Source organism: Notolepis coatsorum (genome assembly GCF_963971535.1).
Source record: "Notolepis coatsorum genome assembly, chromosome: 13".
Lineage (NCBI taxonomy): Eukaryota > Metazoa > Chordata > Actinopteri > Aulopiformes > Paralepididae > Notolepis > Notolepis coatsorum.
Genome location: NC_140177.1, coordinates 93,921,882 through 94,210,239, shown reverse-complemented (window position 1 = coordinate 94,210,239; position 288,358 = coordinate 93,921,882). Strand labels below are relative to the sequence as shown.

The window sequence follows — 288,358 nt, the reverse complement described above, 5'->3', positions numbered from 1 at the left end:
CTTTATTTCTCTGTGCGGTGGATCTTTTTATGCGAGGTGGTTTGTTATTCCAAATAAATTTGTATGTGGAGGAGTGTAATCTTTTCCAGTAGCCCTCTGGAGGGGGTAACGGTAGCATTGAGCTGATGAAGTTGATTCTTGGTAATACATCCATCTTAACTATTGATACCCTTGCCTGTACTGAGTTTTTAAGTTTTGCCCACCTGTCCAGGTCGTCTTTGATTTTGTTCTGTATTTTTGTGTAATTGTGCTTCACCGTTTGTCTTATGGTGGGAAATATTTCCACACCCAAGCATCTAAAATGTTTTACCATGGGTATCGCACCTGGGAGGGTTGTGTCTTTTTTTGCATGGATGTTAAGTGGAAGGAAAGCCGACTTCGGCCAATTTATTTTAAATCCCGATAAATCACCAAAGTTCTCTATCAACTTGAGTAGATGAGGCAATGTGGTGTTGGGGCTTTGCATGAACAATATTACATCGTCCGCATATAAACTAATTTTATGTTGTGTGCCCTTGATTACGATTGGTTCTATGTATTGGGATTGTCTTATATATTGTGCTAAAGGCTCTAATGATAAATCGAATAGTCCGGGACTAAGAGGGCAACCCTGTCTGGCTGAGCGTGATACCGGAAAGATTTCGGAGATGAATGTGCCTGTTATAATCATGGCCGATGGGTCCTTGTATAATACTTTAATCATATCAATGAATCCTTTTCCTAACCCCATCCTTTCTAATACTGCCCATACGACCATTCCAGCCTGTCAAATGCTTTCATAGCATCCAGGGATAGCATCGCCTTAGGTGTGGTGTCCTCTTTGTCTGCATCTAGTACGTGCAGTATTCGGCTTATGTTATCATTGATCAGGCGACCTCTTATGAAGCCAGTTTGGTCCGGATGAACTAAAGACGTCATATGCTTTTGCAATCTGATGGCTAATACCTTAGAGTACAGTTTGACATCGATTCCGAGGAGGCTTAAAGGTCTGTAACTACCGCACTCGGTGGGGTCTTTGTCTTTTTTGAGAAGGACTGAAATGAGTGCGATATTGTGGTGTTTATGGAAGCTCCCCTCCTTGACTGAGTATAAGATCATATTTAGTAATAAGGGTCCAAATATGTCCCAACAAGAAAGGTACATTTCTGATGGGATACCGTCTCTTCCAGGAGCCTTACCATTTTTCATTTCGGATATGTCCTTCTTGAGTTCCTCTAATGTGATCGGTGCTTCTAACTGTTTAGCGTCGTCCTCCGAAAGTTTAGGGAGAATAATTTGATTAAGATATGTGTCCAATTTGTTTTGATCAAAGGTCGTTTCTGAATTATATAAGTCGGAGTAGAATTCTTTGAATGTATTGTTTATTATTTTGGGGTCTGTTACAAGTACTTGTTGTTTTCTAATGGCAGTTATATCTGCAAATTTTGCATTAATTCTTAATCGCATGGCTAATAGGTGACTAGGTTTAGAACCTTGGAAATACTGCTGTTGTCTTGTGCTGCGTATTTGCATTTCCGATTTTTGTCTGTATATTGCATTGATCTCTGTTTTTAGAACGTTAACTTGATTTTCTAGTCTAGTTGAGTTGTTGTATTTTAAAGAATTAAATAACGTTGAGTAAAGCGTTTCCAGTTCAGACAGTTTTGTGCATTGATTTTTGCGCAATATGGAGGAAAATCTAACGTCTTCTATACTAACTGATCTGATGAATCATCTAATGCTGCCCACGGAATTATAAACGATCCCCCGCCCATCCGGTCATCATCAGATGATGCATAGAAACTTCTAGAACCACGTCCAGTTGACATTTTTTATCTCGCATAGATTCCTACCAAACTGTATTTGATCATCAATATAATGCATTTAGGGCTATAAATCACGTTCTGAAGAAAGCTGCAGAAAACGATAAAAACATACTTATACTTTAGACCATATTTTAGTATGAATATGTGAATGAAAAAGTTTAACGTTGCTACACCCTGAACAATACATATAGGACATTGAATGGGCCATAATAATGGAAATTTAGCAATAGAATTTAAAAAGTTATAGCCCTGCAAAGAAGGGGAACTTCTCCATAGACAAATAGAGCTGGCGAGGGATGGTAAATTATGAATTTAACCCATGGCGATTAAAGTGTTAAAGGTGGACTGTTGTTTTTTAGCAGGAAGTGTAGTGGCGCGTTCAACCTTTCTGATTGGTTGAAAATGGCCTTCATGTTTGAACTACATCGCCACCTACTGCTTTGGCATTGTACTACATGTATATACATCACTCGGTGCTCAGGAGGCAAAACGATGTCTAACTTGCCTGCCATTACGTAGCGTTCTAAAAAACGAAACTGAAACGAATCGTTCTGGCCCTAATGTAACCGCAGCCTAAATGTTTTGAACTCCTGGGCCCAGGTGTTAAGTGTTCTATTGGAATCTACAGGGGGCGACAGTGGCTCAGGAGGTAGAGCGGTCGGCTGGTAATTGAATTGTTCCCGCTTTGCACTTTGGATAAAGTACTATATAAATGCAGTCCATTTACCATTCATCATAATAATATTTTTCTCTCCGTCTATTTATAGCTCTTTGACAGTTGGAAAACTGCCATGACTGTGCACTATTACTCCCTAATAAAGGAACACTTGAGACTTGACACACAATGAAGCAATGTTAAAACACAATCTCTCTCTCTCTCTCTCTCTCTCTCTCTCTCTCTCTCTCTCTCTCTCTCTCTCTCTCTCTCTCTCTCTCTCTCTCTCTCTCTCCCCCTCTACAGCCATAGTGATGTTGTTCGCCCAGTTGCGCAGTAAGAAGGCCAGCAAGGAGCCACTGATCCTGTCCGAGGAGGACGTCAGGGAGAACGTGGTGACCTACGACGACGAAGGGGGCGGGGAGGAGGACACAGAGGCCTTTGACATCGCCGCCCTTCGGAACCCCTCCGCCTTGGAGAACAGAAGGTTCCGGAATCATGGACGCAGGAGGAACCGCTACCTAGAGCAGCAGGAGGAGGTGGACGACGAGGAGACGGTGAAGGGAGGCTACGGGGAGGCTTACAGTCCGGCATCAGAGCCCACCTGGTTGGTCATTGGTTGCGCGCCCAGGGAAATCAGCCAATCGGCACCCTGTCTGGTGGTGGACAGCCATGAGGTCATCCACCGGGTGATTAGGCGGAAGGTGGCCCAGGCAGACTTGGACACGCGAGGGCCCCCGTACGACTCTCTGCAGACGTATGCGTATGAGGGCCGGGGGTCCTTAGCGGGTTCCGTCAGCTCCCTGGGGCTGGCCGGGGCGATGCCTGAAGTAAACTATGCTGACTTAGAGGACTGGGAACCAGAGGGACAGACTCTGGAAAGGCTCTCCGGGGAGAACCCGGATACCCCGGCCAAATGACCCCTGACCCCTAGGTTCAGGACGACAGTTTACACATTACACAACGATAAGAAAGCAATGACTGGAAGACACAGGAGTACACAATGGAGTGGCTGTCACTGTCTTCGGGAGAGTTAAAAAAGTGGGCTGATTTACCGGTCCCCATTGAATTGGACTGTTTACCGGGAGGGTTACAAAATGGCCACCACAACAACGGTCACAGATGGCAGCTGTGACGTCAACAGTGAAAACAAAGGATAAGAAACACACTGGCAACAGCTGTTTCAGTGAATGCCTCATACTGTCAGAGGCCATGTATTTTCAGGTTGAGTCCGTTTTTGCAGGGAACGAGTGACTCAGTGGTCTGGGGACCAGCACTCCAGAATGCCAGTTCAATTCCCTTGTGTCGTTCTTATCTTTCTACACGGTTCTTATTCTATTTGGTGTTTTCAATCAAAAAAATAAACGAACAACAATAAAGAAAATGTTCAGTTGGTCACAGCCAAAAGACTTGTGGTCCCAGTGGCGGTCTGCTTGAGCCACTATTGGGAGAGGGGTTTAATGACACTGGTGTCGTCTGGTGGTCTTTTGCTGGTTTTGGTCAGGGACTGGGAGCCAAAGGAATAACACACTGGGAGAAACTGTTCCGACAAATCAGAGATTGGTGGGCGGGCCACATGGCCCCTTGAGCCCTATTGGCTCAGAATACCAACAATACATTGGCTCAAAGTATGGATTAGAGTGGAATGGAGATGACAGAATCTAATAGCCAGTGTGGAAATTACAAAGACGTTGAGCAAACAGGATATGCTCACAGTGTCCAGCGAGAAATGTGTAAAAGCTTTTGGGAAAACAGACATCTTTCCAGTGTTCTGAACACAAGTAAAGGTGTTGAGGTTAGAGGACCATGGGGGATGTTTGTCCATGTTGCTGATCGCTGTATAGCCATGTCGTTTACATTATCCTCTGTAAGGCTGAAGCCACCTGGTTAGCAGTGACTTCAGGACTCAATGACTGAGTTTCCCAGGTGTTCAATGAGGCTAGAAGGAAAGCTAATGCGGTTATTGGAGCCCCTATAGGGAAGGTTTTTATGGCCATGGATTAAACCTCCTCCTCTATAGACCGGAAAGCTCCATCCGATGCCGTTGTGTCTTAGTCTGGGACTGAACTGAAAATCCATGTCTGTGAAAACCATTGTGTCTCTACAAATATTGGCTCAGGCCAGTGGCGGAGCGACCGGCGGGCAGACGTATCGAACAGGCAGACAGGCGGTGACATGAGGGGACACTCTGCAACGCGCCAGTTTGTCTGACGGGACAAGAAAAAAAGGGAGATCTCAAGCTCCCGCCAACCATAAAAGGGCCTAAGAACAAAAAACATGACATCTCTTTCTCTCCTCTCCTCTTCCCCCGCCATCTCCCTCAACGTTATCTCTCTCTCTCTCGCTCTCTCTCTCTCTCTCTCTCTCTCTCTCTCTCTCTCTCTCTCTCGCTCTCTCTCTCTCTCGCTCTGTCGTTCTATCTCCTCGTAATCCTATTGACAAAGAGTTCTGTGAGTCTGTGAGTTCTTATGGGAGTTTTGAGTTTACTATATGCATCCTTCACTGGGCTCTGAAGTGGAGTGGGAAATATTACACTTCTTTGCGGAGAGAGAAAATGAATAAATAAACGAATGAAAGAGAATCAGGAATCTGGATGAAATGGAGACTATTTTCCCCTGTATATTTTTATTGAAGAATAAAAAGACCATTGATTTCAGAAGTGGATCCTTCATGGGTTTTGTCTCTTTTCTACGTATGTGCAGTACATGAAAAAGCCACCATTAAAAAGTATGAGGTATCATTTTGCTTTCATTATTGTTATACGGCCCATTTTGTGTACTCATTATCCAAAAATACTGCCATGATAAATATGTGTACTCCTAATACTGTCTGACCCCACTGTCTGGTCTGAGAAAAAGAACACTTCAAGGTATTTTTTACTGATTATACTGCCTTTTGTTGTTTTGTCTTATCTTTCCAATTCAGCAACCGTCATAAACAAGGAAATACATTCTTGACAACACCAAGGACAGTTTTTAATTGGGGCTACAATGCCATGCTATGCGTGGTAATTGGCTTCAAATGTCAGAATGCAGCATCCGTACCGCTATCCAGGGATTTGTAAATCTGCTGTGAGAAAAGGTTTGGCTCTCTGTAGCACCATACAGAGATACAATAATGAAACTGAATAAAAGGCCATTAAAAAAACATTCTTTCAAGTCGTCCAATGATGAATATGGTCTGCACAGTAAGGCTCTTACTTTGAATTACCTTGTGGTCTTCACAAAAGGAGATTAATCGTTGTTTCGTGTCTCGTGACTCATAAAATGTGAAAAAAGATCACTATAGTTGCCTTTTATTTATCCTATTATAGCAATAAAAAAAAATTCCTGAAAGTCAATTCCTGGTACAGTATAAAACGTTTTAAATTCTTTGTCACTACAGTTTGATAAGGAAGACAGGAAGTGTAGTTCCCCACCCCCGCTGCCGAAACACATAGAGATAAATATGTGACAATATAAACCCTCTCCCTGCCTCTGTTGTTTATTTATTTAAGAAGTAATTAGAGAGGGTTTGTGTTATACTTACCGCCTTTGAAAACAAGGGTGACCCCTACAAAGATACTCATACTGCAGACTGTAATAGCAGGGCAGAGGAACAATGAATAATTCATGACAGTGTAATTGGGTTCTTGACTGAAGACAAGGTTTAGAATGCTACGCACGGTAAACTGCAAATAGCAGCTCTGTGACCAAACACACACATTTGATTTCTTGGACACTGTTCCTTTGCCAGCCATACAGACATAAACCCACTAATGACTTTCACAACCGTTTCACTTCCCTTCTTTTTTTTGCCATTTACTCTTACCTTTAACACTTTAAGTGCCAGCAGGGGGCGCACGATTTAGTGCTTGAATGCCCACCATCCACTTCAATGTTAGCGTTAATAACGCCTAATCTATGTTTTTAATTATGGCTATGTGTCTAATCTGCCCGTCGCTTATCAATGACTTGTTTTCCAGTCAACATTGTCGAAGCGGATTGTTTTTTTATCTGTTAATTTCCATTTTATAGCATTTTGAAAAGCCCTCGTTTTCAAGGAAAATATAAATATTCCATGATAATCGCCCTTTACTGGAATATTCTAGAATACACAAAAACGTTGTAATTTTTCGACCTATTTATGAATCGTTTTCAAATAAACGCTAGATTATCGATAGTATATGTGTACCAGAGCCATTGAAGATAGAGTTGCGACACGCTTTGATCTTGCTGTCACCCGGTCACGTGGTTCACGTAGCTCCCTTAGTTCCAATTTGTTTTTGCACTGAGCGCTGTCGACTTGATTTCAGCGGAACAGAAGGGCAGAACTACTACTGTTACAGCCATTTTTGGTACTTATTAACACAATGTGCATTGATCACTATTGCGTTATATCATTTACATGTCTGCTACTTTAATATTTACATTATATTACTTTATATCACTTGGCAATGACGGCAAATTCGAACGTTACTATAGCTACTGATGATGACTATTCTTTTACATTAGCCATATCACGGCAGTTGTTAAACACTCAAGCATAATTGTATTAATCAGCCCACATTACAGTTATATGTTGACAACACTTTATATTCAATATATATAATAGCATTTCAGGGGAGTAGCAGAGAGACAGCATTAGTCAGTTTTTCTGTGGACTGTCCCATAACCTAGGATAAGTTACAAAAAATATTAATGCATAGGCTAACATTACATACTGTAACATTTACAGTATGTATGCATTCATATTTTTCTTGTGCTTCTATAGTCATAAATACACACATCTTAATGCTATCTATAAGACATTCATACATGCACAAAGTGAATATGGAAATGCAGTGAATATCATACCTCAAGCTGTTTACTCTGCATTTCTTAGCATTTACATTTCATACTGTAACCATTGATGCATTATAAAAGCTCTTATAATACATCCATGACTAACTTAAACACTGTTCATACTGTATATCTTAGTGTGACGGATCATACTGGTCTGCGTTGTGTTTTGATGTTAAATGTAATGTCCCGAGGGGGAGTCGAACAGGGGGCTCCCGCGTCTGCGGGCGACGACACAGGCCGCTGCACTAAGAAGTGAATTCACTCCTAACTACCGTACCTATGCGTCTGTTAACCCTGTTATGGGGAAGTGAGTTTAATTTACCAGCCCGCACTGCCACAGTCACTCGTCAACACACCTGTTTCCGTGACTGTGGACATATCCACGGGCTTCCCCGTTACACTCACCTCCCTAAACTCACGCCCCTCAGGACATCCGGGTCACTGGGCACCACTGTGACGGATCATACTGGTCTGCATTGTGTTTTGATGTTAAATGTAATATCCCGAGGGGGAGTCAAACAGGGGGCTCCCGCGTCTGCGGGCGACGACACAGGCCGCTGCACTAAAAAGTGAATTCACTCCTAACTACCGTACCTATGCGTCTGTTAACCCTGCTATGGGGAAGTGAGTTTAATTTACCAGCCCGCACTGCCACAGTCACTCGTCAACACACCTGTTTCCGTGACTGTGGACATACCCACGGGCTTCCCCGTTACATTAGCACATTCATATACCTACCTTTACCGTTTATTCTATTTATATATCATACATAATATGCAAGTAAAATTACACTGCACTGCACCGCTTCTTTTGCACTTCTGGTTCAATGCTAAACTGGATTAAATGTATTTAGTTGTTTCAGTACTTGTAGTCTGTGCAAATGACAATACAGTTGAATCTAATCTAATCTAAATATCAATCATGCCAGAAACTACTCAATTAAGCCAAGAAAAAAGTTTGGTCAACAGTAGAAAAAATACAAGGCAGGTGTGGTGATATTCACTTTGAATTTCATAATTGATATGTGTGTATAATCAGCAAAAAGCCAGGTGTACCTTTTCAACAGCAGAGTGTGTTTTCAGTGCTAAAGTAAGGAGTGATACTGGTGTTACAGAAACAGTCAATAAACCCCCACTACTCAGTACTCAGAACAAAGAGACAAAGGTCACACCTATTGTGACCAGATTACAGCAGAGGACAGCTGGTCTAACCAGAGACCAGATACGGGCTCAGACTGGTTGAAGAGCAGAATCTATTAATCAACTGTTTAGTATCAAAAGGTCTCATATGATGTCTGGTATCAGTCTAGAAAGCACTGACTGTACTTGGGGGATATTGGACATCTATAACCATATTGTTACGTTCTGGACACCGACCTCGGTCGGTGACCACCCACATTCCTGGCATATGTCACTGGGCTTGTCACCTGTCATTTCCCTGTCAATTAGTGCTGTCACTTAGGGGTGGTTCCTGATTGGCTGTCACGGGGGTGTGTGTGGAATGTTGGTATTTGGTGTCTATGTAACATACCTCTCTTCTGCTTGTCCATTGTCAGGTCTTCACTAATTGCGTTCGGGGATAACGCGGACGGTTCTACTCTGGACCTCCAATAAGCTCCCATTTACCTTATTTTCCACTTGTGCTATTAGCACTTGTTCTCTCTTAGAATTTACTCTGTGTTCTTACTATTAAAGTCGAACCTGTTCAAGAGTAAACACTCTCTGTCTCTGTGATTGCCTTCACCCATTGGAATTCACCTACCTGCATTCTGACAGAAGACCTGACCATCAGAATTCCATGGAGGCCATCATGGAGATGCTCCGGACGCAGGGAGCAGCCCAGACACGGATGGAGGAACATCAGCAGCTGGTCAGCGCCGAGTTAATCCGACTCAATGGGGTCGTCGGATCATCCCAAGCGGTGGCGCAGTCGGCGTTGGCCACAGCCCGACAAGCCCAAGAAGGAGTGGCTGGTGTTCAGTCGGCGGCGGGAGAAGCAGCGCTCCACGCAGAGGAGAGTCGGGGGGTGTTCGGGGTCCAGGAGCGGTCCCGCGAACCACATCTGCAGGCGCCCGCTCGCTATGACGGATCACCGGATGGTTGTCGGGAATTCATCACCCAGTGTCTACTCGTTTTCCGGCTGCAACCACGATCATTTCCATCGGAGGTAGCGTATATTATCACACTGCTCACCGGTCAAGCTCTCTCCTGGGCTACGGCGGAATTAGAGGCAGGGGCGATAATCTGCGACAGTCTGGACGCCTTTACCCGGGAATTGAGAAGAGTATTCGATACTTCCCGGGTACTCTCGATCTTCGAGGCTGGTGGTCGTCTTCTCGACTGCCGGCAGGGCCTCCGCACGGTCGCAGCTTATGCTATTAATTTTCGGATCTTGGCTCGGGAGACAGCTTGGGCGGAGAACGTCTGTGTGGTTCTGTTCGTCAGGGGACTCTCAGCGCGGATGCGAGATGCGCTCTCCGCGCGTGAGATCCCCGAGCAGCTGGAAGTGCTGATCAACACCACCATCAAGATGGACAATCGGCACCGGGAGAGGGAGAAGGAGCATGTCAACAACACCCAGCCACAGGTATGTTTTCCTTCTTCTCCTGGTGTTGATAATTCCATGCATTACACGAGTGGGCCACTGGGTGATGAATCCATGCAGCTTGGAGCGCTGTCGCTCTCGGACGACGAGAGGCAGCGCTTCATCAAAGAGCGACGCTGCTTCCGGTGCGGCCGCACCGGTCACCGCTTCGGCAGCTGTCGGGTCCAGGCTGTATCGGCTCGGCGCCAATCGGGGATGGAAGGTGCGCCGTCGGGCTTCGAAAAGGCGCCAGCAGGTGGGCTCATTCCTGCCAAAACCACGGATTCTCGTACATTTTTTGAGGTGGCGATCAACTGTGGGGGTGACATTAGGGGAACTAAGGCTCTCATTGACTCAGGGGCGGCGGGCAATTTTATTCACGTGGGATTGGTGAAGGAGTGGGGAACCCCAGTGGAGGATTTAGGGGTTCCCTTACCAGTTTATGCCCTGGACGGTCGGCCTCTGGGCAGTGGGAGCGTCACCCAGCGCACAGTTCCCTTACACATCCGGGTGGAGGGTGGGGAGTGGGAATGGGTTACATTTTTTGTCATCTTTTCCCCCTATTCTGTCATGGTGTTGGGTCATCCCTGGTTGTCGTCATGTGTTCGTGTCATTAATTGGAGCACGGGCGAACTCTCAACGGCGGCCGACGTCGATCGTCAGCGGGAGTTTGCCCAAACCCTTGTCTCCCCCCCCCTCTTCTCTTTTGTCTCCTCCCTCTTTCTCCAGGATGGTGGGGAGCGTGGCAGATTCTGATCTACCCTCTAATCCCGATTTAATAGGGGTGCCTGAGATCTATTGGGACCTGGCGGACGTTTTTAGCAAGACGCGTGCTAAAGCACTTCCGCCTCATAGATCATACGACTGTCCCATTAATCTTCTACCCGGTACCTCCCCGCCTCGCGGGCGAATGTTCTCTCTCTCACGCCCCGAAACCTTGGCCATGAACACCTACATAGAGGAGGCATTGCTTGCGGGGCACATAAGCCCTTCCACTTCCCCTGCCGGCGCTGGCTTCTTCTTTGTTGATAAAAAGGATGGGGATCAGCGCCCATGCATTGATTATAGGGGATTGAATGACGTTTCCATCAAGAACCGATATCCTTTACCCCTCATGGACACGGCCTTTGAGTGCTTACAGGGGGCACAGGTCTTTTCTAAACTTGACTTACGTAATGCATACAACCTGGTCAGGATTAGAGAGGGAGACGAGTGGAAGACTGCATTTAACACACCCAATGGGCACTATGAGTATTTGGTCATGCCCTTTGGTTTGGCTAATGCTCCGGCAGTCTTCCAAGCCCTGGTTAACGACGTGCTGCGAGACTTGATTGGGGTGTCGGTGTTTGTCTACTTAGATGATATCCTGATTTTTTCTCGCGATATGGTGCAACACCAAATGCACGTTCGGGAGGTGCTAGACCGTCTCCTCAAGCATCAACTATTCGTTAAGGCTGAGAAGTGTGTGTTTCACACGGACACCGTGTCCTTCCTGGGCTTTGTGTTGACGAAGGGCGATCTGCGCATGGATCCAGCCAAGGTGAGTGCAGTTTTGGACTGGCCACGGCCTTCGTCGCTCAAGGGGTTACAACGGTTTTTGGGCTTTGCAAATTTGTACAGGCGCTTTATTCGCAATTTTAGCGCCTTAGCCAATCCCTTAACAGCTCTCACTAAGGCCTCTCTCCCTGGCTTTGAATGGTCGCCTAGGGCTGAGTCGGCCTTCTGCGATCTTAAACGTCGTTTTACATCCGCTCCTGTATTGATCCGCCATGACGCGGAGGTTCCGTTCATTGTGGAGGTGGATGCCTCTGACGTCGCGGTGGGGGGGGGTGCTCTCTCAGAGATGCTTAAAGGATGGGAAAGTGCACCCGTGTGCTTTTTTTTCTCGCCGTCTGTCACCAGCCGAGCGTAATTACGACGTGGGTAATCGGGAGTTATTGGCGATCAAATTGGCACTGGAGGAGTGGAGACATTGGTTAGAGGGGGCGGCACATCCTTTCATTATTTGGACTGATCATAAGAACTTGGCTTACATCCAAGGGGCTAAACGCCTTAACGCTCGCCAGGCCAGGTGGACGTTGTTCTTCACACGATTTTGATATACCATCTCCTATAGACCCGGCTCCAAGAATATCAAACCTGACGCGTTGTCGCGCCAGTTTGATCTTCCTGGTCGGGAGGAGCAGCCCCATCCCATTATTCCACCGGCCTTGATTTTGGCACCCGTGTCTTGGGGCATAGAGACGGTGGTAAGGTCGGCGCTAACGCGGGAGCCCGATCCTGGTGGGGGTCCTCTGGGACGGTCGTATGTTCCCAAGGTGGCGCGCTCACGCTTGCTACAGTGGGCACATGCGTCATCCCTCACCAGCCACCCAGGGGCAACCAGGACCCTGGAATTTATCCGTAGGAGGTTCTGGTGGCCGACAGTGGAGGGGGATACGCGTTCCTTTGTGGCGGCCTGTCCGGTGTGCGCACGTAGTAAGACCTCTCGACGGGCACCGGCGGGTCTCCTCCGACCACTTCCTATTCCTAAACGACCCTGGTCACACATATCTCTGGACTTTATTTCTGGTCTTCCCCTTTCGGACGGATTCACCACCATCTTGGTGGTGGTGGATCGGTTCTCTAAGGCGGCTCACTTTGTCCCTCTCCCCAAGCTTCCTTCGGCCCGGGAGACTGCTGATTTAATTATACAGCATGTCTTTCGGGTCCACGGGCTGCCAGTAGATATCGTGTCGGACCGGGGTCCTCAGTTCGCCTCCAGGTTCTGGAAGGCGTTTGCCGCCGGCCTCTGCGCCTCTGTCAGTCTGTCGTCTGGGTTCCATCCACAGTCGAACGGGCAGACGGAGAGGGTCAACCAGGATTTGGAGGGGGTCTTGAGATGTTACGTTGCCGGTAGTCCGGCAACGTGGAGTAGGAGGTTGGCTTGGGCTGAGTACGCGCATAATACCCTTCTCTCCTCTTCTACCGGTATGTCTCCCTTTCAGTGCCAGTATGGTTTTCAACCTCCTCTGTTTCCCGAGCAGGAGCAGGAGGCGGAGGTGCCCTCGGCCCAGGCTCATGTGGCTCGCTGTCGCAGGACGTGGAAACAGGTTCGGAAGGCGCTACAGAAGGTTTCGGTTAGTACCCAACGGCAGGCTAACCGTAAGCGTCGTCCGGCTCCAGTTTACCGTCCAGGGCAGCGGGTTTGGCTTTCCACCCGGGATCTCCCTCTCCGGGTGGAATCCAAGAAGCTGGCTCCTCGCTTTATAGGACCATTTAAAGTGATTCATCGGGTTAATCCAGTGGCTTACAAGCTACGACTTCCGAGCTCTATGAGGGTTCATCCGACGTTTCATGTGTCCCTGTTGAAGCCATTCCTCTCATCGCCCTTGGCCCCGCCACTGCCTGTGGTTCCTCCGCCCCGGTTTATTGGCGGTCAACCCATTTACACGGTGCGGAGGATACTGGGTTGTAGGCGGAGGGGTAGGGGGTTTCAGTTCTTGGTGGATTGGGAGGGGTACGGGATAGAAGAGCTTCTTGGGTGCCTCAAAGGGATATTTTAGATCCCAGCCTGATCGTTGATTTCCGGCGGCTGAATCCCGAGGCTCCTAGGTGAACGTCTGGTGCCGTTCGTCGGGGGAGGGTACTGTTACGTTCTGGACACCGACCTCGGTCGGTGACCACCCACATTCCTGGCATATGTCACTGGGCTTGTCACCTGTCATTTCCCTGTCAATTAGTGCTGTCACTTAGGGGTGGTTCCTGATTGGCTGTCACGGGGGTGTGTGTGGAATGTTGGTATTTGGTGTCTATGTAACATACCTCTCTTCTGCTTGTCCATTGTCAGGTCTTCACTAATTGCGTTCGGGGATAACGCGGACGGTTCTACTCTGGACCTCCAATAAGCTCCCATTTACCTTATTTTCCACTTGTGCTATTAGCACTTGTTCTCTCTTAGAATTTACTCTGTGTTCTTACTATTAAAGTCGAACCTGTTCAAGAGTAAACACTCTCTGTCTCTGTGATTGCCTTCACCCATTGGAATTCACCTACCTGCATTCTGACACATATAGAAGGAATGTTGATGCATTCACAGGCAGGCCCTCTCTGTCCCATCACGTCGCCACAGTCCAGAGGAGGGGGCCACAGACAGGCCCCCTCCCTCTCTGTCCCATCACGTCGCCACAGTCCAGAGGAGGGGGCCACAGACAGGCCCCCTCCCTCTCTGTCCCATCACGTCGCCACAGTCCAGAGGAGGGGGCCACAGACAGGCCCCCTCCCTCTCTGTCCCATCACGTCGCCACAGCCCAGAGGTGGGGGCAGCCAGCCCCCACAGAAGACCGCCCACAGAAGACCACCTGATTGGACCAAAATGTATTACTAGAATGTTATGATTGGTGGGAAGTTATAGTTTATAAGAGCAAACATAGTGTTAGTTCAGGAGCCCAGACCCCCTCCCCAGGTCTGTGGCTCCACCGCTACCCACCCAGAGAATGCTGTTGGCTGATGTTCATGTAAGTAGGCTGGATGGAGGGGAGCTCCAGTAGCTCACCACGTACCTCGAGCGCTATTTCGGCGCCGGGGACAACAGTGCTCGTCACGGATCTGGGGTTTAGCGAGTTCGAATCCCGGACTGCAGCCGTGCCTTTCCCAGAGTGTCTTCCCCCCCATCTGTACCCCTTCAGCCTGTTTCTGTCGGTCATTCTTGACCAGAGTAAATGCGATAAACGCAAAAAAGAGCCAGGGGAATGGCCAAAGTTTAAAAAAAAAAGTAGGCTGGATGGACCCATTATGTTGGTTAGAATAGAATATAAAGATACTTATCTTAGAAACCAGGCTTACTTATATGAAAAGCGGCTTACAGTAAATTCTCTAATTACATTTATGTTAAAAATGACTGTTGTTTGTACCTACATGTTGGGGTTTTGAGATGCAAACCTTGTTGATCCTGTGTACAAAACAGACATGATTAATGTATTCTGATAATCCTTGTATGTGAAAAGCAACCTTTTTATTCACTCCTGGCCGCCGAGACAAATAAATCCATGAGTTGAATTCGAACTCTCTTGTCTGGACTGCACATTTATTCCTTGCTGGCTATATTGGGAGTCAGATGAGGAGAACAAAAATTCTATCACTTATGATCCTTTCTCCTCCTTCCAGTTAAGCGACCTCCTTGTACTGTACAATAACCTTAGATTATTGTTAGGATTCTACGACACAAGCAATTGCATTCCACAATTTTTTTATTATTATAGGCCTATAATATGTCCAGGTAGAGGTCCAGACTTCCACTCCTGTTGTTGGTAGTGCTAGATTCGGGCCTTCCTGTCACGACTGCTGCTCACAAACCTCAAACTGGACACACGCACGCACGTCATTATAGTGGTAATTTATCCTAGAAAACAAAACAGGGAGATAGAGAGTTATGGAGTTGCTCATGCACTCTACAACAACACACATCTTGTATCTCTTCTCATCTCTAACATTTCCATTCCACAGCATGCAAGCATCCTGCTTCTAGAGGTGTATGATTGTGTATGTGACAATAAAACTCTATTTGATTTCAATATTTTAGAGGGTTTAGAGTTCACCCACCTGTTTCTGCTGTGGGAAACTTGGTATTTTAGTATACATATTTTGCTTGCTTAATCATAACATCTAACTTTTATAGATCGACATCTTACCATGGTTGGCTGTGCAGCATTTGGATGCACCAATCGGTCCGAGAAAGGGTTTCGGATGTATGGCTTATTGGCTTCCCAAAAGACACAGACAGGAGAAGAAAAAGGTTGACTAGTTCATATAGTTTAACTAGTATACAGCTCAGACAACAACTTAAAGGTCAGGCCAGCTTGACTTAGATATGACATGTCCAAGTAAATCACATCTTGTTCTTTTTCTCGTTGTCTTCATATCAATCTTGTGACGGATACGACAAAACCCATAATCTCATCTTTGTTTACCTTTCTTGTCATTATCTGTTATTAATTTGTCATCTTAATTTGTCAAATTTTAAACTGTGCATAATCTTTCTATGGCCATAGAAAACAGATAATAAACTATATTCTATTTTTGATACAATTTGACTCATCTGAATTTCTACAGTTTCACTGTTTGGCTCATTTAAAATATTCCACAACAGGTTCAATGTGTTTTACTGTAATATGTACATGACTACAATGAATTAGTGATTGACAATTATGGGGTAAAGTCTGGAATGATTCTGAACGCACATTTTGAGGGAGAGCAATTCACAGCAAACCATTAAGACATTTACAGGGGCCAGTTTCGAATTGCAGTCTCTCGTAGGTGCTCTTTGAGAGTGGGTAGTGATTCACATTCCTTTACAGCTGTGGTTAGGGCGTTCCACATTGATGTGGCATAATTGCAAAACGTGTTTATTCCCTTGTTTGAGCCGAATCTGGGTTTAACATGATTTGTGGAGCTCCCTCTGGTGTTGTGGTCGTGGTATTCACTGACCTTTGGGAAGTATTTTGACATGTACATGGGTACCTTAGTCGTGTAGTGTATCTTGTAGACCAGGCCCATTGCAAGTTGCTGTACTCTGTCGTCTACTCTAAGCCATCCTAGGTTGCCAAAGTGGGCATCTTACCAGACAACAGCATGGCTCCTGGAATGAATGAATGAAACCTTTATTTAACAGATTGCAGAATGGGTACAATACAGTACGGTTCAATACACACAATTGTTAAGGGGATGCAGACCAGAGAAAGACGTTTGTCTTGTTTACATCAGGGTCCCCCATTTTCAATTCATATTGACATTTATGACATACACAACATACATGACATTTATGGCATAGGGACATACAGGTATTTAGTACTGATACATTTGTGACATAAACGGTATTCAAATATACAGTACTGTTACCCATAGATCCTGACAGAGTATATACATATGATGGGGAGGGGACTGTACATTAGGAGGGGGTGGGTGGGTGGGAGAGAAATATACATACGGTGGGGAGGAGACTGTACATTTCTACTAATAATATACAACCTACATATCTACTAATAATATATAACCTACATATCTACTAATAATATACAAACTACATTACTACTAATAATAATCAACCTCACAACTCCAAATGACTGGGACACGTCTCTCATTAGAGTCAAGACCACGAGAGGAGAGCCAGACAGGTCTGTATCCACTGTGTTATTGTCTATATATTATATAATATATTATATTATGTAACCTTACTCTACCTTATATGAAGACCAGTCTATCTAGTGTCATGTGTTATTGTCTATATATTATAACCTTACTGTACCTTATATGAAGACCAGTCTATCTAGTGTCATGTGTTATTGTCTATATATTATAACCTTACTGTACCTTATATGAAGACCAGTCTATCTCGTGTTGCTCACTTTAACAATAAATCTAATAAACAAAGATAAACTAACAACACCAATAACTGCAAATAATTTGGTAAATATAACGTTAGGCCAACGTCAGTCAGTGGTAACGTTATCTAACGATAGGTTATGAATATAACCATAGTTCTATGAGTACTAGTGACGCTCAGCGTCATCTGCACATATCTCACTCCAGTGACGTGCACTGAATAAAAACTTCACAAATGCACCTTACTTACCAGCATCCGTCTGGCCACACCCCCATCTGCTACCTACATAAGCAGGGGTGGGGCCACACACTCATCTCCTTCTCAAATTTCACCACAAGGCAAGATCAAAGGCTGCAGTGGCGTATAGACGCTGAGCGTCACTAGTACTCATAGACAGGGCCGCCTGGGAGAAATGTGAGGCCCTGTGCGAGATTTAAACGTGAGCCCCCCCCCCCCCCCCCCCCCCCCCAAAAGGTAAAAAAAAAATTCATACAGTCAACATATTCTTAAATAATAGCGCTGCCCGAGGCTGGGCATGATACAGTCAACATATAGCAAGAGAGAGAGCGAGAGAGAGCTCCCGTTCTACAGTCAATATACAGTGTACAGAGAGAGAGACACATTGGAAAGAAATTGAAATGCTATTTGGCCCTAAACAGAGAGTACACAGTGGCAGAATACCTGAGCACTGTGACTGAAGATCCTTGACTAGGTACAGACTCAGCGAGCACAGCCTAGCCATCGAGAAAGGCCGCCATAGGCAGACTGTGTGTGTTAGAAAGAGAGAGAGAGAGAGAGAGCATGTGTGTTTGTCGTGTGTGTGTGTGTTAGAGAGAGAGCATGTATGAGAGAGATAAGCAAAGATGACCCCCTAAAGGATATTCAACTTTTAATGAAAGAACAAAACAGAAGGAAAAGATAACTTCACAAAGGCAACATGAATATACATAGATCCAAAAGGACAAAGATCAACACTTAAATCCAAAGAGAAGAGGGTCTATACCAGAGAAAACAAAGCAGCAAGGAGCCATTTGGCCGACATCAGCTAAAGGCTAGCCAGGTAGGCTACTGACACCAGGCCACACACAGCTTTGGCCAACGGCCCAACGCTACCCAAGCTACACAAACGACCAAGACAATGAATTCACACACAGCACATGTCGTATCTCCAAATGTTGTGAAGTAACATATGTTTTGCCTGGAAAAAAACATTGTTATTAACAAAACATTCGGGAGGGGAAGGAAGGAAGAGTGGGGTAATGTCATGACATTTTCATTAATCTTACCTGCACCAAGGAACGCAGGGCGAAAGGCCGCAACACAGGTCTCCACGTTGACGAAAGGCCTCTCGCTGGCGGGACAAAAAGCTATGCTATGGCCGGAGCCTTGTCATGGTGCAGGCCCGACTACATCTTCTGTCAAAGATGATGTCGTAGTCAGAGGCACTGTGCGACCGCACTGCTCGCACACCCCCTGAGGCGGCCCTGCTCATAGAACTACGGTTATATTCATAACCTATCGTTCTATATCGTACTTGTAGTATTAGGTCATATTTGTATAGGAACCTTTGTGCGGTAGGAACCTTGATGTGTGACGGGGGGGGAGTTAAATAAAGGATGCACGGACTCGAAAGCTATCGCCTGTGTCATATCGTCTCTTCATTATAACAAACCTAAGATCTCATGATTATAACTCAACATGGTGTCAGAAGCGGGGTTGAACATTAGATATAGCGTTAACTAAGTAGTATAGACTTTAGAGTAGACTGCTACAGTAATGTTAGTACAGTTTGAGTTTGAGTTTGAGTTTAGAGATGGCAGCGCGAGCCCAACAGCGCAAAAGCGAAACTATGAGTCAGTTTCAAGTTCCCCCGCCAGAGAAATTCACTTTCAAGGCAGAAGACTGGACAAAATGGATAAAAAGATTCGATCGATTTCGGATTGCGTCGGGATTAGAAACCCAAGCAGAAGAAAACCAGGTGAATGCTTTAATCTACACTATGGGAGAAGAAGCTGAGGATATTCTGACTTCCCTGCATCTGAGCGACGAAGAACAGGCTCAGTATGAGACGGTCAAAGACAGTTTGGATACTCACTTCATAGCACGCAGAAATGTCATTTTCGAGAGGGCCAAGTTTAACCAGCGGCAGCAGGAGCCGGGGGAGTCAACAGATAATTTTATTACTGCACTGCATTGCCTGGCCGAACATTGTGGATATGGGACACTGCATGATGAAATGGTGAGAGACAGACTTGTGGTTGGGCTGAGGGATTCAAGACTTTCAGAACAGTTGCAAATGGACCCTGACCTAACACTTGTAAAAGCTGTGACCAAGGCTAGACAGAGTGAGCAGGTAAAGAAACAACAAGAAGCTCTCAAGAGAAACTTTAAAGAGGACTTTACAAATACACAGCTTGATAGTATGCAGGCCCAGCAGCGGGGCAGAGCTAAATATACACAAGCCAGGCCACAGTCATTCCAGTCGGGTAAGAGAATAGCACAGAAAATGAATTTTAAACAGACACAGTGTATATGGTGTGGCGACATGGAAGGCCACAGCCGACAGAAATGCCCGGCTAGGGAATCACTGTGTAACCACTGTAAAAAGCAGGGTCACTATGCCAGAGTGTGCAGAGCTAGAAGGAGCACTGAGGGGCACATAGCCACGTTGACAGATGACAGGGATGACTATGAGGGGGATGACTACGATGGGGATGAAGAGGCTTCATTCCTTGGCTCACTGACTGTCGATTCAGATGAAGGTCCATGGATGACGGAAGTAAAAATGGACCACTGCAACATTGTGTGGAAGATAGACACAGGTGCGGATGTAACAGCAGTGCCAGAGACCATGTGTAGTCAGGATCAGCTCAGTAAAATGGGGAGATCAACAAAGCCTTTAAAGGGGCCAGGAGGAAGGCCACTGAATGTAAAGGGGAAATTCACAGCCACACTCAAGAAAGGTGAGAGGATCACAAAACAGGATGTTTACGTTGTGGAGGAACTGGCCGTACCATTGCTAGGCCGGTCAGCTGCCATAGCACTGCACTTGGTGGCAAGGCTGGATGCCATCAGCCTAGCTTTAGTCTCAAAAGAAGATGTGAAACAGGAATTCCCAAAGCTCTTCAATGGTCTGGGGAAAATGCAGGGAGAATACAATATTGTATTAAGGCCAGGGGCTAAGCCCTTTTCTGTCTCCACTCCTAGGCGGATATCCCTCCCCCTCCTACCAAAAGTAAAGGAAGAACTAAAAAACATGGAGCAACAGGGAGTAATTTCAAAGGTGGAACAGCCGACGGACTGGTGTGCACCAATGGTGGTGGTTCCCAAGCAGGCTACGGGAAAGGTGAGAATATGCACAGACCTCACTGAACTGAACAAATCTGTCAAGAGGGAGAGGCATCCACTTCCCTCAGTCGAACACACACTGGGACAGCTCGCCGGAGCCAGAGTGTTCTCTAAGCTGGATGCAAACTCAGGCTTCTGGCAGATTCCACTGTCAAAGGAGTCATCGCTATTAACCACCTTCATGACACCATTTGGACGGTATCGGTATAACCGCATGTGCTTTGGAATATCGTCTGCACCAGAGCACTTTCAGAAGCGCATGACACAGATTCTAGAGGGTCTGGAAGGCGTTGTGTGTCAGATGGATGATGTGCTCATCTGGGGAGCCACACAACAACAGCATGATGAGAGGTTACGCACAGCACTGACACGACTCCAGGAGGCAGGGGTCACGCTCAATGCTGGAAAATGTGAGTTCTCCAAGAGCAAAATCAAGTACCTGGGACAGGTCATCGAGGGGTCAGGGGTGAGCGCAGACCCAGACAAAGAGCGCGCAGTGAGAACTATAAAAAGTCTGATCAAAAAGTCAAGTGATCCCTACCTTGCTCTAATGGCCTACCGCGACGCCCCACTCGCAAACGGATTCAGTCCCACGGAGCTTCTCATGGGAAGAAAAATCAGAACTCTTGTTCCTGTCATCCCGTCCCAACTAAAACCAAGATGTGCCGACACAGAGAAACTAAGAAGGACGGAACAAGTTTACAGACAAAAACAGCGACTGAACTACGATCGAAGACACAGAACACATCAGTTGCCCCTCATCCAACCGGGTGAACATGTGTGGATCAGAGACACTAAGGAGCGAGGCACAGTGGTGTCTATGGCAGGCACACCCAGGTCTTACCTTGTGGAGACACCCGGAGGAGGTACCCTACGGAGAAACAGGTCTCACCTCTCCCCAACCCTGGTGGCTCCAGATTCTGAAACCGACTTACCTGAGACGACACCATGGGTGAACCGTGAAACAGATGTAGTGGAGACACATGTCGCTAAAGTGACTCAAAACCAACAGCAGCGGCAGCCACATAGCTTAATGACTGAGAGACGATACCCACCTAGAGTGAGGGGCCCTCCAGGGCACCTAAAGGACTTTGTGTGCACACGTAGTTAAGTCCCTAATGATAATAATAATTTAAAAAAAAACAGAGTGAGATATGGGGCAGAATAATCCTCACACTCTGCAGAAGGGCTGGGCAGTCTACCCCACCCTTCTCTAAGAAAGAAGTTAAGTTACCATTCTAATGTGTTTTATAATTGCAAATAACTTTATACAGAAGAAGGGGAAAATATTATTAGTTAGTTATATTTAGCTACTATGGTTGATTGTTGAGACTGTCATGTTATAAGTTCAGGGAAAGTTATTTATCCTAAGTTCAGGGAAAGTTATTTATCCTAGGAAGGGAGATGTAGTATTAGGTCATATTTGTATAGGAACCTTTGTGCGGTAGGAACCTTGATGTGTGACGGGGGGGGAGTTAAATAAAGGATGCACGGACTCGAAAGCTATCGCCTGTGTCATATCGTCTCTTCATTATAACAAACCTAAGATCTCATGATTATAACTCAACAGTACTAGCTTCCGCTCAGCGTCATCTGCACAACGGGAGCTGAGCGGGAGCTGAAGCTCGACAAATGTACCCCACTGAGGCCCCCCACAACCATCAGAACCGGGGAGGGCCGAGCCCCCCGACCCTCCCTAATGGAGGGATACCCTCCCTATTGGAGGACGGGAGGGAGACGGATCCGACCGAAGAGGAACTCGAGCAACTCAACGCACAGGGTGAGTAGACCGTGGCTTGACCCCACGACTACGCACACGCACAACCCGCATGCCACCAGGGAACCAACGGAAGGAACAAACCTCGTTACCGCCCCCAAAATCACGGGGTCAAGCGTAAACTCAACCCCGTGGCAAGGCCGTAGCAGCGGAGTGCGAAGGAAGACCCAGACCCAGAAGGGACTGGATCCCGCCGGAAAAAGGGGGCCCGGAGAGGCCAATGATGCCACAGCATCAAGACCTCACCAGGCGGTCACTAGTGACACCGCCCCCCACATCGCCAGCGTATTCGGACAGGGCCCATCCAAGAGCAGGCCCTTCCCCCCACTAGCACGCCGCCTGGCACACTGACCCTGGCATACTCAGGCAGTCAGCATGGCTGTAACTCGAAGCACTCAAGAGGCTACACTACAGCGGGAGCAGGCAGCGCACCGGGGAGACGACCTCCAGAAGAGGCCGATCCCTCAATCCAGGCAGCAGGCACTTGACCCGAGCCTGGAGCACTGCGGACGAGACAGGCGCCAAAGGGGTCAACTAAAAATAGCACCCCGTCGGAAGGGGCGTATGCTGGCATTGTTGAGCACCATGTCAAAGCCTCCACCAAAAAACCCTGATACTCTAGAGGGGCCGAGGCAGAGAAGGCTGACACGATTGGCAGACGTCATGAACGTGCAGGGGCACACTCAACCGGGTAACCCGGGAGTTGGCTCCGCTCCAACACACCAGGGAATCAACCACCCTCTTCATGCGGTGGTTGTTCCTATAACCCCTCAGGAAAAAACTCCAAAACACACCTTCGGGTATACACTGGCTATACCACAGTACAAGTGTTTCAGTTTTCAAAAAGGGGTTATCCCAGGCCTACGGGTCAACGAAAACGACTTCAGACCGGGCCCGGCGGACCGGGACGTACACAGGGATGCCAGAGGAGTACTACAAAAACCACCTCAACAGCCCCCTCTCAGCCATGCGTAAGCGGGAGAAGAGAGGGGCGAAAGAATGGAGAACCAAGCCCCTTCATGACAGCACAAGGTACAACATGTACCAAACAACAGTGTCTCCATAACGCCCAACCCTGTGACACCCGGGCCGACCTGGCATTTTTCCCCCTGAAAAAAGCACAAGTCCCTCAGGGTACCAGAACAGAAGATCTGCGTCCCCGGCGGACAACGGGTTAACTGACCTGGACCAGCGTGACCAGACCCAGTCCCGTGCCCTAATCACATCGACATCCCCACTCCAGGAGAGGGGGTAGGTACGCGTGTCGATCTAAAACATTATAGAGGGCGCCACCCAGACGGTCCTATTTGTACCTCGCTCAGTGGCCCACCCCAAGGGCGTGAGACCCCTCTACCTATGCTTTGATCTATTCCGTTACCATCCCCCAGATATGAACGAGAATTCGTCGAGACAAACCTAGTAAACTGGCGCTCGGAAGAGACAACTCCATCCCAGTTGCCCTATAAAAACGCTGTTTTAATAACGAGCAACCAAGGCGCACCAGCCTCATGCGTGATTCCTATCAGAAACACCCAGAGCCAGCACTATGTACGCGTCGAGACCAAAAACACATCAATGGATAGTCTAACAAGAAACCAGATACCGTTCCTCCAAGCCGCCTGGGGAACAACAAGAAGCCGCTTTTTTAATTTTAAATTTTTCAGACAAAAAAAATAATAATACGGACATGGGTCCCATGCGACGCGGCTGAGGGAAACACCACCCCGTCAACCACACTTCATAAGAGGGGACGGTGAGCGATGTACCCCTATGATGGGGGTAAACCCATGACTCAACAGACCTGTAAGGCGAGGAGTCAGGGAAACCCTAAACAATACCCCGTCCACCTACTCCAAAAAGGAGAGGACGGGGAACCCCCAGAGAGACTTCCCACGCGAGCTGTATAGATTGAAAAGAAATATTGCAACATTGAGCTATGTAACACTTGGGTTAGGACTCTCCGAGGAGGAGGCTCTGAACCAATACACACTCAATAATCGAATTGAATCGAATACACATACAATAGAGCAGAACTCCTTTTTGAAGTTCTACTCACCTTGACAATCTGAGGAGGAGGCTCTGAAACTCTGAGGAGGCTCCCTCACTGGGAAGGAGGGTCCGAACTCACAGAAGGCACTTTTCCCTGAGGAGGAGCTTTGTGAGGAGGAGGCTCTGACAACTCCCTGAAACAGATCCATAACATGGAACCTGAACAACTCACGGAAGTCTTACCAATAGAAACGCGCTCAGTGACGTACTCTATGGTGGGGGAATTTCTGCGGTGCACACGCCCAATCTTTCAGGGCGTGGGACCAGGAAACTCCCCCCCCCCCTACCCTGTAACGTGCCGAACAGCAACGTGACAGGAACCCTGAAGGACAGGGGGTTTTAACCCCTGATCAATCGGAAAAGGGGAGGAAAGGTTTACCAGTGACAAAGTAGAGCCATGACCCAGTCATAGCATGCTACATGAAGCATTTAACAGCTTCACATAGCTCATGTGCTAACCTGCTATCTGATTTTTACTAAGGAAAAAACACAGAACAGAGAGGGCCCCTTTAAGAGCCCCGGTACCAGACTTACACATGTGCTTCTGTGGGCCAAAACCTAACCCAGTTGTAGATCTCAACGACACACACAACCCTTCATCACAACAAAAAATGGCAAAGTACACTCTTACTACAGAGGAACGCCGTTTTTCATAACGAGAGAGACATAAGTCCTTGATTACGTTTTGGCCACAGGCCTTGCTAAGCACACATGATAGTGACCAAACAACCTTTTCCCTAGGAAAAGAATCGTTTCTCAAGCAGACGCACAACCCCAGCAGCTTAAGCTGAGGGTTACTGTACATCGTATCCCCACAAACACAGTGACACAATATATTGTAAACAAACATGTCTGAGAGGAGGGGGGGGGGAGCCCCAGGGAAAAACCGGGGGGGTCACCCCTCCTACCTTACCCTTGATACGACCAGGTTGAACAGGTACCCCTGTTAATATGTGAACATGCTGTTCATTGTCATCACAGGCTGAGAAAAGGATTCATTCCTCAATCACATGTCACTAAGCATAGCTTCACAGGTTAATTAACCCACTTAGTTGTGAGTTCACCCACGTTACAAACGTTACAAGAACACACATGTTCTCATCACAACTAACCAGTTCATTTTTACACATGTAAAAACAACGCCGATTTTCTATGTAGAGAGAAGCTATACCAGTGACAAGACAATTCACACACAACACGCGTCGTATCCTCAATGTATTGCAGCAACACACGTTTTGGAAAACATCGTTATTACAAAACATTTAAAAGGGAAGGAAAGAAGAAGTGTTTAAAGTCCGGTCAGGACTCCTACCTCCACCCTGAGCGCAGGCAGAGAGGACTGCAACACTGGTTAACGGGACACCGAAGTCGAACCCGGCATCTCCTGCGTTGGTGACGAGGGTAATGTCCGCTACGCCACCCAGCCGCCGTTCTCCATGTTGACGAAGTCCTCGCTGGCATGGCACCCGGTGTAGGGTCGACTAACATCCTCTGTCAAAGATGACGTCGTAGTCAGAGTGTTTAAGGCATGTTATACTCACAGCAACGTTCAACAGTGTAGCATTAAGCTAACAGCCGCCCGACTGATAGCAACAAGCTAACGTTTCCTAGCCTAGTGAACACAATGAGCTAGCGCCGCAGCTAACAGCTGACTGGCTAACAGTAGGCCACAAACTAGCACACAAGCTAAGCAGCTATCACCTGAACTGTACACAACGACATAACAAGCCACACTTCAGACAGGCCGCCGCCTGAAACCCTCCTCATCCTAAGAGAGAAGAGAAAAAGAAATGTCAAACACAGTTTTCAACAGTGATTTACCAGACAGCGGAGTCGGCTCAATTTCCATACGGGCTGCAGCCGACTTGAGCATGGAACTACCGATAAAGAAGATCCATACCCACATTTCCTCATGTTTTAGGGTGTACTCTCACATTCATGTGAAAGATGGGGCCTGCACGGGACAGAGAAGCATCCGCTTGTCCAGAGAATCCCGGGTTCAAACCAGGTCTCGGTCGCGGCCCACTAGTTTGACCATCATGGGCGTCAGACCAGGATCCTCCGTCCGCCGCCTAAGAAGCCGAGCAGAGGACCCCAATCTGGGGCCGGCCTTCGTAAAATTGTCAGCTAACCCCCATAGCATTAACAGACAACTGGCGCTCGCAAGCAAAGCATTACTCACCCTGCTCGGAAGCAACCAGTTTCTCACAACAGCCGGTGCCTCCCACAGTCCAGCTGTATAACCGGAGGTTCAATACCTATCCAGCCGCAGCAAGAAGGACTGCAGGTGGGGAGTATATCAGCGACACAAGCCCCTAATACGAAAAAGCCGGTGGAGGTCAGAATGATCATCATCTTCCAGACACTCCAGTGACGAAGACATTATCGCCGTATTTTCTCGAAATAGTGAGAGAGAAAATAAAGATATAACATCAACGTATCTCCTTGTTCCTTTCTTCAGCTAAATACTTTCTTTCCCACGTCAAGTGATTGGTATACAGGCACTCTCTTGGGGTGAAATTTGAGAAGGAGATGAGTGTGTGGCCCCACCCCTGCTTATGTAGGTAGCAGATGGTGGTGTGGCCAGACGGATGCTGGTATGTAAGGTGCATTTGTGAAGTTTTTATTCAGTGCACATCACTGGAGTGAGATATGTGCAGATGACGCTGAGCGGAAGCTAGTACGATATAGAATGTTAGGTTATGACTATAACCAAGTTCTGTTAACACTAGTGGACGCTCTGCGTCTGTAGCATATATCTCGCTTCAGCATATATACACTGAATAATTTCACAAATGTACCTTTAAATGCCAGCATTCATCTGGCCACACCCCCATCCGCTTACCTATATAAGCAGGGGTGGTGCCACACACTCATCTCCTTCCCAACAAATTTCATCACAATGAAAAATCAAGGGCCGCAGCGGCGTCTAGACGCAGAGCGTCCACTAGTGTTAACAGCACTTGGTTATAGTCATAACCTAACGTTCTGTATCACACTAGCTCCCGCTCTGCGTCTGTTGCATAATAGGAGCTGAGCGGGAGCTAGAAGCTCAACAAATACACCCCGCTGAGGCCCCCCACAGCCATCAGATCAGGGAGGGCCGAGCCCCCCCGACCCACCCTAATGGAGGGCACCCCCCCTATTGGTGGCCTCACGGGAGGGCGACGGACCCGACCGTGCGAAGAGGCACTCAAGCAACTCAACGCACAGGGTGAGCAGACCGTGGCTTGACCCCACGACTACACACACGCACAACCCGCATGCCACCCGGGAACGAACGGAGGAAACAACCTCGTTACTGCCCCCAGAATCACGGGGTCAAGGGCAAACCCAACCCCGTGGCAAGGCCGTAGCAGCGGAGCGCGAAGGAAGACCCAGACCCACCAAAGGGACTGGACCCCCTGGAACGGGTGCCCAGAGAAGTCCATGATGCCAGCATCAAGACCCCACCAGGTGGGCACGTAGTGCCCCGCCCCCCACATCGCCAGCGTATTCGGACAAAGGCCCCTCAGCCGAGCGGGCCCTGTCCCCCCAATAGTACACCGCCTGGCACACTGACCCTGCAACAGGCAGTCAGCATGGCCGTAAGCACACAAAAAAGGTTAACCAACGGAAGCAGGCAGCGCACCGGGGAAAAACCAGGCAACAGGCTATCAACCCTAGCCTGGAGACTGCGGACGAGACAGGCGCCAGAGGGGACAGCTGAACACAGCTGCTCCGGCGGAAGGAGCGGAAGCTGGCGGTGTTGCATGACCAAGCCTCCATTTAAAAACCCCCACCCAGAGGGGTTGAGGCAGAGAAGGCTGACACGATTGGCAGACGTCATGAACGTGCAGGGGCACCCTCAAACGGTGAACCCGGGAGTTGACACTGCTCCAACACACCAGGGAATCAACCACCTTGGTGTTACCCAATGCGGTGGTTGTTCCTATAACCCCTCAAGAAAAAACTCCAAAACACACCTGCGGGTATACACCGGCTATACCGCAGTACAAGTGTTTCAGTTTTCAAAAAAGGGTTAACCCAGGCCTACGGGTCGACGAAACATTACTTCGGACCGGGCCTGGCGATACGGGAAGCACAGGGTCACCAGAGGAGGTCAAAGACCACCCCAACAGGCCCCTCTTCGCCATGCGTGAGAGAGGAGCGAAAAAGAATGGAGAACCAGCCCCTAAGCACACCGTACTTGGCATTCCCAGGCGGTCTCCCAACCAAGTACTAACCAGGACCAACCTGTGTAGCGGCCGAGATCCGACGAGATCGAGCGTGTACAGGTCGGCATGGCCGTAAGCCATTACGACAGTGCCGAGTAAAAAACGTACCCAACCAGGGTCTCCATAGCGCTTAACCCTGTGACACCCGGACCGACCTGGCATTTTTCCCCCTGAAAAAAGCCCAAGTCCCTCAGGGTACCAGAACAGCAGATCTGCATCCCCGGCGGACAACGGGTTCAACTGATCCGGACCAGCGTGACCAGAACCAGTCCCGTGCCCTAACCACGCCGACATGCCTACTCCAGGAGAAAGGGCAGATATGCGTGTCGATCTTAACATGAAAAGAAGGCGCCACCCAGACGTTCGGGCGAACCGCGCCTGGTGGCCCACCCCAAGGGCGTGAGACCCCTCTACATATGTTCAGATCCATTCCGTCATCATCCCCCAGACATGAACGAGAATCCGTCGATAACCAACCCAGGTCGTGGGATGTGGTCGTCGGAAGAGGAAAAACCCCCATCTCAGTCGCTTTATAAAAACGCCGTTTTAACCTCAAGCAACCAAGGCGTGCCAGTCAGTCGCCTGTTTACAGCGAGCTAGCACTATACGTGCGTCGGGACACACCCCCATCAATGAACAGGCTATTTAGACCTGTCATTGAATCCCCAAGGCGCCCAGGGGAACGACAAGAGGGGTGTGACACTTCCTAACTCCAACACTTTTTGAATAGAAAAGAAGGAAGCACCAACAGTATGTATCCCAGTCTACACAGCCGGGGGTAAAAAAATTTCACATTTTTACATCCCACCACTCTCCCATAGGAAGGAGACGGGGATCCCCAGAGAGACTTCCCACGCGAGCTGTACAGATTGAAAAGAATATATTGCACCTTGAGCCATGTAAAAAATTGGTTTTAGGGCTCTCCGGGGAAGAGGCACTGAACCCATACACACTCAATAATCGAATTGAATCGAATACATACACAATAGAATAGGACACCTTCTAGAGGGTCCACTCACTTTGACAATCTGAGGAGGAAGGCTCTGTACTCTGATGGAGGCTCCCTCACATGGAAGGAGGAGTCCGAACTCACAGAAGGCCCGAAAAGGCGCTTGGTGAGGAGGAGCCCTGACCACCCCCCCGAAACAGATCCATCACATGGACCTGAACAGCACACGGAAGTCCTACCAACAGAGACGCGCACGGTGACGTACTCTATGGCGGGGGAATTTCTGCGGTGCACACGCCCAATATTCCAGGCCGTGGGACCAGGAAACTCCCTCCCCCCCCCCCCACCGCGTAACGTGCCGAACCGCAACGTGACAGGAACTTTGAAGGACAGGGGGTGTACCCCTGACCGACAGAAACAAGGGGGAGAGGAAAGGTTACCAGTTCACCCCTTTACGACCCCACACCCATGATACGATGTAATGACAAAAAGAGAATATGACACAGTCATAGTCAGCTCTATGAAGCGTTTGACAGCTTCACACAGCGCATGGAAAAAACACAGAATAGAGAGGGCTCTCTAAGAGCCCCGGTCCAACATACACATGTGCTTCTGTGGCCAGTCCAACCCAGTTGTAGGTCACATGACACACACAACCCATCATCACCTACAAAAAATGACAAAAACACTCTACAGAGGAACGCCGTTTTTCATAATGAGAGAATACATAATTCTCGATTAGTATCGGCCACAGGCCTTGCTAAGCACACACGACAGCGACCAAACAATCTTTTCTTTTAGGAAAATAAAGTTTCTCCAGCTGTTTTAGCACAACCTCAGCAATCAAGCTAAGGGTTACATCGCATCCCTACCACACAAAAGACACAATGTAGTGCAACAACATGTCTGATAGGAAGATGAAAAAGTCCCAGGGAACCGGGGGGAAAACACAATCCTCCTGCTTTACCCTTAATACGGCCAGTTAAAACAGGAAAACCTGTTACTATGTGAACACACTGTTCATTGTCATCACAGGCTGAGAAAAGAAAATTCTTTACTCATTTGTCACTAAGCATAGCTTCATAGGTTAGTTACCCCTTAGTTGTGAGTACACGGTACATAACAACACACATGATGTTTCTCACACAACAACCAGATCATTTTCACATCTGTAACAACAACCCGATTTGCCCGGAGAAGCTATTTACCAGTGACAAGACAGTTCACACAAAACTCGCGTCGTATCCCAAATGTATTGCAGCAACACACGTTTTTGGAAAACAGCGTTATTTACAAAACATATAGAAGGTAAAGCCAGAAAGACGCGTATAAGGTCTGGCCAAACCTTGTCCTACCCGGAGCGTAGATCAGCGAAGTGCAGTCTTAAGACACCGTAGAAAACACAGCCATCCTGTGTTGTTCGATCTGGGCAGCGTCGCCGCTCTACCCGTCGCAACGGTCCCCTTTGTTGACGCAATCCTTTCCGTCCTGGCTCAGGGCAGGATCGACGAACATCCCCTGTAAAAGATGACGTCGTAGTCAAGAGTGTAAAACATGTTATAATCAAAGAACGTTCAACAGAGTAGCATTAAGCTAACGGCCGCTCCAACCGTCGGTCGCTACTGCCCCTGCTCGCGAGGTGCCGAGCGAACGGCGCACGCGACCAGAGGGGAGCTCACGGCGGCGCGCGAGGAGCCGGAGCTACCCCGCGCTGGGCCTTGGCCGATAGCAGCAAGCTAACGTTTCCTAGTGATCACAGCAAGCTAGCGCCGCAGCTAACAGCTGACTGGCTAACAGTAGGCCCAACATATGTAGGCCACACAGTGATCCCAGCAGGCTAACGCCGCAGCTAACAGCTGACTGGCTAACCATAAGCTAAGCAGCTATCACCTGAACTTGTACACAATGATATAACACTCACCCAGACAGGCTGCCGTTCTGAAACCCTCCTCACTTTTTAAGAGAAAAGAGAAACAAGATGTCAACACAGCTTTACAACGGTGATTTTACCAACACCCGACGGAATCAGCACAATACCAAACTGGCCTGTGTAGCTGACTTAAACATAGATCTTCCGCTATCGAACATCTTATGCACATATCTCCTCGTGAAGGAATACTCTCATTTGGATATGAAAGAAGGGGCTACACGGTGACAGGGAGATACCCACTCGTCCAGAAAACACAGGGATCACCAGTGTTAATGGTCGCGGCCCACTAGTTAAAACTACAATGGTCTTCAGACCAAGGTCTTCTGTCGCCTGGGTGGCTGAACAAAGGACCCTAGCCTGGGGCCGGTTTTCATAAACATTGTCAATTAGCCCCCATAGCACTAACAGACAAGTGAAGCCTGCCAGCGACAGTACTCACCCAACCTGAAACCCACCGCTCCTCACAACAGCGGCGCGTCTTACAGTTCAGCTGTGGCCTGAAAGGTTTCACCCCAACCAACACAGCAAGGAACTGCAGTTGAGAAGCATGCAGCGGCGTGCTCCCAATACGAAAACCGGTGGAGGGTTTTAGAATGATCACCATCTTCCAGACACTCCAGTGACGAAGACAACATCGCCGTATTTTCTCGAAAATAGTGAGAGAGAAAATAAAGATATGATGTCAACGTATCTCCTTGTTCTTCCTCTCCTCGTAAACATTGCTTTTCCAGCCAATATTTTTCTCCACGTCAAGTGGGCATATGAGCAACACGTTGCTTGTGATGAAATTTGAGAAGGAGATGAGTGTGTGGCACCACCCCTGCTTATATAGGTAAGCGGATGGGGGTGTGGCCAGATGAATGCTGGCATTTAAAGGTACATTTGTGAAATTATTCAGTGTATATATGCTGAAGCGAGATATATGCTACAGACGCAGAGCGGGAGCTAGTGTAACAAGATAGCTAGATAACAATGAAACCCTATGGGAGTGTCCGAACTCTATCTTCAACGGCTCTGATGTGTACGTATGCACGCTATATAGGCGATCTGAAAAATCTATTCTCTGATTTCCTCAAAGCGATCGCACACACACAGACAGATCACACATAGGGCAAATGCTGAGATCTCAGCGAATACAACTCTGATTATCCCAAGCCTTGTAAAATAGATTCTCAGATCAAATGTTCTCTAAAAAGATCATTCAATTCCTGATCGCCATTCCAAAAATCTATCGCTTTTATTGATCCAACGCTACATACTGTACACATGTATTCCACGCTGTTCTGAGGCTCCACAATGAATCCGATCGGCTCGGGTTACATGCCTGAGAAGTCAAATGTGGATTCCGGATTTTTCTTTTCTCCTCCATTTTCATTGAGTCCATTCCAAAAGGGTGCATTACCATCTGGGAGACGATAGGGGGCGGTTTTTTCACATCTGAGCTCCTACAGGGGCTGCATACCAACGGGAGACTCGGTTGATGAAATATGAATTCAGATCGCTAATAAAAAAATTACACGCTAATTGTCGTGGTGGGCATTCAGGCATTGGGCTGATAAAACGTCTTATCACGTGGGGGCACTGAAAGTGTTAAAGTTGCCAGCAGCCACTTGTTCAGTTCAGTTCAGAGTTCAGAGTTTTTATTTGCCACATGGAATAATACAATCATAGTTTCTTCATTAAAAAATCATAAATAGCCATTCCATGGACAAAAGGAGCAGGAAGAAGAATAAATATTATAATTACCTGCCCCTTATTCCTAAACTAACATGTATTTTCTTAATGGTCGGCGTATAACCTTATTTACACAAATAATCATTTATACCATTATAAAAGAAACACAATCCACAGTTAAACAAGAACAATTTAAATAATAATAATAATGATAAAGAATAAAGAAGAAAAGAAAGAGAAGAGAAAAAAAAAAATCTCACTATTCAGATCACATTTTGATTTTCATACTGACTAAATTTTTTTTTTTTATAATTTTTAAACACTGTTACATCCCTGTTACATTGATAAACACTGTTACATCCCTTAAGCTCGCTATGGAGAGAATTCCATAACTTTACACCAATAACTGAAGGACACATCTGTTTAAGTGTGGTACGTGCAAACTGATGTTTAAAATTGTATTTTCTCCTACTAAACTCACTTTCTAAATGAAAAAGATTTTGTAGTTTTTCTGGCAGTGTATTATTTCTTGCCCTAAACATAATTAACATTGTTTGAAACTTAACCATGTCTTCAAGTTTAATTATTCTAGATTTAATAAATAATATATTTGTGTGTTCTCGATAACTCACTTTATGTGTGATTCGTACAGCCCTCTTCTGTAGTATATATAATGGTTTTATATTTGTCCCATAAGTATTCCCCCATACTTCAACACAATAACTGATATAAGGTGAGATGAGTGAGCAGTAGAGTGTTCTCATTGCCTCATACTCTAACACATCCTTTACTTTATTCATAACAAAAATACTCTTGGACATCTTTTTTTTAACGTGTGCTATGTGCGATTTCCATGTTAATTTATCATCCATAATCACACCAAGAAAACGAAATTCATTAACTCTCTCTATATCAGCTCCATCTATGGTCAGTACTATATTTTCATCTAGTTTTCGATTGCCAAAAATCATAAATTTAGTTTTTTTCAGATTCAGTGATAGCTTATTTACATCAAACCATTTCTTTAGCTTTGTCATTTCATACACAATATATTCAGCTAGTTCCTTTAAATTATTTCCAGAACAAAAAAATGTGTATCATCAGCAAACAAGACAAACTGTAATAGTTTTGAAACATCACAAATATCATTAATATATAAAAGAAAGAGTTTGGGCCCCAAAACCGAACCTTGCGGTACCCATAGCTGTCAACACGCACGGTTTTACCGGGATTCTCCTGTATTTCGACCCTCTGCACGGCGTCTGTACGGCGCACGGATCCGTACGTATTTTGTACTAATTATTATTATTATTTTTTTTACAAAATGGGTGCAATTCTCCTCCGTGACGACAGGTGGCAGCAGTGTAGATTAGACCGTTATCACAGGAAGTCAGACCGGGAGACGGTTGCCAGCCGAAGAAGAATAAGAACAGAACAGCGAGCGGATTTGCTCAGAGCTCAGGGGAGAGACTGATGCGGCACCGAGGGTGTCAAATCAACTTAGCCAGTGTCTCTTGATTGCCCACTCTGTGGCTTTTGTCTCTGGAACAAAGGGTTTGCAAATCTTCTGTGGATAAAACAATACAAAGTTACTGTGTATGTGATGCAGGAAGGAATGTGTAAATGTCTTGGTGAACAGCCGTTTGCTCTGCGCCTCGGCGTCCCCCTCCTTCACTCTGACGCCCAATTTCCTGAATGCGATTTATAAATAACTGTTCCAAAATGATATTCCCACTGCTAAATTAATGACCATAGGTATTTTTTTATAGCTTTAACGAGTTGTAGTATTAATATGTAGCCTACAGTGATGAAGGTATAAAGACACTATGGTAATACATTGATTGATTGCTTTTATAGTTTCACAAACACATCAAGACAAATCACAAACACAAAGAAATAAAAAGAACAATAGTATGTTGCCAGACACTGTCACATCAATGAACAAACATACACCATGTCATATGCTTTACACTAAGGACGCAAGGGGCTGATTCTCTGACATATATACACACATTACATATATACACATACACATATATATATAATATATACACCAGCGCCGCCAATAGATAAAAAAAATTAACTAATCAATCTCACAATTTTCTGTAATCAATCTAGATTAATCTAGATTAAAAACAGCATTTTTCTACATAAAACCGAAGCTTGTAACAGATATTTACTTGAGTAAAATCATGGAATTAATGTAAAATCAACACAAAGAAAGTATATTTAGATTCAAAGACTATTTTAATAGCTTTCTTTGAATACAGTTTCTCTCCTGTGAAATACAAATGTTCAACAAAACCATAATTTACATAGCATTTACACTCTAAGTAGGAAAAGTTTACCCTACAACGAAATGGCTGGGTACATACAGGTTTTGACCAGCAGATGGCAGCGACGAGGCAGCTCCATTGGGAGGGGGCGGGGCCGGGTTGGAGGGGGCGGGCTGAGGGGGCGGGGCCAGGAGAAGGGGCGGGGCTAAAACATGCACGTTTTCTCAAAACGAAATGTTGACAGCTATGGCGGTACCCCACATTCAATCTTCATGAGCTCAGATTTGACATCTGCCAACTGCACATATTGTTGCCTATTGTGGAGATAACTACTCAACCATTCAAGAACCATTCCTCTCACACCATATGAACGTAATTTAGAAATTAGAATATTATGATCTAAGGTATCAAATGCCTTTTTTAAATCAATAAACACCCCTATTGTTAATTTCCTTTTATCTGTTGCTGTTGTTATTTCTTCAATAATATTCATTAAGGCAGTCGCTGTTGATCTGTTTTGCCTAAAGCCATACTGGCTTTCGCTCAGCAGTTTATTCTTTTCCACAAAACCATCTAACTTATGCGAAAACAGTTTTTCAAGCACTTTCGAGAACTGTGAGAGCAATGACACTGGTCTATAGTTAGTGAAGCTGTGCTTATCTCCTACTTTGTAAAGTGGGATCACTTTTGCTACCTTCATCCTGTCTGGAAAAATACCTGTCTGAAAAGAAAGATTACAAATATAACAGAGAGGTTTGATTATACAATCAATTGTCTTCTTCACTATAATCATATCTATCCCATCACTGTCAATGGATGTCTTATTCTTTGACTTTAATACAATGGACATGATTTCTGCTTCACTGACATTTCCTAAAAACATAGACTGCAGTACTTTACTATCTCCTCTCCATCCTTCCTGTAATGGTTCATCGTGTTTTTGAATGGCATCTGCCAAATTTGGCCCCACATTCACAAAAAAATTGTTGAATTCATTAACCACCTCATTCATGTCTGTCTGTCTGTCTGTCTGTCTGTCTGTCTGATGAAACGTTGCACAGGCACAGAAACAGAAACACACACAGGCACAGAAACAGTCAAGGACCCGAATTCTCAAATATTCTTCAGATAATTCAAGTATTTTATTTGAATACATTTCCACCATTGTCCATTGAAATAGATGTTCAGTATACATCTTTAACAAAAGGAGGCGACAGGTTCGCTGCTCAGGGCCTCCAGTTAACCCTTGAGAGCCCAAGGGGCTTTTTGAACCTGTCGGCGGTGAACAAAAGGATTTATAATTTTAGAAAAATGACAATTTCGAGTGCTTTGAGATGTAATCTATATGTCTCCTTACTTGCTAAACGTAATACGACTTGTAAATATGTTTAATTCTTGCTAAATTGTATAGTTATAAATTATCCCCATATTCATGGTCTACAACGCGTCACGTACATGCACGCGCGCACACACAAACAGCGGCGTGTGCGCTGATCAGGGGCGGCGGGGGGGAGGGGCTAGCAGGGTCTTCAGCCCCCTCTGAAAAAAGCTTAGCCCCCTCTAAGCACCCCCTCCCAGACAGTTATGTTTTTTTATTTTATTTATATATAAAATAAATGTATAAATAAATGTATGGAATAAAAAATATAATATATGAAGACATCGGACTGACTGATGTAACTAAACTAAATTATTAAATCATATTGACCTGCCATGATGACCTGCCGTTCACCTTTGTGGCACCTGTTGTGTGATTTGATTGGTTGGGTTCGTTGCACGTGATTACATCATTCATTTGCATGCGCACACTTTAAGTTTAACGTTAACTCTAGCTAGCGCCAGAAGTTTCTAGCTGCAGCACTGTCTCTACTTAGTAGCACTAGCAGCAGTTATTACAACTTACAACAAGCTTAAGTTAGGTGACATTTATATAATGGACCGCTTTATTATTATTGGAAAAAAGCGAGGGAGTGTGGCCGTGGATGATGTTGTAGATGGACTTGGTGGTCGTGGAGATCCACCAACTAATTCCAGCAACGTGGTGGTCGAGAACGTGGAGGACATTGTGTTCGTGTTGCCAGACACGGAAGATAATGAGGAGGACCTGGACGATGAACAACAAGGCCCCGGGCCCGGGGTAACGTCGGGGACGAGGCCTGCAGTCGCAGAGGGTTCATCTTCGGCCGAAGATGACTCGGATAACGACAATGAGAGTGGAGGGGCCGCCGCCCGGGGGGGAGAACAGGTGGCGGCGTTGGCTCACAGTCGCATACCTGCCGTCATTCGCGGCAAAAGGCCTGGTGGGCCTGTGGATTTAAGCCAAGATCCAGCTGAGGGACCGAGATGTCCTAAACTAATGTCTTACCCGACTCGAAAATTTGGAGTTCAATCGAGGGGGTTTAACAACTCTTGGTTCGAACAATATCCATGGCTGGAATATTCGCTCTCTTCTGATGCTGCATTTTGTTATGCATGTAGAAATTTTTTCCACCATGGGCCAGGTCATATTGAAAAGAGTTTCACCCATACCGGGTGTCGCAACTGGAGAAAAGGAGCAGAGAAATTGGCGCAACACAACACTAGTGTTTCCCATAGACTAGCCATGGAAGCATGGTGTGAATTTAAGCTGCGATCGAAATGTGGGTCGAGGATTTTAACACAACTTGACGCTGGACATTCCAAGATTGTACAAGAAAACAGGCAATACATGCACGCAGTAGTTGAGTCACTACGGTTTACAGCTTGTCAAATGATTGGTCTGCGAGGGCACAGAGAAAACGAGCAATCGGCCAACAGAGGGAATTTCCTTGAAATGCTTGATTTGATTGGAAGGTTTGACAGTACTGTGTCAAAGAAGTTAGCTAGTGGGCCTGGTAATGCTAAATATGTGCACCATGACATTCAAAACGAATTGATTGACATTATGGCTCGCATGATAAGGAGTCAAGTAAGCGACGAGGTTAAGCTGGGAAAGCACTTTGCTTTATTGGTTGACGAAACCAAAGACGTAAGCAAGAAAGAGCAGATCTCCGTTGTTGTTCGTTACCTAAACAATGACAACATTCACGAAGAATTCTTGGATTTTACTCCGGCAGATGGCTTGGATGCACAGTCTTTACTCCAGTCAGTTAAACAGACTTTGGCTATGTGTAACATAGACAAAAACGCATGCATTGCCCAGTGCTACGATGGTGCATCAGTTATGTCTGGGTGCAACAACGGTGTCCAGGAAAGATTTCGCCAAGAAGTTCCACAGGCGCTGTATATCCATTGCCATGCACACAGACTAAATTTGGTTTTAGTTGATTGTGTGCATAATGTGAAACCAGTCGCGGAATGTTTTGCAACAGTACAGATGCTGTACAACTTTTTTTCCGGGTCTGTTATTCACAAACTGTTTATCGAGAAGCAGCAGGAACTTGAGCCCACTAAACGGGTAGTGGAGCTGAAAAGATTATCAGACACGCGATGGTCCTGCCAACATTCTACACTGTGGGCAATAAAAAGAGTTCTCCCTGCCATTTCAGCAACTCTTGCAGATGTGAGCGACCAGTCAAATGCTCACAGGGCGACCGAAGCAAAGTCACTGATTGGATTGATTGATGGGCAGTTTGTTCTGCACGTCACTATGCTGGAAAGCATATTCAGCCTCACAAAAACCCTATCCGATCATCTACAGGCCACAGATTTGGAACTTGCATCTGCCACTGATCTGGTCTATTCAGTTGTCGATACCCTCAACGAGAAACGCAACGTTGAAACATGGAACGCAATCTGGAAGTCTGCCAGTGACCAGTGTGCTTCGGTGGGCATTGAAATGCAGCGATCACAGCCGAGGAGAAAAGCACAGCCTCGCCACCTGCAGGGGTTCGTGGTGAACAGCCAAACAGGGTCAAGACAGCGATTGGAAACGTCAGACGACTATCGGAACCACTGTTTTTTCCCAGTAATCGACCGACTGGTTAGTGAATTGAACAGACGTTTTTCAGCTGAAAGCTGTCACATTCTGAGAGGAGCAACAGCTCTCAACCCCATGCACAAAACCTTCATGGACAAAGATAGCCTTTTGCCAATGGCTAAACACTATGGGGTAATGGAGGAAAACATCTCTGCAGAACTTCACCAGGCAAAGCGACTTATTGAAAGAAAAAAACAAAGTGGAACTGTCGTCAACACCACCCATGACGTGCTGGTGCTATTAAGGCCATACAATGATGCGTTCGTTGATCTGTACAAACTTGTGTGCATCTCAATGACATTGCCTGTCACATCAGCTGCGTGTGAGAGGAGCTTTTCTTGCTTACGCCGGATAAAGACCTATCTGAGGAATAGAAGCGGAGACGCTCGAACCAGCAACTTGGGTCTGCTTGCAATCAGTTCCAGAAGGACCAAAGAACTGGACGTCAATGCAGTGATCGATCGCTTCGCTGCAAATCACAACAACAGGCGGATCGTTCTCCTGTGACTGGTGGTGAGTACCATGCAGTCTTTGTTGACACACACACACACACACGCACACACACACACACACACACACACACACACACACACACACACACACACTGGAATGTACGGGCCGCCGTGCCCATTTTAATGTCGGGCCGCTGTGCCCCAACACACACACACACACACACACACACACACACACACACACACACACACACACACACACACACACACACACACACACACACACAGACACAGACACACTGGAATGTAGGGTCTTCTTCTTTCTAGTTTAATGTATAGGGTCGCCGTGCCCAGTTGACTACTGCTCTCATGGTGGCTGTTATCGTGATGAATGAATGGTGCATGTCAGAAATGTAGTCATATTATTATAGGCTATGTTTTCGTTGTCCTTGTGATTTGTCATTATCTGATATATATATATTTCGTTGCTATACCCTTTGTAGAAACGAAATCTTAAATATTACACCTTTCCTTTGGTTACTTTTCTTTCAAGCGTTGTTTTAAATTCTAATCATACTGACTGAGAGACCTTTTACGCACAAGCATCAGATTACCACTCCCGATATAGTCATATTATTATAGGCTATGTTTTCGTTGTCCTTGTGATTTGTCATTATCTGATATATATATATTTCGTTGCTATGCCCTTTGTAGAAACGAAATCTTAAATATTACACCTTTTCTTTGGTTACTTTTCTTTCAAGCGTTGTTTTAAATTCTAATCATACTGACTGAGAGACCTTTTACGCACAAGCGTCAGATTACCACTCCCGATATAATGTCGAGCTTTATTGGGTTATTGGGTGCTTGCATTGGTGTATAACGCTAAACATTTAGTAACATGCATTTTCAATGATGTAGCCTATATTAGCCGTTATTTTGTTTGTTGCATTAAAATTCATTAGCACCTGCTATAAACAATTCAGCCCCCCCAAAGCTCCTGCAAGGCCAATTCTCTGGCGCCGCTACTGGCGCTGATAGGTGTTAAATCACTAAGTGATCTAATATGCATATCATTCTTCAGAGCGAGAGGGGGGAGGGATTGTTTGTTTCTCACATTGTCGCTGTCTGTCGTTGAACTCACTGCTCTCAGCTGAAAAGCTCTCTCACTTGCGAGGATATCTCGCCATGGGGCTGCATATTTCTCCAACAAATCATACCGTCTATATTTGATTTGATTTGATTTGATATTTTTTATTTTCGTGTCTTACATACAGATGTATGCCCAGCCCATATGGGCTTACAAGACACATAACAATAAGTATATAATAATATACTTTACCAATTACTTAACAAATGACATATAGACCGTCTATAAGATCTATTTTCTGGTATTCCAAGTTTAGTCAGGATAATATAATCTGCATTATCATTCTCGATAATACACTTTTCATTGACCGTGTTTCCAGCTTCTCACGGACCCGACTGAACATTATGAATTAAAAGTTTATTCTGGCGCGAGCATATGAGCAAATTTAGTAACTTTCTGAACTTGTAAGTCGCTTTGGATAAAAGCGTCAGCTAAATGACTAAATGTAAATGTACATGTACACATCCCTTATTAAAACTAATAACAGCATGAAAAAACAATTGAGCTTATTCAATTGTTGTAGAATGGCTATAGCCAATTTTACGCACTGCTTAGCCTATATTTATGACAACGTGATTGGTTCAGATGCATCTCTCTCTCTCTCTCTCTCTCTCTCTCTCTCTCTCTCTCTCTCTCTCTCTCTCTCAATTCAATTCAAATGGGCTTTATTGACATGGGAAACATACGTTTACATTGCCAAAGCCAAACAAAACAATCAAACAGAGAAATCAAAAGAAATCAGTACATTACAGAAGGAATTTCTTGTACAGTCTTTAATGGGCAGGTTGAAGTATATGTCTCTGATGTCTTGGTATAGTGGGCAGGTTGAAGTATATGTCTCTGATGTCTTGATATAGTGGGCAGGTTGAAGTATATGTCTCTGATGTCTTGGTATAGTGGGCAGGTTGAAGTATATGTCTCTGATGTCTTGGTATAGTGGGCAGGTTGAAGTATATGTCTCTGATGTCTTGGTATAGTGGGCAGGTTGAAGTAGTATGTCTCTGATGTCTTGGTATAGTGGGCAGGTTGAAGTATATGTCTCTGATGTCTTGGTATAGTGGGCAGGTTGAAGTATATGTCTCTGATGTCTTGGTATAGTGGGCAGGTTGAAGTATATGTCTCTGATGTCTTGGTATAGTGGGCAGGTTGAAGTATATGTCTCTGATGTCTTGGTATAGTGGGCAGGTTGAAGTATATGTCTCTGATGTCTTGGTATAGTGGGCAGGTTGAAGTATATGTCTCTGATGTCTTGGTATAGTGGGGAGGTTGAAGTATATGTCTCTGATGTCTTGGTATAGTGGGCAGGTTAAAGTATATGTCTCTGATGTCTTGGTATAGTGGGCAGGTTGAAGTATAATTATGTCTCTGATGTCTTGGTATAGTGGGCAGGTTGAAGTATATGTCTCTGATGTCTTGGTATAGTGGGCAGGTTGAAGTATATGTCTCTGATGTCTTGGTATATATTACTATACTATTATATCTAATGTGTTCAGGTAAACCTCGATCTTAGAACCCTCTGAGGTCTAAGGTAACTAACTCCACCTCCTCAAATTATTCTATTTAATAATAATAATAATTATAATAATAATTATAAATGTCTCTCTCTCTCTGTCTATATCTCTGTATCTTTCTTTCGTTCTTTCTTTCGTTCCTTCGTTCTTTCTTTCGTTCTTTCTTTCTTTCTTTCTTTCTTTCTTTCTTTCTTTCTTTCTTTCTTTCTTTCTTTCTTTCTTTCTTTCTTTCTTTCTTTCTTTCTTTCTCTTTCTTTCTTTCTATCTTTCTTTCTTTCTTTCTTTCTTTCTTTCTTTCTTTCTTTCTTTCTTTCTTTCTTTCTTTCTTTCTTTCTTTCTTTCTTTCTTTCTTTCTTTCTTTCTTTCTTTCTTTCTTTCATGCTGGACCTACAAAAGGCCTTAGACACTGTCAATCACTCCATTCTGATGGACAAGCTAAAAGCAATTGGTTTTGATAGCTTATCAGTGAGCTGGATGCAATCCTACATGGAGGGGAGAGAACAGATGGTAGAGGTAAACGGTACTCTATCCCCCCCCCCCCCCCCCCTCACAGTGAGCTGTGGTGTTCCACAAGGAAGCATACTAGGACCGCTACTCTTCCTAATTTATGCAAATTACATGTCGTCAGCCTGTGACTGCAACTTGTTCCTGTTTGGGGACGACTCAGCCCTGCTGGTCTCTGACAAGAACAAGTTGCAGGTTGAAAAAACCCTCAGCTCGGAACTAGGCAAAATCTGCATATGGCTCGCTGATAACAAACTATCATTACACATGGGCAAAACAGAGTCCATTCTCTTCGGTTCAAATAACAAACTCAGCAAGACCGACGGCTTCTCAGTTACAGTGGGTGACAATATTGTCACAAGGAAAGACGAAATTACCTACCTGGGTTCCATCCTAGAGGCAAATCTTTCCTGTGACAAAATGGCATCCAATGTAATAAAAAAAGTCAACCAACGAACTAGATTCTTGTACCGGATCTCCTCTCTGGTAAACAAGAATACCATGAAGACTCTGGCAGGAGCACTCATTCAAGGGTACTACGACTATGCGTGCACCTCATGGTACCAAAGCACCTCAAAGGCGCTTAAAACAAAATTACAAACATCACAAAACAAACTGGTCAGACTACTACTTGACCTGAACCCCAGAACCCACCTCACCCCTGCCCACTTTGACAACCTAGGATGGCTTAGAGTAGACGACAGAGTACAGCAACTTGCAATGGGCCTGGTCTACAAGATACACTATACGACCGGGGTACCCATGTACATGTCAAAATACTTCCCAAAGGTCAGTGAATACCACAACCACTACACCAGAGGAAGCTCAACAAATCATGTTAAACCCAGATTCGGCTCAAACAAGGGACTAAACACGTTTCGCAATTATGCCACAACAATGTGGAACGCCCTACCCAAAGCTGTAAAGGAATGTGAATCCCTACCCACATTCAAAACCGCTCTTAAAGAGCACCTACGGGAGGCTGCAATTCGAAACTGGCCACCGTAAATGCCCAAAACCCCCACCACCTCCTAATAGACAGTCTCCTCCCCACCGCATGTATATATTCCCTCCCCGCCGTATGTATATTTCTCTCCCACCCACCCACCCCCTCCTAATGTACAGTCCCCTCCCTATGCCATAAATGTCATGTATGTTGTGTAGGCCTATGTCATAAATGTCTATATGAATTGAAAATGGGGGACCCTGATGGAAACAAGACAAACGTCTTTCTCAGGTCTGCATCCCCTTAACAATTGTATGTATTGAGCCGTACTGTATTGTACCCATTCTGCAATCTGTTAAATAACGTTTTCATTCATTCTTTCTTTCTTTCTTTCTTTCTTTCTTTCTTTCTTTCTTTCTTTCTTTCTTTCTTTCTTTCTTTCTTTCTTTCTTTCTTTCTTTCTTTCTTTCTTTCTTTCTTTCTTTCTTTCTCTCTCTCTCTCTCTCTCTCTCTCTATATATATATCTATATATTATATATTATATTACTATACGCCTGATCTCAAACCTACCGAAGTCGGCCCATATCACCCCACTTCTTAGGGACCTGCACTGGCTCCCCATTGCTGCACGTATACGATTCAAGGCCCTCGACCTAGCATACCGTGCGGCAAAGGGAACCGCTCCTGCCTACCTCTGGTCAATGGTCTCTAACTACACACCCTCAAGACCCCTACGCTCTGCATCTTCTGGCCGCCTCAGACCTACTCCTATCCAAGCTCCCGGAGGGTCATCAAAGAGAAGCCGCCTATTCTCAGTCCTTGCCCCACAATGGTGGAATGAACTACCCATCCCAGTTAGGACAGCCGAATCCCTCGAAAGTAGCATTGAATCAAAAGGGATGCAGGGACAGCTGAGGATATTTATACTAGGTCGGATAGTCCAGCAAAGTTATGTCCTATTCATCAATCTCACAATATTCGCTAACATTAGACAGATGGAATACAGCCTTCCATCTAAAAACATAAATGAAAACTTACAACAGTCATGGTAGCCATAATAACGTCAATCGGTTCAGATCCTTTGACACGAATATGTAAACACTGACCTCGACGTTAGAAAATGGTGACGTGGAATCACTGCGCCCAGACAGCAGTGGTTCGGCAAAAAAAATGTCAGAGTATATCTGCTTAGAAAACGGAAATGTCTAATACAATTATTTTTAATTTCTCCACGTGGTAAATACACAGGTCACAACATGTTTACAGGAACGTTTTGGAGTTGTATTTTGATTGTATTTGGAGTGTATTTCGTGACTGTAGGGAACTAGGGTAAAGGTCTGCCCCACTTCCAGTGATGAAACTAAGCTAGGCTAACGGTCCAGGCGTTCCCTAAGCCTAATGCATGCAGAGAGACGAAAAAGGTATGTATCTTCTTGTCTAACTCCAGGGAACTCCATGTTGGAGTTTTCCTTTAAGGCGAGACACTGCAGGTGAATAGTCAAATATACTTTTTTTGTTGATTTTGAGATTTTGTTATATTTTGCTTCCTAAACATGTCTTCTATGAAACTAGTGACAATAAAACGTCAATAATACACATTTAGTTGTTTATTTTACATCATTTTGCCTTATTGCATCCATAAATGTGCACATATTTAATGGGGAAGTGCCTCATTTGCATATATAAACATAAATTTCAGAAAACTTGCAATATATTTTTTCTTAGTTTATATGTACATAACAAATTGGGAAAGTTTCATAGTGATATCTATTCAAATATTTTTTGCCTATTAGGGGGTACTACACTGTACTACACTGTTTGTAGCCTGTGTGTAGTTCTGTTCAGTTCAATAACATCATTATTATTATTATTCAGTTATCAGGCATGTGTTTAGGTTGTCTATTACTAATGGTTTGATTAGGTATTGTGTTTGTAAATATCTGTTTAAAAAAAAAAGTATGGCATTTTACAATACAGAACTTTGAAGGCGTTTTCCCGAAAATGAGTTTTAAGAGTTTTTCCTCATACTCTGAGCCAGAAATCTCCACTTCAGTAGCACTCACATACACCAAACCTTCCAGTTCTATTCATATCTATGTTCTGAAGGTATTTACAGAAGGGTTTGTTGATATCGCATTCATACCCTGATTTATATCACATTTTATTCCTAAAAACATGGCGAAATATGGAATTTTACCATAAAAATGGACTGAATGGAGTATTTTCTGATTTATGGAGTGATAAAAAGAGATATCCAAAATCCCCTCTGTAATAACCTTTGGCTCTAATATGTCAACAAAATGAAACTATAATTTTGAAAATGGCTTTATCCAATGTTCAGATTTCTGTCCTGGAATTATATGCAAATTAGTGCATATTTAAGTAGATCATGCCTCATTTGCATATTTAAACATACAATTTCAGAAAACTTGTAATACAAAAAAGTCTTGTCTTAATATAAGTAATCAACTGGGGAAGTTTCATTGTGATATCTATTAGTTAATTTTTTTACCCTATTCACCTGCAGTGTCTCCCCTTAAGGCAGATTTGACTGTTTGATCTGAGGGATCTGGAGCTGGCTGATTGGGCCAGGAGGCGTGAATATTAAAGGCAACCAACTTGTGTTCAGCTTTTCGTTCAGCGTTTCTCTGATTGGCCACACGGCCACGTGACCGCCCTAGCACACGCCCTTTTCCGCTGAGAGACGCGGCAGAAGCGATGGTCGAACCAACGCGCTGGTCGAACCAGTTCAGACAGAGGTGTTTATTTATATTAATAAACATATCTACTAGAAACACTGGTGTTCTGTTGTGTGACTGTACTAAACTCTTCCACCACATGACCGACATTTGACATACAGTACACCTCCTATCTATGTTGGGATTATGTTTGGTCATGACAAAACAATAAAAATCGCTACTGTTAGTGTTAAATTATGGCGATGTGTCTAATATGGCTGTCGCGAAGTCATTGATAAGCGACAGCCATATTAGACACATAGCCATAATTTAAGATATAGTTTATGCATTCGCAAAATATGAGAGCGCTGTCATTGAAGGGCTTCCTACAACGGTGCTGCTGCTGCTGCTGCTGGAGCTGAATTGTACAGTTTATGCATTCGCAAAATATGAGAGCGCTGTCATGGAAGGGCTTCCTACAACGGTGCTGCTGCTGGAGCTGAAGTGATGTACAGTTTATGCATTCGCAAAATATGAGAGCGCTGTCATTGAAGGGCTTCCTACAACGGTGCTGCTGCTGGAGCTGAAGTGATGTACAGTTTATGCATTCGCAAAATATGAGAGCGCTGTCATTGAAGGGCTTCCTACGACGGTGCTGCTGCTGCTGCTGCTGGAGCTGAAGTGATGTACAGTGACGAGTGAATCTGGTAGTTGGTTGTTAAAAACGCGAAACATAATAACGTTACGCTTTCTAGTTCAGCGCATTTCATAACTGTATGGGCTTTGTTTATACTTCAGAGGTGATGTACAGTGACGAGTGAATCTGGTAGTTGGTTGTTAAAAACGCGAAACATAATAACGTTACGCTTTCTAGTTCAGCGCATTTCATAACTGTATGGGCTTTGTTTATACACGAGTGAATCTGGTAGTTGGTTGTTAAAAACGCGAAACATAATAACGTTACGCTTTCTAGTTCAGCACATTTCATAGCGCTCCACTGCTACCGCAGCTGAACACAAGTTGGTTGGAACAGCAGCTGAACACAAGTTGGTTGGTACACAAGTTGGTTGCCCGCGCTGCCGCTCGCTTGCTCCTTGGATTTCATTTGGGACGTGGGACGACTGCCGCTTGCCTGCGCGTGGGGGCGGGGGGTCGCGGCCAATCAGAGAAAAGCCGAACACAAGTTGGTTGCCTTTAATATTCACGCGGCCAGGAGTTCCTTTATGTAAGCTGGGGCAAGACCGTTTGGGGCTTTGTAAGTGAACATGAGGATCTAGAAGTTAATTATTTGTTTTTATGCTAGCAAACTTCTGTCAATAATGTTGCCTAGACATGGTGTAAATATGATCTGACAATGTGTTTGACAACAAGGCTGGCTTGCTAGCCATAGCCTACATCTCATTGTCCCCAAATCAATAACTTTTTCACAAACAAATACAATTAGTCATGTGCTTTATTTAGCAAGACCCGATATTGTTTACCCAAGTGAGATGCTGCTAATGCTTTGGTGAAACACTTGTGATTATGTCAAACTAAATAAACACTGCCTCTGAGCTTTGCTAGCTCAGTCTTGATGGAAGACTAAGATATTTGGTCAACAGAATGCATCACATCAGCTGTCTGCTAACATGGTGGATACTGTAGATTGTAAAGTTTTAACAGTGTCATTATTGTCAAGGAGGAAGGATTTCAGTAATATTTTATTACTAGGTACAAAATACTGAAGCTGCTCCAGCTCCATAGACAGTGAATTGGGAAGGAGTTGGGATGACACAGACAGCACCCAGAGGAATGATATGTGGGTATGTTTTCAGTCTCTGCTTTATGATAGCATCACAGATCTGATACTTCTGTTTTTTTTACCCTCTCTTTCTCAAAATATGCTTGATCCAGCTGTGTTAGGCATGCCTAGTCTTGTTTTACTTGCTTTAGAAGTGAAACACTGATTCTCGTGACACCAGTCACAGCTGTAGAAGTAGTATAATGTGGCACATTATCGGGTGCTCCGTTACGGTTTATAAAGGCTGACGTCCCAGTGTACTGCTGTCAGACAGCGACTCCACAGCTGCAAGGACGTGCGCCGGCAGAGGAGCATCTTGCTCCCTTCATGGCAGGAATGAAGTGCAGGCTATTACATTTTGTAGCCTGGACAGCAGCACCTGCTAGGGAGCGGGTGTAGGCATCTCTCTGTGTGCCCTTCTAGTTAAGTATAAAATGACTAATGTTGGTTAAGGTGTGTGTGTGTGTGTGTGTGTGTGTGTGTGTGTGTGTGTGTGTGTGTGTGTGTGTGTGTGTGTGTGTGTGTGTGTGTGTGTGTGTGTGTGTGTGTGTGTGTGTGTGTGTGTGTGTGTGTGTGTGCATGGTGCATGGTGCAGGTGGACATGTGTATGTGTGTGTGTGTGTGTGCAGATGTGCGAACATTTGGTAATTTGTTAATCATAATATGTGGAAGGTTTCCGCTGTCGAGAGGTAATTGAAAACAAACAAGGAAAGCTAAATGATAAATTACAGTATATATATATGTGTTTCCAGGCACTCCTTAGTGGAAGATAAGCAAGGGTCAAACAACAACAACAACAACAACAACAACAACAACAAGAGCATCATTCCAGACTTCCTGTCTAATGCTCAGCCCTGCTTCCATTACTATCTTGAATTGGCATTTGATAAAGTGGCATTTAATTAGAACACATCATCATCATCATCATCATCATCATCATCATCATCATCATCATTGTCATGGTAACAATCCAATTAAAGCTGAGGTACATCCTGCCTCCCTGCCGGTCACTGGCTATATTGGCTATTTTCATGAGATTTGAAAACGTAATTTCATCAGCCCAGGTAGTGTATTTTCATCTACTGTTGATTCAAACCAAAAGGATTGGTGGATTTAATTGAAAATAAAACAGTCATGTTTAAGTTGTGTTGTACTTTGTCAGATTAGCACTGAGACAATAGATATTGCCTCTTCCTGGCTGACTGGGCTTCTTAGCTTTTGAGGTACATTTGATATCATCTGACGATATGGTGAGAGAGGATACACAAACTGTTTCCTTTTAGAAGTGTGAAAGGATAGAGGTCTCGAATGGATTAATTAATCAAAGGCTTTAATTGAAAACAAGATGATTCATATAATACAGACATGTAGGGGCGGCTGGGTGGTGCAGCGGACATTGCGCTCGTCACCAACGCAAGAGACACCGGGTTCGAATCCGGCTGTCGGCGTTGCCTCCGGCTTGGGCCGGCCGTCATACTAACTCAATTGGCAGAGTTAGCGGGTGGGAAGTCAAAGGGTGGTAGTCTGGTCATTGTGAACAGCGACTCCTACAGGTCGGTTGGGGCGCCTGCACAGCAAAGTCAGGAAAAATGGCAGGGGCAGTGTGAGCCTCCTACACGTTACTCCTCGCCAAATGAGAGTCCGCGCTGGCAGGTGGAAAGATGTGACAGGCTGCCTCCACATGTATCGGAGGGGACATGTGATGCAAGGCTTCTATCCTCCCTACAACGGGACAGTGGGGGGCATATGGGAGCAACTATCAGGACAGGGGAGGGAGAATTGGCACGAGATGGGAGAAAAATCACAGAAAAAGGAGGAGAAAAAGTAAATAAAAAAAAAGATAATACAGACATGTTTAGATGCACAGAAAGGTGCAGTCCAATTGGACGGCTTGCTCTGACTCCCAATGCATAATACATCAACAAGGCCTTCTGCCTATATACAATGAAAACATCAAAACAGTCAATCGGTGCGTTGTCTTAATTGTCTAATATAATCCAGGCCTCCTGCCTATAAGACAATTAATACTCACGAGTCACACCATGCCTGGTTCTGGGAAAAGAAGCTCTATCACTACATTTGAGTCTTGACCTTTATACTAACAATGACATCCAAAACTCCTCCTTTTCTCCTGTTGGTCACTGATAGGCTAATGTTGTCCTGTCCAATAGAAACCCTTGCTTGAGTGAATGATGTCACTCCTAATTAGAACTTACAGAGCCGTATCTGTAGATCTGGCGGTTGTGCTAAACGCTTACCTCAGCCACACCTGTTTTTTTCAGCTTCCCTTTAGCCTAACTGACATTTGACCTCTAGTAATAGTTTTCTCACAATACTTCTTGAAAAGGGCTTCTTTGAGCATATTAAATTCTTATTGTAAGCAGTCATTAAATGTTTCTACTTTAACCATGTCCATATCAGAAAAACCACACATATGCATAATTTGATATCTATAATATTGACAGAAGAGAGTGTGTCCTCTTTTAACATAATCTTACTACCTGGGCTTTAAAGTAGGTATTTGACTGTATACTAAGGTATTATTACTAATGTATTATTTCTAATGTAGATGTGTATAAACCCGACTTAATGAGAGATTTCAGAGGCTGTGTTAAAGTAATTCTAACCTGCCCTAATATGGACAGTTCTCCTCTAGTTCCTTGTTTTTTTCCAACTGACAACTGCCCTGCCATCTGGGCCCTGTTTCTTGTACGTGGTTCAACTAAGTCGATCAAGATGTCATTATCCAGCTTCAGTTAACCCGATGTTTGAAGCCGGGATTTTCCTGTTCCACGAAGGTGGATTCAGTCTCGTTAACTCAAGCCAGACTTGCAACTCAGGCTAAATGCGCGCGGCCGCTTTAGGTGAAAAGCCAGCACGTATCGATGGCAGAGATCCTGATTCTCTAACGGCATTGATTGATTAATTGATTTAAGACTTTATTGACAGATTGCAATACGGCTCAATCGCCTCGCCGACAAGTTAAATGCGTTATCTATAGGCTAATTTTAAGTCCCTCATTACCTCAATCAATCAGATTATATTTCTTTAAACTTGCCTGCTGGATTGAATAATCAAATGAGATCTTGCTAGCGAAAATAATTAGTTAACTGTTATACAGAATTACGATACGGCTCTCCTACCCATTGATTGATGTATAGTCAATCTTTAACTTATCTCCAATGTGGTCTAACGGGTTGTTCTTTTGACTTTCACACAGACGACCGGGGTTCGAGACCCTAGTCGTCTCCTTCTTTTTGCAATATAGGAATAATTCAATTTGGTGCACGTTGAGAGCTATATAAAGAATGACATCCTCAATGCATGTAGATTTATAATATTTTAACTTAAAACCAGGCTACTTTGGCGTATAATCAATAATATTATATTCAAAAAAATCATATTGGAAACACCGGGTTTTGAACCCCGGTCGCTGGGTTGGCAGGCTTGAGCACTACCGCTGCACCACTGTGCCAGATGGATAAATTCATTGTTTATACATTAATGAACGAGAGACCCGTGTTTAGAATATCCTTTGTTTTGAATGAAGTTTATCTCTTTATCCTCATTCATTAATGTGACGTCAACGGCTCATTCAATTTCTCAAATCCGTCAAACAGCGCATCTCATCAGACATCTTAATCCCAGTTACAATTAAAATAACCACATAATGTGTACATCGCACGAGCGAGCGCCACCGTCGCCACGGTATATATAACGTGCATTATTTAGGACAAAGTGAATTTAGTATCAGCATTTTGGGTCTATTTTACATTTCAAAAGCCCCCTCTGGAAGAATGGAGCACAAAAACGTAATTCAGAATGGTATAAAGCAGATCCTAGACTGTGGGAATAATTTCAGGAAACGCGCTGTCACTTTCTTTGCGGGGGCGTGGCTGTGCTTCATCGGGCTAACTTGAACTTAAACCCTGCTTTCGACCAGGCTCAAACTTTTGGATCTGTTGTCATGGTGATTTGGAAAATCCACGTACAGGGAACCGGAAAGTCCGGCTAACTCAGTTATCCAGTTAAAGTTATCCGGCTAACTCAGTTATCCAGGTACAAGAAACAGGGCCCTGGTCTCATACAGTACAGCACAATATGATTTGAGACAGATGGCCCTATTGCAAACAATAGGTACATACTTTAACTTGAATGAAATATGTTTTTGATACTAAGTTTGGTATGCTATAAATGATCTGTTACTTACATTATGTAGACACCTGAATATGTCTAACAATAATTCAATGTGTCTAACCTAATTCCTTGTACTCTACTGTGTTCAGGATAACGTTGTGTAAACTCACCTCATAATATTGACATTTAATAGTGGAGCATGCACTGGACTGCCGCCAGGGGGAGCTGGTGCAACGTTGGGCAGGGGGGACAACAGGTGAAGAAGGACTGACTGAAGGTGGGGCTCCTGTATCGGAACTACCTCTTCATCGTTTTTCTACAGAAGCAAGCGGTCGCGTAGAGCCGGAGCTCTAGACATTAAGTATGCAGAATATAAACCCAGTCACGAGGCGGGTTAGTAATGTAGTATGCGATAGTTTAGCTTCCAGTTAGTGCTTAGGGTACGTGTGAACCAAGAAGAAGACATTCTACTGCCGGAGAGTGCTGTGGATATTGCACACGCTGCGTTTTAGCTAAAGTATAGGCGGAAGGCTAGGGGGTCGAGTAGACCCACAGCTTAGCTTCAGTATAGGCCTAGGAGCACAGTTAGCTTGCGCGTCGCTCCACCATCTTCCAGCCCCGCAGAGGACACAGCAACAGACATCGCCGGACTACACCCACCTCCAGCCGTCACCTGCCTAACGTCAACCCAGCCCGCAGACCCGGCGCCATGGGCAGGCATTAGGGGGCCGGGCCCGCCCACTGAGTCAGCTGTGCCCACCCTGGTAAAAAAATATATATATTTTTTTTTATTTAATTTTTTTTGGTCAATCAAAGTCGACTATCCAAATCCTTAGTCGGAGACAGCCCTAGTGGGCACTGGGCACTGATGTCAACAACAACACTACTGAAGCTAGTACGGCACTCTGTGAGAATTCGTTTTCTACCCTCAAGAACGTCTTTACAGAACATCGCCTTAGTATGCTTCATCGACGCAAGGCCAATTTAATTCAGTTGGCATTTGAGAAGGACTTAACAAAAAAGTTCAGGAACACACTGTAGCACCCACTCCACACACTTTATAGCACACACCCACTTTAAACAAACACACTGTAGCACCCACTTCCCACACTTTATATTTATGGATGAAGGATTGCACTACAACTCGTACACCTTACTGTAAATTGTACCTAAAATTGTACCTCATCCCATTTCTGCTTTGCACTAGATAGTACTGTACATTAGTACACTGCATAGTATTGTGTATTGTATATTATATGGTAACTCAGAACATTGTACATATGTCTATACCGAACACTGTGACCTAATTTTCTTCTTCTAAATTCATGCTATATTATGTTATTATGTTATTTGATACTATCTTGTCTAGCACAGTCTCTGGAGCGTAACAGTAAGAAGCATTTTGTATGAAAGTATTCTGTACTTCTGTATGACAACTATTAAAGAACTTGAACTTGAACTTGAACTTGAACTTGGAATGAGTGGAGGGGCAGTGTTTTAAAAAGATTTCACTCTGTCCCCAAACACCGCTTGCCGCTCTACTAATGATGGTGAGTAGCCTGTGGAGGAATTTTGTTTGCTTTTTTATGCACCTTATTTTTGTCAGTTCAGTTCAGTTTGTCAGTGAATTCAGAAGTGTTGAATAAATGGAGACTTTTCAAAGATATAGAATAGAATAGAATAGAATAGAATAGTAATGTATTATCCTGAGGGAAATTTGACACTGCAAATCACTCAACATTAAACATTTAGACAGAACAAGTAACGAATAAGAATAACAAAACAAATGGCCTAAGAATAGAATAAAATGAAATAGAATAAAAGATACAGTAAATAAATACAGTACAAATATACTGAAGTATATGTTACAGGTACCAGGATATGGCACCTGATAGCAGATATATGTTTAACCTATGAAACAGGTTGTAGTTAATCATTTGACAAAGGAAGGTGCAGACACGATGTTATTGACTCTGGTTCCTCCCGGTTGTCTATTTCAACAACGTTTATTCATTCAACAGAATAATCAATCAATCATCATCATCATTGTATCATCATTGTATCATCATTGTATCATCATTGTATCATCATCCAGTTCAATTAGTTACATTACTTTAATACATTCAATTATAATCCCATACTTGTTATTAATTCAAAAGCATATTCATCATTGCAACACACATTCTACCCTTTTAGGATACCCTGGTTCACTTCAATAGCATTTTCCTTTTAAATGTAGTTATCCAGTATTATATACTGTACATTGTGATTACTTATGTCTTTATACATATTTGGCCTCTTAAATATAAGCACGTGAGAAGAGAAACATTATCCTGTTAACCTCTGTCTAGACATGTCTAGGCATGTTGGAAGGGACCATCGTATGTCTTTTAACCAACACTGTCATTCTCATTGTCTGTCTTAAATCACCAATAAGTGTTACCTTTATCATCAGTCACTTATCATCAGTCATATCCACTATTCTCTAGTATACCGAAATACCTCCACACCTCAGTGTTATCCATAGTTGTGTTCCGGTCTCAAGTTCTATTGAAACTCAAATGTGCACTGCAAGTACATTTATATTTATATATGTATCGGGCCGTTCTCAACCCTACTAGGAATTTGCTAAACCGTGACCATGGTATAACTCAAGGGAATAGATTTATATTTACATTTAACGGAGGGCGCAATAGAGAGAGAGAGAGAGAGAGAGAGAGAGAGAGAGAGAGAGAGAGAGAGAGAGAGAGAGAGAGAGAGAGAGAGAGAGAGCATGTGGTACAGCTCCAGTGTTTAGCTACCTTCTAGGTAGGGTAAGCTAAAGTAATTTCCCTCTAACCATCTTGTACACAATATACACATTTACTACACAGCAATTCAACCCAACACAGTATGTATTTCAAAACATAAACCTTTATAATCCCCTTGGAGATACTTAACTTCGACACGTTAGTGCTTAAATGGACAATTGTGTTCCAACACTATTTAAATGTACCAACGAAACGTGGCGCCATCAATAGACGGTCTGCTTCTCAACCACGTTACTTGTCGTCTTAAACTTCTTAAACTTGACTCAAACATCGACAATAGTTACTTAATTTGAACCCTCGACATTGCATGTATCCTTGTTAACCTTTATGTGTGTTTTGTAGTATATTACCCACCTATGAAACAGGTTGTAGTTAATCATTTGACAAAGGAAGGTGCAGACACGATGTTATTGACTCTGGTTCCTCCCGGTTGTGAGGCTGAGATCGCCTTGTGCGTTCCTAAGCACACAGTACGGTTCCCTGGAAGGCGAAGCCACTAAACACCAGTCCTATACCGCCACCTATTGACCAGATTATGTTAATGTCTCCCATTACATATAAATGACTGTTCTAACTTGTTTCTGATGGAGGTAATCTTGTACCAATATGTTCACACTGTTTTGACACATAATCTAAAGATATTAACATGATACCACTTCTAGTGGGCATCACATCTACAGTAGGTGTAATATTGCACAGTGCTGTTTAAAAAGTAAGAGTCCAGGAAGATGGTAACTGTCACTCTGTGCTCAGTGATGCAGTGAGGCACAGTGATGCATTGTATAGTCTGATGGCTGTCGGAATGAAGGACTTCCTGTGCCGTTCAGTGCTGCATTTAGGTAGTGTGAGCCTATAACATGCTCCTCCTGTCAGCCAAGTCTGTGTATAGTGGGTGGGAGGGGTTTTCCCTGATGGCCTGGAGCTTAGCAAGGTTCCTCCTCTCCGCCACCCTCGCTAGAGTCCAGCTCCACCCCAACCACGCTACTGGCCTTCCTGACCATCTTATCCAGCCTGTTTGTGTCCCCTGCTCTCAGTCCGCTGCCCCAGCAGGTCTGTTATATATATCAGTTCAGTCTGTTTTTGTATAAGTGAATGTTCTTAAGATAGAGAGAAATTTAATTTTTCAATTGCCTCTCTGCTGTTTAGTTCAGCACCGTGGGCAGTGCCAAGCAAGCCACAGCGCAGTTGTCCTAGCTGAAACGTATAAAAGGGAACCTGTGTTGAAAAACCATTGTGCCCCCCCGAGAACATTTTATGCCCCCCCACTAATTTGTTTCTGTAGCCTGGTCTGCCAGCCCGCCTCTTCCTGTCACAGGTGACAAACACGGGACTGTTCGACGGCCATCTCACCACACGGACGTTCGGTGTGAGAGCAGGCCGGCAATTGGTTGGTACACTCAAGCCAGGTACAGTTAGCGCTCCGAGCGCTGGAACTTTATCGGCGAACATTCTCTTTGTCGAGAGCATGCCCTTTAAGGGCGAAGAGAATAGGTACCAGTGACTAGGGGCGCCCCGACGTTTGTTGTTTTGGGGAATGCCGGCTTAGATAGGACTTTTGTTTTGAGTGTGGGCCCACTGTCTTTTGGTTAAATGTGTTGTGTAAGTGGGAAGAACTTTATTCATTGTACCTTGTGTAAGTGGGAAGAGCTTTATTCATTGTGTGCATGTCCGTTAATGTGTTGTCTTGTTTAACCCCTTCCGTTCCGTGTAATGCTCATTATTGTTTAACCCTTTCCCACCCCCTGTTTATGCGTCATTGGGACAGGTCTCTGCTTGTCAACAAGGAAAGGTACTTTGGGGAGAAAGTATATCATCTATCACTACTTCCACCGGGTGTGGGAGGGTGTGGGAAGTATTAGGGGAAGTGTGGGTGTGTGGGGAATTACTGCGAGTCGCCCTGGAGGGCAAGAAGGACCAGCGCATCACCCCTAGGTTAGTAAACCCTAGGCCCCATCCACTCCCTCTGCTAGATCCCAACTCTAATACTCCTACACTACAGTCAGGGACTCAGCCGGACCCAGATCTGCTGCGTTCCCACTACCTGGTGACAGTGTACATCTACTCTCATAAAGTAGGGATAATCCACCCTTCTACAATTACATTTAAGTTTAATCTAATGTTTACAAACAAGACCAGATGCCTTGCATCTTACATTTTGTATTCTAGTGCTCAAGTATGGTTCCATAAGACAACCCAATAACTTCTTTACATTTCATATCTAATGTATTCATTCAATGTTTTATTCAATCCAGTTCTATATTACAATTATAATTACTTGACATTTTATAAAGTAAAGTATTTGCAGATCTTTAATTACACCTACGGTTCCATATATGACCATATTCTGAACTTGACCTTCATGGGTTTGTGATGGATTATTTAGTGGGTATTTCAAAGTACCTCATATCATATTTGGTACCATTTGGAAGCTAACAACTAGGGCTTTCCAATGATATAAAATATGTGTATGATTATCATCATTATTATTATTCATATGAACTTGAACTTGAACTTGTTGAAATTGAACTTGGAAGATAAAAATGAAATTTTCAAGCACTTTCCTTACTTGGTATAAGGAAAACGAGAGTGTATGGAATGTAGACGATCTTGTTGGCAATATAGAACAGCTGACAGATTAGAAATCGCATGTATTGTTCAAAAGTTATGAATTAATTAGTGAGATGAAATATTATTAAAAAAAAAATAAAAATCTTTACATATCGCTGCTGTCGGGACAAAGCCTCATAACTCAAATTTTTTTATATTTTTTTTTTAATATAAATCAACTCTGTAGATCATCCTCCATGTGTGTGTGGGTTTTACAAAGTTTAAACAATGGGAAAGCATTAAACCGATCATCTGTCTAAACCTCATAACTCTATTCACCCTCAAATCTGTGTTCGTTTTTTTCATCTGCTGAAAAGTTGGGTTTTTGGAGTTATGAGGTTTTGTCCCGACAGCAGCGATATTACATATTAATTCATAAAATAATGTAATGTGTGCGTTGAAATGTTTCTTCAAACTTACCCCGTTTTCTTCCTAGAGCCTTGTCTTCCTCCATATCCTCTGCCGTATATGGAGGCATGATGTAGGCAGAGTCAGCCTGGAGTCAGCCTGGATCTCAGCCTGGATCGCGCTAGCTTGTTCTACTGTATCTACTACTCCCTCGGCGTCTTGAACCGCACATCTCGCACATCCATCTGCCTATTTTGTCCGATCTGGGCCGATACAATGAAATATATTATTTATCGAATAAGGCCCAGTAATGAATAAGCTAACATTATGTTTAATAAACATTTGAAAATATTCCATTCGCTAAATAAAAACAGTAATTATGCATCTGCAAAGATCGCTAGGTCAAGGCTAATCCCGGCCATTTTCATCCACTTCCGGACTTTTAGAAATATGTTTTTATAGTGAAAAGCATTACTAAAACATCCAGACAAACCTCACGAGAGCATTACAGACTATCATACAAATGTACAAATGCTATAAGGTGGCTAGAAATACACTATAAACCATACTTTGGTCATCGTTTCTTGCGCTAGCTTTTGTTAGCCGGCCTTAGCCAACATTAGCGTGGCTGGGGTAGCAGAGCTCATGTTGAATTCCAAGTCAAGCGCTCCTCGCGCTGGGTAAAAAATCACCACAGCCCGGCAATTTCCAAACTGGCTTTTTATAAGTGAAAATATTACCAAAACCATTGGAAAAACATCAGGGAAGCACTATAGACTGTCATACAAATGTAAAAATGCTATAATTTTACCAACAATTACGTAGAAATTGTACTTAAAGGCCAACTTGCAGGTTAAACCCTACTCTTCAGTTATGGGTAGTTTACATCATTGGTATCTAATTTCATTATATTTTTTTTCCATTTGACGCCGTAAATGCCACTCAGAAAGGGTTAAAAAGGTCCATGCACGAATAACATGCACGGAGCAAATCTAAAAGCATATCAGACGCTAGCAGGGCTGTGACGTCACTTCAGGCAACTTATGCCTTATGCCCGTCCTGGTCATAGTACTACTGGCTATATGGCTCTGGCTAACATTACCCCGCTAATGTTAGTGAAGTAAAAAGGGTCCTTGGTTCTTGTATTAAGAACCAGCTATGATACTCTGCGTTGTGTCTGTCCGTTTACTAATTCCCTTTTACTTTAAAAAGGCCAAGCATGGCCTTGTAACCAGGGGTGTAGCTCCAGATTCTGGGCCCCATGAAAGAATGTATTTGTAGGCCCCCAGTGTATGCGAGCGCGCGTAATTTTTTGGCCATTTTTTTATTGATGAAAACGCATAATATGGTTTTTACCTATACATTCGGATCAGCAGTTCAGCACCTGCACTGTTGGTGGGTGAGCCTAGTGAAGGATGTCGCATTGCGTTCATCTTCAATGAATGGACCAATGCAATAGTCTACCAAAGCCCCCCCTCTCTCTCTATATATCTCACACACACACACACACACACACACACACACACACACACACACACACACACACACACACACACACACACACACACACACACACACACACACACACACACACTTCAGAAACAAACATAGTATCAATGAGAGCATCAATAATACACCTGAGTGATGTCTAGTAAAAAAAAAAATTAAAATTTTTTGGGGCCCCCCCTCAGTGCTGGGCCCTTGGAATCATCCTAAGCTACCCCCCCCCCAGCTACGCCCCTGCTTGTAACGACGGCGGAGCAGGAGAATGAAATGAAGACGATGAGAGTTTGCTAATGTACAAAATCCGCTTTTTATTTCACAAGCAAAAGTGAAATAACAAAGGCTTGATTCAAAACGTGCAATGAAACAAAGATACCATGAGACTATGCCCTCAGCTCTTTGTTTCAGACTAATCAAAAGGAAGTTACTAAAGGAATGGTCAATGTAGGCCTCTGTTGCCTGGTGTCAACAAAGGAATCTGGTTTCTCCTCTGAAAAGCGTCTTCTTCTCTGTTCCTGCTGCCGTCTTCCTGTGGGTCTCTGCATTTGGCTCTGGAAAGCGTGTGTGTGTTGTTGTTGCGTTCGTTCTGCTCTCTCTAACTAGACTGCTAGTCTTTAAAGCCTTTACTCCTCCCCTTGGGATCTTACGTCAGAGGGGAGGACCTCTTTAGAAGAGAGAGATTCTGATTGGCTGAAACCCTAGAGCTGCCATTTTGAGTAGGCCTGTCGTCCGATATTACCTTATAGGGAAATATCTTTGCTAGATGTCATTTTTACAGGGCAGGCTGTTTCTTGTTTTAGAGAATTCTCTAGTTTAGCGTTTAAATGTATCCGCATTAGATTTATCAATTTATCAATCAAAGATTAATGCTTATTTTGATTAAACATCTCATTTAGTCTTTCCACCGAATTTCTTAGTGTCCTAAACATAGATTAAACCTATTGTGGGTTTATAAGACAAACTGTTTTACTTTCTGTAATCTAGGTTAATATCTTTGAAGTTAATTTGATGCTTAAACCTGTTTTAGACCATATGAATATCAGTTCAATATTGTAAACAGACTGATTTCTATAGCTTGACTATACTTTGTAAAGATGAATACACTATTTTATAACTGTTTTTACTGATTGATTTAGACTTTACACCAATGGAACCTATTTATTATTTTCTACTTCTATTAAGTTAGGTTTATTTAATCAAGTACATTATCACAAAATTAGTGTATTCTTATATTAAACCAATGTTTTAGTTTGAACGCTGATACTCTCTCCCTGCAAACCAGGAGAGGCGTTTTCTGCCGGCAGTTTGTCTCAGCTGGTGTTATCTGAAACTTCCTTTTGAAGCTCTGTGTCCTATCTTTATGACCCCCAAATTGGGTTTCCGCTCTCAGCGTTTCTATAGAAAGCTGCAAGCCTGTAAATGGTAACAACCGGGCGTCTGCTAACAGCTGGATTCAGCGTCCTGTTTTGGTAAACACAGTCTTTTGTTTTAATTTCAAAGCTGGCTGACCAACTTTGACCAGTATCCTGTCTTATTTACATATAATGATCTCCTGGGGGGTTGCTTACTCAGGTGCAGTTTGCCCAGACCAAATAGTGCATAATCTAATCAGTCACTTTACTTGTGGTCTATTATAAAAAGCTTTTAGGGATTTACTAATATGAGACTTCTAAAACCCATGTATTTTGACTACCTGTTGGGGAGAACATTCAGACTATTCTAAAATGTGTGTGCACTGGTCCTATACCCAATCCAACCTCTTTCCGGAGCCGTTAACCTATGGAACTCAAGATTCAACCAACATACCCATATTTCCATAATAGTTGGACAGTTTGGACAGATAAATCTACCACATTAGCATTATGGCTACTATCGTGAACCATTTTAGATCGGGGCATGTAGAGGAGTTTGGGGAACGAGTAAAATGTGCAGGTCCTCTTCTCAGACCTGTGGGGCAAAGCACTGCACGCATCATGCCGGCTAGCAAGCTACACGTTGCAGCATGTTGATAGCACAATAGTAGCCCACTCGGTGCATCACAGTCACGAAACGGGCTACCACGATAGCTATTAGCTAACTAACGTTAACGTTACAAGCTCAAACACCTTGTAACTACTACTATTGTCGTGTCCATAAATTCCCTGGCAGAATACTTGTGAGGACAAAGGTATACAAAGAGGAGAGAACCATTTTAAATCGGGCATTGTTAGGAGTTTCGAGAATGCTGGCTACCAAGCTAAGCTAAACTAACTTAGCTACTAACGTTATATACACAATATGTACAACGACACAATGATTTACATTATTACAAATATGGTAACGTAGTTGTGGCTTTTACAAATAGTGGTTAGCTTTAGAGATGAATGGCTACGATCACGGAGCAATAGTGTTAGGTGAAACAGAGACTAGTTCCTCGGCATACGATGAATTGGAAATGGGGGACCCTGGTGTAAACAAGACGAAAGTCTTTCTCTGGTCTGCATCCCCTTAACAATTGTATGTATTGAGCTGTACTGCACTGTACCCATTCTGCAATCTGTTAATAAAGTTTTCATTCATTCATTCATTCATTCATTCATTCATTCATTAGTAGTAACAAGAAGGCTCTCTGCTTCCTGCCTCTACCTGCCTGTGACTCTCAGAGCCCCTCGCTGCCCTGCACCTGATGTGACGTCATCATTAAGATGACACACGCACGCTATGAACCATGGATTAAAATATGCATGTGCGTGAGGTTGTGGTTTGGTCAACAAAATGTTTGATAAAAACGCTAAAACTTGGTCAATTTCGATAATAATTTTTTCCCTCTTCATGAAAGTCAGCGTTGGCTAGTCACATTGTTTATTGAACAAAAATACAACCTGCAAGGTGGTGTGGTATAATTCCAGTCTCAAACTGTGATGGAATATGGAATATTGTTGAGTCTTGATTCCCAAAAGGTCAACGGCCCCAGGGAGAGGTTGAACTCGGTAAGGACCAGTGCACAAACATCTTAGATAGTCTCTATTTTCTCCCTAAAAGAGGTTATTAAGATACATGTGTTCTAAGAAATAACTATAGAAGACAAAGCTAAGGATAAGTACAAATTGGACTTCTAAAGTCAGCACAGATAATAATAATAGTTGTAACTGAGGGGTACAATTCCCTGACTGTATTAAATAAGTATGGTATCATTAAACCACTACTGTCTTATGTACATTACTACTGGCCATACAGTACACAGGTATATGAGATGAACACCTCCACAATGACACGGTTCCACACAAATCTTGGTTAGAATAATATTTATTAGCAGCAATGATAGTATATTACAATACTTTACTTAGAGTCGTGCTTGTAAGGCGAAGAATGTGCGTGAATAAGTCAAGAGCGTAAGTCCATTAGAATAGTACGCAGGAGATAATGAATACCACCTGTATCAATAGGAATTATATCTATGGTACACTAGTAGGGCAGCGGGAGATACTAGTAGGGTCCCTCCGGTTGTAGGGCAGCAAGGGGAGAGGATTTGTCGGTACGAAAGTCTGGGTCAACGAAGAATAGGGAGACTCCAAGTACAGGAGACAGTGCAATAATCTCTTGATCCGCAGACGAATAACAGCTATTCTCCGGCATGCAGCTCCGCATGGAAGAAAGCTAGCCAGCCTCAGGCGTCCTAGAGGCGGGCTCGACGTTGCTCCTCACAGGGTAAATCCCACACAATTGTGGGTGTAGACGATTCTCCGCTCCATCAGCTACAGGACCAAAGCAAATATAATCCAGCCGAAAAGGGCTATGCAGTCGTCGGGTAGGTTATCCAGTGTACATATCCACACGGTCCTCGTCTAGGGCTCCTCGGATGACGGCGCCAGGTTAGGCCGCCCAGCTTGGATAAGCACACTAGCTGGTACGAGGAAACGTTGGTAATGCTGGTCACTGTAGAACGGTAGCCGCACGATACACTATACATAAATAGACTATTACTGAATTAATAGAATAGGTCGAACTCGACGGTACAGCGTTAAACTCTGATACTTCAGCTATCAATTCGCACGCGGTCTCAATGCTCTATTTTGGGGCCAAACAGGCCCTACTTCACAGCACGTTGTATCGTGGTGTGAGGCTTCACTTGGGTAACTCGAACTACTTCTGTATTCACCTGCGCCATATTTATACGTTAGGTGAACAAACTAGTACCAGCCTTATTCCTGTCTCGTATTCTTGCGCAGAGCCGTTCATGTCCAGGCATGTCTTTGGCGGTGACTTTGAACTAGACCTTGGGGGTATGGCAGTGGCGCCTAGTGGATCGCTATCCAATAGAAGAACGAAATATTATGGTCTGTACTAGGTAAAGGGATATTCCGTGTATATGTACAAAGAATACACAAGGGATATCAGACGATATACAAATATTATACAATATATATCAAGTAATAAATATATATATTCGGTTTAATCTGATCCTTCGTAACAGTCCCACCTAATTAGATAAGCAGAGACAGATTAACCGCACTGTCCGCTACTCAATGTCTGTTGTGAGGGTAGGGCAGTTCACAAAGTCGGGGGGTCATGGTCGTCATCGAGAGAGTCAGGGAGCCTTGGCAACTCTATCAGCCTCGCCACGGGCCGGGTGTATGTCCGCCCTTGGGCGAGCACTTCTGCCGCTCTGACCTTTCCGTCGGCACCAGTGATCACTTTGCTTACGCGGCCGGCCGGCCACATAGCTCGGGGTAGTGACTGGTCGATAATCATGACGACTGTTCCTTCTGTCAAATTGTCTCTTTCTTTCACCCATTTCTGGCGGGTCTGTAGAGACGGTAGATAGTGGAGGAGGAAACTGTTCCAAAACTTGTCAGCCAATACTTGACTGTACCTCCACATTCTTCGGCCGTTCGCTTCTTCAGGCCTGTACACTGTCTGTGGTAGCGCGGGGTCCAGCCGCCCCATCAAGAGAGTGTTGGGGGTGACTGGGTCGACATCTGCTACATCACTTGAGACGTAACCGAGGGGCTTTGAGTTCAATACTCCCTCGATCTCCGCGAGGACTGTCGTGAGGACTTCTTCCGCCACGGTCTGGGCCCCAAGCACGTCGTACAGGGCTGTCTTTATTGAACGTACTTCTCGTTCCCAAGTTCCACCGAAGTGAGGTGCATTCGGGGGATTAAACTGGAAATCAATCTGAGAGGGAGCGAGGTGGGTCTTAAGTTCTGGGCCCATAGCTTGGAAGCTCTCTCTCAGCTCTCTTTCTCCGCCTTTGAAGTTTGTCCCGTGATCAGACAATAATATAGACAGTTTTCCTTTCCGCAATGTGAATCTCCGGAAGGCCATAAGGAATGAGTCCGTACTCATGGTTGGAAGGAGTTCTATGTGTATCGCTCGGGTGGTCATGCATTTGAATACAATACCCCACCGCTTCTCCGTCCCTCTTCCTTTCTTTACATACAGCGGGCCGAAACAGTCCATACCGGTGGAGTGAAAAGGCTTGTCGCCGAGTCGGAGGCAACAGGGGGGTAGGTCAGCCATCCGGGGTATACTGGGCTGTGCTCGCCATTTACGACAGTCTAGACAAGTCCGCTGGAAGCGTCGTACTGCTTCTCTTCCTTGCAGTATCCAATAACGACGTCTGATCTCTGCGAAGACTCTCTCTGCCCCGGCGTGGTGCACGTCCTCGTCGTATTTCTTTATGATGAGCTCTGTGACCTTGTGTCGGCTGTTTAAGACTATCGGGTACTTGACGTCATCCGGTAAGTCTGGGGCTCTCCTCAGACGACCACCCACTCTGATGAGATTATGGGCGTTGCTCTCAGGGTCTAAGTGGAGCAGTCTGCTGTCTGACGGGACTGGCTTTGATCCCTGCAGACAGTCTAGCTCGTCGGGGAACGAGTCTCTCTGGGCTCGCTGTAGCAGAAGGAGTTCTGCTTCTTCGTAGTTAGCTGCAGTAATGTCAGTAGTGGGCTGAACCTCTGGGTGGTGCCACAGGAATGTCTTTAGCTGCGCACTCTCAAGGGTGAGGCAGTCGTCTATGTTGGGATCTGTGGGGACGAGTGTGTGTGTCAACCCACAGAACATAGATTTCTTCTTCTCTGCCTCCTCTTCACTCGCCTCCCGTGGGGTGGGTGTAGACCACTCTTCTTCCGGGAGCTTGAGGAACTCGGGACCGTCACTATAGAGATTGTGACGGTGAGGTCATCCAGGGTCATTCCCCGTGTGATGACGTCAGCTGGGTTCTGTTTTGTGTCCACATACCTCCAGCATGCTGCTTCTGTTAAATCTTGGATCTCTGTGATTCTGACTCCCACGAAGACCTTGTATCTACACGAATCGGACTGGATCCATGTGAGTACGGTCATGGAGTCTGACCACAGGATTGTTCTTTGCACCAGGATGGTGAGTTCACGTTGGATTAACGTGGCGAGTTGCGCTCCTGCTAGGGCTGCGCAGAGCTCTAGACGCGGGATAGATTGTTGCTTGCGGGGGGCTATTCTTGAGCGAGCCAGGATGAAGGCAGTATGTATTTCTCCTCCCTCCTCTCGGGCCCGCAAGTAGGCCACCAAACCGTAGGCTACTTCGGAGGCGTCGCTGAAGACGTGCAGGTCCATCTGGCACGTCTCCGGCCTCACTGTGGGTGGGAAGTAGCTGCGGCGTATGTTGACACCTGGGAGCGAGCTGAGTTCTGTCTCCCACTCTCTCCATGTGGAGGCAAGGTGTTCGGGTATGGGGTCGTCCCAGCCCTGGTCCTTGTCCCATAGCGCTCGCACAATCATCTTTGCCCTGGTGGTGTAAGGTAGAATACATCCCAACGGGTCATATTGTCTGGCGAGTGTTCTGTATACGCTCCGTCTTGTGGTCGGTAGTGAAGTCGACCTTCCCTGCTCCTTGGTCAGGGGTGTGTGTTTATAATGGAGCTAGTCTGTTTTGAAGCGCCAGACTAGTCCTAATGTCATTTCTTGGGCTTCTCCTGGGATGGTCGCCATCCAGGTCTCGCTGCTTGCTGCCTTGTCCTCTGGGGAGAGGCTGCGCAATACTTGAGGGTCGCTGCTGGCCCACTGCCGGAGATCAAAGCCGCCTTTGATCAGGGAGGCGCGGAGCTTGAGTAGGAGGGCCTCGGCTTCTTCTGGCGTCGAGACGCTTTGCAGACAGTTGTCCACGTAGAAACTATTTCCTACACTTTGTCGGACCTCTTCATCAGCTGCTGGGTCTTCTGCGACGTGTTTTTGCAGTGCGAACGTAGCACAGCATGGGCTGCATGTAGTTCCGAAAGGGAGGACTTCCCATTGATAGATGGATGGTTGCTCATCCCCGATCCTCTCTCTCCATAAGAACCGCAGCAGGGGCTTGTCCTCTTCCACTAGTTGCACCTGCAGGAACATCCCTTTGATGTCGCCGCTGATGGCCACCTTGTCTTGGCGGAAACGTAGCAACACGCCTAGTAGAGAGGGGCCGAGTGTTGGGCCGGGCAAGAGCTATTTATTCAGATTTTGTGATCCGATCTGGTAGCTGCAGTTAAACACAATACGATCCTTGCCGTTGTGGTGGACTTTGTGGTGCGGCACGTACCATGATTCGGTCGTCTGATCGGCCTCTTTAATGTCAATTTTCTTTATGTGTCCCGCTGTGATTAGCTTGTCAATCTCAGCGCGGTACACAGTAGCTTGAGCGGGGTCTCTGGCTAGGTGCCGCTCTGTGTTCGATAGATACCGCTCCGTTGCTTCTTTTGGGGCGTGGAAGGTAGGCATACCCTCTCGCCTCAGGAGTGGAGTTGCGTATCTCATCACTCCGTTGACTTTGACTCTCTTTGTCCCCTGCTCGAGGAGGGCTATGGCATAAATGTCTTCCTTGGAACGAATGTGTTTCTTTTCGTTCTTAAAGGGCATTGTCTCTAGTGTCCATAGCCTCTCGACGTGCTGTAGGAGGGTGGTGTCTTCTTCTGTCACTCTGGAGTGGAGGCAGCGAGTGGCTGCTGTTCGGTTGGGAGACCTAGAGAGGGGGCCTTGTAGTGTCCATCCTAGGCGGATCTCGACTGCTGCTGGACAGCCTCTGGGCCCAGTGTGGACCCGGTCCATCGGGACGATGAGGTGTGCATGGTCGGATCCTATCAGCAGGGTCGGGGTGGCACCGTCTATGAGCGGTATAGGTAGTTGACGCAGGTGCACGTATTTATCCATCAGCTTGGCGATGGGGTAGGTGTACTGCGACAGGCCTATGTCTTGGCTGGTGAAAGCGTTAGTGATCCTATACCGTCTCTCTGGCTGCCCGCTTGCTGCGATAGTGAAGGAGACGTTCTCGCCCTTGATCGTCTTCAGGTCTCTTCTTATAGTCCGAATCGTCATCGTTTCTTTGCTCCCCCGCAGCCCCAGCTGGGCCGCAGCGGACGCGAGGAGAAGGGTCTTCTCTGACCCGTCGTCAAGGACGGCGTAGGTGTCCATGACATTGTTCTCGTAACTCAGTGTTACGCGGACCACTTCCAAGAGCACCCGGGCGCCCCCGCTGCTGGCGGGGTCAATGTACATAACACTTGCCTTTGTGCTGCTTGAGGGTGCAGGCTTTCTTCTGTTACTGTCATGTAAAACGTCCAAGTGGGCTCCGTCACACCGACTACACCTCTTCTTTAAGCGGCACTCTGCTGCCATGTGACTGCGCGCACATCGGTAACAGCGTCGGTTGGACTTTATCCATTGACTCACCTCGTCGGCGGTCATCTTCTTGAACGTGTCACAGTGTGACAGCCAGTGTTCCTTTTCGCAGTACGGGCATACAATCTTCCACTTCTCTTTCATCGAGGGGGTACTGTGGTTCTTGTTGCACGGTACTGATTCGGCTTGGTGCATTACGGTCACCAGCCTGCGGCCATCGTTTGCTCTCCTAGGTCCCTCTCTGGAGCTTGGTGCGCTCCGCACGAACGTATCCAATCGTAGGCTGTTGACTTCTCTCGCCAGGAAGTCGGCTAGGTCTAGGAGGGATGGCTCGGGACCGTTAGGATCACGGTGGTCTCTTTGCCGTCTGAAGCGCTCTTGTCGGGCGGGCGGAAGCTTCTCTAATATCCTCTCAACATTAGAGTTTGCGTACAGTTCGTGCATACCCTTTTCCTTTTGTGCCCCCAGCATCCCTACCAGGGATTGTACCTTGATAAACAGGTCATCTAGTGAGCGATTGTCTGTGGCTGGGGGTAGACGGTCAATATTCCTTATCTCTTGTATTACGTAGTCCCATATGCGTCCATAACGTTGGTCGAGGGCTGCTAGAGCCGCGGTGTATGGGGTAGTAGAGGTAGAATATGCCAGCGCTATATTGTGCGCTCTGGGCACCTTCAGGTGCTTGAGTAGGATAGCATACTTGTACGGTTCATCTGTTACATCGGACATCATTGTCTCTAAGCACATTCGTAGCTCTGTGTACTGTGCTCTGTTCTCGTGTGTGAAGTCCGGGAACGTCGGTGTGCCAAGGTACGATGCCATGGATGGCTGGCACATCGGTGAGCGTTGGAGGAGAGGCCTTCTAGGCGAGTCTCCTCTTACATGTCGTGGTGGGCTGGTACCTGTCGGGTACCAAGGCCCGCGTACCCAGGTGCTGTTCCTCGGGGCTGGTCGTGCGTCAAGCTCACCCGTGAATTGAGTCGGGGGTCTGTAGCGCAGAGCCGCGGGGGTAAAGTCTGGGCTGTACTGGACCTCCTGGTCCTGTGGAGTACGATGATGCTGTTGGGCTTGACTCTCCTCCTCTCCCTCTTCTTCTTCCTCTGCCAGGTCATCTAGATCCTGTAGTCGTCTATTTAGCCTCTCCGCGGCATAGGCCGGTTCTTCCCTGTTGCTGGGTCTCGCTTGGACCGGTCGGGGAAGGGGTTCGGAGAGGGGTATAGGCTCTCTCTGTTGGCCGGGCTCAGGGTCGCTTGATCGGGTAGGGGAGGGTGCCCTAGATCCTTGTCTTGACGAGGCCCTGGAGCCCCGTGCGGAGGGAGGGGGGGTTACCCTGGCAATCAGTTGCTCCATTATCTGCGCTTGTAATCGGTCGCGCTCGGCTTCGCGTTTGATGTGAGCGAGTTCGCGCTCTGCTTCGCGTTGGTCTTGGGCTGCGTCGCGCTGTGCATTGGCGGCTCCGCGCTGTGCATCGGCGGCGGCGCGCTGGGCTTCGGCGCGGTCTCTTTCCATATTCTCTTCCGTCTGGAGGCGTCTAGTCTCTAGGCGTATGCGGTCTTCGTCACTCCGTTGCTGCGCCTGGAAGCGCTCTCGCTGGGTCGCAGAGTGTTCGCGTTCACTAAGGGCTTGCGCTTGGAGTTGCGCGTGGAAGCGTTCTCGTTCCATGGAAGAATGTTCGCGCTCGCTAAGCGTCTGTGCTTGGAGTCGATCGCGTTCAGTGGAGGCTGCCAGGGTGGCGATAAAGGCCTGCGCCAGCATCTTGTCCGCCTCGCTGAGGGAAGACGCTGATGGAGGTGATTGGCTTCTGGCAGTGCTCGTTGGAGATCCGTTCTCCTGTCGCGCTCCGAGGAGGTCTATCTCCTGGGTGCGTGTCTCTTCTGGTGGTGGGTCGGGCTCCGTCCCTGGAGGGCTTTCTTTATCCTGGAGCTCTCCGGGGACTGCCTCGTCGACGTTGGCGGGGGGTAAAGTCATGTCCGGTCCCTCCTGGTCCCCCCCGTGAGCTTGGTCAGTTACGTTTGAACCCACTAGGGTCTCTACTGGCGGGGTCGCCTGGTCGGTAGGGTTTGACATACTTTTACTATCCGCTTTTTCCGCGTTTAACGTCTGTAGAAAGCTAGGTAGTAGACTGGCAGCGTAGTCCTCTAGGTAATGAGGTGGCTGCCGTCTGCGCTGCGGACAATCTAGTTTAGGAGAACCGTTTGTGGGGCGGCTAGGTGGTGTAGTGGACAAGGCACTCGCCACCAGTGTGGAGACGCTAGGATTTGCGTGTTCGAATCCAGCTCTCCACATTGTTTTTCAGTTTGGCTGGTCGTCCGCAGTAATACACATTGGCCGTATTACGGGGAGGGAAAACTGAAGGGTGTGGATCGAACGTTGTGAACAAGCGACTCCTACAAGTCGGTTGGTGCGCCTGCGCAGTAGAATCAGGAAGTGTCGGGGGCAGCGTGAGCCTCCCACGCGTTACTCCTCGACACTGAGAGGTCGAGCTGCGCAGGTGAAAAGATGCGACTGCTGTTACCTCAAGTACCGGAGGGGACTTGTGCTATGTATGACTTAGTCCACATTGCAGCCGGCTTGTGGGAGGCAAGAAACAGCGTTCGTGACAGGGGAGGGTTGAATTGGATGATACGAAATTGGGATGGGAGAAAATAAGGAAAAATGGGAGAAAAAGTGGATCAAAAAAAAAAGGAGAACCGTTTGTGGAGTGTTCATCATTGGCCATGTCAATATTAATATTATATTAATATTACGCTAGTTACCCTCCGGCTCGAAGGACCAATTGTAACTGAGGGGTACAATTCCCTGACTGTATTAAATAAGTATGGTATCATTAAACCACTACTGTCTTATGTACATTACTACTGGCCATACAGTACACAGGTATATGAGATGAACACCTCCACAATGACACGGTTCCACACAAATCTTGGTTAGAATAATATTTATTAGCAGCAATGATAGTATATTACAATACTTTACTTAGAGTCGCGCTTGTAAGGCGAAGAATGTGCGTGAATAAGTCAAGAGCGTAAGTCCATTAGAATAGTACGCAGGAGATAATGAATACCACCTGTATCAATAGGAATTATATCTATGGTACACTAGTAGGGCAGCGGGAGATACTAGTAGGGTCCCTCCGGTTGTAGGCCAGCAAGGGGAGAGGATTTGTCGGTACGAAAGTCTGGGTCAACGAAGAATAGGGAGACTCCAAGTACAGGAGACAGTGCAATAATCTCTTGATCCGCAGATGAATAACAGCTATTCTCCGGCATGCAGCTCCGCATGGAAGAAAGCTAGCCAGCCTCAGGCGTCCTAGAGGCGGGCTCGACGTTGCTCCTCACAGGGTAAATCCCACACAATTGTGGGTGTAGACGATTCTCCGCTCCATCAGCTACAGGACCAAAGCAAATATAATCCAGCCGAAAAGGGCTATGCAGTCGTCGGGTAGGTTATCCAGTGTACATATCCACACGGTCCTCGTCTAGGGCTCCTCGGATGACGGCGCCAGGTTAGGCCGCCCAGCCTGGATAAGCACACTAGCTGGTACGAGGAAACGTTGGTAATGCTGGTCACTGTAGAACGGTAGCCGCACGATACACTATACATAAATAGACTATTACCAAATTAATAGAATAGGTCGAACTCGACGGTACAGCGTTAAACTCTGATACTTCAGCTATCAATTCGCACGCGGTCTCAATGCTCTATTTTGGGGCCAAACAGGCCCTACTTCACAGCACGTTGTATCGTGGTGTGAGGCTTCACTTGGGTAACTCGAACTACTTCTGTATTCACCTGCGCCATATTTATACGTTAGGTGAACAAACTAGTACCAGCCTTATTCCTGTCTCGTATTCTTGCGCAGAGCTGTTCATGTCCAGGCATGTCTTTGGCGGTGACTTTGAACTAGACCTTGGGGGTATGGCAGTGGCGCCTAGTGGATCGCTATCCAATAGAAGAACGAAATATTATGGTCTGTACTAGGTAAAGGGATATTCCGTGTATATGTACAAAGAATACACAAGGGATATCAGACGATATACAAATATTATACAATATATATCAAGTAATAAATATATATATTCGGTTTAATCTGATCCTTCGTAACAATAGTGTTGAACAAATCTACCATTAGACTGAAAGGCTGGTCATGGAATGGGAAGCCAATACTGTGGGGCTTTTTCCTCTGGAAACCACATGTGGGGAAGAATGAAACCCCATAGATTTAAATACAGTCTTAAAGGGGAACTATCTTATAAATGGCCTTTTTCAGTGTTTAGCATTGTTTCCTAGCTATATGGATTTATATTAATATGATCTATGTCTCTAATTCTCATATTGGCGCATTCTTCCAATTCTCCTCTCACAATATTCACCCTCACTGAACTGAGTCATCTGAAAATGTGCTGATTTGTGATGTCAGAGAGACTCAGCTGCATGTTGAGACTCACACACTCAGCACAGTTACCATTGTGGTTGGAGCCCAGGCTCAAAACGGCTTAAGATCTTGAGGTAGAAAAATGCTGTTTTTGAGGACTTCATTAGAAATACAAAACAATGAATAAAATAAAATAAAAAATTACAGAGGTGTTCCATAGACTCACATGGATTGTGTAAAAGTGCCCAAATAGTGAAAGAAATAGTAAAATAGTTCCCCTTTAAGATGACTAAACTTCCCCCTTCTCTGTAAACATTCAAACAATAGACTTTTGGAGCCCCCAGCCAACTGTTTCGTAGAGAAAGGTTTTAGCTTGGGAGGATGAGGCAATCATCCATTTTGCTATTCAACTGTAGATAACACATCCGTGAGAGAGCATTTGGCTACATAACTTCAAAGAAGTGTCGGGTGTTCCTGCAAGACAGAGAGGAATCGCCTGTAACCACATGGCTCCTCCTGTTTGCTGGGCAGATAAAAATAGCTTGGTTTAAAACGTAGTGCTAAAGTAAAATAGACATTTATAATAACAAGTAAAATATAGACCTTTTAATTTCAGTCAGTTTAAAACAAAATAGAGCCCATTTTTACCCCATCAGTTTTAAGACTATATAGGATGTGGTGGACCATTTGAAAGTTGAGTTAGACAGTAAAATATGGGTAAATACACTTAGAAAAGTAATCTAACTTCAAGGATAATGTTAAATACAACAGGTTGTCTTAAAACCAAGTAGACTAAAATAAGTAACCATTTGAAGATTCTATAAAACAGAATTATAGATTCCTTTGTGCTTGTTAAAGACCATAAATAGGGCTAAACATAGTTTCTAAGCCCCAAATTAAAAACAGGAAAAAGATACACTCATGATTAAAGTATAGTCATAATTAATTCTTAATCTATTAGTCAGTAAAATGAAATGCTGTATGCTTTAAACACGTTAAAACAGAACAGTACGTTTGTGCTTAAAAATATCCAGGAATACCTCTGATTAAAATTAAACTCCATATTTGGTGACTCAAAATGGTTGCGATATTCTTTAGCCAATCAGGACATAGAAGAACCTCCCTCTGACGTATTAATCCAGCGTATTCTAGAGGAGGAGTTTAATCTTTAAAACAGCCTGCAAAATAGACAGACAGGACACACACACGCCGCTTGAAACCATTCCATGCACAAACGAGACGGACGGAGCATTGCCTGAAGAGAACGGAACAAGAATACGAATCCCTTTGTCTCTAGGGGCAACAAGAGAATCAACAACCAGACGCCATTGACAAAGACCATTCTTTTTAACTGTTTCTGATTAGTCTGAGACGAGTGTTCGGTGGCATAGTACCGTAACAAACTTGAATCATTGCACATTCCAGTTGATTGAAACAGATCCTTTTTGTAACTTTGTGGATTTTAATAAACCACTACTTTTGAAATAACTACACTCTCCTTTTCTTATTTGCTGTTCCTCCTCCGTCCAACAAACGTGGTGTTTATTTAGTGTTTATTTAGTTTAGGGCTCTACAGAACACAACACAGGGTAGGTTAGATATATGGTTAAGTAAACCCTATCTCCTATTACGATATTGGCCTTTAAGTTGTCGTTTGAAACTGCGTGAAAGAAGTTATTTGCTGGGCGAATTTTTGTTTACAAAGCACCCGCTCTGGATAAAATTGGCAAAAAGTTATTCTCTCACTCCAACAGCTCTTATATACCCCATGTAGCGTCATGCGGAGTGATACTTCTGTCGAATCACCTCACAGAACCCATTGAAAATAAGAGAAGAAATGGTCTCGATCCGCGGAAAACTCACTGCGCTGTGTTGAAGCGTCTAACATGGGATTTCCGGAACCACCGTGGTCCCGTCGGAAAAAAAGATATCTGCTCTTCTGACCAGCTGCTCATTCTGACTAATTATAGGGTGTCGTCAGCTGTTCTGACTTGTCTAAGAATGCTGCATACAGCCACTTTACTGCTAACTCACAGCAGTAGCAACACATGTTCTATCTAACCAGGCCTTCTATTATAATTCATACATAGAGATTAAATACATAATCCCATTTTCTACTACACTTTGAAACACACTCAAGAGATTTCATTCTGTTTCATATTTACTTAGTTTACTCCTCTCTTTAGTTTTTGCTTTGGGGACTTTAAAGTGTTGAGAAAAACGAATTACATTTGATTACTCATCTATCCTTATAACCTAATAGTTATGACTGCAGTGGCATTGTTCAATATGCTCTCTCTCTCTCTCTCTCTCTCTCTCTCTCTCTCTCTCTCTCTCTCTCTCTCTCTCTCTCTCTCTCTCTCAGTATCTTGCTTTCTCCACCATCTCACTCACCTCCCTCGTCTTTCACAAATCCCCCTCTCATCCAGGGAACTTCCAATACGCCTCCATTAATGTGTATCGGATGTGTCGTCTACACAGAGAATGTCAAGTCGTATATATAGACAGAAATCTAACAGCGTTTGATCCTTGTTGTAAGAAGTGAGCAGGGGAAATCATTGATGAATCGAGAAACGTAGAGAGCTGTCAATGGTGTACAAAGTAATTCCCTTTGTTTGGATTTGACGTTTGTACTCTGAGCCTTGTGTTAGATTGTGTTAGAGAGTCGAGAAACCTTGCAAAAAGGTCTTGACCCTTTCAGGTGCACCTTTCTTTTCATGTTTGTATGTTTTGGAGTCTTCTGTAAACCAAGCACACACTGAGCATGTGCAACAGGGTTTTCCTAGAACAATGATATACAGTACAGCTATTTAGTCAAAAGACAGAGGTGGACGCAGAAGCAATTGAATGTTTATTTTTACGAGGGTTGAATTTTGTGCTGTGATTTCAAAATACCTTTAAATGAATTATATCTTAACATTTGGAATCATGGCACAAAATAGGCTACAACTCTCATAAGTTGGACTAATGTAGGCTTACACCAATGATGACACAGAGGGGAGAGAGTGAGGCGTTGGAGGTTAGTAGGGAGAGCAGCCATGGTGGGCACCCCCTGGTTGTCCCTGTCAACGCAGGCATAAAAGTTATTGAGCTCATCAGGGAGGGAGGGGAGAGTTGTTGGTGGGTTTATAGGCTGTGATAGCCTGGATGCCCTGCCACATGTGTACTCGGGGGTCAGAGTTGTTGAAGTGCTCTTCAACCCATAGCTTGTGGCTGTGCTTGACCTGCTTGTTTCCCGTATTCAGGTTATCCCTGGATGCACAGTAGGCCTGTGTATCACCAGATCTAAAAGCGGTATTATGTGCCATTAGCTGTTTATTTTTTATTCAGAGTTGACATTCAATACATCCAATGTGGGTTTATCACATTTTAAAATAATAAAGAAATATATATAATAATAATAATAATAATAATAATAATAATAATAATAATAATAATAATAATAATAATAATAATAATAATAATAATAATAATAATAATAATAATAATAATAATAATACTAATAATAATAATAATAATAATAATAATAATAATAATAATAATAATAATAATAATAATAATAATAGGACTTTTGAAATTCTGCTGCAATTTTCTTTTTAAATTTCTTTATTAACTCATTTTCCAGGGTACTCACAAGGAACTGTGCTGTCTGACAGTGAATTCCAGTGTAAGATATGTTCAAAGTCATCTTTAAAGATGGATTTTCTTAATAAAATGTGATTTTATTCAGTTAATGTCCTTTAGGGCATAATATGAATGATAATGTTAAGCAAAAATATAGCTCATGGGAGATAACTAAAGGCCGGCTCTGATAGGAGAGGGCGATAACAGGGGTACTATCATGCCAGGGAAAGAGAGGATCTTTGCACTTCAGTATTCAGCTTGGAGGAGAGAGTATCCACTGCACTTAGGGTGACCAGGTCCCAATAAACCAAATGTGGGACAAAGGGTATGTTTGTGAGGGACAATGTGGGACACCCCCCGCCCCCCCCCCCCCCCCCCAACGTGCAGCCCCCCCCTTTTTTTGGTGGAATGCCCTGACCCCTCCTTCAAGGCTCATCCGTTATTGTCCTCATTAAAGGGGAACTATTTTACTATTTCTTTCACTTTTACACAATTCCTGTGAGTTTATGGAACACCTCTGTAATTTTTTTTTTTTTTTTGAATGCATTGTTTTGTATTTCTAATCAAGTCCTCAAAAACAGCATTTTTCTACCTCAAGATCTTAAGCCGTTTTGAGCCTGGGCCCGTTTGAGTCTCGCCCGCAGCAGATTATCATGCAGCTGAGTCTCTCTGACATCACAAATCAGCACATTTTCAGATGACTCAGTTCAGTGAGGGTGAATATTGTGAGAGGAGAATTAAAAGAATGCGCCAATATGAGAATTAGAGACATAGATCATATTAATATAAGTCCACATAGCTAGGAAACAATGCTAAACACTGAAAAAGGCCATTTATAAGATAGTTCCCCTTTAAAATGACCACAAGCCTAATATGTTTTGCCCTTATTCATATTTTTTATTTTCCTTTTGTCTCTAATGGGTGGTACTCAAAATAAATAAAATTACCACCCAGACTTACAATCACTTATCACTTGGATAACAAAAATAACTCACAAAAGATGGCGGAGTAACGACGCGCATGAGAGTAGCTCCGTGAGAATTTAAGTTTTACTACAGCCCATTTGACTTGGCTCGAACTGAAAGTAATACTTCATGTTCTCTGACTAAACAGACGACATTATCAGACATTTGGTATGCCTAAAAAACCAGCAACAAGATATATGCGAAAGACAGAACGTGAAGAGTTAGAGGAAACGGGCTCGAGTACAGGCGACAAGATGGCGGACGCCACGGAACTAACCGAGCTGACGCCAGCGATAATGAAGGAGCTGATTACCTCTACAATTCGTGCCGAGGTAGCTTCCCTCCGTACAGAATTCCTGGCCGAGCTCCGTACCTCCCTCTCGGTCCTCCAGGCCTCGATATCCACACAGACGCAGAAAATACAGCACGTGGAGACTTCATTGGCGGATATAGACGAGAGGTTGTCCACAGTAGAGACACTGTGTGCATCCACAGTAGAGACATTGGGTGCATCCTTAAGCGAAAACACTAACCTACGACTCAAAATTGATGACCTCGAAAACCGTTCACGCAGGCAGAACGTAAAAATAATTGGAATCCCTGAAGGAATCGAGGGGCAGAACTCCATTACATTCATGTCCGCCTTTTTCGTGGAGCTGTTCGGTGAAGAGGCCTTCGACAAGCCGGTAGTCCTAGACCGCGCACATCGCCTAATGGCACCCAAAACGCACCAGAAGGCCCCTCCTAGAGGCATGATGGTACGGTTCCATTATTCCCAGACGAAGGAGCTGGTCATGCGGCTCTCGCGTGAGCGGGGACGGCTAACATTCAGGGGCTCCACGGTACACATTTTCCCGGATCTTTCTGCGGACCTATCCAGACGCCGAGGGGCATACAAAGACATCAAGAACCTGCTCCGCGAGGCCAACATCAGATACGGCTTGTGTTGTGAAGGGCCAGATTAAACTGAGAATCTACCTTTATTGTTTGATATACTTTGTATATTATTTATATATATACACGGAATATCCCTTTACCTGCGTTCAAACCAGAGTAATATTCGCTCTCCCTATTGGACAGCGCCCCTAGGCGCCAGCGCGCAGGCCCCCAACGGCAGGTTCAAAGACAAGTTCAGGCATGTCAGGACATGCCCGGAGACAGCGTATTGATACCAGACAAAGACTGCGGTTTGGGACTAGATATTCACTTAAGTATATATACGGCGCAGGTGCGCAGAGTTGTTGTTCATCCCGAGTCAACGTGCAGTGAAGTGAGCAACCGTGCGTCTAACAGAGCGTTGAGAACCACGTGCGAATAGAATAGTAAAGTGTCAGAGTTTAATGCAGTAACGTCGAGTTCGACCTAATCTAATGTGAAGTAAATAGTCGTTCATTTATTGTATATCGTGCGGCCACAGTTCGTTCGTGTGTAGCATTACCCAGCGGTTCGTCGTGTCTTTAGCTAGTGTACTTAGCTAGGGTGTGTGGCCTAAATACATCGCCCACGCCCGAGGAGTCCTAGGCGGAGAACCGTTGGACATGTACACAGGAGAATCGGCGTCGGCGATTGCAGAACCATTACTGGTTGGATTATATTGATTTGGAACGTGTTACCCGGAGAAGAGCATCGTTGATTTCCACTATCGTTTGGGATTCAACCTCGTGAGGATTACAACTCGGGCTGGCCTCGTGGACGGAGGCTGGCTAGCTGTCATCAATGCTATCGAGCATTTGGATTACAATTATTGCTTTGCTGCTGATCAAGGGAGTTACAAGGACCGACTCCTGTACCTGGAGTCTCTTTATTCCTCATTGAATCAGACTGAGTACCCGAACATTCCTCTACCATCCAGGCCTTACACCCCCGGAGGGAACCCATTGTCTCCAGGCGGTACCAGTGTTGCCCTATATAGTTGCTACTATACGACAGGTGGTGTCAACTTAGACCCATCGTAGGATTCCTGCTATTCTTAGTGACTCATGCTATTGACTGACTTTACGCATATTCTTCGCCATTCAAGCGCGACCCTAATTCTCATTCTGTAACCTAATGTTGCATAATAATAATAAAATACCCTCAAATACTATTTCTTTGTCAATGCCGTGTTCTTGTGGGTGTTCACCATCTATATTTGATGTACTGTCTGGCCAGTAATTAAAGTACATAACTAGCAGTGGTTTAATCTATCACAATCTTTAATACAGTCAGGGTTTTGTAACCCCTCAGTTACAATTGGTCCTTCGAGCCGGAGGGTATCAGTGTAATATTTAATATAATATTAATATTGACATGGCCAGCGGTGAACACTCTCTAAGCGGCTCCCCTAAGCTAGAACGCCCGCAGCGCAAACGTCAGCTACCTCCATATCTGGAGGACTTCGCTTTCGTTCTACCCCTTAGCTTATCTAAACAGACGTTAAATACGGATAAATCGGATAGTTTAAGCATGTCCAATCCTATCGACTTGGCGACCCTGCCAGTAGAGACCCCAGTGGGTTCAAACGAAACTGACTTAGCTCACGGGGGGGACCAAGTGGGACATGACGTGACTATACCTCCAGGCAGCGTCACCGGGATAGACCCCGGAGCGCTCCAGGATAAAGAAAGCGCTCCAGGGATAGAACCCGACACACAACCAAGAGAAGAGTACCGCGCCCAGGAGATAGACCTCGCAGCGCGCCAGGAGAACAGATCTCCAACAAGCCCTGTCAGCACCCGATCACCTCCGTCAGTGTCATCCCCCAGCGAGGCGGACCAGAGACTGGCGCAAGCCTTGATCGCCACGCTGACAGCCTCAACCGAAAGAGACCGACTCCAGGGTGAGGGCGACCGGCTTCAAGCAAAGACGCTTAGTGAGCGCGAACACTCTGCCACGGAAAGAGAGCGCCTCCACGCGCAACTCCAAGCGCAAGCCCTTAGTGAGCGCGAACACTCTGCAGCGGAACGAGAGCGCCTCCGGGCGCAACAATTAAGTGAGCGCGAACAGTCTGCCGTGGAACGAGAGCGCCTCCAGGCTCAACAAATGAGCGAGCACGAACAACGAGAGTGCCTCCAGGCGCAACAATTAAGCGAGCGCGAACACTCTGCAGCGGAACGAGAGCGCCTTCACGCGCAACTCCAAGCGCAAGCCCTTAGTGAGCGTGAACACTCTGCAACTGAACGAGAGCGCCTCCAGGCGCAACAAAGGAGTGAGGACGACCGCATCAGACTGGAGGAGAGGCGCCTTCAGACGGAAGAGAACATCGAACGAGACCGCGCCAATGCACAGCGCGACGCCGCCAATGCGCAGCGCGAAGCAGAGCGCGACCGGCTGCAGGCGCAGATGATAGAACAATTGATCGCCAGGGCGACACCCCCTCTCTCCGCACGGAGCTCCCGGAGATCATCACGACAAGGGTCTAGGGCACCTTCCCCTACCCGGCAAAGCTACCCGGGACCCGGCCAACAGGAGGAACCTGTCTACGTCTCCGAGCCCCCTCCCCGACCGGTCCATACGAGACCCAGCCAACGGGAAGAACCGGCCTACGTCGCCGAGAGACTAACTAGAAGACTCCAGGACCTAGAAGAGGAAGAGGAGGAATATCAAGCCCACCAGCACGAACATACTTTGGACCAGGAGGCCCAGTACAGCCCCGACTTCAGCCCCGAGTCACTGCACTACAAACCCCCGACCCAACTCACGGGTGAGTTTGACGTACAGTCAGCACCGAGGAACAGCACCTGGGGACCCGGCCTCTGGTACCCACCAAGTACTAACCCACGACCACACGTACGGGGAGACTCGCCCAGGAGGCCTCTTCCCCTACGCTCACCAATGTACCAGCCATCCATGGCATCGTACCTTGGCACACCGACGTTCCCAGACTTTACGCGCGAGGACAGAGCACAGTACACGGAATTACGCATGTGTTTGGAGACTATGATGTCCGATGTCCACGACGAGTCGTACAAATATGCCATCCTCCTCAAGCATCTCAAGGTGCCCAGAGCGCATAACATAGCGCTGGCATATTCCAACTCAAGCACCCCATACTCCGCGGCTCTGGTGGCCCTCGACCAGCGTTATGGACGCATATGGGATTACGTGATCCAAGAAATACGGGATATCGACCGCCTCCCCCCAGCCAAAGACAATAGAGCACTGGATGACCTTTCTATCAAGGTACAATCCCTCGTGGGGATGCTGGGGTCCCAAAAGGAGAAGGGGAGATATGAACTGTATGCAAATTCTAATGTGGAGCGAATACTGGAGAAGCTCCCTCCAGCCCGCCAAGAGCGTTTTCGGCGGCAGAGAGACCACCGTGACCCCAACGGCCCAGAGCCATCCCTCCTAGACCTGGCTGCTTTCCTCGCAAGGGAAGTTAGCAGTCTACGACTGGACACATTCGTGTGGAGTGGATCTAGCCCAAGAGATGGACCTTGGAGGTCCAACGATAACCGCCGGTCAGTGACAGTTATGCACCAGGCCGCGTCAGTGCCGCAGCACAAGAACCACAGCACCCCCCAGACCAAGGGGAAGTGGAAGATTGTATGCCAGTACTGTGAAAATGAACATTGGCTGTCTCAATGTGACACCTTCAAGAAGCTGACCGCTGACGAGGTGAGTCAGTGGATCAAAGCCAACCGCCGCTGCTTCCGCTGCGCGCGCAGCCATATGGCAGCTGAGTGCCGCCTAAAGAAAAGATGCAGCAAGTGCGACGGCGCCCACTTGGAGGTCCTACACGACAGCAACAAGAAGAAACCCGTACCCCCAAGCAGCTCGAGAGTGAACGTCATGTACATAGACCCTGCGAAGAGCGGGAGCTCCCGAGTGCTCTTGAAGGTGGTCCGAGTGCTCTTAAGCTACGAGGACAAAGTCATGGACACTTACGCCGTCCTAGACGATGGGTCAGAAAAGACTCTCCTCCTCGCATCCACCGCAGCCCGGCTGGGTCTGCGGGGAAGCGAAGAAACAATGACAATCCGTACCATTAGAAGAGACCTGAAGACCATAAAGGGTGAAAATGTCTCCTTCACGATAGCAGCGGTCGGGCAGCCCGAGAAGCAGTATAGCATCACTAACGCCTTCACCAGCCACGACATAGGCCTGTCACAGTACACCTACCCCATCCCAAAGCTGATGGAGAAATACGTGCACCTACGTCAACTACCTATACCGCTCATCGACGACGCCACCCCGACCCTGCTCATAGGATCCGACCACGCACACCTCATCGTCCCAACGGACCGGGTCCACATCGGGCCCAGAGGCTGTCCAGCAGCGGTCGAGACCCGCCTGGGTTGGACGCTACAAGGCCCCCTCTCCGGGTCTTCCAACCGACCGACAGCCACTCGCTGTCTCTACACGAGGATAAACGAAGAAGACACCACCCTCTTGCAGCACGTCGAGAGGCTATGGACATTAGACGCGATGCCCTTTAAGAATGAAAAGAAACTCGTTCGCTCAAAGGAAGACACTTATGCCATAGCCCTCCTTGAGCAGAAGACAAAGAGAGTCGAGGTCGACGGAGTGATGAGATACGCAACTCCACTCTTGAGGCGAGAGGGTATGCCCACCCTCCACGCCTCAAGAGAAGCGACAGAGCGATATCTACTGAACACCGAGCGGCGTCTAGCCAAAGACCCCACTCAAGCCACTGTGTACCGCGCTGAGATCGACAAGCTGATCACAGCGGGACACATAAAGAAAATTGACATTCAAGAGGCCGACCAGACGACTGAATCCTGGTACGTGCCCCACCACAAGGTCCACCACAACGGCAAGGATCGCATTGTATTCAACTGCAGCTACCAGATCGGACTACAGAATCTGAATAAAGAACTCTTGCCCGGCCCGACACTCGGCCCCTCTCTCCTCGGCGTACTACTACGTTTCCGCCAAGACAAGGTGGCCATCAGCGGCGACATCAAAGGGATGTTCCTGCAGGTGCGACTAGTGGATGAGGACAAGCCCCTGCTGCGGTTCCTATGGAGAGAGAGGATCAAAGATGAGCAACCATCCATCTACCAATGGGAGGTCCTCCCCTTCGGCACCACATGCAGCCCATGCTGTGCTACGTTCGCACTTCAAAAACATGTGACAGAAGACCCTGAAGCTGACGAGGAGGTCAGACAAAGTGTAGAGAGGAGTTTCTACGTGGACAACTGTCTGCAAAGCGTCTCGACGCCAGAAGAAGCCGAAGCCCTCCTGCTCAAGCTCCGCGCCTCACTGATCAAAGGCGGCTTTGATCTCCGGCAGTGGGCCAGCAGTGACCCTCAAGTACTTCGCAGCCTCTCCCCAGAAACAAAGGCAGCAAGCAGCGAGACCTGGATGGCGACCACCCCAGGTGAAGCACAGGAAATGACATTGGGCCTAGTCTGGCGCTTCAAAACAGACTCGCTCCATTACAAATGCACACCCCTGACCCCGGAGCAGGGAAGGTCGACCCCTCTACCGACCACCAGACGGAGCGTATACAGAACACTCGCAAGTCAATACGACCCGCTGGGGTGTATCCTACCTTACACCACTCGGGCGAAAATTATTGTACGAGAGCTGTGGGACAAGGAACAGGGCTGGGACGACCCCATACCCGACCACCTAGCTTCCACCTGGAGAGAGTGGGAGAGAGAACTCAGCTCGCTCCAAAATGTGAACATACGCCGGAGCTACTTCCCACCCACAGTGCGGCTGGAGACGTGCCAGATGGACCTGCACGTCTTCAGTGACGCCTCGGAAGTGGCCTACGGCTCGGTGGCCTACTTGCGGGCCCGAGAGGAGGGAGGAGAAATACACACAGCCTTCATCCTGGCTCGCTCAAGGATAGCCCCCCGCAAGCAACAATCGATCCCGCGTCTAGAGCTCTGCGCAGCTCTGGTAGGCGCGCAACTCGCCACGTTAATCCAACGTGAACTCACCATCCCGGTGCAAAGAATAATCTTGTGGTCAGACTCCATGACCGTACTCACATGGATCCAGTCCGATTCTTGTAGATATAAGGTCTTCGTGGGAGTCAGAATCACAGAGATTCAAGACCTGGTAGGATCAGCGTGCTGGAGGTACGTGGACACGAATCAGAACCCAGCCGATGTCATCACACGGGGGATGTCCCTAGATGACCTCACACGTCACAATATCTACAGTGACGGTCCTGAGTTCCTCAAGCTCCCGGAGGAAGAGTGGCCTACCCCCACCCCACGGGAGGCTAGTCAAGAGGAGGCAGAGATCAAGAAATCTATGTTCTGTGGGTTGACGCACATCCCAGTTCCCACTGACCCTAACATAGACGACTGCCTCACCTTTGAGAGTGCGCAGCTAAAAACATTCCTGTGGCACCACCCTGAGGTTCCCCCCACTACCGACATTGACGCATCGAACTACGCAGAGGCAGAACTCCTACTGCTACAGCGAGCCCAAAGAGACTCGTTCCCCGATGAGCTAGACTGCCTGCAGGGAACAAAGCCAATCCCGTCAGACAGCAGACTGCTCCACTTGGCCCCTGAGCGCGACACCCATGGCCTCATCAGGGTGGGTGGTCGTCTGAGACGGGCCCCGGACTTAACGGATGACGTCAAGTTTCCTATAGTCCTCAACAGCCAACACAAGGTCACTGAGCTCATCATAAAGAAATACGACAAGGATGTGCGCCACGCTGGGGCAGAGAGAGTCTTCGCTGAGATCCGACGTCGCTATTGGATACTGAATGGAAGAGAAGCAGTACGTCGCTTCCAGCGGACTCGTCTAGACTGTCGCAAGTGGCGAGCACAACGCCCTCGAGTACGTCTCAAGTGATGTAGCAGATGTCGACCCAGTCACCCCCAACACTCTCTTGATGGGGCGGCTGGACCCTGCGCTTCCACAGACGGTGTACAGACCTGAAGAAGCGAACGGCCGAAGAATGTGGAGGTACAGTCAAATATTGGCTGACAAGTTTTGGAACAGTTTCCTCCTCCACTACCTACCGTCTCTCCAAACTCGTCAGAAATGGGTAAATGACAGAGACAACTTACAAGTGGACACAGTCGTTATGATCATAGACCAGTCACTACCCCGAGCTATGTGGCCGGCCGGCCGCGTAAGCAAAGTGATCACTGGTGCCGACGGAAAGGTCAGAGCGGCAGAAGTTATTGTCCAGGGGCGGACCTACACCCGACCCGTGGCGAGGCTGATAGAGTTGCCGAGGCTCCCTGACTCCCGTGATGACGATCATGACCCACTGACTTTGTAGATTGCCCTACCCCCCACAACAGACATTGAGCAGTTGACTAGACTATTAATCTGTCTCCTTTAACTAATTAGGTGCGGACTAATTAGGAGGCGGCTGTTGTGAAGGGCCAGATTAAACTGAGAATCTACCTTTATTGTTTGATTTTTTTTGTATATTATTTATATATATACACGGAATATCCCTTTACCTGCGTTCAAACCAGAGTAATATTCGCTCTCCCTATTGGACAGCGCCCCTAGGCGCCAGCGCGCAGGCCCCCAACGGCAGGTTCAAAGACAAGTTCAGGCATGTCAGGACATGCCCGGAGACAGCGTATTGATACCAGACAAAGACTGCGGTTTGGGACTAGATATTCACTTAAGTATATAGTTCAAGTTTCTCAAGTTTCAAGTTTCTTTAATAGTTGTCATACAGAAGTACAGAATACTTTCATACAAAATGCTTCTTACTGTTACGCTCCAGAGACTGTGCTAGACAAGATAGTATCAAATAACATAGTATAGCATGTAATTTAGAAGAAGAAAATGAGGTCACAGTGTTCGGTATAGACATATGTACAATGTTCTGAGTTACCATATAATATACAATACTATGCAGTGTACTAATGTACAGTACTATCTAGTGCAAAGCAGAAATGGGATGAGGTACAATTTAGGTACAATTTACAGTAAGGTGTACGAGTTGTAGTGCAATCCTTCATCAATAAATATAAAGTGTGGGGAGTGGGTGCTACAGTGTGTTTGTTTAAAGTGGGTGTGTGCTATAAAGTGTGTGGAGTGGGTGCTACAGTGTGTTTGTTTAAAGTGAGTGTGTGCATGTGGATGTGTGTGCTATGTGCGTTTGGTGGTTGTTGTTGTGTAGTGTTCATTCATTGTTCGTTTAGCAGCCTGATGGCCTGGGGATAGAAGCTTCTTCTGAGTCTTTCTGTGCTCGCCTCGAGACTCCGGTATCGCTTGCCTGACCGCAGCAGTTCAAAGAGGCAGTTGTTCGGGTGACTGGAGTCTTTAATGATTCTCTTAGCCTTGCCCTTGCAACGCTTGTTGTAAATGTTCTGGAGGGTGGGGAGCCCATACCATATACGGCGCAGGTGCGCAGAGTTGTTGTTCATCCCGAGTCAACGTGCAGTGAAGTGAACAACCGTGCGTCTAACAGAGCGTTGAGAACCACGTGCGAATAGAATAGTAAAGTGTCAGAGTTTAATGCAGTAACGTCGAGTTCGACCTAATCTAATGTGAAGTAAATAGTCGTTCATTTATTGTATATCGTGCGGCCACAGTTCGTTCGTGTGTAGCATTACCCAGCGGTTCGTCGTGTCTTTAGCTAGTGTACTTAGCCAGGGTGTGTGGCCTAAATACATCGCCCACACCCGAGGAGTCCTAGGCGGAGAACCGTTGGACATGTACACAGGAGAATCGAAGTCGGCGATTGCAGAACCATTACTGGTTGGATTATATTGATTTGGAACGTGTTACCCGGAGAAGAGCATCGTTGATTTCCACTATCGTTTGGGATTCAACCTCGTGAGGATTACAACTCGGGCTGGCCTCGTGGACGGAGGCTGGCTAGCTGTCATCAATGCTATCGAGCATTTGGATTACAATTATTGCTTTGCTGCTGATCAAGGGAGTTACAAGGACCGACTCCTGTACCTGGAGTCTCTTTATTCCTCATTGAATCAGACTGAGTACCCGAACATTCCTCTACCCTCCAGGCCTTACACCCCCGGAGGGAACCCATTGTCTCCAGGCGGTACCAGTGTTGCCCTATATAGTTGCTACTATACGACAGGTGGTGTCAACTTAGACCCATCGTAGGATTCCTGCTATTCTTAGTGACTCATGCTATTGACTGACTTTACGCATATTCTTCGCCATACAAGCGCGACCCTAATTCTCATTCTGTAACCTAATGTTGCATAATAATAATAAAATACCCTCAAATACTATTTCTTTGTCAATGCCGTGTTCTTGTGGGTGTTCACCATCTATATTTGATGTACTGTCTGGCCAGTAATTAAAGTACATAACTAGCAGTGGTTTAATCTATCACAATCTTTAATACAGTCAGGGTTTTGTAACCCCTCAGTTACAGCTTGCTTTACCCGGCTAAGCTGCGCCTGACATTCGGTGGGGAAGGCTACACATTTGACTCTCCAGAGCTGGCAGCCGATTTCTACAAGAGAAAAATCCTGCCTACACTAAAAGACTAATAACGCTTGGATATGATACACATCAGTTTTTTCCCTCATACCCCCGGCTGAAGTGGATCTGAAGGAACATTCTGGCTGACCGGTAACGTTCTTCACGGTCCTAGCAACTAGCTAGACCGTTATTATTATTATTAGTACTATTATTATTATGATTTATTTTACTTGTATTTGTCTACTATCAGGTGAGCCACTACTTTTCGTATTTTTTTTTTTCGTATTGGGATTACCTAGGAGGTAATGGAACACTATGCAAAAAACAATCTGTTATTATTCCTATTATATACCATACTGTTGATGATAAATCCTGCTTACACTAAAGGACTAACAACATTTGGATATGATACACATCAGTGGACTCAGGGTTTTTTCCCCTTACACCCCCGGCTGAAGTGGATTTGAACATTTTGGCTGACGGATAACGATCCTCACGGTCCTAGCAACTAGCTAGACCGTTATTATTATTATTATTATTATTATTATTACTACTATTATCATTATGATTTCTTATTTGCATTCATCTACTACCAGGGGAGCCACCACTTTTTGTAATTTTTTGCATTGAGATTATCTGGGAGGTAATGGAAGACTATATAATCTGTTATTGCTCCTATTTATAATTATATAATGTTGACGAAATTGATGTGGGTAACAACACGGTATGATTGTCGCTATGCAATTGCTGTGTACAGCGGCCAACTTGCTCGTTATAACCGGCCGGCTAGTCTTAATTTACTAAAGCTCATTTGTTACTACTATTTTTATTACGTAGAATACAAGCTGAATGTGAACCTGCCGGTGAATGTCGCCTATTTTTTTTGTATTATTTTTGTATTTCTTTTTCTTCCGGGTCACTGCCGGGTTTGTTCGATTACGTCACTTACTATAGACTGTTGGCTAACTCAGTTCACTGTGAATTCATTGTTACTATTATTATTACTTGCTAAAGCCAACTTGTTATTTCTTTCGTTAAATACAAGCTGACTGTCATCCCGCTGGCGATTAACTATTTTTTTTAAATTATTTTTGTATTTCTTTTTCTTCCGGGTCACTGCCGGGTTGGTTCGATTACGTCACTTACTATAGACGGTTGGCTAACTCAGTTCACGTTGAATTCATTATTACTATTACTATTATTATTATTACTTGCTAAAGCCAACTTGTTACTATTATTATTCTTTCGTTAAATACAAGCTGACTGTCATCCCGCTGGCGATTAACATGTATATTCATCTTCATCCGGGTCACTGGTGGCTGACTTGATGACGTCACTTACCACAGCTAGCCGCCTGGCTATTGCTAAACTTTCAGTCTCAGTCTACGTTGGGTACAAGCTGACTGTTTACTCGCCCATATCCCACTCCTGGTGATATCGTATTATTTAGTATCACTACATTATATGCGCCGAATTGGCTGCAGGCTTGCGATTTATCTTTGTCATACTTATTCAAGTTAACCATAGCAACATACGTGGTGGGTGTGTGTGTGAGTGTGTGTGAGTGTGTGTGGGTATGTGTGTGTCAGGGCGGTGATCAATTGGCCCCCGCCCCCGTGTGTGTGTGTGTCTGTGTATGTATGTGTGTTCGTGTGTGTGTTAGTTATATGGAAAAGACAGTGTATGGTGACTATCCAAACATACTGCAGTCACCGAGAGGCTAACACGGGGAAATAATGGTACCTGCCAGACGCGCCGCTCGCCACATAACCACGGATCCAGGATACTGTGTTTGGTTAGTTTATTGTAGTTAAAACAGTTCATATAGTATCATAAAATAGAATGAGTCACGGTTTGATTCATCATAGTGTAGCGTACGTGCGGTCAGCAAAGTGTGACTTCCCCGTTCACCCCCTCATTGTTACTGTTTCCGAAACCCGCAGGTGAACAGCTGACTTTACTACTACGACACCACGTGACCCATTTGTGAATGACGTGATCAATGACGTGACCCTAACAACCCGAATTGTGTATACCTGTCACCAACATACCGGCCCCTAATTATTACATAATCTCATTTCACAGTAATAATTACCAATACTTCAATTAATATAAAACACCACAATACAAATTTCGTTCCAATTTTTTGTCTTTTTTTTTTCGATTTTTTTTGTGCGCAAGGAGTTCATAGTTCATACATAAGGTCTTGATATAAGGTCTTGATACTCTTCTTAAATCAACCAAAGTCAAGTCAATTCAAACGTCAGAGTCACGAAAAAGTCAAAATAATCCAAAATCATGAGAAAGAAACAAAGCCTTCATGACTGTCGACTCCTGAAGAAGGCAAATCTTTGTCACAGGTCTATAGGGAAAGCTGCGGGTCCGCGTCTTAATCCAGACCTTTCGCACAGGTCCGATCTTGTCTGGCATCGTCTCTGTAATCCTCCCAATGATTCAGGAATTCCGTGGTGCGGAATCGTCCATTATTGAGCACTATGTCATCGGGGATGAAGTTCCGCTTGATCCTTGTTCTGTCGTTCCTGTAATTGTGGCAGGTATGTGAGATGTCTACTGTTGAGAATTGATTCCACTTCGTGGAGTACTGTCTGGAGTCCCTCCTCATCCTCTTCTCTCTATACCATCCTCCTCTCCTCTCCTCCTCCATCCTCCTCTCTCTGTCCTCTCTTCCTCCTCCTCTTGCCATCCTCTCCTCTCTTTCTCCTCCTCTCCTCCTTTCTCCATGTGCTGCTCTCTCAGCTTCTGCAAGTCGATTCTGAAACTGTTCAATGGATCCATATCTCTGAGACACCACGTCACTGAGGCTGCGTTGTTCTCTCTCCGCCTGCTCTTTCATCCTCTTCAAACTCTTCCTCAACCAACCAACACCTCCATCATTCTCTACTGAGGCTTTATGCGCTGCAGTACCAGTCTTATGCACTGGGGGAAGACCACTCCCTCCATCTTTCCAGTATGGGTTCAACTCCAGCTTATGCAGACCAGCCTGTTGGATGGCCTCTGCTTTGGCTTTCTCCTCCTCTTGTCTCTTCTTCTCCTTTTTGATATTTTTTGACCTTTTCTTCTTCTTGGTCTTGAAGATGGTCTCCTGCTGTATCTGATGAAGACGTTGGTCGAGCTCTGGGAGGAGCCATGTGTTCTCTCCTCTCTGAATCTTTAACTCCTGCTTGGCCTCGTCGATCACCTCCTGATGAATTTTACGTTTATACTCCATCTTATTGGTGCTGCTCGAGCTTTCAGAACTAGCTCCGAACGCTGCCATGACACTGTCGTCTCCTCCAACTGGTCCATTTACAGTCCATCCAAGCATCGTATTGACTGCATATGGCCCTCCATTCACACTTCGGATGACTTCCAGTGGTTCTAAGGCTCTGGGAACGTTCAGACCAATCAACATCTCCACGTCTGCATCTATCTGTGGCAGATAGACATGCTTCAGATGAGGCCATTTTTCCAGATCTTGCTGTTGTGGGATGTTACCTCGATTGACAGGCATTTGATGTTGTGCAAAGATTTTTGGTATTTTACAGTATCGGTCACCGTCCAATCCAGCGACTTCCAAGTCAGATGTAGTGCAACTGTCAACCACCTTTTCTTGACCCATGGTATGTAGAAGGATCCTTGTTTTACTCCCAGATAGTCCCAGTTTATCCATCAGACCCATTGTGCAGAAGGACGCTGAGCTCCCTGGGTCTAGAAAGGCATAGGTTTCCACTGACCTTTGACCTGTGCTTGATCTAACCTTAACTGGTACGATGGCAAGCTTGCAATCTTGGTCACCGGCCCCAGTAAGGCCACCGGTATGGATCTCGACTAGAGTTCTGTCCACTGCTCTGTCTGAGTTGCTCCTGCCTTTCTCTGCATCTCCATTCTCCTTGGAGTGGATGTGAAGCAAACTGGGGTGTCGTGAGCCACATGTCCTGCAAAACAGACGTTCCCTGCACTCTCTGCTGATGTGCCCAGTGCACAAGCATCCAAAGCAAACTCCATTCTCCTTCAGGAACTCCATCTTCTCGCTGTGAGCTCTCCTCTCCAGTAGAGTACATGACTCCAGTGTGTGTCCACCCTCTTTGCAGAAAAGGCAAGTCTCCTCACATCCATCCTTAACTCTGTTTTCCCAATGAGCATCTCTTTCAATTGAGTGGCGGCTCGCCACTAGGGGCGCAAGGGCGCCGACCCACCTGCTGGCCAGCTGCTGTTAAATCAGAGAAGAAGACAATAAAACGTTTTCGTTTTTGTGTTTTATAGCCCTATAAATAATATAAACATGTTTAAAATGAATAATATTTACTCATTTTAAGTATGTTTGTATTTCCAATGCACAATATAACGTTATTATCTAAATAAAAAAAACATCGTTTTCATGAGCAGGAAGTGACGTTTTTTTTTATTTTTTCGTATTTCTCGCCCGGGCTAGAAGCGATAGCGCTCTGAGTGCGCGTCACAGTTTGATCGCTGTCTCCGTCACAGCCAATCAGTGCATACGGCGTTGTGCGTTGAAATATGACTATTATGTTGGAATCCGAGCGCGATTTGAAGCGGTCTAGCCAGTAGCGTCAAGAATATCTGTAGCCGCATTTCGCGGAGACGCTCTCTGATTGGCCGACGCCAGTATTTTTTTCCGTGGCTGAATTTCACAGAGACGATCTCTGATTGGCCGAATCCAATTTCTAATGTTCCAATTCTAGCTTCTAGCTTCCTAGGTTGGTCTAGGTTGTTTGTGCCGTGACTGCAAGTTCTTTAGACTGTTAAGCTTAGGCACTCTTTCAAAGTTGGTTAAGGTTAGAGTTTGTCTTAGAGCATGGCGATAGAACGCCAGGTAGTTTGCAGTCTGTTCGAGCGGAAATGGACAAAGGAATGTACTTGTTGAGTGTTGTGCTAACGAGCTAAGCTAACACTTGGCTAACAAGCTATATGGCGGATTATACACGTTTATCAAGCTCTCCTGCCCTGGACGTTTCAACTAAACAGTGAGTCTCTCTCTCTCTCTCTCTCTCTCTCTCTCTCTCTCTCTCTCTCTCTCTCTCTCTCTCTCTCTCTCTCTCTCTGTGCTTAACGTTAACGTTTGTAAATAGTTTTTTTTAGGAGCAGTACTGTTAGGCTACTGCTGTGCTGGCCATTCATGAAGCGAGACATTGCTGATTGTTTATTTATTTTATAACACAAGACTATGACTACCAACTGCCTAGCCAGCCGTGTATCAATCTTGGATGCAATAATAACGTTACTTACCACACTGACTATGTCGATGGCTCATTGATTTAACTACTGCAGCTCTCTCGGATTGAAAATACGTGGATTATGGCTTGTTCAATATCGTCTATGTTTGAATGAATGAATGAATGAGAACTTTATTAACAGATTGCAGAATGGGTACAATACAGTACGGCTCAATACACACAATTGTTAAGGGGATGCAGACCAGAGAAAGACGTTTGTCTTGTTTACATCAGGGTCCCAGATTTTCGATTCATATCGATAGTTTAATAGCTAGCCTTGGCTCGTTTAACAATATGCAAAATATGTGTACAGCCCTGTACTCATACTGAAGTTATTCTTGGTATATAATAGGTCTGATTGTGTAACGAATCGATTCCACGTTGCGCTGTGTGTGAGAGAGAGAAGGAGAGAGGGAGAGATCTGCCTGTGTTTGGAGACGGGCGAGTTTTGTTTCTAACTTTTCTATTTATATTGTGTTTCAAGTTGTGATTTAGAGTCTAGACTATACTTTATTTGACTGGTTGTGTGTTGTTGTAGTAACAGCTGAGCGACTCGTTCATAAGAGCCGATTCATTGCCGTGAGCGTGAGTCGAATCGCTCACGTCTTGCCATGAGTCTTGCGTGGTACAGTACTGTACTGTACATGTTTGCAAAATATTTGGTATAGCGCCCCTAGTGGCGAAGTACCCACCGGCCGCCACTGCGTTGTGGCAAAACTACTCCCTCTAGCCTGAAGACGAGGCACAGGTCTAGCTCTGCCACTTTCCTTGAAAGCCCCCGTCATTGGAGCGTCTTGTATGTCTCCAAATACAGGGTCTGTAGCGATTCTCGCTTCCCGCTCAATAAAAGTCACAATATCTGTGAACGTAGCACGTTTGCGATGTCCTTCCTGGATGTTACATGCTTCTGTTCGCCATTTGTCCCTCAGCTTGTAGGGCAACTTCTTGATGACAGCAAGCATGTTTGCAGATGTGTTTAGGTCACATAGATTATGTACGTCTTTCATGGCATTGCAGCATCCGCGCAAGAATAGGCTGTATGTTTGTAAGGCTTTCCCATCCTCCGACTTAATAGCTGGCCATGCAAAGATTTTGTCCATGTAAGCGGATGCTATGACATGCTCGTTCCCAAAGTGTTCCTGGAGTAAAGCCTTCGCCGTAGCATATCCAGTGCCATCAGTCATATGTTGACAACCTTTGACTAGTTGTTTAGGCTGCCCCCTGGTGTATTGATCCAAATAGTGCAGGCAATCAACAGCATTGTCAGTCCTCCTTTCTATAGTCTGTTCAAAGGACTGTATAAAGCCATGGTACTGCAGAGGGTCACCTTCAAATGGTTGGATGTCTCTTTTAGGCAGTGAAGCAATGCATTGCTGATGCACCAACATGGAAGTGAGGTCGTTTTGTTTTTGCATAATAGACATTATGTTGTTCTGCTCACTGCTGTTGTTCCTGGAAACAGGTTGTATGTCTCTATGCACAGACAATGGAGGCCATGTAGTCTTTGGGACCGTGCTCTGTCTCGGTGTGAGCGCTGGGTACTCTGTAGCGTTTGAGATCACAGTCTGGGTCTGTGTGAGTGCTTAGGGCTTCTGGAGGTATTTGGCTCAGTCAGATTGCCTTTGCTTTGGTCGTGTGCCTCCAACACATGCAGGTTGTCCTCTTCCATCCTTGTGTGATACAAATGTCCCTGCATTAATGTTGAGGCCCTTTTTAAAGTAGGATTCCATTCCATCCGATTTACGAGAAGCAGCACTCCACACACCTGACCCAGAGGTTCTCAGAATATTTAGCCTTGCTGCCGATGCAGCTATGTCCACTTTCAACTGAAGTTGTTCCTTTTGTTTCTTTATGTGAGCTTCCTCGTCCTGTAGAGCATGCCTTGCTATGTCTGCTTGTTTCTTTATTTGAGCTTCCTGGTCCTCAAGAGCATGCTTTTGTTCAAGCAACTCTTGCCGAGCCATTAAGGCGGCCATGTCGGCCTCGGCTCTGAGGCGTGTGGATGCATTAGAGGAAACCTTTGATCTAGAAGATCTTGAACCATAATTCTTGCTACTATGGTTGGATATGCTGTCCCCTGGTTGAACATCCTCTTGAGCATAACGAGTACTGTGCAACTGAGGCCCTGTCACTTCCACATTTCCCACACCCCCATGCTCTCCATTTTCCTCCTCTGCAACCTCATGCTGCTGTATTTCAGTAGGCCTGTTATGAGCCTCTAACTGAGGTGTGTTTCCTTTGGTTACTGAAAACCAGGCATTAACATCGCTAATGAACCCATCTTTATGTTTATTGACCTTTGAGAACCAGTCATTTTGCCGTTCCTGTTCATCGAGTGGAATAAGAGGCACCAAACAGCCATGAAGTTCATCAGCACTGTCAGACACCTGCATCAAAATGTCAAGTTGTGCTTCAACCAGTGCAACATTTTGCTCATTTTCCATGAGCTCTCTGACAGAGGTTATCAGATGTTTTATTTCCTCCACTTTCCCTTTGCATTTCTTCTGGAGTGATTCGACTTTGTTTGCAAGAGCTTTTGCAGTGAGAGTTATTTTTCTCTTTTCTTTGTCCTGTTTCCCAACATTTGAATCACTCATTTTGAAAGCACAAGAAGGTTATCACAAGCCATGAGAATCCAATTCCAACGTTCAACGCATTTGCAAAACCCGCCACATATATCAGCCACGGCAAGAGAGCAGTGCAGCGCACGTCAATTGTTTGTTGTCACACTCACACACACATGATAGAAGTTTTGCCCGGCGGGCTGCGCACACACATCCACAGCGTGTTTCAGCATAATAACAGTTAGTTAGGTAGAACCAGCTCAAAACTGTTCCAAACGAACCAACATGGGTCCACACTGCGCAACGGGTCGGGTTACGTTACCGCAAATCCGTTGACGTATGCTGGATTGGTCCGGTCCTTTGTGCGTGCGTGCGATCATCCCATTGTTTACATGCGCGCGTTGCTCCTTTGCTCCGTCCAATAATGTCTGACTTATCGGGACCTTTCGTGGATCCAATCCTTCGTTCAGTGTCGCTTTTGCTGACAAATGTATGGTGACTATCCAAACATACTGCAGTCACCGAGAGGCTAACACGGGGAAATAATGGTACCTGCCAGACGCGCCGCTCGCCACATAACCACGGATCCAGGATACTGTGTTTGGTTAGTTTATTGTAGTTAAAACAGTTCATATAGTATCATAAAATAGAATGAGTCACGGTTTGATTCATCATAGTGTAGCGTACGTGCGGTCAGCAAAGTGTGACTTCCCCGTTCACCCCCTCATTGTTACTGTTTCCGAAACCCGCAGGTGAACAGCTGACTTTACTACTACGACACCACGTGACCCATTTGTGAATGACGTGATCAATGACGTGACCCTAACAATAATAATAATAATAATAATAATAATAATAATAATAATAATAATAATAATAATAATAAATCAAATTTATATAGCGCCTTTCATAGAACCCAAGGTCGCTTTACAATCAGGACAAAAAATAGGGCAAGGAAAGTAGGGGGGGAGGGGGAAGAGGGGATGAGGGAAAGTAGGGGATAATGGACCTAATTTAATCTAAAACTAACTGATGGGGAAAGCCTTGGTGAAGAGGTGTGTTTTTAGAGCGGATTTGAAGGTGTCCAGGGTTGGGGCGTTGCGGATTTCGGGGGGGAGAGAGTTCCAGAGGGTAGGGGACGCCACGCTGAAGGCTCTGTCCCCAAAAGTCCGTAACCTGGTGCGAGGGATGGAGAGGAGACCTAGATCAGAGGATCGTAGGTTCCGGGATGGAGTGTACTGGTGGAGGAGATCAGACAGGTACCGGGGGGCGAGGGCATGGAGGGATTTGTAGGTGAGGAGCAGGAGTTTGAAGGTGATGCGGAACCTGACTGGAAGCCAGTGGAGATGGATGAGGGTGGGGGTGATGTGCTGCCAGGGCTTGGTGTGAGTGAGAACCCTGGCAGCTGAGTTCTGGACATACTGGAGCCTGTCCAGGGCTTTGCTGGGTACCCCGAACAGGACTCCATTACAATAGTCCAACCGGGAGGTGACAAATGAGTGGATCAGGGTCTCCGCCACAGAGTCTGAGAGTGACATACCTGTGTATACCTGTCACCAACAGACAGGTTTGGTGCCACTATGCACCCTTATAAAACAACATACCCCATGGCCCAAACATTTGGTGTAGAACTCTAACCAAAGAGAGATATCTTACATTCTACTGGTCTAAATAGGCAGTACCTGTCTCTTGAGGGGGTGGACTACAATGAGATTCCAAACAGGGGTTTAGGTGTATACACTGTTAGAAACCTGCCTTGTCCAACCAAGCTAGTTACATATATATGGCCACGTGTCGAGCAATTATTTATTTATTCATTATTTTTTCTTTCTTCCATTTTTCTTTTCTTTTTTGGTTCTTGCCATGTGTAATTAAGAATTACAGTTCTCACGGGGTGCTCGTTTAGAGCACAGGGTGCACAAGGTTAGCTGTAATGCTAGGCACAGTCAGTGTTACTATGGCTGTGAGTAGTCACGCCCCACGTGAGAGGGCGTTTTATGTTTGTTTGTTTTTCATTTCTAATATTAACAGTGAATATCTTTGTCTATTTTTGTTTATTGTTTTTTGTTTCTATTCTTATGACTTTTTTTCATCTTTAATTATAAGCACCCTGGACCACCACTCTGCCATCTCAAATGTCATGAATATTTTTTCACTTTCTTATGCCAGTGTTTAATCCTAATAGGGGGTCAGGGGGCAATACTAACATAATTAGTTGGAATGTGAAGGGTGTAAATAACCCCTTGAAACGTACTAGGATCCTTACTCACTTACAGCAGCTTGGGGTTGGCATCGCTTTTCTGCAAGAAACTCACCTTCGGCGAGTAGATCACCGTCGAATACACAGAGCTTGGGTAGGTCAAGTGTTCCACTCTGGTTTTCAGAGCAAAGCCAGAGGAACAGCCATTCTGATCAACAAAAACACACCATTTACTCCATCCGATGTGATCTCTGACCCTAATGGCAGATTCATTATAGTTTCAGGAACTCTCTATTCCACAAAGGTAGTCCTAGTCAACGATTATGCTCCCAATTTTGGTGACACGCATTTCATCAATAAACTTATCTCTTCATTCCCCGACCTGAACTCTAACCAACTGATTATGGGAGGTGACTTTAATTATGCTCTTAACCCAGCCTTAGATCGATCATCATCTAATCCAGCTCCACAATCTCAGACTGCTAGAGCCATAGTGTCCTTCCTGAAGCAATACGGTATTTCAGACGTCTGGCGCTTCCTTCATCCCACCGCCAAACAGTACTCTTTCTTTTCACCAGGGCCCCGTTCCTCGTACCTGGATAACTGAGTTAGCCGGATAACTTTTGGGTAATTCTGACTTAAGCCGGACTTTCCGATTCCCCGTACGTGGATTTTCCAAATCACCATGACAACAGATCCAAAAGTTTGAGCCTGGTCGAAAGCAGAGTTTAAGTTCAAGTTAGCCTGAACCATCGCCACGCCCCCGCAAAAAAGTGACAGCCCGTTTCCTGAAATTATTCCCACAGTCTACGATCTGCATTATACCATTCTGAATTACGTTTTTGTGCTCCATTCTTCCAGAGGGGGCTTTTGAAATGTAAAATAGACCCAAAATGCTGATACTAAATTCACTTTGTCCTAAATAATGCACGTTATATATACCGTGGCGCTCGCTCGGTGCGATGTACACATTATGACGTGGTTATTTTAATTGTAACTGGGATTAAGATGTCTGATGAGATGCGCTGTTTGACGGATTTGAGAAATTGAATGAGCCGTTGACGTCACATTAATGAATGAGGATAAAGAAATAAAACTTCATTCAAAATAAAGAATATTCTAAACACGGGTCTCTCGTTCATTAATGTATAAACAATGAATTTATCCCATCTGGTCCAGTGGCGCAGCGGTAGTGCTCAAGCCTGCCAACCCAGCGACCGGTGTTCAAAACCCTGTGTTTCCAATATAATTTTTTTGAATATAATATTAATGATTATACGCCAAAGTAGCCTGGTTTTAAGTTAAAATATTATAAATCTACATGCATTGATGTTGTCATTCTTTATATAGCTCTCAACGTGCACCAAATTGAATTATTCCTATATTGCAAAAAGAAGGAAAAGACTAGGGTCTCGAACCCCGGTCGTCTGCGTGAAAGTCAAAAGAACAACCCGTTAGACCACATTGGAGATAAGTTAAAGATCGACTATACATCAATCAATGGGTAAGAGAGCCGTATCGTAATTCTATATAACAGTTTAACTAATTATTTTCGCTAGCAAGATCTCATTTGATTATTCAATCCAGCAGGCAAGTTTAAAGAAATATAATCTGATTGATTGAGGTAATGAGGGACTTAGAATTAGCCTATAGATAACGCATTTAACTTGTCGGCGAGGCGATTGAGCCGTATTGCAATCTGTCAATAAAGTCTTAAATCAATTAATCAATCAATGCCGTTAGAGAATCAGGATCTCTGCCATCGATACGTGCTGGCTTTTCACCTAAAAAAATGAATTAGCTGAGTTAGCTTAGCCTGAGTCTCAAGTCTGAATCGAGTTAACGAGACTGAATCCACCTTCGAGGAACAGGAAAATCCCGGCTTCGAACATCGGGTTAACTGAATCTGGATAATGACATCTTGATCGACTTAGTTGAACCAGGTACGAGAAACAGGGCCCAGTTCATCATACATATTCTCGAATTGATTATTTGTTTATTGACAACACATTTCTATCTCAAGTGCGTTCCTGCTCTTACGATAGCATTGTTATTTCAGACCATGCAGCAATAATCTTAGAGCTAGCCTTCCCGGACAAATGTCCATCATTCAGGCCGTGGAGACTTAATCCACTATTGCTATCTGAGGACTCATTTTCATCGTTCCTGTCCACTAAGATCAAATTTTTTATTGAGGTAAATTCTACCCCTGGCATGTCTATGTCCATCATTTGGGAAGCTCTTAAAGCTTTTCTCCGTGGAGAAATTATTTCTAATTGTGCTCGACGTAATAAACTGCGCAACAGCAGACGCACTGAACTTTCAGACCAAATTATTAAATTGGATTATTCATACGCAGTCTCTCCGACACCTTCACTTTATAATGAAAGAGTGACCCTACAGACGGAATTTAACCTCCTTTCCACCAGTCATGCTGAGCAGCTTCTACTCAAATCACGCCAGTCCTTTTTTGAATTTGGTGATAAACCTAGTAAAGTGCTGGCACTACAGCTAAAACACCGCACCGCTCAGAACTTGATCACGCAAATTAACTCTGCCACTGGAGAGATCTACACGGACCCATTGGAAATAAATGGTCAATTCAAAACATTTTATTCTTCACTATATACCTCTGATTCCCCTAAAGACCCCTCTCTCATGAATAGTTTCTTCGCAAATTTGGATATACCAGTCATAGACAATGATTCAATGACTCTTTTGGAAGAGCCCATTAGCGCTGATGAAATTCAACAGGCTTTAACTATGATGCAGAGTGGGAAAAGCCCAGGCCCAGACGGGTTCCCAGTGGAATTCTTAAAAAAATATTCCACCCAGTTATGTCCCATTATGGCTTCAATGTTTGAGGAATCATTTCAATCCTGCTCGCTTCCTCCGACTCTCTATCAAGCCTCAATATCCCTGCTTTAAAAAAAAGATAAGGACCCGAAAGACTGTGGCTCATATCGTCCTATTTCTCTCCTTAACAATGAAGCAAAGATCTTGGCAAAGGTACTCGCTCGACGACTGGAATCCGTTATACCAAGTATTATCCATCCAGACCAGTCTGGCTTTGTGAAGGATATAATGGCTTTTTTCAACCTGCAGCGCCTTATGAATATAATTTACTCATCCACCGAGTCTCCCGTTGCAGAGGTCGTTGTTGCGCTAGACGCAGAGAAGGCCTTTGACCGGGTTGAATGGGACTATTTATTCTATACTCTGCAGAAATTCGGTTTCGGCGAGAAATTTGTGTCCTGGGTCAAACTTTTATACTCCTCTCCAGTGGCATCAGTTCGAACAAATGATGTGACTTCGGAATATTTCCCCCTACAACGCGGTACAAGACAGGGTTGCCCTCTCTCTCTCCGCTACTATTTGCACTAGCGATCGAGCCACTAGCTATTTCCTTTCGCAAGGACCGCCATGTCCAAGGCATCATTAGAAATGGACAGGAACAAAGAATCTCGCTATATGCGGACGATGTCCTGTTGTATATCGCGGATCCAGCGGCCACACTTCCACGTGTCCTTCACATACTACACAAGTTTGGTGTTTTTTCTGGCTATAAATTAAACTTAAACAAGAGTGAACTCTTCCCCATAAACTCCTTAGCTAGAAATATCCCCCCCTCTAGGTTCCCCTTCAAGCTTTCCCCAAGCAGCTTCCGTTACTTTGGCATAACGATAACACATAAACATTCTAATCTCATAGCGTCCAACTTCACCCCTCTACTGGAGCGCACCAAGCAGGATTTTATCAGATGGTCATCACTTCCTTTATCACTTGTTGGCAGAGTGAACACTGTGAAAATGAACACATTACCGAAATTTCTGTACTTATTTCAAAATATTCCAACCTTTATTCCAAAGTCATTTTTCGCTCCCAGTCACAACCGCCCAGTATACCAACAACCTCTTAGTACAACACTCCCTCCGGATCTGGTCCCAGTTTAGAAAACACTTTGGTCTCCACGCCATGTCACAGTTGTCACCTGTCCACAAAAACGTCCCTTTCCCTCCCTCTATGGTGGATGAAACCTTCAGCAACTGGTTTAAGAAGGGCATTCTGAACATTTATGATTTGTACCAAGACAGTTATTTTATGTCTTTCACACAACTGTCCCTAAAGTTTAACTTACCAAAAACAAATTTTTTCAGATATCTACAGATACGTGATTTTGTTAAGAGCAAATTTGACCAGTTCCCCCATACACCCCCAAAAACTTTGATTGATCGCATCTTGGAGGTGAAGGTTGTAATCAAAGGCTCAATATCTAAACTATATAACATCATATCCCTATCCCTACCCTCCTCAGTATTGGCTATAAGACAAAACTGGGAGTCCGATCTAAATCATCAATTTACAGACAAAGAATGGGAAAACGCTCTTGCCCGAATACACTCTTCTTCAATATGTGCCCGCCATTCACTGATACAGTTCAAGCTCCTCCACTGTCTATATTGGTCAAAGACTAGACTGGCGAAGATAAATCCTGGCATGGATCCCACATGCGACCGGTGTCACCAAGCCCCTGGCTCACTTATTCATATGTTCTGGCATTGTCCAGTACTGGCCCATTTCTGGACTTCCATTTTTAAATCTTATTCAGACATATTTTTTATGAATATTGACCCATGCCCTCTTATTGCACTATTTGGCTTGACACCGGAAAACGCTGCAATATCTATTGGGCAATCCAATACCATGGCCTTTGCCTCACTCATTGCCAGACGCCTCATCCTATTCAATTGGAAGGCAGCCACTCCCCCTTCACACTTACACTGGATGAGGGATGTCATGTCTCTTATACATATAGAGAAAATCAGATTTACTACACAAGGCCACACGGATATCTTCCACAAAACATGGCAGCCCTTCCTATCTCATTTCAAAACCCATATGACTCCATCCAAACTTGGGACCCCATGACCCCCCTCCACCCCCTATCTATCTTCATGACACTGCTAGCCCACGCATGGCTGGGGAGATGGCATTGTGGTGGTCTGCTAAGGGTGTTAAATTTACTTTCCATTTTATTTGTTTTACCATCTGGAAATTACGCTACTAAAATGGAGAGTAACACTTATATTATATATTATTATTACGGTATGTATATATAAAAATATCTTTGTTTTATCTTTGTTTTATTTTAATTTTACTTCATTTTTCTTTTGCGTAGCTTTGTCTGCCACATCTGTACTTTTGTTTAAATATTTAAATGTCTATTTTTTATTTTTATTTTATCTCTTTTTTTTTTTTTTTTTTATGTATGTTTGTCGTCGCCCTCACTGGGTGGGATGGGTGGGATTAGGGAATAGGAATGGGGAAGGAAATGGAAGTTGTATAATTTTGATAACTGAAATGTATAAATATGTACTAATTCTTCCAATAAAAAAAGATAAATCTAAAAAAAATAAAACAAAAGCAACTCACAAGTCCAGGGATTCACACTGGCACTGCAGTGATGGTTGGAAAGCTCAACAGAGCAGGGCCCCGTTCCCCGTACCTGGCTAACTGAGTTAGCCGGATAATTTCCAGTATAGCCTGACTTAAGCCAGACCTTTCCATTCCCCGACGCTCGATTGTCTAAATCACCATGGTAACAGATCAGAAAGTTTGAGCCTGGTCGAGAGCAGGGTTAAGTTCAGTTAGCTGGATGAACCATGGCCACGCCCCCGCAAAGAAATGCCAGCTCGCTTCCTGAAATGATTCTCACAGTCTAGATCTGCATTATACCATTCTGAATTATGTTCTTGTGCTTCATTCTTCTAGAGGGGGCTTTTGAAATGTGAAATAGACCCAAAATGCTGATACTAAATTCACGTTGTCCTAAATAATGCACGTTATATATACCGTGGCGCTCGCTAGGTGCGATGTACACATTATGTGGTTATTTTAACAACGCGCAGCATTGCAAATGTGAATCCCGCGGGGATATTTTTAATGATTGAAACCTATCGCTCGTTTGGCTCTGATTCCTTTCATATTCTCCGCTGTGGATGTTTAACGGAGCGCTTGGATTGTGTTTCATTCAAGCATAAAATTGAAGTGTCTATGCGTGGATTGTGGTTTTTGTGGATTATGAATTACAAGGAATCTGAGGATTGTTGAATTGTATCATCACTCACACGTTATTGTGATATTGTAACTGGGATTAATGCATTTGATTTGAGAATAAAGAGATAAAACTTCATTCAAAAGAAAAATATTCTAAACACGGGTCTCTTGTCCATTGATGGATACACAAAGATTATATCCTGTCTGGCACAGTGGTCCAACGGCCAGTGTTCACTCCTGGCAAGTGGGTGACCTGAGTTCGAGACCCCGCGCTTCCAATATAATTTTTTTGGAATATAATATTAATGATTATACGCAAAAGTAGCCTAGTTTTAAGTTAAAATATTATAAATCTACATGCATTGAGGATGTCATTCTTTATATAGCTCTCAACGTGCACCAAATTGAAGTATTTACATTTCAAAAAGAAAACTAGAAGAAGTGGGATTCGAACGCGGGTCGTCCGTGTGAAAGGCAAAATGCTCGACCATCAGACCACGGTGGTAGACAAATGAAAGATCAACCATACATCCATCAATGGATAAGAGAGCCGTATCCTTATTCTGAAACTGTTGAACTAATTATTTTCGCTAGCAAGATCTCATTTGATTATCCATTCCATGAACCTACTGCCAGCAGGGCACGTTTAAAGAAATATAATCTGATTGATTGGGGTAATGAGGGACTTAAAATCTGCCTATAGATTATGCATTTAACTTGTCGGCGAGGCTATTGAGCTGTACTGCAATCTGTTAATAAAGTTTTAAATCAATCAATAATAATAATAATAATAATAATAATAATAATAATAATAATAATAATAATAATAATAATAATAATAATATCAATCAATAATCAATCAATGCCGTTAGAAAATCAGGATTTCTGCTCTCGACACTTGCTGTCTTCTCAGCTGAGGCGCGCGCGCGCACTGATCCTGAGTATCAAGTCTGGTTTGAGTTAACGAGACTGAATCCACCTTCGAGGAACAGGAAAATCCCGGCTTCAAACATCGGGTTAATTGAATCTGGATAATGGGACTCTTGATCGACTTAGTTGAACCAGGTACGGGGAATAGGGCCCTGGAACAGTAACAAAATAAATAAACAGACAGAGAGCCCACCCAGCCGGCGGCCGCTGCATATAGCTTCTTCACATTGGCTGGGGGGGAACGTTAGCACGGATGACAACCAATCATGCGGGACATGGTTTCACTTTGCATGACGCGTGAAAAGAGACAGAAATGCTGTACAATCACGGGCAATGTCTGACGTCTGGCCACCCTAACTGCGATGCTCAATGATTGTTGTCACTGTTACAGTCATGTCAATAAACCTGTGTTAACAAGGAATACCGGGGCCTGTGCCGTTATTGTAACTCAAGGGGAGATATAATTTGAGTGACCTTTCTTCAACATCAAACAATACAACACAGAGTCCTATCCTGAAGGAATACAAGATAAGTAACGTTAATTAAAAGTAAACTAAATCTAACATAGCCAAGAAGAGAAAAGCTGAAAAAACATGACACGAAATCTGGTTTATGTGTAACTTCAGACTTGCCATACTAGAATTATATAGAAGCTACTGCGCGAGAGAGTGACTGAGGCACCAGGGTGAGCTGGGTATTGTAGTTCTCAACCCTGCATTTTATGGTAGCCCATATGTATCAGATCATCTTATAAAGGGGAGATGCACACCCCTAATATCTATGGTTACATCTTTGCTTAACCATCTGTGACAGGTCAAAATGGCTGCTGTGAAAAGGGCCTAAGTGACCATTTCATCACAAGAAAGAACCCTCCAAAGTACAGGACGCAAAGCAAAGGCTGTCTCCTCTTCTGTGTTCAACAAGACTTTATCCTAAAAATAATTAACTGCATAATGGGTGGTGATTATGCAGAGCCTGTGGAACAGGCACTCATGACTAGATGAGCAGACATGAAGGTAATTACTTCTACAGGTGGAGATATGGTTAGAAGAGAGAGGTAGCAAGGCTACAGGGCGAATTCAGGTTGGAGACCATTACAGTGGCCCTGATGAAATGACAAACGGTGCCAGTGTTCCATGTTATTGAGCGGATGCTCATTTCACTTTAGGCTGACTACGAGTTACAGAGGAAAACACAGTAACGGAGGTAAGGTAGACTGGCTTTAGGGGGAATTCTGCTCAGAACCCATTACGATGGCCCTGATGACATGACAAATGGTATAATAGTATGTGATTGGTGCATGGCGTTAGCTCTTGGCTGAATTCTGGGAGTAAACTACCAGAGTTGCTGTGTAAAGAAAAACATAATTGGTGCTGTTGCGATCGGGGTAGCCTGAACATTTTTAAGATGGATGGCTTAGCATTATGGATGCTCGATATTGGCTTTTTTACCGATACCGATATACCGATATTGTCCAACTCTTAATTTCCGATACCGATATCAACCGATATCAACCGATACCGATATATGCAGGGTTCCCCCCCCCCCCATTTTTTTTTTATAATTTCAGGTAATTAACATTACATATCTCTTGTTGTGGAATTAACACAACATTATGCATGCTTTTGACAATAAATACAATCAGAATTTGTTCTTACTTGCTTGCCTCGGTAAATAAAGGTTATAGAAATGTAAAAAAAAAATTATTATAATTTTTTTTAAACCGATACCGATATTTTCCGATATCACATTTTAATGCCGATATCGGCCGATAATATCGGTAGGCCGATAATATCGGAAATACCTACTTAGCATGAATATGCTATTTATTTATATATTGTCTCAAAGACTTCATTGATATATTTGATTAACAGCCGGTGTTAGCTGACATACAGTAGCAGCTGTAATTGGTATAGCTAATGCACTAACACTTGCTAATAGCAAAAGAGGATGTTAAACGCTTTACAGTGTGGGGTAGATTAGACTTAGACATAGGCTTTATTGTCCCCAGGGGGGAAATCACTGTACTCATCAGACAACAGTACAGTACATACAACATCAGTATCAAACAATATCAAATAGTACACAGTAACAACATACAATGACAGACAGCGGTATACACTCGTGCCTGTTCAGCGAGACCGGGGTAAAGTAGGTTTGATACTGGATTCACATATTCAACATATTGTATTTCTATCTTCAATTATTAGGGTAAAGTCAAAATCTTTATTTTCATACTCAAAAGGATGGACATCGTTCATTCATGACTGTTTCACATTTTTCTTTAAAACAAAAAATAATAATTGAGAAATAAATTGCTGCTGATATCTAGAATTGAGTCAGCATTGGTTTTGGAACTCTAAATCATTTCCATTTAATGCTAGTGAATTTCAATGGAAATTAATGGTAGTTTGATATACTGTAAAGGAAAAACAATTGGAGAAATAATTTTTAAAAGTAATTGCTGCTGATTTGAGGGAGGATATCTAAAATTACACCAGCATTGGTTTTGGAACTCTAACTAATTTCAATATAACGCTATTGAATTTCAATGGTGATTAATGGTGGTTTAATATAAAAGAAAAAAATTATTGCAAATTATTTGAGTAAAAGATTTTGCCACTGATTTGAGGGAGGATATCTAGAATAAAGCAGGCACTGGTTTTGGAACATAACTTAGGAACAGTTCGCTTTTTAGCGGTAAAAGAGAGGAGATTTAGAATGAATTGTTGTAGAAAATTAATAGCATTGCCTAAAGAAAAAAAGAACGTTAGCCGTGTAGTGTGTTACGGTTGCGGTGCAGGTAAGCAATTGTGAGTCCAGTAGAGGAGAAAATAATATGAGTCGGAGAATGATTGCTCTTTCTTAGTGGTGCCTTTTAATGTAAGAACACAGAGCACAGAGTATCCAGGGAAAGACGCCGGGCGTCAACTTGAGAGCAAGTCAAGTCAAGTCAAGAGTTTTATTTGTCACGGCATACAAGTATACAATGAAATGCGGGTGGTCTTGCCCGCAACAATGTGCAATACAGTAGTACAACATATAATAGAATCCAATAAAACAACATTGTGCAATAAACAGGTAACATAGTGGGGCATCTCGGTATTTGTACATAGTTATTTACAGAGCATGAAGGACATGCTAGGTCCTTTGGTAGTGCAATACACTGTTTCTGTTGCTATACTATTTTTAAAGTGACCTTTCCTTTGTGGCCATAAGTGTGGGCGTGTGCAGCATGAGTGTGTGCCTGCTCATGTTAAAGTGGCTGCTAGTGTGCGAGCGTGTACAGCGTGCGTGTCGTGTGTGTGCTCATGTGTGCTTGTGTGTGGAGAGTTCAGTGTTCTGTGGCACTCAGTGTTCAGTGTTCAAGGCTCTGATGGCCTGGGGGAAGAAGCTGAGTCGAAGCCTCTCTGTCCTAGTAGCTGGGGTTCGCAGGCGTCTGCCTGACCTCAGCAGCTGGAACAGGCTGTTATTGGGGTGGTGAGGGTCTTTCATTATTCTGCAGGCTCTGGATTTGCACCTCTTGTTGTATAGAACCTGCAGGGGAGGTAGTGCAATACCCGTGGTACGCTCGGCTGAGCGCTCGACTCTCTGTAGGGCCTTCTTGTCCTGTGCCGTGCTGTTTCCATACCAGGCAGTGATGTTTCCAGTCAAGATGCTCTCTACAGCTCCGGAGTAGAAGGACTGGAGTATCTTCCCAGATACTGTGAACTTCCTTAACTGTCTCAGGTGGTAGAGGCACTGCTTCTCCTTTTTTACGACTGTGTCTATGTGTGTCGACCATGTCAGATCCTCTGAGATGTGGACCCCCAGGTACTTAAAGCTGCTCACCCTGTCCACGGTAGCCCCGTTTATCCTCAGTGGTGTGTGTGTCTCCTGCTGTCCTCTCCTATAATCCACGATCAGCTCCTTGGTTTTACCAATGTTCAGGAGCAGGCTGTTGTCCTGGCACCAGCGTTCCAGTACCTCAACCTCCTCCCGGTAGGCCTTCTCGTCGTTGTCCGAGATCAGCCCCACCACCACCGTGTCGTCTGCAAACTTCACTATGGAGTTGGAGCTGAACTTGGCCACACAATCGTGTGTGTAGAGTGAGTACAGCAGGGGGCTCAGAACACAGCCCTGGGGGGACCCGATGCTCAGGGTGATGGTGTTGGAGGTCTGACCCCCCACCCTGACCGCCTGGGGTCTTTCACTCAGAAAGTCCAGTACCCAGGCGCTCAGAGCGGAGCTCAGACCCAGCTCGATCAGCTTGTCCACCAGTCTGGTGGGGACTATGGTGTTGAACGCTGAGCTGTAGTCAATGAACAACAGTCTCACATAGCCCTCCTTCTGGCGGTCAAGGTGAGAGAGGGTGCTGTGCTGTACCTGGGAGACAGCGTCGTCATTGGACCTGTTTGTCCTGTATGCAAATTGCATAGGGTCCATATCACTGGGGAGGGAGGCACAAATGTGATCCTTGACCAGCCTCTCGAAACATTTCATGACCACAGAGGTGAGTGCCACCAGTCTGTAGTCATTGAGACATGTTGGGTAGGGTTTCTTCGGTACAGGGATGATGGTAGACATCTTGAAGCAGGCAGGGACCACTGACTCCGCCAGGGATTGATTAAATATGGCGGTGAACACAGGGGCTAGCTGGTTGGCACAGGACTTAAGTATGCGTCCTGTTATACCATCTGGGCAAGGTAGATACATGAGAATAATCAAGAGCGAGAAGGTCAGCAATATCTCCAGCTCCTTCCACACGATACACGGTCTGAAGCCTCGACAGGGGCAGAGAGAAACAACAATGAATATATAGTCAAACCCCAAACATTCCAATGCGTCAATTAGTGACAGGTAAATGACAGCACAGTGACAGCAACCAGTGGTGACAGAACAAGGAGTGACACATCAGGAATAGGGCGTGACCAACAGTGAGTGTAGATACCAACCACCAGGGGAAATAAATCCAGAATGACAGTGGGGTTCCTAAGACCAGAACCCCGAATGTTACAGTACCTCCCCCCGATGAACAGCACCTTACGTTCACCTAGGGGCCTCGGGATGCAGCCGCCGGAAATCATCGATCAGGCTGGGGTCTAAAATATCCCTTTGAGGCACCCAAGAACGCTCCTCTACCCCGTACCCCTCCCAATCCACCAAGAACTGAAACCCCCTACCCCTCCGCCTACAACTCAGGATCATCTGCACCGTATAGACAGGTTGACCATCAATAATGCGAGGCGGAGGAACCGCAGGAAGTGGCGGGGACAAGGGCGATGAGAGGGGTGGCTTCAACAGGGACACATGAAACGTTGGATGAACCCTCATAGAGGCCGGAAGCCGCAGCCTGTAAGCCACAGGATTCACCCGACGAACCACTTTAAAGGGGCCTATGAAGCGAGGGGCCATCTTCCTGGATTCCACCCGGAGAGGGAGATCACGGGTCGAAAGCTGTCCAGGACGGAAAACCGGAGCCGGATGACGCTCGCGGTAGCCTGCCGCTGAGCCTTAACCGAGGCCTTCTGCAGCGCCGCCCGCACCCCGTTCCACGTCCTGCGACAGCGAGCCACATGTGCCTGGGCCGATGGCACCTCAGCCTCCTGCTCCTGTTCGGGAAACAGAGGAGGTTGAAAACCATATTGACACTGAAAGGGAGACATACCAGTAGAAGAGGAGAGGAGGGTATTATGCGCATACTCCGCCCAGGCCAACCTCCTACTCCAAGTTGCCGAACACCCGGCAATGTAACACCTCAGGACGCCCTCCAGATCCTGGTTGACGCGTTCCATCTGCCCGTTCGACTGCAGGTGAAACCCAGACGATAGGCTGACGGAGGCGCCGAGGCTGGAGGCAAATGCCTTCCAGAACCTGGAGGCGAACTGAGGACCCCGGTCAGACACAATATCCACTGGCAACCCGTGGACCCGAAAGACGTGCTGCACCACCAGATCAGCAGTCTCTCGAGCCGAAGGAAGTTTGGGGAGGGGGATGAAGTGGGCCGCCTTGGAAAAGCGATCCACTACCACCAAGATGGCAGTTAACCCATCTGACAGGGGAAGGCCAGAAATAAAATCCAGGGATATGTGCGGCCAGGGCCGTTTAGGAATAGGAAGCGGTCTGAGGAGACCTGCTGGTGCACGGCGAGAGGTCTTACTACACGCGCACACCGGACAGGCCGCCACGAAGGAACGCATATACCCCACCTCTGTAGGCCACCAGAACCTCCTACGGATAAACTCCAGGGCCCTCATTTATCAAGTTTTCTTAGAAAATTTTCTATTTCCACACGTAAGCACAGAATTTAGAATGTGTGCACGCACAAAAAAAACGGGATTTATCACATGTGCGTACACAGTAGGGATGTGCATCTCCATCACGAGGCCGATGCGATGCGCATCTCGATACGGTGCCAACGATACGATACATTAACGATACACTTGAAGCACCGGGCGATGCAATGCGATACGATTCACCCCCTGTTGAGATACGATACGATTCGATACGATTTGATTCAACATAATGCGATTCGGGGCGATACGATGCGATTCAACACGATGCAAAATAATAATACAATTTTATGGTATGACAGAGGATTTGGTTGTATTCCTTATATGCAGCTTATATTATTATTAAAAATAAAATAATCTACTGTAAGACAATTTATATAAAAACTCTTGGGTGCCTAAGAAGACTTTTGCATAAACTGTCTTTTCTATCCACTTTAGCTAAAAACACACACACAATGTACTACTGTGAGACAATAATAATCATACACAAAGGGATAATGGCTTATAGCAGACTTAAATGATTTTATAATATTTCAGATAATGAAATTAAATGTTTATCATCAACTATCCAATTAGTATTTATATTGTAACGTTTGGCCACGTTAAATCATTGAACAGAGAGAGAGAGAGAGAGAGAGAGAGAGAGAGAGAGAGAGAGAGAGAGAGCCCGCCTGAGTCGCGTAGTTGATGATGTCACACACTAGGCTAGGATCGGATGTCAACAGAACACACACGGAGCCAGCCTGGATAGCCTGCTTCATGAAGCGATATAAAGAAACCAATAGCCAATAAATGTGAAGTTATCTTTGAACCTGTTGTCAAGCGTCTTCAATATACCCCCCCCCCCCTCCTCACTAATGGAACTGGTGTTGCGTTAGTTAGTTAGTTAGACACTGTAGTTTAGTTTAGCGTTAGCTGAACGGCTAACTGGCGTTAGCCAGAGGAAGCCCAATTCTATTCATGTCCTCGACTTCCACTGTTTGTTGTTGTTAACTGTGACGCGGCTCTCGCCTTCTGTATTAGTAGTATAGTATCAGCTGTGTGCAGTCACAGTGCACTGCTGACAGAAGTGGATGAGAGGAAATTATATTAATGCATCGGTTTTGACCGACGCAAAGACGCTACAACAAGATGCATCGCAAGTTCAACCTGAGTTCTAGCCGGTGCGCACGTATTCCACCGGTGCACGCGCATCGTGAACGTGTATGCCGGCGCACCGATGCAAATCGATGAATCGTCACATCACTAGTACACAGGTCCTACGCACACCTGTCATGATAAATATCACCTTGCTCCTACGCTGAGGCTCGTGCACACTTTCACGTATTTGCATACCAAAACCGCCCCGATTAACCATATACGGTAATGGAACACCCCCATGAAATGTGGAAAAATGGACTAAGCCGAGGGAAGCGTGTTATGGAGAAATATGTGACAGGCTGACAGACGTGTACACGTACGGTGATGTCGGATATGATATCTATTAACCATTGCTGCCTGGGCAGCGCAAACACTAATAAAGTGCTGGAATATGACTGCCTTTTTCCGTTTTGTTCGATTAATACCCAGGGATTAAAGTTCTCCTCAATTTTATTCCAAATCGCGACGGATTTTCCGTAAATTTTCTACCTGCTGCATATGATTTCTAGAGGCATACAATCTATTTTGATGTCAGTATTGGGTAGCCTATATAAACAATAATACAAGAGCATATACAAGAACAATGAATCTCACTGCCATGTATGATGTAGCCTATACGCCATGTGTAGCCTGCCTATGTGATCAATACAAACATGAACTTGAATTCCATCCTGTTTGTGTGCGGGAGCTCACAAGGCTGTTGTCACAATGGGTGGTACAGTAATAACAGTCTACAATATCACGATGGACCATGCCATGTAGCCTATGTTCTATTATGACATGATCTGTGACGACAAATGTTCTAGAATGTTTGATTATGACATCATACTCTGACAGCATGCCTATGTGATCAATAAAAACGCGAACTTGAATCCCATCATCATATTTACATAGTCTGTCCACTATGTTTATTACTTTGTTATTCCCCCCCCCCATCTATGTAAAGCGACCTTGCATGGGTCTCTTGAAAGGCACTATATAAAATGAAGCTATTATTATTATTGTTGTTATTATTATTATCATGTCTGTGTGCGGAGCTCAGTGAAGTTTCAACAGAGCGAGGTAATCTATTCTAACCAACAAATTGAAGTAGAAAGCATTCCGTTGTGGCCAAGCTTATTTGGAAACATGACACAAAATAATAGTATGTCGCTTTTTATTTGAAACAATATTTAATGGTGTTTGGAGGTGGGTGTTCTGCGTCTGCCCCCCCGTGCCAAACAAGCAAGCCAACCTCTTGTTCCCGCATGAGCCCATTATAATTACACTACTGTCGCTATTTTACAATGAACTATAATGAATTACGGTTCATACAGAACACGCGCCAGTGTCGGGAGTAATGCACGAAAGCTTATTTCCGCGTTGAAACTAATGCATGAACTGAGGAGCTCATATGCCGTCCGTCTGCAGTAACGATCTTCTACCACGGGGAGTCAGCTAAGCATGCTCCGAGCTGTGCGTAAATATAAGCACAAAGTCAAGTTCACGTTCAAATTGATAAATCCCACAATTTGCTTAGAAATGGTTGTACGCACGTGTTAAGCACATATCTGTGCATACGCAACTTTGATAAATGAGGGCCCAGGGTCCTGGCGGCCCCAGGGTGGCCGGTGAGTGAAGAGGTATATGCCCACTGCAGCAGTCGTGAGCGCACAGCCTTGGGCACATACATCCGCCCCGGAGGACCCCCACCGGGATCAGGCTCCCGTGCCAGAGCCGATCTTACCACCCTACCTATGCCCCATGACACGGGTGCCAAAATAAGGGCCTGTGGAATAATAGGGTGGGGCTTCTCCTCCCGTTCCGGAGTATCAAACTGACGAGACAGAGCGTCAGGTTTGACGTTCTTGGAACCAGGCCGGTAGGAGATGGAAAATCGAAATCGAGTGAAGAATAACGCCCACCTGGCCTGGCGAGCGTTAAGGCGTTTAGCCTCTTGGATGTAAGCCAAGTTCTTATGATCAGTCCAAACAATGAAAGGATGTGCCGCCCCCTCTAACCAATGTCTCCATTCCTCCAGTGCCAACTTAATTGCCAACAACTCCCGATTACCCACGTCGGCCGGAGACAGCCGGCGAAAAAAATTAAACGCAAGGATGCACTTTCCCGTCCTTTAAACATCTCTGCGAGATCCCCCCCCCCCCCCCCCCCCCCCCACCGCGATGTCAGAGGCATCCACCTCCACAATAGACTGAGCCTCCGAATCGTGGCGGATTAAGACAGGGGCGGAGGAAAACCGACGTTTAAGGTCGCAGAAGGACGACTCTGCCCGCGGCGACCATTCAAAGCCAGGGAGAGAGGCCTTAGTGAGAGCTGTCAGAGGATTGACTAAGGCGCTGAAATTGTGAATAAAACGCCTGTAGAAATTTGTGAAGCCCAAAAAACATTGTAATTCTTTGAGCGACGAAGGCCGTGGCCAGTCCAAGACTCTACTCACCTTGGCTGGATCCATGCGAAGATCACCCTTCGTCAACACAAAGCCCAGGAAAGACACGGTGTCAGTATGAAACACACACTTCTCTGCCTTAACAAATAGTTGATGCTTAAGGAGACGTTGAAGCACCTCACGAACGTGCAGTTGGTGTTGCACCATATCGTGAGAAAAAATTTGGATGTGATCTAAGTACACAAATACAGACACCCCAATTAAATCCTGCAGCACGTCATTGACCAGGGCTTGGAAAACTGCCGGAGCATTAGCTAAACCAAAAGGCATGACTAAATACTCATAATACCCATTAGGAGTATTAAATGCAGTCTTCCACTCGTCTCCCTCTCTAATCCTGACCAAATTGTATGCATTACGTAAATCAAGTTTAAAAAAGACCTGCGCCCCCTGTAAGCACTCAAAGGCGGTGTCCATGAGAGGTAAAGGGTATCGGTTCTTGATGGAAACGTTGTTCAATCCCCTATAATCTATGCACGGCCGCTGACCCCCATCCTTTTTAGCAACAAAAAACAAGCCAGCGCCTGCAGGGGATGTGGACGGTCGAATATGCCCCGCGGACAGTGCCTCTCGAATATAAGTGTTCATGGACACAGTCTCGGGACAAGAGAGAGAAAACATCCGCTCACGGGGTCGAGAGGTACCAGGTAGACGATTAATGGGACAGTCGTAAGGTCTATGAGGCGGCAGTGCGTTAGCACGCGTCTTACTAAAAACGTCCGCCAGGTCAAAATAGACCGCAGGTACTCTTGCCAAATCGGGGTTGGGGGATAAGACGGAGTCTGCAACGTTCACCGTCATCCTGGAGAGAGACACAAGAGGGGGGGGGGGGGGGGGGGGGGGCGGGTGAACTCTCGCCAGCGTCAGCCTTGACGGCGCTTCCCATGGAGAGTTCACCCGTAGCCCAATTAATACACGGGTTATGCACAGCAAGCCAGGGGTGACCTAGCACAATCGTGGAACAGGGAGACATAACAACAACAAAACAAAAAAAATCCCACCCATTGCCCGCCACCTGCACCCATAGCTGCTTGGTGCGCTGGGTAATGACTCCACAGCTCAGAGGTTGACCATCCAAAGAGTGAACCAGGATAGGCACCTCCAGGTCTTCCAATGGGACCCCCCACTCAAGTGCTAACCCCTCATGGATTAAGTTGCCCGCCGCCCCAGAATCCACCAAAGCCTTGTTAGTCACAATCACATCCCCCCACCCAATAGTAATGTTAAAAAAGTGCGATTGTCATCCGTAACTGGGGAGGAATGCCCACCTGCCATAATTCCCCCTGAGTTTAGCGGGCCCCCCCCCCGTTTCCCGAATATCCCCGACAACTGGAAAACCGATGCCCAGTGCGGCCGCAGCGGAAACAGCGCTTCTCTTCAATGCACCTCAGCCTCTCTGCCTCGGAGAGGCTGAGGGCACCCAGTTGCATCAGTTCGTCACTCAGGCTCTCTCTTATATGCGAAGGTGGGGGGGGTTCGACACCGAAAAAGGGACGGAAGAGACTTTGAGATGAGGCTCCTCTCTCGCGCTCCCTCTCCCGATGTCTATTATCGATCTTTATTGCCAGGTTGATGAGGAAGTCCAAGCGCTCGGGTAGCTCACGGGTGGACAGCTCATCCCGCATGCGCACTGAGAGCCCCTGTGCAAACAGTACGCAGCAAGGAATCTCCGGCCAGGCTGCCTCCCGAGCCACAATGTGAGAATCAATGGCATAATCCGCAACAGTGCGAATGCCATGCCGGCAGGAAAAGAGTCGACAGCCGGCCTCATAAATGGAAATCACCCGGGAGGTGTCAAATACATGACGCAAGTCCCGGGTGAAGGCATCCACACTGTTGCAGATCTGCGATGCATTCTCCCATTTGGCAGTAGCCCAGGAAAGGGCCCGGCCAGTGAGCAAGGTGATTATATAAGCCAGGGGTTCCCAAACTTTTCAGGCCGGGGCCCAGAAAATAAGGCGTCAGAGAGCCGCGGCCCAATGCACATCGTCTGGCTTTTTTTTTTTTTTTTTTGTCAGGCGACCGATTTTTTAAGCCAAATATCACTTCAATCCTATTAACCTGTTCCACCCCAGGTGAAATCTGCATAAAATGTATACCTATGGTAAATGGAATATTGCTCCACTTCTACAAGGGCTATTTGCATATTCTTGGTATCTAGGAACATCTATGGACCTCAATGAATGTATTCTCAGTGTCAGAAATATTGTGTCTATTACTAGGCTTGCTTAAATTCTGATGAAACAAAGGAAAATATGAATTATGATTTTTCTTTTCATCTTTGACAGTGAATAAAACCATGATAATAATGACCAAACTTAAATAACTGCCACTGAGCTAATTCAGTACCCTCTTGAGATCATGTGTACAAAAGATCTAAGGAAATTAATAAAGGGAAGATGATAAAATTGAAGGTTTTGTATATACAGTACTGAATTCTCCCATCCGGACCAATGCAATTTGAAATATTATTATAGAATATAGAATATATGCTTATACATTACCTTATTATAGCCAATTCGCACATTTATATATATATACATATAGTATCTTTCAAATGGCCGAGTTCAATTTGGATATAGTATCACCAGGCATGCATAATAACATATACAGATATTTAATGTAATCGACTGTACTTTTTTATTTCTCCCACAGTGTAATCATTTTGTAACTAATTTCAGATCTAATTAATCCTACATGATTACAATAGTGTGGAGAAACTGACTGCGTTTCAATATTTGTCAAAAACGTTACCTTTTGTAGCTTATTATCGCGAATCATAACAATTATTGATATTATTCATTCAGAACGCCGAACTTTGAACGACCATAGCGGACCACGGGAAGTGTAGTTTTGAGAAATTCCGATGCTGGCAGATGGCTGGCGAGGCGCTCTTCAAAATGGCCGCAAAAAAACTACAATTCCCATGGTTCAACATTTCCATTTACGCTTCAGCGTCAAAAACGCGAGTGAAAAATAAAAACTTAAAATGATATAAACTCACTTTTAACCTATTGCTAAACTATTGCCAACCTAACGTTTTACATTCTACATGTATTTGTGACATAGTAGTGATAATAATACTTGAAAACGTTTGATTTTAAAAACGTTAATTTATTGCATCACTCATAAAAATACTAATATATGATAATAATGTCAAAAAGGGGTCGGTACCGTGGCCGTGGGGTTAGTTATTCATTTATATGTGCTATTTATGAGAGGGCTAACTTGTTGCAAAATAATAATGATAATAATAATAGCCTCATTAAAATACTATTGTTGCTTCGGTTGTTTTCAGCGTTTTATGTGCATAATCTGTTATTTAGTTTGAAATGTTCGTTGAAATAAGTAGATTTTTCGTTTTTATTTATTTATTAAGTTAATATAAAACCATATAGTCACATTTTAGAATACAATAGAAAATAATTTTAGAATACAACTAGAAACACTGTCCTGGCCTGCTTCTAAGTTCAGTGGCCTGACAAAAAAAAATGTAATAAAAAAAAAAAAAAATTTTTTTTTTTTTTTTTTTTTTTTAATCATCTCGCGGCCCATCCGTGGCTGACAACATATTCCAGTTAACGATATATTTTTTTAATGATTCATTACAGTATAAATTAGGTTAACTGGAGCTGCGTATTGCTGGCTCTCATATTTGCGAATACAACAGCGTTCACCCTGATGTAAACAAAACAAGTCATTGCGACGGCCATATTAGACACATAGCCATAATTTAAGATATAGTTTATGCATTCGCAAAACATGAGAGCTCTGCCGCGGGCGGCGCAACAACACACAGAGCGGCAGCGCGGTCACGTGGCCGTGTGGCCAATCAGAGAAACGCTGAACGAAAGGCTGAACACAAGTTGGTTGCCTTTAATGTTCACGCGTCTCAGGCGTAGCAGGCAGCCAGCATTGCTTCACTCCATTCCAGTGCTTATTAGTTGACTGAGTGAGTGGGCAGAGGAAAGTGAAGGAAGGAAAATGGGCTGCCCGGCTCCTTTCAGGGAACTCAAGCTATTCTCAGCTGTCTGATTGGAACTCATGAGTGGGAGAGGTTCGATAAAGTGTTACCAGTACGTAGTGTTGGTGACTCCATACGTGATAGGCATGCTAGCCACAATGAAACACACAGCGCTGGTACCGCAGTCTGTGATGGGGAGTTGGGGACTATTCCATTTCCGTTTGGCTGAATGCAGTTGGCTTCACGCCAAGACAAATCAGGTAGAGAAGGCAACGCTAGTGGGGTAAATCCAGGTGGAAAAGGAATATAATGGCCTGATAATGTGTTTAGTTCAATCTCATCTGGCTGCAGTTGGCTGCAGGCAGAGACAAGGGCATATAGAGAGAGTGTAAACTCTGGTGGGGAAACTAACAGATCTATATAATGAAACCCCTATTATCACAGTAAGTGACCGGTACTGTTCAGTTTGCTTTCGAGCTGAATGCAGTGAGCTCAATGTGGTCAGAAAGAGAAGTTAATAAGGTATATTCAAATAGAAAACTAGGGATGTTCGATATTGGCTTTTTTACCGATACCGATATTGTCCAACTCTTAATTTCCGATACTGATATCAACCGATACCGATATATGCAGGGTCCCCCCCCCCCCAAAACGGAATCATTTCAGGTAATTAACATTACATATCTCTTGTCGTGGAATTAACACAACATTATGAATACTTTTGACAATAAATAAAATCATAATTTGTTCTTACTTGCTTGCCTGGGTAAATAAGTAAGGGATAATGTCATTGTCGCAAAATAATTGACCGACACAGAGTTTAAAATACAGAGGCGCAGCGCCGAGGTGTTTTAAACGTCAGTGAAGGTCAATTATTTTGCGACAATGATTGAGTATAGCTATACATTATCCCGCTTATTATATGGCTAACTAACTAACAATATACCTAATTCATCGACAAGACTAGATCAAATGAAGACGCAGTTGTTCTGTGGCTCTGTCAGCCCAAATAAAGTGATTATTATTATCGGCAGCCGGCAGGTCTGTGGTCTGATTACATGACTGAGTGCAGCTGTGCATATGCTGAGCAGCACTGATACAGTGTTGTAGTGGGCTTGATTGCGAACAGCTGCGCACAGCGGTCATTATTGTCCCACAGCGGTCATTATTGTGTGATAACGGACCTCTGACGCGGGCTATTGACCAATCACAAGCAAGCATTTCGGCGAATGTGAAAACGCCATGTAATAAAGGTTAAATAAATGTAAAAAAAAAAACGATAATTTCCGATATCACATTTTAATGCCAATATCGGACGATAATATCGGTAGGCCGATATTAAAACCATCCCTATAGAAAGACATCCCTATAGAAAACCAAATAAATTTCTTGGCAAAAGCAGTGATGATATTGCAGTGTTGTAGTACTTGAGTCCAGGACTCGGACTCGCAGCCAGGACTCGGACTCGGGTCCGAGTCCTGGACTGATTTTCAGGACTCATGACTTGACTTGGAATTGAGCACTGATGACTCAGACTTGGACTTGGACTCGAGCATCGACTGCATTCGGACTCGGAAGGTGCAGATGAGGACTTGATACATTTGTTTCCCCTTTTATTAATAGGCCCTAATAATAAGGCCAATAATTTGGCGTTACAAATAAATTTGATTTGATTTGATTTGATATTGATGGCTAGTGCATTTGTTTGGCTATTGTGTCACAAAGTAAATAAACTCCCTTTGAAATGGTGACCGCTGTGTCATTTATGCGTAATGTAGACTTTTTTAAATTTGTATGTCAGCTCTTTGACTGCCCAAGTGGAGTGGACTCAACCTTGATGACTCGGACTAGATCCTGTTGTTTTGTTTTGTTGTTTGTTTTTGTTCTGTTTTCTGTTTTTTGTTTGTTAATTTCAACCACTTCATCCAATTGGACAGCACCTTGCTTCCTTTTTGTGAGGTTTTGTCCGCTGCCCACCCACTCGCTCTGTTCCTTTAAGGTATTTCGGTTAATTAATTGCATTCTCCTCTCCACACGCTTCTTCCTGTAGATGCCGTTTGATTGGTGCTCTCCCAACCACACGCTTCTGGAGCAATGATCAATTTCATCCCGCAGCTGTCACAGCTTGTCATTAAGCACCCCTTGGCTTTAAATACCCTGATCTCCCTATTATTGATGTTGGATCGTTCTGAAATATTCCCTGCATTTGCCTGTTCCTTCCGTCGCTGCTTTCCCTGTTCTTTGCCTCCCAGGACACTCGAGAAATATTCCGTTTGGAGAACCTGCTTCCCCGTTACAAAGCGTTCGCCCTGTTTGATCCGCCCGCTTCACGCGCTGCGCTCTGGTGAGTTTTTGTAAACAGTCTTTTTGGATCAATCGTTTTTTGTGTGCGTTAAAGCACTGAAGAGATCCTGTTTCCGTTCAGACTGTTCTCACCTTTTTTGTCAGTTGGATTTTCACTTTTGGATTACCTAATTGTTTTCACTCAGGACACTGCTCACTGTGTGTTTCACACCGAAGATTCTGTCACTTGGATTTATTGTTTGGACAAGTCACTTCACCAGTCACCTGTCAGTTTTCAATTGTGCACTGAGCTAACTCGGACTCTCTCTCGCCCTATCCGCCTCCACCCGGAGTATATGCTGGGAGGATCTGCAGAGCGGCTCAGACGTCACGGACAAATTCCACAACGTAACCCTCCGGGAGAAGCTGCAGAGCAGCAAGATATTCCTCACATGCCTGTTTCCCAGTTTGTTCTGTTCACCACCAGATTAATTCTTGTTACTCAGTAAATAAACACGCCCTTGATTTTGGCTAACTCTGAAACAACTCTCTCTGTGCCGTTTGCGTTTGGGGTCGGTGTCAAACCATAACATTACGATCCAACCAACATGACGACCCCAGCCGACACAGAGAGAGTCAGAACAGCATTAGCAGGCCAGATTGAGTTAACCAAGGATCACAGCCAACTGCTAGACAGGCTGCAGTACAGGAACTCCGAGAGCAGGTCCTGTCCATTCAGGGATCCCTGGGCGCTCTGGCAAGCCAGCAGTCAAGTATTCTCCTCCACCTACACATGCTGAGTGACACCGTTAACGCCTTGCTTGTACCCCCACTTCCTTCAGGAACCTTGGCCGGAGCATCACCCGCAGCCCTGGCAGGCCCCGCGCTTCCCGATCCCGCACCTCGGGAGCCCCGTCTCTCTGAACCACGGCTGTTCGACGGCAACTTCGAGGATTGTGCCACATTCATCATGCAATGTGAGTTGGTTTTTCGTCATCAACCCAGTCGTTTCACTTCAAGGGGAGCCCAAGTGGGGCGGCGTGGCTCAGGGGTAGAGCGGGGCGTCCAATGATCGAAGGGTTGGTGGTTCGAATCCCGCTCAAGCCCATGTCCATCCCATTGCCGTTGTGTCCTTGGGCAAGACACTTAACCTACTTGCCTCGTATGAATGTGTATGCATGTGAATGAATGTTGGTGGTGGTCGGAGGGGCCGTAGGCGTTGATTATTCGCCACGCTTCCGTGAGTCTGCCTCAGGGCAGCTCTGGCTGCAATTGTAGCTTACCACCACCGGTATGACTGTGTATGAACGAATAATGGACTCTGTGAAGCGCTCTGAGTCAGAGCAACAGTCAGTCAGAGAAGAGCGCTATATAAATCCAATCCATTATTATTATTATAAGTGGCCTATATGACTAACTTGCTCTCAGGCCGGGCAGCCCAGTGGGTCACTTCCTCCTGGGCAATGGAGGCAGACTTCTGTTTCTCCTACCCAGACTTCGTGGCTGAGCTCCGCAGGGTGTTCCACCATCCAGCCCGTGGTCTGGACCCTGGAGCCCTGTTGGGTACCTTCCGGCAGGGCAGCGGCGGGGTTACCGACTACGTGCTGGAGTTCAGACTGGCGGCGGTGGAGAGCGGTTGGAACGACCAAGCACTTCGTCTTACCTTCATGAGGGGGCTCAGCGACGCAGTCAGGGACCAGCTCGCGACCCGTGAGGAACCTGAGTCCCTCGAGGACCTGTTCAGCCTCGCCATTCGCATCGACGGACGCCTCCAGGAGAGAAGACGTGAGAGAACCCGACAGGGACCTCCTGAGGTACTCCGGACCCCCCGTACTCGTGACGGTACTGCTGGTCGCCCTGCTCCCAACACGTTTTCTTCCCTCCCGTTCGGTACCCGAGGAGGAACCCATGCAGCTGGGACGTTCTCATCTGAGCCAAGCTGAACGGGAGGCGAGGTTCAGGTCCGGCCTTTGCCTGTACTGCGGTCGGGAGGGACACCGAATCGCCAACTGCCCCACCCGGCCAAAAGACCAGGCTCGCCGGGACCCCGGGAGATCCTGGTGAGCCGTTTTTCTCATTCCCAGAGCCGTGCACCACCTGGCCATCTGATTAGCGTCACCCTGGCCTGGGCAGACCAACGAGCCACGGTGGAGCCACTCATTGACTCGGGGGCAGACGAGAGTTTCCTCGACTTCGAGTTTGCTACCCGGGCCAACATTCCACTTGAGGACCTAGTGAGGCCATTGGAGATATTCGCATTGGACCAACACCGCCTGGCTGACATCTCTCAACGCACCTGCCCTGTCCTGCTGACCATTGCTGGTAACCACGTTGAGAGACTCCAGTTCCTTATCACCAGATCCCCTCTTGTCCCAGTAGCCCTTCCACCCCACCGGCCTTACGACTGTGCCATCGACCTCCGCTCGGGGGCTCCCCTTCCCGGCAGCCGCCTCTACAGTCTGACCGTTCCGGAGAAGGCGGCGATGGATCAATACATCTCTGAGTCCTTGGAAGCAGGACTCATTCGGCCTTCCTCCTCCCCTGTGGCGGCCGGTTTCTTCTTTGTTGGGAAGAAGGACGGGGACCTTCGACCCTGCATCGACTAGCGCCAGCTCAACGAGATCACCATTAAGAATAAGTATCCTCTACCTCTCATGAACTCCACTTTCGAGCCTCTCACCCAGGCTACCGTCTTTACCAAGCTGGACCTCCGGAGTGCCTACCATCTAGTCCGTATCCGTGAGGGCGATGAATGGAAGACCGCCTTCAAGACTCCCAGGGGCCACTACGAGTACCTGGTGATGCCGTTCGGCCTCACCAACGCTCCGGCGGTATTCCAGGCGCTCATGAACGACGTCCTTCGTGACATGCTGGAGGAGTTTGTGGTAGTGTACCTGGACGACATCCTCATCTTCTCCAAGACCCTCGAGGAGCACATCCAGCATGTCCGCCGTGTGCTGGAGCGCCTCCTCCACAATCGGCTCTTCGTCAAGGCGGAGAAGTGCCGATTCCACTCCGACTCCGTCGATTACCTGGGCTTCATCGTGGAGAAGGGCTTGACCCGAGCTGATCCTCGCAAGATCCAAGCAGTGGAGGAATGGCCTGAACCCACCTCTCGGAAGGAGTTACAGAGTTTCCTCGGGTTCGCCAACTTCTACCGAAGGTTCATCCGGAACTACAGTCAAGTGGCGGAACCGCTTACCAGACTGACCTCTCCCGCCCTGCCGTTCGACTGGTCCCCAGCGGCGTGTGCTGCGTTCCGCTCCCTCAAGAAGAGGTTCACTTCCGCCCCGATCTTGCTCCATCCAGACCCCAAGAGACAGTTCATCGTTGAGGTGGATGCCTCGGATACTGGACTGGGAGCTATCTTATCCCAGCGATCGGCAACGGACCAGAAGGTACATCCGTGCGCCTTCTACTCGCGTCGGTTCCTCCCTGCCGAGAGGAACTATGACATCGGCAATCGGGAGCTGCTGGCGGTCGTGGCTGCTTTGGAGGAGTGGCGTCATTGGTTTGAGGGGGCCGAGGAGCCGTTTACCATTTGGACGGACCACAAGAACCTGACGTACATCCGTGCTTCCAAGCGCCTCAACGGCCGGCAGGCAAGATGGGCCAGCTTCCTCAGTCGGTTCGACTTCTTGCTGACGTTTCGCCCTGGTTCCCGCAACACGAAGGCCGACTCCCTGTCCCGGTTACACTCCAAGGGGGCTCCAACCACTGAGGACCCGACTCCCATCCTCCCGGAGACCAGGGTGGTAGGAGTCGTCACCTTGGGCATCGAGGGGCTGGTAAGGCGTGCCCTACGCTTCCATCGCGCTCCAAGCAATGTACCGGTTCATCGTCTCTTCGTCCCCGACTCAGTCCGGTCCCGGGTCCTCCAGTGGGGCCATACCAGCCGGTTCGCCTGCCACCCGGGCGTTCATCGCACGTTCTCCTTCCTGGCTCGTCGATTCTGGTGGCCCACCATGAGGAACGACGTCAAGGAGTTCGTACTGGCCTGCGCGGTCTGCGCCCGCAGCAAGGCCTCCCACCAGGCACCCTCCAGGCTGTTACAGCCACTTCCCATTCCGAGCCGTCCTTGGTCACATGTGGCGCTGGACTTCGTCACAGGTCTTCCCTCCTCCCAGGGGAACACGTGCCTTCTGACCGTGGTGGATCGGTTCAGCAAGGGGGTTCACCTCGTGGCCCTTCCCAAGCTTCCCTCGGCGGCCGAGGCGGCGGACCTCCTGACACACCACGTGTTTCGCCTCCATGGTTTTCCCCAGGACATCGTCTCGGACCGGGGGCCCCAGTTCACTTCCCAGGTATGGCAGGCTTTTTGCAAGGGATTGGGGGCGACGGTCAGTCTTTCCTCTGGTTATCATCCCCAGACTAACGGACAAACGGAGAGGATGAACCAGAGCGTGGAGTCTGCTCTTCGGTGTGTGGCTGCCGAGAGACCAGCTTCTTGGAGCCGCTTCCTTCCCTGGGTCGAGTACTCCATCAACTCCATGGTTAGTTCCGCCACCGGCCTCTCACCCTTTGAGGTATCCCTGGGCTACCAACCCCCTCTTTTCCCTGCACAGGAGACGGAGGTGGCAGTTCCCTCCGTGCAGGACCACCTCGACCGGTGCCGTCGGGTCTGGGAGATCGCCAGGACCGCGCTGCTCCGGTCATCAGAGCGCGCCTGTCGTGGGGCTGACCGGCGCCGGGTTCCTGCGCCGACGTACCACCCTGGGCAGAGGGTGTGGCTTTCCGCGAGGGACCTCCCGCTTCGGTCCTCGGCCAAGAAACTTAACCCCCGGTTCGTCGGACCTTTCGAGGTTCTGAAGGTACTCAGTCCGGCGGCGGTGCGTCTTAAGCTTCCTGCGTCCATGCACATTCACCCCGTTTTCCATGTGTCCCGGGTTAAGCCTGTCTCCCTCAGTCCCCTGATGCCTCCTGCTCCGGATCCACCTCCTCCCAAGATGGTGGACGGTCACCCCCAGTGGCAGGTCCGTCGGTTGATGGGCGTTCGACGGCGGGGTCGGGGGTTCCAGTACCTGGTGGACTGAGAGGGTTACGGCCCGGAGGAACGGAGCTGGGTCTCCCGCCAGCTCATCGTGGATCCCGGCCTGATCACAGACTTCCATCGTGCCCATCCGGGCGAGCCGGGTCGGCCTGGTCGCCGGGTGGCTCCCGTGGAGGGGGGGGTACTGTGAGGTTTTGTCCGCTGCCCACCCACTCGCTCTGTTCCTTTAAGGTATTTCGGTTAATTAATTGCATTCTCCTCTCCACACGCTTCTTCCTGTAGATGCCGTTTGATTGGTGCTCTCCCAACCACACGCTTCTGGAGCAATGATCAATTTCATCCCGCAGCTGTCACAGCTTGTCATTAAGCACCCCTTGGCTTTAAATACCCTGATCTCCCTATTATTGATGTTGGATCGTTCTGAAATATTCCCTGCATTTGCCTGTTCCTTCCGTCGCTGCTTTCCCTGTTCTTTGCCTCCCAGGACACTCGAGAAATATTCCGTTTGGAGAACCTGCTTCCCCGTTACGAAGCGTTCGCCCTGTTTGATCCGCCCGCTTCACGCGCTGCGCTCTGGTGAGTTTTTGTAAACAGTCTTTTTGGATCAATCGTTTTTTGTGTGCGTTAAAGCAGGGGTTCCCAAACTTTTCAGGCCGGGGCCCAGAAAATAAGGCGTCAGAGAGCCGCGGCCCAATGCACATCGTCTGGCTTTTTTTTTTTTTTTTTTTTGTCAGGCGACCGATTTTTTAAGCCAAATATCACTTCAATCCTATTAAGTTAGTTCAAGTTAGTTATTCATTTATATGTGCTATTTATGAGAGGGCTAACTTGTTGCAAAATAATAATGATAATAATAATAGCCCCATTAAAATACTATTGTTGCTTCGGTTGTTTTCAGTGTTTTATGTGCATAATCTGTTATTTAGTTTGAAATGTTCGTTGAAATAAGTAGATTTTTCGTTTTTGTTTATTTATTAAGTTAATATAAAACCATATAGTCACATTTTAGAATACAATAGAATAGAATTTTAGAATACAACTAGAAACACTGTCCTGGCCTGCTTCTAAGTTCAGTGGCCTGACAAAAAAAAAAAAAAAAAAAAAAAATCATCTTGCTAGGGCTGCTCGCGGCCCACTTTTGGGTCGCGACCCCGACTTTGGGAACCACTGCGTTAAAGCACTGAAGAAATCCTGTTTTCGTTCAGACTGTTCTCACCTTTTTTGTCAGTTGGATTTTCACTTTTGGATTACCTAATTGTTTTCACTCTGGACACTGCTCACTGTGTGTTTCACACCGAAGATTCTGTCACTTGGATTTATTGTTTGGACAATTCACTTCACCAGTCACCTGTCAGTTTTCAATTGTGCACTGAGCTAACTTGGACTCTCTCTCTCCCTATCCGCCTCCACCCGGAGTATATGCTGGGAGGATCTGCAGAGCGGCTCAGACGTCACGGACAAATTCCACAACGTAACCCTCCGGGAGAAGCTGCAGAGCAGCAAGACATTCCTCACATGCCTGTTTCCCAGTTTGTTCTGTTCACCACCAGATTCATTCTTGTTACTCAGTAAATAAACACGCCCTTGATTTTGGCTAACTCTGAAACAACTCTCTCTGTGCCGTTTGCGTTTGGGGTCGGTGTCAAACCATAAATTTTTTTTTTATCTTATTTGTTTTTTCCTGTTGTTACTATTAACATTTATTCATTATTTTTTATTTTGTATCTTTTATTTTTTTCAAATGTTTCTTTTTCTACCCTTTCCTTGTAGGCTACAGTGTTTCAAGTTTCTTTAATAGTTGTCATACAGAAGTACAGAATACTTTTATACAAAATGCTTCTTACTGTTACGCTCCAGAGACTGTGCAAGACAAGATAAGTATGAAATAAAATAACATAGTATAGCATGTAAATTAGAAGTAAAAAAAATTAGGTCACAGTGTTCAGTATAGACATATGTACAATGTTCGATGCAGAATAGACGTAACTGAGTTACCATATAATATACAATACTATGCGGTGTACTAATATACAATGTGCAAGGCAGAAATGGGATGAGGTGCAATTTAGGTACAATTTACAGTAGGTGTACGAGTTGTAGTGCAAATCCTTTATCAATAAATATAAAGTGTGTTTGTGTGATCTAAAATGTGGAGAGTGGGTGCTGCAGTGTGTTGTTTGTTTAAGTGAGTGTGTGCGTGTGGGTGTGTGTGCTGTGTGCATTTGATGGTTGTGGCATAGTGTTTATTGTTCGTTTAGCAGCCTGATGGCCTGGGGATAGAAGCTTCTTCTGAGTCTTTCTGTGCTCGCCTTAAGACTCCGGTATCGCTTGCCTGACCGCAGCAGTTCAAAGAGGCAGTTGTTCGGGTGGCTCGAGTCCTTAATAATTATCTTAGCCTTCCCCCTGCACCGCTTGTTGTAAATGTTCTGGAGGGTGGGAAGCCCCCCTCCAATTGTGCGTTCGGCTGAACGTGTCACTCTTTGTAGTCTGCTACGGTCTTGTGCAGTGCTATTCCCAAACCAGGAGGTGATGTTGTGTCCTTGAGTCTGAGAAAGGCGCTTCTCTCTTAAAATCCAATTTATTATTATTTATTATTAGGGTAATGGGGACTCGACTTGGACTCGACTCAAAACTCTTCTTTGGTGACTCGGACTTGGACTCGGACTCGAACACTGGCAACTCGAGACTCGACTCAGACTCGAGATTTAGTGACTGGACTACAACACTGTTGTATTGTACAGTAAGTAGCATGTGAACGGGGCTGTTCAGTTCAGTGTCGTCTGGTTGCTGGCTGCTGGCTGCAGCGGACAAGAGACCAGTGAGGTCTCAACCACAGGGTCAAGTACTGTTTATTTGTTTATTCAGATCCTCATTAGCTGTCACCTAGGCAACAGTTATTCTACCTGGGGTCCACACAAAACAAAAACGTATACATATACCTATATTTCCAAAAATACAACACAAGAAAAGAAAAATTAAGTAACAGACAGACACAAAAACAATACAGAAGGTTAGTTTTGTAATTTTGGCTTTCAACGATTATGAAAACAAGATAATACACTTTTTGTCAGGTGACGTTTTTAAGCCAGGTCATGTTTTTTAAGCCAGGTCATGTTTTTAAGATAGGTTATGTTTTTAAGCCAAGTCATGTTCTTAAGCCAGGTTAAGCCTTCGAGCCAGATCATGTTTCGGTTTTGCAGTTGAATTATATTCCAAGTTCAATGAAATCCAATAAATGCATGATGTTTCCAAAGCCAGTGAGTGAGTAATTGTGTTAAATAATCATGATCTCAATATTGACAAAAATAATAAATTTTTAATTTAATTGGTTTTTTACATTTAAAATGTTGCCATAATCGAGCAGCCATAGCCCCCCCTCCCCCCCCCCCGACAAGTTCAAATGTAAATAGGTTTCAAAAGTCTTAAAGTTGATGTGACAATAAAGTATTGAATCTAATAGTCTCCCTCCAAACGCCGCCGCCCCCACCCCTCCCCTCCCCATTTCCGCTCCGCTCCGCTCCACAGTCCCTGGAGGACTGTGAATTCTGGTGGAAAATGGCTAGAAATGCTTGATAAGGCGTGTGATTATGGGGGACCTGGTTCTTTCTCTGCTGACAGCTGGGCTATACGTTCTGAGACAGTGTCTCAAGGGGAGGGAGGTGGGAGACTGAAATTATAGTTATCTGATGAAATTACTGTGTCGGGTAGGTTTGGTTCAGAGCCTTTCAAGTTCAGACCTGGAATTTATTTTATAATTGTAATAATTCTCTATGTGTGCACACTGTACTGCATATATATATAATATATATATATATAAAACCTTTATTTACCCAGGGTGTTTTTCAATGTGTATATAATAGGGGTGTAACGGTACATGTATTCGTCCCGCGAATTTACGGTACGGCCGTCACGGTGCGGTACACGCAGCCATACGAAGAATACGCCTCACAGCGCACACACACCAGTCACGCATGCAGGCAGTCGCGGGTTCCGTGTCCGTGTGAGAACAGTGCGTGGCACACCGAGTCCGACTTCAGAGCGGGCGAAAGTGCACGGAGGAAGGGTCCTACTAATCACCACTGAGTACCAGAAAATACCATAAAGTACCCAAAATACCCCAAAGTATACCCCAAAATACCCCAAAGTACCCTAAAATACCCCAAAGTACCCCAAAATACCCCAAAGTATACCCCAAAATACCCTAAAATACCCCAAAGGACCCCAAAATACCCCAAAGTACCCAAAGTACCCTAAAATACCCCAAAGTACCCCAAAACACCCCAAAATACCCTAAAGTACCCCAAAGTACCCCAAAGTACCCCAGAATACCCCAAAATACCCCATGACAGCATCTACTCATAGATCTCAGAGGAGGAGGACAACAACAGAGAGAGAGAGGGTGTATGTGTTAGCAGCAGACAAAATGCAGCATATGAGACAGGGCTGTGCCCCAAGGCCGGCAAGCAACAGCTGATAGTCACAGCGTTTTGTTTTGGGTAAGCGCGGTGCCGGTAATATCAACATCACCGTTGCTATAGTGATTTAGGTCAAAAGGGCCATTGCCATGGTATCGTGTCACTTAGTAACGAGAAAAGGGGGGGGGGGCCCTGTTGCTAGGGAAAAGACGTTAAGAGATGTGAGTTTTTCCGGGGTAAGTTAGATTAAGACACGAAGCGGATGTGAGCAGACGCGTTGACAGAGACTTTGAAACGATCCCTCCTCCCCTCGCGGGGGGGGGGGGGGGGGGGGTGGAGTGCCACGACATCGCTAGCTCCGGCTAACAGGGAAGGTTTTGGCTGACGACAAGGCCTCAATCACCATTGGACTAAAAGCAGAAGAATACGTTTATTTTGTACATTATCTAACGTTAACACAAACCTAAACTAACGTTACAACTAACCTAAAGTTAGTTTAGGTTCGTGTTAACGTTAGATAATGTACAAAATAAACGTATTCCGCTGCTATAGACGTCGCTCTTTTATTTTGAAACCCCCCAGAAAGGAAGTCATTATATTAGCTTTAGTGTTAGCTCCGGTTAGCTCCGAGCGTGCAGTAGTTAGTAGTATATTATCAATACCAGCCATTGGATTACTGTTTTCTAAATTGGCGAGGCTTTTAATCGTCAAGGTAAGAGGATTTTAAGTCATGGTATCCATAAACTTCAATCGGTTCGGATCCTTTGAATGAATGAGAATGTAAACAAACACGGCTTCCACGTAGAAATCACTGACTGCGCTCAGAGAGGAGTCGTTTGGCAAAAAATTGTTCTGAGTATATCTGCTTAGAAAACATAATTGTCGAATTCAATCATTTTTTATTTCTCCACATGGTAAATACACAGGTCACAACATGTTTACAGGAACGTTTTGGAGTTGTATTTGGAGTGTATTTGGTGACTGTAGGGCACTGTAGGGAACGTCAGGCTCTAAAACCCCCCCACTTCCAGTGATGAAGCTAAGCTACGCTAACGGAGCGACTGTTCCCTAAGCTAAATGCACGCACAGAGACAAAAAAGGTATGTATCTTCTTGTCTAACTCCAGGGAAGATGTTAAATAAGCTAATTTCCCAAAATGTGGGAGTTTTCCTTTAAGTATCTATTATTATAATTATTTTTTTACTTGCACATACCCTACTAGCACCGACAGTACATGTCTATTTATTGTATTTCTTTAGCAAAACAGTTAGTAACAAGGCCAACACTCCAAGTGATTCTCTCACCTAATTCACTTTGCAGGATATTCAAATAGCTTATGGTGTTATGTTGTCATGTTGCAGAATATTTACACCTGCTTCAAACAAATCACCATAGAAACCACTTTTAACTGGCCCATGGCAACATTTAGATTTGTGCCACAATCTACGCTATTGTACTGTGCATTTTTATGTTGCTGGATCTGTGCAAATCTGAAAATGTTTTACTTTACAGTACATATCATTATGTAAATGTCAGACATAACATGAATAAAACATTATTTATGAGTAAAGCATGTGCAAGGCCATAACATGTGTGTGATCATAAAGGATAGAACATGCTGCTCTAGAGATGTGCTGTTGTTCCACACATGCAAATGGAGGTTCTCACATAATGTAATATTTATAGCTGCTCACATATAAGAGAAGTCCTGTAGCGCCTTGGGGAACAAAACGAAAACGCCTCTCTCATCTTCTCCTTGACAGACGTGGCCTTCAGCTGGTGTGCAAACAATGCTCCTTCTCTCCCCTCTCCAGTCTCTCCCGGTGTGGATCATAACCAGCGGGGTGCCGTCTTTGTTTGGCCTTTTTGCTTTAGTAATACATCTACACCCATACAAACCTACACAGGGATTATATCAATAATGCAGTGTGTCTGCTAGATATAAGGTAACTGTGCAATGCTCCCTGCTGCTCACCCCCCCCCCCCACCCCCCCATTCCTCAACACATTAAACAGAATGGGTTTGTTCTGACGTCTACCCCAGTCTCCGCCCCCGTCAGCCTCTGCACCCCATTCCACGTGGTCCACCCACCCTGGGGGCATATTATGAAATCAAACACACACGTTATACACAGTCTTTTTTACGGCCCGACAAGTGAGTATACCTTCTGTTGTGTGCCCCCCTCCCATTTCCCAAGGTAGAATGTGGGGGGAAAACAGTGCACTTGACGAGATAAATAACATATGGAGGCAGTATGGTTTGCGCCCGCATGGCTTTGTTTGAACGATGGATCTCCATGTACACTAGATAGGAACAGGCTGCTAGAGATAGCTGGGTAAGAAGTGTTAATACAGGAAAGCTGAAGCCTTGGCTCTACTGTATAGTAACTCTCTGCAAAGGCAGCCTGGATAGCTTCAGCACAAAACGATGAGGTATGAAGTGAGAATGTAGCCACCCCCCCCCCCCCCCCCAAAAAAAGAAATATGGTAAAAAGTTAAAGAGTAAGCAAACAAATACATTTTACTAAATAAGATGAGCATTTTTGTTTGTTTGCGGTTCAAAAACAAGTTATTTCCATCGCCACCATCAAAGGCAATTCCATGTGTGTGTGTGTGTGTGTGTGTGTGTGTGTGTGTGTGTGTGTTTGTGTGTATACTGCATCTGGTTTTTTTTATCTGTTTTTTGGGGCGTTACCATCCCCTCGGGTTTGTCTTTTAGTTTGATGCTGGTGATGCACGCACACCTCCTCACTCAAAGTCAAGGACATCCAGCAGAACGCCTAGCATATGCTAAGCAGGAGGAACTTCAAAGCCAGAGTGTCAGTGGACTCAATTGGGAGCACGGAGATGGAACTCAACCGAGCTAAAATAATGTAACTGATCTCATTAATAAGGAAGTCATGTGTTATCAATTTTGCTCCATGTCTTTGAGTTTCTACTCGCCCCCCACCCCTATCCCCCCTGTCTTCTTTTCTACGTAACTCTTTTTCACAGAACAACCAGAACTCAGTCGCACTCGTAAACACAACACATATCCTACGACCTTCCTAAACTTCCGCGGAAACAAACCAGAACTCGCACTTTTGAGACTTGCAAACATAACAATATTTTGCGACCTTCCGAAACTCTACTGGAATCCAAATAATCAACTTTCTCATCAAGATAAATGTCTTTTAGGACGCAGGTAAGTGCCACCAGGTTTAGAGTGAAGGGAAAAACACCCACAGAGCCCTTGAATATGGGGGTGAGATGGAAGAGAATCCTCTGACACTTTCCGAGCACGTCGACCGTTTTTCGCAGACAATTACCATTTCATATCTTTGCCTCTGTGGGTGAGGAGAGAGAGATAAAGAGAGAGAGAGAAAGAGGAGGGAGGAAGACTGTGTGAGAACGTCCCTCATTAGCATGAGCGATTCTATCCATGACTGTATCAAATGCACATCAGGAGGTTTTCGAAGTGGCTGTTGTTGTGTCGCTGCTTCCTCGGACCACCCTTCAGACGCTCGACGTGACATCTGTTCACACCAAAAGAACATGCCGCGCCGTCCCCCGCGGCTTGCTGCTTAAGCTCTGACGCCTTTCACTTTTGGCCGCAGCAGACCCCATATTGCTATTATCAGTCGATCTTGATTAGATGGCGGTGAAGAGTGTTTGAGTGTGCTTTCAAGTGGTGGCGCTGGTTAAAGGCCTGATTCGTGATTCAGATGTAAACAAAGGGACAGCACCGCCACCGGGAAATATAGTGGAGTGGAGACATGTTTTCCTTCTCTAGTTGGTTAGTCAGTATTTGCTGTATTTTTGCGTCTTAAATAGTTTGTTTTAAGCTGGTTACGTTTGAAAGCACTAACCAAAGACTGAACAACAACCTAACTGATGTTAGACGTTTTTAAAACATATTTTCCATCTATAAATCACACACAAGAATGTATGTGAATCGACTACCTTTTGACATTTATATGGTCAAAACAATCCCAGATTGGGTCATTAAAGAGTGAATGCTAGTGTGAAAAGGATCCCTGTTATAAAAAGGAACAGTAGGCTACTGTCGGGTTCAGTTAATTTGACCTTGAAGAGACGGTAAGAAGAGGGTTTTAGGTTCAAAGATTTATTACAGAGTGAATAAAACAATATTACAGAGAATACACATCACAGCTGTGGAGTGGACACAGTCAGTACTTAGCCAGGGCCTCGCAGAAAGAGTGTGTTGAACCTCTCTAACATCCCAGGTGGCCAAAAAGTTCCGGCCCATTAATGGCCTGTATCCGGCAGGCCGGAAGAAATTAGTCGGCCCAAGTCCGGCTGCCAGAGTCGGCCAAGTAGGCGGCAATGACTGACTGGCCGATTCCGGCCCGAGTACACTGGGCCAGGTCCGGGGTTGCCGGAAGCGGTGAACGTCCGGATCGGCCCAGTAGGCGGCAATGACTGACTGGCCGATTCCGGCCCGAGTACACTGGGCCATGTCCGGGGTTGCCGGAAGCGGTGAACGTCCGGTTGCCTAAAGCAGCCCAGATGCGACCCACACACGCTGGGCCAGGTTTGGTTGCCCGAAGCCTAGCCGACACTGCCAATGCAATACTGGTACTACACAGTAAATTACGCAGAGTAGATTTGACTCAAACTGAGTAAAGAAATTTTACTCCGTTTGAGTGAAATGTACTCAGTTTGAGTCAGCGGAATTTACTGTGTACCCATCTGCCAGAGCTACTCCACTATCTGCCTATGACCGTACATTACCGGAAATACAGTAGGAAATGGTTGATTAGTAATACAATGCCACATATCTTCCCTTTACCAATTCAGTATTGGCATGTCCCTCATTGAAAAATTCAGAAGTTTACATGCCGTCTCCTACCTCACTGAAATATATTCTCAATGTATGTGCATATTGTACACAATATACATCATTCTGCAGTGAAGCTCAAATATCAAGTAAAGTAACAATGCTACTTTTTCCAGTTAAAAATGACAACTTGAATAGATATTTAAACATTTATTAGCTAATGAAATATCACATTTGACTTTACTGTGCCATTACACCCAAAATGAGGTTTAATCAAAATCAACATCACAATAAATCATGTACAGATAGATTACTCAAATGCACATAAGCATGAATGATCAGTTTAAATTCAAAAAAATTCAAAATAAACATTTGAATATCCATTATTGCTCATTATGTAAATATACCTACACCAACATACATATATAATAATGTATTCTCTCTCTCTCTCTCTGTGAACATTAGTAAACATTTATTACCATAAAACAGGCCTTGAGAGATAATTACATGTAACAAAATAAAATAGTCCATACACGCAACATGGGTGTAAAGAACGAAGTGCAATTAGTCAAAAGTACATTTGTACTTTACTTGAGTAGTATTAGGTTTGCGGATTGGTCCTTGTGCAAGACTATAGATATATAATCATTGTTACAACTCAATTGTACCCCTGTAACAGTCTTCTCCCAGAGTCCATACCCAACATGTGTGTGCAGGGGTGTAAAGAACGAAGTGCAATTAGTCAAAAGTACATTTGTACTTTACTTGAGTAGTATTAGGTTTGCGGATTGGTCCTTGTGCAAGACTATAGATATATAATCATTGTTACAACTCAATAACAGTCTTCTCCCAGAGTCCATACCCAACATGTGTACCATAAAACAGGCCTTGAGAGATAATTAACAAAACATGTAACAAAATAAAATAGTCCATACACGCAACATGGGTGTAAAGAATGAAGTGCAATTAGTCAAAAGTACATTTGTACTTTACTTGAGTAGTGCGGATTGGTCCTTGTGCAAGACTATAGAAGGCGGGGATCTTTGATTAAACACTGCTATCAGAAGAATAGACAGTCAGAAAAAATGTTTGTACTTTTAACTAAGTACATTTAAAAGTAGAAACTTTAGTAGAGACTTTTACTCATGTGTTTTACTTGAGTACAATTTTGAGACGGTACCCATACTTTCACTTAAAACTCCCAACATTTTGTGAAATTAGCAGTCTTCTCCAGAGAGAGACAAGAAGATAGATACCAGTCTCCTCTCTGTGCGTCGAGTAGAAAGCTATCTGGCTGCATGTTAGCCTAGCTTAGTACAATGAATGGAAGCGGGCATGACTGGTTAGCCTAGGCATTGTCCAACTAACACCTCTCCCGAAGGCTATACACAGTCATGTCCGCTTCCATTCATTGTGCTAAGCCAGATAGATTTCTACTCAATGCACAGATACGAGACTGGTATACATCTTCTTGTCTCTCTCTGGAGAAGACTGTAAGCATGAATATGATCAGTTCAAAATGTTGTCTACCTATGGTGTAGAGGAAACAATTTTGTCTTTCAGATCCTTTACTTAGGGATGGCTGGGGGATTTACTGTGTGTTTGCATGTGTATACGACAGTGGTTTGGTCGGTAGAGCAGTCGTCTTTATCCGGAGGTTCCCGGTTTGATTTCCCGCTCCTGGATAGATAGAAAGATAGATAGAGAAAAGTAGGGGGAGGGGACAGATAGTTAGTTCAGGGATGTGATTGTGCCTTAAGAAAAAAACATGAAAATCTTCGAAATGATATTATTTTATTTATATATTATAAACACTCCATTTGAATGAATGAACACATTTTATTTGTATAGATTGAACTGTTCCCAGGGAAGAGGAAGGTGGGAGAGGAAAGGGACAAAGAAAATGCATCAAATATCTCAGTGTCCCCCTAAACAATTTGAAGGGGGTCATCGGACCCCTCCCAAGTCATCCTGGCTCAAACACTAACGGTAGGACCTTATCTTTTCTTCTTTGCAACCAGATTGTGCAACACCTGTAACCGCCTCCTCTAGTCTTGCCTACTGCGAAGGGCTGCAGTTGGACTAATGGACTCTTTCGCTCTCAAGTCGATTTTGAGAATGAAGGTGCACGTGGTGACATTTCTCCATCTGCTTCTTGGTTATGTCTAGGTTGGCTTCTGTACCTCATGCTTGAGAGTTTGATGTTTCTACAGAGCGGTACACTGGTGTCACCAGGGTGGAGTTTTCAATACAGTCTTCACTGTGATAAATCAACAATTATTGGAAAGATTATTTGTGTCATGCACAAAGTATAGATGTCCTGACTTGCAAACACTAGTTTGCCAACATGAAATCTGTGGAGTGGTTAAAATGTAGTTTTAATGACTTCAACATTCAGTAAGTATGTAAACGTAGACAGACAGACAGACAGACCACAACTTACTAAGAAGGAACTGCTAATTGTCTCAAGGCCCGATCTCTCCTTCCTCCATCTCTATCTGCCGAGAGCTGAAGCCACCTTTTAGTATAGCGCTCTACATCTGCATCAGATGCACTTTTAGTGCCCGCATTGAGTCTCACGGACCCTAAAAAAAGACAAAGAATGGGACAGGTGAAGCCCTATCATAAGAAACTTCCATTAACTTTTTTTTTAATGCTTTCTTGATACTCATCCAACTATAAGTGTTTTGAGAGTCGGTCAGAGTGATGAAAGCATTAGATTTACATCGGCTCAAAGCTCAAATAAATCAAGGATGTGATTTTTCCGGCCTGAAAATGTGATCCACGTGAATCCACGTACATTTCCGTGCCAATTCATATTTAAAGTATACAGACATGAATGGTATCAATCTCCTCAACTCTGGTCAAGAAAGCAAATACGCATATTACCCAAAATGTTGAACTATTAATTTAGAAGATTAAGAAACCATATAATAATAAAGCAAAACTTACTCAGTACAACATCTTTAATTGCAAGTGGCTCGAAGGCCTGCTTGCCATTTGCCCCACGCCAGTTAATTTTCTTGGCCAGCTGGTTTGTCACTAGTTTCGCCATAGTCCTCCAAACAGTTTCTTTAACAGTCAATCCCCCAGCCATCGCCAAGTGAAGGATCTGAAAGACAAAATTGTTTAGTTTCCTCTACTCAGGAGTGGTGGACCAAGAACATACCACCATAGGTAGACAATTGGAAACTGATCATATTCATAATAGCAAAAAAAAAAGAAGAAAAAGCATAAGGCCTAGTGCGTAGAAGTAGCCCTAATCATGATCAAGTAACCAAATATATAATAATAAATAGAATGGGAGAAAAAAAGTAGATAAAAAAAAGGGCCATAGGTCAAAAGTCTCAGCAAATGTCAATTCCTCAAATATACATTTTCACCTACCAATTTTTCCTTATAAACATCCTCCTGTGCAATGCGCTCATCAAGGGTTCTCAGGTCATCCAGGGTGGAAAGTGGTAACATCGTAAATGGAAGGCCATCTGGGACGGTTGCTGCTGCACCATTTTTTAGCAGTAAGGTGTGCATTTCCTTTATCATTTGATTAGTCGTTGCCACAGTAGTTAAAATCTCATGGAGAATAGCTGTAAAAAACAAACACACTTAACAAGTTAATATCTGAGATTTGGAAACACAGTAACATCACTACAATAAACTCAAACCGGTCTACATATAAATCAGAAAATCTGATCTGTTTTAAAGAATGTATCCAGTCCAGATTATCTTAATTTGGAGGCCTAACCAAAAGTAAGCATATCTAAAATGTCACAAAAACCATTACATAGGGAAATTGGGTGCAGAACTGTGGTAAACTAACGGTTCTGAACTGAGACACAAATATCCATTGTCTTGAGTCATGGTTCCCTATTTCGTGTCAAGGTCTCACCCCCCCCAGATGCAACACTTTGAATGAGATGTACTGTGTAGTAGTAATTGCTGTAGAACACTTACGATCACAGTCGGTTTCGGTTAGCCTGGGCCGGGTACGGGGTGCCACGCTAGGTGTGGGAGATGTAGGAGGGATTGGCGATAGAGATGGAGAAGAGTAGGAGGGGACAGTTACAGTTAGTTAGATTGACAGTACACTGGTGTCATCACCGGTGTGGCTGTGCCACAGTGGATTTTTCAATACAGATATGCAACACTTGAGATTTACTGTGTAGTAGTAATTGCTGTAGAACACTTACGATCACAGTCGGTTTCGGTTAGCCTGGGCCGGGTACGGGGTGCCACGCTAGGTGTGGGAGCTGTAGGACGGATTGGCGATAGAGATGGAGAAAAGTAGGAGGGGACAGTTACAGTTAGTTAGATTGACAGTACACTGGTGTCATCACCGGTGTGGCTGTGCCACAGTGGATTTTTCAATACAGATATGCAACACTTGAGATTTACTGTGTAGTAGTAATTGCTGTAGAACACTTACGACTTAGCCTGGGCCGGGTAGGGGTTGCCAGGCTAGGTGTGGTGGCAGCTAGTACGGATTGGCGATAGAGAAAATAAGTAGGAGGGGACAGTTACAGTTAGTTAGATTGACAGTACACTGGTGTCATCACCGGTGTGGCTGTGCCACAGTGGATTTTTCAATACAGATATGCAACACTTGAGATTTACTGTGTAGTAGTAATTGCTGTAGAACACTTACGACTTAGCCTGGGCCGGGTAGGGGTTGCCAGGCTAGGTGTGGTGGCAGCTAGTACGGATTGGCGATAGAGAAAATAAGTAGGAGGGGACAGTTACAGTTAGTTAGATTGACAGTACACTGGTGTCATCACCGGTGTGGCTGTGCCACAGTGGATTTTTCAATACAGATATGCAACACTTGAGATTTACTGTGTAGTAATAATTGCTGTAGAACACTTACGACTTAGCCTGGGCCGGGTAGGGGTTGCCAGGCTAGGTGTGGTGGCAGCTAGTACGGATTGGCGATAGAGAAAATAAGTAGGAGGGGACAGTTACAGTTAGTTAGATTGACAGTACACTGGTGTCATCACCGGTGTGGCTGTGCCACAGTGGATTTTTCAATACAGATATGCAACACTTGAGATTTACTGTGTAGTAATAATTGCTGTAGAACACTTACGGCTTAGCCTGGGCCGGGTAGGGGTTGCCAGGCTAGGTGTGGTGGCAGCTAGTATGGATTGGCGATAGAGAAAATAAGTAGGAGGGGACAGTTACAGTTAGTTAGATTGACAGTACACTGGTGTCATCACCGGTGTGGCTGTGCCACAGTGGATTTTTCAATACAGATATGCAACACTTGAGATTTACTGTGTAGTAATAATTGCTGTAGAACACTTACGACTTAGCCTGGGCCGGGTACGGGGTGCCACGCTAGGTGTGGGAGCTGTAGGACGGATTGGCGATTCGATTTGCGGTGCAGGGGGAAAATGCCCTTGAGGTTGCTCATCCTCATCGTCACTTGAGAGCAATCTTTTTGTGCCTCTATTGAACAAAAGTACTAGTGTTGGCCATTTCATAATGTACAAACAGTACTAACTAAGTCTCTGCTTCAGAAAGGTTTAGCCCAATAAGTACACATATCATCTAATGAAATATTAAGTGTTTTATAGACAACTTTTGCCTTTCACCCATAAAGTGGGTGAGTTAACCTGATGCTGCCAGATGGTTTGTTTCACAGAACCATCTGGGTACACTCCACATTAAAAATAGGGAAGCGGCTGTCTGCCTAGGTTACTACTGTACCTAATTTATGTATTAGAGTGTATTCAATTTATTACCTTCTCTTCCTTTTTTTATGCGATGGACGTGTGTCCTCCTCATCATCAGTCTGAAGGTCAGACGTCTGCAGTGCCCTCGAGAGCAGCATCCGTGCCTCACTAAATGTATCTGGGATTAAAAAAAAATTTATCATTAATGCAATTCATTAAGTAAATCTAATGCCAGTTGTGGTTGGTATTTGTAACAATTAAATAAACAATTAATTAAATCATTAAATAAATTGCACTTGTCCTAATAAACTAACCTACACTGTAGCACTCAACACTTTGATGAACATTGTTAGTCAGCTGATAGAGTGTTGCCCTTCACCTTCCTGATGACTTGTCGTACAGAACTTGTAAGTCGCTTTGGATAAAAGCGTCAGCTAAATGACTAAATGTAAATATAAAATCATACTTTTAGTTGCCCTGATCCTCCTGATAGTATACGTTCTCCAGGATGCCTCTGGAAGTTCTTCTCGTGTAACTGCAACGTTGCAGCGATTCCTGGATTCAAACGGAGGCCAGTAGCACTTGTCATCAGCCACCCATGAAGCTGGAACCACCTCCGTCTCATCATTGGCTCCATTTTCACCCACAAAGTCCACAATGTGGAACATTATCTTAACAGAAAGGGATTGAAAAAGAATATGCAACTATAAGAATTTAAACTTTACAATAATTTAATATATTATAGGACTATTTTTTTTATTATATATGTGTAAACAGTAGCATAATATGGGCTGGTAGCAGATTGGCAAACATACATCAATTTGCTGTTGTACTCTGGCTCATGGACCATTTTTGCTGCCACAGCAATCTTCTCAACATGCACGGCCGTCCGCTCTCCAGCTGTGAATGTTGGATGAATCCAGCCGCGGTGATGTCCTGCTCTTACATCCAAATACAGTCTTCTGCTAGAAACAGCACCGGTCACTCAAAGCTCCATTCAGTTCCTGAAGCATTAGCTTCACTTTAGCTTTGCTACACTGTCCCCTCGCAGTGTCAATTGCAGTCCTGCACTGTATGAAGAGAATCCATGGCGCTGCTGAAACAGTAATCCACTCCATTTCTTAAATAATTCCAACGAGCACAATTGCCCCATAAAAAAAAATTAAAATAAAAGGCGAGTAGAGCCAATACCAGCGGTTGGTGGAAATTAGGCAATAGAGAGAAGATTTCATGAAACGCTCCCAAACACTTGGAAAACACAAGGCCCCCCCCCCAGAACCGACATTGCCTAGTTCACTACCGTCAGGAAACAACTGACTGTTGTTGTGCTCGTGATACTGCCAAGTTGCAGTGATCCCTGGATTCATACGGAGGCCAGTAGCATTTGTCATCAGCCACCCATGAAGCTGGAACCACCTCAGTCTCATCATTCGCTCCATTTTCTTCCTCACACACAAAGTCCACAATGTGGAACATTATCTTAACAACAACTCCTTAACTTAATTATCTCCAACAACTCCCAAACGTTCCTGTAAACATGTTGTGACCTGTGTATTTACCACGTCTCCCAGTCACACAAGTCACACGAGTCTCCCAGTCACACAAGTCTCCCAGTCACACAAGTCTCCCAGTCACACAAGTCTCCCAGTCACATGAGTCTCAGTCACACAAGTCTCCAAGTCACACAAGTCACACGAGTCTCCCAGTCACACAAGTCTCCCAGTCACACAAGTCTCCAAGTCACACAAGTCTCCAAGTCACACGAGTCTCCAAGTCACACAAGTCTCCAAGTCACACGAGTCTCCAAGTCACACGAGTCTCCAAGTCACACAAGTCTCCCAGTCACACAAGTCTCCCAGTCACACAAGTCACACGAGTCTCCCAGTCACACAAGTCTCCCAGTCACACAAGTCTCCAAGTCACACAAGTCTCCCAGTCACACAAGTCTCCAAGTCACACAAGTCTCCCAGTCACACAAGTCTCCAAGTCACACGAGTCTCCAAGTCACACAAGTCTCCCAGTCACACAAGTCTTCCAGTCACACAAGTCTCCAAGTCACACAAGTCTCCAAGTCACAAGAGTCTCCAAGTCACACAAGTCTCCCAGTCACACAAGTCTCCCAGTCACACAAGTCTTCCAGTCACACAAGTCTCCCAGTCACACAAGTCTTCCAGTCACACAAGTCTCCAAATCACACAAGTCTCCAAGTCACAAGAGTCTCCAAGTCACACAAGTCTCCCAGTCACACAAGTCTCCCAGTCACACAAGTCTTCCAGTCACACAAGTCTCCAAGTCACACAAGTCTCCAAGTCACAAGAGTCTCCAAGTCACAAGAGTCTCCAAGTCACAAGAGTCTCCAAGTCACAAGAGTCTCCAAGTCACAATAGTCTCTAAGTCACAAGAGTCTCCAAGTCACACAAGTCTCCAAGTCACACAAGTCTCCAAGTCACAAGAGTCTCCATGTCACAAGAGTCTCCAAGTCACACAAGTCTCCAAGTCACAAGAGTCTCCAAGTCACAAGAGTCTCCAAGTCACAAGAGTCTCCAAGTCACACAAGTCTCCCAGTCACACAAGTGATTTGGAGACTTGTGTGACTGGGAGACTTGTGTGACTGGGAGACTTCTGTGACTTGGAGACTTGTGTGTCTGGGAGACTTGTGTGACTGGGAGACTTGTGTGTCTGGGAGACTTGTGTGACTTGTGTCACTTGGAGACTTGTGTGACTGAGACTTGTGTGACTGGGAGACTTGTGTGACTGGGAGACTTGTGTGACTGGGAGACTTGTGTGACTGGGAGACTCGTGTGACTTGTGTGACTGGGAGACGTGGTAAATACACAGGTCACAAATATGTTTACATGAACGTTTGGGAGTTGTATTTTGATTGTATATTTCCTGACTGTAGTGAACTAGGCTAGCCTAGCTAAGCTGCATGTTAGCCTAGCACAATGAATGGAAGCGGACATGACTGGGTAGCCATTGTATATTTTCTGACTGTAGTGAACTAGCCTAGCTAAGCTGCATGTTAGCCTAGCACAATGAATGGAAGCGGACATGACTGGGTAGCCGTCGGGAGAGGTGTTAGTTGGACAATGCCTAGGCTAACCAGTCATGCCCGCTTCCATTCATTGTGCTAAGCTAGGCTATCATTGTGCTAAGACTGAGCGAATTTTCCAAAATGTTGGCGTGTTCCTTTAAACTGTATAGAGTTAGCTGTATAAAGTTGTCTATAAAACACTTAATATTTCATTAGATGATATGTGTACTTATTGGGCTAAACCTTTCTGAAGCAGAGACTTAGTTAGTACTGTTTGTACATTATGAAATGGCCAACACTAGTACTTTTGTTCAATAGAGGCACAAAAAGATTGCTCTCAAGTGACGATGAGGATGAGCAACCTCAAGGGCATTTAACTAAACAATTTTGTCTTTCAGATCCTTTACGTAGATTTTAACTACTGTGGCAACGACTAATCAAATGATAAAGGAAATGCACACCTTACTGCTAAAAAATGGTGCAGCAGCAACCGTCCCAGATGGCCTTCCATTTACGATGTTACCACTTTCCACCCTGGATGACCTGAGAACCCTTGATGAGCGCATTGCACAGGAGGATGTTTATAAGGAAAAATGTATATTTGAGGAATTGACATTTGCTGAGACTTTTGACCTATGGCCCTTATTTATTATATATTTGGTTACTTGATCATGATTAGGGCTACTTCGACGCACTAGGCCTTATGCTTTTTCTTCTTTTTTTTGCTATCATGAATATGATCAGTTTCCAATTGTCTACCTATGGTGGTATGTTCTTGGTCCACCACTCCTGAATGAAGTGTAGAGGAAACTAAACAATTTTGTCTTTCAGATCCTTTACTTGGCGATGGCTGGGGGATTGACTGTTAAAGAAACTGTTTGGAGGACTATGGCGAAACTAGTGACAAACCAGCTGGCCAAGAAAATTAACTGGCGTGGGGCAAATGGCAAGCAGGCCTTCGAGATTGTGATAGATTAAACCACTGCTAGTTATGTACTTTAATTACTGGCCAGACAAAAAACGTTCCAAATCAATATAATCCAACCGGTAATGGTTCTGCAATCGCCGACGTTGTCCAATCCTGTGCACATGTCCAACGGTTCTCCGTCTAGGCCTCCTCGGGTGTGGGCACGTATTTAGGCCACACAGCCTGGATAAGGTACACTAGCTAAAACACGACGAACCGCTGGGTAATGCTACACATGAACGAACTGTGGCCGCACGATATACAATAAATGAACGACTATTTACTTCACATTAGATTAGGTCGAACTTGACGTTACTGCATTAAACTCTGACACTTTACTATTCTATTCGCACATGGCTCTCAACGCTCTGTTAGACGCACGGTTGCTCACTTCACTATTACCGACCACAGACAGACTTTAGACGAACTTGTCACACTGCTTGCTTAGATGAACTGCTGCTGTGCGCACCTTGCGCTGTATATATACTTAAGTGATTACCTAGTCCCAAACCGCAGTCTTTGTCTGGTATCAATACGCTGTCTCCGGGCATGTTCTGACATGCCTGAACTTGTCTTTGAACCTGGCGTTGGGGGCTTGCGAGGTGGCGCCTAGGGGCACTGTCCAATAAGGAGAGCGAATATTACTCTGGTTTGAACGCAGGTAAAGGGATATTCCATGTATATATAAATAATATACAAAGTATATCAAACAATAAAGGTAGATTCTCAGTTTTAATCTGGCCCTTCACAACACATACCATAATGAAATATTAAGTGTTTATAGACAACTTTATACAGCATATTTTTAATGAGAAACTGGTTTAGTGGGGGTGTCCACTGGCTTTTGGTGTATGTACACCCCTGGTTATGACAAATGGAGTAATGGAATGCCTACAAATGTGTCCCTGAGTGGAAGGAGTACATATTTTGTCACAGTCGCATCCATCTTAATGCATTTTAGTTCCTGGGACAAGTCTGTGAGAAGGAATACTCCCAGTTCAGAAGAGTTTATCGGGTAGTCGAAGAAGTTGGAAGAATGACTAAACTCATTATACACCAAATATAGAGCCCCATCAACCACAATGATATTGCGGACTAAGCCTACTCTTCCGTTATAACATATGCAGTTATCGCCTGTCAATACCTTGACACAGAAGTCTGGAAGACTTGCTTCTTTGTACTGCATGACTGGACATGTGATGTCTGATGGCAGTGGACCATCACTGTGTGGCTTTATGAGTTTGGTTTCATTTGGTGCATCTCGATTACAAGCTGCATTTTCCAACTCTGACATTCGCCTCACAACTTGTGCAACTGGGAACTGAGGGCTGCGGATCATTTTCTTTATTTGGCCAAGGTAGTTCTCGAAGGGAAACCCAGAGATGTTGTCCAAACAGTGACTAGCAGTACTGAAATTCTCAGTAAAGCCACCGATCGAGTGAGAGCCTAAATTGTCCCCCAGAATACATACGACTGTTGCCCGCACCACCTGGCCAGATGAAGTGACCAGTCCATGCCTCTCAAGTTCTCTAATATCTGACAGCATCCGTGCAAACAACTTTTCATGTGCAAAGTACTTAAAGTACCTCTCAGGACACAGAAGCAAAAGCTGCAAGTTGTCAACACTAGAACGATAGATTGCCTCGAAGTTGGCAAGTGTAAAGTAAACTCCTACAATTTTGTGCTTCTTCTTTGATGATCCAAGAGGGTTCACTACCTCAAATGCATCCTGGTACAAGATAAGCTTTAAGCTTATACCTGGCTCCATGAATAAGTCATTGGACTTGAAAACGGATCCATCGCAAATATCAGTGAACACATTAGTAGAAGCAGCATTATTTTGTGGCTTCACACACTGTTGCCACACAACTGGGTCTTTTAACATGGATCGTAAAGTATCCTGAAGTGGGATATATTGTGCATAGCACTCCCTTCTATTCTCGTCTGTGCCAAGATAAATAGCCTGTGGGTGCACATATGAAAAGTTATTTTGGAAGAACATCTTTCTTCTGTGCCCAGTGGAAAGGTGAGAGCTGCACAGCAAATGCAAATCTGCTTCTCCCAAAATACTCAAAACACTGTCAATATCAGTCTCAGACAAGTTTGTTTTAGCTCCCATTAACTTTTTGAATTCCTTCTTAGTGTACCGATGACACGTATCATTCAAACTGTCAATTTCTTCAACAATAATCTGTATTGTTGATGATGGAATGAGGCATTTAGCCTGCAGACGCATGTAAAAAAGGCATAGATTTTTTTGATACAGGGCTCTCATTTCAGTGTCATCTGGCATGTCGTCAGATGAACTTGCTACATGACTTTCATCTAAATCCCTTTGCACCTCAGCGGAATCCTGAGTAGACTGCGATTGTGTAGGGCCAGGGGTTACAAACAACTCTGTTTGATTCATATGCAACCGTGCGATATGGCTAGTGAATGATGATTTTACTTTATAGGTTTTGTCACAATTTGCAAATGGACATTTTACTGTCTCTTTTTTCAATATATGCAATTTCAGATGTGCAATGACATCCCTGAGATTAGTATATTGCTCCTGACAACTTGCGGCCTCGCATTTGAATGAACATCCTATATAATTTCTTTGTGAAGCAGAGATGGTCCTGTGGTCACGGTACATATGTTTTTTCAAAGCAGTATACTTCAGAAACTGATGTTTGCAGTCAGCCACACCACAAGGGAATTGCTTGTTTGCTTCATGTCTATGAAGTAACTGATGGTCAACATAACGTTTAAGCGATTTGAATGACAGGCCACAGGACTTACATTTACATGTATGACCAGGCATTTTTCAGAAGTTAAGTATTCCCTCAAATCTCATGTTACATCTAACAATTCCAGGAAGTTCTGTGTGTGTGCATGTGTATATAACCTGTCCTAAATCTGCAGATAGGCTAAATGTTGCAACTGATGAAGCGGAAATGCAATCCAAACTGTTGAGACAAAATAAGTGGAAGTGAAGCACAAATAAACTTCAAAAAAGGTTATTTCTAGTGCCGTCAGGCAATTAAAAAAATTAATCTAATTAATCGCATTTTAACCGCATAACCATTTTAGGCCTGATATTTTATATTCTATAATCATATTTCAAATTGCATGCGTCCGGATGGCAGAATTCAGTACTGTATCTACAAAACCTTCTGTTGTATTTTTGTTCAATAAACAATGTGGACTAGGCCAACAGTGACTTTCATGAAGAATGGGGAAAAAAAGTATTGAAATTGACCCAGTTTTAGCGTTTTTATCAAACATTTTGTCTGCCCAACACAATCACCGCACGTGCATATTTTAATCAATGGTTCATATGTAATCGAAATGATCGTCACAACAGGTGCAGGGCACCAGGGGGCGCTGAGAGTCACACACAGCTAGTGGCAGGCACTGATATATGCTTGCTACTACTAGCCGAATGAAAATGTATCTGTTTCACCTAACACTATTGCTCCGTGATTATAGCCACCCATCTCTAAAGCCACAACCACGTTACCATATTTGTAATAATGTAAATCATTGTGTCGTTGTACACATATTGTGTTTATAACGTTAGTAGCTAACATAGCTTAGCTTGGTAGCTATTGTGCTAACAAAATATCCCGACATCCGGCTCGCTGGCCGGCATGAACGGCCGACCCAAAATGGTTCTCTCCTCTCTGTACACCCCGACCCCGGGGGGCCATGGACGCGACAACGGCGACAATGGTGGCAGCCTGTAGGGCATAGATATCTATAATAGAATATAGATGTCTATGCTGTAGGGTGCTCGAGCCCGTAAAGGCTAGTGGTTCACGATAGCTATGAGCTAACAACGGCCGCCGCTGTTGTCGCGTCCACAAGCTCCTCCGCAGGACACCCGCGGGGACGGGGGCACACAAAGAGGAGAGAACCATAGGCTAACATCAGTGTAGTGGTCCTGACTGTAGGCAGCATGGACGGCGGAGCTATATACTATATAGGCTAACTGTGATGCACCTAGTGGGCCACCATTGAACTAGTACTATGACCCGGACGGGCAAGGCATTTCCTGAAGTGACGTCACGGCCGTGCTAGCTTTTAGATTCGGCTCATTAATATGCACCTGGCTGTAGTGACGTCGGCGTTTGATAAGCTTTTTTGATTCGCACGTGCATGTTATTCGTGCGTGGACCTTTTTAACTCTTTCAGAGTGGCATTTCCGGTGTCAACTGGAAAAAAATAAATAATGAAATTATATACCAATGATGTAAACTACCCATAATTGATCAGTAGGGTTTAACCTGGAGGTTGGGCTTTAATCATCTTTAGGATAGAGGGGGGTATCATGCACCCCCCGGAAATATACTTCTAACCAGTGTTTCTAGATTTGAAAAAAATTATAGGCTTATGTTAACAAGTTGTCAGAGTGTCCCATGTATCATTTATATGCAAATTAAGGACATGATTATCAAAAAACCGCAAACAAATCTGTTTAATATATCTCAGCCAATATTGCAGATAACTGAACCAATTTGGACAAGTCAATCAGGGCAAGCTTATTTGACGCATATCTCGCCTAGAAAGGCTTTCGAAATAGTGAAATGCCATTTGATGGTAGAAATTCGTTTGTTTTCACTCATAAGATGGAGGCGGTCATAAGATGGCGGCGGTCTCGTAACAATAACCTGCAAACCATCCACGTGGTACATACATGTACATAGGCTATACTATAGGTGGCAGTGAGATCCTGCTGTAACAACCTCTGTGGAAATATTATCACATTTAAAAAAAGATAAAATCTCCTAACACTTGGTTATAAGTTTAACCTTAACCTAAACAAACGTATTGCTGAAAATATACACTCTATGACTGCTGTCATATACTGCAGAGAACTCTTTCATGGCAAATAAGTAATCTGGTCTTTCCAAAGACATGCGGGACATGTGTGCACGAATACACCTTAAATGATTTTCGAATATAATGCAGCGTTTTGTTCATATTGATTCTACCAAGTGTATACTTTTTATTTCTGAATTTCCCATTCTTAATTCTTACATGTGTGCATGAACACATTCATTGCTTTAGCTGCTTTGCACGAACAAACATGTACGCTAGCATATTGTTACGGTAAAATACGTGGAAATGTACATTTTAAGACAAGACGACAGTCGCAGATTTCTATTATATAATGACTATTTGAAAACAATGACTTAATATAAATGTCTTACTGGGTCGGGTCTTGCTGCTGTTCCTGTTTTTCAGGGCGGAAAAGTTTTTTTTTTTTGTGTGATGAGGATTTATATAGAACCTCCCATGCGCAGAACAGCTTGCATAGGTATCTGTGTCTTTTGCCGGTAGCTAAATGACAATGTAATTATAATGTGATTGATTGATTGATTGATTGATTGATTGATTGATTGATTGATTGATTGATTGATTTAAAAGTGTATTAACAGATTGCAGAATGGGTACAGTGCAGTACAGCTCAATATATACAATTGTTAAGGGGATGCAGACCAGAGAAAGACTTCCCCCATTTTCAATTCATCATATGTACACGACTTACAGATAGACAGTACTGCTACATCTATACATTTATGACATACCAGATTTGCAAATACAGTACTGTTTGTGATACAAAAAGTGTCCAGAAAAAGAGTGTATATACATTTGACGTCGAAACTGTATACATTGGAGGAGGTTGGGTAGGTGGGGTGGGGTTGGGTGGGGTGGGGGGGGGGCTGTACATTGGAGGTGGGGGGGGGGGGGGGGGTTGGGCAGGGGGGGGGGGACAACTGGGTTAGGAAATGTTTCAACTCATTCAGAACGCAGCGGCCCGCCTGATCTCAAACCTACCGAAGTCGGCCCATGTCACCCCACTTCTTAGGGACCTGCACTGGCTCCCCATTGCTGCACGAATCCGCTTCAAGGCCCTCGACCTAGCATACCGTGCGGCAAAGGGAACCGCTCCCGCCTACCTCCGGTCAATGGTTTCTAACTACACACCCTCGAGACCCCTACGCTCTGCATCTTCTGGCCGCCTCAGACCTACTCCTATCCAAGCTCCGGGAGGGTCATCAAAGAGAAGTCGCCTATTCTCAGTCCTTGCCCCACAATGGTGGAATGAACTATACCCACCCCAGTTAGGACAGCCGAAACACGTCCAATCTTTCGCCGTCGACTAAAGACGCACTTCTTCAACCATTATCTGAATAAAAAAAAAAAAATCTAACCCTAACTAACCGTACTGTCATGCACTTGTCCTAATAAACTAACCAGCACTCAACACTTTGATGAACATTGTTGCTCAGCTTGTGCCCTTCCTGATGGCTTGTCGTACAGAACATGTAAGTCGCTTTGGATAAAAGCGTCAGCTAAATGACTAAATGTAAATGTAAATGTAAATTTGTAGGGGCCATGTTTCGAATTGCAGTATCCCGTATAGGTGTTCTTTGAGGGTGTTTTTGAAAGTGGGTAGTGATTCACATTCCTTTACAGCTTTGGGTAGGGCGTTCCACATTGATGTGGCATAATTGCGAAACTTGTTTAGTTCATTGTTTGAGCCGAATCTGGGTTTAACATGATTTGTTGAGCTTCCTCTATAGTGGTTGTGGTATTCACTGACCTTTGGGAAGTATTTTGACATGTACATGGGTACCTTAGTCGTATAGTGTATCTTGTAGACCAGGCCCATTGCAAGTTGCTGTACTCTGACGTCTACTCTAAGCCATCCTAGGTTGTCAAAGTGGGCCGGGGTGAGGTGGGTTCTGGGGGTAAGGTCAAGTAGTAGTCTGACCAGTTTGTTTTGTGATGTTTGTAATTTAGATTTAAGCGCCTATGAGGTGCTTTGGTACCATGAGGTGCACGCATAGTCGTAGTATATTGAATGAGGGCTCCTGCCAGAGTCTTCAGGGTATTCTTGTTTCTTGAGAGGAGATCCGGTACAAGAATCTAGTTCGTTGGTTGACTTTTTTTATTACATTGGATGCCATTTTGTCACAGGAAAGATTTGCCTCTAGGATGGAACCCAGGTAGGTAATTTCGTCTTTCCTTGTGACAATATTGTCACCCATGCACTGCAACTGAGAAGCCGTCAGTCTTGCTCAGTTTGTTATTTGAACCGAAGAGAATGGACTCTGTTTTGCCCATGTGTAATGATAGTTTGTTATCAGCGAGCCATATGCAGATTTTGCCTATATAGTTCCGAGCTGAGGGTTTTTTCAACCTGCAAATTGTTCTTGTCAGAGACCAGCATGGCTGAGTCGTCCGCAAACAGGAACAAGTTGCAGTCACAGGCTGATGACATGTCATTTGCATAAATTAGGAAGAGTAGCGGTCCTAGTATGCTTCCTTGTGGAACACCACAGCTCACTGTGAGGGGGGGGGGTAGAGTATACCGTTTACCTCTACCATCTGTTCTCTCCCCTCCAGGTAGGATTGCATCCAGCTCACTGATAAGCTATCAAAATCAATTGCTTTTAGCTTGTCAATCAGAATGGAGTGATTGACAGTATCGAAGGCCTTTTGTAGGTCCAGCATGACCATGCCGCAGTATTTGCCCGCGTCCACCTCTTGTTTGATGTGGTCGTTCAAATAGAGGAGGCATGTGTCAGGGAGCAGCTAGCTATATAGCTTAGCACAAGGGCTGGAAGCAGTAGGGAGCAGCTAGTTATATAGCTTAGCACAAGGGCTGGAAGCAGTATAGGGACCAGCTAGCCTATAGCTTAGCACAAGGGCTGGAAGCAGTAGGGAGCAGCTAGCTATAGCTTAGCACAAGGGCTGGAAGCAGTATATGGACCAGCTAGCTATAGCTTAGCACAAGGGCTGGAAGCAGTATAGGGACCAGCTAGCCTATAGCTTAGCACAAGGGCTGGAAGCAGTAGGGAGCAGCTAGCTATAGCTTAGCACAAGGGCTGGAAGCAGTATAGGGACCAGCTAGCCTATAGCTTAGCATAAGGGCTGGAAGCAGTAGGGAGCAGCTAGCTATAGCTTAGCACAAGGGCTGGAAGCAGTATAGGGACCAGCTAGCTATAGCTTAGCACAAGGGCTGGAAGCAGTATAGGGACCAGCTAGCCTATAGCTTAGCACAAGGGCTGGAAGCAGTTGGGAGCAGCTAGCTATAGCTTAGCACAAGGGCTGGAAGCAGTATAGGGACCAGCTAGCCTATAGCTTAGCACAAGGGCTGGAAGCAGTAGGGAGCAGCTAGCTATAGCTTAGCACAAGGGCTGGAAGCAGTATATGGACCAGCTAGCTATAGCTTAGCACAAGGGCTGGAAGCAGTATAGGGACCAGCTAGCCTATAGCTTAGCACAAGGGCTGGAAGCAGTAGGGAGCAGCTAGCTATAGCTTAGCACAAGGGCTGGAAGCAGTATAGGGACCAGCTAGCCTATAGCTTAGCATAAGGGCTGGAAGCAGTAGGGAGCAGCTAGCTATAGCTTAGCACAAGGGCTGGAAGCAGTATAGGGACCAGCTAGCTATAGCTTAGCACAAGGGCTGGAAGCAGTATAGGGACCAGCTAGCCTATAGCTTAGCACAAGGGCTGGAAGCAGTAGGGAGCAGCTAGCTATAGCTTAGCACAAGGGCTGGAAGCAGTATAGGGACCAGCTAGCCTATAGCTTAGCATAAGGGCTGGAAGCAGTAGGGAGCAGCTAGCTATAGCTTAGCACAAGGGCTGGAAGCAGTATAGGGACCAGCTAGCCTATAGCTTAGCACAAGGGCTGGAAGCAGTAGGGAGCAGCTAGCTATATAGCTTAGCACAAGGGCTGGAAGCAGTAGGGAGCAGCTAGCTATAGCTTAGCACAAGGGCTGGAAGCAAGCAACTAGCCTATAGTTTAGCACAAGGACTGGAAGTAGGGAGCAGCTAGCGCTCTGTAAAAAAATTAACTCTGACGCACAGAGATGAAATTGATGAAATTGAATTGGGTGATGGTGTTGGAGGTCTGACCCCCCACCCTGACCGCCTGGGGTCTTTCACTCAGAAAGTCCAGTACCCAGGCGCTCAGGGCGGAGCTCAGACCCAGCTCGATCAGCTTGTCCACCAGTCTGGTGGGGACTATGGTGTTGAACGCTGAGCTGTATGAACAACAGTCTCACATAGCCCCCCTTCTGACGGTCAAGGTGAGAGAGGGTGCTGTGCAGTACCTGGGAGACCGCGTCATCAGTGGACCTGTTTGTCCTGTATGCAAATTGCATAGGGTCCATATCACTGGGGAGGGAGGCACAAATGTGGTCCTTGACCAGCCTCTCGAAACATTTCATGACCACAGAGGTGAGTGCCACCGGTCTGTAGTAATAACTGTGAATTGAACTTGCATTGCTGCACTATAGTCCATCCGTTGCAAGTCAACGCCCCCCCCCCCCCCCCCCTCCATCCATTAACTCAACTGGACTGTCACTGTAATATTTATGTACAGTTGTACAGTGTCCCCCACCCACCCCTCCTACCCAACCCCCCCACCCACCCAACCACCTCCAATGTACAGTCAGATTGGTTATTTTTGGTTGAGGTTGAAAAAGCTATGTTGATTCAATATTTAATTACAGATACCATTTCAACATTTGAAAAACTGTCGTTGAATCAATTTAGTAGATTCCCCCTCCCCTCCTCCCCCTCCCCTCCCCTTCGAGAGGGTATAGTCCTAAGCAACTCGCGAGACCTAGAAGATCTCACGGGACTTGAGGTATTCAAACATAACTTTGGCGCGATGGATGGTGTCTTCACTGACTGGCTTGACAAATAGTCTGAGCCAAACTCCTTGGTAAGTCATTGACAATATTATGTATTATGCCATTCACATACCATAATCTTGCTGTCATCGTTTGACTACATGCTACTTTGTGAATTATTACCGTGGTGGCAACTAGTAGGCTAGAACGAAGCTTGTTAGCATTATTAGCTAACATGCTAGATGGTATACTTAACTGGTAAGTGAGTTCTTATGGGAATAGTATGATTCCGTTCAGATACCATCACCGGGCTGTTATCGTTTGACTAAATGTTATCTCTGTGCCGTGGCAAATAGTTTGGAGCTTGTTTGAGCAAATAGTGATGCATATTATTATAGCTACTAACGTTAGCTAGCTAGCATGCTAGCTAACGTTAGTCTGCCATTTTGTTTCGTGATTAAAATGTACGTTTTTAATAGTTACATAAGCATTGTTGTAACTAGTGTTAACAAATACTTTATTATAGTTCAATTGTGTTAAACTTGGGACACAGCCATGGCTCTATTTTATTTCGTTTTGTATGTGAGGCATTTTAGCTTGCAGTTGTTGTGTTGCATTGTGGGTCTTCAGCACAAAGTAATCCCTTGCTGAGGGTAAGATGGTTTTCTGTCTGCTCAGACTCAGAATACTTAATTAACATGATCTGTGCTTCATAAAAAACAGATATTATTTATCTGGTTTTGGTTATTTTGCACAGAAAATACTTATTCAGGCCTACCTGCAATTCAGAATTTAATCCAGCAGGGCGGCAGTGATGTTCATTCTGCCTTTTGTTATATATAAAAAATGGGGCTTTGAAAGACTGACATATTTGAACTTCTAGCTCCTGCTACTCTAAACATATATATATATAATATACACAGTCTTGATAAATTGCATACAAGGTTTTTTGAATATTTTGATCGTCTTCTTTTTAGAATTCGCTGGCAATCATCGCCGCTATCAAGGTGAGTTAACTAACACATTCTCAAATCATGTTTTGTTTTTACCACCAGACATGCGCTAGGTATATGGAGCTAGGTACACTTGCTACTGTAGGTTATATGGTGCTCATTGATAACTACTTTGATGGTGCTTATTTTTTCCTTATTTTGTTAATTATGTTGCTCTTTCTCTAGGAATGCCAATGTATAACTCCAGCCCCTATTACCACACTGCCATTGATTCAGCTCAGTAAGTATTATCTTTCAATTCAATATTGTCTGTCTCTCTCACCCCACTTCAAACTTCACACCTTTATCTGTGTTTTCATCTCTGTCTTTCTGTCTCTCTCACCTCGACCCCCTCCACTTCACACAACACCTACATTGCCAAAGCCTTTGTCATTTGATGACACAGCAGTGCTATGTCTGTCTCTCCCTCTATCTCCGTCTCCCTCTCTCACTGGCATAACATTTTTATTGTCGTATTCAATATTTCAGAGATTCTTCGCCAGAGGAACTTGAAGCCATTCCTGAATTACCACCAGAGACCAGCAGTTGCACGCAGGCAGAGACTGCCTGTAGCGTGAGTTGAATTTTATACACAAGTTCACTGGTGTTTATTCTTATATAAAACGTCTCTAAAGACGTATGTTTACCTTTGCATTGATTGGCGGATTTTTGACTGAAGACATTGGATCTTTCCTGCTCTCCCATCCAAGTCCCAGGTTGTAATGACGTAATCATGACACTTAGTTGATTTTGAGTAGACAATTACTCGTTGCATCTGGGCTCATAGTCATAGCCATATAGGAATGACCGCTACACCGTCGCGCCAATAGCGGCCGAGGGAGGGAGAGTTAAGCGATTTCTTTGTCATTCAGACAGATTCTCCTATCTGCACCTATCTGACACGTATAGCCACTGATGGTGGAGAAGTGCTGTCTAATTAGCCATTTTGGGGAAATTCAGGCATAAAATAATATTCTGTTGTGTGTCACTGTCAAACAATCCAATATTTCAGAGATTCTTCGCCAGTTGCGGGAAGTATGTCACCACCTGAAGACGCAGACCACCACCTGAAGCCCATGTAGAATTGTGAGTTGAATTTTATACATGATAGATCAGTGGTTCTCAAACGTTTTACACCAAGTACCACCTGAGAATGTAGCTGGCTCTCCAAGTACCACCATATGACCGGTGTTAAAATACAGTCTATTCAGCTATGCACAGTTCACGCAGGAGGCAAATGTATTCCTAATACCATTATTTATTGTTAACTTTTGTCAGACACAGCCACAATGTACAAAGGGATAGCACTAGAACTAGCAAACGCTTCCACACAACTCATACAATGCAAGGGGCATTGAGAACATAATAACTAACATTCTCACATAGCAAGTGAGAAAATTAAGAACAACTGTATTTCAGCAAATGTACTTAATCTCTATATCTCTCTCTCTCTCTCTCTCTCTCTCTCTCTCTCTCTCTCTCTCTCTCTCTCTCTCTCTCTCACACAGCAAGCAATTGTCCATCATTCTCTCTCTCTCTCTCTCTCACACACACACACACGCACACGCACGCACACACACACACACAAACACACACACACAATTATTTTGTTACAAAAACTTAATTTCCTGCATTCTGGTGCAGGACTTTTTGAAATTTTACCCTTTAAATGCCAGTTTGTGTGATGGCATCACAAATTATTGTTAAAATAAACACACAAAGTAAAATATGTTCAATAGGATAGGAGCCCCGCATTTAGTGATCTAGGAGGCAAGTATTTTGTAATAAGATCAGATAGATAGAGCAATCACAAAATAAAGAAATGAGGCTCATCGTGCTCGCAAGCCACTGTCTAAAGTCTAATTGTGTTCTCAGAGGGATGACACTGGTGATCTACACCTCTACCAGAGGCCAGCAGCCAGAGGGGGACCCTGCTGACCACAAGGCCATCTGAATCATCCTATGCTGAATTGACATGGATGGTATCTCCTTTAAGCTGATGTGAGTATAACTTCCATGTACAAACACAAACACACCCACTCTATCTATATCTCTCTTCTAGGACATGTCATCATCATCAAACCTTTATTTAATTCTTGGGAGAACAGTAGGGTTGTAAAAAAAAGTGTAAACATCTTCAAATCATTATTAACACATCCACGCTGTAAAGGGTTATTGCCCGCCATGCTTTGACCGCCAGATCTCGCGAGTAGGGTCGAGCTGCAGACTCGGAGCCTCGGTCCAGATTGGAACTTCCGCCCTGCCACAGGACTATTACTCCTGTGACAGGGCAATGCGCTGATTGGCGGAAAGTACGGAAGTATCTCGAAGTACGTCTGACGTATCTCGAATTACGTCTGATGTTTCTCTACGTTAGCGAACATTAAACGTTGTATTCATAAAATAATATAAATTCAGCAGCATGGGGAGGGCCGGGGGGAGGGGAGGTACAGGTAGTAGAAGACATAGTTATAGTACAGTGGAGAAGTAAAAATAGAATAAAAAGGCAGTGGAAACAATATACAATATTATTAACTCTAATAATAACACGCCTCGCGGGCTCATTATAATACGAGAGCCGTGGGTCTGCATTGTATAGAGCGGATCCCCCGGCCGTATTCAAGCGCTGGAGCGCTTTGCCATGGATAAAACTGTATTAATATAGTAGTAATAATAGTAGTTGGCTAGTTGCGCGCTTCTGGCCACCTCCCGCAGTGCGCGCATACACACATACTGTCTGTAGCCTATACAGTACGTGCAAAATTAGTTGTCAAGAGCCAATCGCACAGGTTGCCTCATCTCATCTGGCTCTGCAAATAGATCTAGAGTCTGAATATCATATATAGCCTGCTGATGATCTCTCTCTCTCTCTCTCTCTCAAATCCATTCTGAGAACGGAATGCAGTGCCCGCGACGAGGGTCTTGATTGATTGATTGATTGATTGATTGATTGATTGATTGATTGATTGATTGATTGATTGATTGAAAATTTTATTAACAGATCATGCTGGACCTACAAAAGGCCTTTGACACTGTCAATCACTCCATTCTTGATTGAACATTTTATTAACAGATTGCAGAATGGGTACAGTACAGTACAGCTCAATACACACAATTGTTAAGGGGATGCAGACCAGAGAAAGACTTTTGTCTTGTTTACATCAGGGTCCCCCATTTTCAATTCATCATAACATATGACATACACGACATACAGATAGACAGTACTGCTACATCTATACATTTATGACATACCAGATTTGCAAATACAGTATTGTTTGTGATACAAAAAGAGTCCAGAAAAGAGAGTATATACATTTGACGTAGAAACTGTACATTGGAGGAGGTTGGGTAGGTGGGGGGGGGGGGACTGTACATTGGAGGTGGTTGGGGGGGGGGGGGGGGGGGGGGGTCGGGTAGGAGGGGTGGGTGGGTGGGGGACACTGTACGACTGTACAAGCAAAACTGTACATTGGAATATTGACAACCATACTTGGTAATTTACTGTACATTGGAGGGGGTTGGGTTACAACACAGGAGCAGAGTATAAACAACAGTACAGTACTGTTTCTCATTCCTGTACTGTTGTTTATACTCTGCTCCCGTGTTGTAACCCAACCCCCTCCAATGTACAGTAAATGACCAAGTATGGTTTTGTCAATATTCCAATGTACAGTTTTGCTTGTACAGTTGTACAGTGTCCCCCGCCCACCCACCCACCCCTCCTACCCGACCCCTCAATCTTGACCAAAATAAAGCTGCTCTTTTCACTATAAAACTCAGTTTATATTGCAGTATGATAGCTATAATAATAATAACTTCACTGCGAGGGCTCTTTTAGCTAACGCTAGCTAGGCACGTATGATAGCCAATTACTATTATAATAATAATAATAATAATAACTTTCCCATCCTCCCAAAGCCCCTCCGGCCCCGTTCACATCCGCAGCGGCAGTACCAACAACAACAACAATTAATTGACGCTATCAATAGCCCCAGTGAGCGCGGCGGCTGGCTGAATGAATGAATGAAAACTTTATTTAACAGATTGCAGAATGGGTACAATACAGTACGGCTCAATACACACAATTGTTAAGGTGATGCAGACCAGAGAAAGACGTTTGTCTTGTTTACATCAGGGTCCATACTAGCCCCTTTCGTGACTGTGCTGCACCGAGTGAATCCACAGTCACTTGCTCCTCAATGGGAAACCAACCTAGATTTACCCTGAAGGACTGGTTCTGGCCGAACCGTTCGTTATACAAGTATCACAGAGACATTACAAATGTGCTCACAGTTGCACGAGGGTTTCGGACAGAGATACGGGATGGTGCGCAGGTGCTGTGATCACCCAACGGCGGAAATAATGCCGCTTTGAGCAGTTTATAAAAAAATATTAAAAATATTTATTAGCAACGCCGAGCTTTCAAACCATCCCGTATCTCTGTCCGAACATATACAGAAATAAATACAGTAAAAACATACATGACATCATGACATTTATGGCATAGGGACATACATGACATACAGGTATCTGTAGTACTGTTACATTTGTGACATATACGATATGCAAATAATATACAGTACTGTTACCCAGAGATCCTAACAGAAAATATTATATATATATGATGGGGATGAGACTGTACATTAGGAGGAGGGGGGGGGGGGTGGACATTTACGTGGCCAGTTTCGAATTGCAGTCTCCCGTAGGTGCTCTTTAAGAGCGGTTTTGAATGTGGGCAGGGGTAAAGTGGGTTTTAGGAGTGAGGTTAAGCAGTAGTCTGACCAGTTTGTTTTGTGATGTTTGTAATCTTGTTTTTAGTGCCTTTGAGGTGCTTTGGTACCATGAGGTGCAGGCATAGTCGTAATACCCTTGAATGAGTACTGAGAGTACCCATGATTTTTGCCATTTTGTTATCGTGAAATTGGTATTAAATTTTATTCTGATTGGCATTAAAAAGTCTTAAAGCCTTAAATCTGACTGGGCTAAACCCTGGTTATTTTCAGCCCAATTTATTCATTTCACTGCAAACCATCTGATCAATATATCACCCATACTACATAAAGCGTTTACTGACGATCACGTAATTATAAACGCCGCCCCCCCCCCCCCCTTTCCTCCGTGCATGATGACGCATAACGTATACGATCATATACAGTTGAATTTTTTAATATAGCGTGTCTAGGGAATAAACGGCAATCGATGCATTTAGGTCTATAACTCACGTTCTAGGAATTACTACAGAAAATGATAAAACATACTTATATTCTAGAAGGTATTTTTGTATTTTTGTATGAATGAAAAAGTATAACGTTCCTACATCCTGAACAATAGATAATCGATGTTGAATGCAGGCATTAAAGTGTTCCGTCTCAAGACGGATTTCCGTCAATTTGATTGGGGAGATCCGTCAATTTGATTCGCAGTCTAACGGAATTGACTACCTGGTATAATATGATTTGTAGATGCATACAGATTGAAACAAAATTGAGCCAATCAGAGGCGCCAAATATCATGAAAAGGGAATTTTTTCTACCGAGGCGGCGCCAAGCAGTCATCACTCAGGGACTCGAGTGGTTGCAGCTGGAGGCTATTGGGCAAGTGACATTTGCGAGGTCTGTCCGCCACATGGCAGGGTAACAAAATAGTTGTGTCCCCTGCTGTGGTTGTGAGTATAGTATACGTTTATTAGCTTAACTCCGTAGCAACATCACACAGGTGTATCTGTAGACAGTCTCCTCCCCACCGTATATATCTTTTTTCCTACCACCCACCCCCTCCTAATGTACAGTCCCGGACTTTCCTGTGAATCATAGTGTCCTTTTTTTTCATTTTCCCAGATGCACCATGCACCAAGGATCCAGCTGATTACTGCCAATCTGGAGGATTGTTCCTTATCTGCTCTTCACTTGTGCCACTGATTCATTGACCTTTTGTGGTGTGGTATGTTTTGATTTTTACTTAGTAATACACTGTATAGTTGGGATTCTGAATTAAACAGTATAATGTTCACATATATTATGGAGCCCCCAGGGGTCGGGAGAATATTGTGGAAAACAATATAAAACTGAAATGGTAAAGCTAAAAAACTGTAGACCTGACCACAACCCCCTCGGTTCAACAGCAGAATATGTTGCTTTCTCCGCTTTTAAAAGTTGAAATCATCTGATGACATTGAAGGGATAGTTCAGAATTGTGGACATAAAGTTTAATTTACTACTTGGCCATTATGTTATGTTCAATGGACTGCACTTATATAGCAATAGCGCTTTTATCCAAAGCGCGTATGGCCTCTCATTCACCTATTCACACACATTCACACACCAATGGTGGCAGCTGCCATGCATATTGATCCATAAATAGTGTTTAGATTGTACTTCTATAGGTTTTTAACTTTACATACTGTATTTAAACATTATATTTGAACAAACACTGCAAGCTAAAGTTTTAAATCATTTGAATCTGTTTTATACAGCACACTTGCTTCCAAAATAAAGCAGTTTTACAATCCTGATCGTTTGTTAACACTTGAAGCTTTTTGTTTCTAACAATCTGTACAATAAAAGTGTTTCTCTGCTGAACTTTGAGTTCTGTCACTTAATTGAAGGAGTTTGATTGTAATAATTATGGGAAAACCTGTAAAATAACAGTGTTTCACTGCTGAACTTTAAGTTCTGTCACTTTATTGAAGGAGTTTGATTGTAATAATTGAGGAAAAACCTGTGAAATAACAGTGTTTCACTGCTGAACTTTAAGTTCTGTCACTTAATTGAAGGAGTTTGATTGTAATAATTATGGGAAAACCTGTGAAATAACAGTGTTTCACTGCTGAACTTTAAGTTCTGTCACTTAATTGAAGGAGTTTGATTGTAATAATTATGGGAAAACATGTAAAATAACAGTGTTTCACTGCTGAACTTTGAGTTCTGTCACTTAATTGAGGGAGTTTGATTGTAATAATTATGGGAAAACATGTAGAATAACAGTGTTTCACTGCTGAACTTTGAGTTCTGTCACTTAATTGAAGGAGTTTGATTGTAATAATTATGGGAAAACATGTAAAATAACAGTGTTTCACTGCTGAACTTTGAGTTATGTCACTTAATTGAAGGAGTTTGATTGTAATAATTCTGGGAAAACATGTAAAATAACAGTGTTTCACTGCTGAACTTTGAGTTCTGTCACTTAATTGAAGGAGTTTGATTGTAATAATTCTGGGAAAACATGTAAAATAACAGTGTTTCACTGCTGAACTTTAAGTTCTGTCACTTTATTGAAGGAGTTTGATCATAATAATTTAGGAAAAACCTGTGAAATAACAGTGTTTCACTGCTGAACTTTAAGTTCTGTCACTTTATTGAAGGAGTTTGATCGTAATAATTTAGGAAAGACCTGTGAAATAACAGTGTTTCACTGCTGAACTTTGAGTTATGTCACTTAATTGAAGGAGTTTCATCGTAAATGTAGGGAAAACTTGTGAAATAACAGTGTTTCACTGCTGAACTTTAAGTTCTGTCACTTTATTGAAGGTGTTTGATCATAATAATGTAGGAAAAAACCTGTAAAATAACAGTGTTTCACTGCTGAACCTAACCTGTCAATTAACAGTGATTCTCTGTTCTCGGGTTCTCAAATAATAAACAGAATTATCTGTAAATGTATTGCTTTTCCACTTTATTTTAATTAGGGTATTTCAATGTAAATTTTACACTAATTCTATGTCCCCAAACTGCCAGACTTTTACCGTTTTTCGACAGATTTTTTTTTTACAGTGCAGGCCATCAAGATGCTCAATGACTCTATGCAACTATCCAGTGGCGGCTGGTGAACTTTTCTCCAGGATGGGCGCTATACCAAAAATTAAGCAAACATGTACCGAGGTATCACACCAGTGTATTTAACCCTTTCCATAAATGTAGAGACAGAACTGATCTGAACAATTATCGTCCAATTTCTAAGTTGTCCTGTTTAACTAAAAATGATGGAATCACTAGTAGTGAATAACCAACTCAAAACATTTCTCTCTAACCATTCTGTTCTAAGCCCCCGCGTCAAACTGGTTTCAGATCCAACCACAGTACAATGTCGGCTACCACTTTAGTTATAAATTATATAGTTTCTGCATTAGACAAAAATAAACATTGTGCTGCCCTATTTATAGATTTGTCCAAAGCATTTGATACAATTGATCATTCTCTTCTGTTGAATAGACAGATGTACTGTCTATTGATGGAAGTGTTTGTAGTGGCGAATATTCATGGGAGCCAAGGAAAGCCAAGCTTCCCAATTTTTTTTTTTTTTTTTAATTAATTTTTTTTTATATATTTTTTATTTTTTTAGTTTACAATAATAAAAAAACATTATTTTTCATCTCTGTGTTATAATAATTGTCTCCCTCCTGGAGAAATTAATTGAACGAGCGAAACTGCGCCCACTCTCTCTAACACTGTCACAGTCTGCCAGCCTGGAGCCTCACAAGATAAAGCTGTGAACGAGGTTAGAACGCCAGGCCGTTTTTTCTTTTGGTTTATTTATCCTATTACCTCATTATTAGCCAATAATATTCTAGCTGGGTTGGGCTTAGCTCCTCTCATGAGATAAAGCTGGGAACGAGGTTACTTAGCTCCTAACGGCCCACGGCCCAGTTGGGTCTAGGTAAGGGGAATATATGCTAATTTCGCGTCTGGCCATAGTGGCCAATCAAATCACATTAAAAGCAAACGTGACCAAACATCTTCGCCTCGCGGTATCTCACAAGATAAAGCTGGGAACGAGGTTAGCCTCACGGTCCACTTTGGCATATGCAATGAAGCATATAGCACTTTATTAGCAACTTATTTTTCGCCGGCTGGACCTTTACTGAGGACCAGCAGCCAGCACAGCACACCACTGTGGATATTATGATTTAACAAATCTATCTGTCCAGGAGGAGGACCACATTATTGGCCAGGTAAGCACTGAGCAGCCTATATAGGCTAGCTTGGTTTCTAACTAACGTAACCAAGCTAGCTTGGTTGTAGCCCCGCAAGGCAGGGGCTCGAATACGCAGTCACTTATTCCTCTGTAGTAGCCAGGTTAATGTGCACCATCAAGCACTGCTTAAAAGCTAGCGGTGGGTCCCAAATATATCGGATATAAATGTCAAAGCTACCCAGCGTTCCATTAGGGTTTCACACACACATGCGGCAGGGTTTGAAAGCTCTGCGTTGCTAATAAACATTTTAAATCATTTTTATAAACGAGTAAAACTGAGCTAGCCTTTGCTAAAATGGCTGCTTCCGCCTTTTACAGTAGGATCGCTGTGATGGCTGGGCGCACCAGACGCCTATTGCTTATTAACAGCGGAGGAGTGCGCCGAATGCTTCCGCGTTTTCCCTGATTGGCTGCGACACGCGGCAGGCGCGGCAACCGCAGAGCAGAGCGGCAGACCAGAGCTTGCGGCATTATTTAGCCGTAAACCGCCATGATTCTCATTCGAAGCTTAGCTCACCTGGCAGCGCGGCGGTCCTGCGGTCCTGCGGTCCTGCGGTCCTGCGGTCCGTTGGTTTCAAGTTCAAATCCCATAAATTTTTTTTTTTTTTTTTTTTTTTTTTTAACGTGTATTCTTTCGCCGGTTGAGGTTAGGCATGGTTAAGGTTAAGGTTAGGCATTGTTTCGGAGTTGGTTAAGGTTAGAAAGGTTAAGTTTAGGCACTGTTAAGGAGCTGGTTAAGGTTAGAGTTTGTCTTAGAGAATGGCAATATTCTTTCTATGGTTATGGTTAAGGTTAGGCATGGTTAAGGTTAAGGTTAAGGTTAGGCATTGTTTCGGAGTTGGTTAAGGTTAGAAAGGTTAAGTTTAGGCGCTGTTAAGGAGCTGGTTAAGGTTAGCGTTTGTCTTAGAGAATGGCAATAGACAGCCTATTTCCGCACTGCCGCTCTCTCGCGCTGCCGTGGTCACATTGTCACATTCTTGCATTCCTCCGCTGTTAAAAAGCAACACGCGCACCAGACACGTGAATGAATGAATGAATGAAAACTTTATTTAACAGATTGCAGAATGGGTACAATACAGTACGGCTCAATACACACAATTGTTAAGGGGATGTAGACCAGAGAAAGACTTTCGTCTTGTTTACATCAGGGTCCCCCATTTTAAATTCATAGTGACAAAGCAGCCAGCAATCACAGCACGTAAGTTTCACCACGGACATTGATTGATTGAATTGATTGAAAACTTTATTAACAGATTGCAGAATGGGTACAATACAGTACAGCTCAATACACACAATTGTTAAGGGGATGCAGACCAGAGAAAGACTTTTGTCTTGTTTACATCAGGGTCCCCCATTTTCAATTCATAGTGACAAAGCAGCCAGCAATCACAGCACGTAAGTTTCACCACGGACATTGATTGATTGAATTGATTGAAAACTTTATTAACAGATTGCAGAATGGGTACAATACAGTACAGCTCAATACACACAATTGTTAAGGGGATGCAGACTAGAGAAAGACTTTCGTCTTGTTTACATCAGGGTCCCCCATTTTCGATTCATCAGGACATATATGACATACATGATACATGACATACATTTGCTAGGTTGCTTATATACACTTTGTTCAAAGAAGGACCTTGACCACTACAGCCCAGATATTGTATTATAAAGTGTAAGATTTATTTGTTTAGGTCTTTGCAATCCAATGCTTAGAGGATAGAAGTGCATGATGTCAAATGGACCAACATACAGTATATCTACAATGTATATCTACATTGATAGCTTAAATGTTTGATTACATGATTACAGAGATGCAACAAGTATAATGTTTATTAGGCAGCATTATTCCTGAGTTTCGTTTGACACTAAATTGTGATATTCTGAATAATATCCTGGTTAAAGGGATAGTTCAGAATTTTTATTTTATTTATTTATTTTAACCCTACCCCTATTTTGTAGTTACCAATGATATTGTTGATTGGTGGAGTCCTTTCTCCCGTCCGGAGAATACCTGCTGGTGATCGTAGATGACTACAAACGCTACGCTGTAGTGAACCTCCTCCGTTCTACATCCGCCAATGTGGTGATACCTACTGTAGCATGGACAGTGTCTTCTCCTTGTTTGGGATACCACAAGTCGTCAGGACAGACAATGGACCTCCGTTTAACGGCTCACAGTTTTCCCAGTTTGCCAGTTACATGGGATTTCATCACAGAAAAATAACATCTCTGTGGCCGCAGGCTAATGCCACCACCAAAAGATTTATGCGTACTCTTGGCAAGATCATCCGGATAGCAAGCTTTGCCATGGAAGCAGCAGTTGAACATCTTCCTCCATAAGTACAGATCTACACCCCAATGCACGACAGGAAGATCACCAGCTGAACTGATGTTCCAGAGACCAATGAACACCAAGATACCATCCGCCTGTCGTATCACCATCCCTACTGACAGCGAGCAGTAGCGGCTGCTGGATGCTTCGCCACTAGGGGCGCTATACCAAACATTTTGCAAACATGTACAAGGCACGCATTGGCGAATATTATCACCATTGCCATCGATCAATATATGATCACAGTCAGTCAAATGCAACCACGTTTCCAATAGCCCAACACAAACACGCACAGCTCTCTCTCTCTCTCTCTCTCTCTCTCTCTCTCTCTCTCTCTCTCTCTCTCTCTCTCTCCCTCTCTCTCTCTCTCCCTCTCTCTCTCTCTCAGATCGATTCAATAAGAAACACATATGTATATATTGACATTTTAAACACGTTACCATTCATTGTCTGAGTGGTTATGCTCTACCCGCGGCGAAATTAGAGAGAGAGAGCGAGACGGGCGGTTAGGTGGCCGAGCGGAGATTGCGTTTGTCACCAGCCCCGGAGCTGTGAGCTGGATTCGCCTGTTCGAATCCAGCTCACAGCTCCGGGGTTGTCACCAGCTTGGCTGGCCTTCTGCACTAATACAATTGGCTGTATTAGAGGGTGGGAGAAGCTGGCGGGGTGGGTCCGGGTCGTTGTAAACAGCGACTCCTACAGTTCGGTCGGGGCGCCTGCTAAGCGCGGATAGGACTCGAGGGGGATAGTGTGGTCCTCCCACACGCTACGCCCTCTCGATGAGAATCCGCGCTGCCAGGTGAAAAGAAGCGGTGATTGGCTGGACGTGTGTCGGAGGAAGCACGTGGTAGCCTCCACTCTCCCAGATGATCTGACTGTGGGGGGTAAGTGCGCAGCGACCAGGAAGGGACTGGGAATTGGCATACGACTAACATTGGGATGGGAGAAAATCGGAGGAAAATGGAGGGGGAAAAAGACCAATACAAAAAAAAAAAAAGAGAGAGAGAGAGAGAGAGAGAGAGAGAGAGAGAGAGAGAGAGAGAGAGAGAGAGAGAGAGAGAGAGAGAGCGAGAGGAGAGAGAGAGAGAGAGAGAGAGAGAGAGAGAGAGAGAGAGAGAGAGAGAGAGAGAGAGTGCGTTAGTTAAGCATTAGCTGAGTGGCTAACAGCAGCTAAAGTTAGCTGAGTTGGCTAAGAGAGAGAGAGAGAGAGAATTAACTCACTTTGTTTAATTGAAACGTGGTCCAGCCGGAGGGCTTAATAAAGTGTATGTCCACTGACTGTCCCCCAGACTGTTGTCGATGTATATCCATTCCACTCACTGCCCACTGTCCAGACTCCAGACTGAATCACAAGTTCATAACACACAGCCTCGAACATGTTGCAAACTGTGGCTAAGGAAAAAACTGGCATCGCCGCCTCGGCCAATCAGAGAGCGTCTCCGCGAAATGCGGCTAAGGAAAAAAATTATAGACGCTGCTGCTTAGACCGCTTCAAATCGCGCTCGGCTTCCATCATAAACATCATATTTCAATGCACAACGCGTTACGCACTGATTGGCTGAGACGGATACAGCGATCACACAGTGACGCGCACTCAGAGCGCTATCGCGTCTAGCCTGGGCCGAGAAATACAAAAAAATTTAAATAAAAAAAAGTGAGTCACTTCCTGTTCACGAAAACGAGTATTTTTTATTTTATATAGTAACGTTATATTGTGCATTGGAAACACAAACATACTTAAAATGAGTAAATATTATTCATTTTAAACATGTTTATATTATTTATAGGGCTATAAAACAAAAAACTAAAAAATAATTGTTCTTGTTCTTCTCTCATATAACCAGGGCAGGGCCTGAGGGGGGGCGGCGCCCTAGCGCCCCCCAGTGGCAGCCGCCACTGACAGCGAGGTGCGCAAGAGAGACACTGAGGCGAAATCTAAAATGAAAACTCGTTCTGACAACCGACATGCTACACACCATCCAGCATCGTGCACCAGGTGACACTGTGCTCTGTCGTCAGCCGAAGCAGAACAAACTCACACCGCCCTACAGAAAAGAACCACTCTCAGTCACAAGCGTGAAAGGCTCCATGGTGACTGCTAGACGGCATGGCTATGCCACAATGAGGAACAGTTCATTCTTCAAAAAGATCCATCCCAAGGCACAGCAACATCCGCTGCCACATCTAGACCCAGACATGGATCCTGATCCGGACGATAATGAAGATGCTGAACCAGCACAGCCGCCGCCCAGATATCCAGTCAGGCAGCACAGACAGCCTCCAGCTTGACTATGACTGAAGGACTGTGAATGAGTCATTTTGAAAGAGAGTGTTCAACCTCACAAGTATCCTTCAGAAATGTTTCATGGTTCATCTATGCATGTTATAATCATAATGGTACAGTATGATGTTTGAATACTGATGTTTGTCTTCTTAAAAAAAAAAGGAGTAATGTAGAGATCCAAACTACTGTACTAGTGACGTCATGACGTCAAAGGCAGTAGCCTACGTTAGGATAACTTAAGGCAGTTATATTTCGTATATAGCTTACGCTTTGCTCTATTGGAACTATCCCTTTAATCATATACTATCATGAAAACTTTCACCACGTGTATGCATCCATCTGCCTGACCACTCCCACATCCGCTCCTATATAAGTGGGGTAATGGCCATACCATCAGCTCCTTCCCTACTTTCACCACCGAAGTCCGTGTAAAGCACCTCTTTAAGTTTAGTGATAAAGTAGTTCTATTTCATTATGGCTGCCGCTCAGCGTCATCTGCACGCACTTCACTTCGTGCACGAGCACTGAATAAAAAATTCCACAATGTACCTTTACATCCCAACATTTGTCTGGCCACACCCCTATCCGCTTACCTTCATAAGCAGGTGTGTGGTCACCTACTCGCCTCCTTCTTCACTTTCACCACAAGGAAGTGCCTTCGGTAGATCCCACACTTGACGAGGTTGTTAGCTGAAGAAAGTTGAGACGTGTTTACATTTTTTCTTGCTTTTTTCTTCTCTCATATATTTAGAAAGAAAAAAGCGAAGTCATAATGTCTACTTCGGGGGGTCGCGCTCGCAACACTACTCTTCACCAGCGGTTCTCCATCGCCACCTCTGTCGTGTGTCTTGGAGCGGGATTGAGGCAGCCACGCCCGGTAGGCGTCCGATGGGTAGTTTGCCTCTCCAAGGAGCTGGTGCACCAGTGGCGTCTCCTGTGCGATGGCCTGGTTCCGGCTCTGGTTCCTCTGCTTCCGGGGAGTCGTCCGCTGTTGGGCGGCCGGCTCCTTTGGTTGCGGGGGATTTGAGACGCAAACTTTTTGCGTCAGCTCGCTCCCGTCGCAAGATGGTGGCTTGGTTTTGGTGAGTTGCTGGAGCCAGATGAGGATGCGTCGGTCTCTACATGCCCGATGGAGACAGAGGACTACATGATAGAGGCGGACGGGTTCTTGTTTGAAGGCCCGGTGGAGACATGTCCCCTGCCTGTCCAGGTAACACTGGAGGGGGGTGAGATGTCTCCTTGGGGTTCCTCGTCCGCAGATGTTGGGTTAGAACCTCCGACTCGGCGGCGGGATGCCCTGCTATCAGCCACATCAGAATGTGGCTCTGTAACCAGTAGTCTGCTGCATGTGAGGGACGCGGGCTCGTAAAAGGAAAGTATGCAGGGGGAACTGCGTGCTTTGTTTCCCGAGCTCATGGCGGCGGCGGCAGTCGCAAGCGGCGTGCCGCTGCCGCAGCCACTGCCTGTTCCTGTCCCTGATGATCTCATAGGTCATCTATGGCAACGTCGCCCGGTGAGAGGGGTGGACGTTGTCTACCCATTTTTCCCCTCAATGGCGGCCTATGTCCGTCAGGGCCAGGTGGTCTCCCACATCATGGGCCTTACTCCCGCCTACGTGCAAGTCACGCGGGTGGCGGGTTTGGTAGACGGCATGAAGGAGGGCGTGCCACGGCTTAATAGGCCGATGGCGGCGCTCCTTTGTCCTGAGGTGGTGTGGGAGCCGTTACGGAAGCCGGTTCCCCAAGGGAAATCGGCGAGGCGGTTGGCATTTTGGAGCGACCAGTCATTTATCTCCGGAACACAATCTCTAGCTGCCACTTCTAACATTGCGCAGCTGGCGAGATTCATGTCCGGGATATTGACGGGCGGCACGGAGCTGACTGATTTACAGCATGATCAGCTCGCCCAGTCGGCAGGAGCCATCCTGCATCTGATTCAGCCGCAGGGTATAGCCGCTGGGAAAGTGCGCGCCCTGGCCACTCTGATCCAGCGCCACCTTTGGCTGGAGCAGGCGCGTGTGCCGGAGAAGAAGAGGACTCCCCTTCTGACGGCACCCCTCTCCGAGGCTGGACTATTCGGGTCGGCACTGCAGCTGATGACCTCAACCTGCAGGGAGATGCAGGAGGAGCGCTCCGTGCTCCAGCCTCATTTCCCCCCGCCCGATGTTTTCCGGTGGAGTCAGACGGCCGCCGCGTCGTCGAGGTTCCTCCGCCGTGGCCGCCGCTGCTACCACCGCCACTGCTGGACCTTCGGCAAAGAAGGCCAGGAGGAGAGAGGGCGCCTCCGCCACTGTAGCCGGCCCATCTACGCCCGGAGGTGAAGGTAGGGATTGTCGAGACCAGCCGCCGATTGTTTACCTTCCCTCCGGGGCTCCACGGGGTGGAAAGCCCCGAGCGGCTTGTGGCAGGCGTCGCTAAATTCATTGACTTTTTCCCTCTGTGGTCCCCCTCTGTTCCCTTCCCGGCCACACTATGATTTTGTTGAAAAATAAAGAGTCCCTCCTAAGGAGGGACTGTATTTTTTGTTAACAAACTGTGTGTTTATTCACCAAACATATGATGGGGATGCAACGTGTGACTCTTTGGCTAGTATGGGTTTGATAGGAGGGCTAGACCTTACTTTCATGTTAGAGCTTAAGCAATGCCTGCAGCCTACACTCGGTTGAAAAAGTTTTTTTTCTGCCTCGACCTGAATCTCTACATAAAGGTAGAGGTTAGTTGTGTGCTCTGTTGCTTAAACAGTGATATTGAGCTGCAACACTATTGTGTTGGTTTGCAGTAATGCTCGTATGAAAACGTACCGTGGCTCAGCCGCTCTCTCTCTCTATCAGGTTTTTTCTGTGTTTTACAACATAGATACGGGTGTCGGGTTCACACACACACAACTTGGTCTTGCTATAAACCCTGTTCACAGATGTGTCTGTGGTTAGCGTGCATTGAATTAGCTTGCGCTATTCTTTAGCATTGCTACTGAAGGTATCATATGGCTATTGTTGTTGTCGTATGCAAGGGTTGGGCTTGTGAGGGGGTACCTGATAAACCCCTCCTTCCCTCTTCTGATTGGTCAGGGGGTTATTGGACTCTCTTTTCATTTGGTCAGGGCCAAGCTGTTAGGCGGCTTGGCACGGGGGGAGGGGGGGGGGGTTTCCCAGACTCTGCACCTATCACAGGTGGTTGAGTCTTGGGTTTCCCCCCGTCATAGCAAACGTCACTAGGCACGTTGCTATTGGACGATGGCTTCCGTGAGTTTAGACCTGTATGTAGGGTCTGTTGTTGTCAAGTTGTCGGGGCAGAGCGTAAGAACTTACTGTTCTACTACGCTCGATATACGTGTAACTTGAGTCGGTTGGTCACATGACTCAATGTTACCGTGACTTTTCAATCTATGGCTCACATGGGAAGTCTCTCTGAGGAGTTCCGTCTCTCCTCTGTGATGAGGATGACAGGATGTAAAAATGTAAAACAAATTTTGCCTCGACTGCGTCACGTGGGATTCATGTCAGTCGGTGTTTCTTTCTTTTTTAATAAAAAAGAGTGGAGAATATGAAGCACGACAACCTTCTTGTCGTTCTCCCAGGCGCCTTGAAGGATCAATGTGGGGTCTGGTTAGACTGTCCATTGATATGTTTTGGGTCCCGACATACATAGTGCTGGCTCGGGGTGTTTCTGTTAAGAATCATGCGGGAGGCTAGTACACCTTGGTTGCTTGTTATTAAAACAGCGTTTTTATAAGGCAACTGGGATGGGGGATTTTTTCCTCTTCCAAGAGCCGAACTGGGTCTCGACGGATTCTCGTTCATATCTGGGGGATGTTAACGGAATAGATCAGAACATAGGTAGAAGGGTCTCACGCCCTTGGGGTGGGCCACTGAGTGCGGTATAAATAGGACCGTCTGGGTGGCGCCCTCTTTTCATGTTTTAGATCAACCTGCATACCTGCCCCCTCTCCTGGAGTGGGCATGTCGGCGTGGTTAGGACACGGGACTGGTTCTGGTCGCGCTGGTCCAGGTCAGTTAACCCGTTGTCCGCCGGGGATGCAGATCTGCTGTTCTGGTACCCTGAGGGACTTGTGCTTTTTTCGGGGGGAAAAATGCCGGGTCGGCCCAGGTGTCACAGGGTTAGGCGTTATGGAGACCCTTGTTGGGTACACGTTGTACCAGGCACTATTATAAGGGGCTGGTTCTCCTTTCTTTCGCTCCTCTCTCACGCATGGCGAAGAGGGGGCTGTTGGGGTGGTCTTCTGGACCTCCTCTGGTAACCCTGTGTGCTTCCCGAGCCGCCGGGCCCGGTCCGAAGTAATGTTTCGTTGAAACCGTAGGCCTGGGATAACCCTTTTTTGGAAACTGAAACACTTGTACTGCGGTATAGCTGGTGTATACCCGCAGGTGTGTTTTGGAGTTTTTTTTGAGGGGTTATAGGAACAACTACCGTCTGTGTACCGAGAGGGTGGTTGATTCCCTGGTGTGTTGGAGCAAAGTCAACTCCCGGGTTACCCGGTTGAGTGTGCCCCTGCACGTTCATGATGTCTGCCAATCGTGTCAGCCTCTGCCTCGACCCCTCTGGGTGGGTTTTTTTTTATGGAGGCTTTGTCATGGTGCTCAACAACGCCAGCATACGCCCCTTCTGCCGGGGGGGCTGTTTTCAGTTGACCCCTTTGGCGCCTGTCTCGTCCGCAGTGCTCCAGGCTCTGGTCTACAGCCTGCTGCCTGGTTTCCCTGGTGCGCTGCCTGCTTCCGTTGGTTAACCTTTTTTGAGTGCTTTACAGCCATGCTAACTGCCTGTGTTGCAGGGTCAGTGTGCCAGGCGGTGTACTATTGGGGGGAAAGGGCCCGCTCTTGGAAGGGCCCTATCCGAATACGCTGGCGATGTGGGGGGCGGTGTCACTAAGTGACCGCCTGGTGGGGTCTTGATGCCTGGCGTCATTGACCTCTCTGGGCCCCCCTTTTTCCAGGGGATCCAGTCCCTTCAGTGGGTCTGGGTCTTCCTTCGCGCTCCGCTGCTACGGCCTTGCCACGGGCTTGAGTTTGCTCTTGACTCCGTGATTTTGGGGGCAGTAACGAGGGTTGTTCCTTCCGTTCGTTCCCTGGTGGCATGCGGGTTGTGCGTGTGCGTAGTCGTGGGGTCAAGCCACGATCTGCTCACCCTGTGCGTTGAGTTGCTTGAGTTCCTCTTCGCACGGTCGGATCCGTCTCCCTCCCGTCCTCCAATAGGGAGGGTATCCTCCATTAGGGAGGGTCGGGGGGCTCGGCCCTTCCCGGTCTGATGGTTGTGGGGGGCCTCAGTGGGGTACATTTGTCGAGCTTCAGGCTCCCGCTCAGCTCCTGTAGTGCAGATGACCCTGAGCGGCAGCCATAATGAAATAGAACGTAAGGTTATGTATATAACCAAGTTCTATGAATTATGGTGACGCTCAGCGTCAGGACGCCACTGCGGCCCTTGATCTCACCTTGTGGTGAAAGTTTGGGAAGGAGGCGAGTAGGTGACCACACACCTGCTTATGAAGGTAAGTGGATAGGGGTGTGGCCAGACGAATGTTGGGATGTAAAGGTACATTGTGGAATTTTTTATTCAGTGCTCGTGCACAAAGTGAAGTGCGTGCAGATGACACTGAGCGTCACCATAATTCATAGAACTTGGTTATATACATAACCTTACGTTAGTTAGTTATAGGAGCTGTGTTGGCATTGTCTTTTGTTTCTCCCTCTCTCACTAATTTACGGGAGAAAGAAAGGATAATGGGTCTCATTCCCCAAAATTTTCCAAAGAGTTCTCTTGGAAGACTTATCTTGGAACTGACTGAGACAGAATCAATGACAAGTTCACTCTGAGTCCCCAACGTGCTGATAATATGTCTTAAGTGGCTCAAACGGTCGCACCTGTGACATCTGCTTGGAGAATGACACCATGTCTTAAACACGAACGCGCGTTCCCGTCTAGATCATTTGCATACAAAACAACGCCTCCAGAGCTCCTTATAAGGTTAGGTTAGGTTAGGTTTACTTTATTTGTTCAAGGGGGACAGTGTACATTAATAAAACATTTTACAGATTTTAGCCAAAAGGCTAATTTCCATTGGCAGTCCCCCTGCCAGAAGGTACAGGCTAAAATCCTGTGTGAAAAAAGGGCTAGCAATAAAAACAGAATAAAATCAAGATAAATAACATTAGAATAAAAACACAACAAAAGCACATAGACATACGATAGTGATACAGGTCACAATACAGTCGTGGATACACATCATGACATATTAAGAGACCCAGACATAGACAGACGCACCATATCCACACACACACACACAGACACCTCAGTGTTGACAGTGCTGGTTTTCAATGAGCCATTCCCTAACCTGAATGGTATGATGTGGACACTCTAATTGTTTGAGGAATTGAGTTCCATTGGTGGGATGCTCTGTATGAAAAGACGGCCTGGCCAAATACACAAGGCAACTAATGACGCAGCTGCGTGAAAATGGAATGGCGGAAGTGCCTTGCGAGTCTTGCGATGCATCAAAATTAGATTAGATTAATGTATTGGCATCATATATAGTACAGCTCGTGGTACACCTGCCGCAGCGCGTGCGCGCACACACACACGCACACATGCGCGCGCAGTACTGTATATGAATGAATGAATGAAAACTTTATTTTAACAGATTGCAGAATGGGTACAATACAGTACGGCTCAATACACACAATTGTTAAGGTGATGCAGACCAGAGAAAGATGTTTGTCTTCTTTACATAATATATATATTATATATATATAGTATCTACTAAATCCTAATGAAACAAGTAACTAGAATATATTAAGCCTATATTCATTAGACACGTAGGCCATACTGGTGCACACAAGACTTGTTATGGAATATTAATGCAGTCTATTTCCACCGATAAGCTTTAGTTCTTATTTATTTATTTATCCACTGTTATTTCAGTGTTGGTGTATAGGCTATATAGTGTATTTCAATATAAGTTTAATTGATTAATGATATATTCAAAGGAATGCAGGTTTATATCAAACAAAGGTCTGTCCCATTGTATACGGTCCCCCTAGGGGGACCCTGCTTTTCTTTATCATAAATCGATCAATAGAGACCGTATTAGATCCCCAATTATCATATCATGGTAATGGAAAGCCACACGCATTGGCTACAACCCTGTGCATAGATTTTCGAGATCGCCAAATGATTGACGGAGCTAGAGCCCCGGGAGTCGGGGGTGGTAATGTGTACTTTTGCATACTTTGGGGCACGCCTCACATATCCGCTTAACGGATTTTGTCACCTGAAAGGGCAATCGACAGGCAACAAATAGGGCTTTAATTCTATCTATATATTGTATTAAAGGAAATGCACACCCGAGCCACTAGAGGTCGGCAAAAAATCGTCCACATGTGGGCCCTTGGATGTTAAGAGGTTAATGTTTAAAAAAAAAAAATTGTAGCCAAGAGTAAAGACCATAACCCTATCAAAAACAGTAGTCAAAGTGTATATTTTCATTTTTAGCGATGTTTTATACGATTTATCGGAAATAAGAATTTATCGGAAAATGCTAATTATCGTAAAAAACGCAAGGAAATTACTAAATCCATATTCAACCCTGCCATTGGAATGAGGAGCATTTCCCCTATCCATAGATGTATGATTTGGCCATAATAAGGTCAAGGTCAAGTTCAAGGTCAAATATGAATTTATAATTCAAATCGATTATCATTAATTACTGTATCTACAAATTCTTCTGTTTAATCATCTTCCCGCGGTTCATTTGCTTAGATTTTTTTGTACACATGATCTCAATAAGGTGGTGGATGAGCTCAGTGAGCATTTTCTCGTGCCCCGCAGATTTAACATGATCAAAGATGCAAAAATCATAAATCATAATTTATATTCTCCTTTTCTTCATTACAATTTACTCAGCCTAGTAACAGACACAATATTTCTGACACTGGAAATACATACCCCCAGGTCCCTAGATGTTCCTAGATACCAAGAACATGCTAATTGACCTTGCAGAAGTGGATCAATCTTCCATTTACTTAGGCATGTACCTTTAGGCGAAATACAGCCTACAGCTTAACAGGTTAAAACAGATATGTAACAAATAAGAAATACAAATTCCACAGAAGGCATTAAATAATTATTATTTTCAATCATTTCACTATAATTGCATAATTGTGTTTGAATATCTGAGTAATTAAAGTAATTATACATTTGTCCAAAATAGCTGGTTCAGATATGGTTAATCCAGCTGCCCTGTGATCAGATGAATCCATATTATTTATTTTTCTGACATCAAATGCGTAATTTCTTATCGTACAAATATTGTCATATTTATTTTAATTATGATTAAGTAATTAATTCCAAGGAGGCCTGTAGCGTTGACATGAAGGAATCACTATGAGAACACAGTCTGTCAAGTTAATAACATTTTCAATTAGTCAATCAATCATAAGTGTGCTCCTCAGCACTCTTAAATCTGCTCTCAGCCACGCTCAAATCTGATCTCAGGAAAATTTGGGGAATCGCGCTACCAGCCCTAATATGTCTTAAATGGGCAGAAATCTGCCTAAGAGAAAATTTGCAAGAAAGGTAAAGCAAGTTGGCAAAGGAGTATTCCAAGGTAAATAACTTTTTCACCAGTAACGTTACATTGTTTGTATTTCCATCTAGCTTGCGTTAACTAGTGGCTAACCTAGCTCACGCTAACGTGGCTAACTGATCGACCTCTCCCACACATGCACGCAATTAATCACATAATGTGGACAGCCATACCGGTGACAATGTTTAGCTTTTAGTGCCAAAGGATAAGAGTCTGAGGCGGAGACTCAAAAGAGAATGTTGAATATTTATTTGGCATAAAAAATCACAACATAGACGTTACTACTAGCTAACTGGAACGGAGCAGGCTGGATAGGAAGTGCAACAATGTGTAACGTCCGTGCGGAACCAATGTGCCAGCAACCTTTCCGTGGGTGAACTCATTGAGCATAGTTGTCAATTAATGATACTAATACTAATCTATACAATCACCTGTTGTTGAATAAATACGATTACTTTCTAGTTATTACTAAAAAACAGTATATATAAAACAGTAGCTGTAAAAAAGAAAAACTAAGTGTAACTGAGGGGTACAATTCCCTGACTGTATTGATAAGTATGGTATCATTAAACCACTACCGCTTTATGTACTTTAATTACTGGCCATACAGTACATGATATATAAATATGATGAACACTTCCCACAATGAATCGGTTCCACACAAAGGTGTAATCAAGTATTTATTGCAGCAAAAGGTACATAATATACTTCTCTGTATTTTACTTTGGATGCGCTTATAAGGCAAAGGAATGTGCATAGGCAAATCAATAATGAATGTCCATTCTCTGGTTACGCAGGAGGTAATTATACAACCTGAATCTTAGGGAATTATATCTATGGTACACTAGTAATATATAGCGGGAGATACTGGAAGGGTCCCCCCGGTTGTAAGCCAGCAGGGGTAGAGGATCTGTCGGTAGTAGAGAGTCTGGTCAACGATGACTAAGGAGACTCCAAGTACAGGAGACGGTGCAATAGTCTCTTGATCCACAGACGAATACAGCTGTTCTCCGTAGACTGTAGCTCCACAGTGAAGAAAGCTAGCCGGCCTCAGGCTCTCTGAGGCGCGGACTCGACTTGGCTCCTCACAGGGTAAATCCCACACGTGTAGGCGTCGGCGATTCTCCGCTCCATAAATCACAGGACCAAAACAAATATAATCCAGCCGCAAAGGGCTATGTAGTCATCGGGTAGATTAATCCAGTGTACATGTCCACACGGTTCTCGTCTAGGTCTCCTCGGGTGAAAGCGCCATGAAAGCAGCCCAGCCTGGATAAGCACTCTAGCTGGTACGAGGAAGCGTTGGTGATGCTGGTCACTGTAGAACTTTAGCCGCACGATACACTATACACAAATAGACTATTACTGACTTAATAGAAATATGTCGCACTCGACGGTATAGCGCCAAACTCTGACAATTCAGTTATTAATTCGCACGCGGTCTCAATGCTCTATTTGGGGCCAAACAGGCCATACTTCACCGCACGGAGTATCGTGGGTGAGGCTTCAACTTATTGGGTAACTCTACTTCTGTATTCACCTGCGCCATATTTATATGCACAGCGAACAATCTAGTGCCAACCTCATTTCTGTCTCGTATCCCTGGGCAAGGCCGGGCATGTACAGACATGTCTTAACGGTGGCTTTGAACCTGACTCTGGAGGCACGGCTCTGGCGCCTGTGGACCGCTGTCCAATAGGAGAATGAAATATTATGGTCTGTAATAGGCTAAAGGGATATTCCGTGTATATGTACAAGGAATATACAAGGGATATCAAACGATATACAAATACTATGCAATATATATCAATCAATAAATATATATATTCGGTTTAATCTGATCCTTTGTAACAGCCGCCTCCTAATTAGTCCCACCTAATTAGCTAAGCAGAGACAGATTAACCGCACTGTCCACTACTCAATGTCTGTTGTGAGGGGTCGGGCAGTTCACAAAGTCATGGGGTCATGGTCGTCATCGATAGTATCGGGGAGCCTTGGCAGTTCTATTAGCCTCGCCACGGGTCGGGTGTAGATCCGTCCTTGGACGAGCACTTCGGCTGCTCGGACCTTTCCGTCGGCACCGGTGATCACTTTGCTTACGCGGCCAGCCGGCCACATAGCTCGGGGTAGTGACTGGTCGATAATCATGACGACTGTTCCTTCTGTCAAATTGTCTCTCTCTTTCACCCATTTCTGGCGGGTCTGTAGAGACGGTAGATAGTGGAGTAGGAAGCTGTTCCAAAACTTGTCAGCCAATACTTGACTGTACCTCCACATTCTTCGGCCGTTCGCTTCTTCAGGCCTGTACATTGTCTGTGGTAGCGCGGGGTCCAGCCGCACCATCAAGAGTGTGTTGGGGGTGACTGGGTCGACATCTGCTACATCACTTGAGACGTAACCGAGGGGCTTTGAGTTCAATACTCCCTCGATCTCCGTGAGGACTGTCATTAGGACTTCTTCCGCCACGGTCTGGGCCCCAAGCATGGCGTACAGGGCTGTCTTTATTGAACGTACTTCTCGTTCCCAAGTTCCACCGAAGTGAGGTGCGTTCGGGGGATTAAACTGGAAGTCAATCTGGGATGGAGCGAGGTGGGTCTTAAGTTCTGGGCCCATAGCTTGGAAGCTCTCTCTCAGCTCTCTTTCTCCGCCTTTGAAGTTTGTCCCGTGATCAGACAATAATATAGACGGTTTGCCTTTCCGCGATGTGAATCTTCGGAAGGCCATAAGGAATGAGTCTGTGCTCATGGTTGGAAGGAGTTCTATATGCATCGCTCGGGTGGTCATGCATTTGAATACAATACCCCACCGCTTCTCGGTTCCTCTTCCTTTCTTTATATACAGCGGGCCGAAACAGTCCATACCGGTGGAGTGAAAAGGCTTGTCGCCGAGTCGGAGGCGACAGGGAGGTAGGTCAGCCATCCGGGGTATACTGGGCTGCGCTCGCCACTTACGACAGTCTAGACAGGTTCGCTGGAAGCGCCGCACTGCTTCTCTCCCTTGCAGTATCCAATAACGACGTCTGATCTCCGCGAAGACTCTCTCTGCCCCGGCGTGATGCACATCCTCGTCGTATTTCTTTATGATCAGCTCTGTGACCTTGTGTCGGCTGTTTAAGACTATCGGGTACTTGACGTCATCCGGTAAGTCTGGAGCTCTCCGCAGACGACCACCCACTCTGATGAGACCATGGGCGTCGCTCTCGGGGGCTAGGTGGAGCAGTCTGCTGTCTGATGGGACGGGCTTTGCTCCCTGTAGACAGTCTAGCTCATCGGGGAACGAGTCTCTCTGGGCTCGTTGTAGTAGAAGAAGTTCTGCTTCTTCGTAGTCAGCTGCTGTAATGTCAGTAGTGAGCTGAACCTCTGGGTGGTGCCACAGGAATGTCTTTAGCTGCGCACTCTCTAGGGTGAGGCAATCGTCTATGTCGGGGTCTGTGGAGACGAGTGTGTTCAATCCACAGAACATAGATTTCTTGTTTTCGGCCTCCTCTTTACTCGCTTCCCGTGGGGTGGGTGTAGGCCACTCTTCTTCCGGGAGCTTGAGGAACTCTGGCCCGTCACTGTATAGGTTGTGACGGGTGAGGTCATCCAGGGACATTCCCCGGGTGATGACGTCAGCTGGGTTGTGTTTTGTGTCCACATACCTCCAGCTTGCTACTTCTGTTAAATCTTGAATCTCTGTGACTCTGACTCCCACGAAGACCTTGTATCTGCACGAATCAGACCGGATCCATGTGAGTACTGTCGTGGAGTCTGACCACAAGATTGTTCTTTGCACCGGAATGGTGAGTTCACGTTGGATTAACGTGGCGAGTTGCGCTCCTGCTAGGGCTGCGCAGAGCTCTAGACGCGGGATAGATTGTTGCTTTCGTGGGGCTATTCTTGAGCGAGCCAGGATGAAAGCAGTATGTATTTCTCCTCCCTCCTCTCGGGCACGCAAGTAGGCCACCGAACCGTAGGCTACTTCGGAGGCGTCGCTGAAGACGTGCAGGTCCATCTGGCACGTCTCCGGCCTCACCGTGGGTGGGAAGTAGCTGCGGCGTATGTTGACACCTGGGAGTGAGCTGAGTTCCGTCTCCCACTCTCTCCATGTGGATGCAAGGTGTTCGGGTATGGGGTCGTCCCAGCCCTGGTCCTTGTCCCATAACGCTCTTACAATCATCTTTGCCCTGGTGGTGTAAGGTAGAATACATCCCAACGGGTCATATTGTCTGGCGAGTGTTCTGTATACACTCCGTCTGGTGGTCGGTAGTGCAGTCGACCTTCCCTGCTCCTTGGTCAGGGGTGTGTGTTTATAATGGAGCGAGTCTGTTTTGAAGCGCCAGACTAGTCCTAATGTCATTTCTTGGGCTTCTCCTGGGATGGTCGCCATCCAGGTCTCGCTGCTTGCTGCCTTGTCCTCGGGGGAGAGGCTGCGCAATACTTGCGGGTCGCTGCTGGCCCACTGCCTGAGATCAAAGATGCCTTTGATCAGGGAGGCGCGGAGCTTGAGTAGAAGGGCCTCGGCTTCTTCTGGCGTCGAGACGCTTTGCAGACAGTTGTCCACGTAGAAACTATTTCCTACACTTTGTCGAACCTCTTCATCAGCTGCTGGGTCCTCTGCGACGTGTTTTTGCAGTGCAAACGTAGCACAGCATGGGCTGCATGTGGTTCCGAAAGGGAGGACTTCCCATTGATAGATGGCTGGTTGCTCATCCCCGATCCTCTCTCTCCATAGGAACCGCAGCAGGGGCTTGTCCTCCTCCACTAGTCTCACCTGCAGGAACATCCCTTTGATGTCGCCACTGATGGCCACCTTGTCTTGGCGGAAACGTAGTAACACGCCTAGTAGAGAGGGGCCGAGTGTTGGGCCGGGCAAGAGCTCTTTATTCAGATTTTGTGATCCGATCTGGTAGCTGCAGTTGAACACAATACGATCCTTGCCATTGTGGTGGACTTTGTGGTGCGGCACGTACCATGATTCGGTTGTCTGATCGGCCTCTTTAATGTCAATTTTCTTTATGTGTCCCGCTGTGATTAGCTTGTTAATCTCAGCGCGGTACACAGTCTCTTGAGCGGGGTCTCTGGCTAGGCGCCGCTCTGTGTTCAATAGATACCGCTCCGTCGCTTCTTTTGGGGCGTGGAAGGTAGGCATACCCTCTCGCCTCAGGAGTGGAGTTGCGTATCTCATCACTCCGTTGACTTTGACTCTCTTTGTCCCCTGCTCGAGGAGGGCTATAGCGTAAATGTCTTCCTTGGAACGAATGTCTTTCTTTTCGTTCTTAAAGGGCATTGTCTCTAGTGTCCATAGCCTCTCGACATGCTGTAGGAGGGTGGTGTCTTCTTCTGTCACTCTGGAGTGGAGGCAGTTAGTGGCTGCTGTTCGGTTAAGAGACTTAGCGAGGGGGCCTTGTAATGTCCATCCTAGGCGGGTCTCGACTGCTGCAGGACAGCCTCTGGGCCCTGTGTGGACCCGGTCAATCGGGACGATGAGGTCTGCATGGTCGGAGCCTATCAGCAGGGTCGGGGTGGCACCGTTTATGAGCGGTATAGGTAGTTGACGCAGGTGCACATATTTATCCATCAGCTTGGCGATGGGGTAGGTGTACTGCGACAGGCCTATTTCTTGGCTGGTGAAAGCGTTAGTAATCCTATACCGTCTCTCTGGCTGCCCGCTTGCTGCGATAGTGAAGGAGACATTCTCGCCCTTTATCGTCTTTAGATCTCTTCTTATTGTCCGAATCGTCATCTGGTTTTCGCTCCCCCGCAGCCCCAGCTGGGCCGCAGCGGACGCGAGGAGAAGGGTCTTCTCTGACCCGTCGTCAAGGACGGCGTAAGTGTCCATGACCTTATCTTGGTAACTCAGTGTTACGCGGACCACCTTTAAGAGCACCCGGGCGCCCCCGCTGCTGGCGGGGTCAATGTACATAACACTTGCCTTTGTGCTGCTTGAGGGTGCAGGCTTTCTTCTGTTACTGTCGTGTAGGACATCTAGGTGGGCTCCGTCACACCGATTACACCTCTTCTTTAAGCGGCAATCGGCTGCCATGTGACTGCGCGCACATCGGTAACAGCGTCGGTTGGACTTTATCCATTGACTCACCTCGTCGGCGGTCATCTTCTTGAACGTGTCACATTGTGACAACCAGTGTTCCTTTTCGCAGTATGGGCACACCATCTTCCACTTCTCTTTCATCGAGGGGGTACTGTGGTTCTTGCTGCTCGGTACTGATTCTGATTGGTGCATGACGGTCACCAATCTTCGGCCATCGTTTGCTCTCCTAGGTCCCTCTCTGGAGCTTGGGGTGCTCCGCATGAACGTATCCAACCGTAGGCTGTTGACTTCTCTCGCCAGGAAGTCGGCTAGGTCTAGGAGGGATGGCTCGGGACCGTTAGGATCACGGTGGTCTCTTTGCCGCCTGAAGCGCTCTTGTCGGGCGGGCGGAAGCTTCTCTAAAATCCTCTCGACATTAGAGTTCGCGTACAGTTCGTGCATACCCTTTTCTCTTTGCGCCCCCAGCATCCCTACCAGGGATTGTACCTTGATAGACAGGTCATCTAGTGAGCGATTGTCTGTGGCTGGGGGTAGGCGGTCAATATGCCTTATCTCTTGTATTACGTAGTCCCATATGCGTCCATATCTTTGGTCGAGTGCTGCTAGAGCCGCTGTGTATGGGGTAGTAGAGGTGGCATAGGCCAGCGCTATATTGTGCGCTCGGGGCACCTTGAGGTGCTTCAGTAGGATAGCATACTTGTACGGTTCATCAGCTACATCGGACATCATTGTCTCTAAGCACATTCGTAGCTCCGTGTACTGTGCTCTGTTCTCGTGGGTGAAGTCCGGAAACGTCGGTGTGCCAATGTATGATGCCATGGATGGCTGGCACATCGGTGAGCGTTGGAAGAGAGGCCTCCTAGGCGAGTCTCCTCTTACGCCTCTTGGTGGGCTGGTACCTGCTGGGTACCATGGCCCGCGTATCCAGGTGCTGTTCCTCGGGGCTGGTCGTGCGTCAAGCTCACCCGTGAATTGAGTCGGGGGTCTGTAGCGCAGAGCCGCGGGGGTAGAGCCTGGGCTGTACTGGACCTCCTGGTCCTGTGGAGTACTGTGCTGCTGTCGGGCTTGACTCTCCTCCTCTCCCTCTTCTTCTTCCTCTGGCAGGTCCTCTAGATCCTGTAGTCGTCTATTTAGCCTCTCCGCGGTGTAGACCGTTTCTTCCTTGTAGCTGGGTCTCGCGTGGACCGGTCGGGGAAGGAGTTCGGAGGGGGGTATAGGCTCTCTCTGGTGGTCGGGCTCAGGGTCGCTTGATCGGGTAGGGGAGGCCCTTTACATCCATCTATCTAAATAATAATAATAAATTATAATGAATGCTTAACTACCCCTAAGTTACCCTAACCAGACCTAGACCACCTCTAACTCTAACCACTAACCAGACCTCTTCCATGTGTCACTTTAACACTGACCTCAGAATGTGATTTTATATAATGTTTTTATGCAAGCAGATTGCAATCAGTGTGTACTACTACTAGTACTACTGTGTGTTCTGTTTACTTAGTTTACAGTATCCTGTTATAGAATAAACCGCTGCCAGCAGGCAGCAACCCAGCACTGACCATCACCAACCCTAACTTAGGGGTTAGAGGTGGTTTAGGTCTGGTTAGGGGTTAGAGTCAGAGGTGGTCTAGGTCCGGTTAATAGGGGCCATAACCAGACCTAGACCATCTCTAACTCTAACCCCTAACCAAACCTAGACCACCTCTAAATCTAACCCCTAACCAGACCTCTTCTATCACCATGTGGCACTTTACACCAACCTCAAAATGTGATTTATCATTTTATATGTTTTTATGCAAGCAGATTGCAATCAGATTGCTACTGTGTGTACTATACACACTACTATTACTATCTACTCGACTACTGTACTGTGTGTTTGTTTACAACACAATATCATGTTAGTTAGTTAGTGTTGTTACATTGTTACTGCTGTTACTGTTATTTAATATGCATCAAATAAACCACTGCCAGCTGAGCAAGGCAAGAAGAGATAATGTGTCTTATTAAGTTATTTCTCCATTCACAGATCGACAGCGCACCCTTCCTGTGTATCACCTGTGCCGCCGACTCAGATTCCCCTGGTTAAAAAATAAATACGCAATTTAAATCAGAATATGTTCCATGTTGACTATTTCTGATTTCTGACAAGTTTTTTTCCATTAACAAAAAATAGACAAAAATGTCATCCGTTTTCGTCGACTAAATCTAGACTAAAACAAAAAAGACAAAATTGAGACAAAAACTGACTAAGACTAAAATGCTCAGACATTTAGTTGACTAAAACTGACTAAACGAAAAATAAATGACTAAATATGACTAAATATGATGAAAACGAAAAAGGACCACTTGACACATGACTAAGACTAAAACTAAAATAGCTGCCAAAATTAACACTGGCTAACCGTCAGCCTGGAGTTAGCTGTTAGCTTGTGCTAAACCGTTGGCGTTAGCCGTGGGGAAGTAGCGGGCCCTGAGCACTCTGACTCGGCGTCATCTCTGGCAGAAGATGTCGTCGGCCTGTACCATGGCCGGCCGCAGGATGTGGGCGAAACGCCGGAGCGAGGCTCCAGTCGTCGCCACTTCTGACCCCGCCAGCAAGAGGCCTCGTCAACATGGTGGACCAGCCATTTGTTGTGGCCATTCATCCTGCGTCCGGGGGTCAGGTAGGACATTACACTATGCCCCACTCTTCCCCCACCCCCGAATGTTTTGGTTAATAACAATGTTTTTGTTTAACAAAATGTGTGTTTACTTCACTGCATTTTGGGGGATACAACGTGTGCTATGTGAACTCACAGCTATAAATGCTGGGGGCGCCTTCTTGCTTGGAGTTTATGCAGTTTTCTCTGAAAATGTGAGTTGGTTGCTATTGTGTATAACTGAGCAAAGCCTGTAGTTCTAACACTTAGCCAAGGCTTATGTCCTTTTCTCTACTTAAGACAGCGTTCTTCTTACGTGAGTAAAAGTGAACTTGGATTTTATTGTATGATGAGAGTTGTGTGTGTTTTCATATAATACGTTTAGGTAAACGTAGCATTGAGTCCACAACTGGTATGGGTGTTAGCTTACAGAGTTGTACATATATGGCATATGAACCAAGGACCTTTGAGTCCCTCTCTTTAATCTGATATTTTTCTTGCTTAAGGGTAATGATAAAAATAACAGGTGGCAAGTTTTTCACACATAAGCCAGAGCCGTGGATAAAGCCAGTTTTTTACACAATCGAGGTTATCGGCTGTGGCTGGCGTACATGATGTAAGGCTTTTACTCTACAGGTAAGTATGTGCTTTCATCTGGCGCGCCATGCAACTGGTGTCACGGCTCTGCTTTCTTATGGCATCGTATCAGGGGTGAGGTGGTGAGGGGGTGGATAAAATAAACCTCCCCCCTCCCGGATATAGTTATATCCTTACGAAACTGATTGGCCGAGAGGTTGTGCCTTTCTACCTATCAGTCTCCCTGTCGAGGGTATTCTCTCTCTCGTCACAGGGGGGGGGGGTTCCTGTCTCCCACACCAAATCAGGATAGGTGGGACACGGGATTCCCCCGGCCATATGAAAACGTCACAGGCGCTTTTTCTTGCTGGCCAAGAGACATGTCCGTGAGTTACAGGGCCTGTACTACAGACCGCTGTCATTGTAAAGGATAGGTGATGCAATGCAGTAGAGACAATTTGTCTTCTACTCTGCTCCCTACCAGTAGTGTATATTGGGTCAGAGCCTCCTCCTCAGGGAGTTTCAGAGCCTCCTCTGAGTTTCAGAACCTCCCTCTCAGTGAGAGAGCCTCAGAGTTGCAGAGCCTCCTCCTCAGAGAGTCTTAGTCCAATTGTTACATGAACCTTTTTTCAATTGTTTTACTCACGTTGTGGTCTCTCTGGGAGAATCGCTGTCTTCTCCTCTTACATAAAGAGCAGAATTGACGCGGTTCTTATTCCCAGGCTCGAGAGGCCATTGAAGCACAAGCTCGTTTTCTTATTGGCCAAGAGACATGTCCGTGAGTTACAGGGCCTGTGCTATAGACCGCTGTCATTGTAAGGGATAGGTGATGCAATGCAGTAGAGACAATTTGTTCTTCTGCTCTGCTCCCTACCAGTAGTGTATTGGGTCAGAGCCTCCTCCTCAGGGAGTTTCAGAATTCAGAGCCTCCTCCTCAGGAAGTTTCAGAGCCTTCTTTGAGTTTCAGAGCCTCCCTCTCAGTGAGAGAGCCTCCTCAGAGTTTCAGAGCCTCCTCCTCAGAGAGTCTTAGTCCAATTGTTACATGAACCTTTTTCAATTGTTTACTCACGTTGTGGTCTCTCTGGGAAAATCGCTGTCTGCTCCTCTTACATAAAGAGCAGAATTGACGCGGTTCTTATTCCCAGGCTCGAGCAAGGGGAAGCGGTGTGAGGCTCTTTCTTGTTAGAAATTCGCTGTCACTGTTCTCGGGTTCTTTGCGAGCATATACGCTGTTTTATGGAATCAGCGTATGGTCTTACGAGACCGGTCAGTGCTGGCCCAGGGTGTTTTTCAATGTTTGAATATGCTTTGTGGGCCCGGCGCGCCTCGGTTGCCCAACATCATAAAAACAGCATTTTTTATGAGGTCAGCTGGGAAGGAGATTTTTGTCTCTACCAAGCACCAGTGCACTAGGTTAGTCTCGACAGCTCACGTACATCTCCGGGGGGATATGATGGAGTAGATAAAAACATCGGCAGGGGGGTCTACCAGGAGTAGTGTGTTCGCATACTGACCGTCTTGGTGGCGCCCTCTGTGATGTTTTGGATCGACACGCGTACCTACCCCCCTCTTAGGACTGGGGGCGGCGGCGTGACTAGGGCACAGGACTGGTCCTGGTCGCGCCGGACCGGATCAGTTTAACCCGTTGTCCGCCGGGGCACAGACAGGTTCTGGTACCCCGAAGGACTCTGTGCTTTTCCGGGGGGAAAATGGCAGGTCGGGCCGGACATCACAGGGGTTGATGTCATGAATGTGTGTGTCATATAGATGCCGCCATGAGTTGCCCTTAACAGTGGCATGCATTGGTCCATACTGTGTTGTACCTTTTTGCACGATGTTAAGGGGTTGGTCCTTCTCCATTTGTTTTCACCCCTCCCTCCCTGCTAAACCAGGGATGGGAGGGGGCTGTCGGGGAGGTTGCTTCTGTCAACTCCTCTATGCATCCCCGGTCCCGGTCCTCCAGGCCCAGGTCGGGCCTTGCCCTCGTTGACCTGTTGGCCTGGGTTAACCCTTTTTAAACCTGAAACGCTTGAACTGCATTGTATAGCCTGTGTATACACGCAGTTCTGTTTCTGGGGTTTCTTAATGGGTTAAGGGAGCAACCACCTCCTGTTATAATAAACATAGGGGGGTGTTTGCTCCCCGGTGTGTTGGTAGTAGAGTCGACTCTCAGGTTGAGGCCGGGCCTGACCCCGTCTGCCTGAGAGTATGCCCCCACATATTTCATGATGTCTGCCAATTGTGTCAAACTCTTTGTCTGAACCTCGACCCATGAGATTATTAAATTGGCGGGGTCGGGGTTCGTGGAGATTGTGGGGGGTACTGTACATTGGAGGTGGTTGGGTGGGTGGGGGGGGGGGTTGGGTAGGAGTGTGGGGGGGAGGTTGGGTAGGAGGGGTGGGTGGGGGACACTGTACAACTGTACAAGCAAAACTGTACATTGGAATATTGACAAGACCATACTTGGTAATTTTTACTGTACATTGGAGGGGGTTGTGTTAGGACATTTACAGGGGCCAGTTTCGAATTGCAGTCTCCCGTAGGTGTTTTTTGAGAGTGTTTTTGAAAGTGTATAGTGATTCATATTCCTTTACAGCTTTGGGTAGGGCGTTCCACATTGATGTGGCATAATTGCGAAACGTGTTTAGTTCCTTGTTTAAGCCGAATCTGGGTTTAACATGATTTGTGGAGCTCCCTCTGGTGTTGTGATCGTGGTATTCACTGACCTTTGGGAAGTATTTTGACATGTACATGGGTACCTTGGTCATGTAGTGTATCTTGTAGACCAGGCCCATTGCAAGTTACTGTACTCTGTCGTCTACTCTAAGCCATCCTAGGTTGTCAAAGTGGGCAGGGGTGAGGTGGGTTCTAGGAGTAAGGTCAAGCAGTAGTCTGACCAGTTTGTTTTGAGATGTTTGTAATTTTGTTTTTAGCGCCTTTGAGGTGCTTTGGTACCATGAGGTGCAAGCATAGTCGTAGTACCCTTGAATGAGTGCTCCTGCCAGAGTCTTCAGGGTATTCTTGTTTACCAGTGAGGAGATCCGGTACAAGAATCGAGTTTGTTGGTTGACTTTTTTTATTACATTGGATGCCATTTTGTCACAGGAAAGATTTGCCTCTAGGATGGAACCCAGGTAGGTAATATCTTCTTTCCTTGTGACAATATTGTCACCCACTGTAACTGAGAAGCCGTCGGTCTTGTTATTTGAACCGAAGAGAATGGACTATGTTTTTTCCATGTGTAATGATAGTTTGTTATCAGCGAGCCATATGCAGATTTTGCCTAGTTCTGAGCTGAGGGTTTTTTCAACCTGTAACTTGTTCTTGTCAGTGACCAGCAGGGCTGAGTCTAGTCCACAGTGCTCCGGGCACAGGTCGAGTTCTACTCTTGGGACCTGTCGGCCTGGATTGAGGGATCAACCTCCTTGGAGGGCTGTCTCCCGCCGCACCGGCTGGCCCCTCGATGTTGTGGGGGGGGAAGCCTCCTTGGGAGCGCTTCGGAGCGGCGTGCCAAGGGGAGAAGGGCCTTCACCTTGTTTAGGCTCTGTCCGATAAGCTGGCGATGTGGGGGGTCGTGTCACCAGTGACTGTCTCGATGCCGCGGCCTCATTGACCTCACCAGGCCCCTTTTCTTCCGTGCCCTGCTGCTACGGCCTTGCCACAGGTTTTTTTTTTTTTTTTTTACCCAGACCCCGCGATGTTGTGGGCTGCGACGGGGGCTTTTTGCTCACATCCGTTCCCTGGTGGCGTGTGGGATGTGCGTCTGAGTAGTCGCGGGCCCTTCTAACAAAGGTAAGTCCCACGGTCTGCTCACCCTGTGCGTTGAGGCGCTAAACCCTCTTCGCACAGTCAGGGTCTGATCTCCCTCCCGTCCCTCGCTAGGGGGGGCGGGGGGGCCCGGATCCTCCCCGGTATTCTGATGGTTGTAGGGGACCTTAGCGGGTACATCTGTCTGGCTTCCGCTCTGCTCAGCTCTTGTGTTCCAATAGAGCAAAGCGTAAGCTATATAAGAAATATAACGAAGGTTATCCTATAACCCTAGTTATATGAGTAATAGCGAGCGCTTTGCTCTGACTCACTGAGGACCCCATGGTCTTCCGTTTCGGCGGTGAAAGACTGGGGAAGGAGCTGATGGTGGGAGTGGTCAGGCAGATTGGTGCGTACACATGGTGAAAGTTTTCATGATAGTATATGATTAAAGGGATAGTTCCAATAGAGCAAAGCGCTCGCTATTACTCATACAGTATAACTAGGGTTATAGGATAACCTTCGTTATGTTGTGAAATATGTCCTGCAACAACGATCAGTAAAAGCTCTGATATAAAACCACTATATCTTCATTATTGTGCACCACAAACATTACACCACACTGCTTGTTTTCTATTTCAGCAGCAGGCGCTGTCCACCAACTTTATTCATGTTTAGCAAGCGCTACATTGCTCCTCGCTGCCTATAGCCTACCTGTTATTCACTCTCAACATGGATAAAACAAAGTATAATAAGCATTCTTTAGGTGGTGGTAGTTTCTCTGTTTGTACATTATAAAGGGGAAATATCTTATAAATGGCCTTTTCCAGTGGTTTGCATTGTTTTCTAGCAATGTGGGGTTGTACCAACACTGACTAGATGTGAAATTCTCATTCAGTCCCATTCCTCCAGTTCAGCTAAGACAAAAACCTCCCCCACTAAACCAAGCCATTCTGAATTTACGTCATTCTGTAAGAATGCTGATCTGCCACCGCCCGCCCACAATCAACTGTGATACGTTTATATGAGCAGCGAGTGGAAATAATGCGGAAGTGGTTTCGACAGCAGAGACCTTCAGCTGTTCACACACAGTGAATCACACACAGAGAACTAGATAAAACGGGTGGGAGGGAATGGGACTCGAGGAGGGAGCTCTCTCTCTCTCTCGCTCTCTCTCTCTCTCTCTCGCTCACTCGCTCTCGCTCGCTCTCTCTCTCTCTCTCTCTTGTATCAGCACTCGCTGTATCACTGTCAACATGTTGCAAAATATCATAGCGCACACTCCCACACGCGCGCCCGTATTCCCATCCGTGCAATAATATTCACGGGGTATATATTGTCATTTGAAACAAGTTACCAATGCATTGTCCCGTGGGATTATGCCCCCCGTGGCAAAATTAATTAGTCCCACAGAACCATGCGTCAGCACACACACATAGACACACATGAAAACACACAGAGACACGCACACACAAATTGACGCCTCGCGCTCTCCCTCTCTCTATCTGTCTCTCTCCCTCTCTCTCTCTCCCTCTCTATCTCTCTCCCTCTCTCTATCTGTCTCTCCCTCTCTCTCTCTCTCTCCCTCTCTATCTCTCTCTCTCTCCCCCCAAAAGGTATCTGCCAGTGCAGGTGGGTGACTGTCACTCAAAGCGCATTGCGAGTATGGGAGGACTTTGCAAGGGCAGAAAGTGGTGCACCAAAGTACTTGATTAAAAATACATAACAATGAATTGTATTGAAAAAAAACTTACAGATATGTTGATTGATTGATTGATTGAATTGATTGATTGATTGATTGATTGATTGATTGATTGATTGAAAACGTTATTAACAGATTGCAGAATGGGTACAATACAGTACAGCTCAATACACACAATTGTTAAGGGGATGCAGACCAGAGAAATACTTTCGTCTTGTTTACATCAGGGTCCCCCATTTTCAATTCATCAGGACATATATGACATACATGACATACAGATAGACAGTACTGCTACATCTATACATTTATGACATACCAGATTTGCAAATACAGTTGTTCCATAGACTCACAGGAATTGTGTAAAATTGCTAAATATGAGCCCTTTAAATATAGCCTAGCCTATAGTCGGTCTGATATATAATAATAAAAAGAATCATATTCTCAAAATAATCTGACAGGCCAAATATTATTGCTGGTGGGCCAATCTCAGCCTGCGGGCCGCCTATTGCCGGCCACTGTTCTTTAGTGTGGTAGTGAAAGGGTTAAGTGTCATCAATACCATGTCATGATCACTTCCGATGTCAGCACCAGGAAAATAACTGCTTTGTTGATGCTCGACTTGAACCTAGGTGGAGTGAGTTCCAAACAATGTGATCAATTCGATTGTGTGTCTTGCCATTACGTGTGTATCATGATGTTCTGCAGGAGATGTTGTGTGGAAACAAGATGAGCTTATGGCTTCTGGCAAAGACAAGAAGTCTCAGTCCTGTAATTTTTTTCTTTTTTCTGAAGCTAAATATGTCAAGTCACAGTACCACTATTGACCCATGATAGGTTTGACATCACACATGGAACTCAGATTTCAGGGAAATACAGAGAAGAAAAAGGTGCTCTGGTGACAAGTTCTGCACAAATAACAATGTGTATAGTCAAAGTCAGGCATCCAAGAGTTAATAACAATCTGTATAGTCAAAGTCATGCATCCAAGAGTTAATAACAATATGTATAGTCAAAGCCATGCCTCCAAGAGTTAATAACAAACTGTATAGTCAAAGGCAGGCATACAAGAGTTAATAACAATCTGTATAGTCAAAGGCAGGCATACAAGAGTTAATAAATTATGTATAGTCAAAGCCATGCCTCCAAGAGTTAATAACAAACTGTATAGTCAAAGGCAGGCATACAAGAGTTAATAAATTCTGTATAGTCAAAGCCATGCCTCCAAGAGTTAATAACACACTGTAGGCCTATAGTCAAAACCAAGCCTCCAAGAGGAGTAAACCAGATTTACCACCCCGAAATACAGCAAATGCTGGTTAAAACTCATATTTAGTTGACTTGTTTAAATTTGGATCACGGATTAGGCATTTAAATGACAGAGATTCTTAGTCCATCATGAAGCAGTAAAATGGTATGTTATATCCTAATTATAGGATAGAGTAGAGTGTAGCGGTGGGGGAATGATTTTTACTGAGTAGCAGCGAGGAATGGTGGACGGTCGACCTGCTTTGTATGCTGTTCTTGCCTACTGCATGTTAAGGCTATCACACTGATCAATACACCTTTACCCTTACACTGGGGAGAGAAGCAGTCTAGAGTGTGTGTGTGTGTGTGTGTGTGTGTGTGTGTGTGTGTGTGTGTGTGTGTGTGTGTGTGTGTGTGTGTGTGTGTGTGTGTGTGTGTGTGTGTGTGTGTGTGTGTGTGTGTGTGTGTGTGTGTGTGTGTGTGTGCCCGCGTGCGTGTGTGTGTTTATGTCTGCTCCAAATTTCCCCATAAGAACAGAAAACCCTTAGAAGTGTGAAGACCATTTTCCAGACTTAACGTTAGAGGCTATGGTTGTGGTTAAGGTTAGGGTAAGTTAAGTTAAGTAAGGGTATGGGTAAGGGTTAAGGTCGATAGAACACTCAATCGAATATCCTCACCAGTAAACAAAAGTGTGCGTCTGTGTGTGTGTCTGTGTGTGTGTGCTTCCACAAGTTTCATTGACCTTATTAGGATCCCCATTAGCTGCTACATTAGCTATTCTTCCTGCTGTCCACACCAAAGCTTTACATTGTGACATTGCAAACCCATTGCAAACAACCTACTACAAAATAACACAAAATAATAGAATAAACAGGACAAACATGAGAGCACATACTGTACACACAGACTAGCTCCTGAAGAATGAAATAGTTAAAATTACTGGTCAACCAATATATCGGTTTATTGGTTTACTGTTTAAAAAAATATCGGTAATGGCCGATATCGGCCCCTCAACTTGACCACATTTAGCATCTCTCACAGGCTCAGTTTTAATGCTGGAGAAAACAGATGGTCCACCGACCGCCCTGCTCTCTAAATATCACCATCTGCATTGGCTATTGAAAAACCCATAGCCGACACAGAAATTGAAATCCAATGATTTCATAGATGGAGAGTATCCACAAGGGTTGGGAGGGAGTGTGTGTACACGGGCTCATGCTGTGTGAGTGTGTGTGTGTGTGTGCGTGTGTGTGTGTGTGTGTGTATGTGTGTGTGTGTGTGTGTGTGTGTGTGTGTGTGTGTGTGTGTGTGTGTGTGTGTGTGTGTGTGTGTGTGTGTGTGTGTGTGTGTGTGTGTGTGTGTGCGTGCGTGCGTGTGTGTGCGCACCCTGCTGCATACATTAGTGCATTAGTATATCATTATTATGCGGGTATTCCTACAAACCCACATGAGTGTTAATATGCAATGCACCTCTCCCTGGTGCCTACTTTGCATCTTAATGCCATGTAATCATCCTCCTATTATACCATACGGTTCTCCCGGTACTGTGGAGTGGGGGGGGGGGGGGGGGGGATCAAGCTAATTAGCTGTTTCTAATTCTACAGATTACAACTGTAAGCAACTTCCATGGGAATCAATTTCAATGTACTTAACATCAATGTGGGTGTGAGCAACTTAACATTGGGAACCTTTTTAGAACACAGTGTGTGTGCGTGTGTGTGTGTGTGTGTGTGTGTGTGTGTGTGTGTGTGTGTGTGTGTGTGTGTGTGTGTGTGTGTGTGTGTGTGTGTGTGTGTGTGTGTGTGTGTGTGTGTGTGTGTGTGTGTGTGTGTGTGTGTGTGTGTGTGTGTGTGTGTGTGTGTTCGTATGTGTGCGCTCTGAGTGGAAACATGTGTGATGGATGTGTGTGCAGACTATATTGGATTGTCCAACTTCACCGATGACTGGTCCATTTCATCCTCTAATTCAATCATCCTCCATCCATCCTCTATTGAGTCCTTCCATCCCTTTTCTTCTCCTTCGTCATCTCTCTCTCTCCCGTATATTTTGCTGAATATCTGTTTTTACATTTTCGTCTGCCGTTCTCTCTCTCTTTCTCTCCCCTTGTTTCCTACCTACCTACCTACCTCCCATCCATCCCTTCCCTCATTCACCCCCCCCCCCTTTTCACCCACATATGTGTCACCCTGCATCCTTTCAGGCCTGACCACCCCTCCCCCATCCCCATTAAAAATGAAGATGTAATTTGAGTCCTCTACAGTCTTATTAACCGTTAAGGTTGTCAGCATTGGAATACGTGATAATTAACTTTTACAGCCGACCATCCCCAGACACAAGTTCCTTTATAACCCAGAGATTAATAATTGAATTCCGAGGCAGAAACTCAGTCCGCAGATTGGTTAACGAGACCCCGGCGCACGTCATCATCATTACAAGAAAGGAATTATCTGTCCGTCGCCATGGTGACGAGCGGTCACATGGCCTGTGGGTCCAGGGGAAGATTGTTCCTAACCAGGTTATTCCCAATGAAGCCATGCGTGGCAGAACAGTTCAGATAAGACCTATCGTCTTTCGCATATAGAAAAGTCGTTGGGTCCCATTTATGAATCATCAAATGTGGCCAGAAAGCATTTAGAATATATGCAGTCAAGCACATTTCAACCACAATTTAAGTCAGTGTTATTTATTTTGGCAAGTTACTTCAAGCATTACGCATGCATGTTTTCTGTTTTGTTTTGTTTAACTATAAATTCATTATCTGTCAACATGAATGGCCACACAGTTAATATGTAGGCGTATACACATAAAGGAATATGGATAATTGTGGCCTCAATTTTCATAGTTTAGAATGTATTGTATGGATTATACCTACAGTACCAGGGCCTATTCTTCTGGGAGTTTAAGGTACATTCACCAGTGAATCTATTGGTTGTTACCTCCAGTATTAGTATCACTGTAAGACCATTTACCCTTGACAGTATTCCCACAAACTCAACAGTATTCCCACAATCTGGACAGTATTCCCACCTTCTCTACAGTATTCCCACTTTCTCAATGGTATTAGCACCTTCTCAACATGCCCACCCTATCAACAGTATTCCCACATTCTTGACAGTATTCCCCATCTTCTCAACAGTATTCCCACCTTCTCAACAGTATTCCCACCTTCTCAACAGTATTCCCACCTCCTCAACAGTATGAATAATAATAACTTTATTTGTATAGCACCTTTCATACAGGGACACGTCCCCAAGGACTTCAAAATTGCGAGAGTGACCCCTCTGCACAAAAAAGGCAGTAAATTAGACCCAGGCAACTACCGCCCTGTTTCTATCCTTACCTCCATCTCGAAAGTCATGGAAAAAATTGTATACGAACAGGTCGAAAAATACCTTGCGGAAAAAAATCTAATCTACGAATTCCAATCTGGCTTCAGAACATCCCACTCCACTGACACATGCCTTCTCTATTTAAACGACCACATCAAACAAGAGGTGGACGCGGGCAAATACTGCGGCATGGTCATGCTGGACCTACAAAAGGCCTTCGACACTGTCAATCACACCATTCTGATTGACAAGCTAAAAGCAATTGGTTTTGATAGTCTATCAGTGAGCTGGATGCAATCCTACCTGGAGGGGAGAGAGCAGATGGTGGAGGTAAACGGTACCCTATCCCCCCCCCTCACAGTAAACTGTGGTGTTCCACAAGGAAGCATACTAGGTCCGCTACTGTTCCTAATTTATGCAAATGACATGTCGTCAGCTTGTGACTGCAACTTGTTCCTGTTTGCGGACGACTCAGCCCTGCTGGTCTCTGACAAGAACAAATTACAGGTTGAAAAAACCCTCAGCTCAGAACTAAGCAAAATCTGCATATGGCTCGCTGATAACAAACTATCATTATACATGGGCAAAACAGAGTCCATTCTCTTCGGTTCAAATAACAAACTCAGCAAGACCGACGGCTTCTCAGTTACAGTGGGTGACAATATTGTCACAAGGAAAGAAGATATTACCTACCTGGGTTCCATCCTAGAGGCAAATCTTTCCTGTGACAAAATGGCATCCAATGTAATAAAAAAAGTCAACCAACGAACTCGTTTCTTGTACCGGATCTCCTCACTGGTAAACAAGAATACCCTGAAGACTCTAGCAGGAGCACTCATTCAAGGGTACTACGACTATGCTTGCACCTCATGGTACCAAAGCACCTCAAAGGCGCTAAAAACAAAATTACAAACATCTCAAAACAAACTGGTCAGACTACTGCTTGACCTTACTCCTAGAACCCACCTCACCCCTGCCCACTTTGACAACCTAGGATGGCTTAGAGTAGACGACAGAGTACAGCAACTTGCAATGGGCCTGGTCTACAAGATACACTACACGACCAAGGTACCCATGTACATGACTAAATACTTCCCAAAGGTCAGTGAATACCACGATCACAACACCAGAGGGAGCTCCACAAATCATGTTAAACCCAGATTCGGCTCAAACAAGGGACTAAACACGTTTCGCAATTATGCCACATCAATGTGGAACGCCCTACCCAAAGCTGTAAAGGAATGTGAATCACTACCCACTTTCAAAAACACTCTCAAAAAACACCTAAGGGAGACTGCAACTCGAAACTGGCCCCTGTAAATGTCCGAACACAACCCCCGCCAATGTACAGTAAATTACCAAGTATGGTCTTGTCAATAATCCAATGTACAGTGTTGTTTGTACAGTTGTACAGTGTCCCCCACCCACCCCTCCTACCCACCCCCCCCCACCCACCCAACCACCTCCAATGTACAGTCCAATGTACAGTCCCATAATCCAATGTACAGTGTTGTTTGTACAGTTATACAGTGTCCCCCACCCACCCCTCCTACCCAACCCCCCCCCCCCCCCACTCCTACCCAACACCCCCCCCCCCCCCCCCCCCCACTCCTACCCCCCCCCCCCCCCCCCCCCCAACCACCTCCAATGTACAGTCCCACCCCCACCTACCCAATCCAATGTACAGTTTCTACGCCTAATGTATATACTCTTTTCTTTCTGGACTCTTTTTGTATCACAAATACAGTACTGTAATTGCAAATCTGGTATGTCATAAATGTATAGATGTAGCAGTACTGTCTATCTGTATGTCATGTATGTCATATATGTTACGATGAATTGGAAATGGGGGACCCTGGTGGAAACAAGACGAAAGTCTTTCTCTGGTCTGCATCCCCTTAACAATTGTATGTATTGAGCTGTACTGCACTGTACCCATTCTGCAATCTGTTAATAAAGTTTTCATTCATTCATTCATTCATTCATTCATTCATTCATTCATTCATACAGGGGATTGCAGTTCAAAGTGCTTTACATCCGTAAGAAATAAGGCATAAAATCTGTGTAAAACAAGCAGCAAGAACAAAGCATAAAGTGGGATAAAATAATGCAGATATATTAATCAAATCATATCAGAACCTCACGTTCCAATAGGCTTCTTGAATTTCTGTAATCTGTTACAAAACATGATAAAAGTTATAGTATGCACCCAGCGGATAGTGGGGCGTAAAGATAAAAGTCAAATAAGTCAAATAATAGCAAGGGTAAATTAGCAGATATACTGTATAAAATCACAGTTTTTCACATTAGTATTCCCACCTTCTCAACGGTATTCTCAATTTATCAATGGTATTCCTACCTTCTCAAGAGATTTATCTGAGATGATTTGTGTTGCTAGATGTGATTAGAAGTCCAGAATTCCATACTGTAGGTGGGTTGTTCCACAGTAGAGGAAGTCAAACCTATGATCAAACACATTCTTCTGTCATAACTTCTAGTCAGTGAAATAGTTACAGTAATTTAAACTATTCATCCATTTTCCTGGAGACTCCTTGGAACAGCCCTCAATAACCCCTAGGGTTTCCCAGACCCACCATTGAGAACCACAGCAGTACATTACATTTTACATTTAGTCATTTAGCTGACGCTTTTATCCAAAGCAACTTACAAGTTCTGTACGACAAGTCATCAGGAAGGGTACAACTCTATCAGCTGAGTAACAATGGGTCTCATTCCCCAAAATTTTCCAAAGAGTTCTCTTGGAAGACTTATCTTGGAACCGACTGAGACAGAATCAATGACAAGTTCACTCTGAGTCCCCAACGTGCTGGTAATATGTCTTAAGTGGCTCAAACGGTCGCACCTGTGATATGATCTGATATCTGCTTGGGGAATGGCATTATGTCTTAAACTCGAAAGCGCATCCCCGTTCAGGTAATTTGCATACAAAACAACGCCTCCAGAGCTCCTTATAAGGCAAAGTAATGACGCAGCTGTGTGGAAATGGATGCGGAAGTGCCTCGAAATGAGATTAGATTAATGTATTGTCATCATATATAGTACAGCTCGTGGACGTGGTACACCTGCCGCAGCGCGTGCGCACACACACACACACACGTATACTGTAGCCTACGGCGTAATGAATGAACGCAGTATAGGCTTATTATTCCATTAATGCCTACGGCATAATGAATGAACGCAGTATAGGCTTATTATTCCATTAATGACTTGTTGCATTAGGATTTAGTAGATACTATATGCTCTGCCCTACGTACAGTATAGGTACAGTCTGTACTTATACTGTACGTAGGGCAGAGGCAGAGCATATATATAGTATCTACTAAATCCTAATGAAACAAGTAACTAGAATATATTAAGCCTATACTGTTCATTAGACATGTATAGGCCATACTGGTGCATACAAGACTTGTTATGGAATATTAATGCAGTCTATTTCCATGCGATTAGCTTTAGTTCTTATTTATTTATTTATCCACTGCCATTTCAGTGTTGGTGTAAAGGCTATATAGTGTATTTCAATATAAGTTGAATTGATTAATGATATATTCGAAGGAATGCAGGGCCCTCATTTATCAACGTTGCATATGCACAGATATGTGCGTAACCCCTGCGTACAATCATTTCTAAGCAAAGTGTGGGACTTATCAATTTGAACTTGTGCTTGACTTTGTGCGTATATCTATATATATTTTTTTTTTATAAACAAATTTAGCTTTTGTTGCTGGTTGATTTTCCTCAGCTTCTCTCTGGTACTATAAGAGAAGATAAATATAACACTTTTAAAACCCTTTGTTTATCTTTAGATCACACATTTAAAAATAACTGTTCATCTCACTTCAATCATTTTTATTGCAGATGCAGAACATGGTATTTTCTCAAGCAGACATATGTAAACACTGTAATCTGTGTTGCATGTACCTGACAAACTGAACTGTTTGTATTACAGTTAGTAACAGTTTCGATTTTTATTTAAAGATAACGAGCGAGAGAGAGAGAGAGAGAGAGAGAGAGAGAGAGAGAGAGAGAGAGAGAGAGAGAGAGAGAGAGAGAGAGGCTATGCTCGGAGCATTTTAGTAACGTTACATTTTCAACAAGATTGCTGCTATTTAAACACTTCATGGAAACGGGGTAACGTTAACCTTATGTCGACTGTAGTATTGTATGACCTCGACATAACGTTTAAACGTTAGCGTTACTCCGTTTCCATGCAGTAATTATAAAAGTGGCCAGTAGCTAACGTTAGCTGATAGCTGCTTGTAACGTTACTAATCAGCTGTTGATATTATGCGCCATCAGTAGACAACGTATCATGTATTAAACTAGAGTTAATGGTTTAATGCTTCAGTCACAGTGACGTTGAAAGAGCAGCTGTCACGAACCTCTTTCATTTCTTTATGGAGATCCGCGTTGGCACTGATCTGTAACACCGCTTGCAAATAGCATTGGGGCATCTTCTTTAGCTTGTCCTTCGTTGTTTACTTCAAACCCGAAGTACCTCCAAACAGCACTTCTGCTGTTTTCTTTATCCACAAGCACAAGTTGCGGATGCTCTGCATTTGCCATCTTCAGCTAAAATGTTTGTCGGCTCTGTGAGGGGGAGGGCTGGAGGAGGCGGAGGGGCAAGCGTGCTCTGAACAGCGTGTCAACAACTTGCGGTAGAACACTCGCCAGCTGGTACCGATACTGCAGAAAGTATCGGTATTTCGGGAAATGAGTATCGAAACCATTTTAAATATTCAGTATCGATATGTATCGATACTTCGATATTTTTGACAACACTACTCTGGACACAGAGCATATATTGTGTGGGTGATATGACTTGTATTATGCTTACATAATTCCACGTATTTAGTTTTACAATGTCAAAGCCTTTTAATATAAATCAAAACGTTCCCGTATTTCTGCAATCTATGCGCAAAATAATAACGAGTTGAGTTCTAACAAAGAACGTATTCCATGCTGGGTATGCTGATAGAGTAAACTATGATATGAATATGAATAGGAATATGATATAAGGTATACACTGGTCCGTCCGCGAGGATAGCGACGAGGAGTCGGATAGCCATTAAATGCCATTTGAGAATATAGGCTGTGTATATAGGCAAAGCGATGGCTGTGTCATGTGCTATTATATATGCGCAAGTTCCTGTTGCATAATGTAGGCTATGGGCTGACTGCTATTATATGTAATTCATATAGGCTACCTAATACCGACAACAAAATAGATTGTATCATATGCCTCTACACACATCATATTATACCCGGTAGCCAATCCATATTCCAGCATGGTTATAATGATGACACACCAACGCGCCAAACAGACAGTGGTTAACGAACGTCTTTATTAGTATATTAGGGAGTCGTTGATATCTGACATCACCATGTACAAGTCCGCCAGCATTTTATTTATTATCATCCGGGTTGTGTCTTCTTGGTTCGGCAGCGCCTCTGTGAACAATCTCTCAGAGTTCGCTCGGGTCAGTCCATTATTTCACATCCCATGGGGGTGTTCCATTACCATATATGGATAATCGGGGCGGTTCTGGTATGCAAATACGTAAAAGCGTGCACGAGCTGCAGCGTAGGATCAAAGTGATATTTATCAAGACAGGTGTGCGTACGACCTGTGTACGCACGTGTGATAAATCAATTTTTTTGTGCGTACACACATTCTAAATTATGAGCTTAAGAACAAAGATAGAACACTTTCTAAGATTTTTTTATAAATGAGGGCCCTGGTTTATAGCAAAGGTCTGTCCCATTGTATACCAATCAATGGGATATATTGCATGTTGACCTGCATTCTTGCAAATCTATATAATTAATCATTAAAACAGATGTGTAACAAATAAGAAATACAAATTCCACAGAAGGCATTAAATTATTATTATTTTCAATCATTTCACAATAATTGCATACATTTTTGAATATCTGAGTAATTAATTCCAAGGAGGCCTGTAGCGTTAACATGAAGGAATCACTATGAGAACACAGTCTGTCAAGTTAATAACATTTTCAATTAGTCAATCAATCATAAGTGTGCTCCTCAGCCACGCTCAAATCTGATCTGGGGAATCGCACTACCAGCCCTAATATGTCTTAAATTGGCAGAAATCTGCCTAAGAGGACATTTTTGGTCGTAAATCCGTTCGGGAATGAGGCCCAATGTTCATCAAAGTGTTGCGTGCTACAGTGTAGGTTAGTTTATTAGGACAAGTGCATGACAGTAAGGTTAGTTAGGGTTCGAATTTTTTTTTATTTTAATTTTTTTTTCAGATAATGGTTGAAGAAGTGCGTCTTTAGTCGACGGCGAAAGATTGGACAGGTTTCAGCTGTCTTAACTGGGGTGGGTAGTTCATTCCACCATTGTGGGGCAAGGACTGAGAATAGGCGACTTCTCTTTGATGACCCTCCCGGAGCTTGGATAGGAGTAGGTCTGAGGCGGCCAGAAGATGCAGAGCGTAGGGGTCTTGAGGGTGTGTAGTTAGAGACCATTAACCGGAGGTAGGCGGGAGCGGTTCCCTTTGCCGCACGGTATAAGATAAGATAAGATAAGATATTCCTTTATTGATCCCCTTGGGGAAATTCAGGCATCATAGCAGCATGGGGGGGAGGGGGGGAGGGGTACAGGTAGTAAAACAACACAGTATACAGGTAGTAAAAGACAACACAGGCAGTGTAAACAAATTGATCAATATGGTCAATATAATTTACTATCTGACTAGCTGAGGAATATTCACATTATTCACAGTGTCACATAAGGTGCAGTATGCATGAGGTAGTGTTATAATTTACTATCTACTGAGTATACATTAATCAAAGTACCAGGGTAGTCTACGTTGTCCCCCTTGGGTTCCTATAAGTCCCAGGTCAATGTCTGGTAGCAGTCGCTGTCGCTGCCCCCTGTTGTGGGGCCTGGAGGCTGCCAGGTCGAGGGCCTTGAAGCGGATTCGTGCAGCAATGGGGAGCCAGTGCAGGTCCCTAAGAAGTGGGGTGACATGGGCCGATTTCAGTAGGTTTGAGATCAGGCGGGCCGCTGCATTCTGAATGAGTTGAAGAGGCTTGGTGGCAGTGGCTGGGAGGCCAGCAAGCAGTAGTCGAGGTGGGAGATGACTGTTGATTGGACGAGGAGTTGGGTGGCTTCTTTTGTCAGGAAGGGGCGGATCTTTTTGACGTTGCTCAGGAGGAATCTGCAGGTTCTGGTTGTCGCTGCGATGTGAGCAGAGAAGTTCAACTGGTCGTCGAGGACAACACCAAGGTTCTTGGTGGTCGGGGACGCGGTCACAGCTGCATTCTCGACTGTGATGGAAAGGTCGGTCAGGGGGGAGGATTTGGCCAGCAGGTGGACCAATTCTGTTTTGCTTAGGTTCAGTGTGAGGTGGTTGGTTGTCATCCAGGCGGAGATGTCGGACAGACAGGCCGAGATCCGCTCAGAGACGTGGATATCTGACGGATGGAAGGAGAGGAAGAGTTGAGTATCATCGGCATAACAATGATATACGAGAAGCCATGAGACGTGATAATGTTACCCAGTGATTTAGTGTAGAGGGAGAAGAGAAGGGGTCCTAGGGTCCTAGGACCGAGCCCTGGGGGACACCCGTCCGCAGGGGAGGGTGGCCGACCGGGTCCCTCTCCATGACACTTGGTAGGAGCGGTCATTGAGGTATGATGTCAGCCATGTCAGCGCAGAGCCAGCCACCACAAAACACTGTACAGTACACCACTGAGAACCACAGCGCTACACCACTGAGAACTACAGCGCTACACTGAGAACCACAGCAGTACACTGAGAACCACAGCGCTACACTGAGAACCACAGCACTACACCACTGAGAACCACAGCATTACAGTGAGAACCACAGCACTACACCACTGAGAACCACAGCACTACACCACTGAGAACCACAGCACTACACTGAGAACCACAGCACTACACCACTGAGAACCACAGCATTACACTGAGAACCACAGCACTACACCACTGAGAACCACAGCACTACACCACTGAGAACCACAGCACTACACCACTGAGAACCACAGCACTACACCACTGAGAACCACAGCACTACACCACTGAGAAACACAGCACTCCACTGAGAACCACAGCACTACACTGATAACCACAGCACTAAACTGAGAACCACAGCGCTACACTGAGAACCACAGCACTACACCACTGAGAACCACAGCACTACACTGAGAACCACAGCACTACACCACTGAGAACCACAGCATTACACTACTGATAACCACAGCAATACACCACTGAGAACCACAGCACTACACCACTGAGAACCACAGCAGTACACCACTGAGAACCACAGCACTACACCACTGAGAACCACAGCACTACACCACTGAGAACCACAGCAATATACCACTGAGAACCACAGCGCTGCACCACTGAGAACCACAGCAGTACACCACTGAGAACCACAGCAGTACACCACTGAGAACCACAGCAGTACACCACTGAGAACCACAGCACTACACCACTGAGAACCACAGCACTACACCACTGAGAACCACAGCACTACACCACTGAGAACCACAGCGCTACACCACTGAGAACCACAGCAGTACACCACTGAGAACCACAGCAGTACACCACTGAGAACCACAGCACTACACCACTGAGAACCACAGCTCTACACTGAGAACCACAGCGCTACACCACTGAGAACCACAGTGCTACAGCACTGAGCGGTCCACTGTACTTCTGTAAGTGTAAAACCACTCTTGTCTTCTGCGGTCAAGTGAACAAATGTCCTTGATACTGTCCGGGACGTCTCCGTATACTATAATTATAAAAGGCGCAGGAGTGAAGTGTAGCCCCTTTTACCCCAGTTGACTTAGAGGGCAGGGCCCTAGGTTCGTAACACCTAGCTCTTACTAATCTAATAATACAAATATACGAATATCTGTTTGGGATATAACATCAATACATTTGAAATAGAAATTATCAAGCCAGACACTTAACGAGTTCTGTTAATTAGGGGTGACGCTTGGCATCACTCATGCACTCCCTCGCGTACGTGCACGCGCACTGAATAAATTCCACAAATGTACCTTTAATACCAGTATTAGTCTGACCACACCCCTCATCAGCTTACCTTCATAAGCAGGTGTGTGGTCACCTGTTCTCCTCCTTCCCAAGCTTTCACCACAAGGTGAGGTCAAGGGCTGCAGCGGCGTCGGATGCCAAGCGTCACCCCTAATTAACAGAACTTGGTTATAGTCATAACCTATCATTCTGTTTCATTAGGGGATCCGCTTGGCATCACTCATGCACATAGGGAGGCCGAGCGGAGCCACTGGCCGACAAATACACCCCGCTGAAGGCCCCCCACAACCAACAGAACAGGGAGGGCCGAGCCCCCCCGACCCCCCCTAATGGAGGGCACCCCCCCTATTAGAGGTTTCCCGGGAGGGCGACAGACCCGACCGTGCGAAGAGGCACTCAAGCAATTCAACGCACAGGGTGAGCAGACCGTGGCTTGACCCCACGACTACACACACGCACAACCCGCATGCCACCCGGGAACGAACGGAGGGAACAACCTCGTTACTGCCCCCAGAATCACGGGGTCAAGGGCAAACCCAACCCCGTGGCAAGGCCGTAGCAGCGGAGCGCGAAGGAAGACCCAGACCCACCAAAGGGACTGGACCCCCTGGAACGGGGGCCCGGAGAAGTCCATGATGCCAGCATCAAGACCCCACCAGGTGGGCACTCAGTGACCCCGCCCCCCACATCGCCAGCGTATTCGGACAAAGGCCCCTCAGCCGAGCGGGCCCTGTCCTCCCCAACAGTACACCGCCTGGCACACTGACCCTGCAACAGGCAGTCAGCATGGCCGTAAGCACACAAAAAAGGTTAACCAACGGAAGCAAGCAGCGCACCGGGAAAAACCAGGCAACAGGCTGTTAACCCCAGCCTGGAGACTGCGGACAAGACAGGCGCCAGAAAGGATAGCTGAACACAGCCGCCCCGGCGGAAGGTGCGTATGCTGGCGTTGTTGCATGACCAAGCCTCCATTTAAAAACCCCCACCCAGAGGGGTCGAGGCAGAGAAGGCTGACACGATTGGCAGACGTCATGAACGTGCAGGGGCACCCTCAACCGGTTAACCCGGGAGTTGACACTGCAGCAACACACCAGAGAACCAACCACCCAGGTGTTACCTTATGCGGTGGTTGGTCCCATAACCCCTCAGGAAAAAACTCCAAAACACACCTGCGGCACTGCCGCAGCCCGTGTTCCAGTTTCCAACGGGGTTATCCCGGGCCTACGGGTCAACGAAAACATTACTTCGGACCGGGCCCGGTGATACGGGGAGCACAGGGTCCCCCGAGGAGTTCAAGACCACCCCAACAGGCCCCTCTTCGCCATGCGTAAGAGAAGAGCGTAAGAATGGAAAACCAGCCCCAGCACCCCGTACTTGGTATTCCCAGGAGGTCACCCAACCAAGTACTAACCAAGACCAACCTGCGTGGCGGCCGAGATCCGACGAGATCGGGCGCGTACAGGTTGGCACGGCCGTAAGCCATTACGACAGTGTAGAATACAATGTACCCAACAAGGGTTCCATAGCGCTCAACCCTGTGACACCCGGACCGACCTAGCATTTTTTCCCCTGAAAAAAGCCCAAGTCCCTCAGGGTACCAGAACAGCAGATCTGCATCCCCAGCGGACAACGGGTTTAACTGATCCGGACCAGCGCGACCAGAACCAGTCCCGTGCCCTAACCACGCCGACATGCCAACTCCAGGAGAAGGGGCAGATATGCGTGTTGATCTTAAACATAAAAAGAAGGCGCCACTCAGACGTTTCGGTGCGAACCGCGCCCGGCAGCCCACCCCCAGGGCATGAGACCCTTCCACACATGTTCAGATCCATTCCGTTATCATCCCCTGATATGAACGAGAACCCGTCGACAACCACACAGGTCGTCGGAAGAGGAAAACCCCCATCCCAATTGCTTTATAAAAACGCTGTTTTAACCCCAAGCAACCAAGGCGCGCCAGTCAGTTACCTAATGTCCAACAGAACATCCTGAGCTAGCACTATGTGTGCGTTGGGCATATCCACATCAATAATAGGCTATTTAGACCATCTTATTGAATCCCCAAGACGCCCAGGGGAACGACAAGAGGGGCGGGATGCAACCAACTCCATGAATGAATGAATGAAAACTTTAACCAACAGATTGCAGAAAGGGTACAACACAGTACGGCTCAATACACACAATCGGTAAGGGGAGGCAGACCTGAGAAAGACGTTAGTCTTGTTTCCATCAGGGGCCCCCATTTCCAATCCATATAGACACATCCAACTCTTTATAATAATAAAGAAGAAGCATCACCCGTATGAACCCAACTGCACAGCTGGGAGTAAAAAACCCGTTTTCACATGATTTTATATCCAGTCACTCTTTTTAATCAGAGAGTAAAGACTAGACCCTCCCAGAAACCTTCCCACACGAGTTGTAGTCATGAGAAAGACATGCCAACTGTGAGTCACGTGACCAACTGACTCAAGTTACATATAAATCTAGCGTAGCAGACCCGTGAGCCCTACGCTCTAACTCGACACCTTAATACCCTGTAACTCATGGAAGGCGTCGCCATAGCAACACCGCTAGGACGGGGGGAAACCCTGCACACGGCTCCTGTTTGTAATAGGAGTTGGCAGGATAACCCTCCCCCCCCCCCCCCCCCTGCCAAGACGTCCTAACGGCTCGGCCCTGACTGGCACAGCAGAAGAGATAAAATCTCCTAAACCAATCAAGTGGGAAGGAGGGGTTTATTCGACACCCCCTCACAAAAAACCCTTCTTTCCCTACACACAAAAAACAACTGTAGCCATTTTGAAAACCTCCGGTAGAAATGCTAATGTATAGCGTAAGCTAATACAATGCCCGCTACCCACAAAATGTGAACAGGATTTACAACAAAAACAAGTCGTATGTGTGTGAATCCTACACCTGTTGACTATGTCGTACATAGCAAAAACGCTGACCGAGAGTAACGGCTAGGCCGTGGAACGTGTGTGTACGAGTATTACTGCAACTAACACAACAGCATTGTGAGACACATATACTTAGTTTAAGCAACGGAATAACACCAGTTTCTACCTGCATGTGGAGCGTCAGGCTAATAGAACCCCCTATGACTGAGTGTATGTTGCAGACCTTGCTTAACACAACACGACTCATCTCACAACGTAAAAGTGCAGATTCATATTTACACAACCCCACCATATGATTTGTTGAAGAAACACACAGTTTGTTTGGCCAAAAAACATAGTCCCCCTTATGTCAGGGAACTTTTTATTGTCATAAGTTTTAAGGCACAAAAACACAATCATAGAGGGGCCGGGGAGGGTGTAAAGGAAAGGGGACACAGAGGGGAAAAGTCACTCTCAGCGGCGTCTGCCACCTCGCGCCGCTCGAGTCTTGCCACACCGAGGAGCCCCGGAGGGACGGTAGGTTACTGTCTGCTGGTCTCGACGTTCCCTACCGTCTCCTCCGGTCGTGGATGGGCTGGCGGCAGCAGAAACGCTGTCTCTTCTCCTGGCCCTAGCGGTAGAGGCAGTGGTAGGGACGACGGAGACAGCTCGACGTCGTGGAAGCCTTCTGACTCCACCGGCAAGGACGGGAGGCGGAAAATGGGGTTGAAGGATGGATCTCTCCTCTGCCATCTCTCTGCATGTTGAGGTCATCAACCGCAGGGCCTTCCCGAACAGACCAGCGTCGGAGAGGGCGGCCGTCAGAAGAGGGGCTCTCTTCCGTTCTGGCACACGGGCCTGCTCCAGCCAAAGATGACGCTGGCCCAGGGTGGCCAGGGCGCGCACTTTCCCCATGGCTATGGCCAGCACCTGGGTAAGGTGCAGGACAGCTCCTGACGCCTGGGTGATCTGATCGCATTTTACCTCGGTCAGATCCGTGCCGCCCGTCATAATCCCAGATACAAATCTAGCTAGGTGGGCGATGTTAGACGCCGCAGCCAGCGATTGTGTACCAGCGATGAATGACTGGTCACCCCAATATGCCAATCGCCTAGCCGATCTACCCTGGAGGACCGGCTTGCATAAGGGTTCCCACACCATATCCGGACAGAGGAGAGCGGCCATCGGACTATCAAGCCGAGGCACGCCCTCCCTCATACCTTTGACTAACCCCGACACCCGCGTAACTGGTACGTAGGTGGGGGTAAGTCCCATGATGTGAGACACCGCCTGACCCTGACGAACATAGGTCCCCATTGAGGGGAAAAATGGGTAGACAACGTCCACCCCTCTCACCGGGCGACGCTGCCAGAGATGACCTATGAGATCATCAGGGACAGGAGCAGGCAATGGCAGCGGCACGCCGTTTGCGGCGGCGGCTACCGCCATGAGCTCGGGAAACAAAGCCCGCAGTTCCCTCTGCGGACCTTCCTCCACCGAACCCGCATCCCTCACATGCAGCAGGCTGCAACTGGTCAAGGAGCCACAGTCTGATGTGGCCGATAGTAGGGCATCCTGCTGATGAGGCCAAGGTGGTTCCTCGACATCTTCGAACAAGGCTTCCCACGGAGCCATTTCTCCCCCCTCCGGTGTTTCCTGGATAGGAGGGATACTCTCCTCCACGGGACCATCAAACAAGAATCCGTCCGACTCTTCCATGAAGTCCTCAGTTTCCATCGGAAATCCAGAGCCGGACGCATCCTCGCTGGTCTCCAGCAGTTCCCCAAAACCAGGCCGTTCGCGCCTGCATGCCACCATCTTGCGACGTGAACGGGCAGACGCGAAAAGTTTGCATCGCAAATCCTCCGGCTCCAAGACAACCCCCCGTTCACCAACGGACGATTCCCTGGAACCAGAGGAACCAGAGTCGAGATCAGGCCACCGCCGGAGCGACGGCACCGACTCCTCGGCTCTTCGGAGAGGCAAACTATCCATCGGCTGTCTCCTGGGCTGGGTCGGCAACCACGAAAGTGGCAACAGCCCAGCACCAGAACGCACGACGGAGGCGGGAATGGAGAACCGCTGGTGAAGAGTAGGTCTAGCGGGTCTACTCTCCGAAGAATACATTATGACCCAAACTTTTTCTTTACAACAGATATGAGAGAAGAAAAAATTAAGCACAATGTAGACTCGTCACAACTCTTTTCAACTAACAACACGTCAAGTGGGGTACTACCGAGGCACTTCCTTGTGGTGAAAGCGAGAAGGAGGAGAGCAGGTGACCACCAGTGATGCCACAGATTACTTGTGAAAGTAATCTGATTACTGATTACTGATTACTCCTTTAAAAAGTAATCTTAGTTACTTTACTGATTACTTGATTATCAGAGTAACTTAGTTACTTTGAAAGTAACTAGGTTACGAAGTCGTCGACCCTGCTGCTGCCACAACATAAGAATGACAATTTTTTTTTAGTAAAATGTACTCAGTTTGAGTAAAAGGTACTAATAGGGCAGGTAGGCCTATCTATAGATCTATAGATTTTACAAAAGATAAATGGTCAATAACACCAACCAACGAACTAGATTATTGTACCGGATCTCCTCTCTGGTAAACAAGAATACCCTGAAGACTCTGGCAGGAGCACTCATTCAAGGGTACTACGACTATGCGTGCACCTCATGGTACCAAAGCACCTCAAAGGCGCTTAAAACAAAATTACAAACATCACAAAACAAACTGGTCAGACTACTACTTGACCTGAACCCCAGAACCCACCTCACCCCTGCCCACTTTGACAACCTAGGATGGCTTAGAGTAGACGACAGAGTACAGCAACTTGCAATGGGCCTGGTCTACAAGATACACTATACGACCGGGGTACCCATGTACATGTCAAAATACTTCCCAAAGGTCAGTGAATACCACAACCACTACACCAGAGGAAGCTCAACAAATCATGTAAAACCCAGATTCGGCTCAAACAAGGGACTAAACACGTTTCGCAATTATGCCACAACAATGTGGAACGCCCTACCCAAAGCTGTAAAGGAATGTGAATCACTACCCACATTCAAAACCGCTCTTAAAGAGCACCTACGGGAGGCTGCAATTCGAAACTGGCCACCGTAAATGCCCAAAACCCCCACCACCTCCTAATAGACAGTCTCCTCCCCACCGCATGTATATATTCCCTCCCCGCCGTATGTATATTTCTCTCCCACCCACCCACCCCCTCCTAATGTACAGTCCCCTCCCCATCATATGTATATACTCTGTCAGGATCTAGGGGTAACAGTACTGTATATTTGAATACCGTTTATGTCACAAATGTATCAGTACTAAATACCTATATGTCCCTATGCCATAAATGTCATGTATGTTGTGTATGTCATAAATGTCTATATGAATTGAAAATGGGGGACCCTGATGGAAACAAGACAAACATCTTTCTCAGGTCTGCATCCCCTTAACAATTGTATGTATTGAGCCGTACTGTATTGTACCCATTCTGCAATCTGTTAAATAAAGTTTTCATTCATTCATTCATTCACCACATGTAGGCTGATATGTAGCCTACCTTTGAGGCCTGCCCTATTCAGATATGGTTCTAATGTTCCTAGTGATGCATTGTGTTCTGTTTGTTTTGTTTAGTCCCAGCGTCCTGTGTTACTTCTTACTCTAAAGAAGAACTGCTGAACATTGGGAAATCAATCCCACTTGAGATTTTCCCTCAACTACTCACCCGCTCCACGGATCTGTTGGATGTGCTCGTGAGGGGAACCGCGGTCTTCATCCAGGCTGTGAAGTGGGTCAGGCGGCAGCGCGGCAAAAGGGCTGGCTCCCTGGCTCGCCTCCGCCGGAGAGGATCTCGTCGTCCTCCTCTCCCGGGTATATTCCTCTCAAACGTGAACTCTCTCTGCAATAAAATGGATGAGCTCCGGTCCCTCGTAGCAAAGAGCAATGACTTTCGCTCAACAGCAGTGTTCGCGTTCACGGAGACCCATCTGTCACAACAATAACAGCCGCGCCCACCAGCATGGAACAACTTGAGGTTGCGTGCTGTGACGTCACTCCCCCAATACAAGGAAATACAGCTCCAAGCGTATTTTTGACTGTCTAAAACGAAATAAAATACTGCATTCCGCCTGCATTATGAATTTATGATGAGATAGTAACGAAATAGTAACGCACAGCCACTTGGACAAGTAACTGCAATCAGATTACTGGCTTTTAAAGATTAACGCGTTAGATTACTATTTTCGGGGAAAAGTAATCAGATTACTGTAACGCGTTACTTAGTAACGCGTTAGTGGCATCACTGGTGACCACACACCTGCTTATGAAGGTAAGCTGATGAGGGGTGTGGTCAGACTAATACTGGTATTAAAGGTACATTTGTGGAATTTATTCAGTGCGCGTGCACGTACGCGAGGGAGTGCATGAGTGATGCCAAGCGGATCCCCTAATGAAACAGAACTTTAAATATAAAAATAATCTGTATTGAACATATATTGTTATATATTACATACACCGTGTGTATATATATACACATTACCGAATAAAGAAAATGTTAGTTAATAAATAGAGTATTGTCTCTCAAAGGCACCGTGTGCTCAATATCAAAAAAGGAAAACAAAACAACAGAGCTATTACTCTGTACTCAGGTTCAAACTCAAAGGCACCATGTGCTCAATATCAAAAAAGGAAATATAAATGAAAACCTATATCCAAAATGGGATTAATGATACAGCTAATTACAAATGAAATATCCTGTACAATAATACAATATACTAATATACCTAAGCCGGCATCTAATAAACAAAATCAAACAAACAAAACCCCCCGTTGCAGGCCTGATTGATGGGAAACTCACAATCCCATTTAATCTTCAGCTCTAACGAGCCAAAGTACTCACGGTCCGGAGTCAGTGTTCAGGTGGGGGGAAAGGAGAAAGTGGAGATTGAGTGCGATGCAATGTGAGAGAGAGGTTACAGATGCACAATGTGTCACATTATGCAAAACACGCCCCTTTTCGTTTGATTGATTGTAGCCACGCCCCATGTGAGATGAGTTATGACCCCTAAGTCCCGCCCCCTTTTCTGATTGGTCGAGGATTCAAGGAGGTGGGACATCCGGTTTTGAGGGGAGGGACATCCGGTTTAGGAGGGGAGGGACATCCGGTTTAGGAGGGGAGGGACATCTGGTTACGGAAGGGGAGGGGTTTGCAGAATTTTCAGATTTTTTTTCAAAATAAAAGTTTTTCAGAAATAAAAGATTCAAAAAGTTTTTTTTAATTTTCAGATTGTATTTGTGTATTCCAAGGTTTTCAGAATAAACATTTCAAATGTCTGTGTGTGTGTGTATCTTAAGAATATAGTTTTACAATAAGTATTCCAAGGTTTTCAGATTAAACATTTAAGAATATGTATTTGTGTATCTTAAGAATATAGTTTCACAATAAGTATTCCAAAAGTCTTAAGAATAAGTGTGTGTGTGTGTGTGTGGTTTCTTGGATAAATGCAAGAGAGTGTTCAGACACTTGTGTGGAGGAATTAAGAAAAATATCTCTCTGTCAGTTTGGTGTGTGTGTAGAAAGAATTCTCCCCATGCTGTGTGTCTCCACTCAGTAGACTGAATATCTCTCCCTCTCTGTCAAACTGTTGGTTCTCTGAAATTTCAGAAAGTGACACCCCCTTCGTGGTCGTGAAGGAGGGGTTTCATGATGGGGGTTGGTCCCACCCTCTCTTCTGAAATTTCAGAGTATTCAGCTTCTGTCATTTCCAAAAGATTACGACGTGTCTTACTTCTCCATTCAGCAGAAGAAAAAAAACGCAAGGTCCCCCCCAAAAAAAAAGGTGTGACGGTGTGTCTGTTTGGCTCAATGGTGCTTAGAGCTGTGAAAAAAGATTCTGAAAGTGACACCCCCTTCGTGGTCGTGAAGGAGGGGGTTTCATGATGGAGGTTGGTCCCACCCTCTCTTCTGAAATTTCAGAGTATTCAGCTTCTGTCATTTCCAAAAGATTTACGACGTGTCTTACTTCTCCATTCAGCAGAAGAAGAAAAACGCAAGGTCCCCAAAAAAAAAAAAGTGTGACGGTGTGTCTGTTTGGCTCAATGGTGCTTAGAGCTTTGAAAAAAGGTCTAATTCAAATGTTTTTTTCAGAAACGGCACATTACTATCAGTGTTGGTACGTGCAGTTAGTAATAAAACAGGGGTGTGTATGAGGGTGCCTTCACAACTTAATATCTCGGTGAAAAAAAGAGGAAGCTGGAGGTTACAATGGCTTTAGAAACCCCTACTACTATAGATTTCTCAGAGGATGATCAAAACAGTATTATTTCGATGGAGAGTTTCAATAGGTTACTAATACGGGGTAGCATTGGTAGTATGTGTATAGGAGGCGTTATGGGAGTATGTTTTTGTCTTTGGAAGGTGTGCGATATTATCCATGACATAAATGGGGGCGTTGTGTAAAAAAATAAAAATAAAAAATAAAGCTATATATATGTTTCTGATGGTGACTGATAGATCCTCGTGCATAATGGCTGACAATATTTGTACACCGGTTATACACAGCTGACAGACTTGCGCGTATTAGGGCACTCTTGAGGGCACCGTGCAGATATGGACGGGGCATTTATAATGAAATGTGGCCTACGAACGACGGAATATTGAGTCTGGAATATGATGGCCGATTAGACAGAGTGGTGATATACAAACTGGGTCTAACTGACTTTGAAGGCATTGGAGAGAGGCCAGAGCTCTATTTAAGCAAAAGAGAGTTCTGGCAGATAAAAAATAATTCTTTTGACGCACTAGACGGTTTGGCCGTCAGAAAGCTCAAGGAAGGACAGCTAATCAGCTAATCTAATCCAGTGACTTAGAAAGTTATTTTGTATATTACACAGCACGTATCTCTATACATAACAAGCCCGGCGTGGAGTGGGGGATATGACCATTTTCAAGAGGTATGCATTTGGGGCCGAGAGTGTTCTATTTACTGTTCCGGTGAACACGTGGTTAGAATGTCTTCACACATGTGGAGCTGTCACGAGCGAGATGTTAAAGGTGCAAGCAGATATGGATCATTTGAAAAGACGTCTCTTTCCATACAATGAATCAGAGGAAGATGATACCAAAGGTCCTGGCGAGGGTGTGATGGAAGGGGCGTGTCAACCGTAAAAGACCCTTTAAAAAAAAGAAAAAAGACTGATCATGGCATCCTTCTACACTGGATACGAGCTCTACACTGGATACGAACAGGAGTCTGCTGAATCTGACACACCGCTACTCTGCATTCCTCCAACGATGAATACCTGCGAAACACCTGATCTGTCATCACAAGACACCATAGCCGATGGAGCGGCTGGGGACACAGAACCTAACAGCCAATGGCGATCCCACACCCCTGAATCTGGTTTCCCGCAAGACATGCCTGTCACAGAGAGGAGACGACTTACAATACTGCCCGTGGTGGTTGACGAGAGACCGGGGTTCCTAGATCATTTAATGATTCCCAGCATTAAACTACTTCTGGCCGAAGTGTTGAAGTGCTGTGTCGATCAACATCTCATCGAGCAGTGCTATGGTTGTACCATTCAGCACCCGAGTCAGCGTCATCATGAATGCTTGTTTGAACCCGCATTGTATTACATGGTTAACGAAGCGGCACTACTGACTATGTTATGGAGTGGTGAACTGATCCCTACCATTAGCGCCCTCATGGGCCGCCTGTCTCTACCTATTCCATCACCGCTAAGAATGCAGGGAATCTGCGAGGGGCTTCTCTATGAGTTTCAGTCATTTAAGAATAGCGAATGTCTGAAGGATTTGATTAAGGAAATACACATTGATTACCCTGAGATTGATACTGAGGCAGTCTATGATTCAATACTTCTGTTCATGTCCACTGTGCCAAAACTAGCAAAAGTCTATAGAGTGTGATTTGTTTATTTCTGAAAAAAAAAATGGTGTGTTTAAAAAAAAAAAAAAATGTCTCCTGCTTACTTATTCACTCATGTATTATAATCCAAGGGGTGTGGTGGTTTGAAAATATGGATGGCATACTTGCTAAAATATATTATGACCCTGCAAATCCAGGTTTGTTTGGGGGTGTCCTTAAAGACCAAGATGGTGAAAGGGTAAAAGGAGTTTTCTACGAATTGGAGCTGCAAAAGATTGTGGAAGGGACGAATAAAACATACAAGATAGAAAAATGTATTGAGAATAAAAAGATAAACGGCAAGATGTATACGCTGGTAAAATGGATAGGATGGCCTGTGAAATTGTATTCTTACATCTTAAAGAGTACTCTCAGAGCTGTATGAATAAGGTCCTTATATAATCCTAGCGGCTAGGTGGTGTAGTGGGCAAGGCACTCGCCACCAGTGTGGAGACGCTAGGATTCGCGTGTTCGAATCCAGCTCTCCACATTGTTTTCAGTTTAGCTGGTCGTCCGCAGTAATACACATTGGCCGTATTACGGGGAGGGAAACTGAAGGGTGGGGATCGGGCGTTGTGAACAAGCGACTCCTACAAGTCGGTTGGTGCGCCTGCGCAGTAGAATCAGGAAGTGTCGGGGGCAGCGTGAGCCTCCCACGCGTTACTCCTCGACACTGAGAGATCGAGCTGCGCAGGTGAAAAGATGCGACTGCTGTTACCTCAAGTACCGGAGGGGACTTGTGCTATGTATGACTTAGTCCACATTGCAGCCGGCTTGTGGGAGGCAAGAAACAGCGTTCGTGACAGGGGAGGGTTGAATTGGATGATACGAAATTGGGATGGGAGAAAATATAGAAAAAATGGGAGAAAAAGTGGATAAAAAAAAAGGTCCTTATATAATCCTATTCTTTTTTAAGGACGGTAATCATAATTCCGCATATTAACACGATGGAGGGGTTCTACGTTACGCTCCCTTCCAACGCGTGCATGTCTGTGTTCCCCAATAATAAGGCTTCTAGTTTCAATATTAATCTGGCTAAGCCCCTCCAATTAAAAGGTGATTGGTTAGTTGGTCTGGCAGAGATAACATACCCTCATACATGGTATAATTTGCCCCCCAAGTCTGCATATTTTGAATGCAGACATCTAAAACATCATCCCGACATGTTGGTTGAAACAATAAGGATAGGCTCAGGGGGTTACTATAAAAATACTAAAGAATTAATAAAACTAATCACAGATAGTTTACGCACGACAGGTGATAAAAAGGCGGGGCTCCTTTATAACGAGATTACTAATAGATGTGTGTTTACGGGGAGTGGTGTGTACGAGGTGAGATTCCCTCCAAGGCTATCTTATGTTATAGGATTGAAATCCGATAAATGGTATGATCTAGCTAATATAGAGGCCCCATATCCTGCGTATCTAGGTTCTGGTGTATATAATCTATTCATATATTCTAATCTGTCAGACCATCAGCTCGTAGGGGATTCATACGTTCCTCTATTATCTACGGTACAAATCAAGGGAACATATGGAGATTTGATAAACATACGTAATGATCGCGTGCATTATTCGAGGGTGTCAAAAACCGATATAAATACTATTCAAATAGAAATCAAGACAGACACGGACCAGTTAGTTGATTTTACGTATGGGAAAGTGATAGTAAAATTACATTTTAAGCCCTTGGACATAAGCGTGTAATAAAAAAAATATATTATGGACCCACACATCCATCCTAACCGTTTCGTTAATTATTATGTAAATCAGGTGGGACACGGCTTAGCTGGATTTGCAGGGGCACCGGTGCAATACGGTCATGGGATAGGGTCTATCTTCTCCAGATTATTCAAATTTGTTATGCCTTTTCTTAAAACAGGTATTAACATAGCTAAACCACACATCAAGACCGCGGCTAAAAATATAGGCAAAGAGGTTTTAGACGACGTCATCCAGAAAGTCACCACTAGGATGGGTGAGCAGAGAGGTGCAGGCTATGCGCAGAGGTCATTGAAAAGAAGGATACATCCTGGGTGTAGAGTGATAGCTATAAAGAATAAGAGATCTTATAAGAAGAAGCCGGTTAAAAGAACAGGTCTTAGTCAGAGAAGACGACCGACGAAGAAACGTGTAAAGGATATATTTTAAGTGAAACATGATCCATCAACGCTCCCAAGAGTGCTCTAGATCGGAGTTGGATATTTTTGCAGCCCCTTATACTCGGCTATCGATCGAGCGAAGTGATTATATTGAAATATCCCCCATAACAACTCTAACTAGAGATTCCCCTATAGAATTTAATATACCAGGTGAAGGAGAGCGGTACTTGGATCTCAATAATACGTTACTATATTTAAAGGCGAAGATCACCAAAAGATACAGACGGGGCCATGGAAGATATCCGTCTAGGAGTCGACGGGAGAAATAAAGGCTTAAAAACCAGGGGGCTGGAATGCGCTCTATCGCGAGAGTTTCATCTACTGGGTGGAATCCATTCAGATATATTTTCTAGCGATCGTCTATTATTAAATAAAGTTGATTTAAAAATAAAAATAACTAGAGCTAAAGACGATTTCTGTATAATGTCTGCGATCGATGGCGGGTTCAGACTACATATTATTAATGCGACCTTATTCGTAAAAAATGTTGTCGTATCCCCTGCTGTACAGTTAGGCCACGCAACGGCGTTACAAAGGGGAAATGCACTATATCCATTAGCACGTATTAATGTAAAAACATTCTCTATCCCTATTAACTCGAGGGTTTCGACCCACGAAAACATCTTTCTGGGGTTGCTACCAAAATACGTTATACTTGGTTTAGTTGAACACGAGGCTTATAATGGTACCCCCAATAGAAATCCATTTGATTTTCAACATTTTGATTTCGAATATGCAGCCTTAAGTCAGGACGGCCGTCAGATCCCATCAAAAGCTTATCAGCCACAGTTTGCACAAGGAAACGCGGTGAGGGAATACTACAGTTTATTTACAGCCACAGGCCATCATCTGAAGGATTCTGCTCTGATTTTTGATCGAAAGGACTTTCTAGAAGGATATGGCTTATATTATTTTAATCTCGACCCTGATGAGGACGGGTTGGCCTCATCCCCCGCTGCTACAGGGAATCTACGTCTGGAGATGAGATTTCAAGAGCCTCTACACACCACTGCAACTCTGATCGTATATGCTTGTTTTGACTCAATTCTCGAAATCAATGACCGACGACAAGTGTTGGTAGACTATTATTAGAAAATGAATAATGTAGAATTACAAACGTTATGTTCATCCTTGTTGGGGTCTCGTTTTCAAGGTGTATGGGCCTGTGATGAGGTAAAAAGCTAGTTACAGAATACACTGATTAGACCCATCTATTTTATTGTTAATACAGATCCTAGCAATAAACCTGGGGTGCATTGGCTCGCTGTGAGTCTTGATAACGAACGAGAGGGTGTCTTTTTTTATTCCTTCGGGCTTAGTCCAAATTCTAAAGCATATCCTTCACACATCAGAGAATTTCTAGAACAAAATGTTACAGAATCCTATTATTATTCAACTCGTAGAGTGCAGAATGAACTCTCAGCCTATTGTGGACATCATTGAGTATATTTTCTATGTCAACGAGCAAGAGGATACAGTCTGAATGATATCATATTTAAACATTATACAGGGGACACTTTGAGAAATGACCTCCTAGTCAGTAAATTTGTCTTAAAATATAAGAAATGTATATTAAAATGCAGAGGTATCCATAGACAAGCGTGCTGTAGTTTAAGAATGTTAAATGAACGTATGTAACAAATATAATAAAACACACATTCTGAAAGTATTTCATTATTGTTGTAGTTTAAGAATGTTAAATGAATGTATGTAACAAATATAATAAAACACACATGTTGAAAGTATTTCTTTGTTGTTGTTTTTAATTTTTATTTAAAAAAATACAAAACATTAATGCATTTCACAAACTGAGCCAATCTGTATCCGGTTCATTATTCCGTCTCCTTTTTCTTCGGGTGGAAAGATTTTCAGAAGGCGAATTCATGTCTGCTTCTGAAAATCCTGTGCGGGTCTTTAGAGCATTCAAAGAGGAACGTGCATCTTTATTACAAATATATGATAGGGGTATATTAACCTCCGATAAGGTTTGTAGAAAAACATCATAACCAGGACCTGGTGCAGTATGTTTAGAGGTAGTAGTCAACGCTTTTAAGTAGGGATGCTCGATATTGGCTTTTTTACCGATACCGATATACCGATATTGTCCAACTCTTAATTTCCGATACCGATATAAACCGATATCAACCGATACTGATATATGCAGGGTTCCCCCCCCAAAAAATGGAATAATTTCAGGTAATTAACATTACATATCTCTTGTTGTGGAATTAACACAACATTATGCATACTTTTGACAATAAATAAAATCATAATTTGTTCTTACTTGCTTGCCTGGATAAATAAAGGTTATAGAAATGTAAAAAAAAAAAAAAAAAAAAAAAAAATTGAAAACCGATACCGATATTTTCCGATATCACATTTTAATGCCGATATCGGCCGATAATATCGGTAGGCCGATAATATCGGACATCCCTACTTTTAAGTAATCAAGCATATGCGATCCTTTTATGGGGATACCGTCGCGAATAAATTCGCCTTTAAGATTCCATGATTCCGTGGGTATAATTTTTAATTGTTGCATAATCATGCATGCTTTTATTTGACTTCTAACGGGGAGTGCAGAGACTAATTGGTCAATATCTTTTGGGGTTCTGACCTCTGCCGCTTCTATCGGTGTATCCATAGGTAAAACTTTGGGGGTAACATGTTCTTTTTGTCTGAGTAAACCTAGTTAACGATGTATACGAATATTCATTTTCTTAGCCTTATCCAAATCCGATGCATAGACAGCTGGATTATGTAATCGCGATGCATTGGTGTCAATTGGAGGCAACACCTGTTCCTCTTTATCTGTAATATCGTTCAGAATATTATACATTCCTGTATGTAATTTATCTGACGCTTTCTCGGTGATATTAATAGGAGTTGTCATCCTGTTCGAGGAGACTGGATTCCAGTGACTCTTAGGAATTAGGATCATTTTTTGCATGCTGGTCATTATTAGTTTTTTTTGTGAATAAAGACGTTAAAAATGGAATGGCTACACTGAGTAACGGTAGAAAAAAACCGTCCCCAGTCTGCATAAGCTTTTTTCTCTTCTTTGACAGATTAACTTTGTTATCAGCCAAGCGCTTTAGGATCTTATTTTTTCTTCTCAGTTTATGTATGTGGACGTTTTTAAGAGGTATAACACCTTTCAAGACATTTAATGCTATCTCACACACACATCTCAACAGATCTGGTGAAGCCCTAGTTAACATCTGCTTTCGAATGATGGGAGAACTGTTATATAAAGCCCTCAATACACCCATATGACCCCGTATACGACAAGACATGATCCTTATTTTTTTATGTACACCACTGGAGGTCCTTCCTGAGGTGTTAGAACGGTTCTAAGTCTCAACTGGTCAGGGCAGTGTGGTCGCAAATCTATTAATAGATACGAATACGGATGCCATGTGGCCTCTTTGAAGCTATCCAATAGAATAGAGCGCTCACCGGGGTACATTTGACCAGCTAATACTGAAAGTTGTAATCTATCTCTAGGGTTTTTAAATAAAATCAAGTAGCTTGCGTTAAGACTAATTGTACGGTTATGTTTACCCTGTTGAAATAGATTTTGTCTAAGCATTATAACACTCATATTCCTATGATGTCTGTATTGGGTAAACATTTTGGCCACTTCAAGATGTTCACCCGCTGAAAAAACCATATCATCTAGGATAATTAGGTGATTCATACTGCTAGGGAATAATGTCTCGTCATTAAATGATTCTGGCAACCCTTTGACAAAAGTGATTTTTATTGTCTTCAACAGTTCATCATACATTGTTTGATAGCAATCATAAATCCATACAATATTATCTGGTACATTTGACAAAGATTCATTACAATTTTCGAATATTTTCGTTACAAGATAGGTCTTCCCACAACCACTTGGACCCGCTATAATTGTGGACATTGGGAGCTCTAAACGGGGATCAAAATCATATTCTGCTGTAAACTCCATTATTTTATCGTAAACCACTCTGACCTTCTTCAAGACGTTGGCGTTAGAAAGAGATAAATCTTTTTTACATCTGTTTATATTGAACTGGGGTGCATAGAGGCTCTGGTCGGGGGATGAAGGGTCACGTTTTAGATAATGTTCAACTAAATTACACATAGACCCAAATGAAACCGTTCTGCAGCTATCATAAGTCTGGGTTATCCCCTTCGCTTTCAAGACAACATTATCATGGTTTGTACGATAGGCGTATGATTTGGGTCCACAAGTTACCCAATCGATAGATTCGGCCGGTCGTAGCTCGCTAGTCAGCTCGCCTAGATAGGATCCTAAAGGCAAACTCAAACCGTCCTTAGCTGTCTTATAAATCACACTATCTGTGTCATGATATAAAACTTTTTCGCCAAGTTTATGCAGATAGCTATACAGATGCATACGACCGTAGCCTGTCACAAAGGATGCTATGAAAATATTGGTATTTCTTTGACTGAGAAGATGACGCTCCGTATAACACCACTGTACTAATGCTACGTCATCATTAAGGAATGAAAAGTACTTGACATCATATTCTTCAGAGAATAAAAGTTTGAAGAAGTCTGCAGGGTCTCTTAACACTTTAATCGCCGATGACGTGTTTAGACGTCATTCCTAGCCATGCTCATTCTGCCGAAGACGCCGTAACTCGTCTTTGATATCCGGAGACATGAGATGTACTGGTGAGCTCCACTCAACTGTCTAACGGTTCAAGAGCGCCATCCGGTGGCCGATCGGCAGATCGGCCAAGAGGGAGGGGCGCGCCAAACAGGAAGTGCTCATCCATAATCCGTAATCCATAATCGCCCTAACTCAATAAACAACGTTATTTGGACGTATAATAATAATAATAATAATAACTTTATTTGTATAGCACTTTTCATACAGAGGTTGCAGTTCAAAGTGCTTCACAACAGTAAAAAATACAGGCATAAGCGAGCATAAAAAGATAGACAGGTAGAATCACAGTGTTTCACATTAGGATCTAGCATCCCAATAGGCTCTCCGCTTACAGTTTTCAGTAACACAAATAGTAAAAATAGTTTAAAATTATTCAGTTTAAAAATAGTAAAAAAAAAATTATAAAATAGAACGGACATAAAAAATACAGGCATGAGCGAGCATAGCAAGATATGGCAAATGAAAGTGTTTCACATTTGGATCTAGCATCCTAATAGGCTCTCTATTCAGTAATACTCCTGTAATTCCCAACATACTTCCCAGTACATATTGCTGTAACTTTAGTAATAATAATAATACATCTATTTTATATAGCGCTTTTCCAGGTGCTCAAAGACGCTTTACATGGGCAGGAGAGACAAACTATGGCAAAACAAAAAACAGAACAAAAATAATACATGACAAAAATAAAATAACATAACACCGACAGAATTAGAGGTCAAAAGCAAGATTGAAAAGGTGAGTTTTGAGGGCTGATTTAAAAGATGTCAGGGTGTTTGCATCACGGATATGGCTGGGGAGGGCATTCCAGAGGGAGGGGGCAGCAGCAGCAAAGGCCCTGTCGCCCCAGGTCCGGAGCCTGGTCGTGGGAGGTGTTAGGAGGTTGGCATCTGCAGACCTAAGGCGACGGGTGGGCGTGTGACGGTGGAGGAGGTCGGACAGGTAGGGGGGGGCAAGGTTGTTGAGGGCTTTAAATGTGATGAGTAGTATTTTAAAATGTATCCTGTATTTGATTGGAAGCCAGTGGAGGTCGTGGAGGACAGGGGTGATGTGATCAGAGCGACGGGTGGAGGTGAGCATGCGGGCAGCAGAGTTTTGGACATATTGGAGTTTATTGAGGATAGTGTTTGGTGAGCCGTAGAGGATGCTGTTGCAGTAATCTAGTCTTGATGATATGAATGCATGAACCAGTGTTTCAGCAGCGGAGAGTGATAGGGAGGGGCGGAGACGAGCAATGTTCCGGAGGTGGTAGAAGGCCGATTTGGTTATGTGGTTCACATGGCGGAGGAAAGAAAGGGTGGAGTCCAGGATGATGCCAAGGTTACGGACGTGAGTGGAGGGGGTGACAATGGTACCATCAATATTTAGGGTGAAATCCTGGGTGTGGCTGGTGAGGGATTTTGGACCGATAATGATGATTTCTGATTTATTGCAGTTTAGTTTAAGAAAGTTATTTTGCATCCATGTTTTGATGTCTGTGAGGCAGGTGCTGAGGGTGGAGAGAGTGGCTGGAGTGATAGTCTTGGTGGAGAGGTAGAGCTGAGTGTCGTCTGCATAACAGTGAAAACGCAGGCCATGTTGGCAGAGAATCAGACCAAGTGGAAGGATGTAGAGGATGAATAGCAGGGGACCAAGTACTGAGCCTTGGGGGACACCATGAGTGATGGGGGCAGTGGGGGATTTGCAGTTGTTGATAGAGATGAATTGGTGCCTGTGTGAGAGGTATGATTGGAGCAAGGTGAGGGGGATTCCGGAGATGCCAACGGAGGACTGGAGACGAGTGATGAGGATGGGGTGACTGATGGTGTCAAAAGCAGCGCTGAGGTCTAGGAGAATGAGGATAGAGAGGGAACCAGAGTCGGCAGAGAGGAGTATGTCGTTGGTGACCTTTAGAAGAGCAGTTTCGGTGCTGTGTTTGGTGCGGAATCCGGATTGAAATGTATCATAAAGGTTATTGTTGTCGAGGTAGGATTTTAATTGGGAGGCAATGGCTCGCTCAATTATTTTTGAGAGGAAGGGGAGGTTGGAAATGGGGCGGAAATTATCAAGGGTTTCAGGGTTGAGACCGGGTTTTTTTAGTAGGGGGGTGACAGAAGCAATTTTGAGGGCGGGGGGAAATAGGCCAGTGGTCAGAGAGGTGTTTACGATGGAGGTGATTAGGGGAGAAAGGGCAGGGAGACAAGCCTTGACTAGGATGGAGGGGATAGGGTCCAGGATGCAGGTAGAAGTTTTCATTGTAGAGAGAATGGAGGATAGGTCCGATGCAGTGATTTCAGTGAAGGATGTAAAAGGTGGGTTGGGCGGTGGAGAGGGGGTTGAATCCGGAGGGGAGATAGTGTTGGCGGAGGCAATTGTTAGTTGGGTGTGGATTTTGTCAATTTTTGTTTGGAGATGTGACAGATAGGAGACACATTTACTGACAGTGAAGGAACAGGAGATTGTGTCAGAGGGTTTAAGAAGTGTGTTGATGGTGGAAAACAGAGTCCTGGGGTTGTTGCTGCCAGACTGTATGATAGCGGAGTAGTGGGAGGAGCGTGCAGAGTTGAGGGCGTCTTTGTAGAGCTGTTGATGTTGTCTGTAGGCCTCTTTATGGACAGTGAGACCGGTTTTAATGGATAGCCGTTCGAGCTGGCGGCCCTTGGATTTAAGGTGGTGTAGGTGATCGGTGTACCAGGGGGCGGAGTTAGTGAAGGAGACAGACTTGGTTTTGATTGGGGCGAGCTGATTGAGACAGGAGGAGAGAGTGTTGTTGTAGATGTTGACCAGGTCTGTAGGGGAGCCATGCTGTAAGAGGGAGGCATCAGGGATGGTGTCAGTCAGTAGGGAGGAGAGAGAGGAGGGGTGGATGGATTTGAGATTACGGAATGTTATGGAACGCATCTGCTTGATTGGGGGAGTAGGGATGAGAATGTCCATGGTGATAGCCAGATGATCAGAGATGGTGAGGTCGGAGCAGGTGAGATTACTGATGGAGATGCCAGATGTGCAGACCAGATCCAGTGTGTGACCTTTCTTATGAGTGGGAAAATCAACATGCTGGGTGAGATTAAAAAAGTTTAAAATGTCCAGGAATTCTGTGGCGGTTTTGGAGTCCGAAGTATCAACATGAATGTTGAAATCACCGATTAAAAGGATGGATGGAGAGATAGCACAGAGTTGTGTCAGGAATTCAGACAGGTCAGAGGGGAAGGTTGGGTTTGGTTTGGGGGGCCGGTAAATAACTGCAGTGACTAGGCGTTTGGGACCAGACAGTTTAAAAGCAAGGTGTTCAAATGAGGAGGCAGCCGGGATGGTAATATTGCTTGTGTCAATGCTTCTTTTGTGGAATGTGGCTATTCCACCTCCACGCCTGTGGAGGCGTGGTTTGACCATGTAGGAGTAGCCGTCAGGGGTGGTCTGATTAAGAAAATAATAATCCAGGGGTTTTTGCCATGTTTCCGTTAAGCAAAGAAAGTCCAGGTTATTGTCAATAATGAATTCATTGAGTAGAGGGGCTTTATCTTTATTTAGTGATCGGGTGTTAAACAGAGCAAATTTGAGATGTGGTTGGATTTGGTCAGACTGGTGTGCTTTGGGAAGGGGGCGGAGGCAGACAGAACGCACATGTGGGTTGTTTTGATGACGTAATGTTGTTGAGGAAATGCGCTGTGGAGACCAGAGCGCGGGGATGTGATTGGAGTCAGACCGGGAGTAAACAAACTTTCTCCGGGAGGATCGGTGGATGTAGCGAGGGCGATGCAGGAGTCCAAGTGTTTTGATGACTGAGAGGCACGGAGGAGCGCTGACATTATTGAGTTGGAGTAGTTGTGAAACGGAGTATTTCAGAGACATGCCAGCTGGGAAGGATGTAATGTTGAATCCGTTGTCAGTCGGTCGCCAATGACTTGATGACCAGAGAAGACATGCCAGACAAAACGAGATGGTCCACAGCATGATAGAAGATCCGTGATAGTGGTAGAGACGTTTGTCGCTGCTACTCAACAGAGAGGAGACAGTGGAGTTAGCTGGAGATGTTAGCTTCCAACAGCTAACTGGAGGGTGGCTAGCTGACAGCTAGCCTGAGGAGGCAGCAATCCCAGTCAACGAAGACTAACCACACTGTGCCAGTTTGTCAGGTTGTCCAGGAAATAAACCTTGTAGTCACAGTATGGAGCGGAACAGTGACGAAAAACGAATCCTTGAAAACAGCAGGGAGCTGGCTACCGTTGGAGGTACCGGTAGGAAGCTGCAGGCTAACAGTGCGACAGGTGAGTCCAAACAGTTCGGTGGAAATCCAAACAGAAAACAGGAGAATGTTTAAATAATGAATTGACTGAAAAGTAGAGATTGTTTGTAGAGACAAGCAAACTTTGCAGGTAGAAAGTAGATAAACTAAACAGATAGACTATAAAACGAAGTTTCAGATGGAGAAGCGGCGAAAAAAACAGCGCCTGCGTCCTCTCACACCGGAAGTTATGTTAGCTACTGATTAGAAAGAACCTCAAGCAAACCATGGATGGCCACAACCTAGTACACTTAATTGAGCAACCGACCAGAGTAACTTAGTGATATTAGATCACAGGGACACGAACCCACACTGTAACTTTAGTGATACTAGATCACAGGGACTCGAACCCACACTGTAACTTTAGTGATACTAGATCACAGGGACTCGAACCCACACTGTAACTTTAGTGATACTAGATCACAGGGACTCGAACCCACACTGTAACTTTAGTGATACTAGATCACAGGGACTCGAACCCACACTGTAACTTTAGTGATACTAGATCACAGGGACTCGAACCCACACTGTAACTTTAGTGATATTAGATCACAGGGACGCGAACCCATACTAAATAGTGGGACCTATTGCATGAACAAATAATCACAGTGTTTCACATTTGGATCTAGCAAATAATAAAAATAGTTTAAAATGATTCAGTTTAAAAATAGTCATCAGTAAGAAGTAAAAAGTGCAATAACCGACACATGAATTTGATAGGCAGTGTATAAGAGTAGGCAGGGTAAGAATAGTGCAGGTAAATACAAGTTGTGTCAGGATATCCCTGATGTTTCCTATTGCCACTAGGTGGTAGCAGATATCTATCAGTGAAATGCCTGAGCAAAGAGATAGGTTTTAAGCTGTCTTTTAAAGATGTCTAGCGAGTTGGCTTCCCTGATGTTTTGGGGTAGTTTGTTCCATAGTTTTGGGGCATAGTTGATAAAGGCTGCATTACCGATCCTCTTTTGACTGCTTCTGGGAGCCTCTAGTAGTCCAGCAGCTGATGATCGCAGTGATCTTGCTGGTGTGTAATTTATTAGAGTGTTGGCGATGTAGCTAGGTCCCTGTCCATTTAGAGCTTTGTATGTAAGGAGAAGGACCTTAAAGTCAATTCTAAATGTTACAGGAAGCCAGTGTAAAGCAGCTAAGACTGGACTAATGTGCTCTCTCCTTTTGGTTCTAGTTAGCAGTCGGGCTGCAGAGTTTTGGATTAGCTGAAGCCTCTCTGTGGTTTTCTTAGGGAGACCTGTGAAAAGTGCATTACAGTAGTCTAACCGGCTAGATATGAATGCATGAATTAGCTTCTCAGCATCGTTCTGATTAATAAATGGTCGTACTTTTGCTATATTTCTGAGATGGAAGAACGATGTTTTCGTCACTTTGCTAATATGAGAATTGAAGTTCAGTTCTGAATCTATGATAACCCCAAGACTAGTGACCTCAGATTTGATCCAAGGGGTTAGTCCCCCCAGGTTCTTTATTAATGTTTCTTTTCTAGTTTTGGAGCCGATAATTAGAATTTCAGTTTTGTTCTCGTTTAGTTTCAGGAAGTTCTTACTCATCCATTTATTTATTGCCAGTAAGCAGTCTGTAATGGAGCTAATCGCTGTAGCATTTGGTTCAGCAGATATGTACAGTTGTGTATCATCCGCATAGCTATGGAAATCTACATTATGTTCTCTGATGATATCACCCAGCGGTAACATGTAAAGGGAGAAGAGTAAAGGACCTAAGCAACTCCCTTGTGCAACTCCATAGTTGTTGTCGTATATATCAGACATGTGATCTCCTAGTTTAACATAGAATTTCCTCCCTCTGATGTATGTTTTAAACCAGCTCAGCACATGTTCTGAGAAACCGACATGGTTTTCAAGACGATCGATTAGAATATAGTATTATACAACCTGGAAATGGTTCATCAGGATCAACATCCCAAAATCGAAAACTGTCTACTCCACGCTCATCCCCCAACGGCGCGAGGAACATACGGTAAGGTCCAGCGTTATTTTCTAACGTATTCCATATAAACTGCTCTGATGACCATATGACCCACACTAGACGAATGGTATAACGTTGCCCACGGAATTATAAAGGCCCCCTCGCCCATCCGGTCAATATCAGATGATACGTAGTAACTTCTAGAACCACGTCCAGTTGAAATTTTTCATCTGGCAACGATCGCTACCAAACTGTATTTGATCATCAATATAATGCATTTGGAGCTATAAATCAAGTTCTGGAGAAAGCTGCAGAAAACGATAAAAACATACTTATACTTTAGACCATATTTTAGTATGAATATGTGAATGAAAAAGTATATCGTTACTACACCCTGAACAATGGATATAGGACATTGAATGGGCCATAATAATGGCAATTTAGCAATAGAATTTAAAAAGTTATAGCCCTGCAAAGAAGGGGAACTTCTCCATAGACAAATAGAGCTGGCTAGGGATGGTAAATTATGAATTTTAACCATGGCGATCAAAGTGTTAACAACACAGTGTTTGTTAAATTAGAGCGTTGAGCAAATTTACCCCAAAAAGAATTCAACATCAATTTGAACAGACACCTTTTTGCGGGGTTCGATATGATTGAGGCCTTATCTAACAGTATCCCTTCACGGCTATGGTATTCAGCTATATATCGGTAGGTTATGTAGATAACCTAGTTATATTAGTATTGGCTGAGCGTTCCGCTCTGAGCCTTATGAGATATACTATCTCCTATGATACCTAATGTATCTCCCACGAACAAAAAATACATGCACCACACCTGTATGGGGCTCCGCCCCCATGGTGGCACCGCCCATATAGCAGTGACTCTGGTCACCACACATCCTTCCTCGCCAAAAAACCCGTCCCAGGAAAAGATTCCTCAAGAGGGAACTCAGGGCCGCGCAGAGCGGAACGCTCAGCCAATACTAATATAACTAGGTTATCTACATAACCTACCGTTATATGCCGTATTTGCTATCGCGTTCCGCTCTGAGCCTTATGAGATATGGGGAAGAGCGGACGCGAAGCCCGACAAATGTACCCCCTGAGGACCCGTAAGCCCACATCAAGGGGTGCGGGGAGCCCTGTCACCCCATCCTCCCTAATGAAGGGGGGGCGCAGTCAACTCCACCTGAATGCGAACAAGAGGGAAACTAGAACCCCTTGAACACACCGTACAGGCGGAACCACGTGTGACTCAACACACTGTGGCCCATACCCATACACTCCTGCTACCCGACCAAAAGGACGGGAAGCAGGAAAGGCCACAGACCCCAGAACCGCCTGGGAGACAGAACCCCCGGTCATGTCCATGAGGAAAAACCTTACAAAGGAGCCCGGGGAGGACCATGAAGCTGCAGCACAGATGGCCTCCACCGAGGCCCCACCCAGGAGAGCGGCAGAGGCAGCCACCCCACGAGTGGAGTGCGCCCTGACGCCCCCAGGGGGATCCTGCCCAGCCAACGTGTAGCAGAGGGTAACACCCTCGCACAACCAATGGGACAGGCGCTGCTCCGACAGTGCCTTACCAGCACGAGCCCCACCGTAACAGACAAAAAGCTGGTCGGTAACCCTGAAATCCTGAGTACGGCTGAGGTAAATCCCCAAGCACGGACTGGACATGACAGGTGAAGGCCCGCATCTAACTCACTAGTGTGAGGAGGAGGAGGACGAAACGCCTGAACCACAATATCCCGGGAGCGGAAGGAACTCCGGATATTCTTAGGCACGAAAGCAGGATTAGGTCGCAGAGTGACACCGCAATCGGTCCGAAAAGACAGGCACTCTGGACGTACCGAGAGAGCACAGAGCTCACCCACGCGTTTAGCGGAAGTGACAGCCAGAAGGAACGCGGTCTTGAAGGACAGCTGTCCCAACGGCGCCTGCTCGAGCGGCTCAAACGGGGCCAAGGACAACCGACCGAGGACCAATTGAAGATCCCAAGTCGGAGCCAAGGAGCGTTGCACCGGCTTAACGCGTCGAGCGCCAAGCAGGAAACGCTTCACAAGAGGGTGGCTGAACAAGACATCCCCTCAAACCCCTCATGATAGGAGGATATAGCTGCTGCATATACCCTCACCGTCGAAGCCGACAGTCTATCAAGGAGAGACTGGAGGTAACTAAGGACAGCATCCAGGGGGCAGGAGACTGAGTCCCGGCCCCCCGCCTCACACCACACTTGGAACATACGTCATCTGCCCGCGTAAGCGGAGCGCCAAGCAGGAAACGCTTCACAAGAGGGTGGCTGAACAAGACATCCCCTCAAACCCCTCATGATAGGAGGATATAGCTGCCGCATATACCCTCACCGTCGAAGCCGACAGTCTATCAAGGAGAGACTGGAGGTAACTAAGGACAGCATCCAGGGGGCAGGAGACTGAGTCCCGGCCCCCCGCCTTACACCACACTTGGAACATACGTCATCTGCCCGCGTAAGCGCGACAGTGGAGGGAGCATGCGCATTCCAGATGGTAACACCATCAGGATCAAGAACCTGCGCCCCTCAACGTACCCGTCCCAACAACTGACCTAACAGATGTATGGGGAAGAATCCCTGGCGGCACGGCATCGGTCCCAGACCTGCCTGGCCATGTCCAGACGCAATCCTCACCCGTCAGGATGAGGGCCGCCCCGCGACAGTACACCTGCACCCACATTCTCCCTGCCGGGGATGTGGGAAGCCCTCAGGCCCCTGTCCCCATGAGAAGCGAAAAGGGGGGCCGCCCGCGCATCAACAAAGGCACGCGGCCCGCAGCCAAAGGAAACAATCAGAGCCCACTTCTTCCGCTGGTGTTGGGGAAGGGAGCGATCGGAGAGCGGGCTGCTCGCGGCAGGACGGTGACGGCTTGTTTGTTCAAGCCGAACCCATCCTACATGGCCGATCCCTCGGCCGCCAAGGCTGTCGGCCTTGTGGACACCTGTCGAATCGACGCCCAGGATACCTCGCCACTGACGAGGCCGTGCTCTCTCTTCTTCTGGCTGCGCGGTGTGAGGCGGTGTAGGGCCTAGGACAATACCGCCCGCGCTCCAGCAGAAGACCAAAATCCCCTGCGGAGAGGGGAACCCTGAGCGGTTATAGCTTGCGGCTGGGTCAAAGCTATAACGTCAACAACCTCTCGCGATGTGTCGACGTCGGCTGGCCCTCAAGGCCCCTCCACCAGACACCATTTTTCTAATAGAAAAAAAACAGCAATTCGAACACAGTTCTAATCGTTGCCAATTCCATACCGTGGCGGTACAAGCCTTAACAGCCCACCAGCCACTCGCCAGGCCGACCCACCCATGGTGTCGGCCGGGCGGGGCATTGTTTCAATATATCAAAAACAAAGGACTGATGTTAACACGGAGCCACAGTGGTGATTGCAAACAGCACCCTCCACTGTGGTGTGCACCATGAAAGGGTTAAATGAATAAAAGAGCTAAACCACAAAATACTGTAGAATGAGCAAACCCATACACACAAAGTTAAGGGGAGACGGACCAGTCCCGCCTTCATTCAAAATATTCACAACAGGACACCAGCCCTAGTTTAGCCCATTTACCAAAAAAGGTAAACAAAGCCCCCCCCCCGCACTACTCCCCCAGTATACCGATTGACCGTCAGTATGAATGGTTGAGAAGAGAGAAAACTGTAGCAAGACAGACCTTCTCATAGCAGAGTGACAAAACGAAACAATAGCCCCCTACACAGGGCCGCCCCAGGAGGTGGGGGGCCTCGCGTCTAAAAACGCACAGGGCCTCACATTTCTCCCAGGCGGCCCTGCCCTTATACTACTGCAGCCTAGCGCCAGGCGATGTGGGACCCAAGACAACAATTGCCTGTGCACAGACACGCAACATGTTTACCATGTCGGCTGGACCCATAGCCCCACTACCCGACGCCAACCCAGATGGGAACACCGTTCAACAAACCCCGCCGGAACCCAAGGTAAAATACCTGGCTAGGCAACCTAGCCACGGCCTACCCTGTTGTCAACCCATTTACCCGAAAAAGGTAAATAGGACTCAGCAAAAAAACCCACAACAGCTACCGACTGACCTTCATTGATGAACCGGGCAAGAGGAGGGAGAGTGACAACATCTCACGGCGGAGACATTAAAACAGCATAGCAATTAGCAGTAGTAATAGCATGCGGCATTAGCGATAGTATGTAGCATAGCATTAGATGTTTTAGCAGCACGCCCAAGACAGCTTGGAAACCGTTCCCTGCAGAGAACGTTCACCAAACCATCCTGCCCCCGGCGCCAACACACAACATGGTTGTGTTAACAAAACAAACCAGCATTACTAACACTAATACCCATGCCTGAAGACACAGGGCCTACCTGAGTACAAGCTGGCCCGACAGCCAGTCTTGTACAGCTGAACCTCGATGTGCTGTCATCAAACGAGGAACATCAACACAGGCCCGTCGTGTCGCCGAAAACATGCGTCGAAGATGCCAGGGGCCAGCAACCTCCGGTAAGCTTCCAACATTATGACTCTGATCTTTTCATCCTACTAGTTATCGTACGGTGCACGCATCCAAGTACGCTGGGACGAAAATAGAGGAAGGATGTGTGGTGACCAGAGTCACTGCTATATGGGCGGTGCCACCATGGGGGCGGAGCCCCATACAGGTGTGGTGCATGTATTTTTTGTTCGTGGGAGATACATTAGGTATCATAGGAGATAGTATATCTCATAAGGCTCAGAGCGGAACGCGATAGCAAATACGGCATATAACTATCTTTATCAACCTCAGTGATCACGTCAGAGGGGTAACCGCTCGCTTCGGTCTTGCCCTTCAAAAAATCTTTAATGAACGAGCCAAAGATATCGTTACTACGTTCAGGGAAATCCCATACTTGGTGGATTTCTGCTACGCGATAGCTTAGCTCTATAGCTTTGTTTAACTCTGGGGTAATCCATACACCTGTTAACGAGCGTTCTACATCAGTGTGCATACAATCACTATCCTGATTGTTTGCGAGAGCGCACGTTCGACACAATGGGAATAGGAGTTTACCGTTTCCTCTATAGGGGAGTACCGGAAAGTATAATTCCCTCTGAGGAATTACAGTTGCTTTGATCAGTCCAAAATAAGTGTTTAGGTCCTTGAAATCACTGCGTATAATAACTGGGTGGCCTGTAGGGTAAAAATACTCTGAACTTCGTATAACGTGGGGATATAAAGAGCACACGTCGTTATACGATATTGTCTCATCGGCTGTGGTTGTGTAACGTAATCTAATAGCGGATGTGCGTCCTCCGTACAAAGCATCTCTAGGATTAAAACATTCCTCTGTCAGACTGTACGGGTATTGTTTAAGGAAAAATTGAAGTTGTACGTCTGTATCTTTCAAAACTTTCCACTCATGTTCCCACATCACATCCCTATCTTAGCTAAACTATCTGTATACATTTCTCCATACAGTTTACGGGTCAAAGGATTCAAATCATGGGCCTTGTAACATGTTGTACACCCGTGGAAGAAGCAGCCATAAAATTCAAAAGCGCGTTTCTCTAGGCCATTGTCATGATATCCGTCTAGATAGTACGGCCCGACATGTGTCTCACCACCATTCAAAGCATGTTTTCTGGAAATAGCATGTTTTTTAGACATGTATTCGAGCCATTGTATGGCAGCACTAGAGTAAAAATTTTGACTTTTATAATTGTTTGGATCTGGTACGGCTAAAGTGTCTGGTTTTAGATATTTTGTTTTGAAAACTCTTAAAGGTCAACCTCCACGTTGTATTTTTGTTCAATAAACAATGTGGACTAGGCCAACAGTGACTTTCATGAAGAATTGGAAAAAAAAGTATTGAAATTGACCCAGTTTTAGCGTTTTTATCAAAACATTTTGTCTGCCCAACACAATCACCACGCACATGCATATTTTAATCAATGGTTCATAACGTGCGCGTGTAATGTCGTCACAACAGGTGTTGGTCACCAGGGGGCTCTGTGAGTCACAGGCAGTAGCAAGGAGGCGGAGAATTATTTCCGGCGTTGGGTGCATGATGCGCATGCGCTGTGATCACACCAGGCAGCCAACGCCGGAAATAATGCCGTTTTGAGCAGTTTATAAAAAATATTTAAAATGTTTATTAGCAACGCAGAGCTTTCAAACCATCCCGTATCTCGGTCCGAAACCCTCGTGCAACTGTGAGTACATTTGAAATGTCTCTGTGATACTTGTATAACGAACGGTTCGGCCAGAACCAGTCCTTCATGGTAAATCTAGGTTGGTTTCCTATTAAGGAGCAAGTGACTGTGGATTCACTCGGTGCATCAGTCACGAAAGGGGCTATGATGAGCTTGGCAAGCCAGAGTAAAACACAGTTTTCATTCAATCAATAACAACATTAACCAGACTCTCGTTGTGTCTATTATGCTAACGCTAACGTTACCTCATTGTGTCTATTCTACAAGCTTTAACGTTACCTAGCCTCTCGTGTCTATCTGCTAACGTTAGCAATAGGCTAACTAACGTTACCACTCGTCCCTAACCCCAACAACAAGCGTAACTAATCAGCAATCTTTTTGTCAGACTAAACTCTCCGCTCGGTGGCAAATTGTGTTGATGTCGGTTTTGTTTCATCAATAAATGAGGCAGAATACACAGTGACTGTATCCTTTTTTATTGCACTTGTTTCGTGCTGCAAACATACATAAGACATCCTACGCGAGACATTAAAGATGGCGGCGTTCTGTTTTCGTTCAGACTCTCCAGACAGTGACGCGTCTCTCTTCTGACCAATCAGTGGTCTGCAGTTTTTCACGTGACATTTCTGGAGCTCTCATGCTGATCACCAGCAGCCCCGCCTTCCCACACGGAGACAAACTGAGTACTTTATTTTAGTGGAAAAGCAACATTAGATTCGGCTCATTAATATGCACCTGTGTCCTGTTGTGACGTCGGCGTTTGATAAGCTTTTTTGATTCGCGCGTGCATGTTATTCGTGCGTGGACCTTTTTAACTCTTTCAGAGTGGCATTTCCGGTGTCAAATGGAAAAAAATAAATAATGAAATTATATACCAATGATGTAAACTACCCATAATTGATCAGTAGGGTTTAAGCTGGAGGTTGGCCTTTAAGCAGGCCGCTGCTATAGTGATAGATTGAAAGGGGTCGACCGATGTTTCTTTAATGAAATCCTCCCGAAATTTCAGACATCCTCGGCTAAGTATATCCACATCGTTGGTGCAGTAACGTAGCGCCTCTAATGCAAAATTAAAAACACCTGTCTTAACGCTATCGTACCATAGAAAAAATGTCGCTCTTTCTGACGTGGACATTCCATCAGGGTTATAACACTCGGGTGCAGGATAGCGACCTATGTAGTTAAGGTTGTCTAGAGAGCTGAATGAATGGGGAAAATAGCCTTTCATTTGATCAGTGAATCCCATCGCGGAGGGCAATTGACTTAATTTCATTGGTAAAAAGGAAACCGAGTCAATATAGCGTTGTCTAAATGTTTTATCGTTTAAACATAGGATTTTACTACCTTGTGTGATTAGATCAGGGGTTAATCCATCTTTAACCATCGGATTTAAGACTAGATAGCTATCGAAACCGCAACTATTATGGGCAATGAAGGTGTGACCTGCATAGCAGCGTTTTCGAAAATGCTTAAGAAACTGCTTAACACAATCAGGCCCTTTCCACGAGTCCTTACGATTATTAATTTGACTGCAAATGAGATACGGCACATGCCTATTATTGGAGTCCAGAAATGATTCAATATCGTAAAACACTATGTGGGGTTTGGGCTTCGTCTCGACGGGTAATGTTTTGAAATAACATTTATGATCACGTTTGGCTGTCTCGTTAGGTAAAGGGTCCTTACATGTGTAACAGGAAGCCGTCCTGCACACGTGTTCTTTTGGTTTCGAGGCCGCGGTGTAGAATACACTAGCACATTTTTCACATTTTTTATTGGCTTCGCAAACAGATCGTTGTTTTAGAGCGGTCGAGCGCCTTGCTTTATGCTGGTCATAACAGAAAGACGATTGACAAATCCGATTGCAATCTTTACATTTCCGTAGCGCTTTTGGCATTGTATGACAATCAGCGTGGTGACATATGGAACAAGTAGTCTTACATGTATGTCCCCCTTTTCTCGTGTACCCCGCATAACACCCCGGACACACGTACGTTGTGCCTAGAAAAGCCTGCAGTTTTGTTATTCCGTAGTAATGCCCGGAATGTAGGAGGAGATGGAGAGCGGACTCCGATCCTTCAAACCCTGAATTATAATGCGAGAAACCTTTATCATCTCGAAAGAATACGACTATTGAACGATTTAAAACCCGCTCGAAGTGTTGTATATCGGTGAAACTCACACCTCCTTCAGGAAGATTTGCAAGTGTGTGTAAATCATTGCCTTTTTGGTAGGCAATATCCTGATTTATAGAAGGGTCTAAGAGTAATGCAACATTCGTGGCAAAGCATTGTTGATCGTCTGGGTTTGTTATGATGTTTAAGCAACATCGTTTCTTGGCGAGGACCTCGCTATCTAGTAGACCGTCGATTTTTCTTCTGTTCCCTTCCCCCGTAGGCACGTGTACGATCTGGGCCATCAGTTGTAAGGTTGTATCTGCGAGTAATGCTTGATTTGATTGCACTATCTGCTCGAGTATCAGGTAGAATTCATCAAGACTTTCACGACCTTTATCACCTATTAACGAAACCTGTATAAAGTCTCCATCTGTTGTCTCGCTCTGTATTCTACTTAGAATGCGCTCCATGGTATCTGTAATATTATTATGGAATGCATCGTAGTCTGGTACACCCTTCGTGGGGTTTAAGTTAAAATATTCTCTCAACTCTATGTTATTAAAACATCCACGGCTATGTATTGTAGCACGACCTCTACCAGTTTGTATAGTAGGATTCTCGGCGTTTGAGGGAGGTGTCAAGAGGGTAGGCGGTATGCATGTCTCATTAGAGGTTGTTGGTACGGGACGCGCCACCGTTGCTTGTATTTCATCTAATTCTATTATTAACTCCTCCATATCCGTAGAATCTATAGGAATGCTGTCATCATCATAGCTGTTTGTGCATAGCATTTTAATATTAACCTCTGCCTCACGTATAGCTGCTAACAAGGAATCATTTTCGATCGACGTATTTGTGCGTAGCGCTAGAATATTACCTTCTGCCTCACGTATAGCAGATAATAAGGAATCATTTTCGATCGACGATGGGGCTGTTTGTATGGAATCCGTGATTTCAGTTACCGGGGTATTGTGTGTCGTATTATTTGTACCTCTAAGCGTATTAATCATCTCTATTGTATGAATATAATCAGAATGGTCTACATCGGCACTGGTGATTTCTAGATCTATGCCGAATAGCAGGGGTTTAGGTTCATCAGTATTCAGATAGGCTTCAATTTCGGATCTAAGCGTATTAATCATCTCTATCGTATGAATATAATCAGAATGGTGTACGTCGGCATTGGTGATTTCTAAATTTTCTAGATCTATGCCGCATAGCAGGGGGTTAGGTTCATCAGTATTCAGATAGGCTTCAATTTCGGTCGTATCATACATTGAACAATCTACATCGCTTAAATCCCCCTCCATAATTAGTTATAGGCCTTTAAAAAAAAAAAAAAAAAAAAAAATGAATGCCCCGCATATGTTAGCTACATTCTAAGAAGCCTGTATCTGCGTAAATCATTGTTATATGGTACAGCACCATGAAGTCTGGCATGGCATGATAATACTATACGTCTGTATCTCGTAGAGTATGATGCTTCAGGATTCAATGGCTGGGGAGGAATGACCCAGATAGCAAAAAATGAGTGAATCAACGTTGAAATAGGGTTCGGCAGAAATATTGAATCTATGTTGAAGCCTGACATTGAAATTATACAGATCGTTGTCTATGACTTACATGATGAATCAACGTAACTATATCAATGTTGATTCAACCATCATCTAAATGGTAATCTACATGCACATTTTAGTTGATTTTATATTGAATCAATGTTAGACATCAATGTTTATTCAACCATAATCTAAATGGTAATCTACATGCACATTTTAGTTGATTTTATATTGAATCAATGTTAGACATCAATGTTTATTCAACCATAATCTAAATGGTACTCTACTTGTACATTTGTAACTTGTACATCTACTTGTAACTTGTAAAGTTAAGGAATCAATACTGATTAATGTACATTTTACATTAAAATATTGCTGCTGATATGTATACATCATAACATTACATGTTTTTTTCCTGCTGTTAAACACACTATTGTTAAATAAATAATAATAAAATTCTTATATGACCATATTTCCAAAAATGTGTGAACAAAAATGACAACATGGCTTTAATATGAATTTTTTTTTTCTAGGGTATCATACTTCCAGTGACCATACCTTTTACACAAAAAAAATAACAGACCTTATAACAGGCTTTCATTAACAATACATATATAGCCACTGCCAGAATAGTGACACACATATTGTGTGTGGTGAGCACACGCATTCATGCACAACGAAGACAAGATTGCGTTGTCTCAATCATTTTAACTATAAATTTATGAGCTCAAAGTATGAGCTCACTGACTGAAATGTCCAACAAAAAGCATCAATTGTCAAATAATATTGATCACATTAACTAGGCTAGATGTTTTTGAGGAAATTAGAAAGGGAACAACAACTTAACCCTTGTGTCTGATCAGATTCGTATTTGTTTGATAACTTTGCAGTGATTATGTTTGTAGCCAACATAATATGTGGCATAATCTTTTAATTATCTTGTATTTTTTTTTTACTCTTCATAAATTGTTTATTCCACTTCAGCCCGATTATAACCACCACATATTATTTTTTTTGTCATATTTAACAACTCTTTTCAGAAAAGTGGGAGTATTTCATTACAAAAATAATATAAAAAATGGTTATGATCAGGGCTGAAGTTGAATAAAATATTTATGGAAAAGAAAGTGGGAAATTATTTCAACATAATCTTTTTATGGAGTTTTTCAATTTAGTCCCCTAATAAGAGTATAATACTTTAGTTTTCAGACACAAGGGTTAAATAACAATGGCAAAGGATTTGAATTTAAACACAGTGGAGCTTAGATGATCTACAGTTGTCCACGACTTATCCTCCAAGGCATCTGCTATATAATAATCTTCAGATTTACTTAAGTGTTATTAGTAGGTTACAGCAGTAAGCATTAGTTTGCTCAGTCAATTATGGCCAATTCGTTTTATATTGTTTAATACAGTTAAATAAATAGATAAATGAAAAGCTATTTTTTTTGGATTACCCCAACCCCCCCCCCACTGTACCGAAAATAATACCGAACCGTGTCTTCAAAACCGAGGTACGTACCGAACCGTGGATTTTGTGTACCGTTACACCCCTAATGTTTCTATAACTCTCTCCCATATAACTCTCTCCCATACCCTTAACACCAACCGCTGAAGTGCCCTTGAGCAAGGCACTAAACCCCCAACTGCTCCAGTGGAGTTGCTCAGTGGCCAACAGTGTCAGACTGTGGTTGTACTGGGGCCTAACAAAATTAATAGTTGGTTTCAGGTTGGTTGTCAGTTTGGCCATGGGTAGGTAGGGAATTTATTTTATTTTATTTTTTTATTTTATTCTTTCCCACGGCGACTATGGATAGGGAATTTCTTTATTTAATTAAAATGTTCACAACAACATGGATGCATGTACTCTGCCAGCATGTTTAATATCCATAATACTAAATGTTTGACTAAGATTTCTATGAAACGTTATAAAAAAAAAAAAAAAAAAGGATTTTTTCTTTTTTTTATAATTTTTTCTAAAAACTCATAAAATATATTGGGTCGCACCTAAATCGGCAGGGTCGGTCGGCAACCTGAAACCAACTATTAATTTTGTTAGGCCTGGGCAGCTCCCAGGTGTGAATGGAACTCTGTGAATGTGAAGCAGGGCGTAGCTGAAAAAGAGCATCCGTGCTCAGCGAACCTACCCTGGGTAAATAAAGGTTAAAATAAAAAATAAAAAAAATAAACACTGCAAGAACAGGCTGAAGCAGCAAGTCATTCAAGTAGATGCCGTCCATGGAAGAACAATGTCCATGAGGGTAATTCCTTGTACTGTATGAACCAGGGAAACAGTGTGCTGGGGTACCCCAAGTTTGACTCTGGTTCGCTTGACAATTAAGTTTGGGTCACTTCGGTTCCAAGAACAGGCTGAAGCAGCAAGTCATTCAAGTAGATGCCGTCCATGGAAGAACAGTGTCCATGAGGGTAATTCCTTGTACTGTATGAACCAGGGAAACAGTGTGTGCTGTGCTGGGGTACCCTAAGTTTGAATCTGGTTCGCTTGACTTAAGTTTGGGTCACTTCGGTTCCTTGAGATGCCTCCCTCCCGGTCTGGCGCATAACGAAGCCACTTCTTGACAGTTTCGCTGTAGTCCTGGTCGGTCAGCTTGGGGTCAAACTGTCGAGCAGCAGCTGATAGACACAAAAATAAAAAAGTGAGGAAGAGAGGTGGGTGAGATGATGTACGATGATAAGAGCACCCCTCACTTCACACGAGTGCGATTTTTTTTAATCACTCAATTACTCACTCTGTAGGTCTACAGTAACAAGCTACAGTCAGCATCCAGTTAGACTGGACAGGAAAGAGAATTAAGCAATCGCCTAGCCTGACACCATCTAGGCAATACAATGTGTATCCATGCACCTCTAAAGCTCACCAATTACGTTGTCCATTTCTTATAGGTTGCACTTTCATCACTTTATTCCAACATAACACTTTTTTTTTAAGTTTTTGCAACAGCATAATTATATTCTGAATCACCAGCATCACCAGCATCACCACCTCACTACCTAAACTTAACCTATGAAGTAGTTTGCGGGGGAGGAAGCTCACCAAACATGCAGGCTTGTAGTGTGGTGTGCTTGAATGGCTTCTTGCTTTCTGAACAACGCTTGTCTTTCTTTCCAGCCCAGTTGAACCCACTGGCCAGGGCGTTGGTCATAGCAGTTTTCAACATCAGTCTGATCAGGTTCTCTGAATTGGTGCCTCCTACCAAAGCCAGGCGAGAAATCTAAATCAGAGAGAAGAAAATGAAGGCCCTGCGTTAGAAACAGCATAACGTTTATTTTATGAACACAGAGCAACCAACTTGTTTATACACACACTTTATGCATGCACTGATATTCCAGCCCATGCCAGTCATTAGGTTTAACCACATTAACCCTCCTGTCCATATGTAAACGGTATATTTGAACAATTTCAAAACGTTTCATAAATAGCAGATATACAAGCTCTAACACGTTTTGAACTAGAAAGTGCTAAACACATTTTTCCCCTGAACAAGACCACACTGAAACGATCTACATTTGATAAATGAATGCAGTTCAATAAATTACCATCTTTTGACGGACTGATTGCTCCATCAGTAATGATTCTGCCTCATTGAAGTCTTGTTCACTGGCGATTGGCAGCTGGAAGGGGAGCATAGTGGTTGTGGTGGCCACCCTGTGTCCCCTGGTCCCACCAGATATGTTGCCCTCAGCCAACTCGGTCTTGATGAACTGCACATCTCTGGATAGATCCTTCACCACGACAAGTAATTCAGCAAGCATTGAATTCATCTTCTGGATGGTAAGGTCTTCAGAAGAAGAGTTAAAATCATTAAGTGAGAAATAAAAATAAGCAGCAAATCACACGAGGAATTACACCATGTCCAATAGACTTGCCTTTCATAAGCTGCCCGTCATCGCCGGCCATCTGTCTACGCTGTGAAACACCAGATTGCCCTGAGCTGTGTCCTGACATCGCTGTAGAAACAAAATCATAGTTATATATTTCACTATAGTTTGACTGCATTGGATCAAACTGGTGGTAGTTCCCTCTAAAATGGCATACCATTTTGTGCATGTTGTGAGAGACCAGGGGGACTGTAGTATTGCCCCGAGCTGCATCCCGACATCCCTGTAGAAACAAATCATTATATTTAAAAATACAAAATCTGACTTGTCAGTCAAATTAACATACATGTCATAATCACTAACACCGGTTCCTGACAGGCAGCAAGCGAGCGAACTGGAGACGAAATCGCACACGACACTGTCCTGATATGACGCAGCGCGTGTCCGAGTGTGTGTTACCTGGATTCTCGACCAATAAAAAGTGTTTAGGGGCGGGACTCGGCCGCGTAATCGCTCAACTAGAGACACAGCGAGCGAATATTTGAGGGGTGAACGACATCGCTGCTCAGTTCACTGTCGCTCGCGGCAGGTCAGGATAGTCTGATTGAAACGAATACATTTTAATCACTTTTTCTCGCTCGCTCGCGTCGCTCTATGTCAGGAAGGGGTGTAAGGAGTTGTATCCCCGTCTCTCAAAACACTGTTACTGAAAGAGTACAGTATCATACCACTACTTGCACTTTGTCGATCTTGCAGCTGCTGGACATGTGAGGCCTGCTGCTGCTGGTGATACTGTACAATATCAAATCCTGGCATCTCGGCTGAAACACAGTAGGAAATACACAAAGTTATTAGCAAATGACGCTATTGTAATCCCCCATGTGAGAAAATGTTTGATTTCCATTCAGCTGATTTAACGTGCACTGCCAAATACTACTTTAATAAAAATATCAAAGACAATGCGAGACAATACAGATATTTTAAACATGCCAGAATATTATGTTATGAGATTGCTTGATAACTCACCATTATGTTGAGTTAGCGATTGCCGGTAGTTGCTAGTAACCAGATCTACAAAGGGGAAATGTAAAATAAGTTGCGACTCAAACATGGTGGAAATTGTGCTCAATATAAAAGCATTATGTACAACTACACATTTTTATTGTGACATTGCTTGCAAGTTGTGAAGGCTTTGAATTTTTGTAGTGGGCTGGCATGCACATTGTAAACATGTATTCTGTTGCATGCATGATGCCAGCGACCTGCCAGCAAGCTCCTCACAAGAACACAGATATGGGTTCACTTACTGTTATTTGGATCAGGAGTCTGCAACGAATCTAAATAGCTGTAGATCATGCCACCATCCAAAGAATCTAAAAAAGGTAAGCCAGGGTGAGAATTGAAGATGCTACAAATCATGTTTAAACAGTCATCTAGTTGGCATTTTAACATTCATAGCAACATACCATTCATTGTAGGCTCTTGGCCAACAACTGGAGGGTTGCCGGATCTTAGCGTCTTACGAGACCGGCTCGATTTTGGAGTCTGTCCTACAACATATTTTAGTTGGCATGTTATTCACAATGTATATATTTTGGGCCAACTATAGAATAACTGCAAGAAATGCAGAAGTCCAATCAAATTAAAATGCTCAATTTGTCGGTACATGGTCAGACTAATTTGTTTAACTGTTTATTATTATTATTATTGTTACGAAGGATCAGATTAAACCGAATATATATATTTATTTATGGATATATATTGAATAGTATTTGTATATCGTTTGATATCCCTTGTATATTCCTTGTACATATACACGGAATATCCCTTTAGCCTACTATAGCCCATAATAGTTCATTCTCTTATTGGACAAAAGGACCAGGCGCCAGGGGACCAGCCCCTGGCGTCAAGTTCAAAGGTACCGACGAGACATGTCCGTACTAGCCCCGGCTCCGCTCAGGGATACGGCTACCGAAATGAGAGTGGCACTATTTGTTCACCGTGCATATAAATATGGCGCAAGTAAATGTAGAAATCCCTTAGTCCCTTACCCTTCTACCCAACTTAGTAACAGAACGTGAAGCCTTACCCACGATACCACGTGCGGTGAAGTATGGCCTGTTTGGCCTTAGAATAGCATCGAGACCTCGTGCGAATTAGTAACTGAATTGTCAGAGTTTGGCACTGTACCGTCGAGTGCGACGTATTTCTATTAAGTAATAACTGTCTATCGTGTATGGTGCATCGTGCGGTTAGAGTTCTAAAGTGACCAGCATCTCCAACGCTTCCTCGTGTTATCTAGAGTCTTATCCAGGCTGGGCCGACCACATGGCGCTTTCATCCGAGGAGATCTAGGCGAGGACCGAGGGACATGTACACTGGATTACCTACCCGACGACTGCTGAGCCCTATGCGGCTGGAATATATATTTGCTTTGGTACTGTGATTTGTGGAGCGGATAATCGCCGACGCCTGTGAGTGTCGGATTTACCCCCGAGAGGAGTCAAGTTGAGTCGGCGCTCAGAGAGACTGAGGTCGCCTAGCTTCTTCTTCACTGTGGAGCTACAGCCTACAAGAGAACCAAGGTGTATTCATCTGCGGATCAAGAGTCTACTGCACTGTCTTCTGTACTTGAAGTCTCCCTAGATATCGTTGACCAGACGGTCTACTACCGACGGCTCTCCTACCCCCCCTACCGGCTTACAACCGGGAGGACCCCCTCCAGAATATCCCGCTATATCATTAAGTGTACCATAGATCTAATTCCCTAAGAGCCAGGTTGTATACTTGCTTCCTGCGTAACCAGAGATTGGACATTCAGTGTTGATTTGCCTACGAGTACTCATTTGCCTTACAAGTGCATTCAAATCATAAATGTAATAGTAAATATCATATGTACCTTTTGCTATATTAAATATTTGATTATTACCTTTGTCTGGAACCGATTTCATTGTGGAAAGTGTTCATCATATTTAGATATCGTGTACTGTATGGCCAGTAGTTAAAGTACATAAAGCGGTAGTGGTTTAATGATACCATACTTATCAATACAGTCAGGGAATTGTACCCCTCAGTTACAATTGGTCCTTCGAGCCGGAGGGTAATTAGTGTAATATTAATATAGTGGTATTAATATTGAAATGGCCTATGATGAACACTCCACGAAACGGTCCTCCTAAAGTAGAACGCCCGCAGCGTAGACGGCAGCCACCTCAGTACTTAGAGGATTACGCTGCCAGTATACTACCTAGCCTTCTACAAACGGTAAACGCGGTAAAAGTAGAAAGTAAAATTATGTCCGACCCTATCAACCAGGATACCCCGACCACAGAGGCCCTAGTGGGTTCTAATGTAACTGACCAAGCTCACGGTGGGGACCAGGAGGGAACTGACACGACTTTACCCCCCGCCAAGACCGAAGAAGTAGTCCCCGAAGAGCTCCGGGAGGAAGACAACCCTCCAGAGATGGAACTCTGCACGGAACAAGATGAGGAGAGCGCCGAGGAGATAGAGCTCCAGGACTCCCCGCAGGGGAACGCATCCCCAACGAGTACTGCCAGGAGCGGATCACCTCAACCAGCGTCTTCCCCCAGCGAGGCGGACAAGATGCTGGCACAGGCGTTCCTCGCCAGCCTAGCAGCCTCTACGGAGCGCGATCGACTCCAAGCACAGACGCTTAGCGAGCGCGAACAACTCCAAGCACAGATGCTTAGCGAGCGCGAACATTCTACCATTGAAAGAGAACGCCTCCAAGCGCAGCAACGGAGCGACGAAGAGCGCATACGTCTGGAGATGAGACGCCTTCAGACGGAAGAGAATATGGCAAGAGACCGGGCCGACACCCAGCGTGCCGCTGCCGGTGCCCAAAGAGAAGCAGATCTCACCAAGCGCGAGGCCGAGCGCGACAGACTACAAGCGCAGCTAATGGAGCAGCTGATCGCCAGGGCGACACCCCCTCCCTCCACACGGGGTTCCAGGGCCTCGTCAAGACACGGGTCAAGGGCACCCTCCCCTAACCGATTAAGCGACCCTGAGCCCGACCACCAGAGAGAGCCTATACCCCCCTCCGAACTCCTTCCCCGACTGGTCCCAGTGAGACCCAGCTACAAGGAAGGAACGGCGTACACCGCGGAGAGGCTAAATAGACGACTACAGGATCTAGATGACCTGACAGAGGAAGAAGAGGGAGAAGAGGAGAGTCAAGCCCGACAGCAGCACATTACTCCACAGGACCAGGAGGTCCAGTACAGCCCAGGCTATACCCCCGCGGCTCTGCGCTACAGACCCCCGACTCTATTCACGGGTGAGCATGACGCACGACCAGTCCCGAAGAATAGTACCTGGACCAGCGGGCCTGCCGGTACCAGCCCACCGAGAGGCGTAAGAGGAGACTCGCCTAGGAGGCCTCTCTTCCAACGCTCACCGATGTGCCAGCCATCCACGGCGTCATACATTGGCACACCGACGTTTCCAGACTTCACCCATGAGAACCGAGCACAGTACACGGAGCTACGGATGTGCTTAGAGACAATGATGGTGGAGGTAGCTGATGAACGCCACAAGTATGCTATCCTATTGAAGCACCTGAAAGTGCCCAGAGCGCACAACATAGCGCTGGCCTATGCCACCTCTACTACCCCATACACAGCGGCTCTAGCAGCACTAGACCAAAGATATGGACGTATATGGGATTACGTAATACAAGAGATAAGGCATATTGACCGCCTACCCCCAGCAACAGACAATCGCTCACTAGACGACCTGTCTATCAAAGTACAATCCCTGGTAGGGATGCTGGGGGCGCAACGAGAAAAGGGTATGCATGAACTATACGCAAACTCGAACGTCGAGAGGATTTTAGAGAAGCTGCCGCCCGCCCGACAGGAGCGCTTCAGGCGGCAAAGAGACCACCGTGATCCTAACGGTCCCGAGCCATCCCTCCTAGACCTAGCCGACTTCCTGGCGAGAGAAGTCAGCAGCCTACGGTTGGATACGTTCGTGCGGAGCACACCAAGCTCCAGAGAGGGACCTAGGAGAGCAAACGATGGCCGAAGATCGGTGACTGTCATGCACCAATCAGAATCAGTACCGAGCAGCAAGAACCACAGTACCCCCTCGATGAAAGAGAAGTGGAAGATGGTGTGCCCGTACTGCGAAAAGGAACACTGGTTGTCACAATGTGACCTGTTCAAGAAGATGACCGCTGAAGAAGTGAGTCACTGGATAAAGTCCAACAGGCGCTGTTACCGATGTGCGCGCAGTCACATGGCAGCCGAGTGCCGCCTCAAGAAGAGGTGTAGTCGGTGTGACGGAGCCCACCTAGATGTCCTACACGACAGTAACAGAAGAAAGCCTGCACCATCCAGCAGCACAAAGGCAAGTGTTATGTACATTGACCCCGCTAGCAGCAGCGGCGCCCAGGTGCTCTTAAAGGTGGTCCGCGTAACACTGAGTTACCAAGATAAGGTCATGGACACTTACGCCGTCCTTGATGACGGGTCAGAGAAGACCCTTCTCCTCGCGTCCGCTGCGGCCCAGCTGGGGCTGCGGGGGAGCGAGAACCAGATGACGATTCGGACAATAAGAAGAGATCTAAAGACGATAAAGGGCGAGAATGTCTCCTTCACTATCGCAGCAAGCGGGCAGCCAGAGAGACGGTATAGGATTACTAATGCTTTCACCAGCCAAGAAATAGGACTATCGCAGTACACCTACCCCATCGCCAAGCTGATGGATAAATATGTGCACCTGCGTCAACTACCTATCCCGCTCATAGACGGTGCCACCCCGACCCTGCTGATAGGCTCCGACCATGCAGACCTCATAGTCCCGATAGACCGGGTCCATACAGGACCCAGAGGTTGTCCTGCAGCAGTCGAGACCCGCCTAGGATGGACATTACAAGGCCCCCTCGCCAAGTCTCTTAACCGAACAGCAGCCACTAGCTGCCTCCACTCCAGAGTGACAGAAGAAGACACCACTCTCCTGCAGCATGTAGAGAGGCTATGGACACTAGAGACAATGCCCTTTAAGAACGAAAAGAAAGACATTCGTTCTAAGGAAGATATTTACGCTATAGCCCTCCTCGAGCAAGGGACAAAGAGAGTCACAGTCAACGGAGTGATGAGATACGCAACTCCACTCCTGAGGCGAGAGGGAATGCCCACCTTTCACGCCACAAAAGAGGCAACAGAGCGGTATCTATTGAACACAGAGCGGCGCCTAGCCAAAGACCCCGCTCAAGAGGCTGTGTACCGCGCTGAGATTAACAAGCTAATCACAGCGGGACACATAAAGAAAATTGACATTAAAGAGGCCGATCAGATGACCGAATCATGGTACGTGCCGCACCACAAGGTCCACCACAACGGCAAGGATCGTATTGTGTTTAACTGCAGCTACCAGATCGGATCACAAAATCTGAATAAAGAGCTCTTGCCCGGCCCAACACTTGGCCCCTCTCTACTAGGCGTGCTACTACGCTTCCGCCAGGACAAGGTGGCTATCAGCGGCGACATCAAAGGGATGTTCCTGCAGGTGAGACTAGTGGAGGAGGACAAGCCCCTGCTGCGGTTCCTATGGAGAGAGAGGATCGGAGATGAGCACCCAGCCATCTATCAATGGGAAGTCCTCCCTTTCGGAACCACATGCAGCCCATGCTGTGCTACGTTTGCACTACAAAAACACGTCGCAGAGGACCCAGCAGCAGATGAAGAGGTCCGACAAAGTGTGACAAATAGTTTCTACGTGGACAACTGTTTACAAAGCGTCTCGATGCCAGAAGAAGCCGAGGCTCTTCTACTCAAGCTCCGCGCCTCCCTGATCAAAGGCGGCTTTGATCTCAGGCAGTGGGCCAGCAGCGACCCGCAAGTACTGCGCAGCCTCTCCCCCGAGGACAAGGCAGCGAGCAGCGACACCTGGATGGCGACCATCCCAGGAGAAGCCCAAGAAATGACACTAGGACTAGTCTGGCGCTTCAAAACAGACTCGCTCCATTATAGACACAAACCCCTGACCAAGGAGCAGGGAAGGTCGACGGCAATACCGACCACCAGACGGAGTGTATACAGAACACTCGCCAGACAATATGACCCGTTGGGATGTATTCTACCTTACACCACCAGGGCAAAGATGATTGTAAGAGCGCTATGGGACAAGGACCAGGGCTGGGACGATCCCATACCCGAACACCTTGCATCCACATGGAGAGAGTGGGAGACGGAACTCCGCTCACTCCCAGGTGTTAATATACGCCGCAGCTACTTCCCACCCACAGTGAGGCCAGAGACATGCAAGATGGACCTGCACGTATTCAGCGACGCCTCCGAAGTAGCCTACGGTTCGGTGGCCTACTTGCGTGCCCGAGAGGAGGGAGGAGAAATACATACTGCCTTCATCCTGGCTCGCTCAAGAATAGCCCCACGAAAGCAACAATCTATCCCACGTCTAGAGCTCTGCGCAGCCCTAGCAGGAGCGCAGCTCGCCACGTTAATCCAACGTGAACTCACCATCCCGGTGCAAAGAACAATCTTGTGGTCAGACTCCACGACAGTACTCACATGGATCCGGTCTGATTTGTGCAGATACAAGGTCTTCGTGGGAGTCAGAGTCACCGAGATTCAAGAGTTAACAGAAGTAGCGAGCTGGAGGTATGTGGACACCAAACACAACCCAGCTGACGTCATCACCCGGGGAATGTCCCTGGATGACCTCACCCGTCACAACCTCTACAGTGACGGACCAGAGTTTCTCAAGCTCCCCGAAGAAGAGTGGCCTACACCCACCCCACGGGAGGCGAGTAAAGAGGAGGCCGAAAACAAGAAACCTATGTTCTGTGGATTGAACACACTCGTCTCCACAGACCCCGACATAGACGATTGCCTCACCCTACAGAGTGCGCAGCTAAAGACATTTCTGTGGCACCACCCAGAGGTTCAGCCCCCAACTGACATTTCAGCAGCTGACTACGAAGAAGCAGAACTTCTTCTACTACAACGAGCCCAGAGAGACTCGTTCCCCGATGAGCTAGCCTGTCTACAGGGAGCAAAGCCCGTCCCATCAGACAGCAGACTGCTCCACCTAGCCCCCGAGAGCGACGCCCATAGTCTCATCAGAGTGGGTGGTCGTCTGCGGAGAGCCCCAGACTTACCGGATGACGTCAAGTACCCGATAGTCTTGAACAGCCGACACAAGGTCACAGAGCTGATCATAAAGAAATACGACGAGGATGTGCACCACGCAGGGGCAGAGAGAGTCTTCGCGGAGATCAGACGTCGTTATTGGATACTGCAAGGGAGAGAAGCAGTGCGGCGCTTCCAGCGAACCTGTCTAGACTGTCGTAAGTGGCGAGCCCAGCCCAGTATACCCCGGATGGCTGACCTACCTCCCTGTCGCCTCCGACTCGGCGACAAGCCTTTTCACTCCACCGGTATGGACTGTTTCGGCCCGCTGTATATAAAGAAAGGAAGAGGAACCGAGAAGCGGTGGGGTATTGTATTCAAATGCATGACCACCAGAGCGATACATATCGAACTCCTTCCAACCATGAGCACAGACTCATTCCTTATGGCCTTCCGAAGATTCACATCACGGAAAGGAAAACCGTCTACATTATTGTCTGATCACGGGACAAACTTCAAAGGCGGAGAAAGAGAGCTGAGAGAGAGCTTCCAAGCTATGGGCCCAGAACTTAAGACCCACCTCGCTCCATCCCAGATTGACTTCCAGTTTAATCCCCCGAACGCACCTCACTTCGGTGGAACTTGGGAACGAGAAGTACGTTCTATAAAGACAGCCCTGTACGCCGTGCTTGGGGCCCAGACCGTGGCGGAAGAAGTCTTAATGACGGTCCTCACGGAGATCGAGGGAGTATTGAACTCAAAGCCCCTCGGTTACGTCTCAAGTGATGTAGCAGATGTCGACCCAGTCACCCCCAACACACTCTTGATGGGGCGGCTGGACCCCGCGCTACCCCAGACAATGTACAGGCCTGAAGAAGCGAACGGCCGAAGAATGTGGAGGTACAGTCAAGTATTGGCTGACAAGTTTTGGAACAGCTTCCTACTCCACTACCTACCGTCTCTACAGACCCGCCAGAAATGGGTGAAAGAGAGAGACAATTTGACAGAAGGAACAGTCGTCATGATTATCGACCAGTCACTACCCCGAGCTATGTGGCCGGCTGGCCGCGTAAGCAAAGTGATCACCGGTGCCGATGGAAAGGTCCGAGCAGCTGAAGTGCTCGTCCAAGGGCGGACCTACACCCGACCCGTGGCGAGGCTAATAGAACTGCCAAGGCTCCCTGATACTATCGATGATGACCATGACCCCATGACTTTGTGAACTGACTGACCCTCACAGCGGACATTGAGTAGTGGACAGTGCGGTTAATCTGTCTCTGCTTAGCTAATTAGGTGGGACTAATTAGGGGGCGGCTGTTACGAAGGATCAGATTAAACCGAATATATATATTTATTTATGGATATATATTGAATAGTATTTGTATATCGTTTGATATCCCTTGTATATTCCTTGTACATATACACGGAATATCCCTTTAGCCTACTATAGCCCATAATAGTTCATTCTCTTATTGGACAAAAGGACCAGGCGCCAGGGGACCAGCCCCTGGCGTCAAGTTCAAAGGTACCGACGAGACATGTCCGTACTAGCCCCGGCTCCGCTCAGGGATACGGCTACCGAAATGAGAGTGGCACTATTTGTTCACCGTGCATATAAATATGGCGCAAGTAAATGTAGAAATCCCTTAGTCCCTTACCCTTCTACCCAACTTAGTAACAGAACGTGAAGCCTTACCCACGATACCACGTGCGGTGAAGTATGGCCTGTTTGGCCTTAGAATAGCATCGAGACCTCGTGCGAATTAGTAACTGAATTGTCAGAGTTTGGCACTGTACCGTCGAGTGCGACGTATTTCTATTAAGTAATAACAGTCTATCGTGTATGGTGCATCGTGCGGTTAGAGTTCTAAAGTGACCAGCATCTCCAACGCTTCCTCGTGTTATCTAGAGTCTTATCCAGGCTGGGCCGACCACATGGCGCTTTCATCCGAGGAGATCTAGGCGAGGACCGAGGGACATGTACACTGGATTACCTACCCGACGACTGCTGAGCCCTATGCGGCTGGAATATATATTTGCTTTGGTACTGTGATTTGTGGAGCGGATAATCGCCGACGCCTGTGAGTGTCGGATTTACCCCCGAGAGGAGTCAAGTTGAGTCGGCGCTCAGAGAGACTGAGGTCGCCTAGCTTCTTCTTCACTGTGGAGCTACAGCCTACAAGAGAACCAAGGTGTATTCATCTGCGGATCAAGAGTCTACTGCACTGTCTTCTGTACTTGAAGTCTCCCTAGATATCGGTGACCAGACGGTCTACTACCGACGGCTCTCCTACCCCCCCTACCGGCTTACAACCGGGAGGACCCCCTCCAGAATATCCCGCTATATCATTAAGTGTACCATAGATCTAATTCCCTAAGAGCCAGGTTGTATACTTGCTTCCTGCGTAACCAGAGATTGGACATTCAGTGTTGATTTGCCTACGAGTACTCATTTGCCTTACAAGTGCATTCAAATCATAAATGTAATAGTAAATATCATATGTACCTTTTGCTATATTAAATATTTGATTATTACCTTTGTCTGGAACCGATTTCATTGTGGAAAGTGTTCATCATATTTAGATATCGTGTACTGTATGGCCAGTAGTTAAAGTACATAAAGCGGTAGTGGTTTAATGATACCATACTTATCAATACAGTCAGGGAATTGTACCCCTCAGTTACAATTATTATTATTATTATTATTATTATTATTATTATTATTATTATTATTATTATTATTATTATTATTATTATTATTATTATTATTATTATTATTAACTGTAGCAGTGATCATTTCCAAAGTGCCTATATAAAATAAATGCATTGCATCAATACCTGGGAAACCCACATCAGGTGCTTTGGCAAAACGTTTTCTTTTGGCGTCGCCACTCGAGTCATCAGAGTCCGAGTGCACATACTGCTGATTTGGCCTAAAAAAAAGTATATATATACACACATATAAATAAATGTAGTTATGATACTACGTTTATTAGTCAAGGCTAAAGTCTGAATACATAGGCCCTCAGGCCACTGTGTGTTATCCTTTTAGCACTACTTGCAACTACAACAGCAGTGCCATTATTTACAACACCCTAGGGAGAGTTGTCCCTTTAACAAAGTGAACACTGTACCTGGATCTTCTTTTCTGGCGGAGATCTCCTTCGTCCTCAGATTCTATTTCAGAGGTTGGACACATAGTTGAGGTGTACTTGGTCTCTCGTTTTTTGGCCTCATCATGGGTCTCTGGAAAGAGCAGAGAGAAAATGACAATTAACATATCTGCAGTCCAGTGTTTAACGAAAAAATATATGTACCTCTTATCATATGTGCATCGTCACAATTTGCGTCCTCACTTTTTGTGTATGTGTTGCACGAAATACTCACCACACGTAGTAAGCTCACGTACATCCTTATAGGTGATCCATTTATCATCTGGTTGCAGTCCATCTCGAAGGGCTTTTGTGAGCTTTATGTGTTTAGGGGGCCATAACACAGTCTGGTCTTTAGCATTAAACCAGCTCTCTAGAACTACTGCTGTCCCACCATTTGGGAACTGTACAACTGACCACAGCACCACCTCACCATTCATCTTCAAAGGGCTGAAATGAGAATTTACGGTACTCATAATGATCTCTCCTTACAAGCCATTCCCATACCGTCCTAAACCAGCCACAGGACCAAAGCAATATAATCCAGCCGAAAAGGGCTCTGTAGTCGTCGGTGTAGGTTATCCAGTGTACATATCCACATGGTTCTCGTCTAGGGCTCCTCGGATGGCGGCACAAGGTTAGGCCGCCCAGCCTGGATAAGCACACTAGCTCGGTACGATGAAACGTTGGTAATGCTGGTCACTGTAGAACGGTAGCCGCACGATACACTATACATAATAGACTAATACTTAATAATAGAATAGGTCGAACTCGACGATACAGCGTTAAACTCTGACACTTCAGCTATCAATTTGCACGCGGTCTCAAGGCTCTATTTTGGGGCAAAACGGGCCCACTTCACAGCACGTTGTATCGTGGTGAAGGCTTCAACTTATTGGGGTAACTAACTGCTGTATCCACCTGCAACGTATTTATACGTCTTAGCGGTGACTTTGAACTAGACATTGGGGGTATGGCCGTGGCGCCTAGGGGGGTCGCTGTCCAATAGGAGAACGAATATTATGGTCTGGCCTGTACTAGGTAAAGGGATATTCCGTGTATATGTACAAAGAATATACAAGGGATATCAGACGATATACAAATACTATACAATATATCTCAAGTAATAAATATATATATTCGGTTTAATCTGACCCTTTGTAACAGCCGCCTCCTAATTAGTCCGCACACATTGCATTTTTGAAGCATTTAAAGGAAAACTCCAACATTTTGTGAAATTAGCTTATTTGACATCTTCCCTGGAGTTATAAGAAGATACATACCTTTTTCGTCTCTCTGCATGCATTGGGCTTAGGGAACGCCTGGACAGTTAGCCTAGCTTAACTTCATCACTGGAAGTGGGGCAGACATCTAACCTAGTTCACTACAGTCAGGAAATATACTCCAAATACAATCAAAATACAACTCCCAAACGTTCCCGTAAACATGTTGTGACCTGTGTATTTACCACGTCTCCCAGTCACACAAGTCACACAAGTCTCCCAGTCACACAAGTCACACAAGTCTCCCAGTCACACAAGTCACACAAGTCTCCAAGTCACACAAGTCACACAAGCCCAAGTCTCCAAGTCACACGAGTCACACAAGTCTCCAAGTCACACAAGTCTCCCAGTCACACAAGTCTCCAAGTCACATGAGTCACACAAGTCTCCAAGTCACACAAGTCTCCAAGTCACACAAGTCACACAAGTCCAAGTCTCCAAGTCACACGAGTCACACAAGTCTCCAAGTCACACAAGTCTCCAAGTCACACAAGTCCAAGTCTCCAAGTCACACGAGTCACACAAGTCTCCAAGTCACACAAGTCACACAAGTCCAAGTCACACGAGTCACACGAGTCACACAAGTCTCCAAGTCACACAAGTCTCCCAGTCACACAAGTCTCCAAGTCACATGAATCACACAAGTCTCCAAGTCACACAAGTCTCCAAGTCACACAAGTCACACAAGTCCAAGTCTCCAAGTCACACGAGTCACACAAGTCTCCAAGTCACACAAGTCTCCCAGTCACACAAGTCTCCAAGTCACATGAGTCACACAAGTCTCCAAGTCACACAAGTCTCCAAGTCACACAAGTCACACAAGTCCAAGTCTCCAAGTCACACGAGTCACACAAGTATCCAAGTCACACAAGTCACACAAGTCACACAAGTCCAAGTCACACAAGTCACACAAGTCTCCAAGTCACACAAGTCACACAAGTCTCCAAGTCACACAAGTCTCCAAGTCACACAAGTCACACAAGTCACACAAGTCCAAGTCACACAAGTCACACAAGTCACACAAGTCTCCAAGTCACACAAGTCACACAAGTCTCCAAGTCACACAAGTCTCCCAGTCACACGAGACTCATGTGACTGGGAGACTCGTGTGACTTGTGTGACTGGGAGACGGGGTAAACACACAGGTCACAACATGTTTACAGGAACGTTTGGGAGTTGTATTTGGAGTATATTTCCTGACTGTAGTGAACTAGGCTAGATGTCTGCCCCACTTCCAGTGATGAAGTTAAGCTAGGCTAACGGTCCAGGCGTTCCCTAAGCCCAAAGCATGCAGAGAGACGAAAAAGGTATGCATCTTCTTGTCCAACTCCAGGGAAGATGTTAAATAAGCTAATTTCACAAAATGTTGGAGTTTTCCTTTAAGCGTTTCAATTGGCCAGCCAAACATGTTATCTGTGTACATGTAATATTGTACTAATTGTGTATTTATTAATGAGGTAAGTTATGCCCCGAAATCCGACGTTAGAGTCAGTGTGTCAATATAGTTACTGCACTTTAGCTTTGTAGGGCAGTATGGTTATGCTGTTAAATGAAGTAGTGGTATTGCAATGGCACCATCTCCGTCTGGAGAGAGAAGACATTTGCGCTTGATATAGCGAAGTTTACCTATCCCTATATCTTCTTGCAAGCCACTGACCTTGTATGTACCAATGTATGATGATTCACAGGGATACATGTAGTATGGCTGTTTGTGTCTGTACTTTCTGTAAATTATATATACCTCTTCCTCTGATTTAAGAATATTCTCTACTAATGCAAATCCATCTCCAACCTCAATACAATTGTCTCCTTTCTTTGTGGACAAAGTAAACCGATGAGTGGAGACCTTCCTGTACTGTTGTGAAGAAGTAAACTGTGGGGGGACAGGCCCATCAGTGTGAATATTACGCAAAATTGGATCATCTGTGGGACATGGGGATCCAACATGTGGAATTTCAGACAACCTTTTCACTACCTGTTGTAGAGGCTGATGTGGCTTGCGTAGAAGATGCTTAATTTGTCCAAGATAGTTCTCAAAAGGGAATCCTGAGATATTATCTAGAGTGCCAAACTTCCTGTATTCCTCAGCCAAATGAATAAGCTGGTGTACATTGTACACAATTTCACCTCTTCCATACACTGTCCCAAAGTGTTCAACAAAAGAAACCATCAACTTGTGCGCAAAGGCCAACATTTCCTCAGAAATACTAGGGGACAGCAACAAGTACATTCCAACAGAAAACAACATGAAGTTGTCATACAGCTCACTGGGGAGGGAATCCTTCAAAACAACAGGACCCCAATACAACATGAAGGATCGCAACTCAGTAGCTTTCCAGCGATCTAACTCTGACAGTTCCCTTGGTTTACGGTTAAATTCACAAGGCATGTAGGGACGTAGCTTTAGCAGTTTACCTGAAATGGCTTGTACAGTTTTGGAAGGGACCCTTGTTGCCAAATTCTTCCCCTTTAACCATATATTAAGCAGTTTCCTTGTAACTCCGAGACAACAGAGATGCATGTAATCAGTTGGAAACATAGAAACCATCTTAACTAAACCTGTTAAAGGGCTCGTCCCATTGTGATGTGCCTCATCAACCATGTCTGAGAAACTGGAGTCTGTCCTAAGTCTGACTTTTGTTTCAGGATATGTCATTTTATTTCTCCATACACCCTCCTGAAAACACTTGTCACAACCAGAATAGCCATTAAATGCCTTGGTCTGCTTAATATAAGCTCTAGCCGGGGCATCACAAATGAAAGAAGAAATCTGTACATCAAATTGCTTGTCATTATAAATAATGCCATTAGACAGTACATTCTGAAGATCTTTGACAAACTGCTCTAGGTACTCAAAAACACTCTTTGGCTTGCTTAGACCACAAAAAATGCCAACAACAAATGGGGACTTTGTGTAGTCACATTTGAGACTTCCAAGTATGGGCCAAAACTGAAGTTTAGAACTTTTGAATAAAGGTAAACCATCTATATTAAACTGTAAATTAAGAGTTGTCAGAGTTGCCGGTAAAATCAAACATGCCAACCGTGAAAGCACCCCTTTGACTAAACCAAAATGATAGTATTCTCCCCCTTCAATCTTAGTGGTAGGCACATGTTTTGTGTTCCTAGTAATGTTCTTCCATCTTTAGGAAGGGTGGGGTGAAACATCTTCAAAAAGGACAGCAAAGATGATAGTGCAACCAGAGAGACTGAATAGGATGTTGCCCAATATTTTAAACTTGTCATGAGGAAATCTTCATTATGCTCATCACTGTCAAAGACATGTTCAGGTTCAATTTCGTCATCCCCAGCTATACTTTCAAAATGTGCATTTGACTCACCTGGTGAGTCAATATTTTCACTTTGATCACTGATAGTTAGTGGTCTGTTTAGTGGCAAGTCTGAAGTTGATAAATCTAGTGGCAAGTCTGATCTAGTTGTTAAATCTAGTGGCAAGTCTGTCTTTGGTAAATCGAGCAGGCACTCAGTATAGGCTGTGACAGGATCTGTGTTCTCTAAAGAGTGATGGTTTGTCCTTGAATTAGCAGCAACAATTAACTTATAATCAGTGAGGATAGCCTGCTCTGTCTCTCTCACTAATTTGTTGACTCTACGTCTTTTAGCCCGAGAATAAGATGACATAGTGATGAGGTGCTGTAGTCAATGTAATGGTACATACATTGTGCTATTTACTTGGCTAGAACAGGTCTTTGCTTCAATTGCTGCAATGTGCGGCTTCTTGAAACTGGTACGTGATTCTGGAAAAAGAAAGAAAAAAGGGGGGAGGGTCGACATTAATGTGCTGCATTGCAATGTGCAGGGTGAAACGCTTGCATAATTCTACATTTTGATCAATATCAAGAGAGTCCATTATTATATTATTGTTATATTGTTCATTAGAAAATACCATGTATATAACCAAACGTCTAACTATATAGTCAATGTAATGGTACATAAATTGTGGTATTTACTTGGCTAGAACAATTAAGTCTTTGCTTCAATTGCTGCAACATGCGGCTTCTTGAAACTGGTACGTGATTCTGGAAAAAGAAAGAAAAAAGGGGGGAGGGTCCTGATTAATGTTCTGCATTGCAATGTGCAGGGTGAAACGCTTGCATAATTCTACATTTTGATCAATATCAAGAGAGTTCATTATTATATTATTGTTATATTGTTCATTAGAAAATACCGTGCATATAACCAAACGTCTAACTATATACTATCTGTATGTCATGCATGTCCATCCCTATGCCATAAATGTCATCATGTGTATGTCATAAATGTCACTATGAATTGAAAATGGGGGACCCTGATGTAAACGAGACAAAAACGTATTTCTCTGGTCTGCATCCCCTTAACAATTGTGTGTATTGAGCCATATTGTATTGTACCCCTTCTGCAATCTGTTAAATAAAGTTTTCATTCATTCATTCAACATTAGCAGGACCAGTGGCACGCCAAACAGCCTGCAAACTACCTGGCGTTCTATCGCCATGCTCTAAGACAAACTCTAACCTTAACCAACTTAGAAAGAGTGCCTAAGCTTAAAGGGGAGATGAAGCATATAGCGATATAAACATAGTCATAGCATCAAATTAGTATTTAGATAAGCCACAGAAAAAAATCACGTTATAAAAATAAGCAGTTTCTAAGAAAAAACGATTTGTTATGTGAAGCGCTTTATCAACATGGGCGCCGCCATTTTGTTTGGTGACATCACCGTCGCGGTGCATTTAGTTAGCTGGCTACCTAGCCGCAGCCGGGATTCAAAGCCAACTAACCGGCTAACCCAGCTCGCTAAATACTGCATGTAGCTAGCAGAACTGTAAAATTAGTTTGAACAGCCAGGAGCAATACAAAAAGAAACACACGGTCCCGTTGTCTGGTAGGCAACGTTGCATTTACGGATCCACGTGTTTACTAGGCCAGCTAGCGCGTGCTTCCTTGACTACTTCCTGTTCACCCAACGTCATTCAGTACCAACGCACGCAATTGGACCACGCAATTTCTATTCGTTTGGCGCTAGAATATTTACATCGAAATAACTTAAACAACCGTACGATTCCACTTGCACACTCTCCAGAGTTATATTAAGCACACGAATATTCATGAATATTTATCTTAGTTGACGTATATATATATTTACCTACCAAACTGCAGCATAAGCACATGCACAACGCCGTCAAGATCCACTGGTCACACTCACAATAACGTTATTTTTCACAGAACACAGTTAAGATAAAAGTAATATAGCCAAAACTTACTGTAAAGCACTCAGTAGAATCAAATCCGGGGGATCCAGACGTGCTGTTCTGTTGCCATGCAGTTCACATTGAGAGAGTGCTCAGCTGCATGCTGGGACGTACCATATCTGTTTAAATTGGGGGGGGGGGATTCGGATCGGTCCAACGTAATGACGACAAACAGCATACGTTGAACAGCATACGTTGATTCAACATTTATTAGATATTGGCATTTCAATCATTAAAATGCAACCACAAAACAATATTGATTCAATGATATGTTTTCAACATTAGTCAATTGCTTCAGCGGTTAATGGGTGATTCACCATCAATCGTCGATCTTAACCAAAAATCAAGCATGTTGACCATAAATCAACATTGAATTAACACCTTTTGCTATCTGGGGAAGGCCTTGGGTTCGCTGGAGACATGACGGTCGTCGAGGGCCTTCGGGGTGTGGAGAGCGACGAGGTCCTCGAGGGCTTGTTGGTCAAGTGCATTTAATTCCTGCAGTGTTTCTGGGTTCCAATCGTCGTTGTTAATGTTGGCTGTGCAGAATAGAGAAAAGTTTTAGAATAAAGTTTTAGAATAAAGACCATATCTATGAGTTAATACTATAATCGTTTTGCACACACACACACACACACACACACACACACACACACACACACACACACACACACACACATACACACCTGTCTTCTCTAAACCGGCGATCTGGGCTAGTATGTCCACACCCCATTCGTCATTAAAATCTTGCTGGATGACGGGTAGATCACGGTGCTGGGCCTCCAATATATGACCTATAGCTTCTTGGTCGAACCGATCCAGTTCTGAGATCTTCGCGGGGTCCCATTCGTCCTTTGCTGTATAGAAGAATGACATAATTAGCCTTTTATTGATTTCACGATATAATAATTATACCTGAGGATGTTTATACACTCACAATATTTGTCATAGGCATCAATCTCTCCCTCGATGTTTACAGAGGCCTCCTCCTCCTCCTCCTCCTCCTCCTCCTCCATCTCCAGCCATGCGCTTCCATCTGTAGGAGTTTTAAAAGACAAAATACATGTTATGGCTTTAAGTAAAAATACATTGTTGTAATCTCACTGTATAAATGTATAAAAAACGTACCGTTTGCAATTGAATCTAGCCAAATGATCGTATCAGCGGCCGTCTCGATATCTGCACCTATGTTCGGGAAAGAATAGAGAATAAAAACAAAAGGGGTTATAATAATAAACACACACACACACACCCACACACACACACACACACACACACACACACTTATTCTGAAGATAAAACTTCTACTTACCATTAGGTAATAGTGCTTCAAACCATTGTCCGGGGTAAACAGCTAAAATTTAGAGAGATCAAGGTTTTAAAATATATTCTTGAGGTTAATTGCTGTATCGTGAATCAATAAAAACGCATTCAGTAAGGCATACCGTTGTCTACAGCCATTCTCGATGTCTGAAGACTGTGGAGTCTGATAGAAGTCAGCTATACCTAAGAGGAGTCGGTATAATCTAAAAAATGAAACTAGGACCCGTCCTTACTTTAAGGAGGCCTGCTTCCTCTTTTTTTTCACCGACATATTAGAAAGTGAAGGCACCCCCTTCCCCCTCATACACACCCCTCGAACAGAGACACAGACCCACATAGACAGATATTTTCAACACAACTCTAAACTACCATGTCTTTAACTTTTATACCTAATCATATCTTTAAGTGTAATAATTAATGTGTACAATAATACAAAATATGTAAACCCTTAAGGAAGGGTATTGGTATTGATACTAGCCCAGACGTGGGTATCACTTTAATCTGTTTTATGGATTGTGAGCACTTGGTGCCTAAGGCTTATAACAATGAAACCAATAGTACCTCTTTTATTTTTTTTCACCATGATATTAAGTTGTGAAGGCACCCTCCTTTTTGACACCTCTGCTTATCCCCAAACTGCACGTACCAACACTGATAGTAATGTGCCGCTTCTGAAAAAAAACATTTGAATTAGACCTTTTTTTCACAGCTCTAAGCACCATTGAGCCAAACAGACACACGTCACACTTAATTTTTTTTGGGGGACCTTGCGTTTTTTTCTTCTGCTGAATGGAGAAGTAAGACACGTCGTAAATCTTTTGGAAATGACAGAAGCTGAATACTCTGAAATTTCAGAAGAGAGGGTGGGACCAACCTCCATCATGAAACCCCCTCCTTCACGACCACGAAGGGGGTGTCACTTTCAGAATCGTGTGTTCTGCAGAATCGCATAGAACCAACAGTTTGCCGTTTCAGTCGCTTGAGCGAACACACACACACACATTTTCTGAACACACACACACACACCAAACTGACAGAGATATTTTTTCTTAATTCCTCCACACAAGTGTCTAAACACTCTCTTGCATTTATCCAAGAAACCACACACACACTTATTCTTAAGACTTTTGGAATACTTATTGTGAAACTATATTCTTAAGATACACAAATACATATTCTTAAATGTTTAATCTGAAAACCTTGGAATACTTATTGTAAAACTATATTCTTAAGATACACACACACAGACATTTGAAATGTTTATTCTGAAAACCTTGGAATACACAAATACAATCTGAAAATAAAAAAAAAACTTTTGAATCTTTTATTTCTGAAAAACTTTTATTTTGAAAAAAAATCTGAAAATTCTGAAAACCCCTCCCCTTCCGTAACCAGATGTCCCTCCCCTCCTAAACCGGATGTCCCTCCCCTCCTTAACCGGATGTCCCTCCCCTCAAAACCGGATGTCCCGCCTCCTTGAATCCTCGACCAATCAGAAAAGGGGGCGGGACTTAGGGACCATAAATCATCTAAAAAGGGGCGTGGTTACAATCAATCAAAAGGGGGCGTGTTTTGCATAATGTGACACATTGTGCATCTGTAACCTCTCTAATGTGAAGTCCTGGTGCGCCTCCCATGCTGCCAGAGGAAGTCTGTACAGGCCTTGGTAGCACAGACTGCTATCTGGTTCTGGAAGTCTGTACAGGCCTTGGTAGCACAGACTGCTATCTGGTTCTTGAAGTCTGTACAGGCCCTGGTAGCACAGACCGCTTATCCTGTTCTCGAAGTCTGTACAGGCCCTGGTAGCACAGACCGCTTATCCTGTTCTCTCTATTGTAGTGGGTTTCCGGGTTAGCTATCCGGGGCCTGCTACTGTTTACCTAGCTTAGCCAGCTAGCCTCAACACCCAGTCCGATGTGGAGCAATTGATTGGGCATGCCTATCTAACATGCACAATTCCCCGAAGTCACATATAATGTTCAGCGTGTGTCCTAGGCGAGAACACTTGATAACACTATACTGGATACAACTTAGCAATGGTCTGTCAAACATTTGCACACTCTTCCACCTGCTTCTCTCACCCTCACTCTCTCTTTCTGGGGCTCGAGAGCTCAATCACCACACCTGGTTAAACCCAGTCCCATCAACCCTGACCTTTCTCCTGATTGGCCAAGCCACAGTTCCCAGTTCACATAGACAGGAGTTCTACATATTACCCATACATGAAATAATGGTATATGTAGAACATATTACCCATAGGTAAATAAGATATACAAAATACAAAATAATAACATATATTTATATAAGACAACAACTTGGTTTATATTAACAGGATAACCACTGGGTTAATATTACCAGGGTTAGTTAATATTACCAGGGTTACAGAAGCAACACTACTCTCTTCTCCAGCTTCCTGACTCCGATCTTAACCTTCCAACTTTCCACCGTCTTAGTTCTATGCTGTTTGCGCCTATAGCCTACTGCATGGCAGACGGACATTGACTGTCAAATGGAGTGTGGCGAAAGCCGTCTTAGCGCTTCAGTGGAGGGCAGCATCTACAGCCAGTGGTTACAGTAACAGAGGGGGTGGGTGAATCAAAATCCATGAGCTGCACTCCGAGCAAAATCTGTACAGTCATATTATACAGAGAGAGGCACTCTTGGTCATTGTGTACATATAATAACGATTGACAGGCCCATCTGTTGACTTATGGATACTGTCTCTTTGTGGATAGGAGTATGATGGAACATTTGCAAAAAAAATGTCCTTTAAACTCTCTGTATTATCATATTATTGCTATTCTTTATTTAGCATTTTATTCAATCTGTTGCTATGTAGGGATTTTGACAACAATGCAATATTATCTCATCCTACAGCCAACTGAAGTGCACAGCAGAGAGGAGTATGGTTGTGGTGTTAAGGAGGTTAAAGAGGTGAGAATACTGCTAATTGGCTGTGGGAAAAACGGTCTAATCAGGGCTCGCGGGTGCGAGCGTTTCACTCGCATTTGAAACAAAAAATTATTTAGGAGCACATGGCTGTAAAGATTACATCGTACAAGCTGACAGTTCAGTGATCCGTCCCCCCCCCCCCCCCCCCCCCTCCTGTGCTGCACAAACACTAACGTAGCCTGGACGTGGAGAGAGGTCTGGCTATGCGAGACACTCGAGTGTAACAATATACTGACAGCTGACATTTGTCTTTTATATTAGACTAATTAGAGGTACCGAAATTAACAATAATCCTAGATGCAAGTTTGAATGAATGAATGAATGAATGATGTTTATTTTTCGGTCTTGTTTACAGACAAATCAAACACACCCGTGTGGACTTACAAAAGGAAAAGAAAAAAAGAAAAAAGAAATCACGAATGTACATATTCAAGGCAAGCTCACACACAAAACGAAATATATTTTAATATAAGAAAGAAAAACTTAAAATATGCTGCAAGATATACTTTTTTTTAAAGAAAAAACAAATGTTTCATGTTTTTACTCAAAACTGTACTCCTGATTTATTTTATCCTTTAAAGGAAAACTCCAACATTTTGGGAAATTAGCTTATTTACCATCTACCCTGGAGTTAGACAAGAATATACATACCTTTTTTCTTCTCTGTGCATGCAGTAGGAGTAGGAAGGCGCGCACCATTAGCCTAGCTTAGCGTCAGTCACTGGAAGTAGGTTCCTCCATTAGCCTAGTTCCCAACGTCTTCCTACTCCTACTGCATGCACAGAGAAGAAAAAGGTATGCATCGTCTTATCTAACTCCAGGGTTCCAAAAATGTTGGAGTGTTAAGATACATACCTTTTTCTTCTCTGTGCATGCAGTAGGAGTAGGAAGACGTGCACCGTTAGCCTAGCTTAGCGTCAGTCACTGGAAGTAGGTTCCTCCATTAGCCTAGTTCCCAACGTCTTCCTACTCCTACTGCATGCACAGAGAAGAAAAAAGGTATGTATATTCTTGTCTAACTCCAAGATGGATGGCAAATAAGCTAATTTCCCAAAATGTTGGAGTTTTCCTTTAAGGCTTTTTAAAATCTCCCCTGAGAAGTACACAACTTCAACCCATCACTAAGGCTATTCCATCATTTAACTCCCAAAATGTAAACACATATAGCTTTTACATTAGTTCTTACCTTTTTACATATTTTAAGAATACATAACCCTCTTAAATTATAATTTCCTTCTCTTGGTTGAAAGAGACATTGAATACAAACTGGTAGGCTTTTACTCTTAGCACAAACAATTATTTCCAAGTTTTTATGTACACCATATCTACACATTTTAATGTTCAGGACTTTATTAATAATGGATTTGTCGATTCAAGGTAACTAGTTTTGTTTATTATTCTAATAGCTCTTTTCTGTAGTTTAATAATATGATCTATATTTGTTTTATAAACATTCCCCCAGACCTCAACACAATATGACATGTATGGCACAACAAGTGAAAAATACAATATATGCAAACATTTCTGATTTAACAGCTCCTTTGTTTTGTACAGAATGCCAACAGATTTGGCTAATTTATTTATGTTCTAGGAAAAGGCCCTGCAGTATTGAGATGGAAGAGAATGGCCTGTGTAGTGTACAATACATGAATACACTTCCTGCATGAATAGTCTTATACGCTTATATATATATATATACAGATATATACAGATATATATACATACCTATCACATCTAGACGCATACAGTAACATATGCCTAGATTTAAAACAGATATATTTTTACACAAGTGGGAGGAAGAATATACAGACATTCCTCATAATCATATATAATAAACATAAGAACAGGATGTCATAATAACCAGTGTCACTAGTTGGCTGTGACACTGCACACCCCCTCTGTCATCCTTGTCGGTCATTTTCCATTGTCTTAATAGCGTCTGTACTGGGGGACGAGATGGCGATTGCGGGGTCACGTGGCCGTGACTCTCCACACCCCCTCTGTCATCTTGGTACCTCGGTACCCTGGTAGCCGGCGGGAAGACTTGCATCTGTTGTTCCCTGGCTGGACGGCTCGATAGGATAGGGGCCACGTCGTTGCTTGGTATCCGGCGGGAAGACTTGCATCTGTTGTTCCTGGCCAATGCACCCAGGTGTTGTCGTCTGAAGACAACACCTGGTGGTCATCTTGTGGTCACCCCCTCTGACCTCTTGGATCTCTCCCATAGTTTGAGGTAGGTTGAATTGTCACTTCTCGGGCGACCCCACGGGTCCCCGAGAATTGTAGCAGCAGTCCTCTATTGAAGTGTGGTTGGCCTGGTCGTGTGACCCTGTCCGTAGGCCACGCAGGACATCACAGATATAGTCCACAGAGGACTCATTTCTTTTCTCTCTTTCAGGTCCATTCAGGGCTCTCGTCGCCCTGTAACCTGGGTCCAGGCCGATGTCTCTCTTGTTCGGTCTAGGAGGTCTAGGAGGTCTAGGTCTAGTTCGGTCTAGGAGGTTCGTCCCTTGGGTACCGAACTCTCTCCCTAGATCTTGATCTAGATGAGGACCTTGAGGATGCTCTGGAGCTTGACCTATCCCGGTCTTCCTCCATTTCTGAGTTCTGATCTGGGTCAGTATATTCCTTTTTGCCATTCACTGCATCGTCCACTGACTCCGGGGGACAGCCCCCCCGTCTAAGAATGCTCCTGGCCCGAGATAGGGCAGGTTCTGATCCTTCCGGTCCGAACTGTACTGTCGGTCTCCTTGGTGTATCCTAAGGAGGGAGGTCGGTTCATTCCAGGATCGCAACATATTCACTTTGATCATCTGATCCTTTATAGAGCGTACAGCTCTCTCTGCCACCCCGTTCGTATTGGGCTGGTAGGGTACAGAGTATTGGGCTATTACACCCGCTTCCTCCAGTAGTTTCAGTCCTGCTTTCAGATACTGCTATTCGTCCCGATGGCACTGGTTCAGGTTTTGTCCCCCTTACCATCGCACATTGTTCACAGGCCTTTCGGACTGTTGTTTCCATCCATTTCCTTCTTGCACAGGGGGTCAACCCTGTGTTGTGCTTGTCTTGGTCCAGACTGGGTAGTTAGTTACTGTTATGTCTGGTGTTAGCTCTGGCTAGTTAGCCTGCTGTAGACTCAGGCTAGGTAGCCTCTTGTAGATTCAGGCTATGTAGCCTCTTGTAGACTCAGGCTATGTAGCCTCTTGTAGACTCAGCTCCTGCTGATAACACCAGCCTGTATGATTACGCTGGTTCCACTTCCGTCACAGTAGCAGGACTCATGCTCCTGCTAGCTTCTGGCTCGTTATCATGCTAGTAGCTCCTGTTCGCAATGGCTAGTTAGCCTGCTATTCACAAAGTAGAGTTTTTCTACTTAAGTTTTGACTCTAAGTAAGCGTTATGTTACTTTAAGTTTAAGTGACTTCAAGGCTCCCTAGGCCTTGGACTTTAAGGCTCCCTAGTCCTGCTAGTCGCAAGTAGTTTTCAGTTTTGACTCCAAGTAAGCATTATGTTACTTCAAGTTCAAGTGACTGTAAGGCTCCCTAGGCCTGCTAAACTCTAAGTAAGCATTATGTTACTTCAAGTTTAAGTGACTTTAAGGCTCCCTAGGCCTTTGACTTTAAAGCTCCCTAGACCTCCTAGTCGCAAGTCGTTTTCTACTTAAGTTTTTACTAAGTAAGCATTATGTTACTCCAAGTTCAAGTGACTGTAGTAAGTATTATTTTACTCCAGAGGCACCTGACAGCAGTCATTTCGGTTCATATTCTCTCGGCTTTTGATACCTATTCAATTAGTATAAAGCCCAACTCACGGATGTTCTAAGCCCCAGAACCTCCGATCCGTTTCGACAGACCTATAAACCAGTGACTTGGCCGCCTAAGCTCCACAGCGTCCTGTATGCTGAAGCTTCCAAGTCCCCACGAATCTGATAGGCCCGTCGGATATAGAGACCCTGATGCTCGCTCTGTCCCCCCGCGTCAAGGTGCTAAGCTTGATGAGAGTTTGCAGAGTCTCAATTTTTATCCATAGGTGCCGGTGAGTGTACATCTCATGCAGCTGATATGGTTGGTACGGGTGCAACCTACCAAAATAGTTACTGTCAGGAAATCCCCTTTTGAATGAAATAGATTACAAATTTACTTTACTTTACTCTGGTTTTAGAGAAAGGACGGACATCTTTACATAGTATACTTAAAATGTATACAAAATGCATGTAGTATTCTATGTCATGTTTCTTCCTAAATGACAATAACACTATATATTATTCCTCTTGACAGATGAGCTGTATGTCAAGTGCAGTTTGCACTTGCTTGAGTGTCATGTGTCAGGGCCCCAGAAGGTAAGGATACTATTGATTCTCCTTCCGGGCTTTGGATTCCTCCCTTTGGGCCCTTACCTCTGCATGCTGCTCTGGGGTTAATGCCCCCCAGTCGTCTACAGAGAGGTATTCGATGCCCGAAGGATCCTTTTTCCTTGTTCTCTCCTTGGTTGTTTTCGGGAGGAACTCCTGGGAGACCCTCCTTTTGTCGTTTTTTGAGTAGGTAGGTCTAGCTTTAGCTGGTGGCTGTTGCCGGGTTTTGGGAGGCCGAAGGTGAGCCTTCTCATCTCGTGGCTCCTCCCCTTCCCTTTCCCCCTTGTTGTATTTTTGGTTATGCAGCATTTTGACCTGGTCATATAGCATACATTCGATACGTAACTGGTCTTGTGACCATGCTGCGCATCGGGCTGCCAGTAGGTTACCCCCTGGGACTCCTCTGAATAGCTTTTCAAGCAGTAAGCATTATCCTTGCATAGGTGTTCCATTCATGACTGATCCTGCTGCAACATTGAGAGACATGCTCCCGTCTCGCACCTGTGGGATTAGTTTCTCCACCATGTTATCCCCTGGATCTTGACCGGGGGTCCATTGAGGCCCTTTCGGGGATCTCTAGTCCTTTGAGATGTCTCAACATGCGAGCTAGCGTCTCTTGTGCTTGCATCTCCTGAGCGAGCATCTGCTGCGCCAGCTTCTCATGAGTTAGCATCTGCTGCGCCAGCTTCTTCTGAGCTACCTGTGCCAACTTCTCCTGAGCTAGCATCTGCTGCGCCAGCCTCTCCTGAGCTAGCGTCTGTTGCACTAGCATCTGTTGTGCTAGCGTCTTCCGTGCTAGCATCTCTTGTGCTAGCTTCTCTTGAGCTAGCGTCTGATGCGCTAGCATCTGTTGTGCTAGCTTCTCTTGAGCTAGCGTCTGATGTGCTAGCATCTGTTGTGCTAGCTTCTCTTGAGCTAACTCCTTCTGCGCCAGCTTCTTTTGAGCTAGCATCTTCGGCGCCAGCTTCTTCTGAGCTAGCATTTGCTGTTCACTTCAGCTATGTAGCCTGATGTTAGCTCGGGCTCCGGCTAGGTAGCCTTCAGATAGCACTCGATTCCCTTTTGGCTAGTTAGCCTGCGTTCCTGTAGCCTCGGGCTAGGTAGCTTCACCTAGTTAGCACACAACTCGGTAGCCGATGGTGAGCTAGTTAGCTCTCGTCTGGCTAGGGCCAGTTCACTTCCTGTTAGCACTGGCTTGTTAGTCTGTTGGGAGCTAGTTAGCTCTTGGCTAGTTAGCCATCAATTCGCTACTGGCTTTGTTAGCCTGTGGTGAGCTAGTTAGCTCTTGGCTAGTTAGCCATCAATTAGCTCTTGGCTAGTTAGCCATCAATTCACTCCTGGCTTGTTAGCCTGTTGTGAGCTAGTTAGCTCCTGTCTGGCTAGGGCCAGTTCATTTGTGTTAACACTGGCTCGTTAGCCGATGGTGAGCTAGTTAGCTCTCGTCTGGCTAGGGCCAGCTCATTTGTGTTAACACTGGCTCGTTAGCCGATGGTGAGCTAGTTAGCTCTCGTCTGGCTAGGGCCAGCTCATTTGTGTTAACACTGGCTCGTTAGCCGATGGTGAGCTAGTTAGCTCTCGTCTGGCTAGGGCCAGCTCATTTGTGTTAACACTGGCTCGTTAGCCGATGGTGAGCTAGTTAGCTCTCGTCTGGCTAGGGCCAGCTCATTTCCAGTTAGCTCTGGCTTGTTAGCTGATGGTGAGCTAGTTAGCTCTCGTCTGGCTAGGGCCAGCTCATTTCCAGTTAGCTCTGGCTTGTTAGCCGATGGTGAGCTAGTTAGCTCTCGTCTGGCTAGGGCCAGCTCATTTGTGTTGGCACTGGCTTGTTAGCCTGCATTCCAAGTGGGCTCCGTTTTGGTTGCCTCCTGTTAGCATTCAATTCGCTTGTGGCTAGTTAGCCTGCATTCCAAGTGGGCTCCGTTTTGGTCGCATCCTGTTAGCATTCAATTCGCTTGTGGCTAGTTAGCCTGCATTCCAAGTGGGCTCCGTTTTGGTCGCCTCCTGTTAGCATTCAATTCGCTTGTGGCTAGTTAGCCTGCATTCCAAGTGGGCTCCGTTTTGGTCGCCTCCTGTTAGCACCAGCTCATTGGCCGGTGCTCCTGTTGACTAGGGCTATGTAGCCTCCTGTAGTCTCGGGCTAGGTAGCCTCCAGTTAGCAATCAATTTGCTTGTGGCTAGTTAGCCTGTGCTCCTGTTGACTAGGGCTATGTAGCCTCCTGTAGTCTCGGGCTAGGTAGCCTCCAGTTAGCAATGGTAGCAATGGCTAGGTAGCCTCCAGTTAGCACCAGCTTATTAGCCGGCGCTGCCAGCCTGTATGGCTGCGCTGATGTCTCTCTAAACTGCCAGACATTTTAGAGAGAGGGTTTTCTTTACTTTCTTTTTCTTTAATCCAATTTTGCGGCCTCAACCGCTCCACCAGCAATGTCCCCACTATGCAGATGCCTTTAATTTGCCACTGCTTTTCACTGAGGGCCATACAGATCAATATCCTTTGTCTGGTGTATTCTAAAGCTCGGTTCTCCGTTTTTCAATATTTCTATTTTATTTTATTTTGGCTGTTATTACCTTTTCAATTAGTTATAAAAGCCCACGCTAGGGACGCCATGTTAAGAGCTACAGGCAGTCTCTTATCTATCTCAATCACATACTCAAGATAGAAGCCTGTGGCCGCTCGATATCCCCCAGCGAGGTGCTAAACTCGCCAAGTTCTCGAGTCAATTACTATTTCTGTCTAGTTTACTTCATAGTCACTGGTCTAGTTATATCCAGTTGATATGAAATGTAAGCATAGAAGAGTTGTTAACCTCTTCTTGTTTGTAATAAACCGAATGTATGTCTAGGAGAACTCTCATTGCCTATAATAACAATAATATCATTATTATCATTGTTATCATCAATATCATCATTTTACGTAATGCCTGTTAGGCTGCTTCTCTGGAAGCCTGATGATCTTACGTCACCACCACCACCATCATCACCGTCCTCATTTGTGAGGAAAGGCCTGTTAATAACATATATATATATATAATATATAACTTTTAGCTGCAAAGCATTAACCAGTCAATTGATTCAATCCGTATTACATGCTGCCAGTACATTATAGTCACCTTCAATAGGAAATCAGGGCGGCGGCCGGCATCGTGGCACATTGCTGGCAGAAATCAGTCCAAGAATTCAATGGATAATTAGAAAAAAGTAATCTTTATTTCAATGAAGTTACAAAAAAGGACTGTATTGGATATGTCCCTTACAGTTTAAAAGATTATATAATACAAAACATCTCATCTCTAAGATCGCAATAGCCTGACACGGCTGGTGTCTTGCAAGCAAAATCCTGCATCTTGTCTTCTAAAGTAACAAATGGAAAAATCTAAATCAAAATCTGTCTCATAGCAAAAAACTCTCTTTGTCATTTTGAGCAAAAGAGCAAATGAGCTAAAAAACAAAGCTTTGTCCGGGGGACTCCACTTTGAAAAATAGACCGATTCTGTTCCTTACGGTATCGGCTGCTAGAAGAAAGTGTCTGCAAGCAAAATCTGAAAAATGTGAGCTCTCGAAGTTGGAGCAGTCATTTTTATATCATATCAGGACCTCTTTGCCATTGGTCCAAAAACAGTGATGTCACAGCTATGTCATTCCACTAGCCAAACAACGTATAACACACATAGTAAGGATGGACTCCTCCCCTTCTAGTCGTTACATCTACAGGAGAAGTAACAGATTACTTTCTTCTGGGAAAAACCCCATTACGTCATTTAAACATGTATGCATGTCTGCTCTGCTTCCTCACTGCAAGGGTTAACTCTGCAGGCTCCTCTTGGTCGGAGCTGTCTCCAAGGCCACATTCTTATCGGTAACTCCCTTACTGCATGTTCTAGGAAAAGGCCCTGCAGTATTGAGATGGAAGAGAATGGCCTGTGTAGTGTACAATACATGAATACACTTCCTGCATGAATAGTCTTATACGCTTATATATATATATATACAGATATATACAGATATATATATACATACCTATCACATCTAGACGCATACAGTAACATATGCCTAGATTTAAAACAGATATATTTTTACACAAGTGGGAGGAAGAATATACAGACATTCCTCATAATCATATATAATAAACATAAGAACAGGATGTCATAATAACCAGTGTCACTAGTTGGCTGTGACACTTCACAATATGTGGCTTCCAACAGAGTGTGTGATCTATAATCACACCTTAGAATTTTGTTTCATATACTCTTTCAATTTCAGTTTCTATTTAAATTTAGTTTAATTCCACTGTCGGTAGGAACACCATGCACCAAATACCATAAATGTAGTTTTTCATTAAGAGAGTGAGACAACTTATTCCTATCAAACCATTTCTTTAACTTTATCAATTCCCTTTCCACTGTTTTCAATAATTATTTTATGTCCTCCCCTGAACAAAGTAAAGTATAAATAACTTCCCAAAATGGAACCCTGTAGATGTAGAACACCACAAGTTACTCTTCTAAGATGTGATTCTGTATTATTAATGTTTACATATTGAAGCCTATTATTTAAATAACTTCTTAACCAATGATGAGTGACACCTCTTATTCCATACCATTTCTTTCCATCACCACATTTTTTGTAAAAGCAGGGAATTGTTACGTTCTGGTTGCTGACTGCTGTCTGGAACCACCCACCATTCTGTCATCTGTCACTTGGCTACTGTCACCTGTCTCCCCTGTCACTTAGTGCTGTCACTTAGGGTATGGTTCCTGATTGACTGTCACAGGGGTGTGTGTGGAATGTGGTGTCTATTTAACCTTCCTATCTTCTGCTTGATCTCCGTCAGGTCTTCATTATAGCGTTCGGAGATAACGCGGGCGGTTCCGGTTCTGGATCACCACTAAGCTCCATTATTCTTATCCTCTCTTCTTCCTGCCACTCGGCATTGTATCCTAGTATTACTCTTTGTGTTCTTTACTATTAAAACAAACCTGCTTAAGAGTACACCATCTCCATCTCTGTGATTGCATACCACAATTGGAACTCACCTACTTCCATCCTGACAGGGAATGATCAATTGTGGCAAATGCTTTACGTAAGTCAATAAATACACCTATTGAGGGTTGTTTTTCATTCATTGCTGATGATATATTTTCCACAAAATCTATCACTGCTAAGGATGTTGATATATGGCTCCTAAAACCATATTGATGGTCACTCAATAACCCATATTTTTCAATAAAGCCATCAAGTCTATTTACAAAAAAAAAAAATTGTATCTTTGAAAAATTCACAGAGCAGCCTACCACCTCCAGTTACTGTAATCCCAAGGCACCCATATTATAGAGAAAACGTTCACTTTAGCTATGAAGGGGAAGATGAGCACAGAAAGAGTGGATTAATTTAAGGGGGACAGCTTACATTCCTTGAACAGTTGTCTCCTTCCTTAGGTAATAGCTCATATTAAATAATAGCTAAATGCATTATCATCCACAGTAATATTACTGTAATTAATTTAATAAGCCTCCCTTGATATATTCCTGTCATGATACATCAGAAACGGATAGCAAAAACGAAAGGCTAAGTTACAGCAAGTTAAGAGAAAAATATACACAATTTACTGACTGTATAGCCAAACCCTGCCAAGAATAGAACGTAGTTTTGGTTCTTCATACCAAACAGAAATTATACCCAAGCCTACTGAAAATGGTATCAGTATAGGTTTAGGAGCACATGTGCTTCTTAAGAGAAAAGTAAGTGTCAAGTCCTGCTAATACATATTTCATTGCTTATTAGACTGACATATAGGTATAATGTTGACTCCACCAGCCTAAATACTTCAATAAACAAGGCTCTGCCCTCCTCATTGGCATATTGCCTTAGGCTGTGATCAGATTGGACGCATTTATCTTGTGCTCAAATGCAAGGCGCAGTGCATATATAAAGAATTTAAAGTACACAGGGTGCAACGAGCGATACCACTGAATACCGTTGCTACCTCAGCTAATGTTACATAAGTTACATACATAATTACTACCGTTAGCATTGATAGCTAGCGCTAACTAACGTTCGCAACATAGTGGCAAGTAAGTGACATAGACGTTGGTGCGCTCCATGGCTAAAGTTGAAACCTTTTCAACTGAGAGCGCTTCAAAAACGTGAGGTGCATATAGCTAACATCATACATACACTATGACACCTTCAGCACACAACCAACTATCACCCATTACCAGCTAACATCATACTAATACACCATGACACCTTCAGCAGCACACAACCACCTATCACCCATTACCAGCTAACATCATACTAATACACTATGACACCTTCAACACACAACCACTTATCACTTATTAAAAAGGATGGGCTGCATTTATGTAGCACTTCTATCCAAAGCGTGTTACAATGCATGCCTCACATTCAGCCATTCACACACACACACACACACACACACACACACACACACACACACACACACACACACACACACACACACACACGCACACACACGCACACACACGCACACACACACACGAATGGTGGTGGAAACCATGCAATTACTACTCATTAGGAGCAGTTAGTGTTCAGTGTCTTGCTAAAGGCCACGTTGCCATGCTGCAGGGAGGACCACCAAGGAAGCAACATGTTGGGTCTCCCTGATTAAGAATCAAGAGGTTTATTTGTAACATACATACCAGGGCATACAGTGAAATGCGGGTGGTCATTACTTTTCTTATCAGCTGTGGAAAAATATACAGACCTGAGAGCTCCGGAATTAATGGAGTGGGACTTAAAAATAAATTCATACCAGTAAAAGTACAGGCTTAGTTGATTGTGCAACAACTTTGTAATGTTTAGAGCAGTGGCGTCGCGTGGGTAAAATAACAGGGGATGCCAAAATAAATTTATTAAAAAAGAAATTATTAAATATTTTTATTAATTTTTTTATTTATTTTTTTTAAGTCAAGCAGTCACCATGTACACTACAGTATGGCTCGGCGGCCAGTCAAACTTTCTTTTTATTTATTTAACAGATTGCAGAATGGGTACAATACAGTACGGCTCAATACACACAATTTTATAAGGGGCTGCAGACCAGAGAAAGACGTTTGTCTTGTTTACATCAGGGTCCCCCATTTTCAATTCATAGTGACATTTATGACATACAAGACATCATGACATTTATGGCATAGGGACATGCATGACATACAGGGGGGGGGACCCTGATGGGGGACCCTGATGTAAACAAGACGAAAGTATTTCTCTGGTCTGCATCCACTTAACAATTGTATGAATTGAGCTGTACATTCTGCAATCTGTTAATAAAATGTTCAATCAATCAATCAATCAGGTATTTAGTACTGTTACATTTGTGACATATACGATATTCAAATATACATTACTGTTACCCATAGATCCTGACAGATATACAGATGATGGGGAGGGGAGGGACTGTAGAATTTTTTTCATATTTAAGCCAAATAATATATATAATATATTTCTCCCTCCCTCGCTCTCTCTCTCCCTCTCTTTCTGAATATTACACACACACAACACAAATATATATACACACACACACACAGTGTGTATAGGAGGTTGCCTGCAGGTCTGGTTTGATTATGAATCAGAGAGAGAGATAGCCCCTTTGAATGTTATGAATTGAAAATGGGGGACCCTGATGTAAACAAGACGAAAGTCTTTCTCTGGTCTGCATCCCCTTAACAATTGTGTGTATTGAGCTGTACTGTATTGTACCCATTCTGCAATCTGTTAATAAAGTGTTCAATCAATCAATCAATCACATTAGTTAGCATCCAAGCTATAGCCATAACAGTATAGCATCCAAGCTTCTTACCTGGCCAATAATCCTCCTTGCTCCTTCTGGACTGAGGGATTTGTTAAATCATTATATCCACAGTGTGCTGGTCCTCAGTATATGTCCCGCCGGCGAAAAATAAGTGCCTAATAAAGTGCTAAATGTTTGATAATAGAATAGAGGCTTCTAAAGTGCCTGCTCTGTTAATAAAATGTTCAATCAATCAATCAATCAATCCCGCGAGGGGATGATGTTCAGACCTATGGTTGGTTCAGACGTTGTCACGTGACTCACATTAGCAAATGGCACGCAGAGGGGAAGCCAGACTACTTAGTCCTCTTTTAGTCCGTTTTAAGGTGTGGGCAGGTCTTTAGTCAGCTCGAATCTGATTCGCTAGTATTGGTTTTTGACTCCACATAATGGGAGGCTGGAGAAAGACACCCCTCCCCTCTCCTCTCCTGCAGTGAGCACACTGAGGCCCTGTCCACACGAGGGTTTGGATTTAATATGACCGAAGTTTGAAAAAATAAAACTCCGTCCACACGGTGAACACATGTGAACAACCGTGTATAACTGCGTACTCACGGCAGATACATTTAGTACAATGCCAAAACAGTAGGCGGCGATGTTGTTCAGACATGAAGGCCATTTCAACCAATCAGAAAAGGCTGTACGCTCACTAAACTTCCTGTTGGGTCGCGATCTGCCATTAAATCACTGAAGAAGAAGAAGTAAACTTCCTGTTTAGAAGCACAGCTGGACTGGATCATTTTGCCAACGGAACATATTATTTTCAGCAAAGAAAGAAACTGCAATAAACAAACGGATACATTCACTGTGTTCTGCCTCTCATTTTGTTGATGAAACAAAACCATCAGCAACACAATTTACCACCAAGAGCGGATAGTTTAGTCTCACAAAAGACCGCCGGTGTTGTTAGCTACATGCTAATGTGAATGGCTATATCCATGTATAGTATATAGCTTAAATGCTAACGTAATGTGGTAACGTTACCGATATGAAATGGATGTAAACGTTATTTAACACATTGCAGAATGGGTACAATACAATACGGCTCAATACAAACAATTGTTAAGGGGATGCAGTCTGGACTGGGTTCCTTATAACAATAACTTGACAACACATGAGTTTAGTTTAGCTGCAGCTACATGTTTACTCTCAGCGTCAGGTCAGGAATGCGACAAGACATCAGTCGATCACAACACTCTTCAACACAGACGATACGTTTCGAACAAAAGTTTGTTACAATCATTTTCATAACGCTACTTGGGACTGCTGTAAACACTGGTGTAGTTGGCTCTGCTATAATCTCTCTACCCCGCGGTCTGCCGTGAACATGGGAAATAATTGCGACAGCTCTGCTGTAAACACTGGGAATAACCTCGGTTGCTATGCCCACACGCAACTGCAAAACCGCACAACTTCACCCTGGCCACCGGTTTCAAAGACCGCGGTTGCAGTGTAGCAAATCCCCGGTTGTGTGTGGCCGAACAGTGCAACTGCGCACATACAATCATGGTTATATTAAAACCAGCGTTCGTGTGGACGGGGCCTGAGTCTGACAGTGTGTTAGAGAGAGTGAGAAGGAGAAGAGGGAGACATTTAAAAAAAAAATTATAACACAGAGATGAAAAAGCATGATTTTTTATTATTATTGTAAACTATATAAAATAAAAATAAAATATTTTTTTTTATTTAATTTTTTTTTCATATTTCATATTAATTCATATTTTAATAATGGGGAAGCCTGGCTTCCGTTGGCTTCCAGGAGGATTCGCCACTGGTTTAGAGTCTTAGAAGAAACGTATTGACATTTTAAACTCTGGATGTCATTCAAAGTTAAGTAAAAATGTCTGATATTTAAGCAGTTGATTGTTATTCCACAGACAATTGTGAGTGTGCACATAATAGTTTCATCAATGACGTTAATGACTCAGTTTAGAGTGAGGACACCGCCTCCCGTAAATGATTCCTCATGCTGATCGCCCTCTTCCTTTACTCTAACCTGGGTCCCTGCTGTCCTCGTCATAATATCAATCAATACAGACCGTATTAATTAATGTTGTTTCTTTTTCAAATGTAGCCAAGAGTAAATACCCTAACCCTATCAAAACAGCAGTCAAAGTGTATATTTTCAGCACTATGTTTGTTTAAAAAAAAATGTAAGGGGAGCTCCAGTAGCTCACCACGTACCGCGAGTGCTATTTAAGCGCCGTGGACAACCGTGCTCGTCACAGATCTGGGGCTGAGCGAGTTCGAATCCCGGACTGCAGCCGTGCCTTTCCCAGAGTGTCTTCCCCCCCATCTGAACCCTTTCAGCCTGCTTCTGTCGGTCGAACTTGACCAAGTATAAATGCGATAAACGTATAAAAGAGCCAGGGAAATGGCCAAAGTTAAAAAAAAAAAAAAAAAAATGTAAGTGTTATTAGTGAAATATGAGTTTCTCTGAATAATGTGAATTATTTGTGCATTGCATCAGAAAAAGGAGAGTAAATCAATCCAGATGTAACACTGCCATTGGAAAGAGGAGATTTGGCCCTATTCATAGATGTATGACTTGGCCAAAATAAGGTCATTTATAGGTCTGATATTATATATTATATATTCAAATTGCATTATATTTCAAATTGCATGTGTCCGGATGGCAAAATGCAGTACTGTATCTACAAAAAACGCCGTAAATCATCTCCCATTTATTAATTTGCTTAGATTTTTTGTACACTTGATCTCAAGAAGGTGCTGAATGAGATTCCTCTGAGCTCAATGTTAGCATGGTGTTATTCACCATCAAAGATGAAAAGAAAAATTATAATTTATATTGTCCTTTGTTTCATTACAATTTATTCAAGCATAGTAACAGACACAATATTCCTGACACTGGGAATACATTCCCTGTGGTCCATAGATACCAAGAACATGCACATTGCAGTGGCGAATCCTTATGGAAGCCAACGGAAGCCAGGCCTCCCTATCAAAATATGAATTAATATCAAATATGAAATATAAAAAAAAAATATATATATATATATATACTTTTTTTTTAATATAGTTTACATTCTTTTTCATCTGTGCATCTGTGTTATACTTATTTTTTTTTATGTCTCCCTCTTCTCCTTCTCACTCTCTCTAACACACTGTCAGACTCACTATGCTCACTGCAGCTAGAGGAGAGGCAGGGGGTAGGTGTCTTTCTCCAGCCTCAACCATGTGATTCATGTATGTAGAGTCCAAAACTGATACTAGCCAATCAGATTCGAGCTGACTGCCACACCTTAAAAGTTTAAAACGGGGCTGTGAGCAGAATAATTAGTCTGGCATCCTCTCTGCACACCTCCCCTCTGCACTCTGAAAATTGTATTAACCCGTGACTGCTCCCACGGGCCGAATATTGCCCCGATCCTCGCGAGATTAAATCCACGGGTACCTCTCGGCGTGCCGAAGCTTTTCCTAAATCACTTCCATCATCGAAAACGAGGGGAAAAGGTCGGCTCACGACCCTGAAAATGTCGCGTGATTTTAGAAGCGCTGTATTAAGTGAGCCTATTATGGGATCCACGCGAGCTTTCTATCGTGGAAACATCTGGGCGTCCCGCAACTTTTACTCATTCACCGAAAATGCTTAGAAAAGGAAAGCCGAAAGCGTGGAATAAACTCGCCAAAACGGAAAAGTGTCCGACGGGCGCGCTGTGATTCCGATCCGCGTGAACATATTCACGGCCATAGAGGAGACCGTGGGACACCTTTTTGCAACCGAATATGTGTCTCGAATTTGCTCCCACGCGGCGCGCAAAATCGTGCAAGGAAAAATCAGACCAAAAATGAACCAATGCTCCAGCAGTATTAATGAGTATTAATGTAAACAAGACAAACGTCTTTCTCTGGGCCCTATTCCCCGTACCTGGTTCAACTAAGTCGATCAAGAGTCCCATTATCCAGATTCAATTAACCCGATGTTAGAATCCGGGATTTTCTTGTTCCTCGAACGCTGATTCAGTCGCGTTCATTCGAACCAGACTTGAGACTCAGGATAATTGCGCGCGCCCGCCTCAGCTGAAAAGACAGCAGGTGTCGATCGCAGAAATCCTGATTTTCTAACGGCATTGATTGATTGATTGATTTAAAACTTTATTAACAGATTGCAGAATGGGTACAATGCAGTACGGCTCAATAGCCTCGCCGACAAGTTAAAAGCATAATCTATAGGCTAATTTTAAGTCCCTCATTACCCCAATCAATCAGATTATATTTCTTTAAACGTGCCTGCTGGCAGTAGGTTTATGGAATGGATAATCAAATGAGATCTTGCTAGCGAAAATAATTAGTTCAACTCTTTTAGAATAAGGATACGGCTCTCTTATCCATTGATGGATGTATGGTGGATGTTTTATTTGTCTGGCACCGTGGTGTGATGGATGGTCCTTATGCCTCTCACACGGACGACCCGCGTTCGAATCCCCCTTCTTCTATTTTTTTTTTCTTTTTGCAATGTAAATACTTCAATTTGGTGCACGTTGAGAGCTATATAAAGAATGACATCCTCAATGCATGTAGATTTATAATATTTTAACTTAAAACTAGGCTACGTTTGCGTATAGTCATTAATATTCCAAAAAAATTATATTGGAAACGCGGGGTTTCGAACTCGGGTCTTCCGCTTGACAGGAGTGAGCACTAGCCGTTGCACCACTGTGCCAGACGTGATATATTCATTGTGTATCCATCAATGGACAAGAGACCCGTGTTTCGAATATTCTTCTTTTGAATGAAGTTTTATCTCTTTATTCTCAAATGCATTAATGTGACGTCAACGGCTCATTCAATTGCTCAAATCCGTCAAACAGCGCATCTCATCAGACATTTTAATCCCAGTTACAATATCACAATAACGTGTGAGTGATGATACAATTCAACAATCCTCAGATTCCTCGTAATTCATAATCCACAAAGACCACAATCCACGCATAGACACTTCAATTTTATGCTTGAATGAAACACAATCCGGGAGCTCCGTTAAGCAAATCTACAGCGGAGAATATATGAAACTAATCAGAGCCAAACGGCCGATAGGTTTCATTCATTAAAAATATCCCCGCGGGATTCACATTTGCAATGCGGCGTTATTAAAATAACCACATGCAGCGTGTATCGCGACTCCGAGCGGCGTATATGACGTGCATTATTTTATTTAGGACAAAGTAAATCTATAGGCTGAATATGATTTATTATCAGCATTTAGTTCTATTATTATACATTTCAAAAGCCCCCTCTAGGAAAACGAAGCACAAAAACATAATTCAGAATGGTATAATGGGATCTAGACTGTGACAAATATTTCAGGAAGCGAGCTGGCATTTCTTTGCGAGGGCGTGCCATGGTTCATCCAGCTAACTGAACTTAACCCTGCTCCGGACCAGGTTCAAACTTTCTGATCTGTTACCATGGTGATTTAGAAAATCCGACTTCGGGGAACAGAAAGGTCTGGCTTAAGTCAAGCTATGCTGAAAATTATCCAGCTAACTCAGTTAGCCAGGTACGGGGAACGGGGCCCAGCTGCAGCCCCTTATACAATTGTGTGTATTTAGCCGTACTGTATTGTACCCATTCTGCAATCTGTTAAATAAATAAAAAGAAAGTTTGACTGGCCGCCGAGCCATACTGTAGTGTACATGGTGACTGCTTGACTTAAAAAAAAAGAAAAAGAAAAAAAAATATTAATAAAAATATTTAATAATTTTTTTTTTAATAAATATTTTTTGGCTTCCCCTGTTATTTTACCCACGCGACGCCACTGGCACATTGACCTTGTGGAAGTGAAGAAATCTTCCATTTACTTGGACATGTACTTTCAGGCAGATTTTCAGAAAATATGGCTGCAGTTTAAGAGGTTAACATCGTACCAATACACAACATAACCCTCAACGCACACAACCAATGTGTTATTTCTGTTCAGAACAGCACATTACTTCATAATAAGTCTACAACACGGAATAATTTAAATCAATACAATAATGTTTGTTCAGGCATAATGCGCCACAAGACCAGCGTGCTGCAAATAACGTTTCTCTATTGTTCCTACGAGAGCGTTCGCAGCACAATAGATTTATGGATTTAAAACACCCATGAACAGAGACGTTCAGCAAGAGATTAATTCACCATTGAACTTGCAAACATATCAATCAGAAAACCGGTGTGTGAGATGCAGAGAAGATCACATACCGTCTCTGTGTTACGCAACTATCTCAGGGTGGGAGCGGGATTGTGCAGGAAATGCTGTATAGACGGTTTCACTGAAATTCTGTTGCTATGGAACAGTTTGGACCCAAGTGTATTTCCTGTTATTGCATTAGCAAACATTGCAACAAGAAATAAACATGGGTCCATTGTTGTTGTAAAGTTGAAACGGTCCATAGGAGACTGTACTTAACAGCGGTTAACACTTTCCCAGGCAAATAGTGAATAATGAATATAGGATCCAACAGGGAGAGGAAGAAGCCAGTATAAAAGATACATCGCTCTATCTGTCCTCCATTGTTCTCTCTCACTTTCTGTGTGTGTTTGTGAGAGAGAGAGAGCGAGAGAGAGAGAGAGAAATATCTATAGTTTTACTATTGTTTTGTCTAAATGTACTCACAAAAACCAAACAAAAGTGGTCCCTAGTGCAAGCAGTTTTTCAGATCTCATTAGTAAAAACCATTATTGAGTACCTCAGAGGAAGAATCCATTTTGAGTTCTCAGAGGAAGAATGTTTTCAAACTTTATTATCAAACAGTGTGTTGTGTTAATTTATAGTAAAGGCACGCAGTAGAGGTTCTTTAGGTGATATATCACATTCACACTCCAAGTGATTTGAACTGTAAATACAAAGAAAAGAATGAAAACAGAGTTACAGATGCAGCACTGAAAAATCAAACCACTTCTGCTGCCCGTCTACTGCTCGTCTAACGCCCCTCTAACGCCCTTCTAACGCCCTCGTCATTGTTGATTTTAGTAGAATGGTTGCGGTTCTGTTCTATTTCATTATGGCTTCCGCTCAGCATCATTCTGCACGCATTTCACTTGGTGCACGAGCACTGAATAAAAAATTCCACAATGTACCTTTACATCCCAACATTCGTCTGGCCACACCCCTATCCGCTTACCTTCATAAGCAGATGTGTGGTCACCTACTCGCCTCCTTCTTCACTTTCACCACAAAGAAGTGCCTTCAGTAGATCCCACACTTGATGAGGTTGTTAGTAGAAGAAAGTTGGAAAACAAAAGAACGGGAGATACGTTGACATCATATCTTTATTTTCTCTCTCACTATTTTCGAGAAAATACGGCGATATTGTCTGGAAGATGATGATCATTCTGAGTGACCTCCACCGGCTTTTTCGTATTAGGGGCTTGCGCCGCTGACATGCTCCCCAACTGCAGTCCTCCTTGCTGCGGCTGGATGGGTTTGGCCCTCCGGCCATACAGCTGGACTGTGGGAAGCACCGACTGTTGTGAGGAAGCGGTGGCTTCCAGGGTGGGGTAAGTACTGTTTTTCTTGCAAGCTCTGGTTGTCTGTTGATGCTGTGGGGGTTAGCTGACAATTTTACGAACGCCGGCCCCAGATTGGCGTCCTCTGCTCGGCTTCTTAAGCGGCGGACACAGGATCTTGGTCTGAAGCCCATGATGGTCAACTAGTGGGCCGCGACAGAGGCCTGGTTAAAACCCGGGATTCTCTGGACAAGCGGATGCTTCTCTGTCCCGTGCAGGCCCCATCTTTCACTTGAGTGGAAGTACACCCTAAACGAGGAAATGTGGGCATGGATTTTCGTTATCGGAAGATCCATGTTCAAGTCGGCTGCAGCCCAGATGGGAATTGTGCCGGCTCCGCCGTATGTCTGGTAAAATCACAGTTGAAAACTGTGTTTGTCATTTCTTTTTCTCTTCTCTCTTAAGGATGAGGAGGGTTTCAGACGGCGGCCTGTCTGAAGTGTGGCTTGTTATGTCGTTGTGTACAGTTCAGGTGATAGCTGCTTAGCTTGCGTGCTAGTTGTGGCCTACCTGTTAGCCGTTAGCTGCGGCGCTAGCCCGTTGTGTCACTAGGCTAGGAAACGTTAGCTTGTTGCTATCAGTCGAGAGCGGCTGTTTACATGCTACACTGTTGAACATTGCTATGACTATAACATGCCTTAAACACTCTGACTACGACGTCATCTTTGACAGAGGATGTTAGTCGAACCTACACCGGGAGCCCTGCCAGCGAGGACTGCGTCAACATGGAGAAACGTAGCGGCTGGGTGGCCCAGCGACGTTACCCTCGTCGCCAACGTGGGAGATGCCGTGTTCGACTTCGGTGTCCCGTTAACCAGATTGCAGTTCTCTCGGCCTGCGCTCAGGGTAGGAGTCCCGACCGGACTTTAAACACTTCTTCTTTCCTTCCCTTCTAAATGTTTTGTAATAACGATGTTTTCCAAAACGTGTGTTGCTGCAATACATTGAGGATACCACGCGTGTTGTGTGTGAATTGTCTTGTCACTGGTATAGCTTCTCTCTCCATAGAAATCGGCGTTGTTGTTTACATGTGTAAAAATTATCTGGTTAGTTGTGACGAGAACATGTGTGTTCATGTAACGTTTGTAACGTGGGTGAACTCACAACTAAGGGGGTTAATTAACCTGTGAAGCTATGCTTAGTGACATGTGATTGAGGAATGAATTCTTTTCTCAGCCTGTGATGACAATGAACAGTGTGTTCACATATTAACAGGGTTACCTGTTCAACTTGGTCGTATCAAGGGTAAGGTAGGAGAGGTGATCCCCCCGGTTTCCCTGGGGCTTCCCCCCCTCTTCTCAGACAGGTTTGGTTACAATATATTGTGTCACTGTGTTTGTGGGGATACGATGTAACCCTCAGCTTAATTGCTGGTGTTACAAAGGGTCAGATTAAACCGAATATATATATTTATTACTTGAGATCCCTTGTATAATATTTGTATATCGTTTGATATCCCTTGTATATTCTTTGTATATATACACGGAATATCCCTTTACCTAGGTACAAACCAGACCATAATACTCGTTCTCCTATTGGACAGCGACCCCTAGGCGCCAACGGCCATACCCCCAATGGCAAGTTCAAAGACAACGCCAAGGCATGTCTCAACATGTCCAGGTTTGCGCAGTAATACGAGACAGAACTGAGGTTGGCACTAGATTATTCACCTTACGTATAAATACGTCGCAGGTGGATACAGCAGTAGAGTATCCTAAACGTTGAAGCCTTCACCACGATACAACGTGCCGTGAAGTGGGCCTCTTTGCCCCTGAATAGAGCCTTGAGAACCGCGTGCGAATATATAGCTAAAGTGTCGGAGTTTAACGCCGTATCGTCGAGTTCGACTTATTCTATTGTGAAGTAATAGTCTATTATTTATAGTGTATCGTGCGGCTACCGTTCTACAGTGACCAGCATTACCACCGGTTCGTCGTACCTATAGCTAGTGCACTTATCCAGGCTGGGCGGCCTAAACTCGCGCCACCACCCGAGGAGTCCTAGATGAGAACCGTTGGATATGTACACCGGAGAACCTACACCGGCGAATGCAGAGCCTTTTCCGGCTGGATTATATTGCTTTGGTACCGTGGCTGCTGGAGCAGAGAACCGTCTACCCCACTGTCGTGTGGGATCTACCCCTGTGAGGAGCACCCTCGAGCCCGCCTCTAGGACCAGAGGCTGGCTAGCTTTCATCCATGCTGTCGTGCATACTGGATTATAGCTGTTGCTTTGTCTAAGGACCAAGGGAGTACTGCACTGGCTCCTGTATCTGGAGCCTCGTTATTCCGCGTTGATCCAGACTTTGCTACCGAACATTCCTCTACCCTGCCGGCTTACAACCGGAGGGAACCCCCTAGTGTCTTCAGCTGACTACGAGTGTGCCTTATGTAATTACTATGCTACAGGTGGCGTCAGTTATACCCATCTTACTATTCTCATGGACTTACGCTCTTGACCTACTTTAAGTGTTCTTCGCCTTACAAGCGCAATTATAATTCTCAATCTGTAACCTACCGTTGCTGCTCTAATAATAATAAATACCTCTAACTAGAACTTTCTTTGTCATTGCCGTATTCTTGTGTGGGTGTTCACCAGATATATCATGTACTGTATGGCCAGTAATTAAAGTACATAACTAAGTAGTGGTTTAATAATACCATACTCTCAATACAGTCAGGGAATTGTACCCCTCAGTTACAATTGGTCCTTCGAGCCGGAGAAATATACCGGTGTAATATCTAAATATAATATTGATATTAACCATGGCCAGCGGTGAACACTCCCCAAGCGGCTCTCCCAAGCTAGAACGCCCGCAGCGCAGACGTCAGCCACCTCCCTACCTAGAGGAATACGCTGTCAGTCTAATACCTAGCTTTATACAGACGTTAAATGCGGAAAAAGCGGATAGTAAAAGCATGTCAAATCCTACCGACCAGGCGACCCTGCCAGTAGAGACCCTAGTGGGTTCTAACGTAACTGACCAAGCTCACGGGGGGGACCAGGGGGGACATGACATGACTATACCCCCAGACAACGTCAACGGGACGGTCCCCGGAGAGCTCCAGGATAAAGAAAGCGCTCCAGGGACAGAACCCGACCCACTACCAGAAGAGAAGCGCGCCCA

General features: G+C 45.0%; 1 protein-coding gene and 1 long non-coding RNA gene across 2 annotated transcripts in view; both read left to right on the top strand.

Annotated features, from left to right (window-relative positions):
* The window catches only part of LOC311239439 (cadherin-18-like), a gene marked incomplete at both ends in the record, with an annotated part of 794,617 nt that extends 791,237 nt beyond the window's left edge, over positions 1-3,380 (top strand). The window contains 1 exon segment of the mRNA XM_084327744.1: positions 2,767-3,380. Coding sequence (XP_084183870.1) covers positions 2,767-3,380 — 614 coding nt within the window.
* Positions 3,381-154,365: 150,985 nt separating this feature from the next.
* On the top strand, positions 154,366-157,290 carry LOC311239189. The gene is made up of 6 exons (XR_014620424.1): positions 154,366-154,429; positions 155,315-155,344; positions 155,516-155,570; positions 155,819-155,903; positions 156,342-156,415; positions 157,205-157,290. It is a non-coding gene; the product is annotated as an uncharacterized lncRNA (long non-coding RNA).
* The last annotated feature ends 131,068 nt before the right edge of the window (positions 157,291-288,358 follow it).